Source organism: Hydra vulgaris, chromosome 15 (assembly GCF_038396675.1).
Source record: "Hydra vulgaris chromosome 15, alternate assembly HydraT2T_AEP".
Classification (NCBI taxonomy): Eukaryota; Metazoa; Cnidaria; class Hydrozoa; order Anthoathecata; family Hydridae; genus Hydra; species Hydra vulgaris.
In genome coordinates, this window is record NC_088934.1 from 24102501 (window position 1) to 24365000 (window position 262500).

The 262500-nt window shown below is 27.9% G+C and overlaps 11 protein-coding genes across 20 annotated transcripts in view; 6 read left to right on the forward strand and 5 right to left on the reverse strand.

Annotated features, from left to right (window-relative positions):
* Positions 1–6301, reverse strand: part of LOC136071997 (disintegrin and metalloproteinase domain-containing protein 17-like) — a 40788-nt gene extending 34487 nt beyond the window's left edge. For 2 of the 4 annotated variants that reach the window (XM_065819059.1, XM_065819058.1), the window contains exons 1-2: positions 6055–6301; positions 2788–3627 (exon numbers count right to left, since the gene is read on the reverse strand). In XM_065819059.1, coding sequence (XP_065675131.1) covers positions 2788–3614 — 827 coding nt within the window. In that variant the 5' untranslated portion in view covers positions 3615–3627; positions 6055–6301. Of the gene's footprint in view, positions 1–2787; positions 3628–6054 lie in introns of those variants that run through there. The other 2 variants (XM_065819060.1, XM_065819061.1) reach the window with 2 other exon arrangements.
* Positions 6302–35963: 29662 nt separating this feature from the next.
* On the reverse strand, positions 35964–43759 carry LOC136092361 (uncharacterized). 2 transcript variants are annotated; one of them, XM_065820424.1, is made up of 8 exons: positions 43579–43759; positions 43306–43449; positions 43083–43168; positions 42401–42544; positions 40300–42124; positions 40054–40224; positions 37816–39628; positions 35964–36137 (listed from the first exon to the last, which is right to left on the reverse strand). In XM_065820424.1, exons 7-8 carry the CDS (start codon positions 38733–38735, stop codon positions 36098–36100), a joined length of 960 nt encoding a protein of 319 aa, XP_065676496.1. In that variant the 5' UTR covers positions 38736–39628; positions 40054–40224; positions 40300–42124; positions 42401–42544; positions 43083–43168; positions 43306–43449; positions 43579–43759; the 3' UTR covers positions 35964–36097. The 2 variants fall into 2 exon arrangements, with proteins under 2 accessions (XP_065676496.1, XP_065676497.1); XM_065820425.1 differs by lacking the exon at positions 35964–36137 and having other exon boundaries at positions 37926–39628.
* Positions 43760–43867: 108 nt separating this feature from the next.
* Positions 43868–51306, forward strand: LOC136092360 (uncharacterized). 2 transcript variants are annotated; one of them, XM_065820422.1, is made up of 4 exons: positions 43868–44731; positions 44867–45016; positions 45317–46501; positions 51117–51306. In XM_065820422.1, exons 2-4 carry the CDS (start codon positions 44917–44919, stop codon positions 51278–51280), a joined length of 1449 nt encoding a protein of 482 aa, XP_065676494.1. In that variant the 5' UTR covers positions 43868–44731; positions 44867–44916; the 3' UTR covers positions 51281–51306. The 2 variants fall into 2 exon arrangements, with proteins under 2 accessions (XP_065676494.1, XP_065676495.1); XM_065820423.1 differs by lacking the exon at positions 51117–51306 and having other exon boundaries at positions 45317–47136.
* Positions 51282–52862, reverse strand: LOC136091831 (uncharacterized; the record flags this gene model as incomplete). The annotated part of the gene is made up of 2 exons (XM_065819543.1): positions 52672–52862; positions 51282–52449 (listed from the first exon to the last, which is right to left on the reverse strand). Coding segments are annotated over exons 1-2 (1176 nt in total), but the record flags the coding sequence as incomplete, so codon positions are not given.
* A 208-nt stretch (positions 52863–53070) lies between these two features.
* On the forward strand, positions 53071–64137 carry LOC136092362 (uncharacterized). 3 transcript variants are annotated; one of them, XM_065820428.1, is made up of 19 exons: positions 53071–53209; positions 53312–53332; positions 53486–53506; positions 53671–53694; positions 53784–53807; positions 53897–53920; positions 54147–54170; positions 54328–54351; positions 54425–54448; positions 54567–54590; positions 54667–54690; positions 54775–54798; positions 54973–54996; positions 55084–55107; positions 55299–55551; positions 56128–56193; positions 59825–59891; positions 63490–63605; positions 63760–64137. In XM_065820428.1, exons 7-15 carry the CDS (start codon positions 54167–54169, stop codon positions 55526–55528), a joined length of 402 nt encoding a protein of 133 aa, XP_065676500.1. In that variant the 5' UTR covers positions 53071–53209; positions 53312–53332; positions 53486–53506; positions 53671–53694; positions 53784–53807; positions 53897–53920; positions 54147–54166; the 3' UTR covers positions 55529–55551; positions 56128–56193; positions 59825–59891; positions 63490–63605; positions 63760–64137. The 3 variants fall into 3 exon arrangements, with proteins under 3 accessions (XP_065676500.1, XP_065676499.1, XP_065676498.1); XM_065820427.1 differs by lacking the exon at positions 53071–53209 and having other exon boundaries at positions 53240–53332; XM_065820426.1 differs by lacking the exons at positions 53071–53209; positions 53312–53332 and having other exon boundaries at positions 53384–53506.
* Positions 64138–74669: 10532 nt separating this feature from the next.
* LOC136092201 (NEDD8-activating enzyme E1 catalytic subunit-like) lies at positions 74670–146692 on the forward strand. 2 transcript variants are annotated; one of them, XM_065819950.1, is made up of 18 exons: positions 74670–74800; positions 78320–78376; positions 80439–80520; positions 89900–89980; positions 93088–93170; positions 97920–98000; positions 101351–101394; positions 105697–105761; positions 106071–106149; positions 115295–115374; positions 126313–126415; positions 129388–129552; positions 130553–130589; positions 130891–130972; positions 131065–131165; positions 132776–132839; positions 138839–138893; positions 145949–146692. In XM_065819950.1, exons 2-18 carry the CDS (start codon positions 78366–78368, stop codon positions 146029–146031), a joined length of 1296 nt encoding a protein of 431 aa, XP_065676022.1. In that variant the 5' UTR covers positions 74670–74800; positions 78320–78365; the 3' UTR covers positions 146032–146692. The 2 variants fall into 2 exon arrangements, with proteins under 2 accessions (XP_065676022.1, XP_065676021.1); XM_065819949.1 differs by lacking the exon at positions 74670–74800 and adding an exon at positions 75233–75340.
* On the forward strand, positions 146518–147866 carry LOC136092202 (BLOC-1-related complex subunit 6-like). Its single transcript, XM_065819952.1, has 2 exons — positions 146518–147068; positions 147722–147866. The coding sequence occupies exon 1, from the start codon at positions 146556–146558 to the stop codon at positions 147036–147038; it is 483 nt and encodes a 160-aa protein (XP_065676024.1). The 5' UTR covers positions 146518–146555; the 3' UTR covers positions 147039–147068; positions 147722–147866.
* Positions 147867–147894: 28 nt separating this feature from the next.
* On the forward strand, positions 147895–188129 carry LOC136072026 (GTPase Obg-like). Its single transcript, XM_065819951.1, has 6 exons — positions 147895–148115; positions 148196–148280; positions 150132–150309; positions 163718–163942; positions 166327–166462; positions 187702–188129. Exons 1-6 carry the CDS (start codon positions 147941–147943, stop codon positions 188052–188054), a joined length of 1152 nt encoding a protein of 383 aa, XP_065676023.1. The 5' UTR covers positions 147895–147940; the 3' UTR covers positions 188055–188129.
* A 6076-nt stretch (positions 188130–194205) lies between these two features.
* On the reverse strand, positions 194206–196093 carry LOC136091832 (E3 SUMO-protein ligase ZBED1-like). The gene is made up of 2 exons (XM_065819544.1): positions 194691–196093; positions 194206–194599 (listed from the first exon to the last, which is right to left on the reverse strand). The coding sequence occupies exons 1-2, from the start codon at positions 196091–196093 to the stop codon at positions 194206–194208; spliced, it is 1797 nt and encodes a 598-aa protein (XP_065675616.1).
* Positions 196094–209142: 13049 nt separating this feature from the next.
* LOC136072097 (PRELI domain containing protein 3A-like) lies at positions 209143–232664 on the forward strand. Its single transcript, XM_065820369.1, has 4 exons — positions 209143–209297; positions 217516–217842; positions 227272–227374; positions 232249–232664. The coding sequence occupies exons 1-4, from the start codon at positions 209266–209268 to the stop codon at positions 232621–232623; spliced, it is 837 nt and encodes a 278-aa protein (XP_065676441.1). The 5' UTR covers positions 209143–209265; the 3' UTR covers positions 232624–232664.
* A 9046-nt stretch (positions 232665–241710) lies between these two features.
* Positions 241711–262500, reverse strand: part of LOC136072064 (bone morphogenetic protein 1-like) — a 50720-nt gene continuing 29930 nt past the window's right edge. For both annotated transcript variants that reach the window (XM_065820175.1, XM_065820176.1), the window contains 9 exons: positions 260323–260554; positions 256620–256818; positions 255946–256329; positions 253519–253875; positions 253191–253325; positions 252964–253086; positions 250924–251040; positions 250391–250698; positions 241711–242562 (listed from right to left, as the gene is read on the reverse strand). In XM_065820175.1, coding sequence (XP_065676247.1) covers positions 242137–242562; positions 250391–250698; positions 250924–251040; positions 252964–253086; positions 253191–253325; positions 253519–253875; positions 255946–256329; positions 256620–256818; positions 260323–260554 — 2281 coding nt within the window. In that variant the 3' untranslated portion in view covers positions 241711–242136. The remainder of the gene's footprint in view (positions 242563–250390; positions 250699–250923; positions 251041–252963; positions 253087–253190; positions 253326–253518; positions 253876–255945; positions 256330–256619; positions 256819–260322; positions 260555–262500) is intronic.

The following is a 262500-nucleotide window of genomic DNA, read 5'->3' on the forward strand; positions in this document are numbered from 1 at the left end:
ATATTTATATATTATATACTTAAGGGGACATGTTTTTTTTGTTCCTATTTTATTGCTTTTTTTTCCTTTTTCTATACTGTTTTTATCATATTTGTATTTTTATTTATACATATTTAAATTTATTTTTTTATTACAAAAATGTGTCTTTCATATTTATTATTTTTATTTATTTATTATATATTTTATTTTATTTTTATCTATTCGATTAATTACAGTAAAACTTACAGTAATTATACAAAAATACAGAGAATTACAGTAAAAGGATTAATTACAGTAATATAACCATATTTAGACCTTGCCGTAACCCTGACCCTGATGCTGACCCAAACAAAACCCTCAGACGATGTAGCAGCACTCCGCTGCGAGTCAGGCTACTAAAATGTCGCCGATAATGCTAATGTCCCCGTAAGCAGGCCTTCCCAGGAGAGACGTGGGGTCAGTCGCTTTGAGTGACCACGCATATATATATATTTTTTGAGAGTTTGGCCACAGTTTTTTAGCATATATTAATGACGCATTTTTAAAAAGGCGCTGAAAAAACCTAACTAAATTGTCGTATTATTTTATTATTTTTATTCATAATTTATTCTTATTATTAATATAAAAATATGAACATAAAAATAAAATATATATATATATATATATATATTTATACTTATTTAAAAAAAAAAACTTTTTCTTATTACAATTTTTTTTTTATGTCTAGTAAACATAAAAAAAAAATTTATTTATATTTATTTTTTATTTATTTATATTATAATTATTTATAATAAATTTTTAGGTGTTGATTTTTTCAGCAACGATATTTGAGACAAGTCGAAAAAATAAACAGAAAATGTGACCAAAAACTTTTTTAATCTATTTTGAAAAATATGCTCTGCCGACGCGGGATGCGAACCCGGGTCTCCGCGGCGCTATGTAATGTCTTAACCGAATGAGCTAAACATTTCTTATCCTTATCAAAAACCTTGTAGATAATAATTCTTCTAGAACTTAGAAGTTATTTTTTGTAGAAAGACATACTAATGCGAAAAAATTTAAAATTAGAAAAAAAAATATGTAAAATAAAAAAATAAAAAATTTTGTTATAAGAAAAAAAAATTCAAAAAAAATATATATTTATATATTATTTTTATGTTATTATTTCCTTATTAATGAAAAGAATAAATTATTTAAAAAATTACAAAATAATACAACGAATTTATTTTGATTTTTTCAGCGCCTTTTTAAAAATGCATTATTTTTAATATATGATAAAAAAGCGTGGCCGAGTTATCCGAAAAAAAAAAAAAATCCGTGTTCACTCAAGGCGTGCGACCGGTCGCACGCCTCTCCTGGGAAGGCCTGCGTAAGTGTTCATTTTTTTGTAAAATCTGTCCCCGTAAGTGATACTATAGGTGTGTGTATGTATGTGTGTATGTATATGTATGTATATGTATATGTATATGTATATATATATATGTATATGTATATATATACATACATATACATATACATATATATATATATATATATATATATATATATATATATATATATATATACATACATATACATATACATATATATATATATATATATATATATATATATATATATATATATATATATATATATATATATATATATATATATATACATACATATATTTTTGCAGACTTTTTTGATAATCAGATAATAAAGTTCATGAATAAATTAAACTTGATTACATTTTAGTGGTAGTTTTTTAAATTTTACACTGTAATGTTTTGAATCATATCATCAATACATCAGAAAAACAATAATCAGCAACGGTTGCTTTTCTGATATTTATTCAAGCACCTTAAAGTTTTTTAGAAAAATTGTTAAAAGAAAGGTTGCATTTGACCAAAAATGTTAAACTATTTAAACACATTAGATTGCTTTTTTATTGAAATGATTTATTATATTATAAATAATATTTTGTGTCACGTTTCTTATTTTTGTATTTAAAAAGTTCCTTCATTACTCTTTGTGAAACATTTTTTTTAATTTAAAAAGTTTAAAAAACACACTGAGAAAGAAAAGTAGTTATAAAAAAAGACTTCTGTAATTAAAACGAATGAATGAGTTCAATACTTTTTAAATTGTTTAAGTGTTAAATAATTCAAGTTTAAATGAACTAATTTTTATTACTGCTTATTAAAAAAGATTTAAGATTCAAACAGGTATGTATCTATTATTTTCCCTTTAATTAAGTCATATTTTAGACTATAAGTTGAAAATGCAACTATAAAAATATTGTGTACTAAAAACTTCATTTCTCAAAAGTTTTTAATTGAAAATATAAAATTTAAATAGCTTTTTAAAAGCTACTAAAGCTCTCTAGCTTTTATTGTTGTTGCTTTTTTACAGTAGTTTTAAGGTGTTTTTTATTGAAATTCTTACACTGGTCATTTGAACTTATCAAGTTTATATAAAAATAATTATATTAGAGGACTTTCTCAAAAATCTTCAATTACAAACATTTTTACCGTAATGACACTCACAAAAATGTAACAATAGATAAACACTCTTTTGCTTTTTTTCATCATTACATAATTATGCTTTAATATACTTATTAATGCAATAATTTATTTTAAATACGCTAAATGTTTTTTACTTTTTGCTTATGTAAGAAAAGTACAAAAAAAAAATTGTTTATTTGCACAAGCTATATTTTGCCTGTGTAAACCAACTTAACAGGTGTGGAGGCAGGCCAGGCAATGTCCCTCCATTCTTGCCGAGACCTGTATATATAATAACTATTATTCAACAAATTATACTTACATATGCTTATTATCACTACTGTAACTATTCAATACAGTGGCTTTTATAATTTGAAAACCAATATTTTTTCCAATTTCAGTCCATTCTGTTTCTTTATAAATCAAATTAACTCTATTCACTACTTGAACCATGTAATTCACAGCATTTACTTCATTTGACATTCCCATATTGACATAAAACGAATAATCTCCAACAAGCTCCAAGGTACATCTATTTTTTTCTTTATCTAATTTTGTAGAAGTTTCCCTTTTATTTCTTTCTGGTGTAATTTTTACATTTCCTTTATATGAATCCACTTTATTAACACCACAAAATAATTTTGGCATGTGCATATGAGTAAAGTTTAGGTAAACATCTGATAATTTATAAACTAACATTTTATTTAAATCACTACTATTATGTCGCCACATTGGTTCAATTATATAAGTATTATTAGTAGATATTAAAGTAGCTGTTACCATATTGGTTTCTACATGAGCAATAATATGCGAACTTTGATCTTTTAAATCATATCCTTCATAATAAGAATCTTTATCAATCTCAACTTTATTTTCTTGACCAGAACCATCAACTGAGACAGCCTTAAAACCAGGAGAAAAGATACTATGAGAATGATATAAGTATATGTTAAAGTTTTTACCATGAATTTTAAAACTCATGTATCTTGATTGCTGACCATTCAAATCTCTTCTATATCTATGATGAATATCAGATGTTTGTATAACTTCATAATATGATAATGAACTAAAAATATCTGACTTAATGACATCAGAAAAGATGTAGGCAGAGCAAAATATCATTAAATGGCACAGGTTGATGACAAACATTTTGCATTATAATCTAAAATACAAAAGAAATAATTTTATTTAAACTTAAAAACTTAAAACAAATTATATTTGTTAAAAACAAACACTTTCTTAAAGAGAAAATCTAAAGCAATTAGCATAGTGTGTTTATTCATAAGAAAACTTTTGTTTTGATGTCTGGTGCCTTTATTGTTGGAGTTTTTCAGAGCAATTATTATTGTATAGTATGCTATTGGGTTTTAAAATATTTGTTAGTTTTTTAGGGCGCAATTTTTTTTTTTTTAAAATAAATGTTGACATTCATTCCTTTATTTATTGACGAACGTCTAATTTAAGAGGTATGTCAAATAACAGGGCCAACAACATGGGGGGGGGGGGCACATTCCCCCACTTTTTTTCCAAAGGCCTCTTGCTTTGGGTTTTTTTTTTAAAAAAGTACTTCTAGAGGACTTTTTTTAGAAATAGATGGTTTTACACTTCCACTTCGAAACCTGTGCTGTCGGCCATGAATAAGCCAGTTTTATTTTTAATTCTTTCAATTTTTTTATTTAAATAATTTTTTATTAAATTATATGGGAGTTTTATTTTCAAACAACTTTTATTCTAGTTAATAAGATATATAATAATTAGATATATCAAAGATGCTTATTGAATTTTATAAATTTTATATTAATTCAAAACAACTTTTCACACATTTGCAAAGTGCGCGCAAATTAATGATAACTAATATACAATATGACTGTAAATTGCTATCCATTAATACAAAATAGTGAATTTTTCTCAATTTAGTTTGTTAAATTTATTTACTTTTAAAAAAACATGAAGAAATTTAAATAAAAGGGAACTAAAAACAAAATAAAAGTTATTTTGACATTTCTTTCTTAAAACATTTAAAAATAATAATATAATAATAAGTATTTAATAAGTTATTATATTAAGTTGTTATTAAGTACTTAATGTCATATTATTATTTTTATAATATTAAGTATTTAATAATAAAATATCATATTATTGGAAAAAATGAAAACTATAATAAACATAATAGTTCTATATATTCTATTAAATTATATACATTTCTGTAAATCTTAAAAAAAAAAATTTTAACTTTAAAAAGGGCAGGTAAACATTACTTTAATTAAGCAATAATAAGAAAATAAAAAATAAAAACACACGCTTTTAAAGAAAGCAATGTTTTAGCATGGTTTCTTTAAAAGTAATTGCAAATGCATTCATTTTAACTAAAATTTCCCATGATTTTGTAAACGCGTGTAAAAACCATGCTAAAACATAATTACTTTCTTCAGTTGCGTATTTAATTATTGAACTTAAATGTAATGCTATTGAAGAAAGTATTAGCATGGTTATTAGCTTAAGTAAAAGTAAGGAAACGTGACATTTGTTTTTTTACTTTTTAAACAAACGTTCGCACGTTTTTCGATTTGTTGCGTCCTGTGTTTATTTACACATATAAACTTTTATAATACAAACTTGTATAAAAAAACAGTTTATTTACATTATATATACTTAATCTTCCATGATAAGACAGGCACAAAACCAGCTTCATGTTTTTCATTCCTTAATAACTTTGCCATCACTGAATTATTTAGCTAAAAAAAGACTCACTTCATAGCTTGCAACAGCAGTATTTTCAGTTTCAGTATTGCTCTTTTTTAACAAATCGTGTTGTCCGACAATGTTTAAATTTTTTTTTGCTTTTTCTTTCTATACTTCGTTGACAAACTGAAGTTTTTGAATGTTTTAAAATATAGTGCTTGCTTAAACTATATTCTTAAACACTGAAATAGATTCATTATGTATTAAACATACTAATACTACATTAAATTCACCAAAAAATTTATTTGCTTGCCATTCACTGTTAAACACACAAGATTCTTTGTCAATTTTTCCTTGTTTTGTAGATAATTACCAATAAATTTTCAAAATAAAAATATTTTTTAAAGATTAAAACCTTTTAGTAACACCCTTTGAATAAATATTTTGAAAAAATATCAAGAAGCTGTTTGTCCTCCTCGAAACAGTCATGACCCCTTCTTGAAAAATCAAAAATATATTAAAATAACAAAAAATAACAGCAAAGAAACAAATAAAGTTTATTACTATCATATGATTCTTTAAAGTGAAAACAAATAAAAATTAAAGCAATTAGCATAGCATATCAGTTGTGTAAGCTTTGGAATGAGAAGCTATGGAAAAGAAATAATTGCATAAAAATCAAACATCAAACGTAAAATTAATTGTGCAGCAGTATAAAATAGTTTTTCGCTTTTAAAGGCGTTTATGTTAGAATTATTAAAAAATATATATGCAGTCATTTTTTCTGCATAAAATGATTCTTTGAGTTTATATGACATTACAATTGTGCGATTTATTCAAATGGACTCGCTGGTATAAATACTTTTAAACAAATAAAACTTAGTATAACGTTCAACAGAAAACTTACTTTTTTCATCATCAACTCGACTTAATCATAGATGATAAAACTTTACAGCATCCAAATATATTATGACTTCAAGTTATTGATACTTAAACTTCACATGATTAATTAATTCGAAGGATTCAAGACCGAGTAAAAGTGAAATGGACGGTAGCAAACCATCATTTCAATCGCAATGCATTTTTATAATAATGAAAAAAAAAAACAAAACCTCTGCTACAAACGGCGAATTAAAATCGACACGCGGAGGAACAACTATTTCTTTAAGACTTACTTCAACAATCGTCGGCACAGTGCGCTGTGCCGAGTGGGCTGAGTCGATATTCAAAAGCCAAATTAGCGTAACTCCATTATTTTTAAAATTTCAGATTGAAATTTTCGTCACCTACGTTTTTTCACCATGTAGATCTATTTATATTATATTGACACTGACCTTTCGTCACCATGTAGATCTATTTTTTTTTGTTTTGCTATCATTATTATTTTTTTATATATTTTGCAGATGCAATTACCCTGAACACTATAATATAAAAGGTGTGCGGGGCGTTAGTGGTTTAAGACATAACTTTGAGTTATTTTTAGATGGTTACTTTTTTAGTTTTTAAAAATTTTATTTTAAAAAAACCTGCAGTTTTTACAGTTTCAAAACAATAATCAATTAAAGATAGACACTTTTTTAAAACAAATAAATAACATTTGTCATAGTTTTTAATAGAAACTTTTGTGGGAAATAAAAAAAAAAAAATGCTGGAGCAAAAGTTTTTGGTTGAGCTCGAGCTCTTTAATTCCAAACTTTATAAAGAGCTAATTAGTAGGTTTGAACTGCGTAAAAACTTTCGCATGAAATTAGGTAACTTCCTTGAAAGTTTTCTCATATAAATTTTAATATTTTTATTTCGACTTTTATGTGGTTCTTCAAAATCAAATCAACTCAAATACATATTCTGAATAAAGTTATTTCATCAAGGATATTTACAAATAGTATTAAGTACTTATATGAAGTAAACGTCTGTCAAGTTCCCAATAACAACTAAATTTATTGTATTACTAAATTTATATTTCCCAATAACGACCAAATTTATTAAAACAAAAACTCTACAAAATCACTGGATAACACCCGGAATCATAAAATCTTCAAAAAAAAAAGCAACGATTGTATGAGAAGTTCATTAAAAAAAGAACTTTTAAAAATGAAATAAACTATAAAAACTATAATCGCCTTTTTGTGGCAATTGTAAAGCGCTAAAAAAAGTTTTACTATAGTAGCCAATTGCTAAAATACAAAAATGATATACAAAAAACTTGGAACATAATAAAAGAGGTTATAGGTAAAAAAGATATGAGTATTAGTCGTTTACCAAAAATACTAATTATAAATGACTGTGAAATTATTAACGACACAATAATTGCTAATTCGTTTAACCAAGCATTTGTTAGCACAGGTCCAAGTTTAGCATCAAAAGTAAATAAAAGTAAAACTTGCTTCAAATCATACCTAAACTCTAATAATGATACAATGGACAATAATATGCTAACAGAAACAGAATTGCTTGATCCCTTGTACTTACTTAAACCAAATAAAGGTAATGGAGTTGATGATGTAAGCAGTAATGTAGTAATTAAATCAATGCCTTATTTAAAAATTCCGCTTTTGCATATATTTACGCTCTCTTTAAACCAAGGAATCTTTCCCGATAAACTTAAAATTGCAAGAGTAATACCTATACTAAAATCAGGAGATGAGACTAGTGTCTCCAATTACTGGCCTATCTCCATACTATTATGCTTTTCAAAGTTATTAGAACACATTATGTATAAAAGATTGTATTACTTTTTAGATGTAAACAATATTCTCTATAGTAAGCAATTTGGGTTTAAAAAGAGCCACTCTACTGATCAGGCGATTGTTCATCTTGTTCATGATATTTTTAAATCATTTGATGAAAATAAATATACATTAGGTGTATTTATTGATCTCAGTAAGTATTTATTGATCTCAGTAAAAAAGTATATGACTTATTCCGCAAACCAGCCAACTCCATTTGTATGAAATGTTCAAGAACAACAAAAAACTGAATAATTTCATTATTAAATGGAAAATAAAAATTTCAAACCACACTTTGGTAGACTATTAATTCAGAAATAGCTTTATAATGAAGTTTTATGGATATTTAATTTAATTGATTACTTAGGAGGAATAATTGGAGTTGGCTCATTTTAATAACGAAGTTTTAAATTATTTTGGGAGTTTGCTGATTTTCCATAGTAACTTTAATGGTTGTTGTAATAGCATTAGCGATATAGTTTTTTTGTTTTCATTACTAAAAAATGGTTTGAAAATACAAAAAAAATTATGCAGGAATAAAAAAAACATTTTTGAAGTGTAGGTAAGATTTACTTATTGTTTAAAAGCAACTATGCATGATATGAAATATTGCCATAAAAATTGTGATAATCTGAAGATAGGGTAGTTTTCAAATTCTGGAGGTCCTAAAATTTCCTGATTTTAATTTTCAATCTTTCGAAGTACAGATTAGGCAACTGTTCACTGTCCTTAGTGGTTATAAGCTTGTCACAACGATGCGGTAGCAACAGCCACTCATCTATAAACTTTAGCTTATAGTAGATGTTGTCATCTATGTTATATTGTAAAGCCGTAAATGTCAGTTACCTTAAAAACATATTTTCTGTTAGTAATAAATACCTTTAAGTAAAAAAAATCAATGGATTTTTTTACTGTCCTCCCCCCCCCCCCTAAAATTACTCAACATTTTTGTACCCCCCATCCCTCTAAAAATTTTATGTTTCTTTAGGGGGGGGGGGTACAGCTTTTTAGAGTTAATTAGTACTTTTCAGTCTGTTTAATGTTTTTCATAATATAGTTGTAAAATAGTTCCATGTAAAATTGTATAAATTAACATCGCTATCCTAAACATGATACCAATTTCAAAAACCTATTCTTTCAATATATAATACATGCAAAATAATATATATATATATATATATATATATATATATATATATATATATATATATATATATATATATATATATATATATATATATATATATATATATATATACATATATATATATATATAGTATATAACGCATAATAATATATTATACATACAAAAATATTTATTTACAAATATAACTTTCTTTTAACTAGAAAACCGAGGGATCCAGGCTCGCCTCTCGTGCGCTGCACGTAGACTGTTACAGCCGTAACAGTCTGTTAGCAGGCTGTTACTACTCCGTTAACGGAGTGTACACATCGACTAAGTAGAATTTAGGCGTAGTTGATTTTACAATTAACATGTAAATACATCAACTTAGGGTTTTGGTTTGGTCAGATACTCTTTTAATTAAAAAAAAGTCTTCTCTAGATTTAAATTAAAAAAAATATAAATGTTGTGTCACAAAATCGAGAAACCCCCTCCCCCTCGGAACAATCGTCACAAAATTGCCTATCACCACTCCCCCCTCCTCCTTAAAGCGTAACGTAATTTATGGATGACCCCATAGAGTTCTGGTTTTTTCCGAGCACTTCTACAAATTCCATAGTATTCTACAGGTACATTAATAACTTTTTTTTTTAGTTTTTTCTCTATACATGTATGCATTGAGTTGACTCCATTTGGGTATGCCCAACTTCTAAATACTTCTGCTCAATGATTATTTGCTTTGAAATAGCTGTATTCATCAATATATAAAATCAATTTAATATTGTTTTGCCTGTTGTGTCTGGGAATAAATTTCAGGATAATAAATTTTTGCACTATGTTTGCATATTCTTCAGCATTTAGTCCTCCATCAATTTTATTCCACAAATAACAGCTTTTGTTTTTTTTTAATTTGTGCTTCATTTTTTCTTTGTATATGTTGATTGTGATCTAAGTCTGATATATAGCCAAGTTTTTGTGATAAATATTTTTTACATAAATCTTTTTTAGGGTGGAATGGAGCAATATTTTTAGACTCCATGGTGTTGTTGAATTTTGCTACAGACAAATGGGCAATGTTGTTCGATAAATACCATTAAGACACATAAAAATTATAAAAGGATTTTTTGTAGATTATTCAGGTAAAATATATTTCTTAGAAGTTGATTTGCGAAGCTATATCTATATGAAATGGATTCTCTCTAGCCTTCGGTGATTCTACAAATGATACTGTTTGGTTGACGATTGACCTTGGTTGTTTCCAATCCCACACGGATGATTTTCCAATACACAGAGTGTTTAAAAACTTTGTCTTACAGACTCTGTACAATTTTTCTTCTTTCCTTAAATAACACTCAATTGAGCTAAGTCTTTTGGATTTTAAAGTATCCTTTCTGTCTCTAGGTCTCTTGGTAGGAAAGCCTTTGGCAAGACTATCAACATACGCCTTCTTTTCTCCCCAAGTTACCTTCCAAAAACTTACGAAGATTTCCGTTCGAACTGTGTTTAAAATATCCAATATTTTTTGTTTGATGCGCATTTACACCTTGGTTTCAGGCTTTTTGCACTTTTAGGCACATCAGTGACTACTTTATCGCCTATTCTTTTGCGACCAAAAATTTTTGTCCCTTTTCCCAATTGGAAATATTTTTCTGATTTTTCCATTTGGATCGGTCAACTTGACATCTTTTTCGCCGTTTGACTTTTTTTGTCCCTCTTTCATCACCATCAGATTCCGAGTCTGGGTGCTCAGAATATGGGACCAAGGGAGCGTTATAATCTCTTTCATCGCTTATGCCATTGTTTATCAATGGGGAGCTATTAATTATGCTGCAATGTATTTGAGGATCCTGACTTGGCACAAGAGCTTGACTGGAGACTCCAATCCCACTTCTGGGTGTGTTATGCGTTGGGAAAATCTCCTCATCAAAAACAGTACACAGTAAAAAAAAATAACCGTTACATTTTTAAAAAACATAACGCTAGATTTTGTGTTTTATAACGGGTAATTACCGTTATGTTCAATGTATAATTCGTATGAAACAAACTGAAATGTTATATATATATATATATATATATATATATATATATATATATATATATATATATATATATATATATATATATATATATTAAAATTATTCTTTAAATTCTATTTTTTTAAAGAAAAAACAAACAAAAAAGGGATATTAAAATATTTAAGAAATATTTAAAAAAAGTTTAATATGAGTTCTATTTGAAAAACTCTAGCCAAAGACTCTGATATCACTAAGCCTAATACGTTTGTCATTTTCATGTTATTTATTTAAAATGTTATTGATTTATGTTTTGAATTGATTATATTTTGAGTACTTAAAGTCACCACATGCATGTAAACCTAAATATTGATTTTTTTAACAACTTATAGGAGTAATTGATTGAATCTACAATTAAATTCATTGTATTCGAATACAGAACAAACGTTCTGTTGCATAATATAAATGTCAACTGCGTGTTATGAGTCCACAAGCTTTAAATGAGTTTTTTAATACATGTTTCATACATGTGCACGTATTTCATGCGCAATACGTATTCCACATTATTCATTTTTAGAGGTTTAGTTACTTTTACTTCAGGTTTTTAAGCCCTTTCTTTCCGGTAGATTAACATGAGAAACCGTTAAAAATAAATTAAAAACCTTTTTTTTTTCAAAAAATGTTAAAGGTTCAAAAAAAAAAAATAGCGAAAATATATTTTTATGAAATTTGAAATTTAGTTATAAATCATGATCAAAATATATTTTTAAACGTCTCTTTAAAAATTTATTTCGATCATGTTAAAGTCTCAAAGACGTTTAAAAAGCATGTTGAAGTCTCTTTAACATGTTTTTTAAACGTCAAAAATATGTTAAAGAGACTTTAACATATTTTTGACGTTTAAAAAACATACAAATACATTTTTAAACGTCTAAAATACGTCCTGTACTCACTTGGTTGAAGTTAAGTTGGTCAATGTATGAACGCAGTTTTGAGAGCCAAAATGTATTTATGCTAGTTGGGAAAAATGAAGCAGGTGCAATAGCTTTTGTGCTATTAACCACCGCAGTCTACTCGAAGTTGTTGCAACTTAATCTTTCTGAATTCACCAATAAAGAAACTGAAAAGTTTCTGTTTTTAAAAAAAATTATTTTTCTCAGAATACTCTTAAGCTGATGATTGTGGTATTCGTTACCATAGCAACAAAAAACCATTGTTAAAAATCTCTATACTATAATTACTTTAAAGAACTTAAGTATTGTTGACAGAGTTATTTCTTGTACACAAAAAATCTGTTGTTTGTGACAGTAAAAATATAAAACTTACTACATGAGAAAGTGTTCTTCCTGTTAAAATGTGCAGAGAAAGATCTCCAGTAAAGTATAAAAAGCCATCAGCAAAGTAAAACCATCATGGACTTGAAGATAAATCATAAACTTCCAAATTGTGCGGTAATAGGTATAATAAAAGAGCAAAGATGTTGTAAGATCGCCAATAAAGAAGAATATCTATGATGAATTTACAAATAGATCATGCTACTTAGATAAGTTTTTCAATATCAAAAAATGTCAATTTAAGAATGGTAAAAACTTTTTTAGAATGAATATCGTTTATTGCACTGACCAGCCTATGGTATTAACTGAAGTGAAGTATAAAGATAATCTCTTTAGAGAACTGAAGTGAAGTATTAAGACAATTTTTAGAGACCTTGATCTCTAAAAACTGTCATAAACGTGATTGTCACATCAGCATCATATTTTCAACCACGGTTGAAACCAACAAGAAGTACACTGACACAAGGTCAACATAGTGATCATAGCTAGCACCTGAAATGTAGAAAAATATTCAAAATCTGAAAACAATTTTCCAACTCCTTTAACTCAATCCTTTAAAGTTTACTTTTAAAGCGTCAACCACCCTCATTCTTGGATTATCTGTAAGTACCTTATATTGTTATCTTGAATTTGGGTGCAATGTAAATTTTAAATAAACGATATAAAAAAGTTTTTTTTAAAAATATAGGGTCACAGTTAAAAATACTTATGTTACAGTTGCGATGGTCCAATGGATGAGAAGGAGCTCGAAGGACTTTTGGATCATCAGCAGGTGAATTCAGTAATTTGATAACAAATTTCATATACAGATGCAGTACTACAGAAATTATATTAATTCTGTTATATACAAAATGGAACGAGGAATTGATTAAGGGAATGATTAACATAGTTCCACCACCTGAATATCATATTTATGAACATCAAGTAAGTAAAATTTTTGATCTGCTCTTCACAGATAAAAACTTGAATAAGTGTAGAAAATTGCTATCAAGCAGTAGCCGTATTCACTTCTAGAAAATTGCTATTAAGCAATAGCCGTATTCATGTACTCACTTCCGTTAAACCCTGGGATAAGCTTTAAAAGTGTTAAAAGTAAAACTGTTACACGACAGTTTTTAATGTCAGCGATAAAATAAGCTCATATTTTTGAGCCAAAATTTTATCAGCCAAGCATATAACGGTTTCGAAAAAATTTTAACATGATTATGATTGAATCGATAATCCAATAATAAATCCTGAAAAATAATTTCAGGATTTTTAATATTGTAATCAACAAAGCAATATCTGATGGTTTCGAATAATTCGAAAGTTTAGAAGTTCACCGACAAATTTTTTTTTTTAATATCACATCAAGAAATTAAAAATATGGCTATAAATATACCAGTAGCAAAATGTTAGACACTCGAAAATATTCCAAATACTCATGGAAAGTATTACATAACGATTGTTTTGATTTAAATGGAATTAAACTATACGACGAGTTGAATACGTTACCGTCAATATGCAATGTCTGTATTTGAAATTATGATAATTATCCATAACAACCACCAAATATATGTTTAATTTAGAATTTAGCGTTTTTTTCATTAAAATAGAATTTTAATGTAAGAATTTTAACTGCAACATTAAAGGAGAGGAGTATCTCTAAGTTGAAATTAATTAAGAATTACCTCGGATCAACAATGAGCCAGAAACATTTTAAACAACTTGCTACCCTTTCTATTGAGCAACATATAACCTCGTCATTGTCATGACAGTATTATTACAGAATTTGCAAATATAAAAGCAAAAAAAAGTTAATTTTTATTTACTTATTCTGACTTTTTTTGTATGTTTGAAAATTGTTGGTGGATATGACTTTGCATTAAACACCATTTAAGGAGCTAACAGTGCTTCTCCAAAGTCCATAGCAGGAATAGATAGGGAGTAGTAATCTCCTCTTAAAAACCCCTTTTCAAAAGGGTGTTGGTGTATGGTCTCTTTCGGGGCTTTATCCATCTAGTTTTAGGGTTATATGTATTTTTTATTTAGGTGCCCAAAGAAGTCTTTACGGTCTTATCACAGAGCACCGCGGATGAGCATTTAATTAGAAGTTCACATCTTCTTCCTAACCGATTTCGCAAAACTTACCCAGAAGTGGGGTTTGAACCACTGATTTTTTGTTTCTGAGGCAAGTGTATAATAATGCTGCATAGAGCCCCAAAAATTCTAAAATAATTCAAAAACTTAAATCTATTTAGTTTTAAAGTTTAGACTTTTAAGGTAATTTGGTGAGCTAAAAAGATTTAAGTGCCGTATAGAACTCGCCTGGTTAGAGATACATACATATCCAAGGTTGTTTTATCGCTCAATATGCAAGTAAATAAGTTTAGCTTGTTTTTTGTACGATTGTTGATACATCTTGGATGTAAAACAAAGAATGAATATAATTTTTGTTGTGTTTGGAAACATTGAAGAGTAACTTAAGTGCATTCATTCCTACTACATCAAGCTTTTGCATTAACACGTCATTATAATCGCAAAGTTCAAGACCATGTATAAGAACCGAAACCGCCAATCTTTTATATAACTGGACAATAGAGCTGGGATGAGCAAAGCGGATTTTAGACTAAATAAGAATTTTGATTCCTGCTCTGAACTTTTAAATTTTATGATCAATATTTGAACAATTAAGCAAGCAAAAGAAGAGCTTTTAGTATTCCATGTAAAACCTAGATGACTATGTTTATCATCCAGTTTTATTTGTTAGTGGTTGACTGTTATCGTGTAGCTTGCAGTTTGTTTTTTCCGATGAACAAGAACTCGGTCTTGTCAGCATTCAGCTTTATACAATTAGCGATAGTATATATATTACAAGCTGCTATAAGCTTTTTTATTTCAGACAGGGTAGAACTAAGAAGTATGATGTCATCAGCATATGCTATATCAATATATGGAAACACCTGTGTAGTTTCCAAATATTGATGCCCCTATGATAGTTTTGATTTGTATGGTTTCAAGTAGGATCTAAGTATATACATTATACAGGAGAGAAGACAGAATCGATCCTTGTCTCATTCCTTGTGTTAGATAAAAGGGATCTACTTTGTATCTTATATGTAGTATAGATAAGTGACAGAAGCACTGCCTTCGTGGTACAACGACAATATAGTATTAAAGTAAAGTACTAATATAAAGCGGTTTAAATTTTTTATTGTCGTATAGTTTCTCAAATAGGATGTCATATGTTAAATGATTTATTAGTAGAATATCATATGTTATACTATATATTAATAGTAAAAGTCATACTGCGATTATAGCATTTGTACTACGAATAGTTATAATTATTATATATTATTATAATTATAATTATAATTATTCATAGCTACAGGTATTTCTTTTGTATTTATAAACAGGTATTACTTTCTTATTTCATAATTTTTTTTTTTAATATACTTTGCCACTTTAAAATAGTTACAACAACCAGATATATTTTACAACTATCGTGAAGATCTTTTCATGAAGCTCTCTCTCTCTCTCTCTCTCTCTCTCTCTCTCTCTCTCTATATATATATATATATATATATATATATATATATATATATATATATATATATATATATATATATATATATATATATATATATATATATATATATATATATATATATATATATATATATATATATATATATATATATATAAATCCTTTATAACTCACACGGTGTTTACAACTGGAAAATAAAGAACTCTGCTGTCTTAGTGATGTAGGTTTCTGAAAAAAGAGTTCAGCGCAATCAATGATGCATAATGTTGAAGGAAATGTTATTTTGAGTTTGCTTGCATATACTAATCAACTTGTTCCCGTGAAGACCAAATAGCAAAACTTCCTAATGAAAAATATTGAAAATTTGACCATGTTATTAAATAACGTGATACAAAATGTCAAAATCGTGATGTACAACATCACGATTTTGACATTTTGAATAACCAAGACGTGTGAAAAATTCTAAATTAATTTTTAAAAATTTTATCCGTTTGTCTGTGTCTTGTTAAAAGAAGTGCATCTATCAATGTTAATTGTTTTTAATTTAAGTGATTTTGTGATTTTAAATTTTCTTAATAAAAATATGCATAATGCTTTTCTTTTAGTTTTACTTTCCTCGGTGTAGTTATAAATTATTTTTAGTGTTATTTTCCTCGGTGTAGTTATAAATTATTTTTAGTATTATTTTCTTCGGTGTAGTTATAAATTATTTTTAGTATTATTTTCCTCGGTGTAGTTAAGGCGATTTATAAATTATTCTAAATCTTTTATTTGGGATTAGTATGATTTTGTCCGCGAATTTAAACATAAAAACTTGAAGCAAATAAAAATTATAGCATCTAAAGCTCTTGTTTGGACAAGAGCTTTAGATGCAATAACTTTTATTTGCTGCAAGTTTTAATAATGTTTAAAAAAACTTTTCTGATTTTTTTTTTATGTTTAAAAAAACTTTTCTTTTCTATATAATTAAAAAAAAAAAATTTATTCTATGAGATCTAAATAACACCATTTTTTTATCAAAGATCTTTTAGAAATTTTGGAATTAATTATGGAATTATTTTTGAATATGTTATTGAAAATGAATATAAACAATTTTAAAACTTGTGTATCATTTTTTCGTCTAAGTGGTTGTTAATAAACTACGTCACGCTAAATTTAAATTTGCGGCAAACATCGCTATATTATTTCAAAAATCTCTGCAAAAGAGAGCCAATAATACTTATAAACTCTGTGTGACGTACTTTATGAACGGCTTATGGCCATACCCTGCGGGCAGCGTATATTGAAACCCTATACAGGCTCAGAATAGGCAGAGATATGCGCAATCTGATTTTGAAAGAGAGGCTTTGCGCGTAAGTTTAAATCAAAACAAATGTCAAAAAACGTATCAATTAATAAAAGTGACTGAGTAATTGCCCAATAATAACCAAAAAAATGTGATTTTTTAAGATATGACAACCAGATGGTAAAACTTGACTCTGCTGTGATTCTCCTACGGTGGATTTTTTAAAACAGTTTTAAAATTTACCTAGTAATATCAATTGAATATTATTAACTTGATATAAGTTTTTTCAAATTAAGTTTCCATTAATCCTATAACAAGAAAAATATTTTTAAAAATAAACTTATTTCTTTTCATAACTTTACCCTTATTATTCCTATATGTATAAATATATATATATATATATTGTATACATCACTAAACCATTTTAAGTTTGAGAATATTGCTTATTCAGGGTGGCCACACTTTTTTTGTCTGAAAAAATGAGGATAAATTCGGATAATTTAGGAGATTTTTAAAGGTTTTTAAGGAGATTTATCGGGAAATTTAAAAAAAAAAGGATAAAAATCTTAGGAGATTTTAGGAGGATTTCAAAAATAAAGTGGCACTAAAAAATTTTTATTTTATTTAAAGACTGTAATAATACCTAGCTAAATTAATTAAGATAAAATTAGGGCCCAAACACTGTTATTTAAAATAATCTAACTTGAAACAAATCGATTTCATACTTGCATTATAAATTTATCAAACTTAACATTGTAATAAATAGATGACTTAATGACTAAGTAACAAAAAATAAATAACCAAAAATTATTAAAATACACAGCCAATTTCAAAAACTTAACTTTATATTTTATATTATACTTTATATTTATATTATATTTTATATATATAAAGAAATAATGAAATCAGAAAAACAAAACGATTGAAAAAGTAAACATCCAAATCTAAATCTCAGCCTTCTTGTCAATAAGTACTTTTTTTGCTGCTGTAATTTTTTCAAGTAAATCCTGCTTTTCAGAGGCAACTCTCTTTAGCGCATTAGATTTTAGAACTGTTGACTTGATTTCTATCAATGACTTCTGCTTTTCCGCTTGCAATGCATACTCATCTGCATCATATCTGAACTGAAGTATGGTAACTTCAAGGGTGTGAATTTGTTTATTATAACTAGCAATCTCTTTATTAAAATTGTCAAGTTTAGTATCACGGTCAGTTTTTAAGGCCTTCAAGGACTTCTCTTTTTGACTGCTAAAGTATAGTTTTTGTGCATTCTTAACATGTCCCAGAAGTTTAGTTGTCATAGCTAATTGGGACGATTTTATATTTTCACTGCACATGTGGTCATGTACAATTCTCTGTGCAAGAAGAGTATCAGTTAGCATGTTATTATTTAGAAGTTGGTCGTTTATACTGAATCCACGCTCTACTTGTGCTTGGCCATGAGACAATATTAGTAACAATTGGTTAATTTTCATTAAGTCTTTGAATCTTGAAACATCTGTATATTGAACCAAAAAAGAATCCAATCTATACCTTTTTTTTTGAACCCAAGAAATTTCTTGTTTACTTTCACAACAGTAGTTAAAAATTGTGAATACTGCAATTTGGCTTGATCAGCAGCTGAAGGTGATCTACTAATATCAGCAACAACTTGTCAAAATAAAGTTCACACATCTCATGAGATTCCACCATGTACAAAGGTGATAAACATAATAAGTGTCTGGCAAAACATAAGTTTAGCACACTTTTTCAAACCATATGTTTGCACATTGTAACTAAAAACTGTTGAACTTCTGCTTTAAAATTATAATATTTGTGCATCAGTAACTTTTTTTCTAGGTTTTAGTTGCTGCAACACATATTTTATTCCAAACCCAAGATAAATATTTGCAACCAACACTTGATTTTTGACATCACTGATATCAACTTTTAATAATTTAAAAGTTGTAGATGCTTCAGACAAAACTACTTTTTTGATAAATTTTGATAAAATTAGCCTCAGTAAATTCTTAAGTGTTTCCACAAAAAAAGGTGTCATAGGATTGTCGGTTTGGAAAACTAACAAGAATTTAACAATTTTGCAGTTTCCTTAAAAAATTGTAACTTTATTGAGACTAACACATCTTTATAGCATGAAGAAAGGTATTCATAATGAGTATTTTGCGCAGGCTTACATTGACCAGGCTGCTTGCTTTTTGGTAAATTTTTCCAAAAGTCAATAATCACAATAATCTTGGGCCGTATTTCCATCGCTCTCTTTGCTACTTTCTTATTTTCAAAAATATTGTTAAACAATGCAAAATAATTTATTTTATAAATTTAGAATTCAGCTGGTGGCTTTCTCAATTTTATGATTTACAATTTCATGTATTACAAAATTATATTTTAGAAAAAAACTTTTGGCAAAAAGGATTAGTTAAAAGAAAGATATCCGGAAATAAAAAATGATCAAACATACCTGATATAACAACATAATACTTAACAAATAAATTTTTTTATAATTATTGTCTTTTAACCACTCTTAAAATTTAGCTTTATTTTTGACTGACATTTTCTATTCTGAAAAGACAAATTATTTTAGGTCAACTTAATTAAAATTTTAATAAAAATAATTTTGATGTTCACAACTTAGACAGAAATAAGAAAAAAAAACTTAAATTTTAACAGAATAAAATTTTTAAATTATTAAAATATAACAAAAATATTGAATATACATTTGAGTAACTTAATTTCTCTCCTTATACAACAGGACTAACTCCAAGCCTGAACCATTTCATTAACTTTATTGTTGATTGGCTAATAATAGTTTATGCATTATACTCAGGTAAAATAAATTAGGAGAATTTAGGAGTATTTGAGAAAATCATCTATACTTTAGGAGAAATTAGGTCTTTTTAGGATGTTTATCAAATATTAGGACACTTTAGGATTTTTTAGGAGCCACCCTGTTAATAATTGTTATAGTTAGCCCAAATAACTTAAAACATACAAGTTCATGTTGTTGTTTATTTCAATTTCAAAAGTCAATACATATAAAGCACATGTTTGTTGATATATAGCTTTTAACCTAAACAAAATATTGGTTATTGTATTCTATAAATGGTAAAAAATGTTTACCCTTTAATAGCAACTGATCGTAAATAATATTAAATAAAGCAACAAAGTTTAATAAATTTTACATTTATTATGCTATCAATTTATTTTACATTATTTTATTCATTTTTATTTTTTCCTCGAAGAAAAAAATAAAAATGAAAAAAACACTTTTTTTTATTTTTCTAGAGCAGAAATATTCATCTTTCATATTTCCAAATTTTATGAATAGTTTTATGTAATCTAACCAATATAATCAAGTGCGCTTTTTTTGAATTTCTGTGAATACCTCTTGTATAATAATATAAAAATAGAGATGTGTCCTGTTTTATCTTGAAGTAATATTAATAAATTTTTTTTAAAAACTTCTTCAAATGTTAAAGCTTATGTTGATGAAGTTTATTTTATAACAATAATTCACCTTCATTTGGTTAAGTTTTTTAACTTTACTCTTGCTACTCTTTGCTGGCTTGTAATGTCAACGCTTATATGTAACTGTACAAAAGAACTTTTCAATAGAAAAACAAATATCACAAATAAAAAATCTAAAAAAATATCTTTTTAGATTATTAATATACAATTTTTATCCTATTTAAATATAAGTTAAAATACCCGACCAAACTTTTTTTAGTTTTTCACAAAGTGTTTGAACATTTATTTTAATGATGTTTTATTAAAGTTAAGTAAAGAAAAATATTCGCATACGCCTTATTAGCCTTTTTTTAAATTTAGGTTAAACAGTAACTTCTTCAGAGTTCGTAGATTTACATAGAACATATAAGCCAGTTTGGTAAAACATCTGTAAAAATTTTCTTTTTCCTAAAATTTAAATGTTTAAATATTTATAATTAGCAAGTTGGTATAAAGATGCAGTAACGAGAGTATCTTCATGAACTTCATAAAAAGTCCTTAATGTTAAGCATTTTCTAAAAGCCAAGACGGAATATCGTTAATCCTCATACCATTTACTATAAACTTTATGAATATTGTTACAGCGTTATAATTCAAATTGTTATAATTAGTAATTTTCATCATTTCATTATTATACTGTGAAAAATATTTTTTATTTATAACATTTATTCCTCATATATTAAAATATGCAGAATAGATATTACACTGTGTACAATAGGGTGCATCGCTTGGTACCATAATTTATGAAAATCACTATTTTTCGAAGCGCGTACTCATATTCTTATGTAAAATTAAATTTTAATTTGAGTTTTCTTTGAGTGTTTTTTAATTTGAAAACATTTTGGTAAGGCAATTGACACTTTTAGATACGCAATATATCATTATTTATAGCAATTTTAATTTTTTTAGAAAAGTGCAAATTCTAAATTATTTTATTTTTATAGTTATGTCAAAGAGAGTTGCTTTGTCAGAAATTGATTAATTTTTCTTAGTGATAAGAGCATGGGAACACCCTCCCCCTCCCAAACCCCCTGAGCCACCTCGGAACAAATGAATTTATGTCATCGTCCCTAATGTAGGGGAAAGAATTTTTAATCTAAAAATTACTCAACCTCATATTTTTTAAATTCCTAAAAGGTTTAAAACTATTTTCAAAACTATTTTTTGTTAAATATTTTATTAAAAAAAGTACTTCTCATTAGAAGCGGTTTTTAAGTTGTACAGGTTAAAGTTTTGAATAAAAAATGAAAAAAATACAAAATGTATAATTTTGTTATTAGTATAATTAAATTATTTCAAGAGCATCTTTCTTTGATTAAAAGGTAGGAATTTCTTCCCTGTGTATCATTCTTGTTCTAACAAATCCATCTCTTCTTTCTTGGCCGTAAACAATGACAGATGCTTCCGTCACGCTTTTGACGCAGCGTTCTGTTGCTTGAGTGTGAATGCTGAATTTAGGAATTTTCAATGGATTTTCAATAAATTTGGAGACCTCCACTTTAGAAAGATTACATGTAAATATTGGTTCATAACAATCTTTTACATTCCAAGAAATTAATTCTTGAAGAATAGTAGCGTCAATGTTAATTTTTGGAGATATTCTTTTTCGAACAGCAGTGTCTCCAAGCTCATTATTTCCTCTAATTTGTAAAACCTTATCAACACCAAAATTTCTTTCATTTTTATTAGAGCTAGTCAAGAGTGAAACCAGAATACACTCACTATGGCTGTACCAAGCCCTAGTTCGTATATAAGGTGTAATAATATTCGCCACATTGACTGGCATTGTCTTAAAAATTTTAAGTTCAAGCAAAATGTGTCTTGGTCCGTCCTCCAGCAGATGTTTGGAAGAAATTTCAAAATAAAGTTTGAAATACATTTTGACACAAAATTGAACTAATATTTTCAAGATCTTCAGCTCACTGTATTTAAGGTTATGATTTCTTGTCCACAAAAACATCAAAGCCATACCTGTTGTAAGCCAGCGAGAATGAGACAGTGATCCACATTTTAGATTTGCGAGATCCGGAGAAAGTTTTCCTGACTTGATAGCATTTACATATCTGTAACTGATAAAAGCATCAGTAGATAAACTTATTATGTCTTTCTCATCAAGTTTTGGAAGCTCCTCTCCATCTGGCAGGGGTGTAAAATTATAATTTATTGTCATATCATTTACATACTTAAGGACCTTAAGTTAAGGTTTTTGCAAACTGATCCTGTAAATCCGTCCTTGCTACTTGTCGGACCATCAAGGGATATAATTAAATGTCGTAGCTTGAGTTCATTTGTATGTTTCATGCAAATCGCCCAATAGCATTTATGTCCTAACATTTTTTCAAGATGGGCATGAATTCCCCCTGACCATCCTGGGTTGATATTAGTTGAATCTCCACCTATTTTTATGCATGACTCAGTTGCATTGTTTTTTTTAAGCATATCATAGAGTGCTTCAGCTTTTTTTATGCAGGTTTTTCCGGATGAAGGGCAGGTTCTGGCGTGATGTGAGCAAGATAACGTCCAGTTGGCTCCCAAGATACACTTATATGCTCCTCTTTTATGACTCTAGGGTGAAGTTTTCTGTAATTAACGTTTTGGTCCAGTCTTTTCTTCCATCATAAGTAATTCCAATAATATTTTCGTTACTACATTTATTAGCTTCAATAATTGTATTTTCTTTCATTACATTATTCTTAGCCCTTTGCATTTTATTTGGGTCAACAGAAAGGTATGACATATCAGGAGAAAGATAACCTGCAGCTATAAAATCTTTTATTATACCAGTGATTATAGCAGCCCCACCAACATTAGAAATATTATATCTTATTGCAGCTGATGCCGCATGTGTTATAGTCATTTTGTTTTGCTTTAGACTTGGTTTTTTTTAAGTATCTTGTAACCAGTGATGCAAGTTTTTCTAGTTTTTCTTCAAGCAACTTGTCGACCAAAGTTTTTGTTTCGTTTTTTAGTTGTGCAGTATTTACATTGTATGTATTATCAGTATCATCAATACCATTTTTGTTTTCTTCATGCAGATTGAAAACAAGTTCAGGATTCTAAATTTTTTAAACATGCAGTTTCTATAATATAATATTATTACTTACCAATATTGGTAAGTAATATATATAATAGAATATATAAATTTTAAATTTAAAAAAGTTTAATATATATTAAACATTAAAAAGTTAGTTTTAAAGACTTTCTTAGATTGCGGTAATAAATGTTTTAAAACAATTAAAGAATTATATTCATGCTAATTGAGCTAACCTGAAATTTATTAAACTCATACTTTCTTTCATTTTCTTTTTTTTCCCTTTTTCTTGCAGCTTCTTCCTGAATGTTTTTCCTATTTTCTCTTCTCCGTAGGCGAACCGATTCTTTATAATCACATAAACCAATTTGCATAGTAGAAATCTCTTTCTTTTTAAGCCTCTGATTACAAAGCCAAAGAAGATCAAGTACAGGAACTTTTTGTAATAGAGGGCATGAACAATAAACATGTGCACCTAATTTGCAGTTTTTGGGATCATTGCAAAATGATGCTGCCTCTGTGCATATAATGATTGTATGAGTACATGATATGATATCAAAGAGACTATCAAGCTCATTAGTTATTTTGTTGGTTGCTTCTTTGGATGGGTTTGTGTTTTTTAAAAACCTGGATATTTTAAACCATAGTCTACTTATTTTTTCTGCTAGTGATTTTTCCGAAATTGTAACTGGTGGTTTAAACATACTATTTGCTTTGAACCATTGAGCTGTCACCAGTTTAGCAAGTTCTTTGCTTAGTTCTTTTGTAGCAAAATTACTTTTTCTACATTCAAATTCTATTTCTTTTCTTTCCTAAAAGGTAGATATAGATTTAGTTATTTATCACAAATAATTTATATTAAGTCAATATATATTTTTGATATAATACTTTTTGAAAATATTTTAGAAGTTAAAAAAAATAAATAAAAGCTAACCTTTAGAAGAATACCCATTTGAATTACTGATCTTTTTATGGGTACCTCCGACAAAACAAACTCTTTACTTTTTCCAACAAAAGTAGACAATTTAGTTGCTAAACTATGTCTAGTTTTCACATTAGTTTGTTAGTACTGTTATTATAAATAAATTAAAAAATACACATTATTAAAAAGTACTTGTGATTAGAGTCTTTTTTATAAAAAACGTTTCTAGTATATAAACAAAGTAAATTTGAATTCTCGGGTATATAAACTGAATAAAATCCTGCTTCTTTCGTTTCTTTGTTTTGAAAATATCTTTCCTTAACAAAAACATGTGTTTAAAATAACAATGTATGTTACAATCGTATTGTAATTTTACAGTCGTAGTTTATAAAAGAAAAATGTACATGACTGGGGCTAGAAGAAGACAAAATTAGTCTTTTCATTAAGCCCCGAAAAAGATAAAACATCACCATAAGGTCAAAATAATAACAAAAATTTTTTTTATCACATAGTTCATTTTATTACATATGTTCAATATGCATAATCGCTGAATATGCACAATACGCATTATGAAAACAAACTTTATGATATTTTGATAACTAGTATTTATTTTTCAAGGTAAGTATTACTCACCTTGAGAATTATACAGTTGTTACAACACATTCTCAAAAAACGGGTAATTATTTACAATAAACTATAAAATGTATAACTAAAAGTCTCAATTGCCTTACCAAAACATTTTTAAATTAAAAAACACAAAAAAGGAAACTCAAATTAAAATTTAATTTTACATAGGAATATCAGTACGCCGTATTATTTTAATCAAAATGATTTTAGCGATGTACCCTAGTGTACAATTTAAAGCAAAATGTATAGTTTTTAAATATTATTAAAAATCAGTATGTAGTATTTTTGTTTTATTTATTGACTAGTCTGTAAACTGTGCAATAATTTCAAAATGATGAATTAATTGAACTCCATGATTTTTTATGCATATTTGCACAGATTAATTGTAATTTAACGCTAAATTTCGTTCTAAAAAGTCAAGTAAAATCTCTTCAGCTTGTAAAATAGATTGCTCTGTCAAATCCCGACAGATTTAAAAAAGAAATTTTATATTATAATTTCTTTTTTACATATTTAGTTACATATTATAATCAGTATTAAAATGTAAAGTAATTGTTGCGTTTGAAGTTGTTGTCATTAAGCAAAGAAACAGTCATCGCCTGTTCCTAGAGGTTCTTTTTCAAGCGTAATTCCCGTGTAATTTATGTATTACTTATTGACATTGGTATTTTATATTATTTATAATAAGTATTTATAATATAGTAACTTGATCAAAAGTACGTAAGACAAGTAATTTGATCTATTCTAAGACAAAGTACGTAAGACAAGTAATTTGATCTATTCTAGACCGGTTGCGTGGACACTGAGGCGATTGCAGCAAGTACTTGAAGTACACATGACTACGCAAAAAAAATTTCTTTCTTTTATTTACTATGAAAGTAATTAACATCTTTCAAAGGGATCGCAGTTAAACAGACGACTTAAAGGTTAAAAAAAGGCTACATATTAAACACGCTATTAATGTGTTTAAAAAAACTATTAATGTGTTTAAGTAAACACACTATTACTGTATTAGCGTGTTTACTTAATTAAGTAAACACACTAATAGTATTAGCGTGTTTAATATGTAACCTAGTATAAAATTTCCTGTAATAAACTTTATTAGTTGTATAAAAAGCTTATCTATTAAATCTAACTTATTTTGATAACGTTCAGTAGCCTCTCTTGATCGTTTTTCTTGATAATCATAAGACATTTTCAAAGCGTTTAAGTAGTGTTGTACTGAAATCAACGCGTTTGTTTGCCCCCATATCATAATGGTAAATACTTTTATTTTTTAATTACGCAATGATCACGTGGTTTTTTCGCCGCCAGAATAAGTATCGTCTATTTTTTCAAGAATCAGTCAGTATAAATCACATCTGAAATCCTTGCGGCGAAGCTAACGTCACATTAACTAACTATTTGGCTACCATTATGGTATGGGGGCAAACATTGCGCTTGAAAATGGTGAAAGGATGGGTTGATGCATGTTTCCATACCGCAAAGTCAGGTGGCGTCTTTAGGTCCGCAAATTTCGTAAATATTTTCAACATAATTATTTTAAGCCTGAATAATTATTTGTTTTGATACAGTTACTGTATTTGTTTTTGTATAATTACGGTACAGAAACATTCACTACGTAACGAAATAACTTTGTGAAAAACGTAAATTTCATATTTTTTCATAAGTTTGCCTTTAACTTTTGAATTAATGAACTTTAATGTAAATATTTATTTGGATTTATGACGAAAAGTATCCAATTTGCTGTATTTGTACATTTCAATGTAGAAAGAAAAAAAAAATGAAAACGGTTATCAGTAATCTAAATTTTTAAAATTTAGTTTATTATTTATTTTTCATAAATTATCCATACATATTGTTCTATTATTTGTTATTACTGTTAGCATTATTTCTTAAATTCCTTAAATAAATTTATTTAGGCAAGTAGAAATAATAGTAATCAAAACACTGATAATTAATTTTCTATTTTTTCTAGTATTATTAGCTATGTTATTTTTAGCTATTTTTAAGAACTTTCTTTTACTTTAGAACATATATTTGATGTTCTAATAAGATACCAATCAACCAATTGAAGTATAAATAAAAATTACAAAAAGCTGATATGGTAGTGTCACAGTTATTGGCACCTTAACGCTATTTTTGATACTAATTTCTGTACAAAAATCGTACCAGTGAATAAAGCTTTTTCAAATTTGGCACAATATTAAATAAATACCTTGTAAATGATCTGACGCATTTAATTTTTCATTTGCGCAAAAAATCTAGTATATATTCACATTATAAGTAAGTTGATTCGTTGTCCCAAGTTATTGGCACTTTGACTCAATTATTGGCACGCACAACTCAATTATTGGCATCAATTTTAATCCAGATCTAGAGAACCTAAGCATCGATTATTTCTTTCGTTTTAAAGTTTAAGTTTTTGTTTGTACAAGAACTAATAATTATATCGTATATTAAATACATATCTATATAAAAGTATTTTATCAATAAAAACCATAAAATTTCTTAGTGTTTGTCTATGCTCTTGTGTAGATAGAGCATACACTAGACTTTTTTTCCTTTTATTTATAGGTTTATTGGAAATGGAACTTTTAGTATTTTTTCCACTACCAACATTTAAATAACTCTTTTAAATAATAAAGAAAAGTTTCCCCTGGTGACACTGCACCGACCTAAAGAATAATGCTCTGATGCTTTAGACTTCAAGTCAGGGTGCCTTTTTAGATATCTGTATGCCCAATATCTAGAAAGAATTCCATTTTTAAATACAGCAGGGTGCGAGCTTTTATGTAATATTTCTAAAATAATTAGTTGTAAGCCATTTATTTTTAGAGGAAATCCTCTTCTTGACATTTCAATAAGATGCTTCTCACATGGATCTTCTATAAATAGTGGCAAAGTATGTGCTGGTCCAGGCCTATACACTAGACTGCTTAAACCAGATAGTTTAGTTTGTAGAATAATGCGAGGAACATTATATTTTTTTGCAGCTGATTTGATATACATCTCCGATTTTTTAAGTCAATCGCTCGCTCCATGCCTCTACTATCATACTGCTTTATCTTGCTTTGATTTTTGTATTTTAGACTGAAAAATAAATTAATAGAACACAAAGTAACTCAGACTTACTGTTAGTAATAACTTAAATATAATTAATATTGAAAACAAAAGCTAGAAAAAAAGCTTATTTTAAAAGTTATAAACATATCCAATTAAAAATATCGCCATGCCAATGTTTGAGTTGTTGTCACAATTATTGGCACCCAAATTTAAAAAAAGAATAACTTAGGAAATTTTTATTGTAAAATAAAAATTATTGTGTTAAGTTTTAAATAACATTTCATATTACCTTTGGTGCCATTTTGGACTTCTGATTATAATTAATAAATTATGGAATCAAAATAATGTTCTCGTCTCCTTCAGAAACGAAAACCGTATCGAGGTTAACATTTTCAGCAAATTATTGCATTTTTTTCTTACTTAAATAAAAATTTTTATAAAAAAATTGACAACCAGTAAAATTATTTTGCTCAAACAGTAGACAATACGTTACTCTGTTTATACGGTGATGATTTTTTACTTTTCAACTAGAACTAGTTATATAATTTTTTGAAAACAATGAAAAGTGCCAATAATTGAGTCATGCCAATAACTGTGACACTACCATATGGTTAATTTAATTGAAATTTTTTTCCCATTAAAATTTTTTAATGCAAAGAATTAAAGCAGAAATAAATACTTTTTACTGCTACCTTCCTTTGCAATAAAAATATCCACTGTTTTTTATGAACAAATTGCGGATGCATAACTTTAACATCAAAAGTTATTTCTGTGAAAAGTATTTCACAGAAATATCTTTTGATAAATACTAATAAGAAGTTATTGAAAGTCATCATATTTAATATTAATGTATGTTGCATATAAATTGTTTATATTAAAGTTTCTTATAATTTAAAATAAATTCTTTGCTTTATCTATTTATTAGAAATTAGGCTGATGCAAATAACTATAAAGATTCTTTTTTAAAACTTTTTTGTAAATAGTACTTTACAATTTCTTTGTTTCTTTGACTTCAGTAATTTCAAATTAAATATAAAGTGAAAAATTGCATTAAATCATTTAAAGTTTGAACACCAAATTATATTTGGTAGAAATAATCAGATTTTTTATTATTTTTCAAACTAAAAAACTTTGTGATGAAATTTTCATTTAACTGTTCTATTAAAGTTTTTATTCCACTTGCATTTTCTGAAGCTTCCATTAAAAACTATATAATGAACTTGAGACAATATTATTGTTTTTTGTTTAAATTTTATTTTGATTTCTAATAAAAATAGTGCAAAGGAGGTTTTTTGTTCCACTAGCTTTTACTACATCCTGTATAACTAAACATAAAGAAAAAGTTAGCTGTTGATGAATTTTATAAACCCTGTTTATAAAAGTTGAAGAAATGTGAAAATAAAATACTGTTTTCTAGCCTTAGCTATAAGTTATGTATAAGCTTTGCAGTCAAGTTCAGTTACACAAAGCTGTAGAATCTAGATAGAACAATTTAGATAATTATTCCCAAACTAGCTATCATTTAGTTTCATATTTGCAACATTGTCAGAGATTACAATGGTACACTTTGTTAGTTGGTTACTTGTCAATTATATTAAAGAATTGTTAAAATTCTTCAACATATTTACAACATTTGAAAGCCTGTAATGTTAAGTTGAATTAATCTAGTACTGCTAATGAATGAAAGGATGCTGTGATTCATCTGCCTGTTTATCTGTTTTGCTACATATTTTGTTCATATTTTGTATTTCCAATTTTTGAAAATTAGAAGGACAGCTATTTAATTCATGTATTCTAGAAAGGTTGGTGTATCTAAGTTTATAATGCCTAATTAGTCTGTTAAATATTTAGTCTTGAACTAAAAAGTAAGGTTAGATATCTACACGTATTATTTTTCATGAAGCTTCACTTAATTTTTGTTGTCTTATGTAAGTGAAAAATTAATTTTTCCCTTGGTCTATTTTCTTTTATCACATTTTTATCACAGTCTGTACGTTTTGAAGTTGGTACAAAAACAAGTTTCTTCTGTGTTAATGTTTTTAAAACTTAAATACCTTTTATTTTATTTTAAACTTTTAAATAGTTTGCTTTCACATGCCCTCTAATGTAGAAATTTGTTTTTACCAGGTTTTCCTACTTTTGATAATATATATTTTGCAATTTTTTTTGGGGCTCTTAATGAAGGATGAGTTTTTACTTTTATTTCATCTAGAGAATTTTTAAGGGCTCTTGTTCAATGCATCTATCTTCTCTTTTGAATATAAAATGGTTGAGAAAAGAAGAATAAAATAAACTTAAGATCATTATGAAACTCATTTTTAACGTAAACATGAAAAACTGTAGCTAAACAAAACAAAACATTAGATGATGATAATGGTTTACTATATATATATATATATATATATATATATATATATATATATATATATATATATATATATATATATATATATATATATATATATATATATATATATATATACATTCCAGTCAATATGAGATGTAGCAAACAAGAGTCTTTTCTTCTGGTTTTTTAGTGAAATCAGCGGTTTCTTTGCAGGGCGTCAAGAAAACAATCCGGCTTCAACAGCACGTCGTCTGATTGTTCGGCCCGGTACAGGCAGCTCTAATTGCTTTTGTATCTCGACTGATGATATCCAGGGATCCTTCTTGACGGATCTGACGATCATAGAATCCTCTCTAGAAGTGGTGGAACGCGGTCTTCCACCTTTGTTATCTGCTGCCAACTTCCCTGTAGAACGATATTTGGAACATAGTCTTGATACGGTCCATTTTTTCACGCGATATTTATCACAAATACTTTTTTGTGACATTCCACTTACGTAATCGCCAATAATTTTCTTTCTTAGTTCCAATCCAAGACTGTCGGGAGCCATTTTTGCACTTGAAGTCACAAAAATAATAAAATAAATAATCACGCTTCTCAAGGCTTACCGTGTTACATTTACCTTGCGATGATACAATAATGCTCTGTGGAACACAACGTCTTGGTTGGATGTGGACTGCATTGATGTAATGAAACACTTGTTGTATTTCACTTCTTGTATTGATGTTCTTCGATAAAACACTTTGATAAAACTCACTTCGATAAACTGTCTTGATAATACTGACTGATTGACTTCCATATACTCACTGAATTACATGTCGATTTACATGTCTCTTATATAGTAAAATGAACCTGTGTAAACCTGTTCTGGAAGATTCTAGATGCTTCTTTTCGATGCTTCTGGAAGCTTCAGGATGCATCTGGATGCTTCTGAATGTTTCTGAATATTTCTGGATGCTTCCAGATGCTTCTTTTGGAAACTTCTGGAAGCTTCTGCATGCTTCTGGAAACTTCTGGATACTTCCTTTAATTATTAAAAAAACTTCCGTGACGTTGACACGGACCAGACTTAAGAAAATGAAACAAACCAAAAAAGTTGCACTTGTTTTGTCCGCTGCAAAATGGCACTTGTCAACGAAATTCTGCCTGTATGCTGTCACCTGTCAGCTGATTGCTCAAGTCATGGCATGCTATGACTCCAGACTCCTAAACTGTTTGCTGTGGTAGTATAGTTCGTTTCGTTTTTAAGACATGTAAAATTAGAACACTTTTTAGCATTGTTCGATGTTGGTTGCAAATGTTTTGTCCAATACTGTATATATATTTTTGCAATTTCTAAAGCGGCAATGAAATTGGTCCACCCAAAAAGACTTTTTCTGGCTACGGGACTGTAAAAGCCTCAAACAAAACTCAGCTGTTGCACGGCTCAAAATTCGTTCCTATAGAATGTATTTAAATATTATTATTGTTATTCCATTTATTTAACACCATATTTTAATTCATTAATTAATTTACAATGTAATATAGTAATTTACATATTAGTAATTTACAAGGTAAAAAGAAAAATAAGAAAGTTATTTCTGGTGATTTTCACTTAAGAATTTTTTCCTCAAGAATTTGTTTAAAAATTCCTCTTTGTTTTTTGCATTCCAGCACTATATTGCATACTCCAAAGTTTGTTCAACTTCAGAGGAATTTCACTTTTAGACTATTTTTACCCTCTTTTTATTTTAAATTAAATTTTGAAAATTTAACATCTGAAAATGGCATAGGTCCTGGATATCGCCAACAAACGGATGTTGAAATAAAGGGTGTTTCAGCTGCGAAAAGATAATGTCTGCAGGTGTTATATTATTAAGAAGACGATGGAATAAGTTTAATTTATTTTGTTAAATATTTTTTGAAATTTTCTGGATTTTTAATAGCGAATTTGTATAGTTCTTACTGTGTTTCGAAATATTTAAAAGCGATTTTAGCGCACTCCTTCCAAGTACATCTAGTTTTTTCATCAAAACAGAATTATTTTCACTTAGCTCTATACCATAAGTTAAGGTAGGGACTGCCAACACTTTATATATAAGAAATAGAGCTTAGGTGTGAAAACCGGATTCCAGATTGAATAAGAGTTTGAACAACAGCTCTAAAGTTTGAGATTTTTTCATCAACATTTTTATAACTGAGTGAAGCAAAAATTGAATGTTTAGTATCCCATGTGAATTCCAGATGTCTAAGTTTATTCTGAAGAATTTTTTTATTACGAGAAATCGTTATCGTATTGGTTTGTATTTGTGCTTTACCTGAAATCAAGAACTCAGTTTTATTGGCATTTATTTTAATACAATTTAAATTACTATAAATATCGCATGTTTTTATGAGCTTTTCGAGACCAGAGAGGGTAGAGCTTAAAAGTATGATATCATCCGCATATGCTACCACACCAGTAAAGTTATCGTATATAGATGTGCCAACAATACCTTGACTTTTAATAGATTCAAGAAGACCTTCAGTGTAATGATAGTGTAATTAATACTTTGGGCAATTTTTGGCTGCTTTAAAAAACTGACAAAATATTTCAAAAGCCGATATGCGCGGTTGCTAAGCTTTTAGCGTTTTTTGAAAATCAACAAACTTAAAGTAGTTAGTAATAAGTCCAATCAACTCTTCTGAATCTGCATTTAACTGTAATAGCAATAACTTTAATCAACTCAAAGTCCAAGCGACTCAACTGAAACAAGAACTTCACTCATTAGGCCGGGTAATAAAAAAAAAAAGCAATTGTCTTTACTCAGCGTTTTTAGAGTAGTTTTTCAGCTTTACGTGAATAAAAATTTAAGGAAAATTTCTGATATTTTCTTTTTACGAAAAGCTGACCAATTACTGAGTAAAAGCAACTGCTTTTTTTATTTACCCGGCCTATTGCTTGTTATAAATATATTGATCTGGGGTTAACTTTGCATTCTTAACTATAGTACTTTTTTAACTGTAGTGTTTTTTTCTTATGACCATTATAAACAACACACTGATCAATTGGAAGTCTAACAATTCCCTAAACTGTAGCATCATAAATAAAATCAATTACTGTATTAAAAATAAGGCATATCTCTGTTGGCTTTCTTCCAAATAAAGATACCATATCCATGTATCTACATGTAAAAGCAAGTCGTTTTAGCAAAGTGAAGTTTTTCTAGACCACTGGATGTAGTTCTCTGTGCGTTTACAATTTTTTCTGAGATGCCAAAAACATCAATGGTCATGAGGTCATTTTTTTTTGAAACAATAATTTTACATTATACATCATTATATCAAGTATTTATATCACATTTGCAATATGGATATGATTCATGGGAATCGTTTGACTCGATTAAATGTAAAAATTCATAAACATCTGCTAAATCTTCAGCGTAGCCTAAAAAGACTCAATCTCCTACAGATTTCAAGCAGAATATAACCGTCATTGTTGTTAACGGTTATTAGACGCGTGTTGTGAAACAAATGCGAAATGGTTTTAGTCAAACGACGTGTTCATGACAAACGCCGTTGTCAAATGTTGCCCGCGTCTCGTTGCTAAATCTCTCCCTAATTTATATAAGCCAACTGTTGGAAAATAAAGACATGTTCAATATAAACTATAATTTCCATTTTTTAAGTTCCTATTAAATTATTGTTACTAAAAAATACATAAATAAAGATTGAAGCCAAAATTGTTAATTTTATAAGCTATGGCTGTTTAATCAAAAGAGGTTAATTTCTTAAGATGATGCCGCGTAATAAAATCGATTAATTATATAAGCTTTTAACGGCTGCATTTAAATCAAAAGTAATAATTAAAAAAAAAAACTTATGAAAAAGCATGAATTAATAAAACTAGTATGAAACAATTTAAAAAAATAAACATACAATTTCATGTATATCTTCAAAATACATACGCACCGTTACATAAATAATACGTTTATATAAATTAACTGAATTAACAATAATATTTTTAAAATTCTTTGAAGTTCATTATCGTTGCCAAACATCTTCTTAAGCATTTATTCTTCATACTGCTTATTTCCCAAAAATAATTTTATGATTAGATTACGATAAGATCTCACACAGCCATTTGTTGTAGATACAAAACATTTAAGTTGAACAACCAAGTAGAAAATTAAAGAATTAGTTTATTTTTTTAAACTATCTGTATTGGAAACAAAATTCACTCAAATTCCGATCATCACTGATTATTTAATAATACTCTAAATCATTTGCTTGTGTTTAGAATTAATAAAAATTATACCTTCATCTCTTAAAATCCTCAATGCATTCCGTGTTATCTAAATAAACAAGAAAAAAAACAAACACCCTTAAAGCAAGAATTTCAACAACCAGAAGATTATATACTACCAGTATAAAAATACTACAACTCACACACAAGTTGTCAGAAAGTTTCTGTCTGAAAGGTATTTGTTTTAAAGCACATGAACCACTTCAAGGTTCCTTCCTATTCACATGTACGCTTTTTTTATGCAGAACGATTGAAAGCATATGACAGAAAAATACACAATCAATTAGCAAACTGCTTTTTCTTGCACATTCTCATTTCTATTAATAAAATTGAACATAAAAGAACAGGGAGTGTAATAAAAATGGACTCTGAAAAAAAAATCTGAAAAAGTAAGCATAAGCTTTTAAACATATTAAAAGTTAAAAAAGAAAGTTTTGGAAATGATAAAAAACTTTAGATGACAATCTTCTTGGAAGGATAATTCTTATATCTTCTATGGATAATTGTTGTCATTATTAGACTGGTTCTTCTAATAATGCCCTTTATCTTTTAGATTTATTTGAAAAACGCATTGAAAATGTAGTTGGACCAAACCAAGCTCCTAATCTTAATAGCCTCAAAAACGTTAAGTCTATTACTCTTTTCTACAAATACTATCATGTTGAGGCAAAAATATTGTCCATTATTACACACCTGTATAATAATTGACAAAATTTAAATATAAAAAATACAATATAAATTTTTTTTTTTTTTTACTATTTTGTCCATTATTAGAGTTGTTGCAACTTTACCATTTTAATGGTAAAATTGCATAAATTGGATAAAGTAATATTTGAAAATGAAAATGTGCAAGTTACTTCTGTAAGTGTTACTCCATCAGGAAAAGAGAGCTCCATATATAGCATTTTATCTAAAAAGTGTATTACAAATAGATATATTATAGTGGACTAACTTGACAGTCACAAAAATAACAGAGCACCAGAGGTTTAAACAGAACACAAACAAGCCTACATTAACTTACGGGTGAACACAAATAAACATACAGTAATTTTTGGGTGAGCCAACAGTGCCAGAGATTTAAACAGAACACAAACAAACATATAGTAACTTACCAATGAATTTGACATTACTTTATATACTTGGTTTTTCGTTCGTTTTATTTTTATAGTTCCTCCAATAATTATTAATTGTGAGCTGTGGGGCAGTTACCAGATAAAGCTGACCTAAAATAGAATTTATAAAAAGCATTCAGAAATTTTTCTTTGTTTGTTTCGAGTCTATTAATAAATCTACAAACTCAGTTAAACATGTATTATTAAGACAACTTGCAGCTTCTTTCCAAGCTTATATTTAAATTCCAATCTCATTCTGTTATTACCAACACGTTTAGATGGTTGCCACAAATATTATCATAACTAGGCATTTTAAAAACCAATCTATAATATGTGAAAAAACATATTATACAAAAATATAAGGCAGTTGGTAGTTGCCTTTTTTTTTTTTTAATTCACCTCCCCAAGGCTGAGAAAGCCACTACAGATGAGGAGACTACTTGTGGCTATAACCCTCTCTCAACTCTCTAATTCCAAAACACGAACCTTGACGAAAAAGGCCGCTGCGCGGAGAAACAAGTTGAGCGCGGTACTACCAGGGACATGGTGGGAATCGAACTCGGAACCTCTCGCTTATGAAGCAAGCGCTCTACCACTACACCACTACCGCATCTTGTTACACCACTACCGCATATTGTTAAAGGCAACTACCGCATGGAAGTTGCCTTTAACAATATATATTTAAAAATAGGAAAAGCATATTTTAAATAAAGAAAGTCTATAGGTTTAATTTTTCTTTTATTTAAAACAACTAATTTTGACACTTGTTTCTAAAACTTTATTGCTAATAATGACAGGCCTTGTTACGAGATTTCGCTGCGTAGCAAAAACGCGTAACGCATTTCTAAGTAACTTCAAATATATTTTGTATCGTTAGAAGTTATATTGCGTCACTTGCGTCTTTTCAAGTACCGCATTGTAATTAAAGTTATTTTATTAACGCGTTAAAAGTCATACAAACAGTTTGTTTTTTTCTCACTATAACAAAAGTTACAAATAAAATCTAACTTATTTAAAAAATCATTTTTATTATTTTTTTCAAATATGAACTAAATTTTATTTTGAAAAAAGTATTTTTTTCATGAAACGTAATAATGTTTGTTTATTTTCTTATGATTTTACAGTTGATTTTTGGTTATTTTATTAACTGTTAATAAATTTTTGCTTATTTAATATGTGAACTCGTTTTAATGTTTTTAAACAAGAAAGAGTTTTTTTGTTGTTGTTTATCAGTTACCGATAACATATTCGTGATCATAATTTATTTTCATAAATTAACAAACGTCATTAAAACTTTACGTTAATGAATTAACAATAAACAAAATATCTTATTAATAAAATATTTCATCAAAATAAATCGTGCATTTTTTAAACTATTATGACTAAAAATAAATTTTATATTTAAAAGAAATTTTTATATTTAATTTCTTAAGATAAAACTTAAAACACTTAATTTTTTAAACTAATTTTTAACAACAAAAAAATTATTTAACAAACTTTCTTTAACAAAAAATCTATTATGCTTTTACGACTTTATTTCTTCAGAATAAACGTCACGTTAACGACAATCAAAAGATAATTTAAATATTCTAAAAGATATAAGTTTTTGCGTAGCGCAAAACTGCTGAGCGCGTAGGCAAATCGCCTTTTCGCAAGCAAAATGCGAGCTGCGTAACGCTTCTTAACAAGGCCTGTAATGATATCCTAACCTCTGATTAAATAATGATATTATAACATCTGATTAAATAACATAAATAAAATAATGCTGTGTAAACAGTTTATAACTTACTGAATAAGTACAGATTTATCAAACTTCGCATTTTTGATAAGGTTTGTTTCTCCATTAATAGTTTTTTTTTTATATAAGAACAAATGAAAATTGTTAAGCATTTTGACTGATTTTTGATTTATGACTAATTTTTCATTCATGTTAGTGAACACAATTTTTTTTTTTTTACAAGCTAAACAAATCCATGACTTTTCAGCATTTATTTTATTGAATATCTCATCAGATATATTTTCACATTTTTTATGGTACCATTCGCTGCACATATCACACTTTACCATACGAAGATTGGTATTTTTTGCCTGATACCATACCCAATTTGAACGGCACGAGCAAGAAATTTCTAAAGTGATTAATTTTTCTTTATTAAAACATGATTTTGATTTGCTAACTAAAAAAGCAGAAAAATCTCTTTTTTTAATGCATTCAATAAAATGTTTTCTAATTTTGTTTTTGTCTAGAGTTAAAGCTCCAATATCAAATTTGTGAAGTATGTTTAATGCATTAGCAATTGCAAAAATGCCACAATCCACACCATTAGTTTGTTGTTGACATTTGCGTACATGGATGGTTAAGATTTTTCCTTTAGTTTTATATGTATTCCATATTTGCTGCTTAACATGATCCTTCACTTGGCCATGGAAAAGATTGTCATAGTAAAAAATTGTGTCCGCTGGACAATTCACATTAGAAATGGTAATCCAATGATATTGTCCAGTATATAATACTTGAACAAAATCAATCTTTTCCTCACGAAACATATATTTTTCACCTAAAATTGTATCTTTAAACCCAGACTTCATATGAAACTGATTCAAAAGAATTTTTTGGGCAGCATTGATACTTACATCTGTCAGCATATCATTGTTCTCAATAGCGTCAATTTCAGTTTGTGGTAACACAGGCAGGTTGTTGTCAAACATAATCCATTCAATACTTTCTTCTGTATTATCTTGCTGAAGAATTATATTTTCACTTGCATCTGTGTTCAGACTTAACTAGGACTTTATGATTTTTATTTGATTTAATTTTTAAACTGCTTGATGCCCTCAACTTTTCTGCACCAACTCCATGCCTCCCCAAATATAATGCATCCTTCTTTCTTAAAGGAATGCTTAATGCTTGTAGCTGATGCTTATTTTTTAGGACAGGCTGCAAATGAATACCTTGTTCTTTTGGAATGCATTCTTCAAATTATTTTTTAACTTTTTTTTAAATATCAATTCCATTATCTAATTTCTCTTCATTTTCGATAAGATATGATTCATTAATTAACTGCTTAGCTAGTTCTCGAAACAAGGATGCCTTAGTGTTTAATCAAGTTATTTGTTTGGAAAGTGATTCCAATGCTTTTATGCTACAATCTACTTCTCTGTCTTCTGCTTTGTTGTTTGTAATAAACAGTTTATTTCGAGGCAATAAAGGTTTTCTTCCAAAAGAAATTTCTTTATCCAAGTTCATAAACAGTGAGTAAATGTATAATTGAGTTAAATTGTACCAAGACCATGAAAGAAATTTATTAAAAACTGCAAAGAAATGCTTGAAAAGTTTATTTCGGATCTTGGAAAGTGCAATTTGGCATAGTGACTGAATCGCCAAAGCTAATATGTTGGAACTCAGCAGAGTTTGCAAAAGATGAACATGTAAACTTTCCAGTCTCTTTAACAAAAACTCCAGACAGATCAATATTTGAAGCTAGACACATCTTTTGCAAGCAATGTTTAACAAAGTGTCTTGGTCTATGATGCAAAAATGGGGTAGGTATGAACTATACTGGCAGAAATTTCCACTATGTCTTGTATTGATGTCACAATACCTAAAAAGTTATGTTTTAATATGTTGTGTCAAAAAATAGTGTAGCACCAGTGTACTTTGCACAATAAGTGAAAAATATTTGACATTTGTTCACTTTTTAAAATTTGTTAATGGTAGTTTGCCTGTTTCTTTTTTTATGTCAGATATTCCCTTTAAAATCTCCCTTTAAATTATTTTGTGCTCACTAGAGTAGACTCTTTATCAAAATGTATATTAAGTTATATTTAAGTTATGTTATATTATTTCAAATTTTTTTAACTTTATAAGGAAATAATGAACACTAAAGTAAATAAAAAACACTTTTACATGTTTTGATAAAGAACCTTTGCATAATAATTATCGTAAAGGTTGTTTTTTTTTTAATAGCCTATACTATTACTAAATATTCTCTTCTATTAAGAAAAAAAAAAAAAAAATACTAAGTACCTATTATATAAATCTGGAAACTATTCTTCAATAAGAATAGTAAGCATGGTTGATAAACAAGAGTTACTATGCTTTTTCAGGTATGAATGTTTGAAGGTTTCATTTTGCCGTTCAACTCCATTGTTAGTATTAATACTGACCATTAATCTGTCTTTACGATACATGTATCCTCTATTAATAAAATGGTACAGAATTAAGTATGAGTTTAGTATAGAATTAAAAAAAAATTTTTAAATAAAATAAAACCTCAATGTGGTAACCATTGCTTTTCAAGCCAATTAAACATATTTTTATGGTTTAGATTTAAAAAATGTTCACATTTTTTTAAGTTTTCAAGGGCTTTTGCTGAATCAACATTTGATTGAGCTCTGGCAACTTTCCTTAACTTAGCTAGCATTTCTACTTTAATGTCACTGGCAATATAATTTACTTTATTAAACCAACGTTCCTACACTTGTTCCCGATGAAAGTCACATATGAGAAATTGGCACTCTAAAAAATTTAATATATAAGTTGAAACTTGATTTACTTAAACATAAAACCTCTTAAATATAAAATGATTCAGCAAGGGACTTAACAAAATTAAATAAGCAGCTAATTAAAATCTTGAAATACCTCGATGTAAAGATTCAATAGCATTAATCTCTTCAGCACAATAATCAACCATAAAATATAAAGGACTCCAATTAGGATTCCATTCTTTTATTTTGGCAAGAGCACTTTGAATATTTTTTGTTGACTCTCCTTCACAAATAAAGGGTATATGATAGTCATTGTATCAGGCTATATGATAGTCATTATACAATGACTATCATATAGCCTGATACAATGACTATCATATACCCTTTATTTGTGAAGGAGAGTCAACAAAAAATATGCTCTCAATAAAAGATGCTTACGAGGACATTTAAAAAAAAAAAAAATGATGCTTACGGGGACAAAAAAAATAACTGATACTCAAAGGTTTACAGGGTACACAGGTGCTCTTGATAATGCTAATGTCCCCGTAAGTATTCTTTCTTTGTAAAATCTGTTCCTGTAAGTGATAATATAGGTATTGTAGTTAAAAAAGGTATTGTAAAAATAGTTTCAGAGAAGGTTTATTAAAAGTAAATATCATTTAGTAATGAGCTGAAATAAATTAAATGATTTATTTCCAAATTAAATATAAATTTAAAAAAATAATAATTAAACATCACGTTTAATTTATGTTGGATACCTGAATGTCAGTTGTGGGAGGTCTTTTTATCTTAAATTTTTTTAATGGATTACTTCTAAGACATTATAAATATTTAAAAAGCAGTGATTAAAATGATTGAAAATTAGTTATGATAATTTTTACTGTCCTATGCAATCAGATTAGAACAAGAAATGCAAAAGCAAAATGACACGTTATCATGAAATGAAGGATTGTCTTTTTATTTAAAAAAACAGTGAGTATCTGGGAGCCCTGTTTTAAATACATATTTTATCGAAAACTATAAAACGTTATCAAAATAAAAGAACAGTTATTTATATAGTGTATTTGAATTTTTTTTTAAAGTATTTACCTTAATGTGCACTACAAAAATATTTTATAAAAGCCTATTATTTAAATATAGTGTTCAAAATAAATATATTATTTTATTATTTAAACATGCACATGGAACACAAGGAAAAAAATATATACACATTCATTTCTGTATATCTTGGTAAAAATTGAAGTTAAGTAAAGAGAACTCACAGTAAAATATTAAATACATATAATTTTTATTTATCCTTTAGGTCAAAGATAAAATCTTCTGTGAGGATTTTCAACTTTCCATTGATCTACCTTTTTTATAAGACATTCTTGGTCAATGTTTGAATACCTTTTCTTTCTTACTGCTTCCAACATGTAACACCGAATAGTTTTTTTCGATGGGAAGAATCTTTTATTTGATTTAGATGATCATTTACTATTTTTAAACATTTCTCTTGTAACAATGATTTCTAATCTCTTACGCATTTCATCAACACTAGTTATAAATTCAGATGATGTAAATATTTCTTCTTTTAATCTTGCATCAATTGGCTGGGATATACCAGCAGCCTTAAAAAAAAAAAAAAGAATTATCAGAAAATTTAAATAAAAAATGTAAAAATCTGAAGATGGTTTAAAGGTTGATTTGTTTCAATTAAAAAAAAAATTAAATAAAGGAAAAAGCCACTTGTTAAGTGCCTACAATTTTTAAAAAAGAACTTTTAAAAGAAAAATTCTTAAGCTATAAAGTAAAAAATATAGAAATTAAAACATCAACAATTTATACAGCTTGTGATTAAAATTGGTTAATGTTAAAATCAGATTATGTTATACAAAATTATTTACATCTCCAGTAATGTGACCAGTGTGAGAACTCGTTGATGGAAGAAAAACTGAAAACATTTTTTGTCCCACTGTTTCATTTTTTAAAATTGCTTCACAAATTTTTTTTGAGGATGTTACTCTATTCCATTTACTATCTTCTATAATCTAAAGAGAAATTTAAAAAAATGCACCAACATAAACTAGTATTTTTCAAAAAGCTATATAATATTTCTCAGAAAAAAGAAAAAAAAAGAAATTCTTTTGAATCATAAAGCAATCAGTTTATTAGTTATAAAACTTGTTGGTTATAGGCAAAGAAATTAAGAACCTTTTTACTAACTTTTATTAGTCAAATATTTATTAATAATAATTTATTATTTTCTATATTAAATAAAACTAACATAATTTAAAAGAAATAAAATTTTAAAATCTGGAAATTTTAAAACTTTTTTTATCTTTATTTGTGAACTACAATTAAATTTCTTTGTGCCTGGATCATTTCATAGTTTTTAAAGTAACTGTGATCAGATACCTATTATTATTGTTTTAAACATGTAGTGTATTTATATTTTATCTATAATTGAATTATTAAAGTTTTCAAGTTTATTATATACTTATATAATATATAACTATAAATAAATAAGTATATGATATACCTTATATAAATATATAAATATAAATAAATATAGCACATTCAAAATACCTTTCTATTATTGCAACTCATTTTATATTCTTCTTTAAAAGATATTTTTCTATCTCTTCCATGCATACAATCAAGAACTTTACTTCCTACAATCATGAATGGAACACCATTAAAAGATACTGAGTCATCTTCCCAATTTTTAGTCAATTATGTATAAAGTAACTTAATATCACAAAAAAAACTATGGTAACCATATCTTGGTAACTGACAAACTTTTTCTTACCTATATTACCAAAATTTTTGTCAGCAGAATAACATGTAAACTTTGACACAGTTTCTGTCTCATAGTTTTGAATCAAAGCGAGTATTTTCTCGTATGATTCTGCACATATCCACTTTTCCGCTCAAAATATCATATCAATAATGACTTTAATAGTTCAAAATAGTAAAAATAAAATAAAAGTTTCAAATTTGGAAAAGTTACAAATGCACAAAATACATAAAATTAGATAATATATATCATAAATTATATAATACCATAAAATTATCTAATTACCCTTAATAAGACTTGAATCTTCTAACAAACTTAAACTCTTATCGTCTCCCGATATCTTATCATATGAAAAAGAAATTTTTTTCCATTTTGCAGTTATTATTTTCTACTTAATCCTTTAAGTTAATGTAATACTTAAGGCTACATAGAACAAACAAGAGAACCTGGCTAAAATTATTTATAAATTTATCAAATAAAATATTTATATCAAATTATATCAAATAAAATAATTATTCATATAAAAAATAATTATGCGGAATAGACTTACGAGTTTTGCGGACTCTAAGACACCACCTGACTTTGCGGTATGGACCAACATGCACCAACCGAAAGGATGCTGTGTTTTTTATTGTTCAACCAATGTTAAAAGTCATCCGAACTTGAGTTTTTATATTTTGCCTGCTGATCCAAAGAGAAGAAGATTGTGGCTTAATGCTATATATAGAATAGGGTGGAGCGATTTTCATAGCAAAAAAAAAAGAGTTTAAAAACCAATATTACTGAGACACGAATCAATGTCTATTAATTATAAGATAAAAGTAAAAAAATATTTTTTGATTTTGATGAGATCTTGAGGGTCCTCTTTGGAATTTAAATTCTTGACAAGTCCTAATATTTTTGAATTTTTTTTTTTCTAAACCATATCAACTTTGGACTCAAAAAAAGCAGAAAAAAATGCTTGTTTCATAAATAATAATTTTATTAAAAAAATTTTTTAGTGAAAAAAATACTTGCAAAAATATACCTTAAAACCCCCGTTTTGTTAAGGAAAGGGGTTTTTAATGAAAAAAACAACTCTACTTTTTTAATTTTAATTTTTTAATAAAAACAAATATTATTTTCAAAATCAGCATATTATTTTGCTTCTTTTAAGTATCAAGTTGATATAGTTTAGAAAAAAAAAATTTAAACAATATTAGGACCCATCAAAAATTTAGAATCCAAAGAGGAACCTCAAGAACTCATCTAAACTAAAAAAAAAAAGAGTAAGGTTCTTTTTTCACCAAAAGATATTGATTTGCTGCTCAGGCAAATCAAATTTCAAAAATTTTCAAAATCGCTCCACCCTAACATAGAATTGATTCATGTTGCAAAAACAAACTCTGGTCGCCAAATACAAAACATATCTATGTATGCTCAAAACAATTTGTATCTGGTAAGTTTTGTATTTAAATCATCTAAATATTTGAACACAAATTTGTCTTTTTTCGAACAAATTTGTCTTTTTTCGAACAAACTTATTTTTTTTGTTTTTGTATTTCTATTCATAGTAAGTATGTTTTTCTTTCAGGAAAAAAAGAGAATTTTGAAAAGCATATTGACTATGTTCCATCAGTGAGTATGTTAACAGCTAAAAAAAGTATAGTGGAATCATCTCACCGACAGAACCGATTGTTGTCACGAAATGAAAGGAGAATAAATAGATTGAACAGTTCTCTTGGTATATAATTTATCTTGTTGTTTAAAATGTTTTTGTAAAAACTGTTTATGTAATAGTTGCAATTTATTTTTGTTATGCATTAAAACTAAGCATTTATAAATTATACGTTTATTGCTTCTTTTTTTTTTAGATAAAATAATGTTAAATAGCTTGTAGAGCACAAATTTTATTATTATGAAATATCAAATTTATTTTTAAAACTTTTTCTTGTTAAAAAAATAGTTGAATCAGAATATATATTTTTTTAAATGTCTGTATTTGTATTTACTATATACCTGAAACATGCAAATATTTTTTTAGAATATCATGGACAAAAGAGTCTTGACAATAACTCTCAGGTTGATGAAGTCAGTGAACAAATAAATACTGACAATGCATTGATTGGAGTGGAGGATGTTAGTGTCTTGAACCAACACGAAACAACAACTGAATTTAGCGAAGACATTGATTTTAATTTGATTAGCGAAGAAATTGATTCACCAAAACAGAGTGCACAAATAAATTTAACAACATCAATTGAGAATCCAGAAAGAGGTGCAATATACGTAGAAATGAATAATTTATGTGAAGAAACATATAATCTTTGTTTAAAAGTGTCAGATTTGAAATTAAAGCCAAGTTCTTCATTTAGTTATGCAAACATTAGCATGTATAAAAAAAAATGTGTAACATTAACAGGTTTAGAGTTTGATGTTTTGGAAAAACTTTTACTATATTTAATTGCAAAAATTAGTGATGGGAGAAATTCAAAGGAAGAAATGTATTATCAGATCATGGTATGTATAATTAAATTAAGACATAATTACACCTTTGAAATGATTGCTTTTATATGCAACATTGTAAAACAAACAGCCATAAATTGTTTTTGGAAGTGGATAGATATTATGTATTTAAAGTTAAATTGCTTAATCAAAATGCAAAAACGAGATCCCTTGTTTGACACTATTCCTGCAGTTTTCAAAGCTAAGTTCCCAAGATTAACATCAATAATTGATTTAATGTCAAGAGCACAATTATACAGCCAATACAAAAAACATTGTACTATAAAAGTATTTATTTCCTGTACTCCACTTGGTGCTATTTCTTTTGTGTCCAAATGCTGGGGTGGAAGAACCAGTGATGTCCATATTGTTAGAGAATCACAATTTCACACATTGAAGTATCACATGCCTGGTGATCAAATTTTAGCTGATTGCGGCTTTATTCTAAAAGAGGATTTTGCTGTTGGGAGCAGTACTGAGTTAATTACTCCAGCTTTCACAAGAGGAAAGTCACAGTTATCAGCAAAAGAAGTTGAAGATTCAAGAAAAATATCAGTTAGGATCCACATAGAGAGAGTTATTGGACTTATGAAAAATAGATTTACCATTTTAAAAGGAATCATACCATTACGAACCATTAAGAGTATTAAAGAGGAAGCAGTTTCAGCTGATTTAGCGAGTTTCGACAAGATTGTGACTGTGTGTGCAGCATTGACAAATTTAGGTGAAAGCATTGTTTCTAAACCACCATCAGAGTGATGGTAGTTATTGTATATAATTTTGTTTATAATATTGTTATAATTTTGTTTTGTATTATTTATACGTGTGTTATTGTTGTGATGAGTTATGTTATTGTTTGAGTTGATAGACAACTTGGCTTACCTTCTCGTTGGTGTCTATTGTTACAAATGATTATTAGATAGTTTCTTTACTGAAACTCACTACTTCTAATCATTCACTAAAAGCCAAGAAACATGTTTTAAACTAAAACATATTTTTAATGTTGTCATTTTTAATCTTTAGGGTTGTTCTTAGGTCACAAAAACAATCTCACAAAGTAAGTTTCTTCTTTATTATTTATTTGGTCACATTTTTAATTTTTCACATTAACATAATACATAAGACATTAATGTATAATTAACGTTTTCAGCATAAATTGGTTGTCACTGGTTTTGGAGAGTACCTTTGTGAAAGAAGTTAAAAAGTCTTTAATGTTAAGCATTTTCTAAAAGCCATGACAAAGCCAAGTCGTTAATCCTCATACCATTTGCTAAAAACTTTATAAATATTGTTACGATGTTATAATTTAAATTGTTATAATTAGTAATTTTGATCATTTCATTATTATACTGTGAAAAATATTTTTTATTTATAACATTTATTCCAAATATATTTAAAATATGTGGAAAAGATATTACTCTGTGGAAAATTTTAAGCAAAATATAGAATTTTTAAATATGATTAGAAATCAATATGTAGTATTTTTGTTAGTATTTATTGACTAGTCTGTAAACTGTGCAATAATTTCAAAATTATGAATTAATTGAATTCCGTGATTCCTTAATTCATATTTGCACAGATTAATTGTAATATAACGCGAAATTTCGTTCTAAAGAGTCAAGTAAAATTTCTTCAGCCTGTAAAATAGATTGTTCTGTCTAATCCTGACAGATTTAAAAATGAAATCTTATATTATAATTTCTTTTTTACATATTTAGTTACATATTATAATCATTGTTAGAATGTAAAGTAAATGTTGCGTTTGAAGTTGTTGTCATTAGGCAAATAAATAAGGAATCACGGAATTCAATTAAATCATAATTTTGAAATTATTGCACAGTTTACAGACTAGTCAATAAATACTAACAAAAATACTACATATTGATTTCTAATCATATTTAAAAATTCTATATTTTGTCATCGCCTGTCCCTTGAGGTTCTTTTTTCGGACTTTCAAATACAATCCCCGTGTAATTTATGTATCACTTATTGACATAGGTATTTTATATTATTTATAAAATAGTAATTTGATCATAAGTACGTAAAACAAGTAATTTGATCTATTCCTTCAGACCGGTTGCGTGGACACAGTGGAGCAACTACACCAGGTACTTTAAGTACATGTATATGATTACGCAAAAAAAGATTTCTTACTTTTAATTGCTATGAAAGTAATATACATCTTTCAAGAGATCACAGTTAAAGAGACCACTTAAAGGTTAAAAAAGTTTAGTCATTTATTTTTTCTATAGCTGATAGATAACTGTTATAAATTTCAAGTCAAATAACAATGGTTCCAAAGGCATTAATGTGAACTACAAACAAACAAAAAAAACTAAATTATGGTGGTGGAGGGGAAGGGGAGGGTCTCGCAGATACATGATGTAATCTAATAAAACATCATTTATATTTTGTTTTTTATATCATTTTAAGTTTATTATTATTTTATATGTAAATTATTGTTTACCTAGTTTATTTTAATAATGATATAACTGTTTATAAGAAAACAGCAATTTTTATAGAATGGGTTAAATGTTCACACTCTTTTATTATTAATAAAGGTGCCTGAAGCGACAGAATATTTTGCCAATGAAATGTGCATTAACTACTATATTTTTGTTTTGTATTCTGCGAACACCTAACCGTAAATATTAAAAAAAGAAATCCTACATCTTTCGATTTAATTATTAAGATGATTGTGTACTTAAAGCAATTACACTATGCGGAAATAGGATTATACTTTCATAGCAATTATAAGTAAGAAATCATTTTTGGCGTAATCATATACATGTACTTAAAGTACCTGGTGTAGTTGCTCCACTTTGTCCACGCTACCGGTCTGAAGGAATAGATCAAATTACTTGTTTTACGTACTTATGATCAAATTACTATTTTATAAATAATATAAAATATCTATGTCAATAAGTGATACATAAATTACACGGGGATTGTATTTGAAAGTCCGAAAAAAGAACCTCAAGGGACAGGCGATGACTGTTTATTTGCCTAATGACAACAACTTCAAACGCAACATTTACTTTACATTCTAACAATGATTATAATATGTAACTAAATATGTAAAAAAGAAATTATAATATAAGATTTCATTTTTAAATCTGTCGGGATTAGACAGAACAATCTATTTTACAGGCTGAAGAGATTTTACTTGACTCTTTAGAACGAAATTTCGCGTTATATTACAATTAATCTGTGCAAATATGAATAAAGGAATCACGGAATTCAATTAATTCATCATTTTGAAATTATTGCACAGTTTACAGACTAGTCAATAAATACTAACAAATAAAATAAATAAAAAAAACTTTTAAAAAATAGCTTTCTATTCAATCGACTAAAAAGTAGAAAATAACTTTTTTCTTTTTCTGGTACTCGTGGAAATCATGTACTTAGTAATAATCACTTTTGTAAAGCCAATACTGGAAGACATTAAAGGCAATTCATGTATGTATGTAAACAAACAAACTTATCGTAGTAAAGGAATAGAAAGTTTGGCTCCTTTAGCTTTATGTACATTTAAAACGAATTTGATTTTGAAAGCATCTGACTTAAAAGGCGCCAAACTTTCTATTCCTTTACTTTGATGAGTTTGTTTGCTATTTTTAAAAAGTTTTTTTTATTTATTTTATTTTCTACTTTTTAGTCTTGATAAAATTGAATTATTACACTTATTGATTATGATTAATATTCAATAAAAATTTATTTTGAATTCTGTATATAATAATTAACAAAAATATTTGGAGCATATTTTTTTTTATTAATTTAAATGTTGGTTAGGTCATCTTCTCGGTTGATGTATTTGTTCTTTTTTGGACGCATTTTTATTTGTCTGAAATTAACAAGTGGAATATTTGTAAAATTTTAAATTAAATTTATATTGATACTTAATACTTTTTGATGCCCTCTCGGTTTCCGATATTTTTTTTGGAGTTCCAGATCTAACCAACGGGGAGGTGGGTCATCGTAAATCTAAAATACTTATTGAATCAAATGTAACAAATATAGCTATTGTTAGTCGGCAAAAGATTATTTGTAAAATTTCAGGGCTGTACGATCAAAAGAATTGCTTCAAAAAGCCCTGTGAAGTTTTGGCCTCCACAAAAATAAAATAAAAATAAAAAAATGCGGACTCATCAGTAAGTGAATAGAAAGCTATAAAATACTATATATTGATTTCTAATCATATTTAAAAATTCTATATTTTGCTTAAAATTTTCCACAGAGTAATATCTTTTCCACATATTTTAAATATATTTGGAATAAATGTTATAAATAAAAAATATTTTTCACGGTATAATAATGAAATGATCAAAATTACTAATTATAACAATTTAAATTATAACATCGTAACAATATTTATAAAGTTTTTAGCAAATGGTATGAGGATTAACGACTTGGCTTTGTCATGGCTTTTAGAAAATGCTTAACATTAAAGACTTTTTAACTTCTTTCACAAAGGTACTCTCCAAAACCAGTGACAACCAATTTATGCTGAAAACGTTAATTATACATTAATGTCTTATGTATTATGTTAATGTGAAAAATTAAAAATGTGACCAAATAAATAATAAAGAAGAAACTTACTTTGTGAGATTGTTTTTGTGACCTAAGAACAACCCTAAAGATTAAAAATGACAACATTAAAAATATGTTTTAGTTTAAAACATGTTTCTTGGCTTTTAGTGAATGATTAGAAGTAGTGAGTTTCAGTAAAGAAACTATCTAATAATCATTTGTAACAATAGACACCAACGAGAAGGTAAGCCAAGTTGTCTATCAACTCAAACAATAACATAACTCATCACAACAATAACACACGTACAAATAATACAAAACAAAATTATAACAATAACGCAAAACAAAATTATACACATAATGACTTACGAGTGAATCAACACCGCGCCAGAGGTCGAAACAGAACACAAACACACATAATAACTTACGAGTGAGCCAACACCGCGCCAGAGGTCGACACAAAACACAAATATACACTTAATAAATAAATAACCACTTACCGGTTAGTCAACACCTCATCAGAGGTCCAATTAGAATCCAAATATACTTACAAGTGAGCCAACACTGGGCTAGAGCTCCAAACAGAACACATATTATGACTGACAGGTTAAGTAACAACATGGTAGGGGTCTAAACAAAAAAAAAATGTACATATGGCTGACGAGTAAGCCAACACTGTGTTAATATTAACTTAGGACAAAATTAATTGTTTTTAAACATATATTAAAACAATCAATACATAAAATATATGCACCTGTTCTATTTCTTCTTTCGACACTCTTTACAATACCAGGCTTTTTTTTTAGGTAGTTTTTTGAGGCCTATACATGATGGATGGAACCAATTGTCGAAATCATCACAAGCTACCATATCATCTGACAAACAATATGGTCTTTTACAAATACAATATAATGTTTATTTTTTGGAGGATGAACATTTTTTATTAGGTTTTTTCAATTTGTTGTTTTAATTCTTTGTGTTAAAAGCTCTGGTAAGATTTCCTGTTCCCAAAACATGGTAACTTTTTTAAGAACTTCATCAATAAAATCAACCTCTGGTTTAATTCGAATCACTAAAAACTCTGTTGGAGTCCAAATCATAAAATCACAATATTGACTTAGAGTTACTCTGGTTTTTAATTGAACTTGAAAATAATATTTATGGTCTTTTTTTAAGAAATATAGGTTATTATCTTCAAATAGATAAAAAGAACCAGATTTAATTTCTGTTGAAAGTGACTTTTCTCTCAAATAGTAGGGACACTTTATTTCAAGCACTCCAGAGCCACAACAATCACATGTCACTATCCCATCATGAGATGCTCCTATCCATGGCATATTGGAATCAATGCAAAAACTAACATCTTTAACCTGAAATACCTCATGCAAAGAAATATCTGTCAAGCTAATCTGCTGGTTGCCAATGACTCCATCCAAGTTTACAGATTGGTATAAAAGGAAAGCCAATTTTTCATTCTCTTTGCCCCATTTAATTGGTGGAGCATGAAGATTGATTGACGAGGGATTGCAAATATTTTTTATAAGTGATGATGAAGTTGTATCATTTATACCATGTTTGTAGATTTCACTTAATAAAGATCCAGTTAATCTACCAGCTCTTTGCTGACACCATGCTTCACACTGTGCTTGGTTTCTTGTTGCCTCCTCAACATAAAAAATTTGATCTGCAGAAAGAGTTAGTGATTGCTTTTTCTCAGTACATATCTTGTTTAACTCTTCAGCAGTAAGATCAAAGTATTTTGGAGAGTAAAATTCTTTTAAACTTGAAGGCAACTGCTTTGGTACAAAAACCTTATGTTCAATAAATGGTCCATCATATTGAGAAAATAGATGCAAAACTACAGGTCTAGTTTTAATTGTTGACAAACTCTTAATGAAATCTATTTTGTCATTATGTGTCACTTCAACATCATAACATTTTCTTGATAAATTCAATTTCTCTTTTGCTTTACTGCTGTACAAATTTATTTTAGAAACTGGAGATGGGTTTATGTTTTTTGTGAAGTTTTGATTCCATTTGCATCGAAGATCAGTTGATACATTATGAATCATTCCAATCCTGTTTGCTGTTTCAATCTTGAAAAGAACTGCAGCTACATGGGAACATGTTTCACCAAGCCTGAATAAAGAAAGAATTTTAGACTTTTTAAGACCTAATTAGCTATGTTAAAAATACTGTACTGTATGCTAAGGGTGTAAGAAAAATATAAGGACTGTTTATATGTTACAATTAATCTTATTTCTTGAATAAATATATATTTTTTTTTTGATTAAGAAAACATTGATTAAATAATTTTTGAAAGATATTAGTAAGTTTTAGGATTCTAAAAATAAAACTTACCCAGCCATACAATCACAATGTCCTACCAATACTTTCCCCAAATTTTCAATAGCAACCCATGGTTGATGAGGTGTTTCAGTGGTCCTGAATGATGGTCTGACTTTGCTATGGAGAATGTAAGCTCCACCAGAGAGTTTCTGATGTTTTATAGTTTGAACCCATTCATCAATAAAAAATTTGTAAGCATCTAATGATTTGTTTAGATGAACTTGCTTTACAGAGGATCAGTTAGTTATATCCCTATTAAATGAATTAATTTAGTATTTAGTCATTTACTATTAGTTTTCAAATACATTTCTTTATTATGCCTATGTAGATTGTTGTTAGTTGTATGTTTGTATACCTAATTCTTACATTTTATTAATTCACTTTTTTTTCTGTAGACAAATTAGAACAAACAATAAGTAAGTTTAGTTTAAATTGTTTTAGTTACTATATCATTTAAAAGTATTTGTATGCTGTGTTAGTATTCCTTGTTAGCTTTGAATAAACGTTTTGATTTAAAATTGGTATTTAGGTGAGTACGGCCAGCAGATTCGTAAGTTTCATAGATTTCTATATTTTTCAACATATAACTAATTAATACATCATTACAAATATAAACTTCAAATAAATGTTTTAATTTAAAATTGGTATTTAGGTGAATATGGCAAACAAATATGTAAGTTTTGTAGGTTTCAATATTTTAAAGTACTTAAAATACTTTGTTAATACATCATTATATAGATATTATAACTCGAAAAAAGTGTATTTTAAAGTTGAAATATATTCCATTCACATTCCAACAATTTTAATTTATTTTCTTTATCTTTAGCAAACCTTACTTCGATAATTGGTGAGAGAATTTTTATATATATAAAATTGTTATATATATATATATATATATATATATATATATATATATATATATATATATATATATATATATATATATATATATATATATATATATATATTAATGGAAGGAGACTTGTATTATGCCATTTAATTCATATTTAGTGTCACTGTCGTCTATTCCTGCTGGTAAGGTTTATATATTCTTACTTTTCGATATGATTATAATTGCTAAATAATTGTGAGATTATGTTGTGTATTGTTCCTTTATTTTTTAGTATCATCATCGTCCATTACTGTTGGCAAGTTTTATATATTATTATTTTTCAGTATAGTTTTATTTATAAAATAATTGTAAGGTTGTTTTGTGTATTGTCTTTTTATTTTTTAGTATCATCTTCATCCGTTACTGTTGGTAAGGTTTATATATATATATATATATATATATATATATATATATATATATATATATATATATATATATATATATATATATATATATATATATATATATATATATATATATGTGTGTGTGTGTATGTATGTATATATATATTGTTAATTACAAATAAGTTTACGGATGGTTGCAATTCTTAAATACTTATACCGTTCTGTTGTGTATTGCCTTTTTTATTTTTTAGTATCAACTTCATCGGTTATAATGGGTAAGGTTTTTATATTTTTATTTTCATATATGATTTTAATTTCTAAATTATTTTAAGGTTGTGCTATATTATTTAATTTTTTCATATAAAGTTTTTCATATAACATTTTTTTATCATATAAGTCTATGCTATAGTATTTTATATTTTTATTTTTTAGCGCCATCATCATCGAAACAAGTTGGTAAGGTATAATCTAAACCTTTCAACATGATTGTTATTACAAAATAAATACAAGATTTTATTTTTTATTTTAGTGCCACTTGCATCTGTTCCAGTTGGTAATGTCATATATTTTCAATAAGAATTTATAGATCTTAAATAACAAATATTTTCTAGTATCGACAAATAATTTACATATATAGTTGCAAGATAATGTAATGTATTTTTATTTTTTAGATTTATCTTCTTCTGTTAATACTGGTAAGGTTTACATATTTTTACTTTTTAACAACCAAATAATTTTAAGACGTGGCTGTATTTTATGTTTATTTTTTAGTGCCATTGTCATCTGAACGAATTGGTAAGGTGTATAAAGTGAACTTGTAATTGGAAAATTATTACAAGAATTTGATTTTAGTTTATTATGCCTATTTCTTTATTTTAGTGCAAATTTCATCTGTTCCAGTTGGTAATGACATATATTTTCTTTCTTTGAAAATTGATTTAAGTATTTATTATTATTATTATGCTTTTTTTCTTTATCTGTTGCAACTTGTAAGACTATATATATTAACTTTGCCACAAGAGTTCATATAAAAAAATATTTGCAATTTTTGTTTTTGTATTATGCTTTCTTTTTTAGTGCCACCTCTGCCTACTCAAACTGGTAAGACAATATTTATCATCTTTGCATTAAGATTTAAATAAAAAACATATTATATTATATGATTTCTTTGTTTAAATTTTTTTTTAGTACCATCATCATCTGCTTCAACTGGTTAAGTTTGTATATTTAAATATAGCAAACTGATTTAAGACTATAATATTATTTTTATTTTTAGCCAGTGTTGTCATTTATCTATTAAATTATATATGTTTATAATCATTTTGTTAATTCTACTTTTAAATTAATTTACATAATCTAATTGAGATATTACTTATTTTATTGTTTTTATATTGTCATTATAGAACCAACTTATGAAGATTATGTAAAATATAAGTCTCGTTACCCAGGACCGCTTACCAATGCATCATTTTTGCGTTGGTTGCGTAATAATGGGGAGGACAAGCCATCTTTTAAATGGTCTCGTCCTCCATACTTGGGTGGTGGGACCTTCTGCCCCCTCGTCACCAAAGACGAGGGGGCAGAAGAGGCAGAAGCAGAGGTGGAAGTGGCAAAAGAGGTCCGGGTGGAATAGCAAATGTTTATGTTCAATACTAGGTTCACCTGGATTTATTTTTTTTACATTTTTTTGTAAATACATGAAGTTATATAAGATTTGTTTTTATTTCGATGCTAATTTATAAATGGAATTTAACGATTAAGTTGTTAACTTTAGCTTTTGTGTTTAAAAACATTAATTTCTGGGATGAAGTTATGATGTTTCTTCATACTTAATGGAGGAAACATGCTTTTTTTTTCTTCTACCCTTTAATAAAATTTTTTCATGTATCTATTATAATATTTTCTTAGCGTGCAAATTTATGTTTGATTTAGATAAACAACAGTATTTGATAATATAGCAGGTTATAAAATACTAATAATAACAAAGTTTTTAAATAAAAAATTTTATTTTGCATTCCACTAATTTTGCATATCCACTAATTTACAGTTAATTTTATTTTTAATAGTTATTGATACATTAGCGTATTAATAATAACCAATACGTCAACTTAATGTATTAATAACTATTATAATTTATATAGAAACAATAACTAAATGTAGCAACAAAAACATAAAATATATAGCAACAAAAAGTAAATATAGTATTAAAGTTACTATACCATTTATTTTTAGAAAATTAATTTTAATGATTATACTGGTTTGCAAATTTTCATTTCAACCATTATTTTGCTGTAAAAGGTATGCATGTTATTTTATTTAGTAAATTTATTAAGGAATGTTTTTTTTTTAATTTAAGTTATACATTTAATTATTTCGTAAATATTTACTGTAAAATATTTTCTGTGCTTGTTGAAATTAAGATGAAAATGCTATTGTAATTATTATTATAAAAGTATCAAATTTTTGTTAGTTTTCTTTTCATTAAAAAAGGTGTTATGGGCCCAGCAAAAAAATCATTCATATTTCAAGGAGCAATCAACACTTTTTTAAATGCTAACTATAAATTGTCTAAAGATACAAACGTTAAGTGTAGAAACGGGCATGTACTTTTTGTTTTCATTAACAGCGGTGAGTTACATAAGAAAACTGTAGAAGAAATCAATGAGTTTTTAAACTTCAACACTTGCCCAAATCATATCATAAATGTAGTGAATGTAGCAATTTGGCTAATCAATTAGCTACCTCTTCCAAGAAATACAGAAAAAATATAGCTATAGTTAAATCTAATTTAAATATTATGCCATATAAACTAAAAGTTTTAAGACAAAGTGTTAAAAGAAAAGAAGAGATTATAAGAGGTTTAAGAACGGAATTAAAAGAACTAAAGAAAAATATGCAAACATATTATTATACTCAACAAATTCGCAATCATTCAGCTACAATAAAAAAATTAAAATTTAATGAAAAAAAAAAGTTGCATCAAATAAAGGTCAGGTATAACACAGATAATAGGGCAAAGGAAAAAGTAATTGCTAGTTTGGAAAATGATTTGCTTCAAAAAGAGGAGAACACAACCACACTTTTGAACATAAATGAAAAAGGAAAGACATATTCGTTACAGATGAGAATGATTATTTATAACTTGTTAATATGTAATGTCTCAACAGGTATCATTCCTATTCTCATTCAGAAAATTGGACAATCTATGGGTTTTGCTTTCTCTGATATTCCACACCGCAATAGCGTTGAACAAATGGCTCGGGAGCTTGGCAGTATTTCAAGCTTGCAGGCAGCTGAATGGGCAATCTACAATAGTCAACTTACTCTTGGGTTTGATGCTACAACACAAGAAGGTGTTCATATTAACAGTATTTACTTGACGTCAAAAGATCAATGTCTAGGTGTTGCTCTGGACCAACTACCCGGTGGGACAGCTGATGATTACGAAAACCATATATGTAATGCCATCGATCATATGGCTTTTATTTATTCTCATTTTCACTTGTGCAGCTATAACGAATCTCATAATTCAATTATTAATAATATTTCTAACACAATGTCTGACCGAGTTACTGTTAATCATCTTACCGTAAGCAAAGTATGTGCAACCTGGGGGAAAACTCTGAATGAGCTGAACTGCCATTTGCACCCTCTTGATACAATTGCCATATCATGCTGTACAGCATTGAAGTCTCTAGAGAATGAGAAATGCAAATTGTTTGGAAATGACTGCATGGCAACCTTGATTATTTTAGCTATAAACAAAATGAGATTTAAAGATGTAAAAGGCGATCCACAAGGTTTTGTAAATTTTTTAGATAATAATGATTTACCACGAGGTATCATTCCTAGGTATCGTGGAAACAGACTTCACATTCTTTTCCATACTTGCTTTATTTTAATGAAGCATCACAGTAAACTTAAACAATATCTTACAATTGGAACAGTAAAGTGTAAAAGTTTACAAGAAACTCTTCGAACAGTATTTTGTAGTGCAACCGCAATCAAACAAATGTGTGTACTTGCAGTATTTGGAAAACTTCTTACTGGACCCTGGATGAAAAAGTTTTATGTTACATCAGAGCGAGCAACTTTTGATCATGTTGATGGTATCCAGGTTGTGAAAAATGTTATACAAACAATTCAAACATGCAAATTCAATCCAGCTGGTTTGTTTTGCAGAAAGACAGATTTTTTTGAACAACCGCTAGAGCCAAATATTTTAGAATCAGTAACAAATTTATGCTCTGTTGATGAAGAGCTTTTTAAAATGACTTCGGCCTGTCTTATTGCAGTGGAAGATGTTTTAAATAGACAATATAGTAGATATTTTTCACTAACTGTGACAGAGACATTTAAAGAGGAAACAGCTAGTGCAAGGCTTCACAATGTAGATAGTGAGGAATTAATGGGTATGTTTAGTGATGCAAAAGTATGGGCTACTAATGCAACAACTTGCTATATCTCTTGCAAACTTAGATCAAAAAAGAATAGGGCTGTCGAATATCTAGACACTCTAGATTTAAGTTTAAGAGAAAAGATTGTTAAATGGTCAATTAATGTAGCACGTAAAAACAGATTTACAAATCGACTCTATCTATGCAAAGTAGGAGATGAGATTTGCAAAAGACAAAAAATCAAGCGCCAAAAAATGGATGAAAAAGAAAAAAGAAAGTTAGAGCGTGACCTATCTAAATTAAATTTTGGCGAGATTATTAATTCATATAAGCACTTATCCAATGACCAACTATTTGATTTAGAAGATGTCATGTCAGATAGAATTGTTGGGAAGAAACTAGAACATGAATGGTACGATCCAAAGACATGCAAAAGTGTTTTATATCGCAGCAGAGTAAAAAAAGTTAATAAAAGAAAAAATGACTTCATTTACACCATTTCTTACTGGAAAGATTATGCAATTGATAATGAAGCTGTTGACTATTGCATGAAAAAGGTCCAGCTTGCTGCTGATGTTGTTTCCGGTGAGTTACAATTTAATTAATTTAATAACACTGCAAGTGTTGTGACTTGCCAAAAATGTATTGCAAATGTTGTGACTTGCATAAATTATATAGCAAGTGTTGTGACTTGCCAAAAATGTATTGCAAATGTTGTGACTTGCATAAATAATACAGCAAGTGTTGTGACTTGCCCAAATAATACAGCAAGTGTTGTGAATTGCATAAATATCTAGCAAGTGTTGTGACTTGCCTAAATAATACAGCAAGTGTTGTGACTTGCCAAAAATGTATTGCAAATGTTGTGACTTGCATAAATAATACAGCAAGTGTTGTGACTTGTTAAATTTTTTGATAGACGGCTCTGGCTTACCTTCACGTGGTGTCTATCGTTAAAAATGATTAAAACATAGTTTCATTTTTGGAATAAATTATTTTAATCATTCACTAAAAGCCAAGACAAAAATATAATATATTATCTTTAAAATAGTTATATATTATTATTATTATTTTTTAATATTTTATTTATTATTTATTTTGAAACAGGAAATTTGTTTGTTAACCAAACAAAATGGCTAGCTCGTTAACTATACTGTATGGTCCTTACTTCTGTTAATGTAATAATCACATGAAAGACTTTATTATAGGTTTTTGATATACTTGGTTAGAAAGATGACATGTTTTTTACAGCCAATTGACTTACAGCCCCACATTAGTAGTTGTATAATTTTTTTGGTAATATATATCTAATTAAATAATAATTTTTGGTTAGAAGTGGAAGGGGCATTAGAATGCCCCTTTCTTATGACATATTTGGATACGCCCTCCCTTATACTCCACTCTCTTATGACCATGGATGCACCACTAATGTATCTTTTAATCTAGTGGAATATGTTTTTTACTTCTTTGTTGTTGTACTTTAAATAATCAATCAGATATTTCAAGAATTGAAACATTTTTTGATATTATAGTACTAAAACATCATCAACATATCTACTGTGAGTTTTACATTCACCTCCCATATTTGGTGGTTGTCTGGTATGAATTTAATTTTTAATTTATTTCCAATTTTTTTCCAATTTTATAATTTATTTTTTAAATTTATTGTTCAAATTTTGAAAATAATAATTTTTTTTTTAAGTTGGGTGGAGAGGTGGGGGGGGGGGGGTAGGCAGGTGGTGGGCATACGCCCCACACCTATATCAAAAACGACTTGATTTTATAAATATATAAATATTTATAAAATCAAGTCGTTTTTGATCCTAGGGTGTGATACACCCATCGCCACCACACCTACCTCTATTGCAACATTCACCTCTCGTATATTTTGGTGGTTTACTATAAATTTAAAACAACTTTTTTGTGTATTTATATTGCTTATACCTTTAAAAAAAAATTTTTTCTGAAAAAAGTGTTCAGTTTTATACGGTCGAGGTGGTGGTTTGGTGCCCCCTCTGTCCATCCGATACACCCGGTGGTTAGAGTTTAACATAAAGTTGTAGCCCACTCTTACACCTATCTTTTGACACCAAGATATTTGTATTTCGATAAGAATTGGCAAGTTATGACAATTTAAGTGAAGAAAAACATTATTTTGACCACAGTTTCTTCAACATATATATAATATATATAATATAATATATATATATATATATATATAATATATATATATATATATATATATATATATATATACATATATATATAATATATATATATATGTAATATATATATATATATATATATATATATATATATATATATATATATATATATACATATATATATAATATATATATAATATATATATAATATATATGTATATATATATATATATATATATATATATATATATATATATATATATATATATATATATATATATATATAAATATAATATATATATATATATAAAACTATTGATATTACTAATAGGATTAGTACAAATACTATTATTATGATAGTAATAGTAATAGTGTTTTAGAGATATAACCGATACATTATTAGCAAACTAATACTATTCTTCTGTTTAATCACACTTTACTATTTATTTATTTAATCGCTACTAATACTATTAGTCATAGTATTAAATACTACTACTAATAGTATTAGTAATATACTATTAATAGTATTAGTGTGATTAAATAAATAAATAGTATAGTTAAACACAAGATTAACTACTAAACTTTATTAGACGAAATTTTATATCAGGTTTCATATTTAACAAGCTAATACTATGTGTTTAAGTAAACACACTAATACTGTATTAGTGTGTTTACTTAATTAAGTAAACACACTAACAGTATTAGCGTGTTTAATATGTAACCTAATATAAAATTTCTTTTAATAAATTTTATTAGTTGTATTGTAAGCTTACCTATTAAATCTAACTTATTTTGGTAACGTTCAGCAACCTCTTTTGATAGTTTTTCTTGATAATCATAAGACATTTTCAAAGCGCTTAAGTAGCGTTGTACTGAAATCAACGTGTTTGTTTGCCCCCATATCATAATGGTAGATATTTTTATTTTTTTATTACACAATGATCACGTGGTTTTTTCGCCCCAAGGATTCAGTGTTTTTTTAAATGGCATCCAATTTTAAAAAAATGCAAAGGTATCAAATTGATACCTTTCCATTTTTTTAAATTGTGCATTTACTTTTCTATTGATAATCAATAGAAAAATACCAGTAGAAAGAAAATGTGGCGGGGATTGTGCATATTATGGAATATTTAAAGGAATTAAAAGTGTTCTAAGTGAAAAAAATGCTGTTGGTAATATTATCAAGTTGTCAATAAATATTGATGGAGTTATTCTTTTTAAATCACCAAGTATGCAGATGTGGCCAATTCTTGCATGCCTTGATAATTCTGATATATTTATATTGCTATCTTAAATGGTGATCATAAACCAGACAATATTAATAAATATTTGTTAGATTTTGTTAATGAATGGAATGAGTTAAGGAACACTAGAATTATGTCGATGGAGACCAGATAAGCATAGAGATTAAATCTTTTGTTTGTGATGCACCTTCCAGAGCCTTTTTAAAGTGTATAGCCTCATTCTGGCTATTGTTCCTGCGAAAGGTGCATTAATCATGGAACACATGAAGGAAGAGTGGTATTTAATGAAGATGAACATTTTTAATTGAGAGATGAAATTACTATTGAACAGTTTGGGTATCACAATAATCATCAACGATTAATGTCTCCTTTAACTGGAATTAGAATTGATTGCGTTTATTCTTTCACACTAAATTACAGGCATCTTGTATGTTTAGGTTTAATGCGTCGCATCTTAAATTATTTGAAAAAAGGACCAGGTGGGAAAATATCTGCTGCTCAGATTTCAGAGATGTCTCTAGTATTGGTGAGTAATAATGGATGTATACCAAGTGAGTTTGCTTGGCAACCTAGAAGTTTAAATGCCTTGGATAGATGGAAAGCGACAGAATTTTGACAATTTTTATTATATACTGGTCCAGTTGCATTAAGAGGTATAGTATCAAAGAAGTTGTATGAACATTTTTTGGTCCTAAGTATTGCAATGACCATATTATTAGAAGATGATGACCATCTATGTGTTCCATATTTAGATTGTGCAAGTGGTTTACTAAAGTATTTTGTGAATGAAGCTAAAAATATATAGCAATACATTTACAGTCTATAATGTGCATAATCTTTTGCATTTTTTAGTTGACGTTTCTTGTAATTATTCATGTTCTCTTAACAGAATATTATGTTTTCCTTTTTAGGGGTTTTTTTTTAAGAATGAAAAGAAACATACGGAATTCTTCCAATCCAGTGTCTCAAGTTTCAAAATGACAATCTGAGTATCAACATTGTTTTGGAAAATTACCTAAAAAAACTTTAGAAACTAAAATTTTAGCTAACAGAAAAGATAGTTGTTTTTTGCCCCACAACTCTTCTATTGCTTTTATAAAGGCTAAGAACAATGATAGGACCTTTCAATGTAATGTTATTATTACTAAATATTTAGACAATATCTTTGATACTCCAGATCCATCAATGCAGTTTAATATATCATTATTTCGCACCAAACATTTTAATAAAGTTGTCTAAAGAACATTAAGTTGTGCAGATTTTCAAAAGAAATGTGTTTGTTTAAATGAAAAAAGAGGTTTATCAATATTTCCATTACTACGCAATGATGAAAAAAATTAATTTTAATTAATTTTTTTTCTGAACTTGAAATGTAGATCTATAAACTCGCTTATTTATATAAATAAATGGGAGAAAAACTTCTTTTTATGTCTAGAACTCTTTTATATTTGTTTTTATTATGATATAATAGTAAAATAAATATGTCTTGGTGAAGAGCAGTAAGTGTGGGTTGAAGGAGCTCCAAATGAAAGGGAGTTTGTGCGATGGCCTAAAGGTATTAATGTTATAAAAGCATGTAAACAACATTAATACCTCAGAATGATTGGTTTTGCTTTCCGCTCCTTAAGGAAAAGTGTCATTATAGTGAGTATTGTGATATTGATATTTTCTCGATCTCATTTATATGTCAATGATCTATAAAATTGACAATATAAATTTATTTTTATAAATTAAAAATTATATAAATTTTATATATATATAATATATATACATATATATAAAATTTAGACGACACATCAGTATGTGAAGGTTTTGATTTCACAAGTGATGAATCTGAAGCATCCTCAAATAAGAAAGAAGCTGAAAATCAGAAGATGGTGAAACCTGAAAGAAAAATTTAATACGTATGCTCTATTGTTTAATTAATTTATGTAGTTTGCACTATTTTTATTTTCAAATTAAATACCATGCATAGTTGTAATTTCTTTGTTTATATGTAACAAGCACACATTTATTTAGATATATATTTAAGATTTATATAAACTTTTCTTTATTTAGCTACATGTCCTAAAACAGAGTTAGGTCACAATCTTCTTTTAACAAATCTACCCATACATTTAAAGGTGCAAGTTCTGGTACTGAAAGAGTTTATGAATCTGCATTTAGTAAAAAAGAAAAAGCTCTAATATTATTTCCTTTACAAAATCCTGAAGCTTCACAATCTCTTGCTATTTCAAAACCTGCTTCAGGTTCTATTCAACCAGCTATAAAATCTTTTGCTTCAAATACCTCTACAAAAGCAGTTTTGATGCCTTCATCTTCAAGCTCTTGTCCTAACTTTACATTATCTACTGTATCTAAAATTCCAATCCTAAAGAAAGTGTCTCCACCAAAGTCTCTTCAAAAATCTCCATGTCAAGATTTCCTCTTCCTGAGGTTAGTAAGTTTTAATTTTTTAATTTTATTTCATTTTTGAAAAAAATCTAATAAACAAAAGAGTTATTGTAAGTTATTATATAAAAATAAGCCATTAAATTGCTAGTATTATATTGTTTTATTGTTAAATTGTTTGTATTCAACCGTATTTAATTACTATTTTATATGGAAAGATAAAAATGTTAGGAACATAAAATATTTAAACAAATTACATATTGTTATGACAAGCACTCGTGAATAGTTATAGTACCATAATAATTTTTTTTAATGGCAAAATAGACTCTTCCGATATACAGTTATAGCCAAACATTTTAATATTTCCTTAGTATTTCTAGATTCAATCTGATAATATTTGTCACATATATATATATATATATATATATATATATATATATATATATATATATATATATATATATATATATATATATATATATATAAAAGAAAAAGTTCTAATATACAATAATATATATTATAATAATATATCATATTGATTTAAGAAAAGACAATTAACAATGGTTGGTGGCAGTTTATGTCATGCAAATGTCAAAGCTATCCTATTAATGTAAGTTTGTTAAATACTGTCCTTTATATGTATTTACTGTATTAAAAAGTTAGTATGTAATAGTTTTATATTTTAGATTCTATGGCGAAGTATACTATACATGAAGTGCACCATTCTATTGGCAATATTCTGAAACGTGCTCCTGACAGAAAAGATGGTGGTGATCGTGGTGGTGGTAAAGCTGTTGAAGAGGAAGATTTTTCTTGGGTGAAGAACCAAAATGTATTACATTTTAGTTCTTCACCCAAAATGTAATACATTACAAATATAATAAATAAAATATAATACAAAAATGGTTAAATTTGACTTTGGTATTTTTGTTCCAAATAGGCTCAAAATCTGTTTTTTCTTCGTATATACGAAAACGTGCAATCAACGATCTTATTGAACATAAGTCCAAAAGATAGTTCATTGCACGTTCTCATTTGGACGTCTGTCAGTATTTCCAATTTAAACCAAAATCGTGCTTAAAATGTACGTCCAATTTGGGCCGAAAATGAACGTCCAATTTGAATATACATTGTACGTTCAGATTTGGACGTCATTCAGTAATTCCAATCTGAACCAAAATTGATCTAAAATTGTACTTTCCGTCCGGACGTACAATGTATGTACAATGAACATACCCGTGCCCGCTGGGTTAAGCTCTTCCTCTAAATATTTTTGAAACAACATTTGAAGAATTTGAATTGGCCTACAAAATGATTAAACTTAATAAAGCGGTTGGACCAGACGATTTCAAAAAATCAAATTTTTAGTTACTCAATTAAACAAGAAATATTTCCAGATGCTCTTAAATTAGTTTGAGTTACTCCAATCTTTAAAGGAGGTGAACTAACTAAACTCAATAACTATCGCCCAATTTCAATTCTCCCTGTTTTTTTTTAAAGTTTTGGAAAGAATTTTATATAATAGAATATATAGCTACCTAACTATAAATAAAATATACAACAATCCATTTGGATTCAAAAAAAATAGTTCTGCTGAACATGCAATACTTGCTCTAATAAAGTTGGTGAATTAAAATTATTACGTATACGTGGTATAAGTCACGTTGATAAACATGATGAAAGTCACGCATCATTATTTTAATGACTATAGTATGTAGTTTTATAATTGTCATGGTAATTACAACTTTTATATACGATTTTATGTAATATAACAGAAAGTTAAAAAACGCTCAGATAGTTGTTTTTAATACATATATAAACCAATGCAAGAATGCAACAATACTTCAACATACTAGAAATATTGCAATTCATTTGAAAAATCATAATATACTCTAAGCATCTTCATAGACTTATCAAAAGCTTTTGACACGATTGATCACAAAATTCTTTTTACAAAACTACAATTCTATGGAATCACAGGAAATGTATTATTATTATTTAAAAACTATTTAAAAAATCGGAAACAATTTGTTAGAATAGATTCAGCCTGATCACCAAATTTATTAAATATATCATGCGGAGTTCCACAAGGATCCATATAAGGACCTTTGCTTTTTTTAATTTATTTTAATGATCTCTATAAAGCAACAAATTTGACAACAATTAGGTTTGCCGATGACACAAATCTTTTTTTAACTGACAATAACTTACCAACATTATTCAACAAAATGAATAGTGAAATCATTAAATTTTCTAAATGGTTTAAGTCAAACAAACCAACAATAAATATCAAAAAAACTAAATGGATTCTACCCAGCTTCAAAAAAAATTTTCTTTCAAAAATACCTTCCTAGTATATTGATAATACTGAAATAAAAAGAGTTAAAGTTACTTATTTCTTGGGTATTTACATTGATGAAAATCTCACATGGAAAAATAATGTTAACAACCTAAACAATAAAATTGCTAAAAGTATAAGAATGCTATACAAATCAAGACCTTTTTTAATAAATATACTTTAATTCAATTATATTACTCATTTATTCATTGCCATATTAATTATGCTTATCCTGCATGGGGTGGTGTAAATAAAAGTACACTAGAACTTCTTTTTCGTCAACAAAAGCATATCGCACGTCTTATAAACTTTAAAGACCATTTTACTCATGCCAGGCCTCTTTTACTTAAAATGAATATTCTTAATGTATATTAACTTAATGTCTATAGTATTCTTTGCTTTATTTATAAATGTAAAACTAACACTTCCCCTTATCCTTTTTATAATTTATGCTCACATATCTTCGAAATTAAAACTTTATCCAACAACCTTTTTGCATACAAATTTTGGTAGCTCTTGTATCTCATATTGAGGAGCTTTTTTATAGAAAAAAATAGTTTTGAAACATTTTGATTTTACTCAAGAGTGGAATTACAACACATTCAAAAGCAAACTTAAATAGATTATTTTATCTATCGATAACATACTCTTATATTTATAATTTTGATAGAGTAAAATTTTTAAAATTAAATTCTTAGTATTTACATAAATGAATGTTATATATTTTTTACGTTTATTTATTTTTACTTTCGACGAGAATATATATATCAACACAATTAATGTAACGATGTAGTTGAAAAACAAAGCGGTTCTTGACGACAAGACCTTAAGGTCTTCTACGAGATTCCGCGTTCTTCTTCTTACAAACTTAATAAATCTTGTAATTATTTTATTATGTTATTGAAGTTATTATAATTGTAAAGCGACTAATATAGTAAATCATCTAAAGAAAGAACAAAAAAAAAAAAAAAAAAAATATATATATATATATATATATATATATATATATATATATATATATATATATATATATATATATATATATATATATATATATATATATATATATATATATATATATATATATATATATATATATATATATATATATATATAATGATCGTTATTAAAAAAAAAAAAAAAAAAGCGTGGACTCGTAGAAGAACATACGGTCTTGTCCTCGAGTACCGCTAAAAAATGTTCGTGTTGACGAACATTTCTTATGACGAAATGACGAAGTAAAACTTAAAACATTCTGATATAAATATAAGATGCGTTGTATCTATTATATGTGTAGATTGCAGTTGTTAATGATACATATATAGTTTTTATAACTTCATGTTTAAATAGAGGGTAAAAAGGAAGATCACAAAAAAATATATATATATATCAGAAGTATATTGTTAAATCTTCGAGTGTAAAAATAAGTTCTTTAAGCTTTTGTTTAAAAGAAAAGTAGTTACTTTGAGGAATAAAATCCACAGTAAAATTTTTAAAAACTGTTTAATTCCACAAGCATGATCCGCGATAATCAATACAAAATTTAAAAAGATTTGTTTTGAAAAATTAGCTGCTTATTAAAATTATCATTGCGTAAAATGTATTTAATTTTATCTTTTGATGAATATAAATTATGGAAAGAAATCGGGGATGAATTAGTTTTACGTTTAAGCATAAAACAAAGACTATTAAAAATATTAAAAATAAAATCACCAAACTGTAAACAGCATTGCGAAATGGTAGTAATATAGTCAATTATATAAATAACTTGTTGTCCCGATATGCCCCATAAAAGTCATTTTACTAAAATAAATAGGAGAATTGGGGGCATAACTGCTTTTCAACATTTCCCTTTGAAAAATGTTACCTAATATGGCAAAAAGCATACCATGCGTCGGTAAATCAGTTTCCTTCATTTCGATATTGTCAAAAAGAACGCCTGTTGCGTTTCTGGGAAGTTGTACATAATAATGTCTATTGTGATAAAAATATTATATTTACATCATTTTTTTCCAGACCTTTTTTTTGAGGATTGAGCAATATTTAGTGTTAAACACATTTGTTATCAGCATTATTTCATCAAGTAAAAACCGTTTTTGACATCGGCATAACTTAATGAGCAACCTATGAAACTGCATTCTTTCTAAAAACTATCCTCTGGGGCAGAACCGCATAGACGCACAGGAGGCACAACCGCGTACTTTTGATATTTGTTATCGTTAGATAATTATGAATGACAATAACCACAATCGTCACACTTGAATGCTTCATGTAAAAACTTAAATAGAAATAGTATCGTTTTGAAAATGTCGGAAATAAGATTTCGTATTTTTTTATTTAATTTTTATAAATGAGTTTTTGATTAAAATTTAAAGCAAAGAGTATAAATTGATATCTTTTTATATTAAATATAACAAGATATCGATTTATACTCTTAGCAATTTATAATAACATATATTACATTACACAATATATAATAATCACCAGATATACATAAATATAATATTTATGTATATCTCGTGATTATCATATATTGTAGGTATATAATTATGCATTTCCTAATTTGAATATATATATATATATATATATATATATATATATATATATATATATATATATATATATATATATATATATATATATATATATATATATATATATATATAATATATTATATATATATATATATATTTTTTAAACATCTTCGCTTCCAACAAGGCTGCAAGCAGCCACTAATTAAAGTTGGAAGTTACTGTAAGAGAAAAGATGAAGATTGTACAGCAAGATAACGATTGACGGACGATTTAAAAGATTGCAAATTGTATGAATCAGGAAAGCAAGATGAAGGAAGCGAATTCCAAAGAACTGATGTTCGAGGAAAAAAACTAGACGAATAAGCGTTTTTGGAGCACTTAGGAACAGTCACAGAAAAAGGATGAGACTTAATTGAATGACGAGTAACACGAGAATGAATTTTAGTAGATGGCACAAGAGACGCTAGCTCTTAAATATATTATATCTATAATATAATATATTATATATATATTTATTTATATATATACAATATATATATATATATATCTATATATATATATATATTATATATATATATATATATATATATATATATATAAATATATATATATATAATATATTATATATATATTTATATTGCATATTATGTATATATTTATATTGCATATTATATATATATATATATATATATATATATATATATATATATATATATATATATATATATATATATATATATATATATATATATATATATTTTAGGGTGCGGTTGAGCCTCACTATGGGGCACAACCGTTTTTTTCACCAATTTTTGTGTTATAACATTCTCAAAAACCGTTTTATTTTTTTCTTAATTGCAGCAATTTAAATGGTATAAACGTCCTTAATATTGTCGAAAAAAAAGTTATTCAAAAGCATGTCAACCTGGGTCTCAAAAGAAGCTTATTTTCATAGAGATTTTAAAATTTTTTTAAGATTTGTAATTAAAATAAGTATTTTTTATATTATATATTTTTTGGTAGGTCTTGGATTTCCTTTCTGTTTCCTCTTCTGCTGTTTAAATTGTCAAAGCAGATCGTGCATTATTCATCTTTCCAATGTTGGTCTTAAGGTAAACAATTTTGTCAACATTTTGGGGATCCAATTTTGTTCTTAAATCAGTGACCACACTGCCTGAAGCTGAGAAAACTCACTTGATGCAGAAGTTAAAGGAATGGAAAGTTAAAGTATTTTCTTGCAACTTGGGAAAGTAGTGAAATCATTTTTGCATGGGCTTCCCACCACTTTAGGATATCAGTGTTTGAGGAATCGGGACGAGGGAGAACTTTGTATGTGTCTAACTCAATTTCAGTTTTTGACTCTCCATCCCTGAACAGAATTTCTTTTCCAGACATTTTTCAGCTTCGTCAAGGTCAAAGCCAGACCCTGTCAGATTAAGGGAAGCATTCCTGATTTGGGACAAAAATTCTTGATGACTTAGATACTCATTCACCAACCTGTCCATGAGCCCTTCCAAATCACCATACTTTTTCATCAATGCACCCTTGAAGAAGGGGTGCAGAAAATTTCCCATGGTATGGTAGTGATTCTTTGTTCCACTGTTTGAAAATCGCTTATTCAGCTCACCAGTCAGAATTTAGACAAAGTCTTTTGTGGCAGATTGTATGTCTGATTGAGCAATGGAGTTTAGCTTCATCTGAAGGTTGACCAGTTGGCTACAGGCAAGATGAAGTGTAGGATGCTTGTCAGCAGAAAAGGCCTTGCTGACATTACGGAATGAATCCAAGATGGGTTGAACTTACGCCAAAAGTAAAAACTGACTCTCTGACGGGATGACATCAGCAAATTTTCATTTACTGTCTCTCAATTCTTCAAGGACTTCTCTCAACCGAATTACAGAGGTGATCATCATGGACTTTGAGTTCCATCTAGTCAAGCAGTCTGCGATGTTCTTGACGTAAGAAACTAAAAATAGAAAAATAAAAAATAAATATTAAGTGTCACAATTATTTGCATGTGTGAGGAGAAGGAGGGGGTGGACAATATTTCAGTATTTATGAGATGTGTAATGTTAATTTTTACCCTAACTTCTGTGAACCTTTGCAGAGAGATCCTGGGCTTGTTTGATTGCCTTATAAATGTTGTTGTCGTCTTCCTCAGAAGATTGGGACGTCCCATTGTTGCTTGAAGACTTAAAAATTTTCTTTTCGTTGGCTTTTTGCAGCACTAAGTTAATCAAGTGATTAGCACAAAGCAGAGAGTCTGTAATCTCTACTGTTTTCGGAATTGCAGCCTTTATATTAGCTGCTGAATTGTGCACAGCAATCCTTTGAGTGCTGGCTCTGAGAAAAGAAAGGTCTGTTTGCATAACCTTATCCAAAGCTTTGGCTAAGGCTGTAGCTGTATGTTGGACACAAAATGGCTGGCAAGCAAGAACAAACTTTTTCAGTTCAAAGTTTTTGTTGATGAAATGAAGTGTTGCAGATATGTAAGAACCGTTGCTTCTGCTTGTCCACATGTCTGTCGAAGCCCCAAGGCTTCACAGTCATTGAGTTCTCCACCCAATTTCTCAGAAATGTATTGCTTTACCTGTCCGTAAAGCAATGGGAGTTTTTGGCTAAAAAATAAAATAATAAAAACCAATTAAATATATACAAATCCAGAGTTTCAATTCAAATTATAATTATCCATGCAAACGTTTTTACAGCAGTAACTTATTTTTGACTGCAGCATGCTGTACTAGGAAAGAATTTTACACATACACACACACACACACACACACACACACACACACACACACACACACACACATACATACACCTTGAAAAAGTTGTTGCAGACCGTCATCCTGGGTTTCCTTTTGGCCGCATACTTTTTGAATCTTTCCGTATCAACAATGTTGAATGAGAAGGAACAGCTCACCAACAACTCAAGTAGGTCGAAATAATAGTCAAGTTGGCGCTAGTCAAAAATTGAAACTTTGGGCTGAAAGTATCCAACAATTGAATTGTTAGCTGTGGATTGGGCTGGCAACAACTTCTTCTGTTTGTGTGTTTTCCGAGGAGTTGTTTGATGGACTGTTGATGGAATCTGAAAAAAATTAAATTGAAACAGTTAAACTTTATTTATGAGCAATTAAAGCTAAATAAGAAGATCCCACATAACAAGGGCCGCCTGTATTTTAAATTTTCTTATCGTTACCGTTCTTTTCATATTCGTCCACATCAACCAAAGCTCGGTGAAGTTCCAGTGAATTCGCGTCATCTTGCTCAGTTTCTGCTAGCTCAGAGGCTACCACTCTTGCAAGAATTCCTTTGTGACACTTTAAATGAGACCTTAGAGCGCCAGTTGATAAGTTTTTCATTTTCAGAAATCTTCCGCATTCCTTACACTTTCCAGAAGGATCACGCTCACCTGGAGGTGCGTCATCAGGAGCCTTTATTTTGTCAAACTCTTTCCACAATGATTTCGTTGAAGGAGCCATTTTTTAACTTGTAGAGAGGTTTTTTTTCAAGTTGCACAACTAAATGTTTCGTGATAATATATTGAATATTTGTTTATTAACTCTGATATTTATTCAGCTAAAGTCGTAAATTATTGTTTTTGTTAAAAACCTGTATTTACTAAATCTAAAACTATAAATCAGTGCTCAACAAACCATTCTATCTGCTAAACATTTATTTAACTTTGAAAATATAAACTTTAAAAAATTAAAATTCGAATTCCATTACTTCGAAATACTTTGATTGTACTTTAAAAACTAAGTTGAACATTTTACTTTTCATTGGTTACAACAATATTACAATAAAACTCGAAAAACTCCTAATTAAATTTAATATATATATATATATATATATATATATATATATATATATATATATATATATATATATATATATATATATATATATAGTATATATATATATATATATATATATACATATATATATATATATATATATATATATATATATATACATATATATATATATATATATATATATATATATATATATATATATATATATATATATAAAATCACTTCAATGAAAATTAAACAAAATTGATACCAACGGCTACTCGTTTGTAAAAAAAAAACCGCTCCAACCGTTGCCAACCTTGATATTAACTTTAATTTAAAAATTATTTACGTAACAAAAATATTTCAAAATTAATTTGTTTTTATTCAATATATGTTGTGCGATAAGCAAAAAAATAGCAAACTTTTAATTAAAAATACTTTAAAAAAAAATTGAACTTTGAAAATATAATTTTCGAAAATTCAAAAAACGTAACTCATGTGTCTAACTTTATGCTAATGCAACAAAGGGTTTGTCAATACCAATTAGTTACGAAAAAAACTATTTTGGTACATTTTTACACAGTCATAGTAACAGATTTTTTTTATAACTATGGTTATGATCATAGCCATTATATCAGATATATTTTACGACTATGGTTTTTCGTAACTTTTGCTCAGCTATACTAAAGGCCAATGCGGTGGATAATCGCTATAATCACCCTGCTTTGCAACCCTTCTACGGCTATTGGAAACCATAGTCATTAAATAATTTCTTGTGACTATGTGAAAACTAACCATTGCGGCATAAAGACAAAAAAAAAAAAAGGATCAAAATAAAAGTAATGATAATATTAATGCTAGGGAATCATCTATAAAGTACGTACGCTCGGAGGGGAAGAGGAGATCTGCAAATGGTGTATATGAGATGGAAGGGCAGTGCGTCAATTATAAGAAGGGAGAACCTGAATTTAAAAAAATATCATAAAATGTTAGATAAATTGGTTAAAAGCGTAGATACTTTTAAGGAGGTGGAGGGTACTCAAAAAAGCGTATTACAAAATGCGGAGAGGGGGTAGACAAAAAAAAAGCGTACGTACTTTATGGACGACCCCTAGTACTAATAATTACAACTATATTTATAAATTAAAAGAAATCATTTTAAAAAGATTTATCCAAAATTTTAATTAAGATTGAATTTCGTTAATTACAATCGTTATCTGTTACTTGACGTATTTATGATATACAAAGTAGTTAGTTATTAAGTTTAATAAATTTTATTAGATTATTAGTGGTTATTTAAATATGATATAATTTATATTTATTAATATGAATTACTCCCTCGTCCGAAAATATGGCATACATTTCAACAAAAATCGTAGATTATCGTGATTATAAAAGTAAATTGGCAACTGTCATTACATTGTTATAGTAAATACTCATGACAATATAACCTGAAATATTTGACGTAAGCAATATCATTCTTAATTAAAAACTTAACGCTCAAACATCAGTGTTTCTTGAGACAAATAAAATTAATACCGCTGCAATTCATCAATTAGAAGCAAATACTCTCGTTAACGTTTTTACAACATTGCAAGCATGTATAGAGTTAATTATGTTAGCAGGTGGAGGAAATAGCTATAAAATACCTCATTTAAGTAAAGAAAAACGTCACGAAGGTGGACTGCTAGAAAAATATGTATGTTCCAAAGAAGCGTACAATAAAGCCAAATCAAATTTCGAGCGAAAAAAATCATTCTTATTTAATTAAAATGTTTCAAATAAAGTTAATATAATATACTTGTCATAAGCATTTTTTGATTTATTTTATTTTTTCGCATATGTATACCATATTTCCGGACGGAGAGAGTATATTATGACAATCAGTAAATTTCAAATTTTAAATCATTGTTAAGATATAATTATAATTAAATATAAAAAACTTATTACCGAAGTAGTTAAAAAAGAAAAAGTATAAATTTGATATAAACTATTTCTAAGGAGAAAAGTTTTTACTCTTTATTAAAGATTAGGTAATATTTAGTAATAAAAATAAGAATAAGCAAAATCAACAGTAAAAAAAGTTTTACAGACTTTAAAGCTTATTTTTAACTTTAATTTCCCCCAAACAGTATAATGAGACAAGAAAGAAATTTAAAAAAATGATTAAAATTCATTAGTTATAAATCATAGTCGTAAGTAGAGTTACTAAACATGAGGTTAACAAACATCTTTATATATGAAATCTTTTTAAATGAAAAGTTTTTGTATGTCTACAAAGTGATAGGGACAGCTGATAAACCAGTAAGAACTTTTTTCTTTAAAGTATGCCCTTTAAATAAAAATTTTACCAATTATAAGCACTAAAAATGTAATTGAACTCAGTAAATAAACAGGAATTGTTTCTTGGCTGTTGATCAAGTTTTGTACTCTTAAGAATGTTTTATATCACTTTATTTTTCATAAAGTTGAGGAGAAATCGCTGTTCAGCTATTTTTAAATAATGGAATGTGCAAGTTAACTAACTCCTGAATGTAGAGATGTTTTAAAATCATTGTATATGATAGCAAATGGTGAGAATTCCCATTTTGTTAATACCATAGACAGTGGTACTTTTACCAACTTTTTTCAGTATTATTAATGAATATATTGCACTTGAGTTTTATTTTAGTTTCATTCCAAATAATAATGTATTAAATAAACAGTACTCACAACAGTACGATTTAATTTGTATGGCAATTTTTATTGTTAACTTATGTTCATTATGTGCTACTAATCATACTATACTGAAAGTCTGTCATTTTGATGCTCGGAACTGCACCTTTTAATAACTGTTGTTATGAAAACTTTAACAATAGTTTGTTGTTTTATAGTCAATCAAAGTTTTCTCCAATTGTGTGCCTTATGTGCATCTTGAACTTTTAAACATGACTGCTGTGGAGTAAAAAATTGCGCATAAATAACAAGGTCAAAAAAGAAAGAATTTAGTCCTAGAATTGTTGAATTAGTAAAACATTTACTGAACACAAGTCATAAGTATGTTTTTCTCTGATATTTTATTAGTAACTCTATTAGAAAAGCATTTGGGAAACTTTGACAAGGATCAGGCTGTATCTATTTCAATAGTGTTAAGCAAATTCTGCAATAAGTTCATAATAAAAAACCAATATTTTGTTAAAATGTTTGTATCATTAATGATCTTCTCAAAGTTTTGTTAAGCCATATGTATTATAATACATTTACCATATGTATTATACTACATATTGCCTTAATACAAGGTAATAATTCATTTAATGTTCATAGTTTTCCTGTTATGAAAAGTAACTTTTCTAAAGAAATTAAAATATTTTGATTTATATTGCTGTGGTATATCAGAGAAGATGCTCTGGTGGAAGATATTTGATTTTGTGATTGTGATTACCAGTTTGGTAAATGTCAGAGTATATTGGTTCATTTAATCGCTTTTTAATAGTACCACATACTTTTATGGTTTTACAAATTTTTTCAATGTTCTAGAATATTTGCCCCTATATTTTTTATCAATGGAAAACAATTTTTTTAAATATCTAGATAGTAGTTCCTCCAAACCCAAATCTTTATTCAGGAGTATTTCTGAAGCTCCCCCCCCCTCTCTTGCCCGCAGACAAAGCGCTATTTCAAAATAAAATTACCAATGATGCTTGAACATGCATATATGTGTGTGTGTGTGTGTGTGTGTGTGTGTGTGTGTGTGTGTGTGTGTGTGTGTGTGTGTGTGTGTGTCTATATATATATAATTAAATATATATATATATATATATATATATATATATATATATATATATATATATATATAAATATATATATATATAAATAAATATATATATATATATAAATAAATATATATATATATATGTATATATTTATATATATGAATATATATATATATATATATAATATATATATATATATATATATATATATATATATATATATATATATATATATATATATATTAGGGTGGCTCATAAAACAATATTCTTTGAAAATGTCTGGTGGCACCCCCTAATGGTGTTCTATATACTAAATTAATATGAATTTTAAAAAATTTTTGAATAAAAAATTTTTTTAGGGGTTGCTCAAGACCCTTAAACATCAGATGGGTCCCTAATATTTTGAAAAAAAAAGTTTTTTAAAAGCATATTATGTTGGGCCTCAAAATAAGATTAATTTTATAAAAATTGCAAAAATAACAAAAAAAAAATTGAAACACAAATTTAAAAAATTTATTTAGAAAACTATGAAAATATGTACTTTTTTATTTATTATAAAAAATGATTGTTTTTAAGCCATAAAATTTAAACTAGTAATCTTTACATAAAATGATTATTGTTTTTGAATGTTTTATAAAATTTGGCTTCTTTTGAGACCCAAATTTTATAAAACATTCATGTTTCATCAATATCAATTGACATCATCAGATATAAAAAATTAGTTACAATTTCTGTATATGAACAATTTTTTTGGCTACATTTAAAATTTAATAGTTTTTACAATAGTTACCATAGTTACATTTTATAAAATAAATAATTACCATACAATTTTACAAAAGTTTATACAAAAGGTGTGAAGTAACTAATAATAGACAAAATAGGAAAAAAAAAGTAAGGTAATTGAGAAATTATATTGTTGTAGTAATAGTGTATGATTTTAATTGTGTATTAAGAAGAGGTTTTTCCATTTCAATATGGATACCTCCCTTAATTTTGAGCTCATACTTGGAGGAAGCTCTGTCAATAATGGAAAAGCAATCAAGATTTGTTGAATACATATACACAATACAAGCTGAAACATATAAATTTGTATGTTCTAGCATTACAGCTGGAACATACGAATTTATATGTTTCAGCTATATAAGAGAGATATATGAGATATATGAAGGAGACAGAGTTAGTTGGACAAAAACCATCACTGGTGATATCATGCTGAAATAGACACACATCTATTTCAGTATCTACATATATCAACACTGAGGGTTCAGGTTTAGGCAGATAATATAAAATGTGACAGGACTTTAGTCAGCATTTTAAAAATAGAATACATTAGCACCAGGGATGCAGATTCCCAAAAGAATTCTGGCTTTAAATCTATTTTTTCTTGGTCTAAGATGTCCAGGAGTTCTAAAAATTTTGGGTGACATAATCTATGATAAGAAAAAATTCATGAGGTTTAATAACTTGGAACTTATTGTTTTTATGCCTGAAGTTTTTAAAAAGTTTGGAGTCCTATAGTCCTTGCAGCCATTATACATAAAAACTCTAGTTTCAAAAGTTAATTGTTTCTCTAACCTAAGCGTCGTTTTTTTCTCAAAGTCCATAATTCTATACATTTTTGGAGCTCCTATATATCAAAATCTAAGAAAGAAATCAGGAAAAATTATCTTTTTGTGACCTTCAAATCCAGCGTCCTTTTTGGGAATCCCTGGTTAGCATTATACCAATTTAAATCTGCATAATTATGCTTATATAATTAGGTTTTAAATGTTTATTTTTCACTTGATTTTTTTATTTTAGAATATATTTTTATTTTCCACAACATTTGAAGTATTGAGAAGGTGTAATGGAAAATTTGTAAGTATTTATTTTTTCAAATAGTCGAAAGTACAAATATATGTATTTTAGAAAATAAAATTTACACAAAATTTTGTCATCTTTGATTATTAATGTAATATTAGCTTCTTTGATAAATACTATGATATGATGTTATTAGTAGTATAACATAAATTTTATTATCAAATGTAGAAATGATTATAATCAGTAATAAAACCAAGCGTCTAAACTTTGTCTAAATGTATGTTGGCCAACAAATAAATAGATTTATATTTATTTGTTGGGCAACAGACAATTAGCTGAAGTTCAGGTGATATTGGTACATTAAAAAAATCTAACTAATCTCTAACCGATGTAACAACATTATTATATTAAAAAATTATTCAATTATTATAATTTTAATTGTGATGTCATACACTTAAAAATGGCATTATCCAAAATTTCTCTTATACAGAATTTTTAAAAAAGTTGTTTTTAATTACATTCTGTCAGACTGAGCAAATTAAGAAAAAACACCACATAACGTCTGTTCACAAAAAATCCAGAATGAAAAATTGTTCTTAATTGAATACAAAATTAATCGATTTTTGACAAAAATTTTAACTAAAATGAGTGACTGGACATTGTTAACTATTTTATAACCGAAAGTGGTCCTAAATCAGCGGCTTTTCGAACTTTAGTTTTGACTGAATCCATTAGGTTGAAAAAGTAGTCTGGATCAAATTTTTTCAACTTTAATCGAATTCTATTCTTAAGGTGGTCAAGATTTTTCACAGTAAATCCATTTCCATAAACTTTTGCTTTTAAATGTGCCCAAAAATTTTCAATTGGCCTTAACTGCGGTACATTTGGGGGGTTATCTTTAGCGTCGACAAAGTTAATACCTAAAGTGTTGTAAGTTTCTAATGTGTGTTTTGCATAATGACATCTCGCTCCGTCAGGCCAAAATAAAATTTTCATGTTTTGATGCTTGGAATTTATAAATGGAAGAAGTCTTTTTGTAATACATTCTTTAGAATAAGTTTTTGCATCCAGTGCACAGTTTTTTACAGCAAAATAAGGCGATGAATGACCAAAACGACTGATTGCAATCCAAACAAGAACTTTCTCGTCAAACTTTTTTTTGAAGTTGAATTTAATGTTAGGATCAGTTTGAGAACTATCCTTTGTATAGTAGCCAGAGTTTTGTGAACAATTTGCACCATATACACAGAAATAAGATTCATCCTCCATGATGATTTCAAACTCATTTGATGGCTTGAAAAAAGTTTTTGAAAGTTTTAATAAGTTTTTCTTTTGTTTAATTTCTTGCTTTTCTGTTGTTTTTGGTGCATTTTTTCTTTTGGTATACTTTAGTCCATGCATACTTAATAATCTATTTACGTTTGAAACGCTCATCTTATATTTTAGTGCCAATTTTCTTTGCGAAAAACCCGATTCTCTCTTCTGCTCTTGCAATCATGGACTCTCTCTTTTCTGGTGTAATTTTAAAAGGTTTTCTGCCACAACCGATTTTTCTATTCATTGGCAAATTATTTTCAGACCTTTTAATTATGTCATAAATTGTAGATTTAGCGATTCCCATTTTCTTAAAATGATCCACTGTAAATTTCTTTCCACTGTTTATGCTTTGTTTATAAAAATTTCCAATCACATTTCTAACATCGTTCTCTTTTAGATGCTCCATGTTTATTTGAATTAATTATTTAAACTCAATTTTGCCACAAAATGAAACTGTTGTTGTTGACCGATTAAATTTAAAAATTTCGAATCGAAAATTCGAAATTTAGAACAATTTGTGTACATTTGAAATCAATCCGGATTTTTTGTGAACAGAAGTTATTTTTATTCTTCAAAAACTTTTTTGATTTTTCTGTTAAACTTTGTAATATGTGGTTCACATTAAAAAGCAAATTTTTCATTTTTTTAACCCTATTATGTACTAAATTTAACAAAAAATGGTTCATTGTGTAATTTTTAATGCAGTATTTTAATGGTAGTGTAGCCAATTATAAATTTATTTATTCTATTTCATTACATTACATTAACTTTTAAGTTTGCTTTTTTTTGTTTTTGTTTCTAGTGGAAGAAAGTGGAGTAATTTGGAATCATTTTTGTCAACCACTGGGCCTTTTTCTAATTCTCAATATGAAGCAAATTCACAGGTTTAAAAAGAATTTTCATATTAAAAATTAATCTAAATATTTTTTTTATTGGATTGTGTGAGATTCAACATCAATGTTTTTATGTGATTTATATCTTCATATATTAGAACATCAAGACCTTAATGTGATGAGATATTATGATATTTAATGTGATTAAACATAAAGATTTTAATTTGATGGAACCTACTTTTATTTACAAATTTTAAAAAATAAATTGGTTTAAATTCTTTCACACCAAAACAGGTCATTAATGACCCTGTAATAATAAATCAACTAATAAAGGGTTTAAAAATTAAAGCCATTAATAAAATTTATGTGCATTTATGTTTTAAATAATAATTGTATGTTTGGCTTCTAAATTCTACAGCTGATTTGCTAGCAGTAATAACTGATAGGTTTTATTGTGCATTAGATAAAGGTGGAGAGGTTAAGGCCATCAATCTTGACATTTTAAAAGCTTTTGATAAAGTTTGGCATGCTGGTCTTTTCCATAAGCTTTTTTCTTATGGTGTATCTGGCAGCATCTTTAAGATTATTGAATCCTTCCTTTCCAATCGTAGTATAAAAGTTGTCCTCGATGGACAGCACTCTTCTTCTTATTCTGTAACTTCAGGGATTCCTCAAGGTTCTATCCTTGGCCCTATACTCTTTTTAATTTACATTAACGATCTTCCAGATATTCTCACATCTAAGGTGGCATTGTTTGCTGATGACACTACCATTTATTCTTGTCGTGATAAAAAACCAACACCCTCTGATTGCTTGGAGGGGGCATTTGAGCTTGAAAAGGATCTTCTGCTACAGCATGGGGCTACAGTGGCTGGTGAACTTCAATACAGATAAAACTCAATTTTTTCAGCCAATCGTTATCGCAATAATTTAGGTCTTTCTATATTTTATGAATAGTGATGTACTCGATGAGTCATCTACTCTTCATCTTCTAGGATTAACTCTTACTTAAAATCTTTCTTGGAAACCATATATCAAATCAGTTTCAAAATTAGCATCTGCTAAAGTTGCATCTTTTTATCCAGCTCGTGACTTTCTTACCTCGGATTCTATTCTCTATCTCTATAAATCTCAAATCTGGCCTTGTATGGAATACTGTTGCCATATCTGGGGCGGTTCTTCTAATGATGCCCTTTCTCTTTTAGACAAGGTGCAAAAACACATTGTAAATATAGTTGGACCTGCTCTTGCAGCCAACCTCCAACCATTATCACATCGTCGTAATGTTGCTTCTCTTTCTCTTTTCTACAAATACTATAATGGGCACTGCTCAAAAGAGCTAGCGTCTCTTGTACCATCTACTAAAATTCATTCTCGTGTTATTTGTCATTCAATTAAGTCTCATCCTTTTTCTGTGACTGTTCCTAAGTGCTCAAAAAATGCTTATTTGTCTAGTTTTTTTCCTCAAACATCTGCTCTTTGGAATTCCCTTCCTTCATCATGCTTTCCTGATTTGAATAATTTGCAATCCTTTAAGTCATCTGTTAATCGTTATCTTGCTCTACAATCTTCATCTTTTCTCTTTCAATAACTTCCAACTTTAATTAGTGGCTGCTTTGTTGGAAGCGAAGATGTTTAAAAAAGAAAATTAGCAAGGATAAACAAATTTTTGTTTCAAGGGTAGTCAATAAAGTTATTAAGATTTTCACAAAGTTTCAAAGTTGAATTTTCCAATTTTTTTTTTAAGTAAAATATTTTTTCCAAATTTACAAAATATTTGTTTCCACAATTATTATATAGTTTTTTTGAAAGATATATGGTGTATATTATTTTTTGTTTAAATGTTTTATGGTGTAAACATGATGCCATCTTTAACTGTTATACCCATTTAAATATAGTGTGTTGATTTTTACTGTTTTACAAATATTTAATTTAGGTGCGAAAAAGTTGACTAAACATTAGTAATATGTGAAATATAATAATTAGTAAATGTGAAAATATTACATATTTTTCCTTACAATCTACAATAGCATTTTTTTAAAATAAAAGGTACTTATATATAACATATATTGATATATATGTGTTATGTATATATCATAATATGTTATATATTATGCGTTACTCATATACATTATCTTTATCTGTCTAAATTTGAAGATGTATTTATTTTTGTATTAGGTTGTGATTAGTTTCTGATTATTTTTCTATGTATATTCTTTGAATAGCTCTTGTCTTGTTGTATGCATGCTGCTTGGAGATATTCTGTAAACAAACTGGGAAACGTCTACTGGGAATGATAAACTTATTTAAAATCTTATATTTGTAATATATACTACATTTTTACTTTGTTAATTATTTTTGATTTTATGTGTATATATATATATAAATATATATATATATATATATATATATATATATATATATATATATATATATATATATATATATATATAAATATATATATATTTCATCAGGAAGATTCTTCCTGATGAACCTACTGATGGTGAAACACAGTGTTAAAGTAATCAAAAATTAGATAAGTGTTTTTGCTAATTTATTATTGCTCTGTTCTTTTAGAACATTGAGCACTCTATTTGTAGAATACACTAACATAATTTATAATTTTTTTTTTTAAAATGATAGACTGCCTGCCCCAACCAAACCCTCAGTCGATGTAGCAGCACTCCCTTGCGGGTCAGGCTATTTGTCAGTCGATGTAGCAGCACTCCCTTGCCAGTCAGGCTATTTGTCAGTCGATGTAGCAGCACTCCCTTGCGAGTCAGGCTATTTGTCAGTCGATGTAGCAGCACTCCCTTGCGAGTCAGGCTATAAGATAGTCGATGTAGCAACACTCCGCGCATGATTTACAGTAAAAAAAATAAAAATTAAAACATTTTATTAAAAAAAATTAAAATAAAAACATTGTTTATATTGTTAAAAACATTCAAAATGTTTTAAAAACATTCAGAATGTTTTTAAAAACATTCTGGTCAATTAAATTTGCGTTTTTGTGGTTTTTTTAAAAAACGATTAATTTGTAATTAAATTAATGGTTTTTACTTTCGTCCAACACGGAAATGTTGGACGAAAGTTAAAAGTAATTAAAAGCGACGTTTATGTTGGCGTAAGAATCACTTTTTTCCTTCCGCTCTTCCCAAAACCAACAAACTATAGATCTATAAATATATATATATATATATATATATATATATATATATATATATATATATATATATATATATTTATATATAGTACTTAACAATCAATAGCATGCTACAAAAATTAATAGCAAAGTAGATAAATTTTTTTCTAAATTAAAATGAAATTTCTGTTTTCGGTTTCTTAATATCGCACAATTTGTTAGTTCTATAAAGCTGATATAACTATTATAAATATTATTTTTCACAAAATAAAACTTGTAAATATTAAATACAAAGTAAAAATAAAAAAAGTAAAATACAGTGTAAATACTTGTAGTAATTAAATAAAAAACTTCTTCTATAGATATAACTCTCTTATTAGTTTTTGATACAATATATCGAGGGAGTTTAGACCCTCATTATTATTATTTTTTTTTTTGATTTTATTTAGGTGCCTTAAGAAGTCCTTACGGTCTTATCACAGAGCACCGCGGATGAGCATTTAATTTCCCCTCCTTCCTAACTGATGTCGCAAAACTTGTCCAGAGGTGGGTTTGAACAATGGATCCTTTGTTTCTGAGGCAAGTGCGCTACCACCGCGTTACGGCTGCTCATCATTATTAATTATGTTTATACTTGATAACATTATCAAGTATATTTTTTCTTGATAATGAAGGTATCTAAACTCACTCGAAATATTATTTTGAAAAATGAGTAATAGAGTTATATCCAAAGAAGAAGTCTTTTATTTAATTATAAAAAAATAAGTTAAAAAAGATGTCATTTAAAGTTTATAATAATGTTTTTTGTTTTTTGGTTTAAGTTTTATAACAAGAAACATTTTGGTCTATATAGAGATGATGGTTTGGTTATTTTTAAGAATAAAATTGGATGACAAATGGAAAAATATAAATTTTAAATTCATAACTTTCTTATATCTACAAGTTCATAACTTTCTTTCAAAACAAGTTCATAACTCATATCTCATATCTACAAATAAAAAACACTACTTTTGTACCAACAAAACCATTGTTGTTATGTTTGTAAAAAAATAATACTTTTGCACTAACAATACCATTGTTTGATATTACAAAAATAGGTTCAGCAACCTCAAAGTTGCTTAAACTTTAGTCTTCAACTGCTGCTTTAAATGGTGATTCTTCTTTAATAGCATTGTTGCAAAGTAAAGCCACTTGCATTGGAAATGCTTTATATAAAAATGCCTTACAGTAAACTGGATAATACCCTTAATTAAATACATGCTGATTTCAACCATCCATCTAACATAAAAAGTCTCCCACAATCCATCTTTGATGGATCGTGGCAGACTTTTTATGACTTTTTATATTTTTTTGTTACATGACTTTTTATCATTAGCAGAGATAGAATTCATAAAAACAACTACCATCAAAGGTAGTTGTTTTTATGAATTCTATCTCTGCTAATGATGATTCATTAAAAATATCTGATTACCATTTTTACTCATGTACCAGTCCAAAATAAACCTAATCCAAAAAAAAGCTAAAGTGCAATATCATATCATACAACCCACCATGCAAAAATCCCGCTACAAAAATTGGTAAATGCTTTCTAACGTAGTTGAGCATTATCTCTGCGTCAACTACAGCCTGCACGGAATATTTAACAAAAACTCAATTAAGATCACAGGGTAGCCCACGCCTCCTAATAAATTATTAAAATATCCTAATATTCGAAAAACCTCCTAAAAAGACCTAATATATACTTGGTTTTCAAAAATGCTCCTAAAATCTCCTAATTTAAATTTGTTTTTTGAACTTTAAGTTTTCTTTCGAACATTCAAAATTTTTTATTTAAATTTTTGAATAAAATTAGAATTATTTTGGAAGATTTTAAAATCGTTTTAAATAATCCTAATTTTTATTCATTTTTCCAAGTTTCCCGGTAAAAACTTATAAAAAATTCTTTAAAATCTTCTAAATTAAAAAAATTAAATAAATTTGAATCTATTAAATGGAAAGTTATTAGACATTACTGGCTATACAATCCAGTTCCAAAAATTTGTTGTCTTTGTTTAAATTATTGCCAGGTCAGGTGTATGGTCTTCATGATCACCCTGCTACTGGTAACATGTAACTCACTGCAATCTGTTCCATGTCCTGCTGTCTTGTGGAATATGCTTTTAAAGTCAATGCTGCAAGGAGAATGGTTCCTGTCATCAGTACTATTTAATATCATTCATACCCAGAGTTGTTAACAAGGCCAAAATTTCACTAAATAGCCTATAAGTCCTAATAACATTTAAAAAACATTAAACTTTCAAGTAATGAATCAGATTTACAAGCTCTATAAGGGCGCATTATCTATCCAATTTGACAAAAAATATGCTCAAAAGAGCTGATGTTGCAGGGACACAGATTTGTTAAATACAGATTTCTAATTTTTGAATATTGTAAATTAATTAAAACAGTAAGTTAGATAATTAAAGTAAAATTTTTAAAATGCAAACTCGAAAGAAAGTTCTGAATTTTTAAAGAAAAGGTGGAAAACCATAGCCAAAACAATCAAAGCCAAGGCCCAAATGTTCAAGGCCAAAATATTCAAGGCCAATACCAAGGCCAAGTCCTTAGTTTTGGCCTTAAGGCAAGGCCAAGGCCAAGAACTAACAACTCTGGTCATGCCTATAGTAATTTTTTTTTTAATTAATTTGTTTGTATTTATTTATCTATTTTTTGTGTATGTCTTTTATATAGTTAGAGATGTCTTAGTGGTGTGTTAGCTCACCTTTAATTTACTTTATACATATGTTTGTGTTCTGTCTGAACCTTTGGTGCAGTGTTCATTCACCAATAAGTTACTTTGTGTTTGTTTTTGTTATATCTGATCCTCTGATGCAGTGTTTACTCACCTGTAAGTTGCTTTATCTATGTTTGTGGTCTGTTTAAATCTCTGATGCAGTGTGAGCTAACTAACTAGTGACTCCAACTATAAAACCTACGCTCACCTTAATCTCTACTATTTTGTTAAATGTAATGTTTTTTCTAATGCATTTCTAAAATATTATGCCTGATGTTTTAAAGTACAGGTCAGGTCAGGTCTGGGATCATCACAATCATCCTGCTGCTTGTATCATATAACCCAGTACTACCTTCTCCATACCCTGCATGGTTACATGAGGCTAGTTAGCAGAGTTATTCATAAGCTGAATAATTCTGCTAACTAGCCTCAAACTTCTTCATCTATTAGGCTGGCGTAGATGTAAACCTGTGTTACATTGTTGCCTAGGATAATGAATGCTGGATCTTCTTGACTCTACTCATAGATTTTTGTATGTGTCTCCTTGATAGCGGCTATGAAACTCTTCCTGTTATCTCCTAATGAGGTTATTGCTCAAAAACTTAGTTTAATGGTTCTAAGACCGGCTGGAGCCCTATGTTATGACTTAGGGTTAATTAGCAGGACTGAAACAACTGCATAGTTCATTGCTTAGGAGGCCGTGCTCTATCTAGTCAAGTTCTCTTTAAACTTTAATCATGCCAAAAGTAATCCAAAATATTAAACATAATAAACCATCCCCACCACTTAACTGTTTTAATAAATCTTTTACAAATATTTGTGGTCTACAAAACAAGCTTCCATCAGTTGAACCTTTGGTCTTGCAAAGTTCACCAGACTTGCTTGCTCTTAGTGAGACTAATTTAAATTTCCCTATTCCTTTTTCAGATCTCAGTGTTGATGGGTACTATCCCTTGATTTGCAAAGACTCTAGTAGTCACATGCTTGGCTTGGGTGTTTACATATGGATCAATTTACCTATTTGTTGTGAAATCAGGTTCGAATCCTTTGACCATTCTTTTATGTGCTTCCGCTTAGCACCTCTTCACCCTATTACCTTTCTCTTTGTTCTTTATCATTTTCCGTTTTCCAAAAACTGCACTCTTTTAGATGTAATTTCTGATCAAATTGACCATTTTCTTTCTCTTTGCCCCTCTGTCAGTATTGTTGTTATTGGTGACTTTAATGCTCATCACACTGAATGACTTGGCTTTAACGCCACTGACCCTGCTGGCACTATAACCTCTGCATTTCTCAATCTTATACTCAGATAGTTAACTTTTTGACTTGTTTTTCTGATAATTCTAATCATTTAACTTCATTCCTTGATTTATTCCCTGCATCTGATCCTAGTTTGTGTTCAGTTTCTCTTTTTTCTATCTTAGGTGGTTCTGACCATGCATTGATCTCTATAAATCTTTTATCTTGTACTTCTTCTTTGGACTTATCATCACACTACTTATTACTTATCAGGCAGGAATGGAAGCTTTTATTCCTTCTCATTGGTTCCAAGTCTAGCCTCATTCTACTCCATGATTTCCATCTTCTTGTGGAGCTGCTATATCTAATCATAATCATTTTTTTCACCTTTTCAAAAGAACAACTCTCTTTAGAACAAATGGCTATTTGTTATTGCAAGAAATCAATGTAAAAAGGTGCTGTCTCTAATTCTAAGCTTCATTATTTTCAGTGAACTAAATCTCGTATCTTATCTCAGAAGTTAGGCTCTAGAGACTGTTGGAAAATCTTCAATATCTCTTATTCATTATATCTCTTATTCATGGGACTGATCTTATTACTTTTCCCAAGGATAAGGCAGAACTATTTGCAAAGAACTTTTTTTCTAATTTGACTTTTGAATCTTATGGCCATTCTCATCTTTCCATTCCAATTAAACAGGTTAACCCATTGTTAGATATTCAAATCACTCCTGCTTCGGTTGCTAAAGTCATATCTCGATTAAACTCCTCTACAGCTTGTGGTCCTAATAATATTCCTGTCATAGTCTTACAAATTTGTTCTCCAGAATTCTCTATAATATTCCTTAAACTATTTAACAAGTGCTTGACTGAGTCTTGCTTTCCTGCCTGCTGGAAAATGGCATCTGTTGTTCTAATTTTCAAAAACTCCGGAGAACATTGTAAACCCTCCAATTATTGTCCAATCAGTTTTCTTTCTGTTATTAGCAAGGTCTTTGAGACTTTCCCACATCCCATTTTGAGTCAAGTAACTTACTGTCAGACTATTAATACAGTTTTCAATCCTCTTGCTCTAAGGCTGTCTTGCTAACTGCTGTGGTTGAAAGATTTTATCATGCATCAGATGGAGGTGGAGAGGCTAGGACTATTGATCTTGACATATCTGAAGCTTTCAACAAAGTTTAGCATGCTGTTCTTCCCCATATGCTTGTTTCATATGGTGTATTTTTTTGAGATAATCATATCATTTCTTTCTAACCGCTTTGTTTAAGTCATCCTTGAAGGCCAATACTCGTCTTTATTTCTGGGGTACCTCAAGGTTCTATACTTGGTCCTGTTTTATTTCTTATCTACACTAATGATCTTCCCAACAACCTTACATTTTAAGTAGCTCTTTTTGCTGATGGCTCTTATAACTTATTAACTCTAACTTTATTCTCTTGTCTTGACAAAAAGTCTTCTCTGTGTTGCACGATCTTTATAGATTAAATAATTTTAAAAATTATACTTTGTTACCAAATTTTTTAAAAATTATTTGTACTAAACATTATTTCTTTTGTGAATCTGACATTATGACTGATTCCGTTGTTTCTATTATCTTACTTATAAGTCAAAAAATAAAATGTGTTACTGTTACAAATTTAATGAATTTAGCAAAATACGCAAATTGATTAAAAATTGTCCAACACATCTTTAAATTCAATTATTGAAGTCAAATTTACTTTTTATTCATTAGTAGATCATTAGCAGTTTCTATTTATGTTAAACTTGTTTTGGGGTTCATATTTACATAATTCTTATGAAAATTTTATATATAAAAGGAGCTAATAAGTTACATTTGTTGAATTAAATAAAAGTTTAAAAAAAAAAAAGACTTGCTTATCATTGAATTGAAATAATTGATTCATGCAAACAAACATGATTTAATTATAAATTAAGTTCTGGAAAGGTTTTCTTGTTATTCTATCAAGACAAATAATAACTTGTAATATATAAATAATAATAATTTAAGAAATTAATAATAAAAAAGTAATATAATTAAATAAGTAAAATATAATAAAAATAAAGTGAAAACAAATAAATTTTTATCTAAAAAGTGAGTAAATTTTACTTGCAATGAATGAAATAGAAAATGTAATAAGATTAGATGCATTCATAATTTTGTTATAAATTAATAATTTTTAAGTTCATCCTTTGTTGATTTTGTGCAATCCAATAATATTTAAAGTTTTTACCATTTTACCATTACATATGGTAATAAGTTTTTTTTATCTTTAGAATTTTATGTTTATGCGTGATTATATAAAGATTTTGGTTATTGGTGCTGGTGGATTGGGTTGTGAACTTTTAAAAGATTTGGTAACATTTTTTTTCTATTTAAATTTTTTTACATTTTAGAGAAATAAACACAATATACTAGTATTCCAGATTTTTTATAGAATATTTGATTAAGCATTAATGCCAACTGCATCTAAGCAACAAAATTAAAAATTCTGAGTTAGCCAAAAAGAATCTTAGATTTGTTTTTTTGCACATTTCTTATTGTCAACAAGTAATGCTTTATAAAAACAATTACAGGTGTTGAGTTAAACAACTAAGTAAGTGATATTTATGATTGCAGTTGTTAAGTTGATCAACAAACCAAACAATATCAATGATTGCAGATATTGGGTTGAACAACAAAGTAAGCAATATTTATGATTGTGAATGTTAAGTTGAACAACAAAACAATATCAACAGTTGTGGTACTATTTATTATGAGCTAACAGCAGGGCCGAGTTAAGTACTTCTTAGCCTCTTTGCGCTTAAGGTTTTCTGGTGCAAGTTTAACAGCGGTTTAAAATAAAAAAATCTTTGTAATTGTCGCTATGGTTTTTTAATGTATTTTCTTTTGTATTTAACAAGTATCTTGCATTATTTATTATTAAAACACGCAGGGATTAGTATAAGTTATAAAACACCTTTCGTCTGCATTTTAAGTTTGCAAATGCAGATATGATATCTTCTAGATCGATGGAGTCCAAGATTCTTATATCTAATTAGCATTGAAAGATCCTGAGCTGAAGTTTTGATCAAGTAATCTCAGAGATATCCATGCTGCGGAGATTGACCAAAAACACGGCTTCCTTTTTATATTGCGCAAAATTGGAGCTAACTTGCTATATATATTGCTCTAGGGAGTTGTACAGTTCTTCAACCATACTTAAATCAAGCTTGACAGACTGCAGTTTCTTGTTAACTTTGTTGAACTTCTCCATGGTTCTGTTCCAAATGATTATTAAAAAAGCTGCCTCAAGTTGTGTCATTTTGGCTAAAAGTCCGAAGGCCTCTGCTCTCCTTTTTGCTTTCTGAGTAGGATCGTCGTTAAGATAAAAAAAAACCGCCTATATAGAAAATATTTGTTAATAAGTATTCACAATCAGAAATGAAATGTTTTAATTTGATTTTCCTAATAATTCTTAATCATCTTGTAAATAGAACTCTATTATTCTGTATTTGCTTGATTTATTTATTAAATTTATTTCTTTTTTCACCATTATGTTCGAACTCGAAAGTTCTTTCAAGTCGGTAAAAAAGACGTCTAGTTTGCGATATGTCATATGCGTTATTATTGCAAAGATTAAAAATCTCTGGGACATGAGAGGAAGTTAAAGATAGAGGCCAACTTTTTTTGTCAAATTTTTTAAATTTTCTTTCAAATAGTATATCTTTCAAAAATTCACTTTGATGGTCTAGCCCCCTGAATTCCCTGGCCTCCCGGCATGTGTCCGGTGTGTCTGTGGGTTAAACTGTCACTGGCTAACAGTGCCATAGCCAGCATTTGTTTGAACAATACTGTTCAAATTTGATCAATGCAAAAAATTTGTTGAAACTTCTTATCTTTGATGAGTAACACACCTTCATAATTATAAAGTTACTTACAACAGCAGTTATAATTTGTAACGCATGACTAACAAAAAAGATCATTTTCTTTGTATTTAATTTCCTTAATTTATTAATGTTGGAATTTATGATTTATGTTTTATGGAATTTTTAGTTTGGGTCCATTAGTTTGAATGTCCATAACAATTAAACGGTTTGGGATTTTGTCTGGGTCTATTGTCTGGTAATTGCTAAATAAAACTGAAGAAATGATTCATCATAGCCTATGCCTATTAAACTTGATATTTTATACGATTTCTAATCTGATAAAAAAAAAAAAACAGCATATTTAACAATAATGAGATGAAAGTTAAAAAGATCCTGAAGAATCTTTTTAACTTTTAAAAGTAAAAAAAATGCCTTTACACTAAATACTCAATATTTAAGAGTACACTAAGACTATAATTGAAATCATAGTAACATTTTCGAATAATTTAAAGTTTAACTACTGAAAATTTAAAAATAAATGTTTGAATAACTAAGATATAAATTTGAAATAGAATATCTAAGAAGATACCTAGAATTTCTAAAAAGATACCTAGAATTTACAGTTAAATTTTTGAGTGTTTTTGCTGTAGTTTAAGTAGTACATATTTGTAAATAAAATAGTATATATATACTATTTTAAAGTATATATATATATATATATATATATATATATATATATATATATATATATATATATATATATATATATATATATATATATACATATATATATATATATATATATATATATATATATATATATATATATATATATATATATATATATATATATATATACATATATATATATATATATATATATATATATATATATATATGTATATATATATATATATGTATATATATATATGTATATATATATATATGTATATGTATATATATATATATATATATATATATATATATATATATATATATATATATATATATATATATATATATATATATAAATATATATATATATATGTATATATATATAAATATATATATGTATTTGTATACATATATATATATATAAATATATATATATATATATGTATATATATATATATATATATATATATATATATATATATATATATATATATATATAAACTTTAAATTAGTAGAAAATAACTTATCAAACTTTTTTCATTTTACTCTGTTTCATCAATTAAGACTCATCAGAAATGCAATCTTAATTGATGAAACACAGTGTAAAATGAAAAATGTTCGATAAGTGGTTTTCAACTAATTTATTATTGCTCTGTTCTTTTAAAAACATATAAAATAAATTTTTGCATATTTTCCTTTAAATTATTAATTTACACATTTTATCATTTTTAAATTGTTAAATATTTGTTATTTGTTTAGAAATTTTATGGATTAATATTTTATGGATAAGATTTTCTGTTTATTTCAATATTTTATAAGTTTTTCTATTTATTTTAATAGTATTTTATGAACAAGTTTTTCTGTTTATTTCAATAATATTTTTCTTATATTATTATTTTTTTCAATATTTTCATAGTTTAATTATTTTTTATCTAAATTAGGGTATGATGGGATTCAAGCAAATTCATGTAATTGATATGGATACAGTGGAACTTTCTAATCTTAATAGACAATTTCTTTTCAGGTCTTTTTTTATAAATTTTTTTATGTGTCAAATGATTCTACCTCTATTTAAGTTTCTTTCGAAATTTTTAAATTTTAAAAGAAACCTAAATATTACATTTTTTTTTGAATTTCTTTTAAAATTATTAATAAATTACATAATGCTTTTTTTAATTTTACACAAAATGCCTTTATTTAAACTGTCATTATGGTTAATTTTTTATTTTATTTACAGCCTTTGTAAAATAAAAACTTAAGAAAATATCAACAAATAAAAGTTCTTAACATAACAATTTTTTTTTTATTGCATTTAAATCAAAATATCAAAATAGCCGTGGTCAATTTGTTAAGCAAAAAAAATACAATCTCATTCATTTTTGTCAAAGCTTGACATAAGCACAATTACTACCTAGATTATAAATTATGTAAATTATGTTACTATTAGATAATATTTTACACATGTCTGATGTTTTTTACTTATATGTGTGCTCACCAATAATTCAGTCAAGAATTTAACTGCTGATCCACATCAGATATATCCATATACAGGCTAAAAAGTATAGTTATTTATGTCATTTCATTTTTTATAAAAATTATCTAGAATCTAAATTCCTGGAAGTCAGGAGTCCAAGGATTTCTTTGTTTTTGATAAGAAATTTGAATTCCACAGTCTCTTCCTAATAAATTCATATCGAATTTTGTATTTATAATAGATGACATGCATTAGCTTAAATTTCTTGATATTAGTTTCCATAAGTTATACTTGGACCCAATTAATAATGTTGTTATTATCAGCTCATCAACAATGTTGTTGATAAGCTGATACAATCTACAAAAAGCTTACATGATACATTGTAGAAGTTCATAGACTCAGATATTTTTCTAACTCTTTTTTTTATGAAACCAATTTGATATAAGATTATGGGATAGTAGATGCTGCATAAACATACTTTAGACTATTAGTTTGTAGTTTTTAGGATATATTTTGAAATCTCCTTGTTTAATTAGTTGATGTCAAAATTTGTAGGAAATGTGTGTTTAGTGATAGTGTGAAGGAAATGTGAAGACGTGTTTAACAAATAGAAGTTTGGTTATGAGAATGGAACTTTTATTAAACACACACAAGAACTTTTTTTTCGTTACAAATTTTGATTATTGCTAATTTAACAAGACAAAAAAAAGCAATGTCACAATATGGTTGTTTCCAGTATACTTGCTGTTAATGTTGGCAAAAAGTTTTTTTACATTTATTTTTAAGTAGAGGAATGGTTTCCATTTGCTGTTAAGATTGAGTTCTCTATTGTGCTTGATTAGAAATAACAGTTTGCAGATAATCTATAATTATTTGGATTTTGTTTGTTAAAGTGACAGATTTCATAGCTAAATTTTTGAAAAGATTTTCTTAATCAATAGTGGAAAAAAGTCATCAAATAAAATATCAATGTTTTTATTGCATAAAAATTTTGAACATCTGAAACAATCAGCTAATTGATAAAGTTAAAACAGAGTGCAGTGACTTTGTGATTTATTTCTTAGAGAAAGAACAATGATAATCTTGTTAGTTTGATTGACCCAACCATTGCTGATTATTAGATCAAACATTTAAAAAAATATCATTGGCTTGTGCAAAAAATGATTTTGTAACATGTTTATGGAGGGAGAGTTTGTAACATGTTTATGGAGGTGGAGTTTGAAACATGTTTACCCAGCTAGCACACATGTGTTGATAAAACAATAGAAAAATGTTGAGCGTTGTGTTGGCCCAACATTGACTGCCAATGTAGTTTTTATATCATTTTGGTTACAAATGTGACATCTCCAACAACCGTAAAACAATGTTGGGTCAACGTTGTATTTCAAGTCAGTATTGCATAATACTTTACGTTGATTCAACATTGTATTTTATGTTGGCACAACCCTGCATTTTACTTTGGCGAATTGTTGTATTTTAAGTTCATTCAACGTTATATTTTTATGTTTGCACAACAGTATATTTAACTTTTATCGAAACTAAATTTATTTTTTTTGTATTTTAGTGTATATTCACATTGAATATCATATATTTATGCGCGTATATAATTGTAAATATATACTTAAACATATATTTCATCCATTTTGATGAATAAACATTTGTTCATACTTATGTTCATATTTATGGTAACTAATGTTCATACTTAATACATCTGATTAAAGACGCATTATTCATGTTTGTATTGCTTGTGGCTTGATATTTTGTTATATAAGAAAGAGAAAAATACATTTGTAAAATATATTTCCATAATCAACTGAAATGTTTGATAATTCTTATAAGTTATACAAATATTTGTTGTATTTCTGCTTTTTCTCAATGCAAACACTTTCATCCACTCTATAAAATTCGTTGTTGTACCAATGTATATGGATCAACGCTGATTTAATGTATATAATCCAAAATTAATCCATACACATTGGATTAACATTGCGTTATAAGCATTAGATCAATGTGAGGTTATACACATTTAGTCAACATTGATCCAATATTGGATCTACATTAGGTTTAGATCGGAAAAACAACCAAATTTTGCGATGCTTTTATATACGTTGGATTTTTAATCACTTCATTATTAAGGTTTTCATTAATATAAGTAGGATAAAACTAACATTGGATCAACGTTGTATTTGCATTAAAGAAAATAGCCAACATTCGCAATGTATTAATATATGTTGGCCCAACGTAAGTGTGCTAGGTACAGAGGTGGAGTTGAAAACAAATTTATAGAGGTGGAGTTTGTAACATGTTTATGGATGTGGAGTTTGAAACATGTTTATGGAGGTGGAGTTTAAAAGATGCTTATTGAGGTGGAGTTTAAAAGATGCTTATGGAGGTGGAGTTTTTAACATATTTACGAAGGTGGAGTTTAAAAGATGCTTATGGAGGTGGAGTTTTTAACATATTTACGAAGGTGGAGTTTAAAAGATGCTTATGGAGGTGGAGTTTAAAAGATGCTTATGGAGGTAGAGTTTGTAACAAGTACTTTGAGGTGGAATTTTAAAATGATAGTAGTGGCCCTCTCTGCCTTAAGGATAAAAATTCTCAGTTCTAATATGCAAACAAGTTAATGCCATGAAAAGTCTCTAGTTGTTTACTATTGTTGTTTTAAATGCAAGAAATTTGTAGCAGAGTTATTCATTTTTTTAACGCATAAGCAAATGATTTAGTTTTTCGGTTGTGATATTGTGACTTTAAAAGTTGAAGAGTGTATGAGTCAGGAAAACATGAAGAGATGAGAGAGTTCCAAAATTTAAAGTGCCGGAAAAAAACTAGGCGATTAAAAGTTTTTAGAGCATGCAGAGACAGATATAGTAAATGAATGAGACTTTGCTGAATGAAGTGTAAAACGAGAATGAGTATTAATTGATGGGACTAGAGATGATAACTCCTTTGAGCAGCGTCTATGATAGTATTTGTAGAAAAGAGAAAGAGATGCAACTTTACAATAATATGTTTACAATGTGTTTTTGGACCTTGTCTAGAAGAGAAAGAGCATCATTAGAAGAACCAGCCTAAATATGACAACAGTATTCCATACAGGGATGAATAAAAGATTTGTAAAGGTAGAGAATGGAATCAGGAGTAAGAAATTGACGAGCACAATAGAGAGAAGCACCTTTAGCGGATGCAAATTTAGCAATTATTTATATGGTTTCCATGAAAGGTCAGTAGTAAAAAATAATCCAAGATGACATAAAGAAGAGGACTCAGTGAGAGGGTTGCCATTCATTAATGAAGGAATGTCGACAGTATTGAGATAGTTGTTAGCAGCAAATAACTGAGTTTTATTTGTTACAGAAGTGAGATCAGATTCAAGATTGGCTGCCTAAGCGATCAAAAAGAGAAGACTTATTTTCAAGGCAGGAGTATAAAACTGAGTCATTAGCAAAAAGAGGTACTTTAGATGTAAGATTGTCAGGAAGGTCATTAATGTAGATAAGAATCAAAACAGGACCAAAAATAGAACCTTAAGGTACCCCAGAAGTTACTGGAAATCAAGAAGAGTAAAGACCTTTGAGGATGACTTTTATAAAGTGATTAGAAAGAAATGATTTGATAATCTCAAAAACTTTCCGAAATACACCATAAGAAGCAAGCTTATAGAGAAGACCAGCATGCCAAACTTTGTCGAAAGCTTTAGATATGTCAAGAGCAATAGCTCTAGCTTCTCTGCCTTCATCTAATTACAATAAAATCTTTCAGTCACAGCAGTCAGCAAGTCAGCCATAGAGCAAGAGAATCGAAAACTGTATTGATTGTTTGACAGTAAGTATTTATTATATAATATATATATAAATATATATTTTATATATATATTATACTATATATATATACTATATTATATATATCATATATATATATATTATATTATATAATATATTTTATATATATATATGTATATATATTATATATATATATATATATATATATATATATATATATATATATATATATATATTGTATATATATCATATATATATATATATACTGTAAGTGTTCATATAGGACTTTTTTTAATTAAAATTAAAAAAAAAAAAAGTAGAAAAAATGTTAAAATTAAATTTAAATTCCATTTTAGGTTTTTTTTTAAATTTTTTTCTATTCTCTTTTTTCTTTTTGAATGCATTGTTCAATTTTTTAATTCATTTTTCCATTAATATTTTAAATAATCTTTAGCCATATGGTGTTTAGTATGTGAATCATGTATATTTACTAATAGCTTTTAATTTTTTTTTATAGAAAAAAAGATATTGGTAAACCTAAAGCTGAAGTTGCAGCACATTTTGTTAACAATAGAATTAAAGGATGTTGCGTGATTCCGTATCTTTTCACTCTTGTTTTTAAAATATCAGTGTATTACATAACATACAAAAACTAGTAATTTTGCTACCAGGTGATCAAAAGATAAAAAATTATGTTAAACATCTCAAAAAAAAAAAAAGAAATTTAAATTTTTAGTTGTTTTTCTTTACATAAAAATAGTTATATCTAATAAAGTACAAAACCAAGAAATATCAATATACTTACTTCATACTTACTCAGCATGCAACTATTAAATCAATATACTTACTCAGCATGCAACTATTAAATCAAAACCCTAATTCATGGTCAATTTATATGAGAACAATTTTTACTATAACAACAGTCAAATAAAATTGGCAACTAAAAAATAATTTTTTTTTTCTTTATTATTTTAATTAGAGCTGGGACTTATAGCAGTATGCATGCCAATATGATTTTTTTAACTCAAACAAAAATATTTTTTTCATATTTTATCGGAATATTTAATTAGATTTTTATCATTTAATTTAGTTTGAAAAATATACAATAATTTTTTAAACTCTAACTAGAAAAATTCAATTATCGAAAATATTAAATTGTATTAAAAATATACTAGAGTTGTAGACAATATTTCACTCAAAATACTCACAAGCAATTTGTTTTCACAAAAATAACTACATGAAGTTGAAAAATTTGCAACTTCTGTGCATGACTTCCATGCATGATCATACATGAACTGCATTTAAACTATTGCTGTGATTCTATGATACATAGTGCAATCCTGAAACTTTCTGGAAATCTTTACTAATATTTAAAATATTATTTAAAAAATATATATATATATATACTTCTGAAACTTATATTTCTGAGGAATTAGGTTTATTTATCTAGTAACTAAAATTTGCGTTTTTCTATTCCATGCTTGATTTTGTTTTAAACTTCAAGTTTATTCTTTGATAAGATTACTAATGAATACCATTCTTTGTTTAAAAAATATTTTTATAGATTAGAGTTAAATGAGAGTAAATTGGATAAAAATAATTATAAAGTTAAAAGTATACTTTATTTCATAAAACTTTTGTCATTTAAGTTCTGCATATGTGTTACAAGTATAAAACATATGGTTGTAAATATTAATTATATGGTTGTAAATCTTCTCGTTCTACAGCTGATTTGCTAACAGTAATAACTGATAGGTTTTATCATGCATTAGATAAAGGTGGAGAGGCTAAGGCCATCGCTCTTGACATTTCAAAAGCTTTTGATAAAGTTTGGCATGCTGGTCTTCTCCATAAGCTTTCTTCTTATGGTGTATCCGGCAACATCTTTAAGATTATTGAATCCTTCCTTTCCAATTGTAGTATAAAAGTTGTCCTCGATGGACAGCACTCTTCTTCTTATTCTGTAACTTCAGGGGTTCCTCAAGGTTCTATCCTTGGCCCTATACTCTTTTTAATTTACATTAACGATCTTCCAGATATTCTCACATCTAAGGTGGCATTGTTTGCTGATGATACTACCATTTATTCTTGTCGTGATAAGAAACCAACACCCTCTGATTGCTTAAAGGGGGTGTTTGAGCTTGAAAAGGATCTCACTTCTGCTGCAGCATGGGGCTCACAATGGCTGGTGAACTTTAATTCAGGTAAAACTCAATTTTTTTCAGCCAATCATTATCGCAATAATTTAGATCTTCCTATATTTATGAACAGTGATGTACTCGATGAGTCATCTACTCTTCATTTTCTAGGATTAACTCTTACTTCCAATATTTCTTGGAAACCATATATCAAATCAGTTTCAAAATTAGCATCTGCTAAGGTTGCATCTTTTTATCGAGCTCATCACTTTCTTACTTTGGATTCTAATCTCTATAAATCTCAAATCCGGCCTTGTATGGAATAATGTTGCCATATCTGGGGCGGTTCTTCTAATGATGCCCTTTCTCTTTTAGACAAGGTGCAAAAACACATTGTAAACATAGTTGGACCTGCTCTTGCAGCCAACCTCCAACCATTATCACATCGTCGTAATGTTGCTTCTCTTTCTCTTTTCTACAAATACTATAATGGGCACTGCTCAAAAGAGCTAGCGTCTCTTGTGCCATCTACTAAAATTCATTCTCGTGTTACTCGTCATTCAATTAAGTCTCATCCTTTTTCTGTGACTGTTCCTAAGTGCTCCAAAAACGCTTATTCTTCTAGTTTTTTTCCTTGAACATCAGCTCTTTAGAATTCGCTTCCTTCATCTTGCTTTCCTGATTCATATAATTTGCAATCCTTTAAATCGTCCGTCAATCGTTATCTACAATCTTCATCTTTTTCCTTTCAGTAACTTCCAACTTTAGTTAGTGGCTGCTTGTAGCCTTGTTGGAAGCGAAGATGTTAAAAAAAAAAAAAAAAAAAATTCTTTATATGTAAATATATGGTTATAAATATTAATTATATGGTTTTACATAATAGTTATATGGTTGTAAATATTAGTAACATGACTGTTATAGGATTGTTTTATATTATTAATTATATTAAGAGAATTCGTATTAATTGATGTTTTCTTACTTATATAACATAATCTTAAACACGGTGTATATATATATATATATATATATATATATATATATATATATATATATATATATATATATATATATATATATATATATATATATATATATATATATATATTTATATATATATATATATATATATATATATATATATATATATATATAACTCGCCTAATAGTGAATTTGTAGTTGGGCATCTTATTCTGTAAAACTTGCTAGTTGTTCATAGATCAAATTATATTCTATACATCAGCTTTGTGTATATATATATATATATATATATATATATATATATATATATATATATATATATATATATATATATATATATATATATATATATATATGTATATATATATATATATATATATATATATATATATATATATATATATATATATATATATATATATATATATATATTCCTAATAATATATTATTAATTATATTAAGAGAATTTGTATTAATTGATGTTTTCTTACTAATAAAACATAATCTTATACACGATATATATATATATATATTTATATATATATATATGCACACACACACACTTAATAATAAATTTATAGTTGCTAAAACTTGCTAATAGTTGTTCAAGGTTAAATAATAATTTAAAAACTTTAATTTATATAAATTGAAAAAGACTGCATTAACTATAATAGGTTGTTTTTAGCAATTGTAACACATAGTAACAAGGACTTCTTAAGATTAAGTTTTAAGGACTTTGAGGGTTGAGTATAGTTTTAGATTTTATTAATAATCACATATAGAGTTAAACAAAAAGATATAAATATATTGATTTTAACTCAATAAATTATAGTCACTTTTGCAAAATTCAAGATTTTGAAAGTAATTTTTACAGAGGTAATTATTTTTGATATAAAATATAAACTTCATTACTGATTTATTTTTTACAACTTTTTATGGAAATATGTTAAATAAAAATTGACACAACTGGTTATTTAATTAACTTAATTTTAACAAATATTGATTTAAAAAAGTTTAGTATTTTAAAAAAGTTTACTATTTAACTCTTGTGAACTTTTTTTATTTGATAAAATATTTTGCTTATTTTACAACAATTTCTTCAAAAATCTTTAATTTGTGAGATTCTGATGCATTTTATGAATAATTATATTGTGAATAATTATATTCTGAATAATTATATAGTTATTTTGTGGTTGTAGCCAAACTGTGACTAATTTAGCTTAGTGTGATGAGGCTAAATCATGCCAGGTATTTCATTTTAGAATGTCAACTAGGGTTTTTCATTTCCCGTAAATTTAGCATCCCTCAATTCCCGGTGTGTAACTTAATTATCCCGGGATTTCCCGCCATAATTTTTAATATAATAACAAGCGGTTTGATTTTTCATTAATTGTAACAAATTTTTCCCATAAATAGACCCGCGGCAGAAAAAGCTCTTTCTAATTCAATTGATGTCGGCTTGATGGTCATTAATGTGGAGTATATTCTTTCTAAACTTTCACTACACTTTCCAGTTGCCTCAAAAAGTTTGATTTCTTTTGTGAGGTTTTTTAAATTGCTAATGTCTTCTAGAGCTGCTTTTTCTACTTTTTTGACATTACAAATAGTCGCATCCAATTTTTGTTTAAGTGTCAAAATATTTTTGCATAATAAATTTGGAACAACAGGTTGAGGTATTGAACTAGTCCTAGTATCCTCTATGTACAACCAGGTATAAATTTTTTATGCTGCTTTTAATGCATGTTTGACGATAAGAGTAGTTTGAAGTTTATATTTGATTCCTGATTATAACTAATTGGGTTGTTTAAAAATTTTAGTAGTCCAATTAAATTGGCATTTCTGCATTCTTCAATTCTCTGCTGCACAGATTGAAGCAGTTTATTAGCTATCAAATTTTTTTTCTCCACCAAATTGTCTAAGATGAATATCATTAAACCTTCTGCGTCAAGTAGAGTAGCATTACTTCTACCAAGTCTTTCTATTCCACTTTTTATCGGTTGCCGAGATATTGTTATGGCGTTCATAATTGCATATTCATCTTCGGAGATATTCAGAACTTTTTTTAAGTCGATCATTGCTTTTAGTATACATGTTTTTAGTTTAAGGAATCATTCTAGCATTGCAACTAGTCTATTCCACCTTGTTTTGACATCTAATATCAGCTTCAGTACTTTATGAAACACAGATTTTACGTAGATTTGTAAAACGTCATTTTTAAGAGGTGATTTGCGGAACATTCGTACCACTTTTCGAACCATCTAAATTGTTAAGGCTATATTTACGCTATTTTGTAAATCATCAATAAATGTAAAAATTTTTGAGGCAATGATTTTTTAATGAATTCACTTTTTGTTATGGCATTTATTGAGAAGCCATCCACCGTTGCTAGCATTGACACAATTCCCTCTATAGTCTGCTGCTTAACAAACAATATGATTTTCTTTTGCACAATTTTAATTTCCGAACTAGTATCTTCATGTAGATGCTTCATATTTAAATCCAAATCTTTATGTGCATTTTTTAAATGACAAAGGAGCCCACTTGTCCAAAATCCTTTGCACATTATCTTTACATAGCACTTTTTGCAAATTGCAGATTCGCCAGATTTTTCTTTACAAAAATACTGCCATGCTTTCGATCCACTTACAATTGACATGGTATAACTAAATTGAATCGTAAAACAACTAAAGGTAAAATTACAAATATTTCTTACGCATATATGTTATCTTATGTATGACTTTATATGTCTTTGTTTGCCGGTTTTTAAAAACAAAAATTATTAAATATTTCAATAATTCAATAAAAAAAAAGTTTAACTTTTCAATAATTTAGAAGTTTAAAATCAAATTTACTATTTTTGTTGCAGGAAATTTAAATAAGAAAACATCGCATTACAAATTGCAATGCATTCGTTGAATTAGATAGTTTAAAATTCAATAACATTTCTTGTTGTGCTAGGTTTCAGTATAAGATATGAACACATAAACCACAACTAAATGCTATAATATTTTTCTTATTTTTGGTCGAATTAGTTCAAAAAGTTATCATATGTAGAGTTTTAAAAAAATTACCTTCCAGAATATAAGAGTTCAGAAAAAAAAAATTTTTTAACCCGCTTCTTTCTCAAATCCCCCCCCCCCCCGCTCAACTCTGGCTTTGTTTTGCGGTAAGAAGGAAGGGAGAGGAGGAGGAGGAGGTTGCGTTAATATAAAATTACAATAATACTTTTAGTATTTGTTTTTACTTAACATAATATTTAAAAAAGTAAAAGTAAAACAGTAAAAACACAAATATTACAATATTTAAACCACCTTAATTAGTAATAGAAAACTATTTAATACATTCATGCTGACAATAAAACACGCGTTATTATTAAAGAATATTGAATTATTATTTGTAAAAAGCTATAAAACGACAGTAAAAAAAACTGCAAAGTTGTTTTGACAATATAAAGAGCTTGTTACGCTTGTTACACTTATTGCTGTTCTATGCAGTTTACAACATTAATAACATAAAACATAAAACGCATTTATAATAAAACGAAGTAAATAGAATTGTTCTAATTATTCTAAATATTCTAATTGTTCTAAATATTATCGTCATGAAATATGTTCTAATTAATAAATTAAAATATTATCGTCATACAACTTAAATTTATCGTCATACAACTTTAAACTTCATATTTGCGCAAAAACTCTAGATCATACGAGTCTATAATCTATAGACTAAATGAGTAAGGTCGAAGCAAAAACTCTAGATCATACGAGCCTATAATCTATAGACCAAATGAGTAAGATCGAAGCAAAAAACATTAGATACCATGATTTTTATAATTAATTGTTACTTGATCTAGTGTACTATTAAAAATTTAGGTATTAATAATTTTTTCATTTAAATGGTTTTTAAATTGATTTTTTCATTCAATTTTTTAATTCAAATTGTTTTGCAATAAAAAGTGAAAGAAACAAATTTGGTTTAATAAATCGAATTATATTTCCTTAAATTTAAGTATATGCTTAAATTATTTTTTTTTGGAAAAGAAATTTCTTTGAACAGTAGTACAATAATTTTTTTTTTTTTTAATTTAAATTTTTTATAATTTAATTTTTAAAATTTGCAATAATCACTGGTTTAATGTTTGCAGTAGAATGTTTCTACTTTTAATATTATTTTCAAGAAACAAAAAATAATTAACTATTCAAAATGTTTCCAATTTAAATAAAAATTTCTTTCTCACTTGCACTATGTTCTAAATCTTTACTGTAAATTTTGTTACTGTAGCTAGATATACGTTTAACTTTTAGAAATGATCCTCGCTATGCTAATGAGTTACAGATTTACAATTAAATTTATAATTATTGAGCATTAAAATTCTTTTAGATTTTTCTAATTTTTTTTATAAGAGAATTTTAGAAGACCAAAATTATTTTGTTCAAATATTATTTTTAAAAAAGAAATCCTAAAAATAACTTGCGTATTTATAGGAAAATCGCTTTAAATAAAATGGAAATATTTAAAAAAAGGTATTACATTTTTTATATTCTATTCAAGATTACTTGTTAAAATAATTTTTAAGTAAAAGCTTATTATGTGTTAACAACATATAAGATAATAGAAACATTTGGTTTATTAATAAAACATTTATAAATTAAAACATAAATTGTGATGTACTTGTTGTTTAACTCAACAGTTTCTGTTTTCAACTGGTTTTACTGGTTTTTGGGACAGGATATTTTTATATATAGTTGATTTGAAGCAACCTTCTGCCAATAAGTGGTTTAATGATTTTAGATTTTGATAAGTTTTCTTTTTTTTATCAATTAATTTTTCAGAAAAAGAAGAATTTTAGTACTTATTCATATAATGAAGCACCAGTTATCAAAAAAAGTTAACTAATATTTTATTTGTGGGCCTTGCTTTTTAAGTTTTATTTTTGTGCCAATTTTTATTTGACATATGTTATCAAATTTTTTATTTTTATAGATGGGTTTATTTTTTCATTAGATCATATATTCTTAAATAATTTTTTCATCACAAAAATTGATCTGATCCATCTATTAAAAAACAAAATATATTAGATGTTTATTAAGTTTATTAACATAAATAAAAACATATGTTTCATTTTGTTATATTTATATTTTATTTATCAATTTTAAATAATAGTTTTTCAATTTAAAGGTTTCAACTTAGTAGTATGTGGGCTAGATTCAGTTGTTGCAAGAAGGTGGATCAATGGTATGTTGGTATGTTGGTTTTTTATACCATATATATATATATATATATATATATATATATATATATATATATATATATATATATATATATATATATATATATATATATATATATATATATATATATATATATATAAAATTTAGCTCTTCAGCATCAGTATAAATATTTTTGCTTCTAAAAAATGTTTTTATCATTTTTTTCTTTACTTCAGATTTTTCTTTTTTTTAATAATATGGCAATTATAAATTAAAATCATAAGCTAGACAAAAAGTTTTATGTAGCTGTATTTTTATTTATTGTTTTTATTTATTTTATAGTTAAGTTTAGTTAGTTACAATAATGATGGTGAAATTGACATTACTTCTATAATTCCAATGGTGGATGGTGGTACAGAAGGTAAGGTCTTAAAATTTAATTTTTAACAAATTTTTTTTCTATAATTTTCTAAACCTCATCAACTACTGATTTATAAAGTTCTAACACTGCACTGGACTATTGACTTTTATTGTTTTATGCGATTGCATATATTTTTGCTTTATTGATTTGGATGACTTTATTGAAAAGTAATAAAATTGGATCAAAATACAAATCAAGATTGGTTGATAAGTATGAGGCTGACCCTAGGGCTAGAGAGTCAAACACATTTTTAAACACATTTATTGCAAATGAGAAGAAAATGATAAAAACAAAAATTTTGTTTCATAAATTTTGTATTAAAAATTTTGTTTTAAAATTTTTATTTTACAGTTGAGTTTAGCATCAGTATTAAATATTGCAATGTATATTGCAATGTATGTTCATGTCTAAATAAAATATAAGATTGTATTAATAGTAGAGATGTCATAAATATCTGGTATTTGACCGAATATTGCATACTATTCGGCCGAATACCATGTTATAATAAAAGAAATGCATAAAAAAGAATTGCATATAACTATTTTTTTAATTTTTACAAATAATTGACAAAATTTGCGAATTTAGCCAAAACACCATCTTCATTCAAAACAAGGAAAATCAACAAAAAATGTCATGAATTTAACAGTGAACAGTAAACAAATAACTTTTTTGGTAAATTTAATTTGATTCCAGTGTGCAAAAAACAATTTAAGGAGGCACTATAGTTCAAAATATTCAAAAACTTATAATCAGTTTGTCTAAGAGGTACGGAAAGAAAAAGCAAAAAAATTAAAAGTTAAGTTAGTTAAGTTTAAGCTAGTTGGACAACAAGATTTGTTAAAAATAAAAAGAAACAGAAAATGTTTCTGTTGAAATCTATGAAGCGAGTCCTTTTTTAGCTAAAAATTGTAAACCGTTCAGTTATGGGTAAAATTAATAAGGAATCTCTTGAAATTGTGTTCAAAATTATTTGAAAAATTTAATGTTTCAAATAATATTTCACTTTCAAGACAATTACATGAAGAACAGGTGATACTGCTGATGATGTAAGTTTGTCATTAACTGAAAAATAAAATCATTTTGGTATTATTTAATAGTTATTGATAAATCAACCAATATATATCACAAATAGTAAACAATCGGGGTTGATATTTGACTGGGGCCAGATAGATAAAATATAGCTGGGGCCAGGGCCAGGGCCCGGTTTGTGGCCAGAGCTGCATAAACATTTATACATCCTAAAGTACATTTTTTTTTTCAAAATTTATGTTTGGTTTTGTATATATATGCATTTACAAACATCATTATGCTCAACATGATCATCATCATCATAATTATGACCATCATCATGATCATCATGATCATCATCATCATGATTATTATCATGATCATGATCATCATAATCGTCATCATCATTATCATCATCATTATCATCATCATCATCATCATCATCGCCATCATCATTATCATCATCATCATCATCATCACCATCATCATCATCATCATCATCATCATCATCATCATCATCATCATCATCATCATCATCATCATCATCATCATCATCATCATCATCATCATCATCATCATCATCATCATTATCATCATTATCATCATCATTATAGTCATCATCAGCAGCAGCAGGCTTCCTCTTTTATGCTGTTTCTCTAGTCATGGTCTATACTCAAATGAGCTATCATTTCTATTACAATAAACCAAAACTTATTCTTGCTTGGCTTCTTATTCAACAAGCTGCATCCTTTTACTGTATCTGTCCCTATTTATTAAATACTGGCATAAATATATGTCAGAATTTAATAAATAGTAAATGTAAGTATAAAATTATAATATTTAAAGAATTATAAATTTATTTCTAGCCTCGTCTATCATCCCCTACTAAATCTTACAATTTTGCCTAGGCTAGATTTGCAAAAAGTCTCATTTTTAGCCGGGGCTGATGCCCCAACCATTTACTAATTACAAACTGCTTAACTGTCTATTTTTATCACTGGTATTGATAAAGATTTTTTTTGTTACTGAAAAGGTACTTGATGTTTATCTTTTGCAAGGCAGAGCAACAGAAGAAAACCTTTTGATGGCTATTAAGAAAGTTTAAAAAAAGTTCAACTTGACTTACAACAGATTAATTTCAACTACAAAAGATAATGGCAGCTCAATAATTAGAAATAACGATGTTGTTTCTAGACTGGGAAACAAACAGGCAGAAAATAAACTGTCATTAATTAAGCTGCATTGTAATATTCATCAGCATAATTTGACAGCAAAGGCTATGAATGTGAAAAATATTTACTAAGTAGGCAACTTGAAGCATTTCTTGATGAAAATGACTCTGAATATGGTCTACCTTCTTATACTGAGGTAAGATAGCTTTTTATAGGTAATATACTGAAAAGAACTTTTGATTTGATACAAAAAAATAGATTTTTTTAAAAGTATAAACAAAGATTATTCAACAGAGCTAGAAACGAATTTTTTCTTGAAAAGCTAAACCAAAATAACAAAGAATTCCAAGGAAAAGATCAGTTAATACGATCAGTTAATTGGAAAAACTTTTATTCTTTTTCTTCTTTTATTCTTTTTAGTTAGTATAAATAAAATAAGTATAGCAACTAGTTGACAATGCAAAAAATAATGGATGATTTGTTTAGTAGTACATATTTGTGTAAAAGTGTGTTTTTCCTGATGAATTTTACAAAATCTAAAATAATATCTGTATTGACAGATACTAACTTGCTGAATACTTTAAGAATTGCAACCAGTTAGCTGCCGATTGACATTAAAAACACTGTGAAAAAATAAGCAAATTTGTGATTACCAATAAACTTTTATTTGTACTGTACCTAACAGCTAGCTAGTATATGTGTCGCCACGGTCACAAATAAAACAAAAACACCAACATCGTAGTTAACATATACACTTCGTAGTTAACATATACACATCGTAGTTAGCATATACATATACAATAAAGCAGGCCGGAATTCTCAAAATAACTAAGTGTTGCCGAATATTCGGCAGCTGAATAGTTGGTGCTTTGGCTTATGGGCCTAGCCAAATATTCAGTATTAGGTATTCTGCTAAATCACTTTCGTGACTCTTTATTCTTATCTCTAATTAGTAGTGCTTACATTTGATAATGTTTTAATATCTTAATAAAATATAAGATTGTATTATACAGTAGAATCCCAACTTGGACTCTGAAGGGGTGTATATGTTTTTTCCAACTTAGTGAATGTCCAAATTAAGCAAAGCTTTAGTTATGTTGGACTTTCTGAAAATGTCAGACTTATTGATCAACATTTTTAATAAATAAAATTTAATTGAAGTTGTCAGTAAAAATTTTTAGTTTGTTAACTTATATTTGATGTAAAGGTATTTAACTTTCAAACATTCTAAGTTTTGAATTTTAATTGATGTTTTTGAATTTTGTCATTAACAAATCAAAGATATCAGTGAAAGTGTTTATGTTCAATTATATTTGATGCAAAGGTACTTTATTTTCAAGCGTTCAGAATTTTATACAAGTTTAGAATTTTTATTGAAGTATTGGAAGTTTCTTTTCAAAATAAAAGTCCTAGTTAAGCGAACTATTTGCCAAAGAGACCCCAAAAAACAGTACAAGTTAATGAATGGTCTGACTTTACCAGTGCACAGTGGGTCAAAAGTGACATTTTCTAGCCAAAACCTCTAAAACCAAAATTTTTTTATTTTTTTAATTAGAAACAGTTTATTATATTGAAAAACATAATTTATCGAAAAAATAACATTTGTTTTTTAAAAACTTCAAATTTTATTACATAATTACGCAAATTATTAAATAATATCCTTGTTGTTAATTTTGTTTTTACCCAACAAAATTAACAACAAGGATATTATTTAAATTTATGTTTTACGTAGAGTATTCTATTGTTGGCTCTTGCAATAGTTCAAGTACACCAGATGGTAGACTTTTTTTTTTTTTATGTATCTTCTTTCTTAATGTGCAAATTAAAGGATCAGATGGACATAAAAGGTGATGGAAAAGGTCTATATTGTTTTTTTTCCGATCGCATTTTCTTGTAAAATTTTCACGAAAAATCTTAAAAACCTTATTGGTAGCCTCTTGAGCCTCTTCAGAAAACATACCTAATGGAAGAGTAAATAGTTTGATGACTTAATAGCCATGAATCAAAATCTTATGAAGTGTTTGGGTCATAGGATACTAAGGGTACAGGAATACATAGAGCGAAGCAGTTTCCCAACAGAATGTTTTAAATTTGGATGAGTTAATTTCATAACCACTTGATATTGTGGCCAGAATAATATGAAGCCTTTTCATAAGATCTACATCGATGTTCATTATACTAGCTGAGACATCGTATTACTGAAAAAATTGCCTAGCTGTGTTGCCATCGTTTGATGTACCTACCCCACCTATTCTCGGTTGGTCTATGACAAGACCTATCCTTGTTCGAAATTCAGCACAGACTTCAAGCTTTCTCAGTTTAACAATATTTTTTTCGTCTTAATTTCTAGCCTGCCACTTCATAATTGGCATCTTATAAGAGATATGGAGCATACATTCTAAAAACCTTATCCAAGCATGCAAAGTTGAAGCGCCATGTTTTATATTGCCTTCTAAAGTTTTTTTTTGAACAACAAGATAAATTGTTCATTTCGATTGGAGATGCACCACACACTGAACAGCATTGGTATAAGTTGGTTGCTGTGGAAATAATAGTTTGAATTTTTCCATCTATCATTGTTAAATTACCAATATGTTGTATTTCAACTTCCTTTGTTGTACTGTCCTCCAATAAAACAGGTACAACAGATGTTATCTCTTTAATAGAAGCCATAATTGAAACAATCTAGTTCTAGAGGAACCAAGCAAGTTATGAAAAGTGATTCATCTGTATGAAGTTCACTAGAAACATCTGACAGTTGTTTATAAACAGATTGTCCTGTTGCACCATCAAAACCAGCTTTGTATATTATAAATAGTTTATTACAATCTTTAAGCACAGGTGAATTTAACACAACACTATAAGCTGAACATATTCTTGATGCACTATGAAAAAGAAAAGCTTGTAATGGAACCTCTGCAGAGTAGTCACTGACCTGAATGTTTTCAGGGTAGCATTTATTTTTAGCCTCTTTTACAATATGATAGGGTGGGTATAGAGAGCTGAATGGAAGAGCATTGTTTCTTAAATGCTGATAAGTTTCTTTGGATAAATTAGCATCTATGACTAGCGCTAATGATTGTTCTGAAGTAAGTGATTCTGTCGATAATTCTTTGTTGTATATTTTTTTAACCACTTTTGCTTCTATAAACCTTTTATCCCTTTTCAAACTTTTACTTGCTGCATATAAAAGTTCGTTTAAATTATATTTACTCAAAAGCTCTTTAATTATGCGATCTTTAGTTCTCACAGACGCATCTTCAAACAAAATCGAAGGGCGTCCACCTTAAAGTATAATATTATTTTATCAATTATCAAATCGTCGTAATAATAATACAAATAAATTATACACATTTTAATAAATTTACACATAGTTAAAGTAAACATACCACAGGTTTTTGTTTCAATTTTTTTTTTTTTACAGTCAAATATAGTTTGGCTTAACCAAACTTTATATCTTTTTTCAAATACTGCACTTGTTCTATTCGATTTTTTCCACTTGTTTTTAGCTTGGTAAATGAATTTCGAAATAATTGACAAGTTATCATTAGATTCTTCAAAATTGCTTTGGGAAACAAAACTCAAAATCTTTGCATGTAAATCATCATTTTGTAGTAAATTATTTTCCATTATATAATTCATAAGATATCTCCTTTCCGATTTTAAGAGATTGTCTGTTCAATAAAATACTTTTAATTTGAAAGGAAGTAATTTAAAATGTTTTTAATAAAGTAATTTTTTTACGAGCAGTAACTATGAAACTCAGTTCCTTTCCTTTATTTCTCATTGGTTGTTATCGTGTTTTTTATCGATTACATATAATTTTATTGTTTTCGGAAATTATAAAATAAATAATAAATATTATGTCCCAAACTTGTACTACGTAGAAGTATATAATTCATATTTTATCACAGTCTCTGAGTTTTTATTACTTTAAAACGGTAGCATAAAAAATTAGGAATAATGGTTTCAATGCGATCTACGAGGAATTTACTGGAAAGCAATTAAAAAATACAAAAATATATAATTTTAAACTTATGTCTTTAATAAAAATTATTATAAAGTCAAACTGCAGTTTTTAAATTTCAAATCTTCTTAAATTTTTTGTTATCAATCAAAAACGCATTAACAAGAAACGTGGACGTAGTTAATTGAATTTAAAATGTATTCGTTTAGGCAGCTATAGGCAGCCAATTTTTATACCACAAGATCAATGTCATATTGGTATTCAATTATATATCATTTTAGGCGGTTGATACAGGTTGATCCGATGGATTTAAATGATATTTTCGAAAAAAATAAAAACTTATAACTCAAAATTATTGATGTTTGCATTGTTGAAAATATTTATATAAAATGCAAAAATTTTTTTTTTTTTTTATGTGATTTAAATATTAACATAATACTATATAAGTCATTTATAAGTTATAATGACAAAAATAAACTTAAACTTCTTTAAAATAAGAAATCAAAGTTTTCAAAAGATGTAAAAAAATAAAATTTTCACACTTTTTTGTTGTTATTGATAAAAAGTATTTAAGGAAATATTTAAACAACAAATATGGCGTTTTATTGAAAAATTATTTTTTAATAAAATATAATTTCTGGCTTATTAATATATTGAGCAAACTTTGCCTTTTTCAAAATTTTAAAATTTAAAAACTTTTTTGTATGGTTTTGCCAGCTTCTGACCCACTGTGCAGTGTATGACTTAAACGGATGATTTTATAGTAAGTTGATAGAGAAAGTTCAAGGGGAATTCTAAATTCGTCCGACTTATCCAGGGTCCAGGTTAATGGGATTCTACTGTATTAATAATGTTTAGATTAAATTATAAAAATGTATATTTTTTAAAGATTCGAAATATAAATAAATGAAATAAGAAAAAAACAGAATTTTCTTTTAACCAGTTGAAAGAAAATCTTTTGTCTGAATTTAAATACATATTAAAAAATACAAGTTTAAAATAAACTTCATACATTTCAATTTGAAAATTTTTTGATCAAAACATCATAATAAATTCAAATTCAATAACAAAAAAAAAAAAAAAATTCAACAAAAAGTAAAACACACTTAACACAAATTAAAGCTTTCTAAATGTAATTTTAATGTTAAGCTTTTACATTATGCTGTAAACAGTGAAGCAAGTTAGATCTTGTTTTTGATATTTTAAATAATTTTTAACTTTTTGTTATTGCCTAAGTTTAAGCACAAAAGTTTGAACTGATTGAAATAATGTTGGTTAAATTTAAAAGCTATTTACTTTTCAAGATTAAATGGCTCAACTTAGCAAGAATTCATTTTGAAGGTCAAAGTAGCAGTTTTATTGAATTTAATAATTGTTGACTGCTGACTGCCCATTATTTTCCATACTGTGGAACATATATTTAGAACTTGAATGTTCCACTAGATAATTTCAAACTAAATAGTTTGGTAATTTTAATCTTAAGTTTTTGGTATTATATTTAAATTATATAATATCAATTTTGTTTTATCAAAAATATGTGTATAGACATAACTTTCTTATTTTAAACAAAAATCACAGAAAAAATTATAAAATTTATAAAATTAAGATTTTAAAGCTTAATGCCAATAAAGTTTGTAAGAAAAAAAAAAGCAGTTTGTAAGATGAAAACAGTTTGTAAGATGAAAACAGTTTGTAAGATGAAAACAGTTTGTAATTAACTTTTGAAAAAAAAAAAGCTGATGAAAAAAATATGCTGATATAACTTTTGAAAAAATTATGCTGTTTTTTTTTTTTACTTTAAAAAATGAAGTTAATAATAAATTTTTTTACTTGTATTTTTTGTTGCTGTTGTTGTTGATAAGTTGTCCTTTTTTGATAGCTTATTCTTTTTTGATAACTTGTCCTTTTTAAATACCTGTCTTTTTTGTTAACTTGTTTTTTTCTTTGTTTTTTTTGTTTTTTTTGATAAATTGTAAATAAAAATAAAAATAAAAATCATTAAAACTTATTTATTGTATAATAATATAAATTTGTTTTTTTATTCATTTCATTTGTTTATTTTTAAACTCAACTAAGTTTATTATTTTTATTTAAATGGCTTGTTTGAACTTTATGAAAACTATCAAACTTTGGTAAAAGTAAACTAAACATAATTGCAGAATTTGAAATAGAAATCAATTTTTTTTTAGATAATGAATATTTGTGTAGTAGTAGGTGTCCTAGCGCTGGCTAAATACAAAGCTTATAACAAATAAAGTTATAAGGTTTAGCAGAGGTTGATAGGTATATATTATTTAATATATAATATACAAGTAATGATGATGATGATCAGATGGATGTGTGGTGTGACTCTAACAAGACACAAAATAAGCCCTGATCTTAGACAGATATTAGGAGTAGTGAGTATCGGACAAGATAGGGTCAACAAGGTTTGTCAGAGAAGATTAAGGTGGTTTGGTTGTGTTGAGCAATGCAGATGATTTTGGCATGTAGAGAGGTAGTAGCTTCAGGTAAAAGAAGTAGAAGTAAGAAAACTTGAAGAATGCATTACATATGGTATGAACAAGAATATAAGTATATATACTGAATATATACTGAAATATGTTTAAATGTTAAAAATGCTTAAAACAATTATGGTTAAAAATGCTTCAAAAAATTGTGGTTAAAAATGCTTCAAACAGTTATGGTTAAAAATGCTAATATTGCAGGAGAGGAAAACATGCTAATATTGTAGGAGAGAAAAACATGCTAATATTGTAGGAGAGAAAAACATGCTAATATTGTAGGAGAGAAAAACATGTTAATATTTTAGGAGTGAAAAACATGCTAATATTGTATTGAGCTTCAACTTTTAATTAAGAAAATTATTTGAGCAGTCAGTCTTAAAAATTTTTTATATTAAATTTTTTGTTTGTTTTTTCCTTAAACAAAGTAGTTCTCAAAAAATATTTACCAAATTTATTAAGTTTAACATAAATGAATATTTTTTTAATTGTAGGATTCAAAGGAAATGCACGTGTAATACTTCCAGGAAAGACTGCATGCATCGAATGCAACTTAGACTTGTTTCCGCAACAGGTAATTTTTATCCTAAAAAAAAACTAGTAATTTTTTTTTTTTTTTAGTGTTTAATTTAACTGCAAACTTCTTGTTTTTGATTTCAAATAACTTTTATAAAACCTTTTGCTGGCAAGAAAAACCAAACAATTGAGTTGGCAAATGGAAAGAGGTTAGCAAAGCAGAAAAATATATTTTTACAGATCAGTTTGATGCACAAACCAATTATAATGTGTCAGTCATTTTCTACATTTGATTTCCCTGATTTCAAATTTTTTTCAACTAGTTCCCTACAAGACTGCAAGCAACTACTGCTTTAGGAGGTAAGGAGTTGGGGTACTAAGTACTAAGTTGGGTTGTTTCTTATTTTGGGTTAATTACTGCTAAGTACCAGAAAAAATAAGATATTGTTAAGGAGCAAGAAAAAAGATTTGTAGAAAATAGACTTGGGAGAAAAGAAATAGTAATAATGATAAATAGAGGCAACCTTAACTTTGCAACAGATTGTATATATGGTTTCCATCAGAGGTCAGTAGTAAATAATAATAAGAAAATGCGTAAAGGGTTCAGTGAGAGGGTTACTATTCATCAATATTAGAATGTCAACAATATTGTGATTGTTATTTGTAGTAAATAATCACAATAATGTTGACATTCAAATATTCTTATTGGAGTTATTCATGAGCCACTTCAAACCCCAAACTGTTATAGAAGAGAGATCAGATTCATGATAGGCCAAGTGAAGACTTTTTGTCAAAACAGGTGTGTAAAGTTGAGCCATCAGCAAATAGAGCTACTTGAGATGTAAGACTGTTAAGAAGATCATTAATGTAGATAAGAAACAATACAGTACCAAGGATAGAATCTTGTGTGCAGTGGACCCAGAGGTGGAAATAGAAAATATTTTTTTTGAGAATGCCTATAAAAATTATTTATTTAGACAGATAAATTTGTAAATAAGAAAAAAAAATTATGTTTCTAGCTAAGTTTAAAGTGATGATATGTAATTTTGATGTTGGTGAATCTCCAAATTTTTTATATATCTAAAAAGTTTTAGTAAATTAAGATTGTTTTCATTTAAAATGATTTTACCAACATGAAAATTAGTAAACAGCTTATGTAAAAGTTGTTTTTAATTTGATACAGAATATGTTTTTGAATAAATTAATTTAAAATGTGATGTTTGTATTCATTAAATTTTTTTTGAACTTTTCAAACTTAACTAGGTAATTTTTTTTTTTAATTTGTGTTGTTTTTTTTGAAACAAAAAAACTAGATCAAATCTTACGTTTTTTCAAAAGTACTGACTTGCCTAAAGTGTCTCTACTGTGGCATACATTATATAAAATAATTAACTCTAAAGAAGAAATAATTTAGTTATTAAAAATAATCAAATTATTTTTTTTTTGAAATATTATTAGGAGAACTGAGGTAGCCCTTTTTTTAATTTTGCATGATTTAAAAAAGTTGAACAGTATTTTTTTTTCAGAAAATATGTGAATATTTTATCATGTTGACAAATATAAAAAATGTTTAACTTTTATTTATTAATTTAAGTAAAGTAAACTAAATAATGTAATGTAATGTTAAGTAAAGTAAAGTAAACTAAATAATGTAATGTAATGTTAAGTAAAGTAAACTAAATAATGTAATGTAATGTTAAGTAAAGTAAACCAAATAATGTAATGTTAAGTTGTTTTTTTTTCTGTTTTTTTTTTATACATCTTTGCTTCCAACAAGGCTGCGACCAGCTACTAATTAAAGTTGGAAGTTACTGAAAGAAAAAAGATAAAGATTGTAGAGCAAGATAACAATTGACGGACGACTTAAAGGATTGCAAATTATATGAATCAGGAAAACAAGATGAAGGAAGCAAATTCCAAAGAGCTGATGTTTGAGGAAAAAAACTAGATGAATAAGCATTTTTGGAGCACTTAGGAACAGTCACAGAAAAAGGATTAGACTTAATTGAATGAAGAGTAACACGAGAATGAAATTTAGTAGATGGCACAAGAGACGCTAGCTCTTTAGAGCAGTGCCCATTATAGTATTTGTAGAAAAGAGAAAGAGAAGCAAAGTAAGAGAAGTAAACTAAATAATGTAATGTTAAGTAAAGTAAACTAAATAATGTAATGTTAAGTAAAGTCAACTAAATAATGTAATGTTAAGTAAAGTAAACTAAATAATGTAATGTAATGTAATGTTAAGTAAACTAAATAATGTAATAGAGGAAAATAAAAATGTAATACATTACTGAAATAGATTTTTTCAGACAATTTATTAAAGTTGACAAAGCTGTTAATTCCAACTCAATTGATTAAGTATTCAATTAATCAAAAAGTATTCAATTAATCAGCCATTAAATAAATACTTTTTGAAAACTTTGGACTATCAGTTGTTTTGCAGGACTTTAAAAATGTGTGTGAAAAAAATGGAAATGTTATAAAGGTTTGAAAGAAGAATATTTCAAGAAAAATTGATATGTATTTATATATTTACAAGAATCAAAAGATATTATTTATAAAGTAGAGGTCGCCTTTATAACAGAATTGTATGTTTCATAACAAAGAAAGTCATTTTAAGAACTGAGTGATAAGAAGAAAAAAAGAACGACAGAAATTTCTATCTATTGTATAAACAACTTTATCACTAATGAATGTCCAGAGTTCAATGTTAACCAGTCATTGGGTTACCTTTTATATAGAGTTAATACTCAAAATAGTAAGACTATTGCCTTGTGTTTGTAAGGTAAGACTTCTCGTATTGGCAATGCACTTTTTTAAAAACCATATGGAAATAATAAATACCTTTAACACAGATGAATCCATTGCTTTAATGCGTTCCCTTACACTAAGTTGGAAGTAAATGAGAAAAATAATATATTTTTTTGCTTCAAAAGACATCTATTTTACAACAACCAACGAATTACTTTGTAGAAAAAAAACCACGTCCTACAATTAATCATGTTTTGGATACAAAAGGTGTACCTGATTTTTAAAACTACTGTATTGGTGTCACATAGATTATAGACATAAGGTTGAAAAAACAGGACCACTTGGTGAACCATTGCATAATGCAAGAGGCAAGGTTATTACTCAAATATTAGGAAACACTGGACTGTGATATGTGTTGCAACTCTAGTGAGAATGGAGGGACATCTATAACAAGATCACAAGGCTGTAGATTCTTTTTCTGAACAATTAATATCTACTATAAAAGATCTATGAATTCGTATATACAAAAAAAACATGTTACTATCACATTCTCAAATCATTGTATAGTTCAATCACTTTGTATAGTTTTTTGTCAATGTAAAATTAAAAATTAAAAGTTTCAAGAGTTATGTAATAATCTACACTTATCATTATTAGAAATATGCCATTGGCACAAAATAACCATACTCTTCTAAGAGTCCTTCACCACTCAGCTGAATTAATTTTTCTTAATGATGGTTATGGCCTTGGCAATTTGTCTAAGTAAAGTCAAGAAGCAAACAATAAAGATATAAGAAACTATATAAAGCTTCTTTCTCATAAAACATTGCACATCTAGAACAGCTTACAGATGCAAAAGCAGACCTAATAACAAGCAGATCTTATGAGCATATGTTTTTAAAACCAAAGAGATATTTTGATAATATGTTTGAAAAGCTTATATATGATTAGTTATGAATTTATTAATATTTTTTACTGTTTTTACTTTTTATTTTCAAAGTAACAATTAGAACTCTTTCCTTATAATTGCATTGTAATAATGTTATTTTAAATCCAAATTTGATCAAACAATTGTTTTTAAATACTAAACTTCTTATCAACAAATAGTAGGAACCAGACCCCCAAATTAATTAAATTTTTGAATTTTCTTTTCTTTAAATACATTAGATAATAAATTACTCTAGTATCTAGACAGCACCTTTTTACATTGACTTCTTTTAAAAATAATACTCTAGATCTAATAAATTACTCTAGCTATCATCTGAAAAAAAAATTAACTTTAAATATTTATCAAAAAACACTAATTTGTCAAAAATGCCAAAATATGGTAATTTGACCCCAGTACACAAATTTAGTTTGTATTAAAAATTTAAATTTTCCTATAACCATCAAAAAAATATATTTCCAAAAAATCCTCAATAAGTTTTCTAGGATTTCTAAACTGTTTGTTATGATTCTATTTTCGAACCTTAGCCTTTTGGATCCACTGTGTTGTGGTACCCCAGAAGTTACTGGTAATAAAGAAAAGTGTTGACCTTCGAAGATGACTTAAATTCTGTGGTTAGAAAGAAATGATTTAATAATCTCATAAATTTTTCCAGATGCATCATATGAAGTGACTTTATGGAGAAGACCAACACGCCAAACTTTATCTAAAACTTTTGATATGTCTGAAGTAATAAACTGAGAATAATGGAGCTTAGCATCAGACAAAACTTTTTTACATCGACTTCTTTTAATAATAACTTGACATTTTTTCATTTATCAGTGGTGAGAGAAAAGACATTAGCCCAAGGACTGTCACAAAGAAAATCAGGAAAAAAACTCCAGTCAGCTTTAGCGTAGAAGTAAGTAGAGCTATGATAGGGTGAGTCCGAAGAAGAAGAACAGGATAAAAGATTTATTGAGATCAGAACCACTTAAAGGAGAACGGGTTGTCTAGAAAATGAGTCAAAGTTAACTATCTGAGTAAGAGATTAGGAAATGCAGAAGTTATGGTCTTTAGTGCCAGCAGGGTCAGTAGTGTTAGAGCCATGCTATTCAGTGTGATGACCATTAAAGTCACCAATAACAACAATATTGGCAGAAGGGTAAAGAGAAAGGGCATGGTCAATTTTATCAGAAATTTCAGTCTTGACAATAAGGAGAATGTAAAAGAACAAACAGAAATATAATTGAGTGAAAAGGTGCTAAATGAAAACACTAATAGTCAGAAGATTCATGGACCTAGTTTCATGGCAGATAAGTGAATAGATACATAAGTATATGCCCAGGCCAAGGATGTGACTATTGAAGTCTTTATGTATCAAAGGATAACACCCATCAACACTTGGATCCAAAGATGAAACAGCTGAATTCAAATTAGTCTCACAAAGAACAAAGAACAAGTTTGGTTAATTTTACAAAAGATTCAACTTAACTTCAAATTTATATATTTGATAAAAAGTTACTTTAAAGACCACAAGTATTTGTAAAAGTTAGATTGAAACAATTTGGTAGCGGTGAAAATTTTTTATGTTTAATGATACTTAAGGCATGTTTTAAGTTCTTAGAGAACTTGACATTATTAATAGATAGAGTAGATAGAGATAGATAGTGTATAACATGTGTATAATATCCCAAGAAATAAGCTTGTGGCCTCAACAATGCACACTAAAAACACCAACAGGGATACCATTCATGCGCACAATGGCACTGTTAATACTCTCATGATTTACTTATGGAATCAGCTATTGAATTTCTGAGAGCTGAACCTGAGTTCGGAAAAAATTTACTACCAGCTGGTCATTTTAGAGCTATACCATTATTAGGGAATAACATAATTAGTTGGATAGCCACCATCAAGGATCAACCAAAAACCCATGATTAGAGTCAAGACGATCCAGCACTCATCATCCTAGACAGGAAACAGTGTGGTGCAGATTTAAATCTATGCCAGAATAATAGATAAAGAAAGAGTAGACCCTTTCTTTATCTATTATGCTGGCATAAATCTAAACCTGCACTATATGAGTTTGAAGAGCCCCAAGGCAGGGGTTTTTTAAGTCAGAGGTAGCCTTACCTAGAAAAGCAAATTCTAAAGCAGCAGGGCATGGGGCAGGTTGTACTGGATTACATGTAACTATTAGCAAGGTGAATGTAATGGTCCTGTACCTGACCTGACCTGAAGTAGGTAAAAGAAGTTACTTCTGTAAGTAGTACTCTAGTACAGTAGTTCTAATTGTAGTCTAATATAGTGACTCTAATTGAACGGGACATTTTGGATATGCATTAAGAAAAACATTTTATCTAAAGGATTTTAAGGTTTTTAATTTTTAACTAGAATTTAAGGTGAGTGGTAAGTTATATAGCTGTTTCAGTTTTTAACTAGAATTTAAGGTGAGTGGTAAGTTATAAAGCTGTTTTAATTTTTAACTAGAATTTAAGGTGAGTGGTAAGTTATATAGCTGTTTCAATTTTTAACTAGAATTTAAGGTGAGTGGTAAGTTATAAAGCTGTTTCAATTTTTAACTAGAATTTAAGGTGAGTGGTAAGTTATGCTGTAGTCACTAGTTAGTTACTGAGTTAATGCTACACCAGAAGTTCAAACAGAACACAAATATATAGTAACTTACAGGTTTACTATAACATATACCTTTTAGCATTGGTTCTTTGCAGTTGGAAAGCATAATTGTTCTCAGAAGAGTTGTTCTCAGAAGAATTTTGTTCTTAGAAGAGTTGTTCTTGTAAAAAAGATTAAAAAAGAAAGAATTATGATTAGAAATAGCAGCTGCACAAGAAAACTGGGGTAACCATGGAAAACTGTGGGGTAAAATGAGGATCAACTTGAAACCGACAAGAAGAACCAAAAGCTTCTGTGCCTGCCTGCACCCGGAAGATTATATTGGAGGCACAATTATCATTGTAGAGACAAAAGACATCAGCACAAAGACTGTTGCAAAGAAAATCATTAAAGAAATCTCAATCAGCTTAAGGTAATTTCAAGAAGTGCAATGATTAAGTGTGTCTGAAGTAGTATGAAATAAAATTTAAGAGAAATGATAATGAGTCACAAAGTTGAGTAAGAGATTAAGTACAAAAGTTATAAGCTTTAGTGATCTTAATCCTGACCTTAAAATATTGGAACATATTACTAGAATATATTACTAGAACATATTAATAGAACATATTACTAAAACATATTATTAGATCGTATTACTAGAACATATTACTAAAACATATTACTAGAACATGTTACTAGACCATATTACTAGAACATATTACTAAAGCTTATTACTAGAACATATTACTAGAACATGTTATTAGAACATATTACTAGAACATGTAACTAGAATATATTACTAGAACATATTACTAAAACATATTACTAGAACATACTACTAGATCATATTACTAAAGCATATTACTAGAACATATTACTAGAACATATTACTAAAGCATATTACTAGAACATATTACTAGAACATATTACTAAAGCATATTACTAGAACATATTACTAGAACATGTTATTAGAACATATTACTAGAACATGTAACTAGAACATATTACTAGAACATATTACTAAAACATATTACTAGAACATACTACTAGATCATATTACTAAAGCATATTACTAGAACATATTACTAGAACATGTTACTAAAGCATATTACTAGAACATATTACTAGAACATGTTACTAGAACATACTACTAGATCATATTACTAAAGCATATTACAAGAACATATTACTAGAACATATTACTAAAGCATATTACTAGAACATATTACTAGAACATGTTATTAGAACATATTACTAGAACATGTAACTAGAACATATTACTAGAACATATTACTAAAACATATTACTAGAACATACTACTAGATCATATTACTAAAGCATATTACTAGAACATATTACTAGAACATATTACTAAAGCATATTACTAGAACATATTACTAGAACATAGTACTAAAGCATATTACTAGAACATATTACTAGAACATGTTATTAGAACATATTACTAGAACATGTAACTAGAACATATTACTAGAACATATTACTAAAACATATTACTAGAACATACTACTAGATCATATTACTAAAGCATATTACTAGAACATATTACTAGAACATGTTACTAAAGCATATTACTAAAACATATTACTAGAACATGTTACTAGAACATACTACTAGATCATATTACTAAAGCATATTACAAGAACATATTACTAGAACATATTACTAGAACATATTACTAAAGCATATTACTAGAACATATTACTAGAACATATTGCTAGAACATATTACTAGAACATGTAACTAGAACATATTACTAGAACATATTACTAAAACATATTACTAGAACATACTACTAGATCATATTACTAAAGCATATTACTAGAACATATTACTAGAACATGTTACTAAAGCATATTACTAGAACATATTACTAGAACATGTTACTAGAACATACTACTAGATCATATTACTAAAGCTTATTACTAGAACATATTACTAGAACATGTTATTAGAACATATTACTAGAACATGTAACTAGAATATATTACTAGAACATATTACTAAAACATATTACTAGAACATACTACTAGATCATATTACTAAAGCATATTACTAGAACATATTACTAGAACATATTACTAAAGCATATTACTAGAACATATTACTAGAACATATTACTAAAGCATATTACTAGAACATATTACTAGAACATGTTATTAGAACATATTACTAGAACATGTAACTAGAACATATTACTAGAACATACTACTAGATCATATTACTAGAACATACTACTAGATCATATTACTAAAGCATATTACTAGAACATATTACTAGAACATGTTACTAAAGTATATTACTAGAACATATTACTAGAACATGTTACTAGAACATACTACTAGATCATATTACTAAAGCATATTACAAGAACATATTACTAGAACATATTACTAAAGCATATTACTAGAACATATTACTAGAACATAGTACTAAAGCATATTACTAGAACATATTACTAGAACATGTTATTAGAACATATTACTAGAACATGTAACTAGAACATATTACTAGAACATATTACTAAAACATATTACTAGAACATACTACTAGATCATATTACTAAAGCATATTACTAGAACATATTACTAGAACATGTTACTAAAGCATATTACTAAAACATATTACTAGAACATGTTACTAGAACATACTACTAGATCATATTACTAAAGCATATTACAAGAACATATTACTAGAACATATTACTAGAACATATTACTAAAGCATATTACTAGAACATATTACTAGAACATATTGCTAGAACATATTACTAGAACATGTAACTAGAACATATTACTAGAACATATTACTAAAACATATTACTAGAACATACTACTAGATCATATTACTAAAGCATATTACTAGAACATATTACTAGAACATGTTACTAAAGCATATTACTAGAACATATTACTAGAACATGTTACTAGAACATACTACTAGATCATATTACTAAAGCATATTACTAGAACATATTACTAGAACATATTACTAAAGCATATTACTAGAACATATTACTAGAACATATTACTAAAGCATATTACTAGAACATATTACTAGAACATGTTATTAGAACATATTACTAGAACATGTAACTAGAACATATTACTAGAACATATTACTAAAACATATTACTAGAACATACTACTAGATCATATTACTAAAGCATATTACTAGAACATATTACTAGAACATGTTACTAAAGCATATTACTAGAACATATTACTAGAACATGTTACTAGAACATACTACTAGATCATATTACTAAAGCATATTACAAGAACATATTACTAGAACATATTACTAGAACATATTACTAAAGCATATTACTAGAACATATTGCTAGAACATGTTATTAGAACATATTACTAGAACATGTAACTAGAACATATTACTAGAACATATTACTAAAACATATTACTAGAACATACTACTAGATCATATTACTAAAGCATATTACTAGAACGTATTACTAGAACATGTTACTAAAGCATATTACTAGAACATATTATTAGAACATGTTACTAGAACATACTACTAGATCATATTACTAAAGCATATTACTAGAACATATTACTAGAACATATTACTAGAACATATTGCTAGAACATATTACTAGAACATATTACTAGAACATATTACTAGAACATATTAGTAGAACATATTACTAGAACATATTACTAGAACATATTACTAGAACATATTACTAGAACGTATTACTAGAGCATATTATTAGAACATATAGTACAAAAGAGGAAGGTTTTTACAACTCAAAAAATTTCAAAAATGTATTTGACTCAAATACATTTTTGAGTCACTTTTTTTCAAGGGTTTTTTTAAATAAAAATGAGAATAATAATTCAACCAAAAATGTTTCCATGCTCAAGAATGTTTTTTTGTTTTGACTTATTTTTTGATTTTGCATTTTTGATGTTGCTTTAAAGTTGTTTTAAATGTGTTAATTAGCTTTTTACTACTTTTTTACTACACATTGTTAACAAATTTAAAATCTTTTTAACAAATTTATACATATATATATATATATATATATATATATATATATATATATATATATATATATATATATATATATATATGTATATATATATATATATATATATATATATATATATATATATATATATATATATATATATATATATATATATATATTAGTGATGTACCAATGACACACTTGTGGCTGATGCCTATACTGCTGCCAATTAATGTTTAAAGGCCAATGCTGATACTGATGAATTACCTAATTATTAAAATTTTGAAAATATAAAACCATACAACTTTAAATCGTGTAAATTTTTTTTCTCAAAAAAATTCTAAATAATGCATAAAGTTTTTTTATTTATTATTTAATTATTATCATAAGGCATGATAAAAATATTTAAATATGATCATAAGGCATGATAAAAATACTAAAATGCCGATGGCATTTTAGTATTTTAATCATGCATTGGTTGGAAAATCAGTAAATTAACAATAAAATGGCTTATGCCGATATCAATTCTGATTGTGCAAAAAGTGGCCGATTAATCAGTACATCACTAATATATATATATATATATATATATATATATATATATATATATATATATATATATATATATATATATACAGACTTTGCTTGCTTCAATAATATTGTGCCATATAGCATGTTAAAAATTTATACAGATAAACTACCCAATGTGCACCATTGCAGAAACACCACGTCTTCCTGAACATTGTATTGAGTATGTAAGAACATTACAATGGGGAAATGAAAAACCATTTGGAGGTGAATGAATATTTTTGAATAAATATTTTACATTTTATTTGAATACATTTTACAATAAAAAGTACATTTAAATTTAATTATAATAAATGACTGCAAAATTTTTAGACAATTGTAAAATGGTTTACAGACCTTGTAAACTACAGATGTTGTATTATAATCAGACTTTGTCTGAATATTGGTAAGACATAGAAAGAAGATTTAAAAGTCAAGTTTAAGCAGCATCCTTTAAACAATCAATAAAATCACAAGCCAGAAATAAATTTATTGGATAGTTTTGAAAATTTGAAATGCTGATCGAATTTCTCTTATTTGTTTAAGAGACTGACCTGCATAATTTTTTTTTTGCAATAAAAGTATTATTTGGTTATGCGACACAATGATCGCAAAAATTGACTAACGTAGCTGTCCAGTTACGTAGACCTGGGAGGTGTGATAATAAAATCAGTTAGTAAATGTTGTGGAATAAAAAATAAAAGTCATAAGAGAACATAAAATAAGTGGTAAGACTTTTGTGAAGCTGAAGAACGAAGTTAGATGCTCAGGGGGCAAGGAGAGAAACAACTAACACTCTAGTCACTCTGTGTGTAGATCATATTTAACAAAGAACAAATATTTGATATACTGATTTTAGAGACTGTTGATGTCTACAGGTGTGATGGTTTAGTGCATTAGTATGTACCGTTTGGTCATCTAGCATGGTCTCATTATGTTTTCGTTCACTTTCAAATCGGGTGAATAGAAAGCTAAACACACTCACTCCTTGCTCTTATGGGCTAGCACATCAGAGCCAGGCGTAAGGCCTACAGAATGGATTTCAATTGATTGAATGCACACATTAAGACCATAGGCCACAAGTCATCACTCTTAGCCAAAAGAGCTAATGCCCCGTACTGGTGTGGAATGATGTGCTATGAAGTGAGATTTTAGATCTGAGCACATAGTCAGCAAGCGCTGATATGATGTGTTAATCATTAGGTTATTGAGCACCGTGACCATATCCAGCGTGATAGCCTAATGTTTGTTTTGTCATTATGGTGTGCATAGGAAAAAGTTGGGGCTCACCAGCCACAAAGAATATATTTATTGATTATGCGATACAATGATCGCAAAAAGTGACCAACGGAGCCTTCCAGTTACGAAGACCTGGGAGATGTGAAAATAAAAGTAGATTGTAGATGGTGTCATTGGGTAAGAATCATAAATGAATGTAAAGACTATTTTGTAGGGGGAATAAAATTTTAGGACTCAGGAATAGGGTGAACAACAACTCACGCTCTAGTCATCTTAAGCAAATGATAAAACAATGGTCTATGAGTAAGCAAGTCAATATAAATCCGCTGGTTTAACTATGGCTAAAATTATCGCACTATACAAAAACAGTAAAATAAAATAAGTAGATAACAAAATATTAGGTAAAATGATAATAAATGATAGTTCGGGCAATATAAAAAGAAAAAATAGGCTAATAAATGTGGTACTATTTATGATCTAAACTCTAGATAATTAATTGAAAACTGATAATCACCTGTGTAACATGAAAGTATGTAAATGTCGTTAGTGTAACAAATTCATAATATAAAGCTCACAAATTCATAATATAAAGCTCATAAAATTCATGGGTGTAAGATGTAAAAAAAATGGATTTATGAGCGCTTGCTGAATATGTGCTCAGATTTAAAATCTCACTTCATAGTACATCATTCTACACCATTACGGGGTCGTAGCTCTTTTGGCTAAGAGTGATGCCTTGTGACTAATGTGTGCATTCAATCAATTGAAATCCATTCTAATTTCTCTTATTTGTTTAAGAGACTGACCTGCATAATATTTTTTTTTACAATATAAGTATTATGTGCTTTGTAAAATAAGATGATGGTGACAAAATCAGTGAATAACATATTATTAAATGTGCTTTTCGATAAATGATAAATGTTTTTCAAAGTTAATAAGTAATGAAAAAAAGATTTTAAAAGGACTTAAAAATAGCAAAAAAATCATTTCTAAATTTAAAAAGGACTTGAAAATAATAGCAGCATTTTGCTATATGTATTATATAGTTTTGTATTGTTATGATAATTTTGGTGGTTTTGTAACATGATAACTATGGTGGTTTTGTAACATGATAATTATGGTGGTTTTGTAACATGATAATAATGGTGGTTTTGTAACATGATAATAATGGTGGTTTTGTAAAGTGATGATAATTATGCTAGTTTTTAATATGGTTATAATAATGGAGGTTTTTCAATATGATAATAATAATGGTGGTTTTGTAACATTGATGATAATTGTGGTGGTTTGGTAAGGTGATGCTGATTATGGTGGGTTACTTTGGTAAGGTAAGGTGATGCTGATTATGGTGGGTTACTTTCTAATAATTGTAATATCTTTTTATTAATTTCCTTTTTAAATGATATGATTTTTGTTTTAGATTTTTTATGAACAGTAAAATTTTAAAATTATAGGATGGTGCTTTAGATACACAAACTTTATTTTTTATGAAACACTTCATATTATACATAGTAAAACCAAACATTATAGTTAAACAATAAACTACTTACAAATTTATTATTATTATTGTTAATGAAATTTTAAAATTGAAAAAGTTAAAATACTCTGCAAAATTTTAAAAATTATTAAATGTTTTTGACATTAAACATTAAAAAACTAGAAATAAAGTGATTTATGAGTAAAAAAGCTCACAATTATCATAATTGCTGTTCTTTATTTTGTCTTAAATTTTAATTATTATTCACAATTATAATAGTTTATTGTTAATAATTTACTTCTTTATAAGTTGTTTCAAAAATATGTATTATAAACCATATATAATATTTGAAAAAAACCATGTTTAAAGTTGTGTCATTAGTGCATTTGGTAAGAGAAACATTTATGTTTATTCTTCTTGGGTTGTTACTATCTTTAGATCAATATTAATTTGATTTCATTAATATTGTTTGTTTTTGTGAAAGATATTTGTGTTGATGGTGATGATACTTCTCACATACAATGGATTTATGACAAAGCATCTATTCGTGCAAGGCAATATGGTATACATGGTTTAACCTTTAGACTCACACAAGGTGTTGTGAAACACATAATACCAGCTGTTGCCTCAACAAATGCTGTAATTGCAGGTTTAAAATTTTTTTTTAAGTTTATATATATATATATATATATATATATATATATATATATATATATATATATATATATATATATATATATATATATAAAGTATGTACATATTATCATCTTAATAATAATCATCATTATCCATTCTAACATGCATTGGTTAGATGTTTCTTATAATGCCATTTCAATACACCCAATCTTGGGCATCTACTTTCCTTATCTGAAGTTTATTCATATTATCTTTAACTACCTCTGCCACTATCTTTTTTCCTAAAACTTTTAACTCTCTAGATACTGATATGTAATCGTTTGGAACTTTACCTTCTAGATGCCCAAATAACCCAAAAATACTTTGTTAATACACCCTATCAGGTCCACCCACTATATACCATTGCATCTTTTATAAATACATTACTTCAAAATTGTACAAACAATAGAGTTTGCTCAAACTCTCTTCTTACACACTCCTCTACTTCCCGGTACTTTATTATCATATTCTTTACAATGCATAAGCTTTGTTTTGTTAATGTATATCTAAGTATACCTAAGCCCTTTTCCTTCTATTCCATTTTTCCAATGCTAAACTCTTAATTACTCTTTTATCTTAGCAATCAAGCATAAAACATCTCCATAGAATTGCTTCCATGATAAGGCTATACTGAACTCTTTAAAGGGAGCTTTTAAAACAATGAAAAGCCAAAATTTAAGCACTGAACTCTGATTCTCAACAACTTTTTCTTTAGTATCATTTTTTTCCCCATCTTTTGTTTTGAATGCTGTTGTGGTTTATACATACTCATTATAATTGTTACTATCCATTCTTCTTTATCCATTCTTCAATACCTTAAAAGTCACCACACTACCTCTCTTTAAACTTTGTTGAGAGTTTTTCAAGGTCAACTTATTTTCATATGCAAGTCAATTTCATAAGTCAACTTATTTTTGTATTTACTTGTGCATTAGCTTTAAAAGTTCAAATTATTTTTGGGAATTTTATTTTAGCAATTTGTGCTACAGAAGTTTTGAAGCTAATTACTTTGTAAGTTTTTAAGTTTTATTTTTAAAAAAAATAATGCTTTTAATTTAAGCAAAAATTATTTAATGAAAAAAAGTTATTTATTTTATATCTTTAAAATTTTGACATTCTGTTACTTTGAGTATGTCTCGCAATTTTAGTTTTGAATAATTTTTTTTTCAATTTCAGAGATTTTTAATTTTGAGAATAATTTTTTTAAATAAAAAATAATTATATTATGATATTTATGTTTTCTAATGATTTGAAATAAGCATAATCATCTTTGCATTGAGCTCATTTATCTTTAATCAAAATTTTTTTTTAGTTGCTACAATCATATAAATAATTACATTAATTTCAATGACGGTCAAGGCGTTTATACATACACATTTGAGGCTGAAAAAAAGGTATATTTTAGCCTAGTTTAGCCTAGACTAGTTTAGCCTTATTATAACAAATATTGACAAAATTATATCTCGCTAATAAATTTTTGTTTCAGGATGATTGCTCCGCTTGCAGTCATAAACCTATTCCTCTTAGTGTTGATATCAATACCAACCTTCAAAACATGATTACTCTGCTTAAACAACATCCTAGATTGTAAGTTTTTTTTCAAAAGTTTATATGATAATATAAAAATAATTTGATATTTTTTAATTAACTTTTTATATACACTAATTGTTATTTAATTTTTGCATATTAAATTATTTTTTATAATTTTAAATTTATGGCAGTTAAAAGGAACTTAAGGTCTCTTAAAGTATCATTATGATGGTGGTAGTTTTTAGCTAATGGCCACATTAGCTAAAAGCTACAACCATTTTGATTTTTTTTTTAGCGAAAGAAACAGATTCTCTATTAGTAATATTTAATTGACTAAATTCATTAATATTTTCTAGCCGTGTTTTTCTCTCTTCACTTTCATTTGTGCTCCAATAAGTATTAAAAAACATGTCAATTTATAATTAGGATTAAAACACTAAAAAGTTAAAAACATCTATGAACATATTATTATCTATGAATAATTACATATCATTCACAAAAGTCAAACAAACTCAGAAATTGATAAGTTTATTTTGCTTTGCTTTGTTCTTTTTTTCTGGGAACTTGCACCTATGATCATGTATTATTTAAAGGAGATATTGCTTTTGATTTTCTTTGTTTAATTTTATATATTAATAGAATTGTACTCTTCAATCAAAGCAATTCCACTTTTCTGCATTAATGTTTACAACTTTTAGATGATAAAGAATTTTTCAGGCAGTTTTATAATCATTGTTAAGCTTCCTTATTTCTGGATCAGTTTAAAGAAATTCAGTCAAGATTTTCAAACAATCCAAAAAAATTGTGGAGTTCTTTGTCACTAAATCTTCTATGTTCTATTACTATTTCAAATTTTTGTATAATTCTTTATGTGTTCCAAGCATAAAGAGTTTTACAAATTACTATTACTAACTTATTATTTGTTTAATAAATAGTACTATTCATTAAGCAAATAGTACTTTCTGTTAGCATTTTTTCATCTTAATCCATTTTTTATGTTTTAAGTTTTTCCAATTTTGATATGATACAATGTTCTAGTTGCATAGGGATGTGAGTTATATTCCAGATAGTTGCTACTGTTAGTTTTTTAAAAGTCTTGCGGTGTTGAAAATAGAAACACTTACAACCTGTTTATTTAAAATAAATTTTATCTCAACTTCTTCAGAATCTAATAATTAAATTGAAGTTTAACTTGTAATTTCTATTGAACATTCAACCATATTTCTAAATTTTGTTCTAAAATATTAAAAGTTATATATACAATACTAAAAATAAAAATAAAAACAATAATAAAAGGTAAATAAAATCTGAACTGTAAGAGATATTCCTTTTATATAATTTAGAATAATTTTTTTATTTTGAATTTCAAAGAGCACTAAAACTTTTGGATTTCAACTATAGTCACATGTTTAAAATATTTAAACAGGCTTACACCATTTTTCTCTGTTACTTCCTTTAAAATCTTTGTTTAAGAAGAACTACAAGTACCATCATCAAAAAGTGTAAGATTTGCAATCAACTGCAAAGATCGTAAAATTTGACAAAAAAGTAAAAATGTTTTAATAATAATATATTTAATAATATAAAAAATGTAGTTTATAAAGTGTTTATCATTTTATTGACAATCTGTTTACACTAAAAAACAATAATTTTTTTTTTTTTTACAGACAATTACTTTCCCCATCTATTACATCATGGGTTGATGGAAAAAACAAAACACTTTATATCTCGGTAAGTAATAATATATTGATAAATTAAAGTTTATTTATTATTATAATCTTAAAAACTTGAAATATTGAAAGTTTTATGAGTCAGGAAAACATGAAGATGGGAGAGTATGATATACCAACACCAATATGACAGTTATTGCTATATCTGGATTAATATTAGTATTTCATACAGGGACAAACAAGATGTTTATAAAGGTGTAGAATGGAATTAGGAGTAAGAAAATGATGAGCATGATAAAGAGAAGCAACCTTAGCAGATGCTAACTTTACAATGGATTGCAGATATGATTTCCATTAGAGGTCAGTAAGTAAATGATAATCCCAGAAGACGTAAAGTAGAGGGCTCATTGACTGAGTTGCCATTTATAAATATAGGAATGTCAACAATTTTGCGATAGTTGTTTGCAGTAAATAACTGAGTTTTGTTAGAGTTAAAATTCACAACCTACTACAAACTCAAGCTGTTACAGAAGGGAAATCAGTTTCAAGATTGCCTGCCTGTTGTAACGATCGAAAAGTAAAGACTTTTTTTCATGACAGGAGTATAAAGTTGAGTTGTTAACAAATAGAGACATATTCAGATTGTCAGGAATATTAATAATGTAGATAAGAAACAATAAATACCAATACCTTGAAAACCTTGTGGTACCCCAGTTAGTTACTGGAAATGAAGGAGAGTGTTGACCTTCAAAGATCACTTAAATACTGTAGTTAGGAAAAAATGATTTAATGATCTCAAAAATTTTTCCATGACACCATACAAAACAAACTCACGGAAAAGACCAGCATGCCAAACTTTATCGAAAGCTTTTATCATGTCAAGTGCAAATATCCCTTGTGATAAGATTTAATGTTTAGTAAACTGAGAATAATAGAGCTTACCTTCAGATCATACTTAATTACATTGCTTTTTTGCAATATTAAACAGATGTTTAATATTGGGACAGAGACAAGACACAAGCCAAGGAGCAAATGTGAAGTGATTATTGTTTTCTGAAAAATGAGTCACAAAGTTAACTATCTGAGTAAAAGATTGTTAAATACAGAAGGTATGGGCTTTAGGCTCAGCACTCAGTGTGATCAGCATTAATGTCACCAATAACAACAATATTGACTGATGGATAAAGAGAAAAGGCTTGGTCAATTAGATTAGAAATTACATCTAAAAAAGTGATCAAGTTTCTTGAGAAGAATAAAAACAATAAGGAAAAAACAGATTGAGTGAAGAGGTGTTAATTGAGTGGAGAGGTGCTAAATGAGTGGAGAGTTCCTAAATGAATAATCAAAGGATTCAAACCTGATTTCACAGCAAATAGGTGAAGTAAATAGAATCAATGGGTAAGTATAAGTCCAGGCCAAACTTGCTGCTATGCATATTAAAGAGTCTTTACATATCGAAGGATAACAGCCATCAATACTGAGATCCAAATTAGCTGAATTTAAATTAATCTCACAAAGAGTAAGTTTGGTTAACTTTGCAAGAGGTAAGATTCAACTAATGAAAAGTTACTTTAAAGGCCACAAATATTTGTAAAAGATAGATTGAAAAAGTTAAGTTATGGTTTTATGTTTAATTTTTTTAGGTGTTTTAGTTTTAAGTTAAAGAGGACTTGACTCAATCAGACAGAGCATATATATATATATATATATATATATATATATATATATATATATATATATATATATATATATATATATATATATATATATATATATATATATATATATATATATATATATATATTATATATATATATATATATATATATATATAAGCACACACACAAATACATATATATATGTGTGTGTGTGTATATATATATATATATATATATATATATATATATATATATATATATATATATATATATATATATATATATATTAGGATAGATCCTTAAAAATTTTTTATTAAAAATATACAAATATGGTGATTTAAGGCCCCCTTAAATCACCATATTTGTATATTTGTATACTTTTTATCATTATTTAATTACTTAGTAATTTAGTTATAAAGTTTAACTTTGATAAATTGTTGCTCATGAACAATGTAAGTTAAATAGGAAAAAAAACGTAACGTCTTCATTTGTTGCTAAAAGACATTATTTTACCATATTTGTGCTTTTTTAGGCTTTTTTTATTGTTTTTAAATTACTTAGTAATTTTTGTTCTAAAATTATTAAATTTTAAGTTGTGATAAATTGTTACTATTTGATGATATAACAAAAATAGAATAGTAATCAAGTTTTTTTTCGCTTTTTTTTCCATTAGGGGACTTATTTTGTGGATTTTCAGACTTTTTATTGGTATTTAAGTATTGGTATTTGATCATAATTTTTTCAATGTTTTCCGAAATAAAATTATAGCTGGATTTATAAAACCACCTTCTAATTATCTATTCAGTGATTCAAACTAGCACTTTTGTAAATTATTATTATTTATTTATTTTAGGGATTTTTAGGCTTTTTTTATCGTTTTTAATTACTCAGTAATTTACTATTTATTACCTTGCAGTGATTATGACTAACACTTTTTTAAAATTATTTATTTTTAAAAAATTGTAGAAGAATTTACTATTTATTAGTATATAAAGATTAGTATACCATTGGTATGTAAAGATTGTTGTATCATACCAATATTCACATATATATCAAATTATCCATCTGTATATAATTTATTGAATTTAAATCTATTTCTAGAATTTTGTTTTGCAATAAAACTAAGTTTATATTTAGAAAATTAAAAATATTTTGATTTCTGTGGCAAACTATGGCTGTTACAAGAATACAGCTTACTTGTACAGTTTATGGCATCGAATGTGAACTTACTACTCGCAAACTTCCAACTGTTAAGGAAGTCATGCAGAACTATTTTTTTGTTAAATTATAACTTCCTTGGACTACCAAGTCAAGCGCAATAGTTTTTAGAGTTTTTAAAAATGTTATGAACATTTGATTGACTGGTATTCCAACTGTTACAATGCGAAGAGTGCAGCAGAAAGTAGAATCTTTGCACAAGATTTTGAGAATGGTTCTTAAAAGAAAAGGCAAATCAAAGACTTCAGCAGTAACAATTTTTTTTTTTAACATCTTTGCATTTTTTTTAACTTCTTTTAACAATTTTTTTTTTTAACATCTTTGCGTCCAACAAAGCTGCAAGCAACCACTATTAGAGTTAAAAGTTACTGGAAGTTGCTAAGATCAAATGTTTAGTTTTGTTTGACATTGCAGCATGTCATTGTCTTAATTTAAATAATTGCGCATGCCCAAGAATATCAAAAGTGACAGTACTTGAGCATAAGTTTTTAATGGATCAAAGAAATGAGAGAGATATGGTTATTAATCCTTTCGATAAGGAAAAAACTTTTTTATTAACCAAAGCATTTGAAAGAAGCACAAATAGACAGAAATACTATAATTTTTTTTCGTCTAGTAAAAGCAGTTTTTTTTTTAAAAAGCATTAACTGAAGAACCTCATTCCAATTTTCTTGGTTGTGTTTCTCCATCAAGTGCATCATCAACAAATATCAAGAATGCTATTTTAGATTTTTTTGATGAAAACAAAATATCACTTGATAATGTGTTAGCATTGATGCTGATGGAGCTAGCGTAAATACTGGTGTGAACAATGGTGTAATAAGATTGATGGAACTGCATTTGGGATATCCAGTTTAATGGTTAATGTGTATGTTCCATTTTAATGAATTATTATTTAGAAATTTAGTATTACATTTAGATGGCACTACTTCAGGACCTACTGCGTTTAGCGGCAACATTGGGAAAGCACTTGCAAATTGTCACGAGATGCAAATTGTCAATTTAATGTCAGACAAAATAGCTTACCGAACCTTCTACATGAGATTGTGAAAAATAGTATTAGCAAAGATGAACAGTATCTTTATAACATGTGCTAGGCAATAAAAATAGGTAAGGTGAAAGAAATCCTAGAAAATAAAAAGCCTGGTCCATTGGTTCATTCTCGATGGCTGGCAACAGAAAATCGAATCCTTCGTTTGTATATTGCAAGCACTTCTCCGTCTACCGAGCTTGTAATACTTACTAGTTACATTTTTCGAGTTTATACACCAGTGTGGTTCTTTATAAAACTGGAGCCTCAATGTTACATGGGGGCAAAACACTTCTGGCGCTTAATTCAATTCTCTCGTTTCCATTCTGAAATTGATCGACTTATGGTTCATAAATGCATTCAAAGAAATGCATATTATGGTCACCTAGAAAATATTTTGATATTAATGTTGATGGATGAACAAATAGAAATAAGAAAATTAGCAGCTCGAAGAAATAAATTTGCAAAGCAATGCACAGTTTCAAATTCTACAGAAGTAAGAAAATTCAAAATTCTTTTTCTAAAATTTGACGCAGTTGATTACTATAGTCTTGTAAATTGGGAGGAACTTCCAAGGACTCCACCGGCTATGTTTAAAGGGTTAATTGATGATTTTATTGAAAATGCAATACGAAATATGTAAATATTGATTCAATTGTAGAAAGACAATTTCAATTTGTTACAAAAGCAGCTGCAGCTGTATCTGGAGAAATAAGAAGAGACGGATACATTAGAGCAAATCTATTATCTAGAAAGTATATTCTACACTTCGCTTCAAAAAATAATTGGAATATGAAGGAATAATTGATTGATAATCTTTTTTTTTTTTCATAGAACTTCTTTAAATAAGTACAATAAAAAGTACTTATAAAACAGCATTTTAAAAAATTTGTATAATTTCATAAGAAATGTTATTCCAGTGCTAACGTGATCATGCTACTGCGTAAAATTTTAATTTTTACAGCAATCTTAAAGGTTTGACCTGAAAATAACAAAATTATTGTATTTTTTGTAGAACAGAAATTCATATATATATGTATGTATATATATATATATATATATATATATATATATATATATATATATATATATATATATATATATATATATATATATATATATATATATATATATATATATATACATATATATATATATATATATATATATATATATATATATATATATATATATATATATATATATATATATATATATATATATATATACACATAAAACATGGGAACAAAATTTAAAACCTTTTTCCGGTCTTTAAATTCTCTTATCACAAAATTTAGCTAGTTTTCTAAATTAAATTTAATGGTTTTTACATAAAGCTTACTTGATTTTGTTATTTTCAAAACAAAGAGTTGTTAGGAGCCATTTTTTTACCACAATTGGTAAATTTAAAGCCTTTACTAAAAGAATATATATATGCATGCATATATATATATATATATATATACATATATATATATATATATATATATATATATATATATATATATATATATATATATATATATATATATATATATATATATATATATATATATATATATATATATTAGGGCTGGTACTGATTAATTTTTTTTTTGTTCGATTAATTGTCTAAAATTTTAATCGATTAATTTCGATTAATTCTGAAGTCGACAGAATAACCTGCTTTTCACCACTGGTGAGGTGAAGTTGTTATTGGTAAACGTTAACTAACTACAGTATTCACAAACATTAACAAACAAGACACTTAATGCCTGCTATACTGTATTCAGTTTAATTGACAAGTACAAGTAGGCATCACTTTAGCCAGTCATGTAAACAAACGAGAACGTTAACGTTTTCTGGAAGTAGACAAGATCGCAGTTTGTTGACAATGTACCCTGATGAACTAAACAGTCTTTCACAAGGAACAGAAGTGACAGGTACACACAGAATTGTCTGCACAAAACTGCTCAGGTTAGGGTAACGATGCCTGTTGTATTTTTCCAAATAAAAATAACAAACTAAAGCATTTCACATCTCTATTCATATCCAATTAATTGTTTTAATTTAATATGATAATTATGAAATGTATAAATATACATTTATGAGTTTATGCATTATTATTACATAATTATATAGTTTATAGTTATGAATATATGTATTGTATTTTAGAACATTGAATCTTTGGAGCAAGCAACTCGTCAAAATTTGTCTAAGACACTATTAGGTTTTTTTAATTGTATTCATTTGAAGATATTATTTGTTTTCTTTTCCAATTCCATTTGCAATGCTATTTTGTTTCATTTGCATCTTGTTATTTCATTTGCAATGTTATTTCATCTGCATCATGTTATTATTGTTATTTCACCCAGTAATTAGAGGTATAAATAGCAATTTAAGAAAAAAACTTTTTTTTTTTACAAAAGTTTTCAAAAAGAAATCTAAAATACTGATAAAACTATTTATACTAAGCATGGGCGTTTGATTTTTCTGTCCGGTTTTTCTGTCCGGTAAATCCGTCCATTACCAATAATGTCCATTACATTAAAAATTTATAACAGACCAATAATTTTTTTGTTAATTCTTGTTAATTTCTGTTAATTTCATTTATTTTATATTGAAAAATTTTTTGAATTGTTTAAAAAAAAGTGGAACAATTTAAAAAATTATTAACTTTTTTTTAAACATTTTTTTAAAAGCTCTTTGTCTTTCGTTTAATCGAAGTTTGATTAAATGAAAGACAAGGAGCAAAAAAAATTTCGAAATGTACAGTTCAATTATATTAAATTTTAACAAAATTTTATATAAAATTTTATACAAAAGAAAATTTTATAAATTTATTAAAAGTGATATTATTTTAAAGCTTTTATCAAAAATTTAAAACATTTTTGTACATTTGACAAACAAAACAAAAATCAACAAAAAAAAAAAAAAATTAAAAGTATTTAATTTAAATAAGTCTTATTAAAAAGTCTTTTTAAATTTATTTCGTTTTCTAAATGTCCTTTTTATTATTATGAAAAGTAAATATTATCTGTATTGTAATGGTGTTTATGACATTTTTAGATATATATTGTTTTATATATATTAGTTTCTTTATTGTATGTAAAATGCCAAAAACTAGTTTTGTCATTTGGGATTGTTTTGAAAAAAATTTACATATATGCTAAGGGTTTAATACCCAGTATAAGATACTACTTGAAAATAACTCAATTATTTTATTATCATTTCTATAAATTACTAGTTGGAATAGAATTAAGAAATTGAGTTGATCAAAATGACGGAGAAGAAAATAACTCTACAGAGAAACAAGGTATATAACAATATGGCAAATATTTTTTCACTAATATTATTTTAACTAAACAGTTCAATTGAAAAGTAATTTTTTTAAATTTCAGATAAGTATATCAAAGGATCGTTACAAAGTCCATCAGTAAAAAAAATAAGAGTTATGCAAGAAGTTTCAGCTTGCTTAAGTAGTCCCAACTTAAAAAATATAGACAAACAAAATAATGCAACAGTATTTAAGTCAAAAAATAATATAGTTTTTTTACTTTCAAAATATAAAAGTCTGGAACAAAAACAGCTGGTTATCAATCTTAATATCACAAAGTCCTTGGTTGGTGAATCTCTACCCTTCAGTATAGTTAAATCTGAATGTTTAAAGGTTTTGTTCATAGCCTTGATTCCTGTGCTAATATAAAAAGTAGGACAACATTTTTTAAGTACAAATTACCCATGATATATCGAAATATGAACGCACTATTTCATAAAAAGTTGACAAGTGAGCTAAAAAATGTATATGGTGTAGGGTTCACCACTGACTGCTGGATTTCTAGAGCAGTAGATTCATTCATTACTTTAATTCTGCATTATATTGCTAATGATTACACTTTGAGAAAATTTGTTATTAACTGTAAAGAGTTTTCAAAATACCATATTGCTCAACATATTGCTAATTGCTGGAATTGACAAAGAGTCAGTTGTTGGTTTGATTGCAAAACGAAAAGTGATGATAACTGATGCTGCTAGCAACATGATAAAAATAATGACGCTTTCAAAGCGTCAACTGCGTAACTGATGCTAATTTGTGTTACAAACAGAGGATCAATACATGTTTAGATAGAGCAATAAAAACAATGAAACAAAATTTATTTGAAGGAGATTTAAAATGATCTTGACATCTGCACAAAACTTCTAAAACTCATCAATCATTCTTAATCATCTTCTAAAACTTATCAATCATTCTTAACCTGTCAAGAAATTAAAAAAGAAAACTTGATGGTTGGTTTTTTTAAATAACTTATTGCCTAAATTTCTATTCATCAGATTAAATTAATTGTAATATAACATGATCTTTGCTTCTTTTATAGCTCCTTATGTAAAAGTAATTGCTCCATCAAAGCGTAATGGAACAGCCACAGCATGATGGTGGAATCTATATAAAAATTAAGACCAGCTCTAGAATCTATTAGAGACTCAGAATTTATTTCAGAGTCACAAAAATTTATACCTGATGCTAGACACTTTGTTATATTGAATCAACTTTTATTAATATTAATTCGATCTTGACAGAATTTAAAAAAATAAGGGATATGCTTTCAGCTGATAACATTCCTATGATTCAAAATGTAGTGGCAGCATTTTATAACATTACCGCGTGCACCTTACAAATAAAAAAAATAAAGATATCATTTTATTACCAAGCATAAAATCTTTTACTGAATCCTTGCTTACTAAAATTAAAAATAAAGTGCCAAAATGTGGTTCAAAGTATTTTAATAACAGAATTGCACATTTTCTACACTACAAGTTTCATTTAAAAACCTAAAAAATATTACAACATTGTGCTATTATTTTAGTGTTTTGAATCATCTAAACGGCAAGTAGTGGCCATCTACAACCCCAACCCTGGAAAAGTCATTTCTGTAGCAAGCACACAAGATTTCATGGAGCCAATTGATTTTTATGTTACTAGTATGTCACATGTCAAAGATATTGCAATCGGTAATATGTCTTCAATTGAAGAACAAATAAGGAAAACGTTAACACTGACACAATTAGACAATTGGTGTTTTGCCATTAAAAAATTTCTCTTTTTAATAAAATAAAAATCTTTGAATATACTTTGTTTTGTTATACAAAAATGTACATATCTGTTTTGTTGTATCTTAAAATTAACAGCTGTTAAATGTCCATTAAAATAAATTAATGGTCGTTAATGGAAAATAACTGGTCATAAATTTTAACGGAACAGATTTCCGTTAAATTTTTTAAACACAATGGAAATTAACGGTTTTTAACGAAATGCCAAACGTCCTTGCTTAGTTTATACTAGTACTAGTTTATTTTTTTATTTTTAGTTAAATTATTAAACCTGTTAAGTCACAGTTAATAAATATATTGTGCAAAACTTCATGCCTGATTTTAAATTTAATCTTACATATTAACATAATAAACATATTTTTCTTTTAATCAAAAATGTAGACTCACTAAAGGTTTTTTGTGTTTTATAGTTTTTGGTACTAAAGTACCAAAAACTATAAAACAAAAAAAAACATTGTCATCACCAAGTTCTGTAAATCTATCATTCACTAATATTCGTGGTCTACAAAGTAAATTTTTTTCTGTTGAATCTTTTCTCATGCAAAGTTCACCAGACCTACTTGCTCTTTGTGAGACTAATTTGAGTTCAGCTGTTTCATGTTGTAATCTTAGTGTTGATGGTTATCTTCCTTTAGTTCGTAAAGACTCCAATAGTCATATGCTTGGCCTTGGCATTTAAATTCGTAAGAATTCACCTATTTGTTGGAAAACTAGGTTTGAATCATATCATTGCACCTCTTACAACTACGTTAAAGCTGACTAGGACTCTTTAATTGATTTTCTTTGTAATAATCCTTGGATAAAAATTTTTTGTCTTACTGTTAACAAATGTGCTTCTTATGTAACTTCTTGAATAAAGGCTGCCATGGACAATTCCAAGTCAAACCTTACTCTTCTCCATGGTTTTCCTTTCATTATGCTGCTGCAAATTCCAATATTAACCATTACTTCATTATCTATCACCAAAACAATTCTTTAGATACAAGACATCTGTTTACTATTGCTAGAAACGATTGTAAAAAGATTTTGTCTAATGCCAAAGCCCACTATTCTCAGGTCACAAAATCTTGTATTTTAAGTCAAAAATAAGGCTCTCGAGACTTCTGGAGAGTCTTTAACAGTACCTATAATGAGGGTAAATCTGTTATTCCGCCTCTCTTGCATGGTTCAGATTTACCTTGCCTAAAGACAAAGCTGAATTGTTTGCTAAGAACTTTTCATCAATCTTATCTCTTGATTTCATTAATCACATCCTGCCTGATATAGCCAAAAAATAGGTTGATCCATTGCTTGACATTTTTATCACTTCAGAATTCTGTATCTAAAGTGATTTCCTGCCTAGACTTTTTTACAGCTTGTGGTCCGAACAACATACCTGTTATAGTCTTGCAGAAGTGTTCTCTGGAGCTGTCATCTATACTTTCAAAACTATTTTACAAGTGCATATCAGAGTCTTGTTTTCCAGCCTGCTGGAAAGCAGCATCTCTTATCTTTGTTTTCAACAATTCTGCTGGAGAGCAATCTGACTTGTCTAACTACTGTCCCAAGCTTTCTTCTTACAGTGTATCAGGTAACATCTTTAAGATTATTGATTGCTTCCTTACCAATTGTAATATAAAAGTTGTCCTCAATAAACAGCACTCTTATTTATTTCCTATAACTTCAGGGGTTCTTCGAGGTTGTATCCTTGGCATTATACTTTTTTAAATTTACATTAAAAATCTCTCAAAAGTTCTTGCATCTCAAGTGGCATTGTTCACTGATGATACTACCATTTATTCTTGTCTTGATAAGAAGCCAATGCTCTCTGATTGCTTGGAGGGGGCATTTAAGCTTGAAAAGGATCTCACTTCTGCTACAGCATGGGGCTCACTTGCTGGTCAACTTTAATTTAGATAAAATTCAATTTTTTCAGCGCTAATCGTTGTTGCAAAAATCTAGATCTTCCTATATTTATGAGCCGTAATGTACTCAATGAGTCATCTACCCTTCATTGTCTAGGATTAACTCTTACTTCCAATCTTTCTTTGAAACTATATATCAAATTCATTGGAAAGTTAGCATCTGCTAAGGTTGTATCTCTTTATTGTACTCACCACTTTCTTACTCCGGATTCTATTCTTTATCTCTATAAATTCAAATCCATCCTTGTTTAAAATACTGTTGCCATATCCGGAGTGGATCTTTGAATGGTGGCCTTTCTCGACAAAGTGCAAAAACACATTAAACTTGCTCTTGCTGCCTACCTCTAATCATTGTCACATCATCATAATGTTGCTTTTCTTTCTAATTTTTTTATAAATACTATAGATAGCTCTTTATTGTCCCATGGACAATGACATTTTAATAAAACTTTAAAATCAATTTGAATTTTTTTTTAATTCTTAATCTAAGTAATTACTAGTGTAATTATTTTTGAAATAAGGTCAATTGTAAAAAATAGGTAAAACAATATATAATAAAAAATATAAATATAAATAAGAAACTATGTAAATATAATATAATAGTTTAAAGTAATGTTTAGTTTTAATTAGTTTAAATAGTTTAATCATTTTCACTTTTGATTTAACTACGCAACAAAATGAAAATAAACAAATGTGGTGTTTTATTTCAAAACTTAGAATTTATTTTTAATCAATGTATTCCATTTAACTCCGATATTGGTGATCAATACTATTTGTACATAAAAGATCATTTTTTTATTCATTAATAGTTCATTATTAAATAAGTCAGATTACTCCATTTCTTAAGAAAATTTATATATATATATATATATATATATATATATATATATATATATATATATATATATATAAATATATAAAATACAAATTATAAAAAAGAAATATATATTATATTTTTATAATTTTTATTAAAAATTTGTTTAATAATTTTTCTTAATATATGTGAGTGTGTGTGTGTGTGTATGTGTGTGTGTGTGTGTGTGTGTGTGTGTGTGTGTGTGTGTGTGTGTGTGTGTGTGTGTGTGTGTGTGTATATATATATATATATTATTAGGCTTGGATAGAAATGGCATGCGATCGCACACTGTAACTACCATAGTTATAATTTTTTTTTTCTTTACAATTTGACCACAGTTTTTTTGATGTTTTAATGCAATAAAAAAGTCTTTCAGTTATGAATGACTTTTAATCGTCGATTTTTTCTAAAGTTTTTATTTTATGCAAAGGCTTTAAATAAAATAAAAAATTAATTATAATGATCATTTATTTTGTGTAAATTAAATGTTATATTAAAAAATTTTTTTCAGTAGGCATGTATTTTTTATGATAAATTTTAACGTTTTAAACTATTTTTCATGTCTTTCTAAAAATCTTTGAAAAAAAAATTTTTTTTAAGCTTTAAATTACGAATAATTTAAATTAAAAATTTCCAACATGTTGGAATAGGATGATTTTTTTTTTTTTTATGTTTCTATTATTACAAAGAATTGTTTATAAGCTTTTCTTTTTAAAACTTGACTTACTAATCAGAGCATAAAATGATTGAAAATTACTATTTTAGAAAGACTACTTTATTATTTTTTTCTAACTTTTAGAAACAAACGCTTATACTATTTAAACATATTATATTTTTTTGTTTTCAATAATTTTATTTCACTTTTCAATAATTTAAATAAAATTTGTTCATTTATTGAACAATCATTAGAATTATTTTGTAAAAGCATTTTTGCGTAACTTTAATAAAATGTTTCAAAAAATAAGTTTTAAAGTAATTTATTTCAAACGCAATTAAAAACATAACAAAAAGTGATTTTTGCTTTGAGTTGGGTTTTATTTTAAAGCTTTATGCTTTTTATGCTTTTTTTTTTTTTTTGCTTTATGCTTTTTATGCTTTTTTTTCATAAGAAAATATTTTCTGTTTTCTTTAGTTTTTAAATTTTTTTCCTAATTTAAGTTTAGCTTAGAGTTTCTTTTTTGGCGCATTTTAAAACATCTAAACAGTCATGGTCAAATTGTCAATAAAAATAGTCATTTGCGTGGTCAGCAATAGCGTTCGATCGCACGCCATTTCTGTCCAAACCTTATATATATATATATATATATATATATATATATATATATATATATATATATATATATATATATATATATATATATATATATATATATATATATATATATATGCAAACAAACTTTGGTATATTTCATTTAGAGCTTGGCATCATGTATGGATCAGAGTTACAAGTAACTGACATTACAAGTCCTAAAGTGATTTTAATAACAATATCTGCATAAAGCTGAAATACTTTTTACAATGTAAATCTAAAAAACTAGCTACAAGCTGTAAATAAAATCTTTTAAGTTAATGAAAAAGAAAATATTTTATTTTAATCTTACTGTTTGAATTAAATTATTTGGTTGATCTAAATAAATTTCCAGGTTGCTAAACAAAAGTTAAATCGAAAAAAGTATGTATTTATTACCCCATGTATTTATTATTGCACAAACCTTGGTAACTTCCAGGGATGTGATTGGTTTGAATTCCTAAATACCTCTTGAACACAATGATAGTTTTTTATCACTACACAAAATCACAGGAAACTTATTAGCTTTTTTAAAGTAACATTTTTTGTTTTAATTCGCATCATGTCATTATTTGTATACTAAGGAAAAGTTTTATCAATTTCCTTTTAGTGGTTGCATTTTCGTTTTTTTTTTTGCTTATTGTCTAAAATTTATTTCAGGCCCTGTGCTATACCAGATATGTATATTTTTTTTTATAGTTAAAATAGTTATGATTTGTATACGGTAAGATCAAAATGGCAATAAAAGTTTCCACCAGTGAAGAAAAAAGTTTTATGTCAAGTTCATCTGAAGAAGAGCTCATTTTAAATACTGAAAAGAGTTATATTTCAAGCTCCTCAGAGGAAGATATGTATTTACCTTGCACAGATCATGTTCAAAGAAGTTGTGGAACCATACTTCCAACTGTAGATCCAACTGTTATAAAAGAGCTTGAAGAGCAAGCTAAACACACCCAAGTAAATTTAGAGAAGATGATTCTTTTTTTATCAAATGAACTTCGTAATATAACTAAAATATCTTTGGAGAGTGTAGAAACTTATTGCAATACAATTAGCAATACTCATACTGAAGTTGAAAGTAGTATCCGATCAATGTATGGATTAATTGCAAAGTGCGAAGAGCTTGATCAAAAAATGAAACCAGTTGCTGAATTAGCACTTCAGGTTCAAAATATTAAACAATCGGTTGATATTCTTGAGCAGTTGTATAATTCATAAAACATTTAAAATAATTCAATTTCAAATTTGGTAAAAATATATATTTTTTCTGTTTTATTTATTTTTTTTATATTATGCACATAGACATGAAACAACTATTAGATTAGCTTATAATAGTGTAATTAAGAACTTTTATTAGTACACATTTAAATAAATTTTTATTAGCACACATTTTTTTTTTTTGGAATTTAACATTTGCTTATTTTTGCATAATAAATAAAAGTATTGATTCTATTCATTATAATTTTTATTTATATAATCAAAGTTTTATATTTATAATAATATAACAAATAATATAATTTTTTATTTAAAAGTTTTATTTAAAAATCAAATTATAAAAGTTATAATCATTATTATAAAGTAATAATCAAACTTGTTAAATTTTTTTATAAATGACTTTGTGTTGAAAAAACCTGAAATTAATGATTTACACACTTGTTGTTAAGGAAATCATTTAATTATTATTTATATAAATAAGAGTTTTAATGAAAGTTCCTAATGATTTTTAACAATCTCTCTCTCTCCTCTCTTTCTCTCTCTCTCCTCTCTTTCTCTCTCTCTCTCTCTCTCTCTCTCTCTCTATATATATATATATATATATATATATATATATATATATATATATATATATATATACATATATATATATATATGTATATATGTATATATATATATGTATATAGTTATTAAGATCCTCAAAGAAGACCCAATAGTCTTCACAGAGCACTGCAGAAGAGCATTTAACTAGAAAGTTTGTCTCCTTCGATACCAATGTCACTTGTTTAGCCAGAGCTGGCATCAACCTCTTGGTTCTAAATTATAAAAAATGTGAAAGTTTAAAAATTTTAATTTTAATTAAATTTGTGTAAAATTTTTTTTTTTTTTAAGTTTAGATTAACAAAATGTTTTTACATAGATTAAGATTGCAACACAAATTGATACTAAAAATAAGATACTGCTCTAGTGATGCAAGTAGTGACACTCATAAAGTTATCAAGGAAACTATTGATAGCCAAAATGATAAATTAATGATAAATAATGAAGTTAAGCGGAAAAAAAAGTTAATTTTTGCTAAAGGTAAATTTTTAATATTTTATATTCAGAATTTTCATAACCAAAACACAAATAAAATAATTTTTTCCTATATGAAAATTTAGGAGATAAGAAGTTTATTGATTGGAAGCGTTTGTATTTAAAAGCTGGAAATGGTGGAAAAGGTTCAAATTCATTTGTGCATTCTAAGTATGTTTACAAAAGGTTTAAATTTGTTAGCGCATTCTGAAAATGTTTAAATTCACTTTAAATTAAATCATTTTTGTTTTAGTATACTCAGTGTTGTTATAAATAGTTCAGTAAATAAATAAATAGTTCACTAGTATTTGTGCATTTTAAGTATATAATTTTAAATATAAAAAAAGTTTACATGCATTATTTGCATTTGGTGTTCAGTTTCATAATTAAATAATAATATTCAGAATTAAATTTTTTCGGAACTAAATGAAAATATAAATAGTAATATTCAAAAATTGAAATTGCCTGTTGCATTAAAAAAATAAACATAAATATGTAACACTCAAATATATAATACATTAATATATAACACATAAATATATAATAATAAATATGTAACACATAAAAATGAAACACATAAATATATAATACATAAATATATAACACATAAATATATAACACATAAATATATAATACATAAATATGTGATACATGAATATGTAACACTTAAATATGTAGCATATAAATATATAACATCTATAATCCCTAAATGCAAAACACTATAATTTTGAAACTTTTGAAAGTTAAACCAATTATTTGGATTGTTTGTTAGTCTTAAAGATGCATTGTGAGATTTTTTTTTCCATGGTAACTACAAACATAAAAGTTGAGTGCAGTACTACCAGGGATGTGCTAGGGATTAAACTCGGAACTTCTTGCTTATGAGGCAAGCGCTCTTCCACTACAGCAATAGCGCATTTATATATATATATATATATATATACATATATATATATATATATATATATATATATATATATATATATATATATATATATATATATATATATATATGTTCTGTAAAATTTAATAATAACACCTGGTAGTTAAAGAAACATGACTCTGAGTTTCATGTTTATGGTTATCATCAGATATTACAAATAACCTTAACGACAAAAAAATTAATTACAAAAATACTATGCAATGTCTTCTTTGATGATGTTAAAGATGTTTATGAAAATTTGTTTTCATGGCAACATTTTGATACCAGCTCATTTTTTTTGTTTAATAATTTCAAATTTTGATGTTATTATGTTATTTTGATGTTATTATGTTATTTTGATGTTATTATGTTATTTTGATGTTATTATGTTATTTTGATGTTATTATGTTATTTTAATGTTATTATGTTATTTTGATGTTATTATGTTATTTTGATGTTTTGATGTTATTTTGATGTTATTATGTTATTTTGATGTTATTATGTTATTTTGATGTTTTGATGTTATTGTGTTATTTTGATGTTTTGATGTTATTATGTTATTTTGATGTTTTGATGTTATTATGCTATTTTGATGTTTTGATGTTATTATGATATACTTTTCAGTTAGGCAAAGTTTGCATAATTTTCCTCTGGGTTTAAACAATTGCGCTTTATCAATAATTTTCTATCTTATAATAGGATTTGTATATCCCTTTCTTTTAATTTCCCATATAAACTTGGAATGCTCTGTTAGATTCGCTTAGCTTTTGTATTGGAATGAGTTTTTGTGTTTGTACCAATGGTCTTTAAAAGTATTCTCTGTTAGTTCAATATAATTGAATGTGCAATATATATATATATATATATATATATATATATATATATATATATATATATATATATATATATATATATATATATATATATATATATATATATATATATATATATATATATATATATATATATATATATATATATATATATATATATATACATACATATATACAGTGGTTTATTAAATGACCCTGGGTTTGGAATGTGTATTTTAAATTTAAACAGTGTTAAGTTAGAATTTATTTTTTTAAACTATTTTATAGAGATCATAGAGGTGGTCCTAATGGAGGAGATGGAGGACGTGGAGGAAGTGTTATTGTAGTTGCTGATTCCTCTTTCACTCAGCTTGCTCATTTAAAGTCAGCTTATCATGCTCAATGTGGTAGAAATGGATCTGGAAGAAATATGCATGGTAGAAATGGAGATGATTTGTTCATTAAGGTATATAATCTAAATATTAAAAATATTTTGAATTTTTTTTATATTTTAAAAATTTTTTTAAATATTTGTAAACTTTTTAATTTTTAGGTTATAATTTAGAACTTTAATCATAATATGAATTTTTTAGTTTTTGATTATTATACTTTAAAATACTTTTCATACATTTAAGTGTCTAATAAATTATAATTTAAAATAATTTTTAAAAAGTTTAAACCTTTTAAAATAATAATTCAAATGTTTGTGAAATTTTCAATACCAAGATTCACTCAATCCAAAATTAAATCAATCAAATATTTTTATTCTTCACAAAGTTTAAACTTTTTATTCAAATGTTGTTGTTTTTTGTTTTTTTTTCTTTCAAAATGTTTTTTTAAAAGTTAATAGTTTAGTGTTGACACATGGATGTATCATTAGAAGTTTGTTAAGTGTTGACACATGGGTGTATCATTAGAAGTTTGCTGAGTGTGTTGACATATGTGACTAATTTGTATATTATATTTGTAAGTTTTGACATAATGTGATAAATTTAATATAAATATTGGAAATAATTTAAGTTTATGAAAGTTTATAAAATAAGTAATTCAAAATGATTTAAGAAAATAATATTTGAATTTCAAAGGAAAAGCAAGTTGAAAATTAAATAGATTTTATTAATTTAAGATGCTAGTGAGTTTAGAGATTTTTTTGCATTTGTTTAGTAAAGTATCAAGAGTTTTGTAAGATAATCTCAATTTCAATTATTATTTTTTAAATTTTACTTTGAAATGTATTACTTGGAGAATAGCTAATACATATTTATTAGAATTTGCTTTGTTAGAATTAAGTAGTTTTTTCTTAAATCAGGACATCTATAATAATTAAAAAAAAAATTTCAATTTAAAGGAAAAAAATGAAGAGAGTTTCTACTGATTTTTTTCCATTAGCAAACCTTCCCGGGAAGCATGTGCGGTTGCACCTCCTGTTTGTCCACGGTTAATGAATTTTTTATGACAACTTGAACATGTTTTTATATAGTTTTAAGTTTCTGCGGCAAAATAAAATTATAAGAAACTACAAAGAATAAAGCAGCAATACTTGAAAAGAGGAAACGAAATAAGAAATAGAAAATCTAAATAAAAAAACTTGAAAATTAAAAAAAGTAAAATTTTGTCAAAAAAATAATATACCTTAAAACAAGTAGAGGAAAAATAATATAACTTAAAACAAGTAGAGGAAAAAAGCGGATTAGAAACAACGAAAATAAAAACATTTTTTGATATACAATTTTTTCACAACTTTTTTTAGTCAGTATATTAAGGAAATACTTTATAATTTGCGCTAGAAACATGGACAATTTTTAAATTTGTTTTTCAAATGTTTTTGTTTTATAACTTTACTTTTTTTATCAATGCACAGGAAAGTGAGAAAGCTAATTGCTTTTTATTTGACGATGCTCCAAAACTTGTGGGCATTGTTAATTTACTGAACTTTTTAAAGAAATTTTAAGGAGCCTATTTACAACTTTTTTTAAGTGTTTAAATACATCTTTTCAAACAGAGCAATAGTTATGTTTATTATCTCTAGTAATTCGTATTAACGTTGGAAATTGGGCAATATAAAAGAAACAATTTCAGACATGCATCAAACGCGGTAAATACATTTATAAAAGAAACCATGTTATTCTTTTATTTAATTTATTCTGTCATTAAAAAATTTATTAATCAAATAATATATTTTACAAATAAATAGCAATTTATTTTCTTATTTTCCTATTATATCAGTATTGAGAAAAAACGTCAAATATAGCAAAAACTTTTTTAAATACAAAAAGGCGTCAAAACAAATAAACGTAAAAAAAAATTTACATAGCAAATTAGTTTCTTAGTTTTACGGACTTATATAAATCATGAGTAAATTTTTAAACTTTTAATTGTTGTTAAATTTTTATAAAAAAATTTGTTTTTTTCATCAACTTGTATCAAATTTGGTAGCTAAAAACAACAACCACTCTATAAAAAAGAATACAATAGTTGTATAAAAATTTTATAAAAAAATATTTTTTTTTTAATTATTAAATTTTCTAGTTTATTTAATTAAAACTTGATATTTTGTTACAATTTTGTTTACTTTTTTTTAGGATTGTTTTTTAACATTCTATTAAACTTGCTTTTCCTGTCGGCTTGTTTATTTTTATTTTTTATTTTTTTTGGGGGGGTCTGCGCAAAACAAACACAAGGTAAGCGGTAATAATAAAAGAAATCAATCAAAAAAGTAATTAAAACAAACAATAAACAACAAACTTTTAGCGTTTTAGTTTAGCATAAATAAATAGAATCGCTGTTGAATAATAAAAATATATATATAAAAAACGTTTTAAAAACAACATTTTAAAAATGGACTAAGAAGTAAAAAAAAAAAAATTTATAAAAAAAACTTTGGACTTTGTGTACCTACACAACCTGAAATATCCATTAAAGTCAATGACTGAAAATGTTGGGCAACTAAGTAGAACTCATTCCTATTGGCGCCCAACATTTTCAGTTATTGGCTTTAATGGATAGTCCTTGGGTCCCATGAAATAGTTTATTTGTTACTTTTTAGTCCATTTTTAAATCGTTGTTTTAAAAAAAAAAAATTTAATATTTTTTATTTTTCTCAGTAGATAAGTTTTTAAGCTTTTTGTTGCAAATTATTGAAATGCTTTATAAGTAAAAAGATGCAAAATGCCATGGTCAGTGTGTTTAAAAAAATTATTTTAAATGTGGACAAACAAGACTTGCGACCGCATGCGCTTCCCAGGCACACTGTGGACCAGAGATCATTTTAGGTTTGATGGAGTGTCGCCTGGGATTTTTTTACTGATAAGTTATTGTTATCATTATAGTAAAAAGATTTAATCATAGTTAAAATTAGTTTCACTTGCTAAGGCAATTAAATTGTCAAATCAATTTTCAAATAAAATGCGAAAATGAATTTAATTTTATGTAGGAGTTTTCTTTTATTTAATTTTATGTAGGAGTTTTCTTTTATTTGCTGGGCAATTATTTAAACTAAAATTTAAATTTAGTTAAAAATGTTAATGTTGTGTATTTAGTATACTCGACTACAAATTAGACTTTTTCAATCAGCTTAAACATCAAACAGCGCTTCTCCGTTAATAAAACCTGTCTGGATATTTTCTTAGCATAATTTCACTTCATTAACATCACCAAGCAAATTCATTAAATAAAAATATCAAGTATATTATGTCTGGAAAAAGTTTCTTATGTAATTCGGTTTGTGCAGTGTGTTGGGTTGAAAAAGGTGCCAGATCTATGTCACTATCTGAAGTCACCACCTGAATACAAGATATTATCAAGCTCTACATATATGATGGTTATGATAAAAATATTATGAGTTTTCCTAATGTCATATGTGGTAGTTGTAAACGAAATTTATACTTTCTCAAAAGTGGCCATACTTCTAGGGGATGGGGACTTCAAGTTGCTAAGGTATTTTGTATACTAATAGCAATTAAATGTATACTTTTTCAATGTTATGTAAAAGAGTTAATTTTTTTTGTGTTTGATTGCACTATATGGGTCTTTTATTCCTGGTCATGTATTTGTTGGCAATAAATACAACAATCGATTATTTAATAATAATATATATTTAGATATGTAAGATAACTAAAACTCAGTCTTGAGGATGTAAACTATTATATTGTTTTTGATCCTAAATGCGTTAATGCATTATTTGGTCTTTCATCTCATGCATTTAAAAAAGTTTGCTTGTGGTGTAGTGGTAAATTTACGCTTGATAAAGGAACTCTTAGAACTATCAACAATATTGATTCCTGTTATGAAGCATATATTAAAAATGGATCTATCACATCGTCCATGAAGGAATTTGATAACATTGTGAACAAACCCCTAATATATCTTAACACTGATAAAAATACTGTGCCAGAAAATTTAGTTGCTCCGCCTGAGCTACATTTTCTCGTTGGAGCAGTATTGGAGCATAAAATATCAGGATTTCTTTTAACTGAATGGAATGGTTTTGATTTGTGGTTGAAAAAATACTATAAAATTAAAAGGGGATATCATGGAGTTGGATGGGATGGTAATAATGCAAATAAAATTTTAAAATTGATTAATAAACTTCAACTTGAAGTGCAACTTAAAGTACCATATCTACTTCCTGTAATCCAAAGCTTAAGAACTTTTAAATCTGTAAAAGAAGCTTGTTTTGGAAGAAATCTCGGTTCTGACTCAGAACACAAAATATCATTGTTTAAAGATGCTTTTCTATGCCTACAAGAGGCAGCTTTTTCTCTAGGAAAGACACTTACAGTGTCATGGAAAATCCATATTATATGCTGCCATGTTTTTCCTTTTTAAAGCATGCAGGATGCGACTTGTCAAAGTATGCAGAACAGTGTGGTGAGGCGATTCATGCAAAGTTTAAGCCTACATGGCAAAGATATAAACGTAATATAGATCATAAAGATTATGGAGATAGATTGAAAACTGCTGTTGTTGATTTTGGAATTAAAAGATTATAATATTGTATAGTTATAGGAATCACACTTTGTAAAAACTTTCATTTTCATTTTATTGTAAAGTAAAGCTGTCTTAGAAAAAGTTGTGGGATTGGAGCAAAGAGAAAAATATAACCCACAATTTAAGACACCCCATGCCCACCTGTGTTAAATAGGTTTTCAAAAAATATTTTTTTACTGACCTAAACTAAATCAAAATTAATCAATAGATTTCAAATTTCATCCAAAAAAACTTTGGCATTCAGGATTTATGGACATATAAAATTAACAACCCTCTCATTTTTGTTAATGGGTAAGGGGGTTCAGAGTTTTGTGTTTTTTCCACTCTTAGCAAGTAAAACTAATTTTAAATATGATCATGTTAGTATAATAAAAACAATACTTTATCATTAAAAAAATCCCAGGTGACACTCCGTCAAACCTAATATGTCTTCTGGTCCACAGTGGGCAGGGTTAAATAGAAAATCTTTTCTAAAACTATTTGATATCAATTTGAGAATAGAAATCACAAACAACATTTATATACAACATAATGATTTTGATAATGCAGCCCCTGCATTCTGGGAAGGATTTAGGAATTTAGTTGTTTTTGTAAAACGCGTGTTGTAGTAAAATATTTTAACATGATTTAAAAATAGAAACAATTGAAACCAATCTTGTCTAATGTAGCCTTTAAAATGCCTATTAAAAGTATAACATTATAACGTATATTTGTTATAAATTATTTTAGATTTATTAATTTTCTTTGAAAGTAAGTCTTTGTTATAAAACGTTAACATATTAAAGTTATTAAATATAACTACAGAGCCTAGTGCGGTAGCATAAATTAAAGATTGTTTTATTTATGTCCCTGTTCCTGTTTCCCCCTCTCTTTAAAATTCTTTAAATCCTTATCAAAGAGCTCCAGATTTTTTAAAATTTACCCCTTTCGTTACCCATACTTTGCATAGCGGGTAATAAAATATGTCTTAAAAATACTATTATCCTGCATAGCAGTGAATAAAGGTTTTGATTTCTGTTAACCCCGGGCATGATTTGATTTGCAGATATTCAATTTTGAAAAATGGCTAATTTCACTAACCTATTATATACAATAACTTTTGATAAAATAATGTTGGAGATTTCCAGAGTTTTATATATGTCTTATTATCTGTTTATTGTGTACAAATTTAAAAATAATCTGATAAAAGTAAGATTGAATTTGCAATTTCAGTATTTTTGTGATTTTTAAAATCCGGCATTATTGATTACAAGTCTTGATGAAATTATTTTTTTTTAATTTCTTTTTCATTTTTTGAAAGTTAAATTACTCAGAAAAAAAGGAGTCAATTTTCAAAGAAATTGTACATTTTTTAAACTCATAGTATAATTTTAAAGGTAGTTGGGTTTAGGGAAAGGAAAACCGGTTTCCGGGAACCGTAAAATTTTTGGAATTCGAAAGCTGAAAATGTTATTTTCAAAACCGGTATTTGGATATATATCTTTTGTACAAAAATTACTTGGTTATTTGGCAATTCTAAAACACTTTTCTTAATGTGTAGTTGCTCAAGAAAATAAATAAAAACATTCAATTTGCTTCCACTTGAACTTTAACAGTAAGTTACTGTAATTTGTGGTGTAAAAAAGTGAAACAAATTTTCACAAAAACGAAAATATCATTTTGAGAAGTCCACAAGGATAACACACTAGTCCAAAATGGCTCAAAACTTGAACTTGAGTTTCCGAAGAAACCCTTTGGGGGGATTAAAGTACACATGCTCCCATTTCAAAAAATGTAAAAATTGAAATCAAACTATTTTGTCCAAGAAAGAAAATTGATTTTTTAACATTTTATGAAGAAATGTCGGTTGACATAGTTATTGTAAAAAATGATTTTGACTTCTAAACTGGAAATACCATCCAAATGTTTCTATATATAGCATATTTGAGAATTTGGAAATTAACTTTTATGTTATTGTGTTTAAAAGTTTATAAAAATCTTTCTTTTTATTAAGATTTTCACTCATTCCTAAAAAATCTAGTATAAAAATGTTAATATTCAAAGACCCTAAATTTTCGATGTATATTTCTAAACCCCTTATTTGTAAGTTCAAAGTATAAGTAATTATAACAGGACAGAAATAATGCTTTTTGAATTAAGGTAAAATTGTTAAATTTGTAGCTTGCCCAATTTCATTATAATGATGGCAATCTGGCAAAATGTTTTTTTCTCTTTTTTCGGGAAAAGCCATCGATCCTTAGTTGCTTTGGTATATGAATTGTGTCAAATCAAGTTAATTCATTAAAAATGCCTAACTCAGCTAAATCCCATGATGATTGCAGAAAAATTGTTTGTTTTCTTTGTATGAGAAAGTCTGAAAAAGTTTTAACCTCCTTCTTGATTAAGTCAAAGAAATTTTTTCTGATGAATTTGATTTTGCCGATCAAAGGGTTCCCTTGGGAGTTTGTGATCACTGCAGAGTTAACCTTCAAAAAAGGCACAATGGCGAAAATGTGACACTTCCAAGTCTTTTTAATTTTGACCAAATTGAAACCCATCCCTCAACAAGAGGCCAGAACTATGATTGTCTCATTTGCAAAATTGGCCACCTTAAGCTAAATGAGAGACACCCCTTGGAAACATCGAGCATTCCATCATCATCATCATCATCAAAATCTGAGAAAAGATATTCAGACTGCTTAACAATCATTAGAAGAGGTTTTCCAAACACTTGCAGTAAATCTACCTTCAGGGAGAATATGAAGCTGCTTGCATCTAAAGATTTGAAGGTTGGAGAGCAGATTGCATCATCTGTAATTCTTTCAAAAGATGCATCTCCCCATGAAACCATCAAAATAAGAAGATCTGGGGGTGGAAGACCATTGCCTATAACACAAGGTATTGTTTTGGAAGGTTTATTTTACTATTTATAATACAGATATATTTGTAATATCACCTATGAATTGAAACAAAAAACTAATATTATGATTTTTTACCAACTTCCCATGGACAAGCCTTTGTTTAAAGGAATAAAATAATACTTACCTTTGTACGAAATTAATGAAAAGTAAAAGAAAATTCTACATAGAATGAACTATTTCATTTTTCTCACTTCTACTACGTTTTTAGGCCCTGCATGTCTAAAGAAACTCTTCAAAAGGAATCTGAGTTGACTGCCCAAGATTTAGTGCATGTGCAATATAACACAGGATTATCAAATACAGGAATTAAAAAACTTGCTACAACTCTCAATTAAGTGTCAAAATCCAAAATAGTTGAGGTTAACTTTCATGAGAAATTCTCTCAACTTGGTAAGCAGCTTTCTGATCACTTCACCCGAACAACAATTAATGTTTATCATGATCAGAATAAAATCCATCATCAAGCAGTGGTCCACTGCAAAGAACTCTCTGCATTTACAGATGAAATTTTGAGAGTAGAGTTTTTACTGATCATATAGTAAAACTTGGCATAGATGGTGGTGGCGGTTTTCTTAAAATCACCCTTGGAATCCAGGAGGATCTATCATCTCAACCACTCTGTCCACCTAAAAGAAAGTTATTGACTTCTCAGCTTGGAAAGGACAGTAATGTTAAACGTCAGTTTCTTGTAGCCATTGTTGAAGATGTTCCAGAAAATTATGAAAATCTGAAAACAATCCTGAATCTAATTAAACCAAACAATGTGAAATACTTTGTTTCATGTGACATGAAAGTAGCTAACATCCTGTGTGGGTTGCAGTCACATGCTAGTACCCATCCATGCACATGGTGTGATATAGACTCCAAGAATCTGTCCTTCAAAGGCAATCTTTGCACTTTTGGAACACAATGGAAGTGTTTCAAAGCCTTTGAAAATGCTGGCAAAGATCTAAAAAGCAATTCAAAAATGTTATTCATGATCCCCTTATCTCTGTGGAAGATGTAATGCTTGTCTTAGACGTTATTCCTCCAATGGAACTTCATCTACTCCTGGGTGTTGTTAATCACCTCTACAAAGCACTAAAGGACCGCTGGTAAAAGGCTGATGAGTGGCCATCAGCTCTTCACATCAAATGTCAGCCTTTTCATGGAGGTCAATTTGCTGGGAAGGAGTGTCAAACTTTTGAAAAACATTGATGTGTTGCAACAGCTTGGTGAGAAAAATTTCGCTTTTTAAACATTTCCCATCATCGACACGTTCAGGAAGTTTGATTCTGTTGTGACAGCTTGCTTTGGCAATGCACTGGATGAAAGCTATATTGATAAAATCAACAGATTTAAAAGCTCCTATCTTCAACTTACAATGGTCAGTGTCACTCCAAAGGTTCATTCAGTTTTTTATCACATTCAAGACTTTGTTGCTCAGAAAAAGGGGCTTTGGGGCGTTACAGCGAACAAGCAACTGAGTCTATTCATCGCAGCTTTAGTGTTCATTGGACTAGATTTAAAAGGTCCTCTCATCACCCACAATATGGAATGAAATTGGAAGCATCAGTGGTCAAATTTAACAGCAAACCTTTGTAGAATGTAAAACGAAATAATCAATGTGATTTTTATTTGTTTGGAAGAATAAATGTGAATTAAAATTGTTTAGTGCTTATCATTTTACCTTAATTGTGATAAAAAAGACTCAATATTATGAATATTATGCTTTTGTTATATTCAAACAAAATTTCTACAACTACCACTTAGTACACTAATGTTTTTTTTTAAACTAAGGATTTTCCTAAATCCATACACATAATAACGGAATGTTTCAGCACGCAAATATGCTACATACAAAAACATTTGGATGGTATTTCCAGTTTAGAATAAGTCAAAATCATTTTTTTCAATAATTATGTCAACCGGCATTTCTTCATAAAATGTTAAAAATTCAAAATCAATTTTCTTTCTCTAACAAAATAGTTTGATTTCAATTTTTGCATTTTTTGAAATGGGAACATGTGTACTTTAATTCCCTCAAACGGTTTATTCCGAAACTCAAGTTTAAGTTTTGAGTCATTTCGTACTAGTGTGATAACGCCCCAGTTTGGAAGCACTTTTTGCACTCAAAAGAACTTGAATTGGCCAAGTGCAAGCTCTGCGACCAAGAAATTAAGTGCAAAGGAGGAACCACAAGCTCCATGAAGCTCCATGAACAACCTGAGGACAAAGCACAACATCATGTTTGCTGCTGTTGTTGCTCCTGAGAGGAAACTCAAAGTCATCAAACCCATTGATTCATTTTTTAAGACAAAGGATCCTGTTGATGTTGTTTTGGCTGAGCTTATTTCATGTGATGTGCTGCCCTTTTGTGTTTTCTTAACTAGTCAATGTTTGAGAACAGCTTTAGAGACACAAGGATATAAATTTCCCAAAGATGTTAAATCAATTAAGGTTCTGCTGATGAAACATTATGAAGATATCAAGAAAACATATCAGCAGCAGTTTGCAGAAAAGAAGCTTGTTGGTCATAAATTTAGCTTAACCCTTGATGAGTATACTTCATCCAAAAACCGAAGATTTATGAACATAAATGTTCATATGGAAGGTGATTATTTGAACCTCGGAATGATCAGGGTACATAGGTCCATGCTAGCAGAGAAATGTTGTGTAATTGTTGACAAGAAACTGAAAGAATTTGGGCTACGTTTTGCCTGTGATATTGTTGCAGTAACCACAGATGGAGCTGCTGTAATGAAAAAATTTGGTAGCTCAATTTTACCAAAACATCAGCTCTGCCTCGCACATGAAATTCACTTGACTGTCTGTGATGTTCAATATAGGCAATCTAGGAAAGAAGATAATGGCACACCTGAGCAAGTCACTATTCTAGAAGAGGACTAAGAAGATGATGACAACGATGAGGAAGGAGGGTTAGAAGTTTCAGCAGAAGCAGGTGCATCAGCTCTTCTGATGATTAGGGAGGATATCACAGAACTCATCAACAAGGTCAGAAAATGTGTCAGATTGTTTTGAAAGTCTTCAGTTAAAATGACATGGTTCTGCAAAAGCACGTCTAGTCTGAGTTTGGAAAGGAGTTGTAGCTAATTTTAGACTCTAAGACACGTTGGAACAGCTTACTAGATATGATTTCAAGATTTCTTACCCTTAGGAAATGTATTCAAATGTCACTGATTGAGTTATTAAGCGATATTATGATTTCTGAGTCTGAATTCACCACCTTAAAAAATCTAGGAAATGCTTTAGAACCAATCAAGGTTGGTGCTGAAGCACTTTGCAGAAGAGATTCAAACTTGCTCATTTGATGGGATTCTGAAGTTCATTTTCAAGCAGCTAAAAAGCCAGGAAAACACCTTTAGCCAAGAGCTAGTTGACTCTTTACTAAAAGAGTCACTAAGAGGAAGAATGCTATATTAGAAAACTTAATTAAATATCTGAATAATCCTGATGCCATTAATGAAGCAACTCATGACAAAAATTCCATGCCAAAGAGAAATGCAATTGATACTACTGCATCAAGTTTGTTTAATCGTTTGTTTGAGCAAAAGAGAAGTGAGTCTATAGATGAGGAAAATTTGTCAGATAATAAAACTAGTCAGGAACGAGTACACAATTTACTTCCTTGTCAGAAAAGCTTGAGTTCTCCATCAGAGAGACAATCAAAGGGGTTTCACCAAAGAAACAAAAAATAGATTCAACTTCCAAGCTAATGCTCAAAGTAATGGCAGTATTTCAGGCAACAAAAAAACGAACAAGCAACTTAAATTTGTTGCACACGGCTTTGAAGTCAATCCAAGTAACAAGTGGAGGCTGAAAGGTCATTTTCTGCAAGTGGTCTATTTGTCACTAAACTAAGGTCAACGTTAAATGATGACACACTTAATGCTTTATGTTTTTTACGTGCTTATTGTCTTAAGAAACGTAAAATTAACCATTAAAAAGACTTATTTGTTTGCTGCTCAATTGTAATCAATGTACATATATGACATTGTTTTTATATATATTTATGTTTTTGCTGCTATTGTTCCCCTGAAATATATATAATAAAAAAAAACACTAGAAAACCGGAAAACTGTTTTTTAAAACATTGAAAACCACAGTTTATTTGAAAAACCGGTTTTAGAAAAAACTTAAGTATTTCCTTTCCCTATTAGGGTTGAGATATCACATTTTCACATGGTAATATAAAGTTGCCAAGCCCGGTAACGAAAGGGTTAAGATAGCAAGCCACTGCAAGGCCCAAGCTGTTACAAAAGATCAGATTAAAAATTCGCTGCTTATTCTAAGCAATCTTAGTGAAGACTAATTGTAGTATAGTTAATGAGGTCAGAGTGTTTTCTAAAGTTTTTAAAAATTGAAGCCACTTATTTAGCACTTATTATTAGTCTAGCAAAAATTGGAGAGACGTCTGGAGAACACTTTTTTAAGACTATGATGGAAATCTTGTCTAAACCACAAACTTTAGAAGAGTTTAATTGAGAATTAACTTTATCATTAAAAGCTAGAGTATTTTGGATGTTTAACAATTGGTTAATTTGTTTAACTGGAATGGCAAGAATGGAATGAATTTCTGGAAAGACAGGAAGAGTATGACCATTAGATTCAAGAGCTAAATTGGAGGAGAAATTCTTTCCAAATAACTCTGCCCTATTCTGGGGAGAAGTAAAAAGATCAGACCCATGAATTAGAGATTAAATGTTAGACTTATTTTAGTTAATGACACTGTTGAAGACTTTCCAAAAGTCTCAGATCCCAACATCTGAGATAAGATTTAGTAAACTGAGAATAACAAAGCTTAACATCAGGCAGGATCTTTTTACATTGGCTTCTTGAAATAGTAAAAGGACATTTGTTCTTAAGAGAGATGTTCTTGCAAAACAGATGAAAAAAATCATTATGGTTTAATAAAGCAACTGCTCAAGATGGTGAAAAATGTGGAGTAGAATGAGGCTTGACTTAAAACTGAAGAGAAGGAATAAAAGCTTCTGAAACTGCTTGGATATAAACATATATGTTTGCTATTTATTTAGATGTTTGCATACAATATCCTTACATATTTATACAAACTTTAGTATTTATATGGTATAGTATTTTTTGAAAGAGCAGATGATTAGATGGATATGTGGTAAAACTCTAATAAGACAAGAAATGGAGGCATAATCTTAGACAGAGATTAGAAAAAAACGTTGTAATGAACAACATTTGTCAGAGAAGAATAAAGTGGTTTGAGTATCAGCATGTAGAGAGGTAGTAGCTTCAGGGGGAGGGGGGAAAGCTTCAGGGGTAGTGTTAAAAGTAAGAAAACATGGAGAGAGTGCATTACATATTGTATGAGCCAGCTTTAGTTAACAATGCTCTAGCCCACAAGTTTTCGGGGCATCATCAGTAACAATAGTTCATCAGGAAATAAACTATCGGGTTTAAATGCACAATTTAGATAATCCAAAAAAAGTGCAGACTATTTCAATGGTGGTAGTGAAAACAACCAAATATTTTATAATCAAATATTAGAATTAATGAATTTTTATTTTTTTACATGAAAAACTTGTTAAAAAATTATTTTTTTTCTAAATAAAAAGCAATTAGTTTTCTTGCTTTCCTGTGCATTGATAAAAGCAGTAAAGTTTAGCAAAAATATTTGAAAAAAAAATTTAAAAATTGTCCATGTTTCTAGCGCAAATTATAAAGTATTTCCTTAACACACAAGTGTTTAGTGTTAAATAGAAAGAAAGAAAAAAAGAAAAAAAGTTCAATAAATCTGTTTAAACAATAAATATCAGTTAGAATCTTCCTGAAGCACATTGTTTTTTTTTGTATATGAAATTTTATATATGAAATTGCAAACAATTCAAATTTTAGATAATATAAAGCATTGAAGGAAAAAATTTAAAACAATTTAGTACAGTTTGCTATTTTAGTAAAATTTTTTACAAAGAAATTTTTTTTTTTAGATTATACAAGGTGTTTTTATTTTTTTAGGTTCCACAAGGATCTCTTATATTAAACGCAGGGACATCAAACATAATTGCTGATCTCCTCAAGGATGGTGACAGTGCAACTATTGCTTATGGAGGATATGGTGGAAAGGGTAATGTTCATTTTAAATCGCCTTTAAATGTTAGACCTAGAGAATTTACAGAAGGTAGCTTGGGTGATGAGTTATATATTGATGTTGAGTTGAAGTCCATAGCTGATGTTGGATTGGTAAGATAAATTTTATTTTATATGTATATATATATAAATATATGTGCGCTTTAATTTTTTAGAAAAAGAGAAAAAGCTAAGAATAATGAAAAATTATTTTACTGTTTTTACCCAAGCTTTTAGTGGATGTAGCGACTAGGTAGTCAGTCAATGTATGTACTGAAGCCCCTGCAGCTATCTATCTTATTATGACATTAATAGTGATGTACCTATTGCACTTTTGTGGTCAATGTTTATGGACAAAAAAGGCTGATGCTATTACCAATAAATTAAACAATTTTTATTTTTATATTATTTTGTAAAAATATAAAAGCATAAAGAATTAAATTGTATAATTTTTTCTTAAAAATAAAAACATATCTGTATTCTTAAAAACAAACAAACAGTTTGTTATAACACAAAACATTTTCTCAAAAAAAAAAAAATTTTCTTATATTATTCTTATTTCATTGCAGAGCATAAGCTTGTCCTTCACAACTGAAAAATCCTTCACTATCTACAAAGTGCATTATAAAAACTTCTGAATTATGAGAACTAATTGTCTGAAATTACTTTCATTTGCTCCTAATCATTCTAAAGGGTAATCTTGTTTTATGATGATAACCTGACTCAAATAGACTAAAACTTCATTTTTTCAGTTTCAAGTAATATGCTTTCTGTTTTTTGCATTACTTCAGATGATTTGTTTTCGATTGAAATGTTTTTATTTTTAATAAAATTTTCAAAACATTTAAAAATCAAAATTAACATTTTTTGTACTTGATGAAATGGTATTACTGACATCAGTTTGAAGTTTATTGATCCACTAGGTTGATCTTTTTGTTAAAGACTTTTTGAATTTCCTCAGTCATTTATCATTTAAAGTCAATTAGTCACTTAGTTATGTAAAGTCACTTAATAGCATTTTCAAGATATCAGTTTCTTTAGTTGTAAAAATTTTATCTTTATATCTTTGATCTAAAAATGTGACTAAAATAATATTTTTATCATTAAGGTATTTTTCAAATCTTTCATTTGTTGATTTTTTACATTATTTTACAGTTGTTCCTAATCCTAAAAACAAGGGAGACTTTTCAGCTTAGACAAGCATGGTTTGTATAACTTATACAGTGGGAATTATATAAGAAGCATTTGCTTCACGTTCACTTAATTAGCCCTCAGAATTAGGGTCAGCATATGGCAATGTCAACCTAACTGCTGACCTAGAAGTGTTTGAGGTTGTCAAAAAATTGCTGACCTTATTTCTATGTTTTATAGTAAAACCTGTGTATCAAGTTTTTTTTTGCAGACCTCGAGCAAATTAAGGTCAGCAAATTATTGCCGACCTTATTTTTCCTTATTCTGAGGGCTGCCTAATAAATTCGTAACAACAATAAACATTTTTAAAAATTGCAGTAAATGTTCTGAAATAATCTATTCATTGTTTTCCGATAACTTTAGTTTAGAATCATCAGTATCACAACAAAATGGGATCAAAGCTTTTGTTCAAAAATTTTTAATAAAACTCTAACTCTTCTTGTTATGTTTGACTATTCTATCTGGTTGTTTGAACCTATTTTCTGGCACTTGATGCTTTGTAACCTGCTTCTCTTATTATAGCGACCATATTTTTAAAGGCCATTGGTTAGCCAATGAACTGTTAATTTAAGAAATGAGCATTTTCCAAGAGTAAATGTCTATCCATCAGTTGTAAATGAAATGGATGAAGCATCATTTAGTTTATATTGGATTTTTTTTTTTTTTTGATTTTGTTGTATATGTTTTAAAAAACAAAATTTTTAATGTATTTTTTTTACATGGAATGCAATAAGTAGGATATGGTTTAGCAATCTTTGAAATCCGAAATGTTCTAATATAAAAAATGGCTATATCAATTGTATCATTCTGGTTATAAAAAAATCAATTGTATCATTTCTGCAAAAGTTATGAATTTGGACCAGTGATTATTATTACGTGCGGGGCTCTCAAAAAAGTTTCAGCAAAGTTTGTGGAGGAAGTTGCCTCATTTGATTTTTTTCAAACATTTTATTGGTTTTCTGCTTTTCTTTTGATTTCTTCAAGTTTTGATGTATTCAAGTTTTTCTTTTTTTGCTATTTCTCTATGTTTCTTATTAATAGAACACAGCATATAGTTGTTATAATTAAAGATTTATAGTTTGTTTTTTTGTTTTTTACCTCTTGTAATCTTATGTTTGCATGTACTCTCTATAAAGATTTGTTATACTTTTTTAAATTTATTTTATTAAATTAATTATAATTAAATTTATTATATTTATCAATGGTTTTTGATTTTTTTTTAATCATTTAATATTGTTTTCATCAATATTTTCATGCTGTTTTTTTTATTTTCAAATTTATAAATGATTTACTTTTTTAATATCAAGGTTGGTTTTCCTAATGCTGGCAAATCAACATTATTACGTGCTATTTCACGTGCAACTCCAAAGGTTGCAGATTACCCATTTACCACACTCAGCCCTAACATTGGTATAATGACATATAAAGATATTAAAGTAACTGGTATAATTAATTTAACAATTTATATTCTTAAAATTTGAAATTTTTTGTATATTCTATATTTTGTATGTATGTATGTATGTATGTATGTATGTATGTATGTATGTATGTATGTATGTATGTATGTATGTATGTATGTGTGTGTGTATATATATATCAGGGCCTATTCTAGGAAAAAAAATTGGGCAGCAGTATCCCCACCCCACCCCCACATACAGGAAAATTTAGCAGAAAATCAGCATTTTTTAGCAAAAATAAAAAAGGGAAAATTAAAAAAAAAAATCTCAAATCTCGATTTGGATGCCACCTCAAATTTTAGTGTGGGCACTTCCCTAATATGGTCAACGCTGTCGAAAATGGTCAAGAATACTTTAAGTCAAGTTCTTTAACAAATTTAAAAATGAATAAAGTACCAAAAACTATAAAATACAAAAAACCATCGTCATCACCAAGTTCTCTAAACTTATCATTCACTAATATTCATGGTCTTCCAAGTAACTTTTCTTCTGTTGAGTCTTATCTCTTGCAAAGTTCACCAGACCTGCTCTTTGTGAGACTAATTTGAGTTCAGCTGTCTCATCTTGTGATCTTAGTGTTGATAGTTATCTACCTTTAATTCGTAAAGACTCAAATAGTCACACGCTTGGCCTACACATTTACATTCATAAGAATTCACCCATTTGTTGGGAAACAAGGTTTGAATCCACAGACTATTCTTTTATGTGTTTTCATTTAGCTCCATTTCACTCTATCACCTTTCTCTTTGTTCTATATCGCTCTTCTTCGTCTTAAGACTGCACTATTTTTGGTGTTATTTCTGATCATATTGACCAAGCCCTCTCTCTTTATCCATCAGCTAATATTGTTGTTGTTGGTGACTTTAATGCTCACCACTCTGAATGGCTTGGCTCTAGTGTCAGTAATTCTGCAGCCATTGAAGCCCACAACTTTTGCCTTTCTCAATCTCTAACTCAAATGGTCAACTTTCCAACTTGCTTTTCAGACAATCCGAATCATTAACCTTCTCTACTCGACTTATGTCTTGTTTCTGATCCTAGTCAGTGTTCAGTATCTCCACATTCACCCTTGGGTACTTCTGATCACAGTTTGATCTCTCTAAAACTATTATCTCATTCTTCTATATCATCTAAATCCCCCTATCATCGTCCCTCTTACAACTACAGTAAAGCTGACTGGGATTCTTTCCAGGATTTTCTTCGTGATGGCCCTTGGGTAGAAATTTTTTGTCTTCCTGTCGACAAATGCGCATCTTACATAAATTTGTAGATTCATGCTCGCATGGAATCTTCTACGCCCTCTCCATGATTCCTAGTCAAGTCTCACTCTTCTCCATGGTTTTCCTCACATTGTGCTGCTGCAATTACCAATTGAAACTGTTACTTCCAAATCTATCAGCAAAACAATTTTCCAGAAAATAGACGTCTATTGTAAAAAAGTTTTTTCTAACGCCAAAGCCCGCTATTATCAGGTCATGAAATCTTGTATTTCATCACAAAAATTAGGCTCTCGTGACTTCTGGAGAATTTTTAATAGTATCATTAATAAAGGCAAATCTGTAATTCCACCTCTCTTGTATGGTTCGGATCTTAAGAGCTAGCGTCTTTTGTGCCATCTACTAAAATTCATTCTCATGTTACTTATCATTCAATTAAGTCTCATCCTTTTTCTGTGACTGTTCCTAAGTGCTCCAAAAACTCTTTTTTGTCTAGTTTTTTTCCTCGAACATCAGTTCTTTGGAATTCACTGTTTTCATCTTGCTTTCCTGATTCATACAATTTGCAATCATTTAAGTTATCTGTCAATTGTTATCTTGCTCTGCAATCTTCATCTTTTCTCTTCCAGTAACTTCCAACTCTGATTAGTGGTTGCTTGCAGCCTTGTTGGAAGAGAAGTCGTTTAAAAAAAAATAGCCCCTGTATATATATGTATATACATATATATATATATATATATATATATATATATATATATATATATATATATATATATATATATATATATATATAACGTCTGTTCACAAAAAATCCGGACTGATTTCAAATGTACACAAATTGTTCTAAATTTTGAATTTTCGATTCGAAATTTTTAAATTTAATCGGTCAACAACAACAGTTTCATTTTGTGGCAAAATTGAGTTTAAATAATTAATTCAAATAAACATGGAGCATCTAAAAGAGAACGATGTTAGAAATGTGATTGGAAATTTTTATAAACAAAGCATAAACAGTGGAAAGAAATTTACAGTGGATCATTTTAAGAAAATGGGAATCGCTAAATCTACAATTTATGACATAATTAAAAGGTCTGAAAATAATTTGCCAATGAATAGAAAAATCGGTTGCGGCAGAAAACCTTTTAAAATTACACCAGAAAAGAGAGAGTCCATGATTGCAAGAGCAGAAGAGAGAATCGGGATTTCGCAAAGAAAATTGGCACTAAAATATAAGATAAGCGTTTCATACGTAAATAGATTATTAAGTATGCATGGACTAAAGTATACCAAAGGAAAAAATGCACCAAAAACAACAGAAAAGCAAGAAATTAAACAAAAGAAAAACTTATTAAAACTTTCAAAAACTTTTTTCAAGCCATCAAATGAGTTTGAAATCATCATGGAGGATGAATCTTATTTCTGTGTAAATGGTGCAAATTGTTCACAAAACTCTGGCTACTATACAAAGGATAGTTTTCAAACTGATCCTAACATTAAATTCAACTTCAAAAAAAAGTTTGATGAGAATGTTCTTGTTTGGATTGCAATCAGTCGTTTTGGTCATTCATCACCTTATTTTGCTGTAAAAAACTGTGCACTGGATGCAAAAACTTATTCTAAAGAATGTATTACAAAAAGACTTCTTCCATTTATAAATTCCAAGCATCAAAACATGAAAATTTTATTTTGGCCTGACGGAGCGAGATGTCATTATGCAAAACACACATTAGAAACTTACAACACTTTAGGTATTAACTTTGTCGACGCTAAAGATAACCCCCCAAATGTACCGCAGTTAAGGCCAATTGAAAATTTTTGGGCACATTTAAAAGCCAAAGTTTATGGAAATGGATTTACTGCGAAAAATCTTGACCACCTTAAGAATAGAATTCGATTAAAGTTGAAAGAGTTTGATCCAGACTACTTTTTCAACCTAATGGATTCAGTCAAAACTAAAGTTCGAAAAGCCGCTGATTTAGGACCACTTTCGGTTATAAAATAGTTAACAATGTCCAGTCACTCATTTTAGTTAAAATTTTTGTCAAAAATCGATTAATTTTGTATTCAATTAAGAACAATTTTTCATTCCGGATTTTTTGTGAACAGACGTTATATATATGTATATGTGTATATATACATACATATATATATAATATATCGGAAGCGTTATGTATATATGTATATACATGTATATATGTATATACATATATACATGTATGTATATATGTATGTATATATGTATATATATATATATATATTTATATATATGTATATATATACATCTAAACAAGCAATTTAAGTATTTATACAAATATATATATGTAATCAAATTAGTATATACATATATACTTATTTGATTATATATGTATTTATATATAATCATATATACATATATATATGTATATACTTATATATATATATATATATATATATATATATATATATATATATATATATATATATATATATATATATATAAATATATATATATACCTACATATATATATGTATATATATATGTATATTATACATATATATCTATACATAGATACATATATATATACAAATACATATATATATATATATATATATATATATATATATATATATATATATATATATATATATATATATATATATATATTTATATATATATGCATATATTATTAGTAAAATTAAGTTGAATTAATCGAGACCTTATAATAAAAATGCAATTAAATAATGTCACAAAGGTTTTAAAAAGATAAAAGAACTGGTAATGTTAAAAGGAACTAGATTGAAATTGTCATTTTTACATGCTTCATTTGTTTATTAATAGTGGGTTTTAATTTAAAAAATTTTAAAAAAGATTTAAATCTTTTTTAAGGAGAATCTTACTATAGTTCTAGTTTAAAAGTTATATTTAAAAACTTTGGCATATAAAATTCGCCGAATGGTCACACATTAACAGTGAACGCCTGAGGGAAGAAATGAAGTACATTAGAATAAAGGAGAATTATTTTTCGAACAAAGCATACTTTGATAGTTGTCAAGACAAAAATATAGATTAATAGAGAAATATTTAAAAAATAAATAAGACAGACAATGTATCTAAACAATACTAACATTTATAATAAACAATAAATTGTTTTATAAACACCAATATGAGCGAAGATATACAAAAAATATGTCACCAAATTAAAATTAAAACCAAAAAATTGATTACAAAAATAAAAAGTATGTATACAACAATGAAAGGCCTCAGAATGGAAAAAAAAAAGTTAATGCTGATATGTAAACATAATTTGTGTAGTGATTAAGTAATAAACATCTCCTTAGAGTTGCGTCTATTAATACTGAAGTTTCGATGGGGATCAGCACTTAAAACTAGTTTATCCCATCAGACAAATGCCATCATTCCACTTATGCTTTTTCTTTTTATTTTCATTATTTTACAAGGAATTTTAAAAAAAAAGATTACTTTTTGTATTATTTAATTTAGAATTTAGATAAAATCTTTTTCTTTTTTTTGTTGTTTTTTCGTTCTCTTTTTTTTATTATTAAATACTTTACAATTTGATTAGAAAGTTACTTTTTTCATTTGTTTTAATCATTTTTGTTTAGAATTTAAATTAGACTTATATATATGTATGTATGTATATATGTATGTATGTATGTATATATGTAATATATATATATGTATGTATGTATATATGTATGTATGTATGTACATATGTATGTATATAGATGTTTTATATATCCTGTATATACAAGAAGAATTATTTGAAATTATTTTAACAAATAATCTGATAAATTTTTTTAAACGGTTAGAGTCATTTTTACATGAATTACTTGTTTATTATTTCATATTTGATTTTTCCCATCCTTTATGAATAGTTTCTTTAATTTTTAATTCAAATTTGTTATTGGCATGATCCAAAGTCGAAAAGCATTCATCACTAAAATTAGTAAAACAATTTTCTTTTGAGTGAAGATGCTAATAAATGAGAGTGTTTTTATCCCTTCTGTAGTGTTCAATCATTTGTTTCTCTAAGTGGTGAGTAGTTTCGCCAATATAACAAGATTTACATCCTGCACAAACAAATTTGTAAACAACGAATGATTTAAAATATACAGGAAGGTGATCTTTAGATGAAAAAAAGTTAGACACTTTTAGCAAAGTGGTTACCAATTTTATGATAACTGACTTGCAATGTCTCTTGATATTTGTGTGTAATCTTCGCCTCATTGACTCAGATATTTTACCAATATAAGAGAGTTTAAAATAGCAAGGATTTATTAGGTCTTCAGAGAGTAATTACCTTTATTCAAGTAAGAACTGTGGATTTTTTTAATTATCCACGGTTTTTACTTGAATAAAGGTAATTACTCTCTAATTAAGGTAGGTACATATTACATTTGAGAGTTTTAAAAGGGTTGTTAATATTGTAACAAAGACCAAGAATAGTATTGTTACATTTGAAAGTTCTATCCATTAAACATTTATAATATGAGACATTTTATATGAAAATGAAGCAAATGTTAGTGTGTAATAAAGGTTTTTTTAAGAAAAACTGTTGTAATTGTTGAACTGTTTGATATACATAGAGTTATGTCCAAAAAATATATTTTTGAGTTATCTTCCTTTTCCATGATAAAATATATTGAAGAATGTTTTTTGTTGATGTCCAAAAATCCAAAAATAAAAATGCATGGTTTTTTGATGGGAAAGCAGCAAAAATGTCATCTACATAACATTTGTAAAACAACAGTTTTACTCCATTATAAGGTTTGACCCATTTTTCTTCAAAATTACTGTTTTTAAAATGACAGTATCCTTTACTATACTACTGTGATCAAAAAGTAAGGTGATTTTTAATTTAAACTTCCCGCCTTATTCGAATCGTCCAATCTTTTTTATTTTTAAGTTGGTAGGAATGTCATTAACATTTGCGCCAAATTACATGTCAAACTCATAATTATTTTTTTTTGTTTACGCTTGTTTCTGAAGTACCAAAAGTGCATTCGGCGATTTTCACGATGTCTAACTTTGAGCAAAGAAGTGCTATTAAATTTTGTTTGCGGAATGATATTTCTGCTGCTGAAACGTATCGAATGTTGCAAAAGGCCTTCGGTGAAGAGACTATGTCTCAAAAAAATGTTTACAAGTGGTACAAAGACTTCAAAGAAGGCCGAGAACGTGTTGATGACTTGGAACGCTCTGGATGACCATCGACTTCGATTGATGATCGCCACATCAACAAAATCAAAGAATTGGTGCTTGCAAATCGTCGGTTAACCATTCGAGACCTTGTTGACATGGTTGGAATATCATTTGGGTCGGTGCAAGCGATTTTGAAGGATCATTTGGGCCTCAGAAGACTCAAATCACGTTTGGTGCCGAAATTTCTCAATTTCTTTGAAAAAGAGCGTCGCGTTAAAACGTGTGAAGCAATGCTTTCTGACTATCAAGACGTCTACAAACAAATTATTACTGGCGATGAGACTTGGGTCTATGCATATGACCCTGAAACAACCGACCAATCAAGTGAATACCGTGAAAAAGGCGAGCCGAGACTGAAGCAACCATGTCAAAGTCGCTCAAAAATCAAGGTCATGTTGACTGTTTTCTTTGATTATTGTCGTGTCGTGCACTAAGAATTCCTTCCAACTGGCCAAACTGTCAACAAGGAATATTATTTAAGCGTTATGCGACGTTTGCGTGAAGCTATTCGCAAAAAGAGACCGGAATTATGGGCCAATAACTCTTGGATTTTGCACCACGATAATGCGCCTTCGCACACAGCACTGGTTCTTCGTGAGTTTTTTGCCAAAAACTCTACCCATGTTGCTCCACAACCACCGTATTCGCCCGACTTAGCACCGTGTGACTTCTGGCTGTTCCCAAAGCTCAAGAGACCACTCCGGGGAAATCGTTTTGAGTCCATTGAAGAGATCCAACGTGAATCGGCACGCGCATTGAAGGCTATCCCTACCGAGGACTTTTCAGCATGCTTCGAAGACTGGAAAAAATGTTGGCAAAAGTGCATTTTTCATTTTTTTTAAAAATTCACCTTACTTTTTGATCACAGTAGTAGGTATGTATTTTTACAGGGTTCAACAAATTGTTAGACAGGCAAAATTTTTGTTATTCATTTTGCGGCTTTCATCTTATCCTGATTAATTTTCAAAAAAAGTCACCTACAACACAAAATTTTTAAACTGGTATATAAGTTGTGTTTGCAGGCAGTAGCATTATGACTTTCTGAAGCCTAGAATTTTCTTGAACCTTATGGAACTTGCTCTAAAATTTTCTGGACTGTTTTAGATGTTTTTAGAAACCTCTGAAACTTTCTGAACTCTCTAGAAGTTTCTAAAAATTAGCAAGATATTATTTAGCTATATAAGCTGCCTGATTGAGCAACGCTAATAATTATATATGAATCTGTATTTGCCAGGTGGCAGTCGAAATTATAGCAAATTATATTATACTATAATATATAGTCATAATATACATATAATTATAGAATATAGAAGTACAATAGCATTTATATTTATTATTATTGCCTTTTAGAAATATTTCAATATTTTTCTGGGAAATAACAACTGGATACCACTCAAAATCCAAATTTTGAATTTTATTAAATTTAGACATGGGCTGTTGCCCCAGGCACAAATGGTTAAGGGGCACCTTAAAAAGCCTAAAGTTTTAACATAAATATATTATGTTTTTTTTTACTAAATAAATTTAAGTTTAGTGCTATGGTTTTATTCAACTAAGAAATCCTTTTAGCGGAAACGGTTGAGGGAATTGAGTTGCAATCGTTAGCATATGTTCAAAGAGAAAAACACAAAAGCTAATTCTTGTCCAAAGAAAATTATGCAAATTGTTTTTTATTGTGTAAAGGGAATTGCTTGTGTAGCATTTGTTACATTATGGAATCCTATAAAACCTGAAAATAAAATAAAATCATCTTTTATAGAAAAGTTTGATTTTAAAGAAAGACTAAAAGCAATTTAAGATGTTTCAAAGAACTCAAGAAAAAATTCAAGAGTTATAGACCTTTTTTCAAAAATTTGAGATTTCAACATTGAGGACAAAGTCATCCCAAAGTCATTTGTCAGATTAAAGTGCTGGCAGGAACAAAACCAATTTTTGGAAAGGTTTTGTCTATAATAAACTCCAATACCAGCTTTCTGAGGACTCACATCAGATCTTTCTATCTAGACAAGGCCGGAGCAGTTGTTTTATTTGAGACAGCACGGGGGAAAAAGTGGATCATACTAAGAAGCTAGCCTAACTTTACTACCAATTGGAGAAGAGGATTTCTGATAAGAAAAGAGACCAACCTGAGCACTCAGATCCAACACTCTTTAATTCTGAAACTGATGTTGTTGATTTATTGGGTAAGATCCAACTTTAATTCAACTAAATTCAATTTTTAAATGAAATTGCAATTTTTAACCAAATTTAATTTAAATAAATTAGATTTTTATGATGCTATTTTATACTTCAATAAAACATGATATCATTTGGTATCATTCTATTTTGATGCCAGTTATCCATACAAAAGACAAATTGGAAAACTTTTTCAGAAATTTCCCAAAAGAGGTGGTAGGCCCTTATTTGTCACAACCAGATCACCATGCTTTTCAGCAGATTGTCAAGCACAATGTTAGGTCACCAGTCCAGCAGAAATTTGCTTTAACTGTGATTAAGTATTTAGCAGTGTCAACCATATCAATGAAGCAGCATTTCAAGACTTTGTCAAATACTTGGATCGAAAGCTCCATATGAAGTCAGCCAGAACTATGGTCAGATCAAACCTTCCTTTTTTTTTTCAACAAGTCACAGTAACTAACAAGATAAAAGACCTAAAACTGTTGGAGCGGCTGTTGAAGCGGCTGTTGGAGTGGCTTTCACAACTGATTTGTGGTCATCAATGTAAGTCATTTTAAAAATTTTTATTATTTTATTAGTAATGGAATTTTGTAAATACTTTACCATAGAAGAAATTTAGGAAATATGATCCTTACCTTGACTTAACGCTTCGCTATATCTAAAAGAACTGAACCATGGAGAAGCTGCAGCTGCATTGTGGAAGTGCAGAAGGTTTTGAGATGTATGTTTATACATCTCAAAACGTTGCTAAACTCTTTGCAGGCCTTCCCAGGAGAGGCGTGCGGTCGGTCGCTTTGAGTGACCACGCATATATATATATTTTTTGAGAGTTTGGCCACAGTTTTTTAGCATATATTAATGACGCATTTTTAAAAAGGCGCTGAAAAAACCTAACTAAATTGTCGTATTATTTTATTATTTTTATTCATAATTTATTCTTATTATTAATATAAAAATATGAACATAAAAATGAAATATATATATATATATATATATTTTTATACTTATTTAAAAAGTTTTTTTCTTTCTTATTTTTTTTTTTTATGTCTAGTAAACATGAAAAAAAAAATTTATTTATTTATAATTATTTTTTATTTATTTATATTATAATTATTTATAATATATTTTTAGGTGTTGATTTTTTCAGCAACGATATTTGAGACAAGTCGAAAAAATAAACAGAAAATGTGACCGAAAACTTTTTTGAACTATTTTGATAAACACGCTCTACCGACGCGGGATGCGAACCCGGGTCTCTAAGGCGCTATGTAACGTCTAAGCCGAATGAGCTAAACATTCATATCCTATACAAGAACCTTGTAGAAAATAATTCTTCTAGAACTTAGAAGTTATTTATTGTAGAAAGACATACTTACGCGAAAAAATTTAAAATTAGAAAAAAAAATATGTAAAACAGAAAAAAAAAAATTTTGTTATAAGAAAAAATAATTCAAAAAATATATATATATACTATTTTTATGTTATTATTTCCTTATTAATGAAAAGAATAAATTATTAAAAAAATTACAAAATAATACAACGAATTTAATTTGATTTTTTCAGCGCCTTTTTAAAAATGCGTTAATTTTAATATATGCTAAAAAAGCGTGGCCAAGTTATCCAAAAAAAAAAAAATATCCGTGTTCACTCAAGGCGTGCGACCGCACGCCTCTCCTGGGAAGGCCTGCTTTGACAGGGCAATTATAGAGATTGTAGGCCTCCAATCTAATGTCCACAAGACCTGCATAAGCAATAATGCAGCAAATCTGCTAGCAGCCAAGTGTAACAGAAAATTGTATTTAGGTAAAAAAAAAAATAGTTTAATTTTTAAGTAATATATAAAGAGGGATTGTGAATTGTGAAAGTGCGAGTTGCCAAATTTGAACTTTGGCAATTCAAACTTTGGCCATTCAAAATTTTTTTTGCTCTCTTTTTTTTATGTTAATAAAATTTTTTGACAAACTATTAAAAACAAATGATTTTTTATGCATCATCTGCTAGCTCTGAGTGAGTTTTCTCAACAGGAGGCATAATTGTTATGTACAAAAGCACAAAGCATGATATTTAAAATATCATCCACGTGCTGGTTTATTGCAAGGATACCTTGGCAAGGGTGAAGATCTCTGCAATGGTCTATGAAAGTGAAGCAGAGTTGGATGATGAAAAAGAACTTGTTCTTGAAGAGGAAAAAACTGAAGTCTTAGTGGAAGGTTTAACCGAAATTCGTTTTGTAGATGGTATAAAAAAAAAAAGCAAGTTGGATTTTAGTTCTCAAACACAAAGTTCGAATTTGACCCAAATTTAAATTTTTACAAATTTTGTTCACTTCAAATTTGATTTTCCAAATTCAAGAGATCTAAGTGAACCAATTTGAATGATTTTTAATAAGCTTACAGTGTGTTTTGGATCATTGTCTTGTTGAATTTATTTTAGTTATTTTTGTTATTATTATTATTACTTTTTTGTTATACTTCCACCACCAGATTTAACTCAAATGAAAAGCTTCGCACTTCTTGGGCCAAACTCCTTGGGCCCCATCAGATTTTTTTAACATCAGATTTTTTTAATTAAATTGAAAATCAATTTACAATTGTGTTAACTTTCAACTTTAAATCAACAAAGTTAAATTAACAAAAATTTAAAATTAAAAAACAAACTTAGTTTTGCAAATAAAATGAAAATTGTATAAGTACTATTTTGTGCTAAATTTGACGCTGATTAATATTATGCAAAAATTTGACGCTGAATAATATTATGCAAAAGTTTGACGCTGATTAATATTATGCAAAAATTTGACGCTGATTAATATTATGCAAAAATTTGACGCTGATTAATATTATGCAAAAATTTGACGCTGATTAATATTATGCAAAAGTTTGACGCTGATTAATATTATGCAAAAATTTGACGCTGATTAATATTATGCAAAAATTTGACGCTGATTAATATTATGCAAAAGTTTGACGCTGATTAATATTATGCAAAAATTTGACGCTGATTAATATTATGCAAAAATTTGACGTTGATTAATATTATGCAAAAAAGTTGCAATATTGTTATTATTTTGAAAAATAAGATTCAAATAACAAATAAGATGGAAACAAACAAATAAAAAAAAGGTTATTTGGGTTTTTTTAAAAATGCCTTTTTTTACAACAGATAAATCTCTTTTTAGCTTTTATAAATCCTATATTATGAATAATATAGGATTTATTATTCCTTTATTATGAAATATATATATATGTATATTATATTTTTTAGTTTAAACTCCTTACAGAATAATCCATAATCTGATTAATTATTTGTATAGCTGGTTGGGGTAATACAGAAAAAATTATTTTGGGGAAATTAGTTAATATCTATAAAGAAAAAGAAAAATCAATAAAGATTATAAACTATGTTTCATTAAATTTTAAAAGGTTTACAAAAGATTGGCCATTATTGTTTACCAATCAAATACCTCTCAAATGTCTGTATATCTGAACAAGCTTTTCAGCTATATTCTTTCCTAACCTATTTCTTAACTTGCTCCACACAATACCAAAAGTAGAAAACACTCTTTCTATGGAGCAAGTGCTTGCAGGACAACTATGAAGAGATTGAAAAAATTTTTGCAAACCCTTCTGCTAGTGGTAAAGATTTTTGATGCAGCCTTTGCTTCATATCTATTATACCCCACCATCATTCACTTGAAATTGTAGAAATAAAGTTATCGTTGAACATATGCTGTGGAAAAGTAGTTGTGACTTTTAGCCTTAAACCATAGTATCCAGCCAAGTATTCATTGTGCCTATCACTTAGCTAGGCTTCTTCAGCAGCTTCTTGTTCAATGCTTAAAGATTTTCCTAAAATTAAACAATAATATAGTTCTTTAAAGGTTCCATTGCTTCATCAAATTTTAACTTAATTTCAATATAATATGGCTTCAGGTCTTCATCCTTCAGGAGAGACAACCAAATTTCACATGCATCTGATAATGATGTTGAATCGCTTTGTAACAATAAATATAAACATTTTTTTAAATATCTATACAAATATTTTAGCAATATGTATTGAAGCTATAGTTTACAATATTTTAATGATTAATAAATTTGTTTTACATATAGTGGCGAGCAAAATAATAGGTGTGAATAATAAATTTCACTTAAATTGACATTTTACAGTATATTTTATAAAGTGACATCTAGGAACTGATTGCTACACAAACTATGCTTATTTTATTATAACAGAGAGCAGTATATTTTCAATTTCTTACAAATTTATGAGGGGAATACCCTATATATATATTTAACCTACAAATTTGGTGGAGCAAAATAATAGGTGTGTGTTTATTTTAACCTGTTTGCTGAAGGATTAAAAACATTTTATTATTTTTATTTGTTGTTGATATAAAGGTAAGGTCAATATTTATGCAACTTATATAAAATAATAACATATCATATTTGTATTGAATTAGAATTAGATATAAAATGGGACAAAGAAAACATTGCACAGCGATAGAAAGAAAACTTATTAGAAATTTAAGAAAACAAGGAAAAACTTACAAGGAAATTTCAGTTACGATGGGATGTTCTCAAAATAAAGTTACAAATGCCTTAAAACCAGAAAAATCACGTGAGAATAGAGGAAGACCATGCAAAACGTGTCAGCGTACGGATGATCACATTACAATTATTTCAAAAAAAGACCCATTCAAGCCAGCAACAAAAATTTTAAATGAAGTTAATGAAAATATTAGTTTTTTGGACAGTTAGAAGAAGGCTTTTAGAAAGTAAGTTGCCAGCTCGTACTCCGAGGAAAGTACCATTACTTGGTAGAAAGAACATTATGAAAAGAAAAATTTTTGCAAAAAATCATGTTGCTTGGCAGGGACCAGATATGACCAAAAAATGGCGTAATATTTTGTGGAGTGATGAAACTAAGATTAATTTATTTAATTCTGATGGAAAACAGTATGTAAGAAGACCATCAAAGCAAGAACTTTCACCTCGCTTTACTGCGAAAACAGTGAAACACGGCGGAGGAAATATAATGGTGTGGGGTTGCTTTTCCTGATATTATGACCCAATATACATACGTAGACATACTAAATAATGTCATGTTGCCATTTGCCGAAAAAAATATGCCGATAATTTGGCATTTCCAATAGGACTGCGACCCAAAACATACATCCAAAGCTGCGAAAGAGTGGTTTACGACCAATAATGTAAAAGTTTTAGAATGGCCACCTCAGTCACCGGATCCAAATCCTATTAAAAATTTATGGAGGCAGTTAAAACTTAAAATTTCTGGATAAAATCCAAAAAATAGAAATGAACTGTGGATGATGCTCCAGGAGGCTTGGTACAGCATTCCTGTAGAAGTTTGCAGAAAACTAGTGGATTCAATGCCGTCAAGATGTACGGAAGTATTAAAAAATAAAGGGTATGCAACAAAATATTAATAATTTGCAACCCTATTGACTTCCATCTTCATTTTATATTTTACACCTATTATTTTGCTCAGTGTGGAATTTATTTTTTTTAAATTAAAATATATTATATATATTTAATAACTTAATTTTTATTAATTTCTATTTATTTATGTAATAAAATAAAAGTTCTAATAAAAATTCAAATTTTTATTTTATTTGTTTCAAAGATATTCTCGTATTTGTTAATTTTTTTGTTCGCACCTATTATTTTGCTCGCCACTGTATCTACCTTATCTAATATCTATGCATATCTACCTTATCTAAATCTCACATTTCTCCAGTTGAGTTTGAAGATTTTTAGCTTCTCTGAAAAGTGCAGCATTATCTATAATTTTCTTGATACTATGTTTAATATCACTTTCATGCTTCTCTATAATATCATGGTAGTGGTTATAATTTTTAATAAGTCTTTAAATAGTCTACTTGAGAGTTCCATTGTGTATCATTAGGAAGTTGCGGCATAACTCCATTCATATCATTCAAAAGCTGAAATTAAGAACTAGTTTAATTAGTTGATATATTAACATAATTCTCTGAATAAAAGAGTAAAAAAAATTTAAACTGTAAAGTTAAAATAATATATTATAAACAATATTTACTCACACGTGGTTGGTGATGATTTTTGAAAGTATTGGTTAATTCAATTTAATGTGCCGGAAAATTTGGTGTCACTTGCTTCTCAACTAAATTTAAATAATGAGCTAATCATCCATATATAAGTAACAATGGGTATTCCTCTTTAAGAACTTCTTTCATCTTTTTCATTTTGTTCTCATTATCTATACAAATGGCAATGTTGGAAGTAGACAAATATTTTTATATTTTAAGTTAATTTAAATTAAATACTATGATACAGTGTAATTATACTTACATCTTGCTCATAAACCTTCTTGATGTGTTTTATTGCTTGAATGGCTAATTGAGCACAATATTCTTAAGTTTTTTTTTCACTTCCTGCATCTATAGCAGAGATTAAATATGGTGTCTTTCCAATATGTACACTGTGAACAATAATTGGACCATTTCTGACACTCCAACTATCTTGTATCAATGTAATAGTATTGTTTGCAAGTTCATTTTTCGTAGATACAATTACTTCATTGTTCACTTTATCCAGTAACTCTCCTGAAAATGTCTTCCGGTTTGGAGGATCATAACCAGGTCTCAAAAAATTAAGACATTTTTTTAATTCTCTATTTTTTACAGTATTAAATGGAATATTGCATACAAAAAAATTTTTGGCAGCTTGCAAGTCAAAAACATCTTTTTGATCTGAGCTTGTTCTTGATATGTAGTTTTCTATTAACTTTTGTTTTTTATATGGGGTTGATGTTGAACCAGAGTAACTACTCCCAAAGACACCAGAAGTACTCAATGCTTCAAAAGATTCTGAAGTAACTGGGCCAACTAAATCACACAACAAGTTTACAGATATCTGAGATGATGCTTGGCCATCTTTTAAAATAAAATTTTTATTTCATTTTACAACATCAGCAGATAGGGTTGTTTTTTTTTACATTTATTTAAATGAATTCTAATTCTTTCTAATTTTTGGCTATTTATAATTTGATTGCAATAATTGCACTGGTACTGCAGTATTTCTTTTCCAGAAACAGTTTTGAAAACTTAGTTACATCATTCCATTCACCTGCTAGCTTCCTTTCAGATCCAGGAGCCATAATATAAATTTTTATTAAATTCTATTATGACTAAAATATAAATAAATAATGTTTACTCGTTTAAATTAGGAAATTCAAAAAAACTTCGCAGTTTTGAAAGTCATAACATCACTACATATTCCTAGACTTGAGTGTCCAGGAGCTCCAAATGTTGTTAGAGGTTCAAGGTACTTTGGCAATAAAAATAAGAAGACTTTGGTAAATGAAATATAAATTTAAAAATTGAATTTTCCATCCTGGTTTATATTGTATTTATATTGCACATTGTATTTTTAATAAAGAAGTTTTAAAACAAAAATAGTTTTTAGATATTTAGGAAAAATATTTTTTTTATTTCGTAATAACGGTAAGTTTTGAATAAACCCAAATAACCTATAAAACCCCAAAAAAAAACCATTTGAGTCGGGTTTTTTTTCCAACCCTGAAACAAACATTTAAATCAAACATCAAAATCAATAAGTTACTTTACTAGTTATGTCAATAATCCAGAGAATTGTGTATTCCAGATGCAGGTAATTGTTATTTATTAATGCATTATCTTGTGTATATAAATGTTAGCTCTTCTGTTATTAATGACTCTTCAGTTAGCTCTTCAAGCCATTAATGCAAAACAATGTCATATGAAGAAGCGTCTAAATGTTTCAATGTGCCAAAATCAACTATTCACGACCAAGCAAAAGGCAAATACAAATCTGTTGGAGCCGCCGCGCTAAATGAGTCAAACTGTCTAGGTAATTATTGTTGATCTTTTAAAGTTTAGGAGCAATATTGGGTTTGGTTTAAAGAGAAGTGATGTTTTGATTGTTGTCAAAAACTATCTGAATGAATTAGAATAAACTCGCTCATTCAAAGATGGGAAACCAACTGAATAATGGTACAGCGGATTCATGGAAAAATATACAAATAGAGCAGTGGCTACACACCCAAAAATAATTGACGACTGGTTGGACCAAGTAGGCGCCATCTATCTTGAGCGCAATCTCAATAATAAGCCATTTTAAATTTTTATTGTGATGGGTCTGGATTATAAATTGACCAAGGCAAAGTAAAATTGTTTGCAGAAAAGATACCAGAAATCCAAAGTAATTTACAAAGGAAAACACATGAAAAGCCGTAAGTGGTGCTGAAAATGTTGATTATAATAATAGCGAATCGGGTTGGAGTCCAAATAATTTCTTGAGTGGTTCAAATCAGTTGTTTTTTTTGAAGGGTTTAAACTGGTCATGCCTCACATATTATTTTAGAATTGAAAAAAGTATGATTCAAAAGTAATATTATACTTTGGCGCTTGCCTGCTCATACGACCTTTTTTTTACAGCGTTTAGACATAGGTGTCTTTAAAACAGTTAAAGGCGAATGGAAGCGAACAGTAAACAATTTTTTAACTAGAATAAATTTCAATTGCTAACAAATAAGACAATTTCCTGCCATTATTAAGGAACTTATTGGAAAAATTTATTTTAAACCTAAAAACGCTTATAGTGACTTTAGCAGTTGCGGTTTATTTAATTGATCAAAAATTTCTTCCGAAGAAGTTTTGTATCCATCCGGAATAAGGTTCACAGTAACCTAATTCCGGATAAAAACTTAAATTATTTGAAGCTTAAATTAAAATAACAATTTTTTTTATTTTGTTCGATTTGTCTTGTCATTACACATAGTGTTTTTATTTTTTTGAAACTCGTTATAATAATTGAGTTATTTAATTTTTTTTTCAAAACATCCGTAATTAGGTGCTTTTAGTTAATTAGGTATTTATCAGATTTTTTTAAGTTTATATTTTTCAGATGTTTTTAATTTCATGTTCATCAGACCAAAGAACTTTCTTTCAACTTAATGCTAGAATTAAATAATTTTTGCGAAATTTTTTTTTTAATATTTTTTTTGTTAAAAATGGTTTCTTACAATCTGTTAAACTGTTTTATGAATGTGATTTTCCGATTGATATTGTTTGCTGTTAATTTTTTTTAGATTATTGAAGTTTTATTTTAAACAGTAAAATAATAAAAATTTATCAATTGTAAAAGCTTTTTTTTCACGTTATTAAAGCGTGTACACGAAATAAATGTGAAAGTAGAAAAACAACTAAAAAAAATCCTCAATTTTTATTTCAAACCAAGTAATAGTTTTAATACAATAATATAAGAAAATCAAACATTAAAAAAAAAAAATTAATTATTCCTGTGGAAATCTAATAAAATTTCGAGCTTTTACCTTAGTGGTACCCATAAGCTTGCGTGCAGAATAAGAACCAAAACTTTTTGATGCTTTTTTAAATGATATTTTAATATCTTTAATGTTTCTGCAAAGCTTTTTTGTTTTTTTCATTTTTCTTTTAATAATAGCCCAGCACTTTTCAATAACTCTCAATTCTGCGCAGTTTGGAGAATTTTCTGTTTTAGGCACAAATTTCACATTATTCTTTTTATACCATTCCATAGCTAGTTTACAATAATGAATTGAAGCTAAATCAGCCCAGAACACAGGACTGTTATTGTGTGATTTAATGAGAGGTAAAAGACGTTTTTGTAAACATTCTTTAACATATATTTGACCAGAAAGTGTGGACCGAGAAATATGCTGATTTTTTGCCACAGCTGCAAATAGCTTGCCAAATTTTTAGCAATTGTCATGTTTTGTGTATTTGAATTTCTTATCTGCTTTTCCTCAATATTTGGCAATATAATAAACAGCACCAGGAATTTGTTGATGATCGTACTTGATATAAGTTTCATCGTCTTCAATAATACAGAAATTTTTAGAAATAAGATTGTCATACAACTTTCTGCCGCGGTTCTTGCACTTTTTTGTTGAATTTCAGAACGGTTGGGCACTTTTTGTGCTTTGAAAGAATGAAAACCATGTTTGTTTCTAACTTTTGCAACAAAATCATGAGAACATCCGTATATTTTTGCGCGTTCCCTTAGTGAAAGGCTTGGGTTATTCTTAAAACTGTTAACCAGTTTAATAACTAGTTTTATATCTTTAAAACCTTCCTTTCGTCCGCCACTAGATTTGCGTTTGATCGATTTTGTTTTAGAAAAACGTTGAATAACACGACTAACAGTGTATGGATGTATTTGCAACGATTTTGCTATCGAATTGTACCTACTATAAGGATTTTGTAAATATTGTGCATAATTTTTTCTCTTACGTCTTCTTCTTTTGTCATTTTTAAAACATTTTTTTGAAACCACAACACGTTGTAAACAAAATACAAAACAATTAAAAAGATTTTAATACAACCACTGATAAAAAATGACGTGCTTGTTTTTTCAGATTTATTTCGTGTACACGCTTTAATTGCTGAAAACAATAAAGTGGAAGTATAAATTTAATAACAAAACAAATATTTTTTGATTAAAAAGAATCAAAAACATTTACTTTCCTCAGAAATTATTAATAAAACAGTTTTGCAGAATTAATTTATGTAAAATAAATGTATTAAGTTTATTCCATTTCCAAATTTTATATACTTAAATCTATCATCTATTTAAATATCAGATCTAATAGTAGACTTTTGATCCTGATAATAGATAAAGAAAATATATATTTCTGTTGTAGTGCGTCTATAAGTAGTCCGTTTTTTCTTCGATTTTTAAAATCATTTTTTTATGAATTAGCACCCTTTAAAAACTCATATATATATATATATATATATATATATATATATATATATATATATATATATATATATATATATATATATATATATATATATATAGACACACACACACACACACATACAGTGGTGGCTAAATTATTAGACTAGGCTACAAAATTGAGATTATTTTCTTATGTACCTTGGTACAAATTAGTCAGTAAATTAATTTTTATATAGTTACTTCATGTATAGCCCAATGCTGCCTAAGTGATAATAAGTGCAATTTATTTTTATTTTTTATCTTTTTATTGAAAATTTTAACTGTAAATTGAATATTAAAATTTGGTCATCTGCTATCTGTTTGAGGTCAGTATTTTTTTAATTGTTTAGTATTTATGAGCAGAAAATAAAGGAAAATGTACATTCATAATAGTTGCTAGATATTACATTAAGGTCAATCTTTTATTTAATTTTATGTTCTAAAAAATGAAAAGACATGTTTGATTAATAAAGCATTTTATGTCCTTTTAATAGATTGAAAAAAAAAAATGCTGGCTTGTCATCGACAAAATTGGCCAGAGTTGAGGTTTATCTGCGAGAGACATTACGCAAAAGGAGATTAGTAAAAACGTTGGAATAAGTCAGAAATTGGTATCCAGAATAAAGAAGAAGATGCAGATTGTGAAAAATTACGAGACAACCGTGTTGGCAATTGTGACAGAAAGAAATTAATGTCTGTCCGAGACAACAGGTATCTCATGAAATGCTGTATAAAAAACCGTAAAGCAACAAGCAAGATGTTGCAGAAAGAATTACAAAAAAGTAATGTACATGTGAGTACCAGAAAAGTCAGAAGACAATTAGTTGTGAATGGTTTTCGAGCTCGACGGCCACGCAGAAAACCAAAGTTGACTCCGGCAATGATCAAGAAACATTTGGCATTGTGTAAGCAACACAAGAGTCATGGTCTAGTCAGTCATCTCTATTCATGGGCCTGGACGACAGTATGTTGTTTAAGGCACCATGAATCAAGTTCAATACAAGAAGGTGCTTCAATAATTGCTGCCTCAACTTGGCAAATGGTGTCGACGGAGACCGTTCACTTTTATGCAAGATGGAGCACCTTGTCACACTGCGAAGACAGTCAAGAAATACTTAGCTGACAACCACATTAAGCTTCTGCAGTGGCCAGGTAATTCATCTGACATGAACCCCATTAAGAACCTGTGGGAGATTGTCAAAAGAAGAGGAGGGATGAAACCGAAAAACAGGAGGGAACTGAACCCATTGAAAACCTGTTGGAGATTGTCAAAAAAAGAATAGGAGAGATGAAACCGAAAAACAAGAGGGAACTGACCGAGGCTTTGATCAACGTCTGGCATCATGACGACGAAATCCGTCAGCTTTGTCCGAAATTTATTCGTGGGATGCCTTCAAGGGTCCAGGCACTGCTTAAAAATAAGGGAAGCCATACAAAATATTAACTGACATGTTTCAACTATCCGAATTTTCATTGCCATTGTAATTTGTTTCATTTTCTATTGTTACTTTTTGCATTTTTATTGTAATTTTTACTTAGTCTTATTAATGCGAATTTTAAGTTATCTCGGCATTTGAATATCAAGCCCAAATTTTGCATTGTATTTAATTGTTTATAAACTTTTAACGGTTTAATTTCTTTTTATTGCTTTATTACAATAAAATGTTACTTTTCTTAACTCTGGCCACCACTGTATACACACACACACACACACACACACACACACACACACACACACACACACACACACACACACAAATAAATAAATTTGTAAATTATTAGTATAATTAGCATAAGTAAAATATTTCAATACAACTAGTTATATTTTTAGTTGCAGATATACCAGGGTTAATTGAAGGTGCTCACGTAAACAAAGGTCTTGGGCATGTGTTTCTGCGTCATATTGAACGTTGCAGCTTTTTGTTATATGTTTTGGACATTTCAGTTAAAGACCCTCTCCAACAATTTGAAATATTAAAAAACGAACTAAAAATGTATCAACTCAGTTTAACATGTTTAAACTCCATTATCGTCTTGAATAAAATCGATTTGATAGATCACTATCAAACAATTGTGGAAAACATTAAAAATAAAACTTCTCTTCCCGTCGTTGGTGTTTCAGCCGTTAAATTAGAAAATATAAATATTTTACAAGAATTAGTAAAAAAGACATTTATAAAATAATTATTTATGTAACAAAATTTTGTTATACTTTATATAGCGTATATACTCAGTTAAAAATATCGACTATTGGTTAGCCTTGACTGTCTTAATGTCTTAATTGCTATAAAAAAAATTTCGACTATTGATTAGCTTTGACTGTCTTAACGTCTTAAATTCTATAAAAAAATTATCGACTATTGATTAGCCTTGACTGTCTTAATGTCTTAATTGCTATTAAAAAAATATCGACTATTGATTAGCCTTGACTGTTTTAATGTCTTAATTGCTATAAAAAAATATCGACTATTGATTAGCTTTGACTGTTTTAATGTCTTAATTGCTATAAAAAAATTATTGACTATTGATTAGCCTTGGCTGTCTTAATGTCTTAATTGCTATAAAAAAAATATCGACTATTGATTAGCCTTGACTGTCTTAATGTCTTAATTGCTATAAAAAAAATATCGACTATTGATTAGCCTTGACTGTCCTAATGTTTTTTTTGTCGTTTTTCGCACTAAAATAAATGTTTTTACTTTTCACTTTTTTATTATCAAAATTTTTTTAATCTGTTATATCTATATTATTATTGTCAAATATTAAACTTGGATTAAGTTATCCTCTTTGTCGAATCACTGTATTTAGCGTATGTCGTTAAATACAGTGATTTTCAATTTTTTAATTTGATAGCAACCATTAAACCAGAAAGTTTCTATAAATTTACTGATAACTTTACTTTTCAATTAAAAAAAACAAACTTATTTCTGGTTTTTCTTGCATATTCCGAAAATTCTGGTTTGGCGAGAATTTATATTCAAACTGAATCCAAGGTTTGGTTTGAATAGAAAACTTTTGATTACACACCAGGTGATTTGAGAACTTAAATAAAAAACCTTTAAACAACGCTTTAAAAACCGGGCAAATTAATTTTTGAAAAAAGTAATTACTTTCTCTTTAATAGAATCAAAATTTATAAATGGGTTTCAAATTTCATCAAAATATATTTTGGCGCTAAAAAAATATGGTGCAATGCGCTTTCCACTACGCTATGCAACTATACTATCCAGCATTTTTTGATGTTTGAAATAGCTAACTTCCAGACATGAAGCAAACTCCAAACGTCTATATGTTTATACTTAAATTAAATAAAGATACTTAGGAAAAAATTGCAATGATTAGAGTCTGGAAACAAAAAAACCCTAAAATTGTAGCTACACCTGCCCCAAACGTAAGAGCAACTAGTAGATAAAATATTTTTTTACAATTCTTGATTAAATTTATATTCATTGATAAATTTTAAATTTCATAAACATTGCCGAATTAAGGACGTAATCCTCGTCAAAATAAAATTGGAATACTCATGAAAAATAATGTTAGTATAGCTATTATAACGTAACTGTAAAATATAGCTATTATAACGTTGTAACTGATAAAAAGTTAGTGCAGTCAATGTTATTACAACGTTAGATTTAGTTAGTCGATGTCGCCCAACATAGCCTAACATACATCTAACGTTGTATCAATGTCGTGTGCCCACTGTAAAATATCCCCGTTTAGTGGGGTAATGCGGGTCTAAGTCATATTTTTTTCTTTTTTCGATGAAATATATCAAATCGTAAAAAAATATGATTAGAATAGTAGAGTATGTAAAGTATTTAAATAATTAATAATAGAGTACTTATTATATTTAAATTATTTGATCAAAAGTTTGAACATAATAGTACTTCAATAGATGCTTTAAATGCAAAAGAACACACTAAGTTAGAAATATCTTTATCTTTGTGCTGTTTTCCAAAGAATGTAGAGCTCTCTAATGTAGAGGTTCCAAAGAATGTAGAGCTCTCTAATGTAGAGGTTCCAAAGAATGTAGAGCTCTCTAATGTAGAGGTTCCAAAGAATGTAGAGCTCTCTAATGTAGAGGTTCCAAAGAATGTAGAGCTCTCTAATGTAGAGGTTCCAAAGAATGTAGAGCTCTCAAATGCTTTCTTGCGATTCAGTTCTTTTACCACTTATTTAAATTTATAAAATAAATCACATTATAATTCTCCAAATTAAATATTTTAAAGTATTTATTGCTGTATAAGTATTAGATTCTTAGCGGCACGATGCACATTGACACACAAACCCACAAAAACTTCAAAAAAAGGGTATTAAAAGCCCATCCTATATAATACGTTTTTGATGTTCTTACAAAATATTTAATCAAAATCGTTAATAGTTAATAATCAAAAAATTGTTAACACTTTGTTAAGTATGGATTTTTAAAATTCTATCTGGCAAATGATAACAAAAGGTTTCTGATTCATATTTAACAAAGTAATAATAATTTTTTAATTACAAGCTATTAGTGATTTTGGTTAATGGATGGTGTTTTGGTTAATAGATGGATCGATTTTGGTTAATCAATCGGAATACTAGCAGTAAGATAAAATATCGAATTAAAACTGATCAGTCTGATCAGTTTTAATTTGAAATTTTATCTTATTGCTAGCATTCCGATCCACAAGATGTTTAATTAAATTAAGTTTTTGTTAAATTAAGTTTTTGTCTTCAGACAAAAAACTTAATTTAACAAAAAATTCAGTCTGGAAATGAAACTATATTGATTATATTCAGTGATATATAGTGAATAATATATTGCGATAAATAAGATTCAGTGATTATTTGCGACAAATTAGATTTAGTGTGCGCAAGTGATTTATCTAGTAAATTATGGACATCATTGTTCGCATGAGTCAGCTGTTCGGAAGACATTGTACTTTGATTGATGCAAGCCGCAAACACCGTAACAAAAGGAAATAACCATTAAAAAAAAGAAAACCTTCTAATTTTTGCAACAGCGGTGACAAGACCTGATGGTCTTCTTTGAGTATCCGCGTTCTTTATATTTATTTTTATTCTTTATTTCTTAACGATATCTTGACTTGTTAACTTTTCTTTTTTTATATATTTTTGTATCTGTATCGTAAATATTGTAATAAAGAACAAACAAAGAAAATTAAATAAAACTGGATTTCTTTCTATATAATAAATCAGGAAAAATAAGTAGTTTTCTTTTTGATTAATAAAAAATTCCAGTTTAATTCCATTAGAAGAGAAACAGAGTGATCATTTTAATTCGCACAAAAAATATTTCACAAAGCAATTTTTAACAATATTGAAATTATTCAGTTAGGATGGTGTAATATTTTACTACAATCAAAACTAGTTTGATATTTAACATGAACATCAAAATGTTTAGGACTAATACCACTTCCCTGAGTTGTTTGACTAAATAATTTTTTGTTTTAAATCTAACAGATAGTAGTGAAACAACAATAATGCGGCCGTGGCGCAGTGATTAGAGCGCTTGCTTTAGAAGCAGGATATCCAGGTTCGAAACGAGCTCTGGACATATTTTCGCGTAACCGTAAGAAAGGAGGCGTGAACTTCCTAGTTAAATGCACTTCCTCGGTGCTCTGTGACAAGACCGTTCGGTCTTCTTGGGGCACCTAAATAACAGAAAACAAACAAACAAAAAACAACAATAACGACAACAACAAAAAAATAAGCTACAAGAAATTGGTGAAGCTTTAGGTAACTCAATTAAAATAGCACCACTGTTCATCCTGAACAATAAGAGCATGTTCGTAACTTGGTTTTTTTCTAAACTCATGTTATTACAGGAAAATATTGATATTTTTATTGTTGAAGGAAGACCAAAGATTACTGTAGTAATACAAGAAAAATTTTAACGAGTAACTATAATTCGTTGGGTAAGATTTGTTCTTAAACACAATTTAGAGAAACATTTTTCTTTGATGCTTTTGTTAATTTTCTGTGATGCTTTCATAATACCAACTGTAATTTGCATAAATGCAACACTAAAATTAAGAAGTTATTTTATTTTCTAAACTCAATGAGGACCTGGGAATCGGAAACGTATTTGGCTTCACTGTTTTCCACGATCTTATCACAGTTGTTGTCGATATCTATTTCCAAATCAGGAATAAGGCATTATGGCTGGGTTTCAATTCAAGGTATACGTGCTTCACATGACGCGGAACTTTATCCACTTCTCCATTTGTTGTGAAACCTCTTTGGTTATTGACCCTGGCTTCCATTTGGTATGGCACTTTGCACTAGATATTTTTAACCAAACTTTATTGTTGGTTTTAAATTTTTCTTTTGTGTCCTTGTTTGCCAAATTTCTTTTTCCTAATCCCTTAATACCAATTTGATCTTACGGCCTTATAGTCTTCCGCCATTTTTACCACAGCAACATTGTACCCGGCTAACATTGTAAACGGCTTCTGGTATCAATATTTTGGATTGTTCTGCTATTCTTTTTGTTGTCCGATTGTTTCTCTCTAGAATTCTGTTCTCTTCAGGGTAATAGACAGCTTGAAACACAATACGTGCTCCTTAACTGCCAAGGAAATTTCTCATTTCTTCAGTCTTAAATGTCGCCTCATTGTCTGTTAATATTTCAGACGATGCTCCTCCTTCAAAAAAGACTGAGAATTCTAACTATAGCTACACTTCCGTATAAACTAGATCTATTACACTCAGAAATATTTCATTTCCATAATGTTTGACGTTCATAGCTACTCTTTCCCAATCTTCTTTAACAAATTAAGTTACCTTTCTTCTACCGTACAGGCGTTGGATCTATTGACTAACACTGTTTGCAACTTTTTATTACCATTTGAAGTTCCTCTTTGAGTAGCATTTAGAATCACTTCATAAACAAATTTTAATGTTCGACTCGCTCCAAAATGTTTACTTTTCTTATGTATACTCATAATGGACTCAGTGTCAACTGTGCAACTATTGCTGCAATATAATTTTTGTTTCAAAATACCATAGTCTGGAACAACAAAATATATTCCTCAGTTTTCAACAGGAGAGAATCCATGATTTCTAGTTTGTTTTATATTCTTCTCTATTCTCTTAACTTATAAACGTACACATCTGCATCTCTCCAATCCAAAACAAGTCGATCTTTATTATCTATATTTCTTTGAATTACAACAATTAAAGGAATTTATCTTTTGGGAGGTCCCATTATGTTTTCATCATACTCAAGTAACTATGCTTAATCCACTTCTGAATGAAAGACTCCCTGCTGCTAATTATAATGACTTTCATGTATATGTACAACCAACAAATTCAAATAAATATGTTAAATTTTGAGAACTGATTAAGATACATTTAGTTATAATTCAAATAAATTAAAAATTGAAATTATGATTCTAAAATCCTATTATAGGCACTTCAGCCCATTTTATGATCTCGTAATATAATTAAGCTAAAATGTTAATTTAATTTTATTGCATTCAAAATGTTAATCTTGTTTTAAAATGGGTTTAATCAATTTTGTAGCACTTCTGGTTGTCAAGAAATTTGCATTTTTATACTACCTAATTTGACATTTTTTTAGACAAAAAAATGCGTTTTTTTATTTTAGTTTTTTTTTAACATTTATTTTTACCATCATAACTGCGTAAAAATTTTACGCAACGACTTTAGGCAATAATCTATCTGTATCATTAAACAATATACAAATAAAACAACTTTTAGTTCACAACTAATCTTTAGAAAAAATATATATACAGAAAAAATATATATAGCAGAAAAATAAATATATATATATGAAAAATTAAAACACAAGGTTGCCCAATTTTAAACTTTCTTAAATATTATAGATACGATAATATAAATATTATAGATCAATATAAACAATATATATCTATGCATATATGATATATATATATATATATATATATATATATATATATATATATATATATATATATATATATATATATATATATATATATATATATATATATATATATATATATATATATGTATATATATATATATATATATATATATATATATATATATATATATATATATATATATATATATATATATATATATATATATATTAGGGCTGATACTGATTAATTTTTTTTTGTTCGATTAATCGTCTAAAATTTTAATCGATTAATCGATTAATTTCGATTAATTCTGAAGTCGACAGAATAACCTGCTTTTCACCACTGGTGAGGTGAAGTTGTTATCGGTAAACGTTAACTAACTACAGTATTCACAAACGTTAACAAACAAGACACTTAATGCCTGCTATACTGTATTCAGTTTAATTGACAAGTACAAGTAGGCATCACTTTAGCCAGTCACGTAAACAAACGAGAACGTTAACGTTTTCTGGAAGTAGACAAGATCGCAGTTTGTTGACAATGTACCCTGACGAACTAAACAGTCTTTCACAAGGAACAGAAGTGGCAGGTACACACAGAATTGTCTGCACAAAACTGCTCAGGTTAGGGTAACGATGCCTGCTCAGTTGCCACCACATGAGGGGATTCTCAGTTTCTGGAATTACACCTTCTTCTTGATATCGTGTAAGCTCAGCCAGTGAGCCATGTGCTGTTTGTGATTCATCTGATGAGGATTGCGATTCCGAGTCGCTGACCAACAGAGTAAGTTTCAGTTTCTTACGCACAGGTTCTGATGCCTCGCCAGTGCTGGTAGTAGTTTCACGTTCAGCTCTCTGTCTTTGGTTACAGTACACCCGAAATGCATTAGAAAGTATTGTCCAAACTGCTTCACGTTTCTCTCTTGAGAGACAGCCGAGTTTCTTGTAACGTGGGTCTAATTGCCAACATTGATGCATTGCCAACGTTGCAAATGGCCACAGCCATTTGCAACGTTGGCAATGCATCAATGTTTTCAATGCGACCTGAGAAGTCATTTAGTGTTGCAGATTTGAAACGTGCAATATACCCTAGATCGTCATCATTAACCCGCAGAAGTCTCCACAAAAATGCTTCTAACGGAAGTACAGCCGAACATGTAGCATACTGTTCACTACCAATATACTCAGTCGCATCTGCAAGTGGACCCAATACCGAGACAAATTTTGACATTTTCTCCCAGTCCAACTCCCTTAGTTTATCTCCAGTGTAATTCTCGGGATGGTCAATATGATACTGCTTAATGGCATCTTTCACTTCCAGCAATCTGGCTAACATTAGGTATGTACTGTTCCACCGCGTAGCTACATCCTGCTGCAATTTGTGAAACTTCACATCGTCAGACCTGTTAGAGGTACTAGCTTGGCTGGCCTTTAGCTCTGATGTATTCCTTGAACTGCGCTTAAAATGTCCAACTAGGTGTCGACATTTAGCCAGAATAGGAGATGAATCAGCTGCTTTCAAACCTGCTAGTATGCTCAGTTGAAGACAGTGTGCAATACACGGTATATGGCTGTAATCCGTCCGTTCTATAGCAGCAACCATATTTTGTGCACTGTCCGTTACGATACAGCTAATTTTTTCAGCAATGTTCCACGTTGCGGCAAACTCTTCATAGAAACTGGCAACATTATCAGCAGTGTGCCTTTCTTCAACATTTATGCAAGCTAAAGCGACAGACGTCAGTTTCCACTCAGAATCAATCCAATGACCTGTTATCCCACAGTACGATTCATTGTTGGTGGAGGTCCAAAAGTCAGTAGTTAGAGCAATACTATGAATGCATTCTAGAGCTTTCTTGTGCTCATTCAACTTCTCATTGTACATCTCTCCAATGACAGTGTCGATTGTACGGCGACTGGGCAAAGTATAAGTCTGGTTTTGAAGGGCAATACGAAGCACCGCCTCTAGTCCAGCATCTTCTACAATTGCTGTTGGACGTCCAGAACTGGCAATCCAATGAGCTATTGCCACCTTCAGGTCGGCTGAGACCTTTTCAATGACAGGCTTGTTTGACTGACACGTAAATAAATTGGTGATTGATTTTATCTGAGGGGTCATCTTACGTTCACTGTCGACAACCTGTTGATATTTCAGAGGATGCTTGTGCTGAAGGTGATAAGTCAGCGATGTGTTTGAGCCACGGAAAACAAACTGTTTATTGCAGTGAACGCAGTATATTTTGTCACCTTCGTCTACTTTACCATCAGCATTCAACTTGAAAACAAAATGCTTGCTCAACTTTCCAGTTAAATGTTTGACAGAAACGTTGCTTTCATTAGTTGCCGCAGCCATATTTGCAAAACAAACTTTGTTTACTTTAGAAACGGATATAGAAATGTAAGATAATGTTCCCAGGTCAGTAAGTATTTTAAAATATGACAAAATTTTTAGTCGAGATTTTCAAGATACGCGCTTTCAAAATTAATTTTATATTTATCGAATTCTATTGAAAAATTCTAAATTTAATACTCTTTTTCGTCATGGCTAATGACTTTGAAACAATTGATTTTGAAAAGTTGCGTTTAGACGTTTTTAAAACTTTTAAAACTGAAAATAACTTGAAGTCCTGTCTGTACTATTTTAATTATAATTATAATCTCGTTTATATATTTTGACTAAGGAAACTTGTAAATATTACTATTATAAATTACGAAACTTGTAAATATATATATGTACGGCAAAAAAATAGAATAAAAAATAAGTAACGGAAAACCGGCAAAAATTAATCGAAATATTACTGATTAAAGAAATTTTAATCGATTAAATAAATTAGCGATTAATCGATTAATTAATCGTTAATTTCCGCAGCCCTAATATATATATATATATATATATATATATATATATATATATATATATATATATATATATATATATATATATATATATATATATATATATACATATATATATATATATATATATATATATATATATATATGTATATATATATGTATATATATATATATATATATATATATATATATATATATATATATATATATATATATATATATATATATATATATATATATATATATATATATATATATATATATATATACAGGGCCGTACCGAGCAAATTTTGCGCTTCGGGCAAGAAAAGAAAATTGCGCCCCCTCTTCCCCTCCCGTCCCCCTCCCCCACCGTAAAAAAAAAAAAAAGAAGAAAATTAAACGAAAAAAATGATTTATTGATCACAAAATTTATCACATCAAGTTATAAGTAAAATTTGTCATTAAGGTTGCACAAACTTCAGTTCAATGCCACTTTTCTGGCTTTTCTTGAGGCAAATTCACTAATGACATCATCAAAATCAATGTTGTTTGCCACTTCATTTTCAATTGAAATTATAGTCAAACGTTCTTGGCCAATTGTTGACCTCATATAGTGTTTTATGAGCTTAAGTTTACTGAAACTTCTCTCACACGTAGCCACTATGACTGGTATGGTGAGGAAGATGCGAATAGCAATTGTTGTGTTGGGATTAGCATCGGTCAAAGAATATTTATGAATGAGCTGCAAAATGTCGATTGGGCTAGATTTTTCAAAGTTGTCCATCATTGCGGCAGCTTGATTGATTAAAGCTTGCCATTTCTGACTGGAAATCGGAAGAATCTAAATCTGTCTTGTCAATTTGAGATAAATTTGCAGCTTTTTTCTTGAGTTCATCCACTGAACTTTTAGAGAGTGAATGCCCACTGAGGTAGCCAAAATCAGAGGATAAAGCAGACATCAGCCTCAAACCGCCACTCTATTTGTGTAACAATGCTGTCAAACACAAGGTTGCACTGAGATCCGAATTCTGTTTCTGCAGTGAGAATGTGAGAGTCATCTTCAGCTTCATAAAGTGCTATTTGCTTCACTTTGCACTTCCTCTTAGTTGGAAAGCCACCATCAATTCCGCTCTGGTTAGCTTTTTCTGTGGCATCTTTGATAATATTGTCCACCCCAACATCTCAAAAATTCTGAATGAAAGCCTTCAACCATTTCATTTTTTTTTTACGGCAATGTCAATTGAAATGGTTTTTGACTGAAGCAGTTTGTTTTCCCGGTCAATTAGAGAAAAAATTTGACACCAGAAATCCAACAAACACAAAAAACTGAAATCAATATGAATGGGAAGTTCTTTTGCACTGCTAACTGTGACAGCATTTGTCATGGGATTGTGGATAATGAATTCCAAAACTTGAAGAACATCTTTGATTTGTCTGTGCAATGGTGTAATTGCTTCTTTTTTGGTAGACCATCTTGTGTCACTATTTCCCTTTAATGAGATGATCAACGTTTTCATCAGTTTTTCCCATCTTGACGTAAAGCTTGAAAAAAAGTTAAAGATGGCTTGAACCTTTCCAAAAAACGTCATCATGAGTGAGGAAACCTCAGCAGCATGAACACCAACAAGATTTAAAGTGTGAGCTGCGCATGGAACAAATCTTGCTGACTCATTAAAAGAATGGATGTGAGCTTTGACGCCATTGTATTTTCCAGACATATTGGCTCCATTGTCATAGCCTTGGCCCCGGCAATCGGAAATGCTTAGACCATCCTTCTCCAATTTTTCACTTATCTCTGTTGCAAGACCTTTTCCGGTTTTTTGGTGAGATTCAATGAAGTCCACAAAGCTTTCCTTAATTGTGCAGGTTTCATCACTGATGCGGACATACCTGATGATCTGAGTCATCTGCTCTTTGTGGGAGGTATCTGGAGTGCAGTCAAACAGAACAGAGTAGTATTTAGCTTCTTTGATGTTTGACAAAATTTCTTTCCTAACTTTCTGCCCAAGTAACTCAATCAGCTCATTTTGAATTCAAGGAGAAAAGTAGGATGTTGTGGTTTTTTTTGCTTTAACGGACGCAATGTGTTCAGCCACTAAAGGATAATAATGGCTAATCAACTCAATTAAGCTCAGAAAAATGCCACTGTTTTGTTGACCGATGTCTTCTGTTGTTCCCAAAGGGCAAGATTGTTCTTGGCACAGAACAAAATTGCATCAACAATCACTTTTAAGATATCTCTCCGCTTTTTCATCTCTCCACTAATAACTTTCTACAGATCAGAATTCAGGGTCTTTCCTTCCTTGAGGTTTTTTTCAAGATTTTCCGATCAGAATAGCATCTTTGGTGTTCATTGTTGTTTTCATGCTCAGGAGTTTTTGGGTTTAGTTTTTTCCAGTCACAAAACCCTTTAGAAATTTCTGAGAAATTGTTGGTTTTTGTTGTTAAAAATAACAAACAGCAAAAACAAAATAAAGAATCTTTTTTATTGCTGTACTGCAGCCAAGTGCGAACAAATTTTTTACCATTGGGATAAATTTTTTCATACCATTTTAAGCTGAAGTGTCGCATTCTGTTGTCAAAATCATACAGCGTGTTTGGGAAAAATTCTCTTCTGTCTTGCTCTGGCCTATGCTCAATCAAAAAGCATCTTGTTTTGTCCGTTATTTTAGGCCATGTTGCTGGATCCCTATGTTGAAAATTTTTTTCCGAGGCCACTGGAATTTCTGAGATTTCTTAATAAAGTTCATCCTCGTCCATTTCAGCTGGGCCTGAAAGCTAGTCATTTTTTTCTTCCCTGGTTGGTTCTGAATCAGTTGTGCAAAATTCTACTTGACTTTGGCTGATGAAAATCTCCTCTTCAATTAATTCCAAATGATGATCTGAACTCAATTAAAGTAAATTATAGGATCTGTAGAATTGTCATTAGTTTCAATACAAATATCCTCTGAAATAATTTGTTTCTCCACTGATTTGTTACCAACCACTTTTTGAAACAGTTTTGTAGTTTCTTGTCACTTCCTTGGCGCTGTTTTCTTTTCTTCTTAAATTCAGCACCAGATAACTTTTGGTTTCGACTCATAATAGAATTATAATGCTCAAAAGTTATCAAAGGTATATTAGTGTTATAGGGCGTTTTTTTATTCAGTATATGAGCTTTAATATTTAAGAGTTTGTGTCAAGAGGCGGAATTTTAATTAATTTTCTTATCAACAGCAGCGACGCCGTAAAAATTAGTTTCATAAACTGATTATTGTTTTTTTAATTTATTAAAGTTTGCGCCCTCCCAATTTTGGCGCCTCAGGCCGCGGCCCGGCCGGCCCCGCCCTTGGTACGGCTCTGTATATATATATATATATATATATATATATATATATATATATATATATATATATATATATATATATATATATATATATATATATATATATATATATATATATGTATATATAAATATATATATATACATATATATATATATATTTAAACAATATAAATAATATAGATTAATATATACGACTAATTTATAATAATATTATATAATTTATAATATATTTATAATATATTATTACTAATGATATATAATAACTAAATATGATACGTTATACTAACTATAAACGATATAGATATAAATATTATAGATTAATATATACAACTAATTTATAACATTATATAATTTATTATATATTTATAATATAATATTACTAATGATATATAATAACTATATACGATATGTTATAACAACTATAAAGGTTATAGATATAAATATTATAGATTAATATATACGACTAATTTATAATAATATTATATAATTTATAATATTTGTAATATATTTCTAATAAAATATTACTAATAATATATATAACTAGTAATTATTTCAAATAAGTTGTAAAATAGGCTTTTTACAAAACTATACCTTTCCTTTTTCAAGGTCAACAAGCAACGGAAAAGTCCATACTTGATCTTCCTCAGTCTCATAGACCACATCAAACAAAGTTTTTTTTAAGTTAGGAGTTGACTTGTTTACTCGAAGAACTTCAACTGTACACCAAAAGTATTTTTGAGTGTCGATTTTCATTATTTTATTTTGAATAAATTTCCCAACAAGATAATTAACATCATTTAGAATGACAGCCAAGATGTTTGTTTTTTGTTGATTTGCTAATTGAGACAGTCTTGCATTCTTTAATTTTTCACTTAACTCTTCTTTCTGTTTCGCAATCAAAATATCTAGTTCTTTTCTTTCAATAAGAATAACTCTTCTCTCAATGGGCTCTGGAAAAGTCCTTGTTCTAATAACTGATTGTAAATTACTGAACAACTCATAGTTTGTTAAGTCTATTCGCTTACTACCATGCATTTTAGTTTTGTAAAAATATTTAGGTTCACATTTAACTTCCATAACATAACTATAAAAATCCAACGGTGCTCTTAATATTTTTTTGCTTTTAAATGTGTCAACTAACAAAACATATTCATCATCTGCTTCTTTTGAAGTCAACCACACCTTTGTCCTCAATTTTAACAACTCATTAACCGATTTAGTTTTTTTTAAGAAGGCCTTATCTTCAGCTGTTTTTTTAGCTTTATGCTTTTCAGACAACCTTTCACTCATTTCAAACTTTAATTCTAAATGACAATGTTTGTATTTATCTTTCATTTTATTAAAGTTTGTTGAAGCTTTTTTTAGCAATGAGTCACGCTCATCTAAAGTCTTTTTATCCAACCAGTCTAGTGTTTTGTTTTTATACCACATAGTATAAGCTTGTATAGTTTGTATTTTGGTATTTGGCTTTGTATGAATTAAAAGATCCAATACCGCAAAGTCACTTTCTGTTGCTTTGTTTGTTGTTGGAACATTCTCTGCAGCCTTACTTATATTATCAGAAGGATGCCAACATTTACCTCCAGGAAGTTGATCAGCAGATTGTCTTTCCAGAACAACTTACAAAGAATGACAAATTACTTCTAATGTCTGCTGTGTTAAAATATTTAAATCAGTGTCATTAGTCTCTTCAAATAATTTATCATACAAAATATCTTTATGAATATTAACATCACTTGGAGTGAATATTGGTGTTTTCGAGATCATAATCGATGATGCATTTTTACACAAATCTGAAAGTTTCATTTTTAGGGTTAACAAAAATGGATTCATATCAAGAATACTCTTTTTTTGATTCAATTATCCGCCAAAGCGGACCTGTAATTATTTTATCATCTATTCCAAGAGCCCGCGCTTCTGCTAAATATAATTTGTTGCTAATATCTTCTTTAACTGCAAGTAAAAGATTATTTAGATTTTGCCAATTTTGAAGAAACTCTAAAATATCTTTTGAATGAAAATACAAAGCTGCAGCATTATAATATAATATATTAAATCTGTTACCAACAAAGGGTGCAAACATACACTTTCTTTGTCCTTTACCAGCAAAAAAAATTTTTATGAAAATTTTTTTTTATAACTACTACTTAAAACTAACTATTCGAATGAGTTATTTGTTTTATCAGTTTTTGTTGCAAAGTTAGATAATAATTTACAAAAAAAATTAGACATTTCAATGAAATCTAGTATCTCGCCTTTTTTTAAACCTTCCCAGTTCTTTATAACTTTAGGCAGTAACTTTTCCTTATATCTTTAAGCTTTAAATTAAACAGTGGATTAACTGGCCCAAGATCAGACATGGTAGTTTTAAAAGAATATACAAAGTTAGAAAAATCGTTTTCCTTGCTGCTACTTTCTAAAATGTCACATATATCATCTAATGTTTTGGTTAATACATTAATAGTACAATCTGCATCACTGCCAGCCATTTTATATAATCCAAAAGATAAAGTACTTCCATTTTTGGTAGTAACTTGGAAATTTTGAAAATGTCTATGATGTTAAGTGGTACTGTCACTGTGAAGACAATTGCCCAAATTAATTTCTACAGTGTTTATCATTTCTTCAGCAACTTGGAGTTGAGCAAGTGCTAAAACCTCAGTCATAAATCGATTTTGTACCAACTGAGGGAAGCTTCTCTATATCTATCTTTGCTAGTTTTTTTAAAACAATTGTGATAACTTCATTAACTTTGTTCATGCTGACATTCAAAGAAACTAACTCCATAATAACTTCTCTTATATCATTAGAATACCTTCCTACCTAATTTTTTATTTCTTTTATTTCCTTATTTTGCTTCTTTTTTAATTGATGAATCTTTGCTTTATTACTTGCATATATTAGTTTATATGTCCTTCGTTAGATGTAAATTTTTTTTCATATTACTAATACGAACATTAGCAGATTTGAACTTATTTATACAACCAGATGAAGCAAGTTTCAATTTTTTTAAACAGTTTTTCGAGGTTTGTTGGTTCAATTTTCTTTTATTCTTTTTTACCCTTCGTTTTATTTTTTCACTTGATATGCATAATTCACAACTAGTTTCCAAAATAGGCGGTTTAAAAAGCATCAGCTTATATATATCTCTTCTTTTATTGTGTTTTTTTTAACGATTTAAATTTATCTACAGCAATTTTAACTTTGTTGTAAAAGCTCAAATTATTTTCAGTTACTGAAAACAAATTGGAGAATCGGCTTCTGAAATTCGAGCACACCATTTTCAAAGATTTATCACTCAAGCATAGATACCAATCATATAATTCTTTATTATTCATTATGATAAGGCTAATTTTATACAAATACTGTATTATACATTTAAATTATTATATTGTTTTTGCAAATTAGGTACCGAAATAATTTTTGAAACAATATTAAGACGGACTGAAAGGAAGAAGAGGACTGGATTTAGCAGGTTTTAACTTAAATTTTAAAATTGTTGATACCCGAATATTAGCTGAATACCCGAATATTAGCAAAGACTTAGACGATAATTCGTCTGACTTTTTCTTTTTCTTACTCATAAGCAGTCGCCAAATTCAGTCAGATTAACTTCAAATTTAATTTATTAAATTCAAACATTTTGTTTTGCTTTTTATATACTCAACATTTTAATGTATTGCAACAACTCTTTTATTGGTATCCAGTTTTAATAAATGGATAAGTTGTTTGTTTCATTGCTTAAAAAACACTTTTTACCATTTCAAAAAAAAAGATCACAACCTTCTGAGGTCCTAGTTCATTAAACGTTTGGATTTTATATATTCATGATATCACACAAAAGTATTCATTTTATGATGATGGTTCTATGAAAATTATTCTATGGGATAAAAAGGGGGAAATAACAGAGGCTGATTTAAATATAGAAAAAACTATAAATGAAAAGCTAATATATTCAAATTACTATCATTGTATTTGTAAAACATGTTATACAAATGTAAAAAGAATATTAGCATAAATACAAAAAAATATAAATGTCATATCAAGAGATCGTGAAATTCTTAAGAAAACTCACAAAGAATATTGATATCTACACCAACAGCAGAAAAAACAGATTGTAGAATATTTTCGAACAAGTAAATGAAGCTTGATCAAAGAATATTCTCGAACAAACAAACCAAAGCTTAATTTTTGTATTATTATATTTTTCATCATTAAAATCATTATCTGTTTTGGAATGAAATTGACCATTTCAAGATGACTTTTATATTTTTCTTCCTTTCTCTTTTCTCCTCTTTGTGAAAATACCAATAAATTGATTTTATATTAGTCATAGTTGTAGAAAAGTTCTTTTAGCTGAATAAGTATTCAAAAAAATATGTTGAACAACTCGGTAGAAAAATTTCTCATGATCTCTTAAGTCAATATGTAATAAGTATTTAAGATTTCTTCCTTTTGGTGTAGATGATATAATAAACAAACTATGCATACAAAGGTTATCAATAACAAAGTCAGCAGTACTTTTAGCTGCAGTTGGTGTCAATGCTAATACTGGAATTCTTTTAGGGACAAATGATCGCAATTCAAGAGTCTATTATAATGAGACCAAAATGCATCTGATTATGTACTTGAACATCCCCTATAATAATCACAGAAAAATAAGGTACAAATAAAATGATGTAAATCACAAGATTTTACTTATATAGTGCTATAGGTAATGCATTTATCTTTTCTTTCAATGAGCAATATTTTTTATTTTAAAAATAATTTTATGTATTACAATAAGGTCTGACATTAAAGTTGTAAATATTAATGTTTACTTTAGGTAGCAAATTTATCTATATAAAAAAATCACTTACCACTTTTTCGCACAATGGCTTTCATCAATTACAATTGCAACAAGTTTCTCTTTAAAGACAGAGTCATTGACAATTGATCTATTAGTTGTTACAATGGCTTCAGGGGAACAAAATTTTACTACTTAATAAAATATATATATATATATATATACTTTAAACAATAAACAAAACTCCATCATTCAAAAACAAAAATTCACTTGAGGCATGTCTAAATTCAATATCAGAGTAATATAATATTTCATAATAAATGCATAATGCATTTAGAATTAATGAAATATCATAATTAATGATAAATGCATTTAGCATTAAAAATTTCTCAAAAAATGATTAACTATTTTGCATTCACTAAAAAATATTTTACATGTTTTCTACATAATATTAAAATCAAAATTCCAAAATTTAAAACAACATTTTAGAAAAAAATGTATAATTTCTCAGGGTAATTGCCAAGTAAAAACTAGACCATTTCTAAAGAAATGGAAAACTTTATTTGGTAACAAAACAAATGTATAATAATGATAATTATTACCTCTGTTTGATCATCTTCTATATATATATTTTCTTTGTTGATTATGCTTCATAGAAGCTATTTTGATTCCTTTTTACTAAGAATGTTTTCTTGATCTTTCATTAAACTCAAAAGCGGAGAAACAACTAAAATTTTATTATTGCACATCTTAGTACATATTCATATCGAATACTATCAGGTGCTTGTCCTTCTCCTAACATGTTTAAAGTGAAAAAAGGTAAACATTGCAACACAATTGATTTTTCACTGTTGGTTGGCAAACAAAACAATCTACGCCATCGCTGAGAGCTATTAAAGATTCTTTTTGGTAATCCTTCAAAGATTTTTGATGGCGCTAAAATTTAATTAAATTTAATTATATTTAAAATAAAAATATAATTAAATTTTAATGAAATTTTAATTAAATTTTAGCGTCTTCTTAAAATAAATCCCCCCGAATCTTTACGATATTTCATTAAGATCAAAGCAAAGCCGCAGGAACATATTTGTTCCGGTAGATGATAAATTGCATTAGCGCTAAAACCAAAGTTTTCTCGTCTGACTTCCCAAAGTTCACGGGAAAAAAAAAGTCAGACGAAATATCGTCTAGCAAAGACTTAGTTTTTTTAAAGTTATTTTAGACCAACTAATTCATCACAAAACCAAAAAAAAAAAAAAAAATAGAAACAAAGAAAAACAGTTATATATAATTTAAAAGGATGCTAGAACGCAAATAAAATAGCTTTAAACTAAAAAAGTTACAAAAACTTAATTAAAACCGCTCCTTCAGCCAGATAAACTGATATTGAAAATTCTAGCAGATATTTTATGAAAGATTATTCATTTTACTTTTCGTAAAACGTTTTACTATGGCATAATAGATTAAAAAAATTGTTCTAAATTAATCTAAAAAAGTCTTCATTATATATAAAAAAACTTTGCAAATTTTGTCTACGGAATTTGTCACGTGACTGAAGTGCCTACTTATTAACTTTATTTATTTACAGGATCAGTTCATTTTAAAGATGTATAATGTCTATCTATTTATCTTCCAAAAAATATCAGTTTTGGGTGCAAATATGATGCTATATAGCACTCTATTTATCTCTTTTCCTTGCAGAATTCACCTCTGGTAATTTTAAGTCTTGAAATTTTTTGTAACTTATACAAAGCCATAAAGTTAGACTTTATTTTTGTAAAAAAGTCACGTGATCTTTGTGTCCAGTACCATTGCTATTTCATTTTTTTTTTCAAAAGAAACAATTTCTATTTATTTATCTATCAGAAAATATATAGTCATGGGGTGTAAATATGATGCCTTCTATCCCTATTATATCATTTTCAGTATAGTATGTTTATTTTTACTGTTTACAAATAATATATATAGATTCAAAGCGTCATTGAAAAATAAGCGAATTGGAAAAAATAGTTCCAGCTTTTTGTTTCTGCATTTCAGCAATCACTTTCATTCTTTGTATCCACACAGAAGCATATGAAATTCCATCATACGTTTCAAACATATCGAATAATTTCATACGTGACTCCATCGTTAGCTTGTAATTTTCTCGCATATAAACAACGTTGAGCTACAACAATTTCATTTTTGTAACTCAACGAGAACCTGTCTCTTACAAATTCTACTCATAATTTGAAATATTTTATAAACTTAAAAAATAACTATTAAAACCCGCGTAAACATATTATAGTTACATTTAGGTCGTACACAAATATTATAGTTACACTAAGGTCGTAAACAAATATTTTCAATAAGCTTCGGCGCCCCGGAACGTTATTCCCGAAATGAACCGGGAATCACGTTATCCCGGTAGGTATGTAACGGTAAAAATGAATCGGGACAAAAATTTTTAAAGTGCGGTAACTTCTTGGTTCAATCGGGACTAGGTTGGTACGGTAACGGTGGAAACCGCACGTCCCGGTTCATTTCCCGATTGGGAAACCGCACCAACCTAGATCAAACCGCACCAGTTTTTTTTTGTTTAATACCGAGACATAACGTGACGTTCCGTTACGTTACCGCACTTGTCCAAAAATTTCATTTTATAAATTTTTAAAATAAAAAAATTTTAACACAAAATGCGCGTTAAAGGCAATTGTTTTTTAACAAATTATGCTTTAAAACGAATGTAGATAACGCACCCCTTACATAGCGCTTTTTCTAACTGGTTCATTTCGTAACTAAGGCTGTCAACGGGTACCCGGGTAACCGGGTACCCACCCGTTGATTACTGCCCGGGCAGCATTATCAATTGACGGGTCCCGAAAAAAGTCCTGAAACGTCACTGTTTGTCACGTTATCATTGGTTCGTCTTGGTTCATAACCGCACCAAATTTTCGAGTGCGGTTATTCAATGGAACGTCATGTTATTTCCAAAACGTAACGTTTCAATCGGGAAAATTTTTTTGAAAGCGCGGTAATGTCTTGGTTCAATCAGGACAAAAGTTGCTGTCATGTAACGTCACGTAACGTTATTTTTTTGAACCGGGACGCCGAAGCTTAATTTACAATAATTATCAATTAAAAAGCGACTTGAATCTAATTGACATCAAAGAATTTTCTAGTATTTTACGTTTGTTTTATCACGTAAAATACTAGTTTAATAGAACCAAATTATCAAAAATTTGGCTTCATTAAAGCAGCTTAAGTTGATGTCTCAAGCCTTAAGATAAACTAGAAATGAACAATGAATCTACATATAAAATAGCATTCTAGAGATGATCCACGACCATTATTATGTTAATAACTATTTGGTTGATCATCAGCCAAGTTTAACTAAATGAGCATTATTATATGATTATTTGAATAACAAGTTGATTGCAACTTTCAACTGAATGTGTTCAACTTTCCTGTTAAAGCATTCAACCTGAAAGTGGTCAATAATGGCAAATGAGAAAAAATGTTAGCTAATAGACAGCAATTTTACTTGTTCAGAAACAATGCACAAGTAGCAAGTTACGGTTATACTCGTTGGAGCAACTAACATATTAAAAGTATTACAAAAATTCATACACTCTAAAAAAAAGGTAAAATTTCTACCTCAGAGTAGGGTATGTGGTATACCCTCAGTAAGGTATAGTTTTATACTTTCTAAGATAGAAAACTATAATGAAAATAATCATTTGTCATACAATTTTCTACCTTAAAAGTATTATTTTTTACCTTAGTTCATCATGTCAGCATTCGTATTAAAAAGTTTCATGTTAGTAAGAAAAGACTTTGCAGAATATGATATAAGTTCATCTGTATCATTTAAAAGCTGATAAATCATGTCAGCAAATCTATAGAAGGGGAGGCGAAGGGGGCAATTACCCACTTTTTTGAAGATTTTTTGAAAATGATTTTTTTTTGTATTTCTATAAATTTAACACAGCATATTGTTTAAAAAGAAGGAAGTAAATTAGGTAGGCTGTCCTAAAATTATATGAAATTTTAATACAACTGTAAGACGCGAATTTTAAATTGGACTTTTGGAAAAACAAAATATAAAATAACGTCATTTTGTAGTTACATAGTGTAAGACTGATATTCAAACAAAAAATTTCTAAATATGCATTATAAGTTTTGAGTTTGCATGGCCGCAAATCATATATTCTAAAAATTGTCTCCTTGCTAATGGTCTGAATTCACCAAATCAAAAAAATCCAAAAAATGCCCCCCTAATTACTAAATAGTCTGGATCCGCCCCTTATTAGGTGCTTGGGTAATTATTGTCCTGTTAGAATTTGAACTTAGAAGAATTTGAACTAGAAGTAAATAAACAGGTTATGAATGGAAATAATTTGTCTCCTGTAGGTAACTTTATCATTACCAGAAAGAATTTTTGTTCGGTTTTCCGTCCGAACACGGTTTTATGTTATAAAACGTAAGATTGTTTTTTTTTTAAACGGAATTTGTATTCAAGAACTTACGCTTTTCCTGAAATGCATATTTTGGTACACAAATATTCATAGAATTTTCATAATCTATTCTTTTTAAAATGAAACTTTGGTCAACCGAACATGTATTTAGGTTAGTATCTATTAAGTTAATGTTTATAATTTTATTACCTTTTATCACTCATTTAATATGATGATGTTATATGTTAAGTTGCTTTACAAGTTGTCTACTTACTGTAGACAACTTTTTAAACTTAATTGTGTAATATGATATTATACAGTTTTATACCACACAAATAATTATTAAGTAGACAGCTTATAAGGTCTAAAAAGTAAAAAAGAAATGCAACTGGTGTGAATATATTATATCATTAGAGTAGTCTTAAAATTGTAATTTTAAGAAAATTGTAACTAATTAACTGTAGCTTTACTCTAATTTCTATTTATTAACTAAAATCAATTATAGATAATTAAAAAAAAAAGTGCAAAATACTCAAGAACTTCTCCCTAATCTTTATAGTGAGGAATATTTCCCAAAGTTTTACCTCTTGTTACAGGGAAAAAAAAACTACAAGGAAAGCTACAGGAAAAAAACAAACTCAGTGCCTGTATGAAGTTCTTCAAGAGTATGACTCTAAAAGCAGTTCCTGTAAACAATACTTTAACCAACACAGGACATAGACCTGTATTGCGAAGCATTTTGCGAGACCAATATGAAAAATACCTATAATGTTTCATTTAGTTAGGTAGTTCAACAAACGTCCGTTTGCGGCGGAAAACAAAGTCACAAAAATTGCTTTTGAGGCAGAATTTTTTATTACCTGTCGGTAGATGCTTTTGTCTAGTTACAAAGGAAACTGCCAATAAAAATGACGCCATTTTTAAAGTAGGATTCCTGCTGATTACAGTGATCTTTTCGTTTTAATTTTAACACAATCCTTTCTAAAGGTACATCTCTTCAATGAAATAAGGTGAGTTTAATCTTTAGAGAATTTTTTTTGTAGATTAGTAAACTCAAATATTATTATACCTACTTCTAGCTTATTATATTACCTTTCTGAAAATGTATAATATTATAAAATATTTCATTGCCGGCCAATTTTAGAGTACACCTCTGTGAAGCTACTATATTCTGAAAAGTTTTATTTATTTTTCGCCAAAACCGGGGGCGTGATAAAACATTGTTTTTATAACAAAAACAATGTTTCGTCAAACCAAATGATTTTAAACAATAAAATTTATTGTTTAAAATCACTTGGTTTCTAATCTTTCCCCATCTAGTATTAAAATTTAATAAATATGTATCCTCACCAACTATTAAACTAAATAAATACGTAATATACTGCCCATTTCATAATAAATTGTAAGTCACCTGACACTTGTCCATATCATAAATTATAATCATATGCCAGTCAACATATTTTCAATTACTTTTAACTTTGCAATCATGTCAGTCACTACAAAAATAACTGCTTCTGATTTCAATGCTTATGTTGACTCCTTTAAAGTGGATAGTAATGCCAGCACAGTTTTCAGAAATTGTTTTGCAATCTACATCTACTTGTTAGAGAAAAAAAAGATAACAAAAGCTAGTGTGAGACTGCATGAAATATTGTCTTCACATGGGTATGAATGTAATATTGGAGCTGTTACAATAGCCTTAAAGAGAATTTTTTTAGAAATTAAATATTTCAAAAAGAGGCTCAATGAACTATGGTGCAAATTATCAGACCTATTATAAACACCATTTAAAGTCCCCAAAATGAAAGCCCAAATAGTTATGCCAATGGAAGTAGAGGAAGTATTGCAAACTGGAAATGTGGTGACAGTTAACATAGAGAATGCAAAGAAATTGAAAACAGACTGTTCGAAATGTCCTAATTTAAGAAAATCCCTAGTACTGCAAAAAGAAACAATGGGAAAACAGATCAAATACTTGAAGGCAAAAAGTTTGCTCAGTTCAGATAATGTATGCATAAAACATTTAACCCAAGACCTTAAAAGGAAAAAAATATGTATCGACAAGCTCAGACAAGAGAAGAGAAAGTTGAAGCTAGAAAATTCTTTATTGAATGCACGTCTTGAAAAGTTGACATTAAAAAATCTTAAGAGGACTATTTTGAATGCAAAGAGAAAAAGTAAAAGAGCTGATAAACACATAGTCAAGCTAACACAAAAGCTGAAAGAAAAAAAAGAAGAACGCAAAGACATTGTCAATCGGGGCTTGGAATTGGATGATCTCAAAAGTCAATTGGACCGCCCACAGAACAACTCACCAACACACATTTTTACTACAAAGTCATATAACAAAAGACAACATAAAAAGCAAGTCAGATATACAACACATATCCGTAAGTGCATCTATATGTGCCTTCTAAACCAAGTACCGATAAAAAATGCTGGGCAAGTTATTCGTTTTGTTGTCGAAAAGCTAACTGGTTCACGTGTTTTGTATGTTCCCCGACCAACACAGTTTGCACAGATGGCATATGAATTAGGTGTTATCTCAGATATACAAGTGGCAGAACACCTCTATTACTCTACATCTGCTGTAGCAACACTCTCTTGGGATGCGACAACTTAAGCTGGGGTTCATGTCAACGAATGTCACATAGCTACTTCTGGACGACAGCTAACAATACAAATTGCTGAATTAGCAGGTGGCAAATCAGGGGACTATATGGTGCAGCTAGTAAATTCTTTTCAGGACATTGCATCAACTTATTCAAAATTTACAGGTATACAACAGCATATTATACTTAACAAATTTCGCAACACCTTTGAGTCTACTCTTACAGACAGAGCAAAAGTAAATCACTGTATCAATCAACAACTCAGTGACATGTTTTGCAAGCCACTAACTGAACTCAACTGCAATGTTCATCCTTTAGATGGTCTGGCAACCGAAGCTCTGAAAATTCTACGCAAACTTGACACAAGCTACAATGTTACAAGCCAGGTGTATGTGAATGAGTGTCATGCTGCGAATATGCTAAATGCTGTGTCTAAATTAAAGTAACTTTTTTTATATCCATATATTTTTAGTTTTAGGAATTAGTAATAAACATGATTATATGATAATTACGGATATATATATAAATAAAAGGTATTCTTTTTGAAATTTAGATACAAAATGAAATCTGGTGACCCAGCTGGTTTTAAGACATACTTAATCTGCAATGGTCTGAAACCTGGAGTTATTGTTCGGTATGTAGGGAATCGGCTGCATATTCTATTCCATATGGCAGGCACTGTTTACCAGCTGAAAGACAGTCTCATCACATATCTCAAAAAATACTGTAGAGCAGCTGCATTGAGACTTGCTCTCCTGGGTGATTTTAACAATCCAAAAATTATGACTCAATTGAGAGTTTTAGGTAGGTTTGCATGTCTTTTTATCTAATAACTTTCCATTATATAAGTTTAATCATTCTTAATTATTATTTAAGCATTGTCAACAAGATATCTTTTTTTTAACAAATTCATTTTTATCTTTTTTTCACAGGACTGTATGTCAAATGTTTGACAGGTCCATGGATGACACAGTTTTATGAAAACAAAGAAAACAGAATTTAGAAATGGTACATGTAACATAATTTACATTTAACACAGGTTGATAATACAGATTTAATTTTGGTTGATATCCACAGTAAAAAAACATATTTCAATTAATTTTACTTGATGCAAAAATTTTAAATCCATGTACTGAATAAAAAAAAAAATCTAATAAGTTAACTTGTTTTTATTTAACAGGTTCCATTATTAAAATCATGTCTTTGTTGGCTTACAGAAATAAAGAATGACCCATTACTCCTACTTTCATTGCCTGTGGATTGTTTCAGTTGTGAGCTGGTACAAACAGATACTGTATTTGTTTTACTTAGAACTGCAGATTCTGGTACTTATTTTAAAGAAATTGCCAAGTCTCTTGCCGAAGGATTTATTATAGTTTTAAAGAGGCAACTAGCGCCATATCTCTCTGGTGCCCTATCCAACCCCAGTAGAGATGTAATTAACAGTACACTAGAAGCACCAGTGCATAATATGCATAGCGAAAGAGCTCTGGGTATGTTTGATGCACTGAGTAAGAGAGCTCATAATGCTACCACTGGATTTCTAGATGGTAAAGTAAAATGCAAAATCAATAAGACCTTTAATTGGTTGATGCAGTTGAATCTGTCTAAACAAAAAGATATCATTACTTTTGCCATTAAACAAGCAGTAGCAAACAGAAAGCTGTTGCTTGTGAGGAAGTCTGAAATTGATGATGCTGCCAAGTTACGTCAAGTAGAAACTGCTCAAAAACGGGACAAAATGGAGAGGAGAAAAATAGAAAGAGCAATAAAATTAGATTTAGACAAAAATGTGGAACCAAAAACATTTGCCAGTTTTTCTGATGAAACAAGAGACATTATCAGGCAGATATTGAACCGAGATCCTGGTTTGCTACAAAGAAGCATAAATCATATTTGGGATGTAGAGGGGAAAGATGTGATTTTTTTGGGAAGTATTCATTCCTTTTCATCAAAAAAGAACAACAACTTAATCAATGTTGAATATTTGAACAATGAAAGAAAAATATTTTTAATAAGTGAGTTTCTTGCTGACATTGCTTTGGGAGACATTAGCTTCCAATAGATACAATATCTTAAATTTTTTATGGTTTTCTACATTAGTAATTGCAATCCATTTCTTTAAAATAAGTTTTTTTTCATCTGTACAAACAATATTTTCATGTACATTGTTTTTTTTATTGCTATAATAAAGTTAGGTGAGGTTTTTATTATAATATATTATATAAAGTCTTCATGTAACCTTTTTTTACCTATTGAAAAAACAATGAAGTTTCCAATTATGAATTTTTTATCCCTTATAACTTTTTTAAAGCTATTATTGGAATGGTGAATGTTTTTTATTTTGTTTTTATTGTACATTTTAACTTTAACGTTTAAAGTTTAAAAACTCAAAAAAATAAAAAGAACCGCCCCGGGGGCGTGTGGCTCAAACGCCCCCGGGTAAATCTGCCACTGTTTTTTTTTACTTTTTTTGTAATATATTAATGCAGCAAGCAACCCTGAAAATTTGTGGTCAATATCTATACAAATAATTAAGTAACACTGATATTTCTCACAAATTGTTACATTCATACAATTACATTGGTCACAATTTTTGAAAGAATTTGAAGCACAAAATTTTTCACTTTTAAAAATTGATAACTTTTAGCAAATTTAGTTAGAGAAAAAAAGATTGCAGTTTTGGAAATCGTTCATTCTGTTGTTTCCAATGATATATGTCATTTCAAAAAAAAATGAGTTTGATTTTTTTATTGAACTACCTAATTTAGTTTCATTTAGTTGTTAAGTTTGATGCTTTTAAATCTCTAATTACTGGCATTAATTAGAAAAATAAATTTTAGATGATTTAAGTAGTGACCATTTTAGATGATTTAAGTAGTGACCAGAATATGAATATTGTATGGGAATAGCCACAAGAAGTATAAAGTGTTAAATACTCAAGCTGAAAAGTTCTTCCCCTTAATCATTTTTTTGGGTTAAAATTGACAATAAGGTTAATGTCTCTTTATGTACCAATATTAGTTAATTATTTTGGTAATCTATACTATCCAAGTTTAAGTTACTACATGATGTTGCCTTTTTTCAAAATTTTTTCAAAATTTGCATAAAGCTCCATCAATCATTTCTTTTATAACAAACCAAATTAAGCTCCTAGAAATAAAGGTACAAGAGATTTTCTTAGCAAACTTAAAGTTTAATACTTCTTGCCTTCTTTCTGAGAATACTTTGTGCTCAATGTTAAAGATGAGGAAAATGCATATAAGATCAATAACTTTGTGAAAATTACTTGAGATTAAAAATCATAAAAAATATAAACCAAATCAAAATTCCAGTAATTAAAACTGATATGGTATTGCTTATACAGTAATAGCTTATAGATATTTTTAATCAAGACATAGATGAACCAGCTGCAACTGTAGATTTTGAGGCTAGTCATTTTTTTTAAAATTGTTGTTACAACCCCAAACACTTTTTCTCCAAAATGAGCCTTGACAATCAAGTTTTCACTCTAAAGCTTGACAAACAAATTTGCTGCACAGAGAAACAAGTCAAGCAAACAAGTTACCAAAAGTAACCTAGTTTTACCAAAAGTACGCACAAAAATATTTAAAGAGCTTATTTAAGAATCCAATGAAGAATATATTAAATCCTTATACCTAGATGATCTCAAAGGTAGTTTTAATATTGAAAAATACTAAATACTTAGAAGATATTTACAAAATAGATAATAGATTACTAATTATAAATTTAATTATAGATTTACTAATACATAAAATTAATTTTATAATTTTAATATATAAAATAATTCTGCTGAACCTATTAATTTCATGGACCTCATGATAATAGAAAAGCAATATGGACAGTTACAAACAATGTTACACGAAAAGTCAACTGATATAACTGCATTAATACATTATAACTCTTTGACCCCACACCAAAAATAAGGCATAAAATATAGCATATTAATAGCCAAGTGCTAAAATACAACAAAATAACCTTATAAAAGAGTTATAACAGTATTATAACAGGAGCTTTTTATTGCAGATCATAAATCACCCAACAGTTTTAGAGCTCCTGGACACCAGACACCAGAAAAAACAGATTTAAAGCAAACTGTTACAGTTTAAAAAACAGAGTTAAAGCAAATCGTTACAAAAAATGCTTTCTTATAAAAAATAGTTGCAATTTTAAAATCGTTTGTTTTGCACTGAGTGATGTCTAAAATTATTTTTTCAGTTCTCTTTTTTTTTTCCATGATAATTTCATTATGTTTTCATTATGTTTTTTGTTGATGTACTACTAGAACAATTATGGCTTTCTTAGGGTAAAGTTTCTTACATCAACCCCAACTTTTACCCCATAATGAGGTTTAAGGTCTTCAATATTGTTCATAAACACATTGGCAAGTACGAGTCTATAATCTATAAACCAAACAAGTAAGATCAAAGCAAAAAAACATTAGATACCACTTTTTTTTATAAAATATTGTTTCTTGATCTAGTGTACTTTTAAAAATTTAAGTATAATTGAGTTTTTCATTCAAATGGTTTTTAAGTTGATGTTTTCATTCAATTTTATCACTTAAAATGTTGCAAAAAAACTTGGTTTAATAAATCAAACTATATTTCCTTAAGTTTAAGAATATGTTTAAATTATTTTTTTAGATAAAAATTTCTTTGAACAGAAATAAAATAGTTTATCAATTTTAATTTTTTATAATTCAATTTTTATTTTAACTTTGGCAATCACTGGTTTAATGTTTGCAATAGAATATTTCTACTTTTAAAAATATTTTCAAGAAACAAAATATAATTAACTATTTAAAACGTTTGCAATTTAACTAAAACTTTCTTCTTCACTATGTTCTAAATCTGATATTGTTACTGTACCTATTTATTACATTTAACTTTCAGCAACGATTTTCACAAAATTATTTGAATAAGACAATTTTAGAGGACTAAAAAATTTTTGTTCAAATAGATTTCTTTTTTAATAGATTTCAAAATCCCTATAAACAACTTGCGTATTTATAAAAATTGTTTGATCTTGATATTGCTGTATATAAAATATAAAAGAAATTTTATAATCGCATTTTTATATTCTATTCAAGATTTCTTGTTAAAATAATTTTTAGTTGGAAGCTTCTATTATGCGGTAACAACATATAAGATATAATTAAAAACATTTATATGGCTAATTTTTGTGATTCTTTGAGTATATTAAGTAAATTTATTAGCTGAGTAAAAGTAAGCTACTGTAGTAACTTAATTGGTTGTTTTGATTTGGTTTAAAGGTAAATTAACTGTGATGTACTTTATCCGTTCAGTAAATCAAATATAACTTGAAATAAAATTGGTTTCCACTCAGAGAATTAAAGTAATTTAAATTCAAAAGCGCTTTATGTTTAATAAAATTTCCGCGCAAGAGAGCAAGGATCACACTTTTTTTTTTTTTTTTTTCTTTTTTTCTGATGAATCTTTGTTGATGAAACACAGTGTTAAATGGAAAAAAATTTTGTTAAGTGATTTTCTACTAATATATATATATATATATATATATATATATATATATATATATATATATATATATATATATATATATATATATATATATATATATATATATATATATATATATATATATATATATATATATATATATATATATATATATATAAACTACTAGTTCTTTGAGACTACGATTATTTTATTAATTTGTTTTTATATCTATCTTGATAAAATTTTACCTTTTATATATTTTTTTATTTGGTTAAAGTCACCCATGGAAGCAAGTTACTGAAGCTGCATGGCGAAAATATCCAAACGAATTGAACCCAAATGTATTGGCAATAGATGTTTTAGACAGAAATGTTTTAGAAGATGGTAGACTGGTTACAACTAGAATATTTGGAACTCAGTGGATTTTTCCTAAAGTTATTACAACATTGCTTGGAATGCCTGAAATGTGTTATGCTATAGAGTCTTCAGAAGTTGATATGAAAAATGAAAAAATGACATTAAAAATGATTAATTACACTTTTTGGGGAATTCTTGCTGTGGAAGAAAAGTTGGTTTATCAACCTAACAAAGAAAATCCTAATGAGTATGTGCAAGGTTTTTACTTACATAAAAGTACTTTATCTAAATATCTATACCAAAATTATATATATATATATATATATATATATATATATATATATATATATATACATATATATATATATATATATATATATATATATATATATATATATATATATATATATATATATATATATATATATATATGTATATATATGTATATATATGTATATATATATATATATATATATATATATATATATACATATATATATACATATATATATATATACATATATATATGTATATATATATATGTATATATATATATATATATATATATATATAGTCCGCCCACTCTGAATTTTTTTGTTCCCTATGATGATACCTACCAAATATTTGTAAAAAAAAATAATTTTAAACAAAGAAAATCCTAATGAGTATGTGCAAGGTTTTTACTTACATAAAAGTACTTTATCTAAATATCTATACCAAAATTATATATATATATATATATATATATATATAAATATATATATATATATATATATATGTATATATATGTATATATATGTATATATATGTATATATATGTATATATATATATATATATATGTATATATACATATATATATACATATATATATATACATATATATATGTATATATATATATATATATAGTCCGCCCACTCTGAATTTTTTTGTTCCCTATGATGATACCTACCAAATATTTGTAAAAAAAAATAATTTAAAATTCTATCAAGGGGTGTCTGAAAAATTACTTTTTATATGCACCCAGACCTCTAAAAGGGTGGGGTAGATGTGTGCTAGAAAAAAAATTTTGGACTTTTTTTTGTTGTAATTTGATTGCATAAGTAAATAACATAAACTTAATTAAGTTCTTTAGATATTGGTGAGAGTCTATTATAAAAGTTTTTTAAATATTGATGAGAGTCTGTTATAAAAGTTCTTTTATTGGCGAGAGTCTGTTATAAAAGATATTCTGATACAACTATAATACAAACATAGTTTTGTAACTTTTCTTGCTTAAAATAATTTTTAGGCCATGATTCTCATAATCTTGAACTTGCACTAATATGTTTAACGACATCAGTATAAATTATTAAAAATTTATTAAAATGGACTAGTTGTGTGTGCATGTTTTAAATTGTATAAGATAAATAATTATTATGATAAATGATTAAATACGGCATTTATCTTTTAGTAAACTAACATCGATTTTTAAACAATTAAATGTTTTAAGAAAAAAGATTAAACAACAAAGCCTGTATTACCATATTATATTAAAAGTTATGTTACTTATGCATAATACACAGAATGCTTCATAGATTAACATTATTATGGTATTTCATTTCTTTCATGTTTGCACCATTTTTCTTAAAATCTAAGTACTGCTGATCTGTGATTATTAAAGATGGCAATATCTAAATAAATCCCTCTCTCATTTTAGATAAATTATAAAATATATATTATTACCAAGGCTTCTAAATGTTCTTTGCTTTCCAGTGTTTACTTTTATTTCACCTTCACAGTACATGCATGCATATTTTCCACTATAACAGCCAATTCCCAAAACAATGTTAGCTAACTTCAAATCAAATGCTAAAAGTTTTGCTTGTTTTAGTAAAATTTACTATCAAATCTATACAATAAAAAAATCATGTTTTATTTAAATAACCTGCAAAGTAATTCTGTCAAGATTTAGTAGCTCAACAATCTTTCTGACATTGTTGTAATTTTCTGTTATGTCTGCTACAATCTGCTACAATTGCCAAAAATTGAACTTTTTGAACACCGGAATCCAGATATTGATTTTTGAAAGAGGGTGTCTCTTTTTCATCAATATGAAAGACATTAATACATATCTTCATAAACCCACCTCCAGAATCCATTGACACTAACACTAAAATAAAATTGTTGTTACAGGTGAATCAATGATACAAATTATGTTGGTAATTGGAACCCAACACTCATCTGCTCTAGAAGGCCAGAAAATTTTGTTAAAAGGACCATGCAGGTGCATAAATGTTACCATAACATCTTGCTCAATATTGTCAATTTCATTTATCATACCAATCTGGGATATACATCATATTTACACAGAATAAATTCACCAAAGTTTCAATGTATTGATGTTTATTTGCTGATTTGGTATTGAAATCTTCACTTTTTTGTTTAAAACTAACAGTATCTATAGATTCTAGGTCAAATTGATGATTGCTCCTTGCTCCAGGAATTATTCTACTTAGCTGGAAATGTTTTTTTAAAGTGGTGTGCAATTCTGTCAGTCTTTCTTTTTTAATTTTGAAAAAAATAATCCCTTTAATATTATTTGTACAGTAGTCAAACATTTTATTACAATTCAATATTTGGTCATATGGGTCTTAGTAGATTTGCATTTGCAGTTAATCATTTTACAGTGCTACCAATAACACCACATGGTGACTTACCATGACTTTTAGCAAAAAATGTCTACTCTGCATCAATGTAAAAATCATCTTTATGGAAACAGATATTGTAAAGGTAGTTGTGGTTTTTATACTGCGCAGAACAATCATCTAAAAAATAATCTTTGAAATATTAGGATGATTTCCTTTTAAATAATTAATTAAATAATAATTAGATAATTTAAATATTTAATTAAATAACTTTTAAATAAATAATTATAATAGCTAAGGGGTAAACAGATTCTATCTGTTGACCAGTCTCGCACTTCTTCTTCATCTATTAGGCTGGTGCAGATGCATTTTTAATACATTGTTTCCAGTTTAGGATGTTGAATGCTGGATCTTCTTGACTCAATGCATGGGTTTTGCTTATGTCTCTGTTTTTATGATTAGGCAACTCATTCTATTATCTCCTAATGAGGGTACAGCTCTAAAACACACTTTTATGGTTCTGAGGCCGGCTGGTAGTCAGGTTTCCTAAACTCTGTGGTAGCTCTCAGAGAGGCTGATTCCATCAACAGCTGAAAAATATCAAAGTATTAACAGTGCCATGTTGCGCATGGATGGTGTCCCTGTTTGTGCTTTTGGTGTGCATTGCGGAGGCCACATTTAGAGCCCTTTGTTATGGCTGAGGGTTTATTAATAGTAATGAGGCAATTGCTTGGGCTATTAAATTGTGTTCTGAGTACTATCTATGCTTTGAGTCAAGTTCTTCAACAAATTTCAAAATGAATAAAGTACCAAAAACTATAAAACACAAAAAACCATCTTCATCACCAAGTTCTCTAAACCTATCATTCACTAATACTCGTGGTCTAAATCTTACTTCTGATCTTTCTTGGAAATCATATATCAAATCAGTTGCAAAATTAGCATCTGCTAAGGTTGCATCTCTTTATCGAGCTCAACACTTTCTTACTTCAGATTATATTCTTTATTTCTATAAATCTCAAATCCAGCCTTGTATAGAATACTGTTGCCATATCTGGGGCGGATCTTCTAATGATGCCCTTTCTCTTTTAGACAAGGTGCAAAAATGCATTGTAAACATAGTTGGACCTGCTCTTGCAGCCAACCTCCAACCATTATCACATCGTTGTAATGTTGCTTCACTTTCTCTTTTCTATAAATACTATAATGGACACTGCTCTAAAGAGCTAGCGTCTCTTGTGCCATCTACTAAAATTCGTTCTCGTGTTACTCGTCATTCAATTAAGTCTCATCCTTTTTCTGTGACTGTTCCTTAGTGCTCCAAAAATTCTTATTCTTCAATTTTTTTTCCACAAACATCAGTTCTTTGGAATTCGCTTCCTTTATCTTGCTTTCCTGATTCATATAATTTGCAATCCTTTAAGTCGTCTGTCAATCATTATCTTGCTCTACAATCTTCATCTTTTCTTTTCCAGTAACTTCCAACTTTAATGGAAGCGAAGATGAAGAAAAGAGTTTTTATTGTTAAAAAGTGTATTTTTATGATGAAAGTAAATGTTTTTTAAACAATTTGTACAATTGGTTTTATAAACAACAACGAAAGCAATTGTTTTAATAAACTTTTTGATGGATCCATAAATTTAATAGTTGAAAATATAACAAAGTTATTTATTTTGTTATGTTATGTAAATAAATTTTTAAAATTTTATTTTTAAATTTTAGCATTTTAAAACTTAATTTTTAAATAAAGTTTTAAAATGCTATTAAATAAATTATCATGTAATTTTTTTTAGAGCTATTGGTTTTAATTATTTTTTAATTTTTCTTTCATTAAGATATATATATATATATATATATATATATATATATATATATATATATATATATATATATATATATATATATATATATATATATATATATTATAGCCTGTTTATAATTTTTTTCCTTTGTTGGTTTTTTCAGTGCATTTTTAATTATCTAAAGAGCCCTGGTCAAGCTTTCAAAAAATAAACAATTACATGTTTGGTCAAGGTTGGAGTGCCAGTGTGTGAGTGCGCACGACTATCCTGTTCACAACTGTGCAATTGTCTTTAGTATCAAATATGACTATTTTCAATTTAATTCTCATCTTTTGATTTTTACTTTTTGACTCGTTGATGACAAATTATTTGATGAAGTACCTTAAAAAATATTTTTGATGAAGTACTCTAACAAATCATTTGATAAAGTACTCTAACAATTCATTGTCAAAGCACTCCTTCAGACTTATATGATCATCATCAAGCTGATTTCTAAGATTTTTTAAGAATTTTTAAGTATTTTAATTTTTTTTTTTTAAATTTTCTATGCTAGTCACACTCAAACAAAATATAATGAGTAACTTTGTTAATAGCATACAATTTGCATAAACACTCTTTAGAACAGGTTCAATATAACTTTTTGAGGGGTAAAATTGTTTTTTTACTTGATTTTTTTCTTTAGATATGAGAATGTCAAAACTGTTTTCCCTTTTTTTTTTGTAAATAACCTTCAAATGTGCCCTTCAAATTTGTTTTTTGTTTTGATTTCTGAGATATCTGGAACTTGAATGTGTAATGCTCCGAATTTGTTGCTGTTTTTTGGTTTGTCATAGTGAGTTATAATACGTCCTAAGCTTTCTTTACCATAACTAAAAAATTGTCTGAGTGTTTTAGAGCATCATCTTGAATCAAAGATGGAAAAAGATTGCCTAAATTCCATTTACGAAAAAGTGTTTTTTAGTTCACTTTTAAAACTCTTAACGAAAGATGTAAAAATTCAACTCAAACTCACTTAGGTTAAAGTTGATTTTTTTTTAACCAGCTTGTGGCTGGTAACAAATTTTTATTTTTCACTGATTCCATTTTATTGAAATTATTTAAATCATCTAACGTATGAGATGCTTGATTCACATAAATTGGAATGTTGCTAGACTAATTCCAACTTGCTAACTTTGTAGTGCTGACACAAGTCACTTCAAACATATCTAAAAGCATTAATATTGTTGCAATATTAGATTTTGAACTCACTTGTATAAATAGCCTGAGTGCTTCTGTTTCTTTTCGTTTACCAAGTTTATGACTTTTGAATACAGCTAAACAAGCACGATCATGTGTATCTTATACTGCTGATTTAGGTGAGCAGTGTGACATCATACTAAAATAGCCTGCTGCCAGGGGCTTCAGTACTTACATCGACTGATAAATAGCCTGACTTGCAGAGTGCTGCTACATTGACTGAGGGTTTGGCATTGGGCAGCAATCTTTTCTTTGATTATTCTTTTTTACTTCTTTTTCTGAAAATTAAATTAAAGTAACAAAACTTTGGTAACAATTTGTTACATAAATATGCTATAGTAGATATATATTGTAATTTGTTACATAAATATGCTATAGTAGATATATATTGTAATTTGTTACATAAATATGCTATAGTAGATATATATTGTAATTTGTAACATAAATATGCTATAGTAGATATATATTGTAATTTGTAACATAAATATGCTATAGTAGATATATATTGTAATTTGTAACATAAATATGCTATAGTAGATATATATTGTAATTTGTTACATAAATGAGCAATTCCACAACCGTCACAGCGTGACAACCGTCTTTTTTTTTTGTCTTTAGCCTTCAATATTTTATTATTAAATAGATATAAAAAATTTTTTTTTTGCTATTTTGTTAGCTCATAATAGGTGCTGCAAGAAACAAGAAAAAAAATTAGGGGGGATATATTAGCCTCTTGTTCATGCGAGAAAATATAAAACGTCACAGCGTGACCAAAATTTTCTCATTGTTTTTTAGTTTTTAGATCAGCATCACAATTCAGCTAATATAGATGAACTGAATTATTAACTTGGCATTAAACAAAAAGTTTAGACATTACTCTTACAAGTTTTATAGCTAAATAACATTTATTTAATTAAATTTCAAACAGGTGCACCTTTAATTAACTTGTGGTAAACGTCACAGCGTGACGAGACACATTTGGATAATTATAAACCAGGTAAATGGGCTGTTTTTTTTAATAAATTTAAAACTAAGTAGAGAAGGATTAGACAAATATATAATTACATCTTCATAAAAATAGTTCTTACATAGTAATCTTCAGAACACGCCCATACTATATCAGTGTCAAATCGCGTTCATATTATATTGCTGTCATATATACAACGTTTTAAAGTTTTTCGGGGATTTCGTCTGAAGACGTAAGTTGTTTCACTAAATACTTGGCACTTGAATAGGGTCGCATTTCTATTTTCCCATTATTGTTTTAAATTAGGTGCGCTGAAAATATTCCTGGTTTTGCTGGTGCTTTTGTAAATAACTCATCAATTTTAAATTTTTTTATTGTATTTATAACATCTTCCATAGAAACAAAATAGACATTGAAATTAGTCTCATTTTTAACAGCTTCATGAAAAGTTATGGCATCAGTTATTATAAATTTTCTCTGGATTATTTTTTGCGTTACTATTCTTTTAACGGTCCCACCTATAGCATCTACTGGTTCTTTCCCATGTGAAGCAGCAAAAAAGTTCCAGAATAATTTTAAATCATGCTGTTCTTCCAACCAGGGTATTGCTGATACAATAAAACGATTTTTAAATTGATTACTTGGCCCGTCTGTCCAAAACCTGTAGTATTTTAACACTAGATTCAATATGCTTAGATAATAAATTATGAATAAATACAAGAATAGATTCTTTTGAATGGCTTAAATCATCTGAAACTATGACAGCTGATGAGCATGAATTTTGGTACCAAAATACAGCAGTAAAAACAGTAACTTGCTTCTTGTGCCAATGTGCTGACTGCACTTCATCTTGCCACAAAGTTGAAAAATTTTCAGCAAAATCCACTTGAAGAACGGCTGTGTCTGGATTACTTTGAAGTTGGATCTTATGATCACGATATGTCTTTGATTGTTTCTGTTTAATAAAATAATGCCAAAGAAATGAAGGTAAAGATTTTGAAAAAGTGCTGTAAAGATCATCAACTCTTCCCTTTTTTTCAATTTTTTTAATATATTCCTTTCCATTACCTTCTGCAACTTTTTCCCATTGGTACCATGTAATGCATTTATTCTTGTCAATTTCATTCAAGGCAAATAGATTATGAAACTTTGCAGCATCTTTACATGTTGTACACATATTATTATAACAAATGTCTTTTTCACTATCACATACAATGCTAAGAGGAAATTCATGTGAATACAATGGAAAATTCGAATCAAACTTGTGCAAGGCTTCAAGGATAAGAATTATATTTTGATGCTGTTGACAACAACAAACGTTTCTTGACATTGAATTAGACAAAAGCACATGTGGTGGGCGTAAACTAGCAAACTTTGATTTTCCGACTGATTCTTCAGGATAATCACTTTTAAAAACAGCATAAGCTTCATTAACATTCATATTCAAATGACGTTTTTGCACAGTTTCTTTCTTGTTCTTTAATCTCACTACAATGGTGTCTCTTTTACTGGGTGCTTGACGGGATATATCATCACGCTGATAAAAATCAAGAACCAATTTTACAGTTAAAGCATCTAATGCATTTTTACTAAGTATTTTTTCTGGGCTTAGGATTTCATTCATTTTTGTTAAAAGTTTTTGTACAACTTTAGCCCTCTTTCTGGGTGATTTTGGTAGTGCTGACTCGGCTCTCTTAACAGCTTTTCCAAGAGTGCTTGCAGATTTGTAAGGGGGTGATGTAACAGCTACAGATTTTGATTCTGCTCTTTTTTGTCTGCTCTTTCTCTTTCGCTGCCTTTCTTTTTCTCGTTCAGCCTCCAAATTAGCGAGTCTTCTTTCTTTTCTTTTTTTTGATTCTTTTTCTTTAACTACTTTTTCGCCAAACTTTTCTAACTGCCTTTCACGATATTTCTTTTGACGCTCAGCATGAGTAAGAGGCATGTTAAACCCTTGAAAGATTAAAAAAAAGGCAACGCATTAGTTATGGAGATGCACGTATAACATCTAAGGCTCAATGGAGTTACAGTTATCCCTTAGAGAGGCTCTATGTATCTCAAAAGAGAGCCTCAAGGATAACTGAGCATTCATCCTCCAAATGTTGCCTTTGCAAAACATACCTATAATTTGTAGTTTTTGTAGAAAATGTAAAAGAAAGTAGGCCACTCAATAATCTGGGTCCTTAAAGTTGATAAAAACTAAATTGTGGTTTCAGTTTAGCAGTTTTAAATTTTGTTTTAAATGTTGTTAAAAAATTGTCACGCCGTGACGTCACGGCGTGACAGAAAAAGATTCTAAAAATAACTTGAGCTAATTATTTTTTTAAACATGTTAGTATTTTTTTAGATGTACTAGATTGAGTTCTCATTGCGCTGGATTTTTGAAACCCTAAGTTTTACTGGTAGTCTTAGCATTGTCACAGCGTGACATGTCACAGCGTGACAATTGTGGTAATAGCATTTGATTAAAACAAATGGTATTCTGAATTCGTCTGGCAATAAGTATGTTTTTATCATAAGTAGGAATGATTAGTGCAGCTAAAAGCTTGATTGCAATGAGCAAGACAGTTTTTAAATTTTTTATAGGTTCAATTGAAGTTTGGCGATTAAAAATGAATTAAATTATTGCAAAAACGCCTACTTTTACCTTCTGTTTCAGCCCATATTATTTTTTATAATAGCAGCATACCATAGTAAGCTATATATTTTCTGAAAGAGAAGAAGTAGAGCTTTCTACTGATATATAGTATTATCTATATTAGGTTAGTTTAATTTTATCATTTTTTGTGAGACGGTCGTGGAATTGCTCAAATATGCTATAGTAGATATATATTGTAATTTGTTACATAAATATGCTATAGTAGATATATATTGTAATTTGTAACATAAATATGCTATAGTAGATATATATTGTAATTTGTAACATAAATATGCTATAGTAGATATATATTGTAATTTGTTACATAAATATGCTATAGTAGATATATATTGTAATTTGTTACATAAATATGCTATAGTAGATATATATTGTAATTTTTATACTTTTAGAACTCGCTTGACTCAAGGTGCAAAAATTCAAATTAATGGTCTGCAATTTGCAAATTATTTTGAAGGAGTTATTGCGAAAAACTTTGAATCAACTTCTATTAAAGTGCGTAAAAATTTATAAGTATACATACATAAATTTATAAATATATATATATATATATATATATATATATATATATATATATATATATATATATATATATATATATATATATATATATATCAGGGTGTTAGCCAGCCTGATGGTCCTGATGGCACCGCATATAACGTGGTATTCCCAATTGGTTTAAAACTCCCAAATATACATAAGGTCAAAGTAAAAAAAAAAAAATTAAATCAGTCTCATATTTAAAGTGTCGGGCTAGACAAGTAAAAAACACAATTAGTTTGCACGACAAAGAAATGAATTAAGTTGATCGATTTTTTTTAATGTGTAAAAAAGCATTGTCATTAGCAAGACCATTCATTCAAAAATTGAAAAAAACTTTTTTTTTTAATTTTTAGTTGGTGTCAGTTATTCTCTAGTTAAGATTTTTCAATATGTTTAATAAATTATTTTTTTAATTTATTCTCATTATTCAAAAACTCTTTATTTACATTTTTACTGTTTATCTTAAGTTAGGAATGTTTCCAAGATCTTTGCTTATTAATAAATATTATACTTTAAAATAAGTTTATAACGTTTTTTTATTAAAACAATTAATAATACTTCGGTAAAATAAATTAGCTGTTAAAATGAATCGAAAATAATAACAATAGTAAAATCAAAAATAAAACTTGCAATGAAACCATTCACTTATGTTTTATTTGCGTAAAACATAAAAGAAGATAATTAAAAACTAATATAATATTAATATTACTAATTATTAAGCAATATTTATAAATACAAAAAATTGTTTTTGTATTAAAATATATTTTTTTATTCAAGTGTGCTGATTAAATTTAGTTGCTGCCCTCGTGTGGTGAAAGAATCTCACTCTGCCCCTCAACTGCCTTTGTTACTCATTTAAATTAAATTAACTAAAGTTAATTGCAACAAAAGTTCTTTTAACAAACATTCTATTCGACAGAAATCAGCGAGCCAACCAAGATTCTCAATTGAAAGTTATCGAGCTTTCGAAAACTTTCTAATTTAAAAGCTATCGATTTAAATAAGTTATTTAACTTTTTTTAATTTATTTAATGATAAAAATTATAATATAAAATTAGATGAACGAAATTGCAAATATCTATGAAAAGAAGTTTAAAATTTTTATTTAAATATTTCAAAATTTTTAGTTTTAAAACCCTAAAGTATTTAAAAACCCAAATATTCAAAAACTTTCCATATAATTAGGGTTGCCATAGAGAATACAGTGCCAAACCTTTAAAAATATATTTTTTTATGTTCTTCTTTGTAAAAGCCGGACATCTGGCAACCTTACATATAATGTGTTTTTATAGACAATTGTCAATTAAATTAAAGTTGTTTTAGCTATTTGAAAAGTGAAAATCATCAAAAATGTTTTGCTAGAAATTAAGTACTTTTTAGCATTTTTTTTTTACATTTGTAATTTAAAAATGAAAATAAAAATAAAAGAAGACACTATATGTAGCTAATCGTTTAAACCTTTTAAAACTGTGTTTTAAGAGTGTACACAACTAAAATAGATCAAAGTTTCATCTAAAATAGATCAATGAAAAAATTTGATAAATCATTAATTAATAAATTATTCATTAAAACTTTGATTGCAAATAATTGTCTTTTGTTCTTGTTTTCACTCTACAATATTAAACAAAGAATAGAAGCGATTTAAATAAAACTTAAGAAGATCATAAATTCAACAAGTTGAATAATTTTAATTAAACATTTATAAAATATAAAAATCTTCCTGCTACGAATATAACCCAGCAAAAATAAAAAATTAAGTTTTGATTGAAATTTATTTGTATCTAAAAAATGTCAACTTTATCTACTTTTTTAAATGTCAGAATGCAATGACCTTTTTTTTAGGCCACACCTAAAATCCCAATTTCGCGAAAACGCTGTATGAATTTTTTTCCTGGCTAACACCCTGTGTGTGTATATATATATATATATATATATATATATATATATATATATATATATATATATATATATATATATATATATATATATATATATATATATATATATATATATATATATATATATATCATATATATACATATATATATATATATATACATATATATATATATACATATATATATATATATACATATATATATATATATACATATATATATATATACATATATATATATATACATATATATATATATATATATATATATATATATATATATATATATATATATATATATATATATATATATATATATATATGTATGTATGTATATATATTAGGGTGGTGGTAAAAACAACTTATTTTTAAAATGTCAGCTGACAACCCCTAAATGTGTTTTATATAATAAAATAATACTGGATTTAAAAAATTTTTAAATAAAAAATATTTTTACGGGTGCCACAAGGCCCTTATACATCAAACAGGTTCCTAATATTATAAAAAAAAAAGTTTTTCAAAAGTATATCATGTTGGGTCTCAAAAGAAGCAAAATTTTATAAAAATTCTAAAAATAACAATTATTTTATAAAATAACTATTATTTAAGATTTTTTTGAAATTATAATTAAAAAAAATAAACTTTTTTCATTTTTAGTTTAAAAGGTCATTTTTTTTGCAATAAACTATAAAATAACAATTTTTTTTTTTAAATAATTGTTATTTTTGAAATTTTTATAAAATTTTGCTTCTTTCGAGACCCAACATGACATACTTTTGAAAAACTTTTTTTTTTATAATATTAGGAACCTGTTTGATGTATAAGGGCCTTGTGGCACCCGTAAAAATATTTTTTATTCAAAAATTTTTTAAATCCAGTATTATTTTATTATATAAAACACATTTAGGGGTTGTCAGCTGACATTTTTAAAAAAAGTTGTTTTTACCACCACCCTAATATATATATAATATATATATATATATATATTTATATATATATATTTATATATATTCCTGCAAATTCATTGCGCTACTAATATATTTTGCTAATAGGTTAGTCTTGAATTACATTGTAAAAATTTCAAGTGTTCCTAACCACTCTCTTTAGCTTAACTTAATTCTAATATATATAGGAAATAACAAAAATTTGGATAAATTTAAGAGCTTTTATGGGCCAATAGGATTTTTGAAAAGTTTGTGATTCAAAAGACATTTTGTCTCTTTAAAGTAGTTTCACAGAAAATGAGGCCAAGAGATAATTGTTAAAATATCCAGAACCATGGGAATCGGGTGCTTGCAAAATTTTAAGGATTGAGTCAACATAATGAAATTCGTCAATAATAGAGCATGGCATTGCTCTCCAAAGATAAGGATTAAAAACAGTTTCTTTCTTGTCAAAAAATATTGCCAAATTTACCCATCCTCCTCTAAGGCAGCCATAATGGTAGAAAATTGCTTTGCAAAAGTAATTGTCTGCCAATTAAAAGGTTTTGCCCAATTTAGAATAAACTTCATCTTTACTATATACATCTTAAATGTCATACTTTTGAAATATGTATTATAATAGTAACATTCATGTTTTTTTCAAGTGATCAACGATCATTACTACCAAGAGGTCGTAATAAACGTTGATCAAGAGGTCATTGATCATCTTGTTGATCTTAATGATTTTAATTGTTGTTTTATTTGATTAATTGACTATTATGTTACATTTTTTATTCTTTTACGTTTATTCTTTGAATTGCCTCAAATATTTACAGAACTTCTCTATTTTTTGATTCACTCTAATTGTTTTGAATTTTTTATTTTTGAATATTTAAAATGAACTAAGTATATAAATATGTTTTACATATATAGAATTTCTAAGCCAGTTTTTTTTTTGTTTTTACAAGTTCACTCTTAACATGCTTCAAAGCACCAGTATTTAAGTTCAATTTCTCAAAAAAAAATTTAAACAAGCTCATTCCCAACAAACTCACCTTTCATGAAATTACCCACAAACCCACCTTTCATTAAAGATGGGAATGAACTTGTGAAAGTTTATTTTAAATGGTAGTTGCAACATTTAAATTTAGAGTTAACAGGAAGAAAAAAAAGGAGAGTTAAAATACAAGAAAAAAGTTGACAGAAAACTTTAAAAACTGTAAATTGTTTGATGAAGAAAAAACATGAAATGAGAAGAGATTTTTAAAACATTGGTATTTGAGGAAAAGGATGAAGACTAGATGAATAAAAAACTTTTGAAAAAATACGACTTTACTAAATGACAAGTCACACGGGATTGAGTTTAATTTGATGAAACAAGAGATAAAAGTTTCCTTGAGCAGTGAACATTATTATTCTATCAGTAGAAAAGAGAATGCAACCTTATGACAATTGATTAGCTTGGCAACTAGAACTTAAACATTTATTGACTACATTTGCTATGCATTTTTGAACCATGTCTAATAAAAAAGAACTTCATTAGAAACCAAAAAGAACCATGTATGAAAAAGAAAGTTTTTTAGGCATGGTTCTTATAATGGGTGATATATAATTCTTATAAATCAACTCACATTCTTTCGTACCTTAGTTGTTTTAATGAAGCGGTTGTATATAAATATGTTTATGTTTAAGTTGAGTTTTTATATATATATATATATATATATATATATATATATATATATATATATATATATATATATATATATATATATATATATATATATATATATATATATATATATATATATATATATATATGTATATATATTATTGCTTATTAAAAATAAAAATATATAATTAACTAACAAAAAATTTTACTTATATATATAAATATATATATATATATATAATTTATTTCTGTTAGTTGATTATATATTTTTATTAAGTAATAATAATTACACGGTATTATGTTGAATTTTATTAAATCGATAGATTTTTTATTGTAGGGCCGAACAGCATTGGAGCAGGTTTTGCATAAAATAAAAATTGAAAATTTCTATTTAACTCTTGCCAAAAAAATTGAAGAATTGTCTTTAGATATTGATAAAGCGGCAACTTTTATTGACGAAGAACTTAGTGTAACTGAGCGTATAAAAGAGTTAACTGATGATCTTGATAAGGCTTCATCTATCATAAATAGTGAAGTGAAACATTTTTCTACAAAAATCCAAAATGATTTAAAGCATCTGTTCAATGATTTAAATGCAGATTTACATGAAATTCAAAAGACAGTTGTTGTACGTGATACCAATCCACGTAGCAGTTTAGTTGCCGCTGTACAACAAGCTGGAATTACTGCAAAATCTAATACTAACAACTAAAATAAATTTTTACATTAAATATACTGAATGCGTCGTTTTCATAGTTTGTTTTCATAATTAAGTTGATGTTTTGTGTTATTTATTGAATTGCTTCTATTATTTTTATTTAATTCATAGTTAAAATTTCAAAGTTACTTTTAAAATAGACATACAGCTAAGAGATAATAATAAGCGTTAAGTTGTATTCGTTTGACAGGTGATCAAGCCCTAAAGGCCACAATTTAATAAAAGCGTGTTACTGGATATAAATAATTATTTAATTTTTCTTTTTTAAAATGGTGTTTATAAAGTTCAAGCAGGTAAAGGGGTTCCAATAATATTTGTAAAGAATATTGTTGGAACCCCTTGATTTGTAAATAAACCACAGTTTTTATCACGTATTTTCAATTCTATTGCCTCTGGTAATTGAGACATTTCTTGAGGTAGCACTACTTGAGGTTATGCTAAATACTACTTGAGGTTATGCTAAGCACTTATTACACTAAAGGTCTCGCCTACTTAGATTTTTTTATGTTTATTTTTTTCCTACCGAATTCGAAAATCACTTTTGTTTTGGCGTAACATCGATAGTTTTTTATTAATGCTTAGTTTTATATTTTCTCGATATAAGATTTTTTCTAAGTTAGTATGTTGAATCAATCTATTCTAAAGTTGTAAGGATAATTATATAGCGTATTGCATTTTTTCATATATTGAAAGGTATGTAGGAAGTACGATATTAGTGAAAATAAAAAGAAATAATTAGCAGCTATGGTTAGAGTTCTGGCTATGAACACGGAGTTTCGGCGCCGGTTTTAGCCCATCATAGTAGTGTTCCATCCTCCTTGATATCTATTTTTCATTTTTGCAATGTCCCGATGAAATCTCTCGCCATGCTCCACACAAACATCACTCTTATTTTCGGGGAAGAAATCTCTCTATACTCTGGGAACAGCATTTCCTTTCTTCTACTTTGTAACCATCCTGCTAGACTTTGTAACCATCTTTCAACTTTGTAACCATCCTGCTAGTTCGGCAGGTTCCACGTATTACATGAGAGCCCCATGTGTATTACAAAATATTTTTTGTACGCTATCCGTAAAATATGGTACCTTATGTGACATTCACAATTTGGTACCTTTTACATCTTATATAATACCTGCTGTGTCGATATAATATCTAAACACAAAGTATATTTCAAAAATTTTGACATTCTTTAATAGCCATCATTAAAAAAACAGAACTTACCCAGTCAGTACAAAAAAATTGCATTGGTCTTGAGCGCAAACTTGTAATTATTAACAGATGTGCAAAACGTTTTTTAAAAGATTTTACGATGCGGAATCTCGTATCGAATTAAAGCATCAAATGACGTATTCTAACAACCTCCAATGAAGTATTTTGCGAGGCTACAACGATTTATAGGTGCTCAGTTAGTTGGCGCTAAAAGACAGAAAATTTTTCAGAATTATTAGAATTAGCAGAGAAAAATAAATAATAAACAAGAAATTTTAATTTTTTTTTAATTTGTAATATAGTGTGTTATGTGCCATAATTGCAATACGCTCATTACAATTGTTACCAGTGTTACCCGAGTTTTATTTATTTCGTCAGTAAAAAAGAATACAATGCCTTGTTATATAAATAAAAACTACATGACTGGAGCTAAAAGAAGGCAATGTCTGTCTTATCACAGCGCCCCGTTCAACTTTTAGTTATACGGTTGGTCATAGAATTTCGGTGTTTAGGATAAGTGACTTTCAGAGATGGTACTTTAAACTTTGTAATATCAATACTGGTGTTTAAAACCATAGTAAACGGAATCTGAGGCCTGTTCAGACCAAAAGCCTAACCTTTTATTTGGATTCAGGGACAGGATTCTAAGATCAAGTTTGACAGGTTTCTTTGTTACTTATTAATGGCTAATTCATATTCAGGTAACAAACTAGATCCAAACCATGTAGCTTTAACGGATTTTAAACACTGAAAGGAATTAACTATAAAGCTGACTTGTTCTTCTTTTTTCTGTTTTGAAGATTTGTTAATTTTTTTTTTGAACATAAATATTTTTCACCAGTTTTGAACATTCTCCACCTTTAAACTGACCACCATATCGCTTTAGCCTTGTAAAGTTGGTATTCCTAAAAAAGATTGTACTTTAGTAATCTTTACTTGGTCATTATTTTTAAACGAGAAATTTTTTTAAGATAAAATAATTTTTTTGATGAACTTTGATCTAGTTTAAGATACTAGACAAAAAAAAGTTTTTTTCTTCCTATTGTATTTGGGATTTAATACGGTAGGAAGGAAAAAAAAACCCAATTTTTTGTGGTTAATATTGCTCCTAATCTCCGATCACCGTAATTTTTTGTAAAATTTTTTATTTTTTACCCAAATAAATGCTATAAAATTTTTAGTTTGAATCATCTCTGAATGTTACATAATGTAAACACTAAAAATCCATGACCTGCTCGTTTAACCGTTTTTTTAAAATACGTTGACAGAGTATTTTCAAAACTTAAATTATAATTGTACGAGGTTGTAGTTTCGAAAATGCAAGCTGTTTCTTGTGGATAATATTTTTCAAATAAAATATTCACGCCTTGTTATGTAGAGATGTTTGTAAATGTGTTATGTAGAGATGTTTGTAAATGTTACCATGTTACACACGTGTTATGTAGAGATGTTTGTAAATGTTACCATTTTCTAAAAGAAGGTAACTTTATAAAAATTTAATAATATAACAACTTTATAATATAATAACTTTATTGTCTATCTTATCTTAGATACGTTTACCGCCCCAACTTTTATCTGCTCTTTTTAAAGTCTAAAATTGATCATTGCTTTCAATCAATTATAGATAATTATCTTTAATGTAATCAATTATCTTTTAACCGGTAGGTCAACCGTATTCAAAGTTTTGAGTTTTGAGTTTCTACAATTTTTTTTCCAATAATGATCAATTAAAAATGATTAATAAAAAATATCACGATTTTTTATTAAACAAAGTATCTGACCATTATCGGAATTATTTTTCTGAATCTATAACAAAGTATCTGATCGTTATTGGAATTATTTTTCTGAATCTAAAACAGAGTACACGAACGAGTAATCTATAACAGATTGTGCGAATATTTAACTTAAAATTAAAATACTTTTTTGTTTATAAACTTTAATTTTAGAAATTTCAAATTTAATATATCCGCTTTGATTATTTCTGCTTTTAAAAACGGTAGGGAGTATAGAGACATCTCAAAAATAACTAGATACTAAGACAATAATAATCTATATATCTTAAGTTTTATTTAATTTTAAGGAGTTTAGAACAATTCATAGTGGGACAAAATCGAGTTTTTTGTGCCAAAATTATTTTCGTAGTTTTTTTTATTAGAATAGCTATATTTATATATAAAATGTATAAATAAAGTAATAAACATATAATTATACAATACAAAAAAAAAAATTAAAAATATTAATTATTTTGGTGAAAAATACGAAATATTTTTAATGGACAACTTTTATCAGTGTAAACATTTAAAATATTACTTTTCGATGCATGTATTTGTCATAAAATAACTTTTTTAGATTTATATTTACAAAACTTATATATTATAACAGTAGTGAAAGATTTTGTAAGTATTCTTTGTGCACAAACATCTTTTTTACATGTTCAGTATTTCTCATCAACTGACCATTAACCGAAGACCAATCTTTTGTTATAACTTTTTTTATTGCAAAAAGTTGCAAAGTATTTATGATGCATGAATATATACATACATTTAGCATGAGATTTACATAGTCAAATGTTTTGAGGATATTGGAGGATAGTTTATCTGATACCTAATAGTAAAGGTTAGTAACAAAAAAATATCAAAAACTGTCTGTTTTCGATGCATAAAAACTAATGATTGCATTTACGTTAAATTATTTTTAAAAGCCTGAGCGAAAAAAACATTCTCAATTAAAATAATATAGTTTAAAATGAAAGTCAATAAAGTTAATTTAAATAATAGTAGCGTAAGAAAGTTGATAAATAAAAAATGCAAAATAGCGTTTTGGAACACATGTTAAATTAACGTTTAAATAACCGGATAAAATTACGCTTAAATAAATATTTAATGTTTTTTTAACTAGATATTTCCTCTAATAAACATGTCTTCACCATTATGAAAAATTTTCACCGTGCAATTCTGATATTGATTTTTTGGTATTTTGGCACACTCCCACTTTTGGTAATTGTCCCTGTTTTGGTAATTTGTCCCACTGTGCAATGTTTTGTGCAATGTTTTGTGCAATGTTGAGTTCTTGTTTAATTCTTTGTATTTTAGTTCGCTTCATCACTTAAATATGATTCACTTAAATCATCACTTAAATATGATTCACTTAAATCATCACTTAAATATGATTCACTTAAATCATCACTTAAATATGATTCACTTAAATCATCACTTAAATATGATTCACTTAAATCATCACTTAAATATGATTCACTTAAATCATCACTTAAATATGATTCACTTAAATCATCACTTAAATATGATTCACTTAAATCATCACTTAAATATGATTCACTTAAATCATCACTTAAATATGATTCACTTAAATCATCACTTAAATATGATTCACTTAAATCATCACTTAAATATGATTCACTTAAATCATCACTTAAATATGATTCACTTAAATCATCACTTAAATATGATTCACTTAAATCATCACTTAAATATGATTCACTTAAATCATCACTTAAATATGATTCACTTAAATCATCACTTAAATATGATTCACTTAAATCATCACTTAAATATGATTCACTTAAATCATCACTTAAATATGATTCACTTAAATCATCACTTAAATATGATTCACTTAAATCATCACTTAAATATGATTCATATAAGTTTTTAGGAAACCTAATTTTTGAGGCAAGATTAAGGCCAATGTTAACAATAAACTCGTTCCGAAAAATTAAAGGGTTTTTAGCCCATTTAAGCATTTTAGATGCACTTTACAAAAAATATTATATAAGGGTGTTTGTTTCATAAAAATAGGAAAGAGCGTTTATAAAATTGTAATAAATTGTAAAGGTCATAACTTGAGCTAGGGGTAAAATTGAGGTAGGCTAAGCACATAGCTTTTTAGATTTTAGGCTAAAAAATTTAAATTAAATTTCAAACAATTTAATAACAACTGTAATGTTTAAAATTATTTACATGATTAATGTATCTTTCTATGTAACAAAAATCGAATTACTCATCTGTTAAATAACTTCCTGTTCTTAAGCAATATGCAAAAGTTAATACTAAATTAAACTCTTCATTGAGTTTAGTTTAGTAAATACTAAATTAAAGTCAAAAATTAATACTAAATTAAAACTAACTACAGAGTTATATAGTTTTTATATAAGTTGTAATAAGTTGTTATATAAAAAGTCATATTAGTTGCTCTCGATGTAAACTCTTCTACACATTTAAATCTATTTCATGTAGATTTGAATTTAGAATGAACTTTCTGCTCTGCTCAGCAAACTAAATAATTTTTTTTTAAAGTTTTTTTAAAATTTTGTTTAAATTATTTGAAACTTTACCCTAAATTTTTTTTGTCACTTACATCTAAAATGCTTAAATGGGCGAAAACCCCTCAATTTTACCATTGTGCCCCATTTATGATTCTTTGCTTTTTTTTCGGACTTCAAAAAAGCTCTTTTTTATTGTTATAGGACAAATACTTTTGAATAAAAAGATTTAATTTGAATGGCAAGACATAAAACTTGGCGGTCTCTTTGGCGCTCTGTGTACTATACAAATATTGTCTGAGGAAGTACCGCTAAAAGTAAGTTGCAACAATTTTACCACGGTTAATACACGTTTTTACGTTTAAGATATTTTGAAAATTGTTCATTCAAAAAAACTATTTAAAGATATAAAGCATAAATGTTTACAAACTCAATGTCAATAATATATTATGTTTTATGTTTCGTAGTAATAATTTACCCGAAAATCTATAAAGAATTATACTTTGCAAAATAATAACTCATTAATTGTTGCGACTGACAAAATAAATAAATTGGCAAAATTGACAATTATAAAAATGCGAGACCAAATTTTAAGCGTTTAATCAAAGAACGGTCAATTCTACGGATGATGCTCTTAAAAAAAACTTTATAACCTGCTATAAAAATCACGTTTTTTTAATAAACTAAAGAGTTGTGAAATTAGCGACAGTGTTTTAAGTTGATTAAGTATTTAAACAACTGAAAGCGAATTGTATACGTTAATGTAGCATCGCCAATAATTTGCATAATATAACCTGTGTTTATCCTCAGAAATCAAATTTAGAGAATCTACTTTTTCTTATTTTCATCAACGATTTCCATAAAGTTTCAAATTTAATAATAATGTTTGTTCATAAGACGAATTTATTTTTATCTCGTAATAATATTTCATTATTATTTCAGAACATCTTTAATGAAATGAACTCGTCCAATTCTCATCTCATTGAACTCGTCCAATTCTCATCTCATTGAACTCGTCCAATTTTAAAATTGGTTTAAGAAAAATAAATTACCAGTTATTTGTTAAAAACATCTGTCATGCATGACAAGCTGTCAAATGACATGCATATTAATGTTATTATTATAATTATCATTGTTATTATTATTATTACTCATACTTAGCCGATACCTTTGATACCATGAAATAAAATAGACCATGAAATTCTTTTAAACAAACTAAAGCTTTAAGAAATAAGCGGTAGCGTTTTAGTGGATAAAAAGCCAAGCCAAAAAACTGTTAAAATAATCAAAAGCAATTTGTTTACGCTAATGTGGTTTCAACAATAAGTTTGCTTGATATTAACTGGACAGTAATATCGCATTTCTTATTAAGAAATACTTTTCTTAAAACAAGAAATATATTTCTTGATTGAAAAAGTAAATTTATTAAATGGATTTACGATTTTGCTGTTTGTGGAGTTCCTTAGAGACCACCATCAAGCCTCTTCTTTATCTTTTTTACATCCACGATTTCATAAGGTTTAAATTTAATGACAATCATGTTTACAGATGACACAAACTTACTTTTAACTCACCATAGCATTACGTTACTATTTCAGAGAACAATGAACCTGTAGGAATTTCCGATTAGTTTAAGACAAAAAAAAACTTTCTTTTAGTATTAATAAAACAAAATGGATTTGATTCTATCATCATTACAAAAAAAAAAGTTCCGCGACCACATACTATTTCATCTTTATTTATTGACAACATAATTATAAATAAAATAACAGTTACTAGCTTTTTTGGTGTTGATATTGATAAGTTTCTGTAAAGGAAAAATTACAGAAATTTTAATAGTAAAATAGTTTAGGAATTTTATTCACAGTAAGAAGTTTTCTAAAATAGCACGTTTTCACACATTGATTGTAACATAAAATATACGTATATTGTGTAAGATTGATCTATACGTATAAAATGTAAGATTAAATTATACGTATATTGTGTGAGATTAAATAATAGGAATATTGTGTGAGATTAAAGTATATGTATATTGTATGAGATTAGTACTAATAAAAGTAAACTTAAATATCTATATATTAGTTGAATCAATTCTTATTATTTTTTAAACTTTACGTAAGGATTGTAAACTTATAGTTTATAGTTCTGGTTAGATGTAATTACTATCGACAGTGCAAATACTTTCTAAAATCAATAACAAAAACCTAATTTATAATTTTTTTCATTTTTTTTTGTGGTGTTAAAGAACACTTGAATGATGGGTTAAATCAACCAAATTGTTATTTATAAATGATGTTGGTAATATTATATTATCAACATCTGTTATTGTTTATATTTACATCATATTATTGTTTATATTACTAATATAAACACAATCTTATATAAGTAACGTGTTCTAATAATTTTCTAATAATAAAACATGTTGGAATGAAAACAGGTCTGGTAAAGAAGATAAGATTAAGTTTATAAGTAAAGATTCATTCAAATAGCTCCAAATAGAGAGTAAAAATTTACTACTTTAAAGTGTATACAAAAAAAAAAAAACATTAATGCTTACGTCGTCAACTTATTTTATTTGTTAAACCAAATAATTTTCAGTTAACTAGTTATTGTTCATTGTTAAAGGTTAATTTATAATTATCGTAGCATTGTAAGAGGTTAGCTTTTTATTGTCTATCGTAGCATTGTTAGAGGTTAGCTTATCATTGTCCTAGCATTGTTAGAGGTTAGGAAAGATCCAAAAATATTTTTATCATTTTTGTATTTTTATGACCAAACTTTGTCCTGTATTAAGGTGGCTTATAACCCCAAGGTGGCTTATACCCCCCAAATATTGAAAAAACTTTATTTGAAGTGACTTTCGACACGTTTATACTTTTATGTTTAAAATGACTATATTTAAATCTATGAAAACGTCTAAAAATAAAGAATTGCTTCATAAAATTAAAACTTTCAGGTTGTCATAATTGCGTAATTGAAGTTTAAGCGGTTCATAAAATTTCTAATTTTTTTACAAAAAAACTTATTAGAGGTGTGTAAAGACCTATCAAGTCTACATTTTAAAAAAAACTTTTTTAAGTGATGCTTTAATTCCATTATGATACCACTCAAGAACTCTAATCATTTAAACCATCACGATAACCACTACAATTACTGAAAATCTCCGATCATTTAAACCATCAGATCAAAAGATATTAAAAGTATAAAAGCGCAAATAACTAAAAATAGGAAATTTAAAAACAAAAATTTGATAAAATAAAATGTTTAATGTATGCAAGTCAATAATAAGTCATCTTATTGACATTCCAACCAACTGATACCGGTATATCAGTTGGAATGTCAATGATAACTTTTGAATACTCGATATCGTATCAGTCCTCACGGTACGATACTGTATCAATAAATGAAACAGCGCATATTTGTTTTGTAACTTTTATAAAAATCTTTTTGGTGCCAATAGACTCACACTAAAACCTATGTACATGGTCACCCTGAAAACTTCGTACGTGATGTAATAGTTTTAATCTTTCTGGGTATAATAGTTTTAATCTACGTGTAATACTCTTTTAGTAATGGAATCACAATTCATAAACTTGTAAACATATTTATATATATTTCATAAAATAGTTTAATATTAACAATAAATAATGACGATAGCTTTTAACTACATATTTAGCGTTACTTAATATTTAAATAATTACGATAGCTTTAATTACATTTTTAAAGTTAGTTACTATATATTCAAATAAACTATCAATTCCTCAGTATATATTCAAATATCAACTCAGTGTAAAAAAACTAAAGTTAATTATTAAACTAATTAACGAATTGTTTTCAAATCAAGTAAATAAATTTAACACTATTAAATAACTTATTCGAATATAATAACTTCGAAATTTTAAATTTCGAAACGATTTTTGTTCCTCAGTCAGCAAAAAAGTGAAACAAATGCTGGTGAGCTATTTTTTCGCGTTTCTTCAATAAAAAACTTATTGCTTATATCGTGTAGAATTAAAGCATCAACTAACATGATCAGTTTCATTAAACACCATTTTAAAACCTTTCCCAGTATTTGTCGAGTCTGAATGAAATCTGATACGAACAAAACTTGCATGTCCGTTAATAAATAAAGTATCTGGAATTCTTTCTCCACAAAATCTTCCAATTTTTTTTACTCTTTGCATTTCATAGTATATTTGTTCAACGTCTAAATAATCAAACTCGCATGATTCATGAGATTCTAAACTAAACTGCAAAAAAATTACTTTAAAAGTTGTTTGATGCAATGAGTGAATGTTCCATAAACAATCTTGTTCATCTGAGTATTGGTACGGAAAACCAGGCGACAGAACTTCACCACTTGAAGCATTATACGTATAGAGACACTCTCTTTCATTTTGTATTACACTGTGATATTCTACCATAAATGAGGTTTGAAACGGAAACTAAAATAAAATTTTAAAATGCATGAAAAACAACAAAATTTATATTGCATTATATCTGCATTATTTTAACAAGTTGTCAAATTGCAAAGAGAGGTAAAAAGAGAGTATTTTCTTATTGTGTAAACTGAATAAAACAGTGTAACACTTTTTAAATGTGTGCTGTTTTCTGCTTTCGTATTTCGTGTTTATATATTAAAAAGCTATTAAACCTATTAAAGTTTGAGCTCAAGAAAATTTTACTTTGTACATCACTATATGTCATTGGATGGGGTTAAGTGAGGGTATTTTTTCTTTCAACAAACAGATCGAAATAAAATAAATGTTTACATAAATTTACAAATAGATAATATAACCATAGTCATAATAATAGTCTGGCCAGTTGGGCCGTTTTCGGCCCAACTGATTTTGATTTCGGCCCAACTGATTTTGATTTCGGCCCAACTGATTTTGATTTTGGACCAACTGATTTTGATTTCGGCCCAACTGATTTTGATTTCGGACCAACTGATTTTGATTTCGGACCAATTTGATTATATTATGACTATGATTATTTTAAATGAATTTTGAATTTATGTTGAAAATAATTTTTATCGTGCCCAGACTACCAATAAGTGCAGAAAAATCTAAAAAACGGCGAACTCAACAGATACTTCTATTATTTCATATTAGTCTAGAATCATAATTTTTTTTTGAAAACTCCAATTTATCAATAAAAGTCAATCCTTTTCTTGTTGAAACTGGGAGTAGAAACGCTTCAACCAAATTTACTTTTACCAGTGTATGATAAAATGTCGCCAGTGTATGATAAAAGTCTAAGCATAAATTCAAGCGCCACATAACAAAGCAGCATTCAAATAGTGTCTCTTTAACACAGCAAATAAATGCATAAACTGGGATTAAGCAAACGTGTTTTACAAATAAGTTAACGAACTTTGTTTTAACAACATTCTTATTGTTATAAACGATCTTGGCTGCTTTCCATATATCAGAGATGAGCTTTCAAAGTACTGGACAATTACCAAAAGTGAGTCTACATCATCCAAACAAAGAGGATCTTCAATTGTTTTCTTTTTTAACTCCCTGTGTTTTAGTTTCAAATTGAACATAATGTAAACCAAATCATTGAGTTTCGCTTGCTTTAAGCGATTTCTTCTCTTTGTACGCACCTATTCATTAAAATATTAAAACTCAGTAACATAAAAATCGAAAGCATATAAAAACCAAAATACTTTATATTATTACTTGATTGAAGGAGCTTCAATTCCATTCACATCCAGAAAAACGGCTCAGTCAAGCTCAAGATTCTAATCAAGCTCAAGATTCTAATGGCAAACTTTGCTAGTTCAGGCGTTTGATCTCCAAAAGCTCTCCACCAATCCACTGAAAATAGTAATGATATTTTATTAAATTAATAGGGAAAAAAAAAAGTTGAGATATGATCCCATATCTCATCCATCCTCTGGTTTATCAAAAAATAAAATAAAAGATATTATTACATATTAAAAATAGTGAAAACACACACCTGGACTTCTCTTTTACCTCGTTCTTACTGCATTTTATCATCTTAATAAATCTTGTGCATTTCAAAAAGAATCGATCTGCAAATCGACTTTCTCCCTAATGGAGCAATTGATCGCTGATTTCTTCTAAATCAGCAATCAATTGCTCCATGCAAGAATAAAGTCCCAATTTAATCTCATGATGAGTAGAGAATGAAGGTTCATATTGGAAATGAGGATTTAGAAAATATGCAGCAGCATGCAAATAAGTGTGTGACAATCCCACCAACTATCCACAATATCCCAAACAATCTGATACTTTGCAACATCATTATTTAGATTTTGAGCAATTTTTCCTTTTGCCCTGTCCATAGCTTCGTAAATAAATCCCATTGTCGGATACTTATCGGGATCCACCATTCAAAGAACTATAGCCATAGACTTTGTTGTGTTAAGCACACAAGCCACACCAGACCAAAACGACTTGCTTTTTAGAACTATGTTGCGCACATTTTTCCCTAAATGATTGAGATGTATGAGCACTATTTTTCCACTTTTTTGAAGTAAAAAAGGATTCAAGTCCATCCCTTGCTCCAAATAAGCTTTGCAAAGTAAAAAATGCAGTGGCAAATCGAGTAATAGAAGGTTTCACTAAATCTCTGCCATTAACTTTTCTTACCATCACTAAAACCCATGCATGACCGTGGTAAAATTTATTATTTTCTTAGCCTCGATGAACACAGAAGCATGGAGGGGTAACTTGAGGATGTCCTCCAACATTAAGTCAAAGTTGTATTGGAAACCTTGTGCAGTGTGCTGCACAAAGTGTTCAATACAAATTTTTTCTTTTCTCCATCAACATTTGCCCTGCTGCTTTATAAGCTGAGGCATTGTCTGTTATCACTTGGATAACATTCTTTTCTCCAACTTCCTCAATGCCTTCATAAAGCAATCTAAAAAGCAACTTTGCATCTTTTACTTGATCCGATGCATCAATGGACTTTAAAAAGTAAGTTTATCAATGTATGCCCCTTTGTGTCAAAGGGGCATACATTGAAAAACTTCTTTTAGAACCCATGTTCGCAACTCATAGTTGCATAGTTGGGGGTTTAAATCCCCTTCCAAATCCACACACATCTTTCATCATGGCCCAATATGAAGGGCTTGTTGCTACATTGAACGGTATTGAATTCTCATAAAAGAATCTTCCAATAGACCTGCAAATCGTGACTATTCAGCACTCCCGCTACTAATATTTGCTTATTGTATAAAGAAATCAATGGGTCCATGAACTTGTTTGTTTAACTTGACTGCACTTAAGCCTGTTGGTACTTTTTGTAATTGTGGATCGCCTTCAGTAGCAAATAGCTCTTGCATTCTCACTCGGTCTTTTTCAACATAAACAACTTCATGGAACTCATGGACAACCTGCAACATTCTTATGAGTCTTTGCAAGATGCTACTTTAGCCTTTTAATTCCACCAGTGATCTTTTTCTGACAGAAGTTGCAGTCAACATGTATATAAGTTTTGCCTTCCTGCAACCTGATTGGAGGAAGTTCAACACAATACTTCCAACCAGGATCAGCCCTCCCACTTATTTTTGACGACTTGAGTATAATATAATTTTATAATATAAGAGTATAATTTCCTATAATGAGTATAATGTAAGATTTAATTATACAATTTCAGAATATATAAATTAGATATATATTTATAAATTTTATTAAATCCACCATTATCATTCTAATACATTCATTTTCTTAGTAAAAGTAAAAATATGCTGACTAAACTGTATTTTATTTACAATAATATATGTTTATATCAAAATATTATTAAAGTCTAAAAATGAACTCTACAAATTAAAATCTTTTTCAAAGTCTCTTTTTAACTTTCAATTTATCGATTTTTATAATGTATTCCATACGAACGCACTCATTCAAATCGAATGCCATTATATTACCTGTTTCATAATTATTAACTTTAAATGCATTCCTAGAACTAAAAAAATTGCTTAAAAACTTTTGAAGCAAACTGTAACTTTTAAACATGTTGTTGGAGCAAGACCAAAAGCTAGAATTGAGGGCTGAAGCGGAGCTTGACGCAATACAGAGTATTGTAGATAAAGCAACGCCTCAGGAATGCCTCAGCGCCTCATTGAACCAAAAAGACAAATGGTTTATTAATTTGAATGAGGCATAAGCTTTAGTGCAAAAATCCAATTTTTTGAAAATGAAAAAACATTTTTTTCAGCCAATTGTTGGCTGGAAAAATAGTAGAATAAATCAAGATTTTTTTGACGAGTGACATAATACTAATAAAAAATGAAATAATTTAAAAAATCTAGATGATCATCGTTCTGTATTATCTGATGCCTTTTTTACTACTAGCACTCATTTAGTCAACCAAAGAGTTCATGTACAAATAAGCTGCCAATTGATGGCAGAATTGCTTTAAGATGTTGAGGTTTATCTTATTTTTCAAAAAATTGTTATTTTAATTTGACCAAGATGTTTAAAGAAGTATCTATCAATTTTCTAGACCATCTTTTACCACTTTATTTTTGTGTTCGCTCAATATCCTATTAAAAGGAGCTTGTAAACTTGCATAAAATTAATTCTATATTGAAAATAACAAATTTGTTCAGAAAAAAAAATCAAGAAAGAGTTTTTAAACACTATCGAATAAGTATTAAACATTTAATAAAGGTTATTTTGATAGCCAAAAAATTTATTAAAAACATTCTAGCATTTGAAATGTATTGCAGTATGATTGAAAGATGCAAAAGTGAAAATCAAATAAAGTTGTGTAATTTTTTACTTTAAATAATATCATATAATATTATCTTTAAATATCTTAAAATGAATAAAGTTTAAAATTTACTACTTTACTTTAGTTAACACTTAATCTCTCATCTTAAATCTAACAACTTACTTTCTGATCATCAATATGGATTTCGATCTTCTCGTTCTACAGCTGATTTACTAACAATAATAACCGATAGGTTTTATCATGCATTATATAAAGGTGGAGAGGTAAAGGCCATCGCTCTTGACATTTCTAAAGCTTTTGATAAAGTTTGGCATGCTGGTCTTCTCCATTAGCTTTCTTCTTACGGTGTATCTGGTAACATCTTTAAGAATATTGAATCCTTACTTTCCAATCGTAGTATAAAAGTTGTCCTCGATGGACAGCACTCTTCTTCTTATTCTGTCACTTCAGGGGTTCCTCAAGGTTCAATCATTGGCCTCTTTTTAATTTACATCAACGATCTTCCAGATATTCTCACATCTAAGGTGGCATTGTTCGCTGATGATACTACCATTTATTTTTATCGTGATATGAAGCCAAAACTCTCTGATTGCTTGGAGGGGATATTTGAGCTTGAAAAGGATCTCACTTCTGATACAGCATGGGGCTCAAAGTGGCTGATGAACTTCAATTCAAATAAAACTCAATTTTTTTCAGCCAATCGTTATCACAATAATTTAGATCTTCCTATATTTATGAACAATAATGTACTTGATGAGCCATCTACCCTTTATCTTCTAGGATTAACTCTTACTTTCGATCTTTCTTAGAAACCATATATCCATTACAAAATTAGCATCTGCTAAGGTAGCATCTCTTTATCAAGCTGCAACACTTTCTTACTCCGGATTCTATTCTCTATCTCTATAAATCTCAAATCCAGCCTTGTATGGAATACTGTTGCCATATCTGAGGCAGATCTTCTAATGATGCCCTTTCTCTTTTAGACAAGGTGCAAAAATGCATTGTAAACATAGTTGGACCTGCTCTTGCAGCCAACCTCCAACTATTATCACATTGTTGTAATGTTGCTTCTCTTTCTCTTTTCTACAAATACTATAATGGGCACTGCTCTAAAGAGCTAGCGTCTCTTATGCCATCTACTAAAATTCATTCTCATATCACTCTTCATTCAATTAAGTCTCATCTTTTTTCAGTGACTGTTCTTAAGTGCTCCAAAAGCTCGTATTCCTCTGGTTTTTTCCTTGAACATCAGTTCTTAAGAATTCGCTTCCTTCATCTTGCTTTCCTGATTCATATAATTTAAAATCCTTTCAGTCATATGTCAATTGTTATCTTGCTCTACAACCTTCATCTTTTCTCGTCCAGTAACTCTAATTAGTGGTTGCTTGCAGCCATGTTGGAAGCAAAGATGTTTAAAAAATATTTTTCTTAATGCGCCTTTGTTTACAAAAAATGTGCACTCATTGGTAAGCTGGGTTCTAAAAAAACACTAACAATAAGACAAAAGTGCTCTTAAACTGGCCAGACTATCTATTTAATAACTATGATATAATCGACATCGGTTTTATTACCTCATGTATAAATATATTAAATGCAACTCATTCGATTTATATGTGCAATTAAATATATTAGATGTAACTCATTCAATTTATAGGTGCAAATAAATATACTAAATGCAACTTATTGGATACAATTAATAAAAATTGGAGCTTGTTAAGACTATTATTTTCAATTACTTTTATGATCTACAACTGAACCTAATTCATAAGTTTCTAAAATCGAAGGTTAAAAATTGTAATATTTTGATTTTCAAAAGACAACTTTTGCACTTTTACAATTAATATAAACTACTACTAAACTTAATAACTTTCTTTATTTCGGAGCATATATTTTTGAGATTCAAATTTTAAATTTTTGAATGAGTTTTCTTTTAATTAACAGAGCGCCTGCACAAGCTAAAACCCACAGTCAATGTATGTACACTCCACTGTGCCTATGGCTATATCAGTAAATGAATGTTCAATCTTATGAAAATACATACTAGTTAGTTGAAACAAATAATCACTTATAATAAGCTGAAATTCAAATCTGACATTAGTTGAATATTGGCTAAAAATAAAAGACTATAATGGTTTGGAAACAATTAGAAGCAAACAAAAAATTATTTCCACATTTAAAGTAAAGTTTTCTTTTTTATATCAAATTAATAGGTTCAGGTTTTTGTTGATTTACTACAATGCGCAACAAAATGATAAGAAACCCTTAAAATATTTATAAAATACTACTTCACATTTACATTAAAAAAATAATTTTTATAGTAAATGAAATGAAATTTATTATAAAAGTAATTCGCTTTTCATTAAAAAAAATGTTTTTCAGTGCGACAAAATTATAAGACACTTTTGGAAAAAATTTATATAATTTGTAAAAAAACGTCTTCTATAAAAAAACATCTCAAATTTAAAAAACCAATAGTGGTACTTTTACCATTTTGTTGAACTTAAATCATTCTAGTAGATACAAAATAGTACAACATGTGTTATATGTTTTTGTTGTTAATGGTGATTTTTGCTGAAGTTTTTTTCGTAAAAGGTGAAAAGCATTATGATTAACTCACTGAATTGTATGTAAATTAGCAATCACACCTGTTTCTGTCACAATTTGTCATGCATTTAATAAATAATTTATAAGTCTTATCACTTTTCATAAGTAAATTGCACCTGAATTACAAAAAATGAACGTTTTGATGTCATCTAACAATTCAGCTATGATCAAATGCTTAAGCAAATAACCAAATTACTTTAGGTAATTTGCCTTGAAATAGCAGAAGCAATCTTTAACCATTGTATCAACAAATGTAAATATTATATAACAAATATTCATGTATCTACGTGGCTTCTTTCAAACATTATTCTTTTCTCAAAGTCAATAATTCTTCTCTACTAATTGACTATGCTACAATGTTAACAACATGAAACATACTAAAATGCTCCATGTAAAATATACATTTTGTATGTACAATAAAAATTCTATTCAAAAATTTAAAGTATAGATGTGATGTATAGATGTGATGTATAGATCTTCATTTGGATTTTTTTTTAACTTAACTTTTTATACTACACTATAAATTGATTATTTCTTATTTCCTTTAATGTGGAAAAATATAAAACACAATAAACTTTATTTATATTAATTTTGAAAAATATAAAATACTATGAACATAGGTGATACAACTCATTTTTTTTGATGTTAATTCATTTCCCTAAGGCCAAGAAGGCCACTACAGTTGAGGAGGCTACTTTAATTATGGTTACAACCCTCTCTTAACTCTATAACTTGAAGACACAAACCTTGCCAAACAAGGCCGTTACGCGGAGATACCAGTTAAGTGCAGTACTACCAGGAACGTGGTGGGGATCAAACTTGGAACATTTTGCTTATGAAGCAAGCGCTTTACCACTACCGCATTTAGCGCCACTACCGCATTTAGTCAAACTAATAAAAAGTAATAATTACCATTAATAACTGGTGGTTATAATTAAGCAATTCAAATACCTGTCCCACATATTCAATAATAGCAGAACTCGTTGACATAACAAAGGCTTCAGTTATATCAGATTGTATACAAATTTTCTTTAAGTAGGTTTTCTGCCTCCTTTCCATTTCATTTTTATAAAAAGTTACATAACTACCACAATCGTTGTTTTCTTTTGAAACAAGAACAATATCAAATTTTAACTGTAGATGAGGTGCACCTTGTACCTGCCACACACATACTACAGGAAGTTTATAAGTAGATGGTACCTGAGGAGATGTAATTCTTCCAACAGAAGATGTAAAAGAACCAAGACAACCAGAAAGTGCTGTTAATAAAATTAGGTTAATAAAATGTTAAAAAAACTTTATTTTAAATCTGAAATTGAATCTAAATAAATTCTAAATAAAGTATGCATTGTTTTTCTTCAAAATACAAACGGTATTGAAGTTTGTATTTTGTAAAACAATGACAATGCTATAAAAATTAATTTAATAAAAATAAATTATTGTAAGAAGCAAAATAAGAAACTTATAAAATGAATAAAACATACAGCTACAAGTTTTGTTGTTGCTTTGTAAAATGTAACCCTCATAACAAAAACATTCATATGAACCAATGTTATTTTTGCAAATCTGGTTGCATGGTTTATTAACACACTCATTGATATCTAAAATAAACAGTAATATTTTTACATAAAATTTAAATCTATATATATCTACACATACATCCATAAATATATATATTAGGCTACTGTCATGTATGGGATAGCACTTGGTTCAATGTGGGATTTATGTATAGTGGATATATTAATCAATTACTGCAAAAGACAAAAAAAACGTAAATCTTTTTAGGAAATACAAAAGATAAACTTGCAAATTTCACAGTGGAATCACTTAAGGTCTGAAAAATAAAACTACACTTTCAGACAGATTTTAATAATAAACATAGTGATATTGGCAGTTACAGAAACCTAGAACACTTTACGGTTCATCTCTGGCAAATAGTGTTTTTATTAAACAAATAGTGAATAGCAAATAGTAATTTGTTAAAATTAGGTACCCAAGATTAACAAACATTACTTGACTTGCAAAGTTCGATTGGCAAATTTAAACTTAGCGTTAGGTTTGATAAAAAAAACTATTTTCCAATTTTTTATTTATTGCATATTAAGTATTCACTAGTTTTTTTAATCGATCGGGCAGTTATGTATTAAACAACATTAATAGTTTATGTCATGTTTTTAACTGGATTTACCCGTGAGCAATCTAGCAACTTACAAAAATCTTATTCAATACAGTTGCAAGATTAAGAAAGAGTTAATGAACAAAAAGTTGTTGCTACTTTTATCAATTGTGAACAATATTTGCAAAAGCTTTAGTACAGAGTTAAATCTTTTTCTTATAAAAGACAAATCACTCATATTTTAAACTGCCACGTTAAATTTTAGGTCACGGGCCTAAAATTTAAAGTTCTTGAAAGAAAGGATCAAACATCAAAGATAAGACCAAAAAGAAGTTAGCAGTTGGTGGCAATGAGGATCAAGCAAAGGCAACAGGGGTTACAAAAAAGTGAATTAGAGAGAAAAAAGAGGTTACTAGAAAGCAAACTAGACAAAGAAATCTTTAAACAACATCAGTCAATTCAGATGGTAGTTTTAGTGTTGAGTTCCCTAGTTGATCAAGACTGTAATAAGATATAAGGTTAGTAATGCTGCTACAGCTCTGCAATAGCATCAGCTGTATTAATAGTGATGCTGCTACAGCTGCAATAGCATCAGCTGCATTGCAATTAGATGTAAATGGGAATAAAAGTAATTAGTGTAGATAGGAAAAAAACAAATATTCATTAGTTCATATGAGGAAATACAAGAGTAATGGGGACACTGGAGACTTGTATTGAACCACCAAAGAGAAACAACACCACCACTTTTACTTGTAAAAAAGATCATTTTTCTGGATCTAGATTATAATAGAAAATGGTAAAGGTAGTTTACCATCATTAAATGTTCTACTGAATATGGTAGAATTAAAAGCTTAAAAGTGATTGTTCTTGATAATACAAGTTTTAACACTGAAGTAGATAATTGTTTAGCTGTTTCAGTTTGTTTCCAATGATTCCAAGTTAAATGTGAATTCTAACATTGTTTGTCATCTGAATACCAGCATAAACTTTATGAGTATTGTATTGGAATAGCTAAAGGATCCATTTCTATCAAGTATGCTAACAAGAAACCTGGCCCAAACTAAAGCAGAACTGAAAATAAGAGAAATGAAAAGTCAAAATATTATCCTCAGAGTAATTTTAAAAACTTGTATGTTGTAAGTTTAATGCACTCTTTTAGGGAAAGCATACTTCAACATTTGAATTAAAAACATCCAGCTTGGTGTTACTTTCATTATGAGAGTTATATGTGTGGTTATGGTTATGCGTATGGTAAAAAAGGGCCAAAGAGAGCTCTTTTTTACCATATATTTTCACTTATATATGAATATGTTAAATATGAACATAAAAATAAATTATTTACAAATTATTAATTTTTTTTGTTTAAAAAAACAAACCTCCAGTAAAATAAAACTAGAAAAATGTCTACCTTGGCATTGGCTTTTGTTAAAACTAATTGTGAATCCTTTTGGACATCCGCAAACAAAGCTGCCATCAGTATTTATACATTTATGTGAACACCCACCATTGTTTATACTACACTCATCTTTGTCTTAATAATTAAAATTTAATATGAAAATTGATTTATGTGCATAAATTCATTATGAAAAATCTTTTTACCTCCTATTTTTACCCTCTTAAAAAAACATGTTTTACCTACACATTGTGCTTTTCTTGAACTTCGATGATAAATTGTATCATAACCCTGATAACAACCACAAAAATATCCACCAGGGTAGTTTAAGCAGGCTTGAGTACACTCATGCAAGCCTAACTGACATTCATCAACGTCTAAAAGTTACACACACAAAAAAAAAGTTCTTCATAGATCAGATTAATAAAATTTAAAGTAAATTTCTGTAGAATAAAAAAATTTGAAGTAAATTTCTATAGATTAATGATGAAATAAACTAAAAATTTCCACATTTTCTTAAGTTTATTTAAAATAAATGATCTAAAACTATCAAACAACAAAAGTTTTTACCATATTGATCAATTTCAGCTTCAAAACCCATAAACCATCCTTGATGATCAACATTAGATGCATGAAAATGTATCTTTACTCGCTCTGAATTAATTACTAACTTTCCAGGATTATTTGAACCACAAAATCTCCCTACAAAACTTTCTGCAGTCCCAAGGTCTTTATGAATTTCAACATAATCCAAACATCCTTCTTCATTGTCAAGCTCTCTAAGTGAGAAAAATCTAAACTCAATTTCAGTTTGCATACCAGGTTGAGCTTCAACATTCCATACACAATCAGTATTTAATTGATAGCCAAAAGGAAACTGTGGTGAGTGAATTATTGCAGGAAACTGTTTTATAAGTTGTGAACATGCTAAACAAAAACAATTTAAAAGTAGAAATAAATATTTGTTAACAAAAACCTTTTATAATAAAAATCTTGATAAAGCATTCTAGTATTTAGTACTTAGTAGTATTAATTGAAACAAAAATGCTTATAGTGTGTATTGTCAAAATCGCATAAGAAGCGTTTTGTTACAAATTTGAGTAGCAGAAAAGAAGCAAATGCATAGCTTATTGAGTTTCAAGTAATATCTTTAAGTTCTTTTTAATAATTTAAACCATGACTTTAATTTTAAAAAAATTAAAAACCGTCATTACCACTAAATTGATTAAATCTTTGAGAAATATTTTAAAGTAACTTTTTATTTGTAGAATCCTCATTCAAAATTTACAAGACCTGCTCTTTGTAAGGCCTGCTCTTTGTAAGACCTGCTCTTTGTAAGACCTGCTCTTTGTAAGACATGCTCTTTTTAAGACTTGCCCTTGGTAAGACTAGTTTAAATTTGGTTGTTTCATCTTTTGAAATTAGTGTTGATAATTACAATTCTTTGACTCACGTTGACTTCAGTAGTAACATACTAAATTTATTTAGCATATGACTACTGAATAGACTTAAGTATTAATTTGTATTTTTGTAGTAAAATCAGGTTAGAACACATTGGCTATTCCTTTATGAGACTTTGCTTAGTATAACTTAACCACTTCTTTTGCTTAGTATCACTTAACCACCCTTTTCATGCTTAGGTCCATTTTACTCAAATTACTAAATCTTATATTTCATTTCAGTAGTTAGGTTCTCGAGACTCAGGAAAATCTTTAATGGTGTCAATAACAAAAACAAGTCTGACATTCCATCTCTCATAAATGGATCTCATGTCTGATCTTATTGCTTTCAAAAATAAGGCAAAACTAGTTGCAAAAAACATTTCCTTTTATTCATATCTAGAACCTATAGAACCATATTTTGATCTAGAACCTATAGAACTATACCTGACACCTCAGAGAAGCAGATTAATCCATTTCTAGACATTCAAACCACTCAACCTTACATTGCTTAAGTTATTTTTGACTTTTATAGTTTGTAGTTTTGACAACATTCCTACCACAATCTTACAATATTGTTCTCCAGAATGCTCTTCAATACTATCTAAACTACTTAATAAGTACTTAATTAAATCTTGTTTTCTTGTCTGGTATAAAATGGCATGTTGTTCCAATTTTAAAAAACTCTGGAATTGTTGGAATCTATTGTTCTGACCTTAACATTTTCCATACCTACTCTATAATTCAATACTATACTCCTGTTTGATTTGGATTGTCATTTACTACTAACCTCTTATAAAAAAGTAACTTTAATCTCTAATATATTGACATTTTTGTTCTATTATGAGTTGCTATCTTTCCTGTACTTTTATGATGCTGATTCATTAAATTTCTGATCTTTTGAAGCAAAAGGTTCTTCCAGGTATGTTTTAACTTGTTCGTCTGATGTAAATATTTTTCCAGCTAAAGAATTTTGTAATGAATGAAACAGATGGTAGACTGATGGTGAACAATCAGGGCTGTGAGGTGGGTGAAGTATTAGGTCCCAGTCAAATTTGGGCTGGTACTTCTAATTATACACTTTCTCTTTTAGACAGTATCCAAAAATGAATTTTAAATGCAGTTGGATTAGCTCTAGCTGCAAAGCTTGAGCCTCTGTCCCATCATCATAACTTCTATTTCTCTCTTTATCTTTTTATCTCTTTTTTTACAATTACCATTACTAGGTTGCATTCTTTTACTGATCTTTAATGTTCAAAAAACTTTTACTAATCTAGTTTTACTTTTATCTAGTTTTTAATGTCATTACCAAAGCTACAGTTTGCAAGAGACTAAAGCAATGTTGTGCCAAATTAAAGATAATCATTAAAACAATTTCATTAAATAAATTAAAATTAAAAAAAAAATAAAAAAGATATAAAAGGTAAAGTTTAATTACAGCTTTTACTTATTGTTAATAATTTTTTCGAAAAATTTTTAAAAAAGATAAGCTGTGTATAATTAGTTATTAGTAAATATACAAAAAAACTATTTTATTGAAACATCAACTCGAACTCACTGTCAGTTTTAAAGCTAACATTGAAACCAATATTTTCTGTATAACTTTTTAAATTTTTCCCAGATATATGAAGTCGAATGTATAAACTTCCAGCAAGAGTTGTAATTGGTGCAGGTTTCCGTTGTCCACAATATCTTATAATAAAAGGAGACAAAAAACCTTTTCCTTCGCGTACTTCTAAATAATCGTCTTCACAATAACCTGTTTGATCATGGCTAGGTTTTCCAACACTAAAATCATTAAAAATTACAGTAAGCGAAGAACGACTATTAAATTTTATTGCTGTTGTAATAATCCAGACACAATCTTTATTTGTTTCTTGTTGGTATCTATTAGGATATGATGCAAACGAACCACTGGTTGCAAAAATTGTTCCACCACACTCTAAAGAAAAATTGTGTATATATTTTTGTGACAAACAAAAAATCTTTGTTTAATAAGCCAAAAAGAAAGTCTTAGAGACACTGTTTTTAACTTAACACTGATTTGTTTAATTAATTATACATTGTTTGATTAAAATCTTAAATAATCTAATTAAATAGCAAAGTTGTCAGACATTTTATTGGTTAAAATGGCCAATGACTTTAATGATACTCAATCAGACATTCTAAGATTTAGACCAGAAAATATTTAATGTTTGACTGTTGAAATGTGCCTTGAATAATAAAGTTTACCTGTTATCTTAGTACATCTATATAAAAGATTTGTTTCCAAAATATCTTGAGGACTTAAAACAGGACCTTTATATTTAAAATAAGACATTCCAATTTCATTAGTTTCAGCATTTTCTGGAGCCTTACTCAGAATAGTTTTACCGCCATTTTTTGTAAAAAAATTATTCCCATAGTGCATAATTGAATGAAAGTCATAAACCTATGAGAAAAAAACCCTGCTATATAAAAGTGATTTTTTTCATTATTCTTTTTTACCTCACGGTTTGTAGATTTGGGGTCCTAATATCAATCAAATACCCTATGAAAATCCTTTTAAGGGGTGATAGTGCATGCCTATGGAAGCCCAAAATAAAGGGTTTTGAAATCCCTCATTAACATCCAAAGCATAATTTTGGTCAAGAAGTTTATAAGCTTTTGCATACCATAATGCGATCTATTTAAGTGCTTAAAATGCTACAAGACATGCTTTGTTTAAACAATATATATAATATAAAATGTAATGCATAAAAACAAAACTTTTTTATTTTAAAAGCTTTTATCCAAATATGCATCTTATTGCTGTTCTGATGTATCAAGATAAATTCTCAAGTTCGAACTTTGCCCCTCGGTTAAAAAATTACCGGCCAATAATTTCTTCGGGAAATGGCAGTAATTATTCAAAGGAGAAAGCAAAATGTAAACACAGTGAGTGCTTTTTAAATAAATTTAAAGATGCCTACATTTGCAAAAACTCATGAAGATTGCAGAAAATCTGTTTGTGTTATATGCATGAAAAAGGGTGATCAAGAGTTGACTGAAAACTATAAGTTGAAAATTCTTCAACTGATTCAAACAGACATAGATTTCAGTGATTTTGCAAAAAGAGTGCCTTTGGCTACTTGTGTTTCATGCAGATCTCAAATTGGAAAACTTTGTGCTGGAAAAATCAATCATGTGCCTAAACTTTTTGACTTCAAGTCAATATCTATCAAACCTACAACCGGAGTTTCGTCAGTTTGTGAGTGCCTTTTATGCCAAATTGCCAAGATCAAAGGAAAGGAGAAGCATCCTTTTGACAAAGTCAAATAATCCGAGGAAAAAATTCTAAAGCAAACTTCTCAGAGTTCTGAAAAGCGCTGCACAAAGTGCTTGTCAATTATTGGCTGAGGACTTCTTCACAACTGCTACTTGTTCACAACTCACACTTGCTCTGCACCTACGGATACAGATGATCCGTAGGTGCAGAGCAAGTGGCTGCAGCAGTCTTAGCATCCAAAAGCGCATCTCCAAATGGAACTATTAGACTCAGTCAGCCTTGTGGAAAACTTTTGCCATTGAGGAGAGGTAATTACTTCTATTGTCTAGTTAATTATCATAGTATCATTATGCTAAATTAAAGGCACTCAAAATGTTGATTCACAAACATTTAATTTATGACCTGTAATAATTAATTATGAGAAAAAGAAACAAGAATGCTTTTATATTAATTAAAATGCTAATTGCAACTGCTTTTATTGAAAATTCATCTCTTAATTAATTACCCTGCATCAATTTTATTTCATCAACCTAATTTTACTTTAAATCATTCTCATTGCAAGAATAAACATTTTTTTTCCTAATGGATGTTATTTTATTGTTTTTAAAGGTCCGTCATCGGCTCAAAAGCTATTCAAAGAACCACTCACAACAGAAAATATGGTTCAAATTCAGCAAAATACAGGACTTTCAAACAATGGCATGCGAAAACTAGGTTCAGCACTAAATCAAATCAGCCCAATTAGATTGGTGGAGCCAAGTTTTCCTTTGAAGTTTGCTCTAGCCAGCCAGAAACTTAATGATCAGTTCATGGTCAGCAACATCAGATTGGCAGAGAATGGTCAAACTTGTCAAGTTGTGCACTGCCAGAGCCTCAGCAATCTCAGTGATGTTTTCAGAGCATCACGAAAACATCACTGAGAAAGCATCAGAATCTTCCATTTTAAAACTCGATTGATGGTGGTGGATCATTTCTGAAAGTGAGCTTCACTCACATTGTGTTGGAAGAAGAGGAGACTCCTCCACACAGCTCAGTACAGAAGACAATCAAGCTGATGGCACCAGCATCAACCAAAAAAACGAGTGTTAAGCAGCAGATGCTGATAGCACTGTCACAAAACACTCCTGAGAGTTACCAGAATGTGAAGGCCATTTTCAATCTCATTCAAGTCAAAGAAAAATGCCAAACAGGTTCTTTGGTTGTCTCTTGTGACCTAAAGCTGGCCAACATTCTTTGTGGCATTCAGTCTCACAGTAGCAAACACCCTTGTTGTTGGTGTGATGCTGCATCTCCAGGTCTTGAAAATTGTGGACAACTTCGGACTTTTGGTGAGATCAGAAGACAGCATTCTGAATACATCCAGGCAGGAGGAGATTCAAGAAAATCGAAGGAATTCAAAAATGTCATTCATGTACCTTTGATTGAATTTCAAGATGAAAAGTTTGTCCTTGAGGCTATTCCACCAATGGAGTTCCACTTATTACTTGGAGTTGTGAACCACATCTTTAAAAATCTTTGCGACCTGTGGCCAAGGGCCTAGGAATAGCCTCCATCACTTCAAATCCCTATCCAGCCTTATTATGGGGGGCATTTCAATGGGAACGATTGCATGGAGCTTCTAAGAGGTCTGGATAAGCTTAAACAGCTTTCAGAAAAAGAAGGTTTCAGTCCAGCTCTTGGCTTCATTCAAACATTCACACTATTCAAGAGAGTGGCCACTTTGTGCTTTGGAAAAAGCCTGGACCCTGACTATGAATCCAAGATTGAACAGTTCAAATTTAGCTACACCAACCTTCCTATTCCTGTGACTCCCAAAGTGCATGCAGTGTTTTACTACGTGCCACAGTTCATCAAGATGAAACAAATTGGACTCGGCTTCTTTAGTGAGCAGGCAACAGAAGCTCTACATTCCAACTTCAAATCTCACTGGGAGAGATTTAAGAGAGATCCATTGCACCCAGATTATGCCAGTCAGCTTTTAAAATGTGTCATTGACTACAACAGCAAGAGAATTTAATTTTTTTTAGAAAAGAAAATTTTCTTCAGAACATGCCTTTTTTCCGTAATCCATTAATGTAAATCCAAGGTTGTAACAGAACTTGAAAACAAACTCACTTAGAAAATAAATTAATTAAAGAATATTGGTTTGAATTTTACAGGCTAATATGTTGTGTTTTGTAAAAAAAAATGCAAAAAAAATTTTTTTCAACAAACTTTTTGGGCTACTCATAGGTATTTCGTAGTAAAACATTCAAAGCTAAATAAGTCTGTTGGATTTTAATCCAGGATTTTCAAACCACTCATTTTGTGTTCCATATGACATGCACTATCACCCTTTAAAAGGGTTTCCATAGGGTATTTCATTGATATTAGGACCCCAAATCTACAAACCATGACATACTTTATTTAAAAAACTGTCTAGATTGAAGTTTTAAAAACCAAAGGTGCAAAATGTATTAGAGCCTGCAGAAGTAAGTGCATATATATATATATATATATATATATATATATATATATATATAATATATATATATAAATATATATATATATATATATATATATATATATATATATATATATATATATATATATATATATATATATATATATATATATATATATATATATATATTTATAAATTTAAAAATATATATTTATATATGTATATTTATAGAATAAAAGTCTAACCTGATCAAATGTTTTCACTTCATTAAGATTTCTTGGGTCAAAATTAAATGACTTTGAACTATCCATATTTTCATAAATAACATCAATATATATAGAACGATCTGGACGATTTTGCTCATGCCAAAATCCAATTACATGTCCAAGTTCATGGGTTATTATACCAAAACGTATACATCCTGTACCAAGAGACAAGAACTGTTTGCCTCCACGCCGACCAACATAACTGCAGCAACTATGTGTATATAAAATAATACAGGTATCATATGTAAGTGTGTGTGTATTTTTATATATATACACATATATACATATATATATACATATATATATATATATATATATATATATATATATATATATATATATATAATATATATCTGTTCCTGCTGACGCCTATATATATATATATATATATATATATATATATATATATATATATATATATATATATATATATATATATATATATATATATATATATAGGCGTCAGCGGGGAACGGCAAGCTATGAGCTAATGGCATCTTAAAAGCTTATTTATGTGTGTATATATATATATATATATATATATATATATATATATATATATATATATATATATATATATATATATATATATATATATATATATATACAGCTCTAGGAATTAGGAAAAATGGGGTTGGCAATATTTTGACCAACCATTATCTGTAGGAGGTCGACAGGTCAGCAAAAAAAATTTGATACAAAGGTTTAACCATGAAACATAGAAACAAGGTTGACAATTTTTTGCCGACCTAAAACACTTCTAGGTCAGCAGTTCTGGGTCAGCATTTCTTGGTCAGCAGCAATTTTAGTATAACATATTTGTTCCAATTTTCAAAAACTCAATTATTGTCCAATCTGTCTTCTTTCTGTTATTAGCAAGGTCTTTGAATCATTGAATAACAAATTTCTCACACCCTATCTTGAGTCAAATAACTTGCTGTCACACAATTAATATGGTTTTTGATCCTCTTGCTCTACGACTGACTTGCTAACTGCTGTGACTGAAAGATTTTATCATGCATTAGATGAAAGTTTTTGAGATGATCAATTTGTTTCTTTCTAACTCCTTTATTAAAGTCATCCTTGAAAGTCAACACTCTTCTTTATTTCCAGTAACTTCTGAGGTACCTCAAGGTTCTATCCTTGGTCCTATTTTGTTCTTTATCTACATCAATGATATTCCTGACAACCTGACATCTAAAGTAGCTCTTTTTGCTGATGACTCAACTTTATACTCCTGTCTTGACAAAAAGCCTTCACTTTTCGATCGCTTAGAATAAGTAGCCAATCTTGAATCTGTTCTCACTTCTGTGACAGACTGGGACTCATAGTGGCTTGTAAATTTTAACTCCAACAAAACTCAGTTATTTACTGCCAGCAACTATCGCAGTACTATGGACATTCCTATAATAATGAACCACAATCCTCTCACTGAGTTCTCTTCTTTATGTCTTCTTGGATTATCATTTACTACTGACCTTTCATGGAAACCATATATACAATCGATTGCTAAATTAGCATCTGTTAAGATTGCTTCTCTTTATCGTGCTCACCATTTTCGCTCTCCTCTACCTCTACAAATCTCTTATTCGTCCCTGTATGGAGTACTGCTGTCATACTTGGGCTGGTTTTTTTAATGATGCTCTTTCTCTTCTAAACAAGGTCCGAAAACGCATTGTAAACAAAGTTGGGCACGGTCTATCTGCTAAGCTTGAGCTTCTTTCCCATCATCGTAAAGTTGTATCTTTCTCTTTTCTACAAATACTATCATGGTCGCTGCTCAAAGGAGCTTTCATCTCTAGTTCCATCAATAAAAAGTCATTCTTGCTTGACTTGTCATTCATCTAAGTCTCATTCTTTTACTGTACCAGTCCCTGCATGCTCTAAAAACTTTTATTCTTCTAGCTTTTTCCTTGCACTTCAACTTTTGGAACTCTCTCCAATCTTCATGTTTTTCTGACTCATACAACCTTCAACTTTTTAAGTGTTCTGTCAACTGTTTTCTTGCTCTATAATTTTTTTCTAGTAACTCACAACTTAATAGTGATTCTTGCCGCCTTGTTGGGAGTAAATCAGAATAAATAAAAAATAAAAAAAATAAAAGTTAGGTCAGCATTGGCGAATGCCGACCCTAATTCCGAGGGCTGTATATATTAA

Excerpts from the sequence above, each read along its gene's own strand:
- LOC136092361 (XM_065820424.1), bottom strand. The coding sequence starts at position 38,735 with ATGTTTGACAACAACCTGCCTGTGTTACCACAAACTGAAATTGACGCT. Across the intron at positions 36,138-37,815 it reads GATAAATCTGTACTTATTCA|GTCAGCTTTATCTGGTAACT; the intron begins GTAAGTTATAAA and ends ATTCTATTTTAG.
- LOC136092360 (XM_065820422.1), top strand. The coding sequence starts at position 44,917 with ATGTTAACAGCTAAAAAAAGTATAGTGGAATCATCTCACCGACAGAAC. Across the intron at positions 45,017-45,316 it reads TAGATTGAACAGTTCTCTTG|AATATCATGGACAAAAGAGT; the intron begins GTATATAATTTA and ends ATATTTTTTTAG. Across the intron at positions 46,502-51,116 it reads TGCAGCATTGACAAATTTAG|GTAGTTTTTTGAGGCCTATA; the intron begins GTGAAAGCATTG and ends CTTTTTTTTTAG.
- LOC136092362 (XM_065820428.1), top strand. Across the intron at positions 54,352-54,424 it reads ATCATCATCGAAACAAGTTG|TGCCACTTGCATCTGTTCCA; the intron begins GTAAGGTATAAT and ends TTTTTATTTTAG. Across the intron at positions 54,449-54,566 it reads ACTTGCATCTGTTCCAGTTG|ATTTATCTTCTTCTGTTAAT; the intron begins GTAATGTCATAT and ends TTTATTTTTTAG.
- LOC136092201 (XM_065819950.1), top strand. Across the intron at positions 80,521-89,899 it reads AATATGAAGCAAATTCACAG|AATTTTATGTTTATGCGTGA; the intron begins GTTTAAAAAGAA and ends TTTTATCTTTAG. Across the intron at positions 98,001-101,350 it reads AAAGGATGTTGCGTGATTCC|TCACTTTTGCAAAATTCAAG; the intron begins GTATCTTTTCAC and ends AATAAATTATAG.
- LOC136092202 (XM_065819952.1), top strand. The coding sequence starts at position 146,556 with ATGGCAATAAAAGTTTCCACCAGTGAAGAAAAAAGTTTTATGTCAAGT.
- LOC136072026 (XM_065819951.1), top strand. The coding sequence starts at position 147,941 with ATGTTTTTACATAGATTAAGATTGCAACACAAATTGATACTAAAAATA. Across the intron at positions 148,116-148,195 it reads AAAGTTAATTTTTGCTAAAG|GAGATAAGAAGTTTATTGAT; the intron begins GTAAATTTTTAA and ends ATGAAAATTTAG. Across the intron at positions 166,463-187,701 it reads TAAAGATATTAAAGTAACTG|TTGCAGATATACCAGGGTTA; the intron begins GTATAATTAATT and ends TTATATTTTTAG.
- LOC136091832 (XM_065819544.1), bottom strand. The coding sequence starts at position 196,093 with ATGGCTGCGGCAACTAATGAAAGCAACGTTTCTGTCAAACATTTAACT. Across the intron at positions 194,600-194,690 it reads ATGTTGGCAATTAGACCCAC|ACAGAGAGCTGAACGTGAAA; the intron begins GTTACAAGAAAC and ends CTGTAACCAAAG.
- LOC136072097 (XM_065820369.1), top strand. The coding sequence starts at position 209,266 with ATGAAACTTTGGTCAACCGAACATGTATTTAG. Across the intron at positions 217,843-227,271 it reads AACAAAGAAAATCCTAATGA|AACTCGCTTGACTCAAGGTG; the intron begins GTATGTGCAAGG and ends TTATACTTTTAG. Across the intron at positions 227,375-232,248 it reads TTGAATCAACTTCTATTAAA|GGCCGAACAGCATTGGAGCA; the intron begins GTGCGTAAAAAT and ends TTTTTATTGTAG.